The following is a 280,422-nucleotide window of genomic DNA, read 5'->3' on the forward strand; positions in this document are numbered from 1 at the left end:
TTAACTGACACTCCTTCTTTATTAAAACACTTTAAAATGCTGAAGCTCCTTATGGCTCTCTCCTAAGCTTTCTTCCTTTACCACACTGCACTTTTTACTTGGACTTTATTATCTTCAATTACCCTCTGTGTGTGGGAGATTTTAAGATAGAAATCTGAATCCTGTAACTGTCGTCTGAGCATCACACTAATGTAATAATCATTTGCCTACTGGACAGCTCCACCCAGGTGTACTATAACTACCTCATATTCAGTGTATCACATTCAGGGAACACATGATTTTCTCATGGCCAGCTGCCTCCTCCTGTGTTCCATTGTCAAAAAGTGACTTTAAAATCCACTTAGTTGCTTAAGCCAGAAAGCAGATAATCATCTTTGATACCTCCCTCTTTCTTAAATTTTCTGTCCAATCTAGCATCAAGTCCTGTCAGTTTATATCAAATCTATTTCAAATATTTTCAATTTTCATACACTAACTGGATCCACACATCTACATTATCCACCTCCAAGCTATAATTCCTCAGCCAGAAAATCTGATGAGATAAATATTCTATTTTTTTCCCCTTAAAGGAAAGAGAAAATGCCTAGTCTTTGCTTTTATAACCCTACCATACTAAAGAGTTTACCTTTAATCTTCTAGGAAACTATGTGCCACCCAAGATTCAACATGGAAGTGGATTATGCAGATTTATTTTTTTAAAGCAACATTATTGATATTTTGAAGCATGGACAAAAAAGATGAATGACTACATTTACTGGAGCAAATAGATTTTATCTTTTTTTGCCCATTCCTGTAAATCACAAGCACTTAGATACATGTCTCAAGTGAAATTTCTGCAGAAAATGTTGTTGATCCAACAGCAATGTCTACCATCTGTGGGGAAAGGGTGTGGCTCGCGAATACAGGAACATCGACACACTGGGTAGAGGGTGAGGTTCCTGAGGGAGCAGTGCCAATAGCACTGAGACTTTTGCAATGGGAACCAAATGGAGTGTTGGAACTGAAGAGATATTTTAGAAGTTGACAGCAGCATGGCATCTCAAAAAAGATAATTAAGAAACAGGGATAGGAAGCAGTTTTCTGGAGTCTAAAAGAAAGTTTGTCCATTCCTGTACTTTGGTTTTGGCACAGATGGAACTACTAATAAAGTAGGGATGAAACGAAGAGAGGCTTCTGCAATCTCTACGTCTGATGTCTCCCACATATTTTTGTTGTATTATATTAAGTTTTTGTTTGTTTGTTTTCAGATGACTATCTTTCTAGATTTGCAGGAGCAATTTTCTTTTGGAGGCTCTCTTGGGACAAAACTAGAATATTGGTTGAAAGGAAAGAGTATAGCATTCATAGAACCTAACTAATATACTTCATATATGAATCACAATGTTATTTATTAAAGCAGCAAATGTTTGTTCAGTAAATCTTTTGAATCATCTTGTTTAATTATTAAAATCAGTAAACATTTGTTCACTGACTCTGTATTACCTGAGTACATACTCATTAATCCAGGGGGAATAAAAAGGAAAAAAAAAAAGTAGCATAGTCCCTCCCTATGGAAGGGGTTAACGTTTTCCATATTTTCAGAGTAAAATCAACTACTTAGAAACTATCCCTCTCCTAGAGCCCTCCAAGCCAACCTATTAACCACTGTGTGTTCATAGGAAGGAAGTGGTTCCATCTAGGGCTAACAGCCAAAAATCTTGCATTCCATTCCATTCATTGCTTCTGTTACTGATTTATTGAGTAATATTAAGTAGCAATTCTGTAAACTTTCTCTTTGTCCTTGTGAGTGGGCAATGCACTGGAAATTCCACTAATGTGGGCATGGCTTGGGGCATGACAAATAAATAGGTGGGGACCAGAAGTACATCTCTGGCACGTCTCAGGAATGTCCCTAGAGATGGCTCATTACTGAGTAGCTGAGCAGAGACATGACTCAGCCAGAGTTTCTGCAGTGGGCTGTCTGGGGCAGCTATGAAAGTCTGGCAAGGGCTATGGATCAGCCGGTGTTTCCTGGATGTAGAAGAGAAAACTGAGCCTTCTATTTAGAATCAGCGTTCCTAAATCACAATCTGATTATACAAAGGAAGTTTTTTTCAGCACTGCAATATTAAGACGTCTTCTATCTCCTTACCATAACTTTTTCAAATATTATTAATGTATTTGAAGCACATTGAAAACAATTATTATTTAATCAGCAGATATTAGAACTTATCTTTGGAATGGATTTGTTAGTAAAATATGTTGTTTTTACAGCTGAAAAGTGAAGAAAGTCTCTGTTGGCAAGGAAATAACCAAGTGATCTATAAACTTGTTTCTTAAGAAATAAACACTAAATTGGAAATGGAAGAAAGGGGAGAGGAAAGAGAAGAGAGAGAAGAAAGGTGACCAAACAACAGAACAGAAAGGATAAAAGATTCTGTTGAACAGGAGTGTTGAAAAAACAGTACTTACATAAATTTTTCTTGTAAGTGATATGATATCCATATAGAAATGTATTTTGCATTGGGGTTTTATGGCTTGATATTTGTTTTGGGGATTGTGTTCAGTCTCTGATAAGAAGAAATTTAAGAATTTCTCTTTATATTATGTATCGCTGTGTTTTCCAGTGTTTAATTTTTTATGACAGAAACTGGGCAATTAAGACTAAGTGCAATCATTCTGTTGAACTTATTGGGCAATAGTTGCATGATCCTCATTTGTAGGAATTTGTTTGTCCAGGCTCATGTGACAATTTCTTTATGGCACAGAAAGAAGACTGTAATTGTCTTTGCTGTGTCCTTCCTGCCTGTCCTTGGTGTATTGCTTATAACAATGAATTTGTATTTATGAATCAGAAGATGACTAGCTTCTAACTACAAAATTAATCCCCTACCCCTGAAGGCACCAGCTGTCCCCAGGTTAGATAATTGCCATTATTCTCAGACCAAAAAGTCCAGTTCTATCTAAGACAGAGCCTTGAAATGGGAGCCCCTCAAGAGGCCACTTTTGATTCAGCAATCTCTTATCAGAGTATCAATGAATTCTCACACACAGTTTCTTTCTTTCTTTCTTTCTTTCTTTCTTTCTTTCTTTCTTTCTTTCTTTCTTTCTTTCTTTTCTTTCCTCCTTTTTTTTTTTTTTTTTTTTTTTTGTAGTAAAGACCAAAGATTCCCAAAGGAGGCTATCCCAAACCCATTACTCAAATCTGGCTTACATGTTACTGCTTTATTAGCCAGGACCTAGTAGAGTGGTCAAAGAACAGGACACAGGGAGCAGATGGTAAATTTTATGGTAGAGTTGACTCAACATCTGAGAAATATGTAGTGGACAGTGTAGGGGCTCTTCACAGATCCATTTGGATTCTCTTTACCGTTCTGGTGTGGGGGTTCTGGGCTGTTAATGGTTTGATGTGTATTCAGCAATCTCTCTCCTACCTCTCAACAATGACGGAAGCCTGTCAGATGCTGTGAAAACAGCTCTCTTGCCTCCAATCGGGGTGCTTCTAAGACATAGTGTATACTTCAGAGCTCCCTGCAGGCTGAAGACTTAGGCTTGAGTCTACATCTGCACTGTTGCTTGGCTTCCTTCCCTTCTCTCTCCCGCTTCCTCCAACTCCCTAACCAGTATCCCCTGGGGGCACTTCCTTAATAAATCACTTACACATATGTCCTTGGCTCAGGGTCTGCTTCTTTGGAACCTGACCAAGACAAAAGGAGAGGTAAGTGAAAAAGGAGAAAAAGGGAAAATAGGAATCTCCAAGTGTGAGATAAGAGAATAGATTACCAGAAGGCAGGATGGAAGAGAGCAAGATAATCTGGAAAAAAAGGAGTAGAAGTAGGGTGAAGCAGGGGACAGAAAAGCAAGTTACTGTAGTCTGGGGCCACAGTATGTTGGTCCTTCATTTAGGGGTTCTGAAACATGATTAAACATGATCCTTGAACTCATATTGATTGGGGATAAAATTCCAACTTCGCCACTTCATAACTGTGTAAACTTTGGCAAGGTGTTTTACTCTCTAAGCTTCTATTTTTCCATCTATAAAATGAATCTGAATGTTAACCCTTGGAAATACTTTTACATATGGAAAGAAGCTTTATACCTAAAGGTATTTATTGCAGCATGATTTAGAGATGTGGTTCCCAACTGGAGGTTGGCACATTTGGCCATATTTGGGGGGATTTTTTTTCACAATTTGGGGATGGGGAAGTTACCAGTTTCTAGTGGGTAAAGGCCCAAGATGCTATACATCTTACAATGCAAGAGACAGCATTCCACTTCCATCCCCAGTAAGGAAATATTTGGACCAAAATTCCAATAGTGCCAAGATTGAGAAACTTTAATTTGGAGCAATAAGAAGTTAAAAGCAAACTAAATATTTAAAACAATGAAAAATAGAGAATTATTAAGTAAGTTATAACACATCTTCTAGATGATGTGCTATAACTGAAAATAAATTATTTTGTTAAAGATATTCATTGATTCCTATGATGAGATTATAATAACATAAAAAGTGCTAAGAGTCTGTAATTGTGCAATTCATTTATTCAAGTCATAATTTTTGAGAGCTACTTCATGCCAGGCATTGGACTAGGGAGATTATAGTTGTGAAAGAGATACATGTATTGCTATCATGAATTTACATTCTAGTGAGGAGAAAGAGCCATGGGAAGATGATAGATAGATAGATACATAGATACATAGATTGATAAAAAGAAGTTATGAAAAATTTACTCACTAAAAATAAGAATAAAAAGTAAATGCCTGCATAATTAAAATAATAAATAACTAAAATATAAACAAGTAAATGAACAAGGATTCTCTGAAGAGCTGACATTTCTACTTAGATCTTAAATACTAGTAGTTGTGAAGCATGCAAGAAGGGAGAGCATTCCCAGGCAGAAGACCCCAAAGTGAGACCAAGTTTGGCACTTTTGAAGAACATAAAGGTGAGGATCCAAAGAAAAGTACTGTTAACAATATAGACTGTGGGAAAAATAGATTTGAAGTGGAATTCCTGCTCCATGAGATACAAAGTGAGATGTTCATGCGCTCAAAGACTGTTTTGTCAGCATTGCTTCCTCATCTGTAACTGGGGACAAGAAAACTTCTCAGGGTCATTATGAGAATTAAATCAGATAATATATGTAAAGTGCTATATGCTTTTTATGTAGTAAGTACTCAATAAATAGTTTTAATTGAATAAAAAAATCAAGATTTAAACATATGCATAGGATATAAACTGAATACAAAAATATGCATATATTAAGCCTATACAATATTAAACATGATACACATTATAAGGGTACAGAAGGTATAAGTATAATAGATTGAATGACCTCTAAGATCTTATCTGTTGATACCAGGACTCTGGATTCCTGTATAACAGTAAATGACAAATTACTGTACGGTAGTAAATGAACTGATTTCCTGAGAACCAAGTTCTCCGAACCCATGAAGAATGAATATCTAGTTTACTGAGGTATGAGAATATGGTGAACACAAGGTGACAACAGAAAGAGGTCTGGACTGGTAACTAACAGGTATTGATTCTATCTTAGGCTTTAATGAATATTAGTTTTATTATTCTAACTATTCACCAACCAACTCAAGCATCATTTTCTATAGGTATTAAGAATGAATTAGGCAACATGATTTCAAAGATTCCTTCTAATTCTAGGATAATAGTATTACAGATAATTTAGGAATAAAAGGCAGCTTGACGAGATTTTAATCTAATCAAGTATAAAACTAGTTTTTAGATAAAAATACTATTCCCAAAAGAAAAACTAAAGGAATATTCTATATTAAGGGAAGTGTGTATTAATAACTTATATAAAGTTATATTAATTTTTTAATGTTTATTTTTGTGATAGAGAAAGAAACAGAGTGTGAACAAGGGAGGACAGAGAGAGAGGGAGACACAGAATCTGAAGTGGACTCCAAGCTCTGAGTTGTCAGCACAGAGCCCACGTGGGTCTCGAACTCATGAATGGTGAAATCATGACCTGTGCCAAAACTGGATGCTCAACTGACTGAGCCACCGAGGTGCCCCTCCATAAAATTATATTAATTATCACAACCAAAATATAGTGGTTATAAACTTTTTGTTGTAATGCATTTGCTTTTAATTTAACTTTATATGCAGAAGTGAAAAAGGCCAGGTTTTTACAATAAGTAGTTTAAAGAGACGAGGCAGGCACATAAGGAAATTCTATAAATACCTGCAGTGGAGAAACACAAGTTGGCCTAGATATCATTGTAATGGCCGTACATTAAACAGAGGCCATTTCTGACACTGGAAATGGCATCACATGGAATGTTTAACCCAGATGCACAAATCCAAAATTTGGTGCATCAATATTCCTTTTATACCATAATTAAAAATAACTTTATCACTAATTTATCATATCAGTAAAATGATTTACAAATATTGGTTCATCATATAACAAAAGAAATTAATGACAAGTGAGGAAGGTACTGGCTTTGTTCCACATAAGTTCACTGAATAAAGAACATGGGTCTAGTGGTTTACAGAAAGCCACATTCAAATAAGATATGGTCAGGGTCAGGATCCACTTAAAATCCATTAAAATGTCATTGAAGTCACTGTTCCACCACACATCAGAAGGCAATTTTACTGTCTGGTGATAAAAATATCCTTACAAGGAGATGCAGAGACTTGCAAAGTCCTTAAGACTAGTGAATACATAAACAATTTTACATGAATATGTTTAGTACATATATTTTTACTTATTTAATATATATATATATTAATTTATTAAATTAGAAGAGATATTATCTAATGAGTAGATGGAGCATTTGTATTTATATCTTTCCCAGTTAACTTTGTGGTAAAGGGATATTAAAGGAAATGTAACAACCAGGTGAGCAGAATGGGGCTATTCATGAGATTTTGACATATTTCTAGAAGATGGAAAGCATATCATAAAGTGATACTATTGAAAAAGGATAGAGAAGCACTTGGGTGGCTCAGTCAGTTAAGCATCCAACACTTGATTCTGCTCAGGTCATGATCTCATGGTTTGTGGGTTCGAACCCCACACTGGGCTCTGCCCTAACAGGGAGCCTAACAGGGATTCTCTTTCCCTCTCTCTTGACCCATCCCCCGCTTCTGCTCCTTCTTTCTCTCACTCAAAATGAAAGAAAGAAAGAAAGAAAGAAAGAAAGAAAGAAAGAAAGAAAGAAAGAAAGAGAAAGAGCAAGAAAGAAAAAGAATGTGTGACCTAGAGAATATGGGGAGAAGGCAGCAGTTGGTGAGGAAAGAATCAGTATGTGCTACAAAACTACAAGAAGGTTAAGAACTGGGGGTAGCAGTAACCATAAAAGATGGAAGATTAATTTAAAGTTGTAGTTGGAATAATTGGCCTACTCTGTTTATTGCAACTCAATGTAGAACACTTGGCAGGCAGCTTTTTAACTCTAAGATCAAAAATGAACCTTTAAGAGTTGTTGTATGTCTGGAAATAGTCATCGTAAGACCAGCTATCATAAGACCACCTATATTTTGATAGTTAGGGATCCAAGTACATAGCAATCCAATTTCCTGACCTCATTCCAAGCAGTCTGGCAATCAGCAAATATCTCACACACATAAAGACTGATAACCATGAGTCCACATAAATGGAAGACTGAAGTTCACAGGAAAGTTTAGAAGAGTATGAAACATGAAAAAGCCAAAGTGAACAAACCAAAAATGACCCTAAGGGAACAGATAATTCATAAAAGAGAATAAAACATAAAAAATATAATAGGCTCATTAGGCTTTTCTAAAGAATATACTGTACCCATCATATAAGAATAGGATTCTATAATAAAGGAATAATCAGAGAACAAAAGTGATCTCCTAGCAATTAACAATTTATTGCCTGCAATTAATTCACTAAGAAGTTTAGAATATAAAGTCAAAGAAATTTCTCAAGAAGTTAAAAAAGATAGAAGATCAGTCCTGGGGACATAGGTCAAACTAATAAAAATTTCTAGGACGCATGAAGAGAGAAAATACAAGGAAGAGAATTAAAAATAAATTAATAGACAATCACTTCTGAAACTTAAAGGCATAAGTTTACAGATTAAAAGGGCTGAGTACTGGGGTGCCTGGGTGGCTCAGTTTGTGAGTTTGAACTCTGCATTGGGCTGTCTGCTGTCAGCACAGATTCTGTTTCAGATCCTCTGTCCCCCTCTCTTCACCCCTCCTCAACTCTCTCTCTCTTAAAAATAAATAGATGTTAAAAAAAGTTAAAAATAAAAAAGAGCTGAGTACTTAGGGAAGGATGTGAAAAAGATATACATTTAGTAAAATATCATAAAATTTCAGTATGGCAAAGAAAAAGATGAAACAGGTTAACTACAAAGGAATAATAATCAAACTGGTATGAGACTTCTTAACAAAATTGAATCCTGGAAGAAAGTGGTATAGTGCCCTCAGAGTTGACCAGTCTTCATACTGGAACATATTAAGAGAACGATGGATGGAAAATCATCTCCACACAATTAAGGTGTGAGAATATTACTTTCCACATAGTCTTTTTAATTTTTTTTAAGTTTTATTTATTTTTGAGACAGAGTGCGAGAGACAGCGCAAGTTGGGGAGGGGCAGAGAGGGAGACACAAAATCTGAAGCTGACTCCAGGCTCTGAGCTGTCAACACAGAGCTGGATGCAGGTTCAAACCCATGAACCATGAGTTCATGACCTGAGCTGAAGTCGGATGCTTAACCGACTGAGCCACCCAGGTGCCCCTCCACATAGTCTTTTTAAAGGGAGTTCCTTAAGTATAGGTTGCAGAAAAATTAAAGTGTAAATGGGCAAACTAGCCCCAAAAGAGGAAGATGAACATAATGGAATGTAGAAAAAAAAGAATTGAAACCTTGAGAGAGTCATACAGATATGTACCAGAGTATTTTATAATCAGCCTCGACTGCAGCAGGACAATGAACGGTGGAGAAGGGAGTTATTTCATGAGGAAGAAAAGAGAATTTCATAGGTTTGTTACTTTGAGAACTTTGAAGAACATAAAACATGATAAAGACTACAAAAAAAAAAGTTCACCTTAGCGACTCAGTCAATTGAACATCAGACTCTTGATTTCGGCTGAGGTCATGATATCAGGGTCGTGGGATCAAGCCCCATGTCGGGCTCTGTGCTGAGGGCAGAGCCTGCTTAAGATTCTTTCTCTCTGCCCCTCTCCCTGTTCTCACTTTCTGTGTGTGTCTCTAAAAAAAAAAAAAAAAAAAAAAGTCACCTTAAACTTTAAACTCCAGGATAGATATAAATAATGGAATAAATGACTAAAAGTATAGAATAGAAAATGTCATCACAGGTTCCATGGCAATACTATTTAGGTGGGTATGAATAAGAAAGGCCTCATACTGCCTTTCAATTTTAAAAAGTAAGCTAGGGACGCCTGAGTGGCTCAATCTGTTAAGTGTCAGACTTTAGCTAAGATCATAATCTCATGGTTCATGAGTTCCAGCCCTGCATCAGGCTCTATGCTGACAGTGCAAGGCCTGCTTCATATCCTCTGTCCCCCTGTTTTTACCCCTCCCCCACTCATGCAAGCACATACTTGCTCTCTCTCTCTCACAAAAATGAATAAACATTAAAAAAAAAGTAATCTATACATGAAGACCAGAAGTGTTATTTATTATTTAGAACAGACTAAAATGTAACCAACCTTAACAACATGTAAGAAAATGCCCACATGACTGAAGAGAAGACATTGGAGAAGAATTGAAGAAAAAGTTTTGGGTAGTAATAACATACAGATTTTACGAAATGAGATTTTGAGAGACACTGGCAAGTGTTAACGGAATAATGAATAAAAGTGTAAGAATATAATTTACAACATAAACAAAAGTGAAAGTAACAATAATCATAATCTCACTCTTACAGGAAGAGAAAATTGAAAACAAATGATATATTTTATGAATTCTCTGCTTCCACCTATCATTCCACGGACACAAAAGATCACCTCTGAAATTCAGTAAGAAATGTTAATATACCTTTACACATGTTTAAAATTAGAGTGTGGGACTGGAGGAAAACAGGAATTAGCCAGAGAACTGCTATTTTTTATTATTAAGTCCGTCTCTACGATTTGCTTTTTAAAATCAGCGCTACTTTAAAAAAATCTTTCTCTTTTGTAATATTTTAGATTTAGAGAAAAGTGACAAAGATAGTATAGAGTTCTCATATACCTTCATTCAATTCCTTCCAGTGTTAACATTTTACATTACTGTGGTACATTTCTCAGAACTAAGAAACTGGGATGCCTGAGTGGCTCAGTCAGTGAAGCGTCAGACTTCGGCTCAGTCCATGATCTCATGGTTCATTCATGGGTTAGAGCCCTGCATTGGACTCTGGGCTGACAGTGTGGAGTCTGCTTGGGATTCTGCCCCTCCCTCTCTCTCTGCCCCTCCCCCACTTGCACTTTTTTTCTCTCTCAAAATAAATAAACTTTAAAAAATTAGCTAAAAAAAAAAAAAGAAAGAACTAAGAAACTGACATTGATTCATTACTATTACTGTAATAGTATTTTATTGTAATAAATAGTATTTGTAATAAATACTATTTATTTGTTTATATATTTGTAATAAATAAATAAATAAATAAATAAACAAATAGTATTTGTAATAAATAGTATTGTAATAAATAGTAATTTATTACTATTACTGTAATAGTAATAATATTACTATTACTATTAACTGAATTCGACTTTATCTGGATTTCACCAAGTTTTTCATAATGTCCTCCATGTTCCAGATCTAGAATCCAGGGTCATATTTTGCACATAGTTTTCAGGCCTCCCTACTCTTCTTTGATCTGTGGCAGTTTCTCTGTCTTTCTTTGTTTTTCATGACCTTGACAATCCCGAGGAGTACTGGACAGGTATTCTGCATAATGCCTTCTAATTTTTGCTTTGTTGGTTGTTTTCTCAGTATTACACCATGGTCATGGATTTTGGAAAGAATACAACCGGTGAAGTGCCCTTCTCTTCACATTATCAGAAGTACATGCTATCTAAATTATATCACTCATGATATTAATCTTAATTACTTGGTTATGTTAGTGTTTTCTGTGGTTCTCCACGATATAGTTGCTATTTCCCCTTGTGTAGCTCTATTCTTTGGAAGTGAGTCATTAAGTCTAGGCCACAAGCATGTATGGAGACAGAAATTAATCTTCACCTGCTGTAGGGGGTAGTGACTACACCTCTTATGTGGAATTCTTCTGGGGAGAAACATTTGTCTCTTCTCCTTCAATTATTTATTCATTTTGTCATTTACATCAGTATGGACTCAAGTATACTTATTTTATACTTTAGTTAAACCTAGTACTATGTTACTTATTTTGTTCCTGAAATTGTTCCAAATTTGCCCTTGAGAACTCTTTTTAAGTTGTGTTTCTTTGAAGTGTTTCATTTTTAACAGTTCTTTGCTTTTTGGAAATACAAGACAATCCAGACTCTTTGTTTGTTTGTTTGTTATTTAATTTTTTTAAACGTTTATTTATTTTTTGAAAGACGGAGAGAAACAGAACGAGAGCGGGGGGAGAGGTAGAGAGAGACACACACACACAGAATCTGAAGCAGGCTCCAGGCTCTGAGCTGTCAGCACAGAGTCCGACATGGGGCTTGAACCCATGAACCATGAGATCATGCCCTGAGCTGACATCAGTTGCTTAACTGACTGAGCCACCCAGGTGCACCTATTTATTTATTTATTTTTGCCCCAGTCCGAGAACCAGCCATTTCTCCAAAGCGCCCTGATTCCTTTTAATTGGAGAATGGTATTCAGAGACAAGGTCTAGCTAGGTATTGGCTGTGCTTGTTGTGATGGTGTCATTGCTTCTAGGATTTCTCAGTGTATACTGCTAGGTATTATATGCATGCATGCTGATCCATGTATACATACTGTATTAAGGTTCTCCAGAAGAAAAGAACCAGTAGAATATGTGCATTATAGAAAGAGATTTATGTTAAGGAATTGGTTCATGTGGTTATGTAGGCTGGTAAGTACCAAATCTTCAGGATGGGCTAGCAAGTAGGAGATCCAAAGAAGAGCCAATGTTTCAGTTTAGATTTGAAGGACATCTGTTGCAGAATTCCTCTGTGCTTAAGAGAGGTCAGTCTTTTTCTATTCAGACTTTCAACTGATTGACTGAGGCTCACCCTCATTATAGTGGGTAGTGTACTTTACTCAAAGGCCACTTATTTAAATGTTAATTCCATCCAAAAAGATTCTCACAGAAATAACCAGAATAATGTTTGACCAAATATCTGAACACTGTGGCCCAGCCACGCAGACACATAAAATTAATCATCACACATACATATCTATAACTTCTAGTGAAACAGGGAAATGATCAATGATTCCCGATACATGTCAGATATTTTATATTGTTACTTGGTTTAAGCTACACGGTTGTGGGAAGGAAACATCATTGGACAAGTCAGGATTCTGAAGCTGAAAGAGAATAGAGAACTTGTCCAAGTTCTCACACAATGTTAATTTGCAGCAAATAGTATGATCCAGAGAAAAGAAGATAGCACAGTGTGGGCAGCAGGAGCAGAAAATAAATTAGTATTACTTAAGCTCCTATTGCTGCCATGGAAAATGCCACAAACTGGGTGGCTTAAAACAACAGAAATTTATTCTCTTACAGTTCTGAGGTTAGAAGTCCAAACTCAGTGGTATCAGCAGTACCATGCTTCCTTTGAGCCCTCTCTGACAATCCTTCCTTGTCTCTTCCAGCTTCTGGTAGCCCTCAGATATTCCTTAGCTTGTGGCAATGTAACTCAAATCTCTACCACCATATTCACAAGGCCTTCTTCTTTTAACTTTCTTATTATTTTTTAAATGTTTAATTGTTTTGTGAGAGAGAGAGAGAGAGCGTGTGTGCAAGTGGGGGAGGGGCAGAGAGAGAGGGAGAGAGAAAATCCCAAGCAGGCTCTGCACTGTCAGTGCAGAGCCCTATACTAGGCTCGAACCCATGACCTGTGAGATCATGACCTGAGCTGAAATCAAGATCTTGACACTTAAGTGACTGAACTACCCAGACACCTCAAGGCCTTCTTCTTTGAAAGATACCACTCATATTGGATTAAGTGCCTACTCTAATGACCTCCTAATTTGGTTATCTGCAAGGACTGTTTCCAAAAGGTCACATTCACAGGCACAGGGGGTTAGGACTTCAACATATATTTTTGAGAAACACAATTGAACCCATAATTCCTCCTGAGTAACGCTGATATAATTCAGAAAGCTGAGGAAATTGTAGTTGAGACAATGTAGTCATGGCCTACATAGAGGGAGAGCATTCCAGGGGATGTGGCAGGGCTAAATGGTGATGACCCAAAAAAAGTAGGAAGAGATGGAGATTCTGAGTACAGCATTCTGTCTTTCCTATGTTTCACTCAGACTTATGTCCTTACCTTTCATTGTTTTCAAATCTTGGTTGAGGTGTAGAAGATAGGATATGCTAAAAATATAAGCTGTAAATGCTAACAGAGTTGTTCCTTGCAAAATTCCTTAAGACAGTAGGATGCAAACTCAATTGTTAGAAATTATAAGAAATGGGAAATAAAGTATTTCCCTCCACCTCCAACTTTCTTTGGAATTGTAGAAAGCAAAATTTTGATTCCCTAAATGCTTCCATATTTCAGCAGCAGGCATGGGCTTTTTGTCTCAGAGATGACAGTGAGGAGTTGACAGTACAAGAGGAAAGGGACAGTGGTTGTAGGTACCAGGGTGGCTTACTGTATTGATTTGTAACACCATGTAAGAAACATTTCAAAAAATTCTAAAAGACCGTACATTATTTGGGTTAAACTATTGTGTAAACTGGCATGTTAATAAAATATGGATCATCAATATGATTTGGTTAGTCACCAGGTTATGATGCCTGAGAAAAGGAGATTCATATTTGAGCTATGTCAACCTGTAAAATCTTAGCTTAAAAATGATGAAACTGCACAGTGAATAGATTATCTCTTTCAAGTCTAAATATGGGGAAAATGTTAAACTTTAAAAGCAAAGGACACGTGTTTGCCTTTCCAAACCAGAGAAAATTAAACACGGCACATTCAAAACTTCACTGAGTGTTAAGCAGTGCATTGTTTAATGACTCATTGTTTCAAGGTTACTTCCTCCATTAAAAGTAATTTCTTGTGTTTAATTTGTAGATACTCCCACCATATTTTGCTTTCATTCAAATCATTATCCCAAATAAATTTTTTAAAAGGCTGATAAGGGAGGGAGTGCAAAAAAGAATAAAAACAACAGATGATTATGGGTTTAGAGAGCCTTAAAATGGAAAACAAAACAAATCAAATATGCATATCTTGTATAAATGTGTCATATAATCAAATTGTACCTCAGGAGATACATAAGGTAAGGTATGTAAAGAAGATAAATCCCATGGAGAAACAATATATTATTACCAAAGAGCTTATAACACACTCAAGAGATTTAAATTAAGTGGAACTCAAATAATGAAGTATTTCCTAATATTAGACTGTTGCACTGTAGAAACCTTTTCAATTTGGTCTCTATACACACACATAGACAGTAACAACATTGATAAATGGATGCACAGAACTAATTTGTACTGGAAAAATTAAGGTTATGTCTTCAGTATACCTATGTTATAATAGAATTACAGTATATTTTAGTGTTTGTTCTTAAACACTGCAGACCCAGGGTCGGAATATTCCTAAAACATTTTAATAGGACACTTTTTCAAAATATATGCATGTGTGTTAGAAGTTAGGGGGTAGGCTTTTTAAAATAAGGAAGACAAATTGTTCATATTGAAAAGAAAAGTTGTCTAGATAAAATCTCACCCAGTGATTTTCTGGAGTTATAGGTGCACATTTATGTTTTCTAAGGTATCAAGGAGAAAAATATCCAGTAATAACACTTGATTCCCTGGTCACAGCTCCATGCTTCTCAATAAAGTTTACTTTTATAAAATTTTCAAAGCTTCTATAATCATGAGGTACAAATGCTTGTTTTTCCTAGTTAATATGGGTTTGCTGTAGATAAATACAGAGTATACCATATATTCCTGAAATAATATGCTAATAATTACAAAAGTTTTGCATTAATTTCCTCACTGTATCTTAAAACTGAATATTTGGTATTATGATGACATGTATTATTACTATTTCAATCATAGCTATTTTTGAAAACCAACGCATGTATGTATATTTTTAACTTGGATATATTAGGGGAATATGCTGATTAAAGGAATCTTTTGGATAAACTGCAGAATCTTTTGGTAAAGCAAGTTTTTAAACACCATGCTATTATTAATGCATTAGATTACTCCAGATGTTTAGTATCTGAGATTATTGTAAATGATATATACCTTAAAAATAAAGAAAGAAGTGGAGATGGAAATCTAAAAGTTGATAGATTAAAATATGAAAATAAAATTAGAAAATTGATTTCTTAAAAGATTATATTCTTGTTGCTTCAGATTAAGACCTTGGTAGAAGAAAGCTGGAATAAAACATAAAGAGAAACAAAATTATATCCAATTTCTGGAAACAGATATTTTTTTCTCTTTCTATGCCAAGAATTTCTGCTACTAGTTTCTTTTTAATCTGCTCTTATTTTTATGTTTAATGCAACAAGATTTTCAGAGAATCTTGTTTTAAATTTTACACAGAGAACTCAAAACATATTTTCCAAGTTTTAATTTTGAAACTTAAATGGAAAAAGAATTTAAGATTAATTCATACCACCTGTTCCTATAGTAGTTGATGATCAAGAATCAGCCAGTTCAAATGTTCCCACAGTTTTTACAAACTCAAATTAAAGTTCAAATATGGCCTAAAGGGAAAAATACAACATAATTACCATTGAGAGTAAAGTTATGAACCTTGGAAAATGGTTACTTAAGAAGCCTGTAAGAAATTGCACGTGTTTGAATGCAACACCAACAGTGACAATAAAATATTTTATTTAGGCTTTTTAAGGTCCACAGAACATCACTGAAAGGAAAGTTTGGTTTAATTAATTGGATGACCATTTATCCAACAAGACTTGGCTTTGCTGCTGGCTGAAAAATATCTAAGATTCCTGGGTCTTGTTCTGTAGCAGTTGGGCATCAATGGAGAAAATGTTCATGCAACTGTAACATTAAGTGATACAGCAAAGGAATAAACAAATTTATGGGAATACAGAAATGAGAGAGAAGGTGTTAACACACATTATACTATCCAATTAACCAATCAACCCAACGGTAGTTGTAATTCTTATTTTGCAAATAACAAAACTAACACTGGCAAGCAAGCAGAACTCACAGTTAGGTATTAGAGATGTAAATAAAAATTTATTTGACATCAAAACTGATAAGGTTACCAATCGATACATAACATCCAGGACTTGATTACTGCTTTTGCCTAGAATTATAGAAAAAGGAATTTTCTACAGAGAAGATTTATTTGAGGTGAGTTTCAATTAATAAGAGAATTTTCTAGGTGGATGAGATGGAAAAAAATAGGGGAAATAGCATGTGCAAAACCACAGAAGTGTGATGAGGCACAGTGTGATCAAAGAATTTAAGGTATGGCATTTGATACATATGTAGCTTAAAGTGACAGAGGAAGGAATGGGTAAGAGGGAGTGAGGGATTAATGTTAACAAAGGAGTGAAAGGGAATGTAAGAGCTACTAAAATAAACTGGAACCTTATCCTTCAGTAAATGAACAAAAGATTTTTTGGTAACCCTTGTGACAGTTGGCATAACAGGTAATCTGTGACTTGTAATTTTATTTTATTTATTTTATTTTATTTTATTTTATTTTATTTTATTTTATTTTATTTTTATTTTGAGAGATAGAAAGAGAGAGTAAGTGCGTGCACATGCACTGGAAGGCAGGGGAGGAGCAGAGGGAGAGAGAGGGAGAGTATCTTAAGCAGGCTCCATGCTCAGCACAGAATAGAACAGACATGGTTTTCTCATGATGGAAGAACAAATATTGTTTAAAAATCTATTCTACCCAAAGCAATCTATAGATATAATGCAATCTCTGTCAAAATACCAACAGTATTTTTCACAGAGCCAGAATAAACAATCCTAAAATTTGTATAGAACCAAAAAAGACCCTGAATAGCCAAAGCAATCTTGAAAAAGAAAAATAAAGCTGGAGATATCATATTCCAGATTTCAAGTTATACTACCAAGCTGTAGTAATCAAAACAGTATTTTTTAGAAAAGCAGTATGGTACTAGCACAAAAATAGACATGTCCATCAATGGAACAGGATTGAAAACCCAGAAAGAAACCCACTGTATAGTCAATTACTGTTCAACAAAGGGGGTAAGAATATGCAATGGGGAAAAGACAGTCTCTGACACATGGTGCTGTGAAAACTACATGTGAAAGAATAAAACTGGATTACTTTCTTACACCATACACAAAAAATACACTCAAAATGGATTAAAGACCAGGGAGCCTGGGTGGCTCAGTTGGTTGAGTGTCTGACTCTTGATTTTGGCTCAGGTCATGATCCCAGAGTCTTGGGATCAAGCCCCACATCAGGCTCCACACTGAGTGGACATATGGACACTGAATGGACAATATGACATTGGCCATAACAACATTTTTCTAGATATGTCTCCTGAGGCAAGGGAAACAAAAGCAAAAATAAACTATTGTGACTTCATCAAAATAAAAAGTTTCTTCACAGCAAAGGAAATAAATAAAACTAAAAAGCAACCAACTGAATGAGAGACGATATTTGCAAATGACATATCCAGTAAAGGTTAGTATCCAAAATACATAAAGAACTTATACAACTCAACACCCAAAAAACAAATAAACCAATTAAAAAGTGGGTAGAAGGCATGGACAGATATTTCTCCAAAGAAGACATACAAATGGCCAATTGACATATAAGAAGGTATTCAACATCATTCATCATCAGGAAAATGCAAATCAAAACCACAGTGGCCATGAGATCATGACCTGACCTGACATCAAGAGTCTGACGCTTAACCAACTGAGCCACCCAGGTGCCCCTGTGACCCGTAATTTTAAAATCAGACTTGATCTTCCCTGATATTGATTGGTTTCATGTTACTTAGGCTTGAATCCACTGTGTAAATTTGTTTCTGGGTTAACATTTACTAAATTCACATAATTTACAAACTAAATATTTTAAAGGAATAAAGCCAATTTATATAATTTTATAAAGGTATTTGGATGGATGATGAAAGAATTTGCATGAATTTTTGTTTTGTAACTGGGTGGTCCATTACCTAGCCAATTGTTATTGGTTGCCTCTTCTCCCCCCATATTCCCTAAAATCCTCCTCCGTCTACATGTCAAGTTGTTCATTAATCACTACAGGTCTAACTGTTCTAAGAGATGTACAGGAAGATTAGACAGTGATTCTGCTCTCAAGCTGTGGGTTCATGATGAAGATAGGATGTCTGCATTTATAATACAAATCTATGGGATGAAATATTTAGTATCCAACAAGAGCAGAAAACCTTCTTCAGAACCTAAATAGCCTACAAAGAGAGGTGAGGGTCTCCACTCCCTTTTTCCTATTTATTGGAGTATTAGATTGATGCACCAATAGCAGTGAAAAACAGGAAGCACATGGACTCTGGAACAGGCAGATCTGAATTTATTGCCTCGGGGTGGGGCCCAGGTAGGGAAAGGATACCTCAAATTTCTGAATAAGCTTTCTTGTGTGCACAATGGAGATACTTCTATCTTCTCTTTGGAGACTAAAAGAAGTACTCTTTGTAAAATATTTAGTAAATAATACATGCTCTTTCAAGCATACCCCCCTCTGGTACACTTGTGGTCTAAAGTTCAGTGAGCCCATTGCAATGGATACAATCCATCAACAAGAAGTCTTTCACTGAAATGTACCCTTAGAGTTGCATATTTTAACTTAAGTCTGTTTGTTAAAAAATAAAAATTATATGTCCTTCTTTAAAGTTATTAAATGTCCCTTGAAATTTCAAAGCATTAAGTATCATGACAAAAAATAAGGAAGGACAATAAGGAGTTGATGCTTTTTAAGTTTACTCTATGCCCCTCTCCATCTTCTGGAAGTCACTGGTAATAGAGGACAACTTGAGTTCAGCATATGATTTTCATCATGAGAATGTCTCTACTAGGTTGTGAAAGTTGTTTACACAATTCGATTCTCTACTTTCTAGTCAACCATTTAAAATCCATAAAGAGTAGAAAAATGGTGAAATCTGAAGATTACATGGAAAAGGCCTCTGATCATGTTAAAGGGCTGTAGATTGGAGTCAATTAGCCGTAACTAACAGTCCTGAATTCATTACTCCAGCTGGTTATTATTTTTGAGCCTCATTACACACATCTGACAATCAGAGGCACTTATGCAACCCTCTCCTGGCTCTCCCATGAGAATAAATATGGAAAGGGTTTTGTACTCCCAGGTGAAGAGAAAGAGAGCATTAGATACAATAGGTCTATAAAAACAGTTTGCCTTACTTCAAAGAAATATGATTGTGGATGCATGTATATATGTATATTCAACTAATGAGCATTATCTTTGAAATAATGGTGGATTGCTTTGCAATGGCAGTTGTATCAAATTCATCTTAAAGTCATGTAGTCCCCTCACAGAGATTTTACATGAAATATTAGAATAAAGACAAAACAGAGTTTGCATTTCACCCCTGTGATACAAGTGTGAATGATCACAACACTCTTACAACTTTATCAGGTGCAAGTACTAAAAAAGCAAAGTCACCAGCAGACTCTTTTACTGAAATTCTTTAATATTCTACTTTTACATTTGAAATATTTTAATTTGTAGACATTAGAGATAATGTGTTCTTATTTTGGTTGAGTTGGAAAATATGGCACTTTATTATGTTTGAGATGTTGAAAGATATTTAACAAATGGTGAAGAATTAAACTCTGAATTTTGTTAAGAGTTTGTACATTTACCTGGCTTAAAATTACAAAGGTAAAAAGAAGAAAACAGTGAAAATTCCCTTTCTGGCCAGTTTTCCTCTCCAGAACAAACCACTGTAACTGTTTTGTTTGTTTAATGCCAGTGGCCCTGTAGTTTGAGAAGCCTAGAATGTAGGCTGACCTGAAATCAAGAGTCTGACACTTAACCAACTGAGGAAGAGATCAAGGGTCAGGGATATACATTAGCAATGTGTTAAGAATGAAAGTAGAGGTACACTCATCTTATTGAAAAATAAAGAATGGTTTTAATGAAGGAAATACTAAAGCCTATCAACTGTACAGAGAGTAATTGCACACACAGATTTCTAGACCAGACCTGTTTGACCGGCTTGGTCTCAGAGCAGCTAATGTACCTAAGGAGAAGAAAGGCTGATGTAAACAAAGTAAATAACCATTTGAGGCAGAGACTTTCCAAAGATAAAGCTCAGGAAATTTAAAGTGCTAGTATCTGGAAGTTGAGAAGAGGAAGAAGATAGAGAAGAGAAGGAAGGAGAATAATTCTTGCTCAGGTTCATATTCAAGAACTCAAGGCAGTGAGTCAGTCATGCTTAAGTAACTCTATTCCAATATTTACTATCTGTGTGTGACTTTGGACAAAGCTTCAGTGTTCTCTTTTGGAGATAGTAACGTCATTAAAGAATGCTATTCATGTAATACACAAAGTGCTTGGAAAAATGTAGTCTCTAATCTCTTGAGACAAATATTACTTATGACAATAAGAAGACAACTTTCCATCTCTGGAGGATTGAGATTCTTTTGTTAGATAAAGTTGATTCATATAGCTCATCTACATGATGGAGAAAAATCCGAAAACAGTCTACGTTCTGTAAATTTGAAACGAGAATTCACAGCTGCACAACTCATAAACAAAAGATGGGAACATCACTCAAAATCAGTCCAACAGTTAAATGGCTTCTTTCAGGACCATCAAAAATATAAAATATTAAAAATAAGGCCACTACAGCAGAGAAACTTCAGTGTATAAGACACCACACCATTTCTTTAACATCTTAATGAGACTGATTCTAAATGTGTTAACTTGGATGTTTTTTCCCAAGATACTTTGATGAGGGCAAACTTTATGGCCTCTAAATTGAATTGTGTCATTACTCCTATGGATCTATTCAGTGTCCTCCTTTCCCAAACTATCTCACTGAATTAGCTCATTTTGTTTCCCATGTCTAGGGAAAGAGTCAAAGACCCAGCCTAGGCAAGTGGCATTGGCCATCAATATTTCTTATATAAAGGTCCTGTTTTATTAAGGTGTTTTAGGTTTCTGAGTAGTTTGGAGAAATGGGGGCAGAGAGAAATCTTATTAGGGGCACCTATTGCCACTCTTAAAATTTCACTGTATGGCCCAAGTTTCAGGCAGGCATGAGCACTAATTAAATGTGCCTTGGCTTAATGCTTATCAATAATTTCATGACTTATTTTGAGGTGAGGCCAATGGTAAATATCTCAGTACTAAGCAAATACTATTAAATGTCTCAGTATTAAACAAAATGCATTCAGTTAAGTACATTGAAAAGAAGTTTATTTACACAAGACAGAATCACAACACAAATTGCATCGTCTGCGACTAAACCTAAGCTATTTGTCATCGTTTCCAAAGCTTTGTAAATATGTGTGAAACATGGAGTTAATTCTTTGGATTTTTGTAAACTGAGATAGGTAGTAAACTTCCTTGTAAAAACAGCATTTGACATGCATTCCACTTTGCATTTCTTTATCTTGGTTCCCTGGAACTTAAAGATAAAATGTATAAATATATTCTACCTTACATCGATTTACAAATTAATCAGTGTCTTGTGGCTACACATTTCCAAATTAACAAATATATACTTTGTGTGAAGGTTCACAGCAATCTTCTCTAATGATTTCTTCTTCTCCTTCCTTAATTTATGACTCAGACATCACTGGCAAGATAATAGTGCTCGGTATATGGTGTCTTAATCAGTTTTAGAAGTACTTCAGATAAATGTGCTTGGTGCTTATTCATGTTTGCATCTGCCTTTTAAAACTGTCAGATGTTTGGTGGATGAAATTCATTACTAAAACTTATGTTAAGGAGCTGCTCATATTTTTATTGCACTAATCATCACAAAAACAGTTCAACTGTGTTAAACTTTTAAACACCCCATCCATTGAATCAGTAATTTCCTTCATAAACATAGACATTTGAAGATAATATTTGCCCTGGAATATAATTTTGAACTTCTAAACTTACATTCTTTTGAACTCTTAAAATGGCATTTGATGTCATCCCTTCATAGCTCATCTATACAGAAAGAGTTAGGCATGTTTATGTCGACAGGACATGACAGGTGGTGCTTAGACACAAGGAAGAAACGCCTTAATCACCTGTTCACTTCCTCTTACCTGAGATTTAATTCAACTGTCCCACACCAGCAATGATTTTTCACCCCCAGAAGTATTTTCTGTGATACAATTTTTAAGAATTTAGTGATCTGCTTTATTTCATAAATGAAAAAAAAAATATATATATATATAAAGAACAAGTTGGAGAAATCATATTCCATATTTTCTACATACAGTGACATCTGTGGGCTGCTGTAGCCCAAAGTGGTTTTTAAACAACCACCTGCTCATTTTATGGGGGTCAAAGCTCATTTCTACCGCTGTTCAACTATGTAGTCCGTTGTGGTCCGTAGAAATAATTTTCACTTAAACATTAAAGCCAGTTCCAGACTGTAACCAGTTTTCCTGAAAGTAGTGCTGGAAATATACCTTTGAGTTTGTAAACTATTCTCTTGGCATGGTTCAGAACAGCCTTCTTCCACAAAATTGTTAAGGAATTTCTTGTAATTATGTTTTGAGGGAACGTCTATCCAGGAGGGAAGAGTACTGGACAGGAGTCAATGTGGAGAGGTCAACAGAATTACTGCCTTAGGGATATTAAGGAAACGCAATGGGAAACAATACCCATTAAAAGGATAAACTGCGACGAGATAGTTGGTTTATCTCTACCGGTTTTAGAAAATCTTCAGCAGGAAAAGGATAACACCCGTGCCCTTTTAAAAACGCATCTCTTTGCCTTAAAAGGATGCAGTGATCCTTTTCTGGCAAGAAAGCTGCTTTGCACTTTGATATTTATGGCTAAGCAAATCCTGTATGCCTTCCAAGAGCTGCCGGTAACAAACCAAAGCTTTAGAGCGCACCCTGTGAGTTGCTCACTCCGCCGCGGACCGCGAGAGGAGCGGACTCGGGCAGCTGGACCTCTAGCCTGCAGCGACGCATTCCTGCGTCTCCCGGCAGCGGGTCCCGGCTGGGCCCCGCCCCGCCCTGCCGGCCGCTCGCCCGCCGACCGCCCTTGCGGCTCCCTGCCACCCTCTCGCGGGCGCGCTCTGGGTGGGGCCTCGCGGCGGCGGAGATGCGGCGGGTGTGCTGGGCGGGTGAGGCTAGCCGGCTGGGCGGCGCGCCCGGGCAGCCCGAGCCGCGCGCCGCGTCGCTGTAATCGGACACCCGAGCGCTCGCCCCCGGTGCCCGGCCACTTTCCATTCACTCCGAGGTGCTTGATTGAGCGACGCGGAGTCGAGCTCCCGGTGCCGCGGCACTGCTACGCTGAGGATTCCTTTACAAAGAAACTCAGACGACCGGGAAGAAAGAATTTCACCGCTGGGACGCCCTAGAAATTAAGGTCTTCTGGGAAAAAGACTAGAGAGGCACTCGCGGAGCCACACCGGTAGCAAATTGATGACTTTTCCGTGCTGATCTCTTCCCATCTCGGTAAGCTGGGTTCCTTATTGTCAGCATTACACATTTAGCAAAATACCAAGCATAACTTTTGGTTCTGCGTATCGACTTTTTACACATCGGTGTGCTTGAGTCTGGACATTTTCTGAAGAGCACATGCAGTTTGTCAGGGAAGTGTTTCCCTTGCTGAGAGCCCTGCTTGAGTTTTCGTTAGATTATGACACCTGCGGAGAGTTTAAAGTGGAGTATTTCCGTGCCTTCTGATGTAGAACTGCTCCAGAGGACATAAAAGATTCCTTTTCTTACATGTTGTTAGTGTTCCATCAGAAGTGAAAACTACAAACAGCATGTCTAAGTGTCTGAGTTAAAGGGAAGTTATATGGGGGGAGGGGGGCGGGCACATGTAAGACACTTGGCTTTCAGTCACTTCTCATCGCTAGGTAGACTTGAAATCACATTGCTCTGTATACTTACTTCATATGACCTGTCATTTCATCTCCACTATTATTCTTCTCACTTTTTAGCACATGTCGCTTTTGGTGAGACATGTCAGATAAGACACTGATAATAGCAATACGTAAAAATGTGTAATTATCTGCCTGCTTAATGAAGTGAGGAAGGTTAGGCATATTTATAGCTTTTTTTGTTTGTTTGTTTGTTTGTTTGTTTAATTATAAAGTCAACAAAACCAGGGAGCAAATCATTAAGGGAAAGTTATCCTATAAAATCAGTTTTCTTGTAAGTTAATTTAGGTATGACAAGGTGAAGAGGTTGTGGAAGCAGGAAGAAACTGTTTCATTTGAAAATTACCAGTACAAACATCTCTAAGGTTTCCTCCCATCTGTGTGGCAAAAGAGGCAGACAGTTTTGTTTCTAAGTCTTATGACATATGTACCACCTAGGAAATCCACTGTTTAAAATGTTTCAATTGTTCAACATGGCGTGTTCAGTTTAATTGTTTAATTAATATAATACTTTTTTTCTTCTGTACTAGTGAAGTAGTCTTTTCAATTTTTAGTGGCATTTCTTTCTTAAATAAAATAGTGTTAAGATTTTAATGTAAATAACCATATAATACTGAAGATTAGCATTGTTGTAACCTGTAAAACATTTCTTGATTAAACTCTGTCATTTTATTGTATAATTATATTAGACTCAAAATGACAGGATTTCTTTCATGGTCCTGAGTTTGTTTTGCATATTGTGGCCACTAGAGCTGCTGTAAATAGATCTCTAGTTACCCATTACCAGATCTTCCTTAGTATTCAGACATTAGTTAATAGCATGTATCAATTTTATAGCTACAGCTTCAAAAGGTAATGCTTCTGTCTCTGATTTATCTTTTGGAATTTTGACAGCTTGCTTTCTGGTTGATTTATTTTAAATATGCATTGAGGGATACATGGTTCAGTGGATTGCTCACCACTAAGTCATTGGTTTGAACTTGGCACTAGTCCATGGTTACCTCATCTGCATCATTTAACAGCTGCATGGTCATCTGTATAAATTGGCAGATAACTAATTTGAGTGATTTCAGTGGTCAGGGATTGAGCACACATAGATTTATGTGTAGAAACATCATTTCAGAGATATTACTCCAAAAGAGCTAATGAGGGTGGAAGCAAGTGGTTATACATGATTTTTCATGTGACTTTTTCTTGCTACTACAATATTTATGGTAGAAAGACAAGTTTTCATCTAATACCCACTGGTACCATTCTCAAGTCTTTTCAATGTTATGTGATTATTAGATCAAGTTTAAATATGGAGTTTCCTTTGGGAATCAATACCTTTTTCCTAGCTGCTTTGTTCTGCTTTAAGATTAGCATTATTTCCTGGAAAAAGAAACAGTTTCTCTTTTTGCAAAGACTTGCAGACATAAATGAATTAAATCCAACTTTTCACATCGAAGCAACAAAATCAGAGCACCTCCTACTGTTTGCATGACTGTAAAAGTTCAGATATATCTTTTATGAATAAGGTGCTCTGTCTAGATCACTAGTTATATGTGTGTGTGTGTGTGTGCGCGCGCGCACACACACACACACACACACACACGTACGTGTATGCTCCTAAAATGTGAAATGAAATATAACAAACTTGTTACCTCTCTTTTAAAGGTATTTTCTCTTGGATATTAATTTGCAAATCTGAAGAAATGGCAGTCCAGGCAATTTTCGTGTTGGTTGGAGTATTTGTTTGTTCTATCAGTGTAAAAGGATCGTCTCAGCCCCAAGCAAGAGTTTATTTAACATTTGATGGTAAGATAAATACTCTGGAAAAATGTTATTTGAAGTCTTTTTAAAAATTTCACATCCAGATTCAAACATTAATAATAAAACACAGTAAAATATTATTGAATGTTGATTAATTTTAAAAATATTTACTGGACTGCTTTTTGGAGGACATGGCTATTTTAAATTATGTGTTCATAGGCAAAAGCTCTCTACTACATGTGTTTATGAAAATGCTTGAAGTATATTCTACCCTTTTTGAAGTTTCTTCTTAATAGTCACCTGGTGTTTGAGAAACACCCTCAATGTGCTAATGCTCATCAGCAGAGAAGTCTATGCAAGTTTAATTACTTAAAATTTTTCTTCATAAGTTTTGGTCTTGGCCTCCAAACTTGTTTCTCCATATGTTGTTCTAATGGTGTTGTTTTTTTTTTCCATTTCCAAAAGGCATTCCTGAGGTTGGCAAAATCTCCTAATTAATTGAAAAGGATCTAAAAGAATAGTTGGAAATATGTTTTTGACTGCTGTTGTGTACAAATGTTTTCTTCAGAAGTTTGGGAAAATTGGCGTGATTTCAAATTTGCACAAATGTAAAAGGTGTAAGATCCTCTGAGGAAATGGTTTGCCAAATGTATCCATGAGCTTTGATGTATATAGTTCAAACAACTTACAGATGGATGATTTTGGTCAGTCACATAACCCATACTAGTTGGACATATGGGATAAGAAATAGATCAGGAAGATCATCTCGCCAATAAGGGTTATTTATATTTTTATTACTTTTTTCAACTTAAGTTCTTCATAAACATTGGTGTCATTGAGCATATTTTATTTTACTTGAGAAACAGTAAACTCTCAGAACTTTCTATAGCAGTGTCTTTGAAACACTCTATTATCTTGAATTTCAAACAGCAGTATGACTGACACTTATCAGTCACATGGATATCTTATTTTTTTTCTTTCCTTCTTAAGTCACTAAGGGCTTTCCCCAAGGTTATGATAAGCACTGAAAGAGCTTTATTTAGAACTTAGAGTGTGTGACCTTCTAATTGCTTCTTTAGCTTCTAAGCCAGTCATTCCACTAAAAACCCATGGCTGTCCAGTTAAGTTATGAAGAAAGGGAAAACAGACCCTTTGAAGTGTCTTTTTTTTTTTTTGATTACTGTAACATCTTGTAGTCTACTTATACCTTTTCTTCCAAGTTGAGAACTATGAAATATCTAATCAAATGAAAAATAAAGGCATTAGGGTGTAGTGCAATTTCTCTTTTCTATATGTCTCCCAATATGTAGAAAGATGGAGTGGTCCCACAGGTTAGTTATCTGAACCTGTTCTCTCTAATACATCAAAACTGACCAAACTTTTTTTTTAACCCAAACTTAACCCAAAATTTGTAAACTGTAAAAGCATGTGTATCACCAGAGATAATCCATCAAGTTCATATTTGAAAGACTTTACAGTTTATCTTTTACAGAAGAAATTAATTAGTATAATCTTTTAAAACCAAACTAATACTAAGTAGGACAGTAACTACTATATATAAAGTGACTAGAAGTTGTGATGGGATTTTTAAAATACTCCATGTCTAATATTTTAAATGCTCTCAAAGTCAAAACAGATTCTTGCAGAATGAGACTACCTTAATTTATAGCATATGTAGAGTACAGCATGATGCGATAAGCTTTTGATCTGAGATTTCTACCAATTCCTGATATTTTATTTTTCTGAAGAGTCGTGCTAGGAAATAACCAGAGATACAGAGTATCACTTTATTTGTGTTAGAGATATATATCAACAGGGAGAACAAATAATGAAACTCCATAATTTCTAAATTAATACAAAAAACTCCTGAAGTGAACTATATTTTAGACATATTATCATAGGAAAAATACCTTGGACAAAAAAATTGTTAAAAGGTATAAATTGTAATCAGCTCATCATCCTCTTCTTAATAGATTAGACAGTGCACCTGTTTCAGTGTACCTTTTCCAAATTTCTTATTATTTAAAGTTTCTCATTTTATTACAACTTTTCTGTATATCACAATAAGTTACTAAATTTCTTCCAAAGTGGTTTACTCTTTACATCAAAATATAGAACTTTGTAAGGGTGACACATATATGAACATATATTAATTAAAATACATATGGTGTATACTTTTATTTATTTCAAAATTTCTATCACTATTTTTCAGCCAAATATTATGAGTTGGAAAATGATTCTGAGGAAATTCAAATAACATCAAATTATATCATCTGTGTCTTTATATTCTCAGAATTTCCTTGCCTCCTGACTCTTTTGTCTTGAATTATTTTCCTTCACCATTACTTGGTCTTCTGCCAGTCTCTTTCTGGATGGAACTTTAGAAGAATCCTCTCAGTCTTGCCTTACAGTCCAATTAACAAAGTCAATTTTAAAATGTGTGAAATGAGATCTCTTCTTACATCCAAGTTTTATCCCTTCTTGTAGTAGAATGATGCAGAGATAACATTTGGGAAACATTGATTTACACATTTGCCTTCCCTATTGATCTAGTGTAAGGTCAACCAGATGGTCATCAGTCCTGTGGGAGAATGTATTTCAGATGTTATTAATTAGTTACATTTGTACAAACTAAATCTTGCATGTTAAAAAAAAACTGTGGTTCCTATTAGATATTACACTTTATAATTGTTATCATTCTAATTTTATGCCAAATAGCTTTTCAAATAAATACAAAGTTCATGAAATACCTTTTGATTAAGTTGAATTTTTGTTTAAAAAAATCTGGTGGTTTAACAGATTCACATTTCATAGCATTATTGTCATTGTAATTTTTTTCTCAGAAAATCTTTGGAATCTATAAGGGTCATAAGATAAGTCAAGGCTACATATATTCAATAGACAAATTTGTTTTGCTTGTTAATATAAAAGGGAAAGCATTGTTGAAATGGTTCTGCCTTTATCCAGTAGAGACTTTAACCTGTAGTATTTTACATAGCCAGGAATTGATACTATAGTTTGACAAAAAGCATCAGTTACATGTCATTTTACAAAAAGGTTCTAAGGTTGAGAAAAATGGACATATTGTCTATATTTGAATTGATATAAAACATGATTACTGAGTTAAATATGTTAACATTGTTTCTGTTTAAAAATGAGGTAGATTCAAAATAAGATTATTTTTCACCTAGTAATTAGGTTGTGAATCTAAAATGTTAAATTTGTTGACATAAAGTCATCTATAATATTACCTTATTATCCTCACTGTGCCTGTAGGATCTGTAGTAATGTCTTTTTCTTCATTTCTGATATTATTAATTTACATCTACTTCCTTTATGTTCTGACTGCTGTAGAAATCATTTTTTTTCTTTTTATTGATCTCTTTAGATAATCAGCTTTTGGATTTGTTGTGTTTTTTTTCTTATTGTTTTTCTGTTTAATATTTCCTTGGTTTATGCTCTAAAATGAAATTATCTTATTCTTGTCTTGTGTTTAATTTACTCTTCTTTTTGGAAATTCTTAACATGGAAACTTAGATCACTGATTTGAGAACTTTTTCCTAATGTAACCAGTTGTGCTATAAATTTCCCTTGAAACACTGTTTAGCAGTGCTCCACATATTTTGATAAAATTTGTTTTGTAGTCAGTTCAAAATGTCTTCTAATTGCTCCTCTTACTTTTTCTTTACTCACAAATTACTCAGAAATATGTTGTATAATTTGAAGATATTTGTGTATTTCTTATGTATCTTTCTGTTGTAGATCTTTGATTCAGTTTCTTGTTGTCAAAGAACATACATAATATGCTTCTGATTTTCTAAAAAACTATTAAAAATCATTTTATGACACTGAATGTAGCCTACATAGAAAAGAATCTGTATTCTGCTTTTATTGCATGAATGTTTTATTAATGCCAGTTAGATTCAGTCAGTTATGGTTTGTTATGTTTTCTATATCCTTACTGATTTTCTGTCTACTTATTCTTTGAATTACTTACAGAAGAAGTTGAACTTTCCAACTATAATTATGGATTTGTCTATTTCTCTTTTCAGGTCTATCAGTTTTTACTTCATGTTTTTGAATTTCTGTTTTTAATACTGACCTATTTAAGAGGTCCTATTTATTAAGACCTATTTATGCCTTCTGATGAACTGACCTCTTTTCCATTACAAAATATCACCAATTATTTTTGGTAATAATTATTGTTCTGAAATTAATTTTATACATAAAACTTCTGTCTTTTTTGTATAAGGAAAAATACCAACAAAATTTTAGTTACAATTAAGTAGGGAAAATGTTTGTCATGATTCCAGTGACCTCTGGGAAGTTTTTGTTAAAATATTAGGAAACATGTCTAAACATATATTTTTTGATGTATGTAAAAGTATGGACATTTGATTGGCAGTGCAGTATAGTGAGAACAGCATTTATGTGGAAAAAATAACAGAGTTTTCAAGCTTTGGTTCCTCAGTAATTAATTCTGAAACTTTGTCAGGACCTCAGTTCTCCCAACCAGTTAAAAAATTTGGGGGCTAACTAAACTCTAAGACTCTTTATTGCCCTAAATTTTTATGATGTTTAAGCTTAGTTTTTTTGTTTTTTTTTTTTTGTTTTTTTTTTTTTTTTTTTATAATATCATCTTCTTTAAGGAAGGCTTCTATAGTAATTCCTCTCATTGCTTTCAAGAACATTTTGTTTGAAGGACTTGGGCAAGGGACAGAACAAAACTAAACAATTTATAAAAGTTCACAGATTTTGAAGTCCTACAGAGCTGATTTTAAATCATAGTTGCTTGCTACTTTCTGGGGAATGCTACATTGGGGTAGTTACTTAATCTCCCTAATCCAGAATTTTATCATCTGTAAAATGGGAATGACACACACTTCATAGAACTATTTTGAAAATGAAATGAATTAAATTTGTAAAATGTATTGTGTGGTTATAGTGTGCATCTTGTTAAAATACACAAAGAATTACTCTAATTGAGTTAACAATTTGTACCTTTAGGGTACAAATATGGTCTTCTTTTGTACTACAATTAGTCCCACCCAATTAGCATAGAGACTGCCATTTGTTATTGTTCAATAAATGTTGAATTAACATAAATTTTGATACTTCTTAACCACTGTACCTCCCCAACCAGTAGAGCCTTGGTACACTATAAACACGCTTCCGTGAATCTTAGTTAATTTAAAAATAATGATAGAGACTAGGTAGAACACAAAATTTCTTCATCATAGCATTAAGGTAAAAGCATCATGGGAGAAAAATTTTGGTTAATTTGTGGATGAATAACTTTAGACTCATATCCTGGTACATTGCTGATGGTCAAATATTTTCCATCTAGTTACAACCTTTTCCTACATTATACATTATACGGAGATTCAATGTTGTCTGGGAATTCAACGTTTATATTTACCCTTTCCAGTTAATTCTCAAATCTCCTAATTATTGTATTTTCTTCCCTAATAGACCTTCTTCTCTATAGATGTTAGATATTTTCTTCCAGAAAGTTGTTGAGTGTGTGTTTAAATTTTATTTATTTTTGAGAGAGAGAGCACAAGTAGCAGAGAGGCCTAGAGAGAATCCCCAGCAGACTCCACACTATCAGTGAGGAGCCGAGAAGGAGCTTGAACTCACCAACCATGAGATCATGACCTGAGCTGAAATCAAGAGTCAGACGCTTAACTGACTGAGCCACCCAGGCACCCCTGAGTTTTTTTGTGTGTGTTTTGATTGGAAGCATAGTGTTTTATATTAAAAGGAAGAGATCTCATATATACACAGCCTTCCAAAGGGCCTTGATTGGTGGCCTGTCAGGGATGTTGCCTTAAATCTTAATACTGTTGGCATATATATAAGCTAGTATGTCTAGCATGTCTAGATATGTCTAGACTTTTAAAGTAATGCACAAATGCATTATTTTTTTTAAGATTTGGTTTTTTTGAAAGTCCAATTTTTCATGATAAGCTTGAACTTAATAAGAACTCCATCTACTTAGTTTACTTCTTATGATTATCATGGCATAGTGGATGGCTTGAAATTGCATTTAACTATTTGCCACTCTTGGGACATTTAAGAGTACCATAAATGGGCGCCTGGGTGGCTCAGTCGGTTAACCGTCCGACTTCAGCTCAGGTCATGATCTCACGGTCCGTGAGTTCGAGCCCCGCGTTGGGCTCTGGGCTGATGGCTCAGAGCCTGGAGCCTGCTTCCCATTCTGTGTCTCCCTCTCTCTCTGCCCTGCCCCCGTTCATGCTCTGTCTCTCTCTGTCTCAAAAATAAATGAAAGAAAGAAAGAAAGAAAGAAAGAAAGAAAGAAAGAAAGAAAGAAAGAGAGAGAAAGAAAGAAAGAAAGAAATAAGCTTTAAAAAAAAAAAGAGTACCATAAAACCTCAGGAAGGCAGGGAGTCATGATAATTAAATCAGGATAATTTCTGATCCACTTCTGTACCTTGATATGAAATATATCTGTATAAATAGACCCACAAAATAAAATACAAATGTAAATATATCCATATAAATACCAAGTATAGGTTATATACATGCTCCTAAAGTAATGGCTGTTAAATATTATATTTTATTTTTTACCCTTTTTCTTTTGATGAATAAATTGAAAATTATTCAGGAATATTTGCTTTTTGGAATACTTTCTATGTGAACAAATTAACAGAACCTGAATTCACTATTTTGTTATTTAATTTTTTTAAGGTTATTTATTTATCTTAAGAGAGAGAGAGCCGGGGAGGGGCAGAGAGAAAGAAAGAGAAAGAGAATCCCAAGCAGGCTCTGCACTGTCAGTTTGGAATCAGATTTGGGGCTGGAACTCACAAACCACAAGATCATGACGACCTGAGCTGAAGTCAAGAGTCAGACACTTAACCGACTGAGCCACCCAGGCACCGCAAAATTCACTACTTCAGTTGAGAATTATTTACTGAAGTCGTTTATCTTATATTATCTAATGAGTATTTATATTATTAAGTTACTGAAATAGCAAAACTTCTTGTTTGTTTATAAGATTGGGTATCAACTGTAATTCAGGAGTTACCCAAAATTACACAGTTCCACCTCTGTTGTCATAAAGGCAATAATTCAGTCATGTGCATGTTTTGTCTCTCTACTACAAATGTCTAAGATATCAGACATTTTTAAGTAATCCTGATGAATATTAGATTATGATTTTTATTTGCATGCTTTTAGATCTAGAAACATAATATCCAGAAATAAAGAAGTAGTATATCCCCACATCACTCATCACTTTGCTCTTAAATAAAGAAGCCTGGGACACACACACACACACACACACACACACACACACACTCAAAACACAATATAAAATAAAGAAGTAGGATGCACTCAATATTCCACAGGCTTCAAAAAACCTGAATATCATTTTATTGAATAGACAGCAGTCTGGCTCTACTTTAGGTTTTCTCTTGGCTTGAAACTCTTATGAGTTATCAAGATGCCCATGGAAATATTTAAGGCAGTGAAAACTCAAAAATAAATTGACTGATAAATACATGGCAAAAAAGTCGATTATTTGTGACTGCTATTAATTCTTTGCTGGTGTTCACTAGAACAGTAAAGATCCCCTACTACTAAACTGCTTTCCACCCCAGTGAAGCCTATGACTCATGGCTTTAAACTCAAAAGGAAAATGATAATTAAAAAATTAAAGATTCTACCATTTGGATACATTTTTCTTTAGCTAATATTGGCCTGTTTTTCAGCTCAAGGTTGACTTTTACATTTACATGTGCACAACAGTGTTTTAAAAACATAAAAATGTCAGTCTGAGTTATATTGGGAAACAAGTATATTAAGTGTAGGGACTTAGCTTGCATAGGATTATAAGTTCTTTCAGTTATTTACTTTGATGCTTTTTTGCCTTCTTTCAGTGCTGAAATTTTCATTAATATAATTGTCAAAGTCTCCAGGTCATCGATAGTATATAAATGAAAGATGACGAAATTTTACAAAACACCTTTTATCTTTTAATACCTGCCTCATTTGACAAGAAGCATAATAATTAAACAACAAATAAAAGGACCCCTGGGAACTAGTGAGCTAAATGAATTGTTGTTGGACAATAAACTCAAAATAATAAATTGTGTCTTTATGAACTCTGGTAGCATTAACATTACAAGGCACATTTGTTGAAAACAGTTTGTCTATGGTTGCCCAAGAGATAAAAATAAAGCCAATTGTTCTTGATTTTTCCATTAATCTTGGAGAACGCTCCTTCTGATTGTATTGAATCTTCTGAAATATTTAGTTCTTGGGAAAACTTGTGTTAATACAGTTTAATTCCCCTTCTGACGGTTTCAGTTAAATGCCAATTAAACATCTTTAATAACATAAACTATTTATGTTTTAATAAACTCAGACTCAACAAGGAATGCTCTGTGAATAAAACTCTGCATTTTTCCCCTGTGAGAGTGTCTTTAAAATCAGGAAGGGATTGATAAATACAATTATGAGCGGGACATTACCTAAATCATAAAGAGTCTTAAGTAGAGCAGCACTAAATTTATGATACAAGAGCAAGTTAAAACTGTTCTAAACACATTGAGAACAGAAGATGAGAAGAAATTGCTGAGAAATTTCATGTCTGTTTTCCCCTGTAATATATATTGATTCAGGACTCTTAGTAGTCAAAATAAAATGAAATATCTTTTACAGCCTTGAATTGGGGAAGTTTTAAGTAGTGCAAAGAATGTCCCTTGAGAAGTATTAGGATAGAAATATGTTACAATGATGTCTTCTTTTAAAGATTCTTAGAAAAAAGTTGGAAACTCCTATTTTCCTGGCATAAAAAAGTAATTCTTATTCTGGGTGAGTTTTGTTACATTCTAATAAGCTTAAATCTGTTGCCAAAAGACGATGCTGTGATATTAAGCCATTTAAAAACGTACAAGGGTCCTGAAATTGAGAACAAAGCTGAGATGCTCCAATGACCTGAAATTTAGAGTGAGTGTTTTGTGCTATGTTTATTCAGTCATCTGATCAAAACAATTCCATGAGAAAATGTGTCGTAGTCCATGATTATCCATAGATATGTGGAAACAATTATGACTGAACTCTTGAGCTATCAAGAGATGCTAGGTGGTTTAACTAATTAATGTTATTGAAATATAATTGATATACAATGTTATATTAATTTCAGGTGTGTGACATAATGATTCAGTAATTCTATACATTACTCAGTGCTCACCATGGTAAATGTAGTGAACGGTTGTCATCATAAAACATTATTACAATGTTATTTATGATATTATTCCCTATGCTGTACTTTTCATCTCTGTAACTTGTTTATTTTATAACCGGAAGTTTGCACCTCTTAATCTCTTTCACCTGTTTTGCCCATCCCCCCCCACCCTCCTCTCTGGAGGAGAGTTCTCTGTATTTATGAGTCTGTCTCTGTTTTTTTGTTTGTTGGTTTGTTTTGCTTTATACATTCTGTGTATAAGTGAAGTAATACAGAATTTGTCTTTTTCTGTCTGACTTATTTCACTTAGCATAATGCCCTCTAAGTCTATTTATGTTGTTGCAAATGGTAAGATTTCATTCCTTTTTATGGCTAAGTAATATTCCAGTCTGTGTGTGTGTGTGTGTGTGTGTGTGTGTGTGTGTGTGTGTGTGTGTCTATACCGCATCTTCTTTATCCATTCATTTATTGATGGGGCACTTAGGTAGTTTCCATATTTTGGCTATTGTGCATAATGTTGCAATAAACATAGGAGTACCTGTATCTTTTCGAATTAGTGTTTTTGTTTTCTTTGGGTAAATACCCAGAAATGGAATTACTGGGTCATATGGTATTTTTATTTTTAATTTTTTGAGGAACCCTTCTACTGTTTTCCCTAACGGCTGCACCAATTTACATTCCTCTCAGCAGTGCACAACACTTCTATCTTGTCTTTTTAATGCTAGCCATTCCGGTTGTTATGAGGTAATAGTTCATTGTAACTTTGGTTGGTATTTCCCTGATGATTAGTAATGTCGAGCATATTTTCATGTGTTTGTTGGCCATCTGTATGTCTTTGGAGAAATGTCTATCTAGATCCCCTCTGCTCACTTTTTATTGGATTATTTATTTGGTGTTGAGTTGTGTAAGTTCTTTATATATTTTGGATATTAATCTCTAATTGGACATGTCATTTGCAAATATATTCTCCTGTCTGGTAGATTGCTTTTTCATTTTGTTGAACGTTTCCTTTGTTGTGCAAAATCTTTTGAGTTTGATTTGATCCTATTTATTTTTTCTTTTGTTTCCCTTGGTTGTGGAGAAAGATACAGAAAAATATTGCTAAGACTGATTACTGCCCATATTTTCTTCTAGGAGTTTTATGGTTTCAGGTCTCACATTTAGGTCCCTAATCCATTTTGAATTTATTTTTGTTTATGGTATAAGATAGTGGTCCAGTGTCATTCTTTTGCATGTGTCATCTAGTTTTCCTAACACCATATATTGAAGAGATTGTCTTTTCCCCATTGTATTCTTGTTTTCTTTCTGACCATATAAGTATGGGTTTATTTCTGCATTGTCTATGTTGTCCCATTGATCTTTGTATCTGTTGTTTGCCAGTACCATACTATTTTGATTAGTATGGCTTTGTAGTATATCTTGAAATCTGGGATTGTGATAATTCCAGTTTCCTTCTTCTTTTTCAGAATTGCTCTGGTTATCCAGGGTCTTTTGTGGTTCCATACAAATTTTAGGATTTGTTGCTGTAGTTCTGTGAAAAATACTATTGGTATCTTGATAAAGAAAAAATATTAGTATTTTGATAGGGATTACATTGAATCTATAGATTGCTTATTTTAGATAACCTGGTTTATACTCATTCACATGTTGATTAAATATTTTGATGTGTTACTCACATATGTAGATTGAAAGTGTATGTTACATACCTTTCTTTGTAATTTGATTTAGAAGAACACTTAGAAATAAAGATATGCATTTTTCCATAATATCCATAATATCCATAATATCCTGGATATTCCATAATATCCATAATATCATGGATATTATCTTATGTTTTTACAAAATAATTTTGGTTATGTATTTGCATTTATATAATAATCACTAACATTAATATTGCCTTTGTGCCAGGCATTATTTTTAATTTTCTTAACAACACTGTTGAGTTAGGTGCTATTTTTATCCTCATAAAATGGAGATTCCGCAAGAGGAACTTGCCTGAGGTCACAGGGATGGAAAAGGACACAATTAAAACACAAGCAGTCAGACGCCAGAGCCAGAGCCATTTTGGTAGATGTTGCTAGAATTGGTTTTAAGATTCACAAAATCACAATTAAAAGAAAAGAACATTTTTCTCAGGCATTCTGTAAACTCACTTTATCATGTTAAAGGTGTCACAGTAGACTTCTGCTTTTCTTTTAGAACATCCATCCTTCCTGAAAATAAAGGAGATAAAATTCATTCTCTACACTGCCCCCAATCGCCCCTTTAATTTCAGATTCACCCAGGTGAGGATAAGGGAATTACAACTGTGGAACATGCTTATTTCGTTGCTGGGGGTAAGGTCTTCTTTTGTGGCTGTGGAAACAAGTTTGAGCTCAGACAAAGGATGACTGTAGAAAAATTTATTATTCATTCCCTTCGCCTCACTGTGCAAATTAATCAGAGTAGTCTCCATAAGTTCAACATAGCCTACACTTTCTCTTAAAGAAAAGAAAATGATTGGTTCTTTGTTACAGATACCACTGTAGCATCAACTAACTATAACACCAAGATATGCTCAATTTTTGCATTTCCTAAATATCTTTTATATAACAAGGTATGAAAAACTATCATTTTGGTTTTAGTTCCATTACTGTCAAAAGTAAAAGTATCGAGAAAGAGCTCAAATGTAAGCTTTGGGCAAATTCCAGCACTTCTTTGCCTTCTGCATTTTCATTTCTTTGTTCCTGAGGACCACTGTTGTTAATGAAAACAAATTTAAAAGCACGGAACAGAAAAGTTTGATGTTTTCTAATGCAGAGTGTGAGTTGGCAAGAAGGGCACATAAAAGGGAGAGCTCAGTGCTGAGCCATGTGCTATTTTAGGGTAGCGCCAGCCCTGGAACAATGTGCTGAGCTGTAAAAGATGGCAAGTTCATTCTACATTTTCAAGGTGCATTCTTTTCAAAAACAATCTTTTCAGCCTTCCCTCCTTATTCAGTGGGAATTAACTGCCTTTGAGAACTCAACAGTGGTAGGTTACTGTTGCAGACTGCTTTTAACTTTTTGGAGATTTTCCACTTGTTATGTCTTTTATTACAGAATGCCTATGAAGTAGTTAGGCATGAAGGCCCAGACAGGCTAACTGTTTTGGCTAACAGACACAGTTTGATGGTGGCAGAGACAATACTAGAGAAAATGGTATATGGAGAGAAAAATTAACTATAGCTGTCCTTGTAGCAATAATTTATGGATTATTGTGTCAAACTTTAACACTATATTAGAAATGTTTCTCAATTCTCTTTGGAAAGGTTGAGGCAATAAATATCAAAAATTCGTATTTTATTTGTCTCTAATTATATAAATGAATGAACAGGCTTTGTCTTGCCTTTCCCAAGTTGCGACGCCCATAATCAAGAGTTTTGTTGTGCTATATACTTCAGGATACCATTTTCCTCTTTGTCAATCCTTAGAATATTCTATTCTGCTTATTTATATATTGCCTTAGGAGGAAAACAGTCTTTAAAATAATTTTTTTAGGGGCCCCTGGGTGGCTCGTCGGTTAAGCGTCCGACTTCAGCTCAGGTCATGATCTCACGGTCCGTGAGTTCGAGCCCCGCGTCAGGCTCTGTGCTGACAGCTCAGAGCCTGGAGCCTGTTTCAGATTCTGTGTCTCCCTCTCTCTCTGCTCTCCCCTGTTCATGCTCTGTCTCTCTCTGTCTCAAAAATAAATAAACGTTAAAAAAAAATTAAAAAAAAATAAATTAAATAAAATAATTTTTTTAATGTTTATTTACTTTTGAAGGAAATAGAGACAGAGCATGAGCGAGGGAGGGACAGAGAGAAAGGGTGACACAGCTTGAAGCAGGCTCCAGGCTTTGAGCTGTCAGCACAGGGCCCAACGTGGGGCTCGAACTCACCAACCAGGAGATCATGACCTGAACTGAAGTCGGACACCCAACCGACTGAGCCACCCGGGCGCCCCCAATCATTAAGATAACCTTATGTACTCGTTTGTAGTGATGTCAGTGAACATGCCTAATATTCTTGCCTTTCTCAATATTAATACCTGCTAGCATTTAAGATTCTTTATTAAAAAGTATGAAATATTCTACCTAATTAATTCTTAAATTACTTCCTCACTGAAACTATTTTCTTATAAATAATGAGCATATACCAGACTTTGAATATAAGATTGCTCATATTTTTTAAATTTCTTTTAATGTTTATTTTTGAGAGAGAGAGAGCGAGTGAGTGTGAGGGGGGGGGGCAGAGAGAGAGGGAGGCACAGAATCTGAAGCAGGCTCCAGGCTCTGAGCTGTTTGCACAGAGCCTGATGTGGGGCTTGAACCCACAAACTGTGAGATCATGACCTGAGCTGAAGTCAGACACTGACTAAGCCACCCAGGCACCCCTAACTAAGATTGCTCACCTTTAATCTTATATGTAATGTAATGGCTAATATCAAGTCTCTAGTCTCAGTGCAATTGATAGACCAAAGGAGTCAAAGCAATATAATTTTACAAACAATAATTGCTACTCTTCTAAGAAGAGGGTCAGACAGCTGATATCATAAAATGAAAACCTTGATTCTCTGCAGGAGTAATAGCACCAGAGAAACAGTTGCTAAATTCTTTCAAGAAAAACATCTTATTTCCTTGGTATGGAGTTTCACTTTCTAAAAATAGAATCAGTTATGGAGAGAGGATGTATATCTGAGTAAAAAATAAATGTCCTCTCTATACACACCCACACACATACCTACATACACATACCCCGTGAGTAAAGATTTGTTGTGTTTCACACAACAAATTAGGTCTTTCCTAAGTGTATACTGTCCTGTAAATGCACAGAACAAAAATTGAGAAGTCAGGGGGAAAAAAAGCTATTATATTCCTGGTATCGTTTTTAATATATTATTTATATGTTTTCTTACTTTAAAGGTTCAAATACCACAACTTTATATTTGCATAATAATTGGGTGATTAGCTCGGCAAACACTTTAGTACTTGTCATATTACTGCAACACAGGTGTGCAGTAACAGCTTGGTGCAAGTGAGCTGAGGGGCAGAGCAAGAAACTCTAGTGACTTCTGTATTTGAGCCTTGCCTCCTTCCCATCACTGATGGCGAGGAATGGCGAGAACTAAAGGACTTGCTGAATAACAACCTGCCAGAAGGAGGTAATCCATTCTTACTACAGCTAATAGGAACATAAAGGGAATGAATGGGGCAAATCATATGTAAAGACACCATCAATGCATGAATTTGTTCACTAGGCTTGCTGCTTTGACAGCTAGTGAAGTCTTACAACCCAGGTTGCTAGTGTTACTTACTGTAGTTAGCATCAATTGCCAAGGAGTTAGCAGATTTCCAATTATAGCATGTGAAACATAATCTTTCATTCCGTGTTTCATTTTCTAAAGTCTTCATTTTACAAAATTAGATTAGAAACGACCTCTTTTCTTTTGTAAATAGACATAATTTTGTACAAACTGTGTGAAGTGCACCAAGCTGGCTCTTCATTCATTACTGAAACTTGATAATGGACACGAGTCTGAAGATTTTAAGACCACACTAACAAAATTAGAAACTGAGAGTAAAGGGAGTCAAATACCCTAGTATTCCTGACCTTGCTTATTTGGGTCGGGTAGAAGTGGTGTATGTGGCCACAGTTTCTCTCAAGTGTTGGAGACCATTACATGTAAAAGCGCAATTCCAACAGAATTGTAATTCTTAGTACAGGGACCTCTTCATTCTTGTTTAATGAATAAATGAATAGCAGCAAAGTGATAATAAAATTGGCTTCTATAAAATAAAAGTTGTGTTGAATTTCATTATGAAATTAGAGTTCTGTCTCTACATATACAAACCATTCAATAGACTAGATTGAAAAACTTTCAATAAAGAAACTTAAGATGATGACCAGGCATGTAGAAGTTTTGATAATATGATGCAGTGAATATGTTGGAGCTCTTTTTATAACTTTCCAACCTCTTAAATACACACTAGTTGTTATAATTCAAACAAAAACAAAACCTCATGACTTAAATTTATCCCTTGATTTGAAAAGACTTATTGGATAATTTATCTTGTGTCAGTTGCCAGTAAGAACCTTAAACATTCTCTAAACCTTATCAACCTGGCTCTGTATTTACACATGCACGTTATTAAGCAATAATGATGCAAACAGTGTGAAGTAATTAGAATCTCATTGGTATTATATACAAATCTGGATTTAAATAGAAGCAGTCTTTCTTGGCATCAAAAACTTCCAACTTTTGCTGGTCCATCCACCTATTGTTACTACATAAATTCAGACCCGTGAGCGTTTCTTTTTCTTTTCTTTTCTTTTCTTTTCTTTTCTTTTCTTTTCTTTTCTTTTCTTTTCTTTTCTTTTCTTTTCTTTTCTTTTCTTTTCTCTTTTCTCTTCTCTCCTCTCCTCTCCTCTCCTCTCCTCTCCTCTCCTCTCCCCTCCTCTCCTCTCCTCTCCTTTCCTTTCCTTTCCTTTCCCCTGAACAGTAATACTCAGAACATTCCAAGAGACCAGAACTTTAAGCTGGAATAAAACAATGAATGTATTATCATCACCAAAATGAACACTTTGAATTTTATTAGAAGAAACCAATTAAGATGTTATTTTCAAGCAAAGGGCTTGGCATGGCTTCAGGAAGTTACTTTCCTGAGTCGGGCAGGGGGTTAGCTGGCACAGAGAGAAGATCTTTAGCTTAACGTCTTGACAGCTTTAATGCTCATGCAACTGGGAATTTTTTCTTTAAGCTGATTCTCTTAAAAGCATGTTTCCTGCCACTGTTCAACATAATTGTATCGATTCCATTTTTCATTAGTACTCAAAACCTGCTGATATGACTGGAGTTTTAAAACCATTGTGTGAAAATCTAATTATGCACAATTTTTTTTCCAGAGGATCTTATAATGTGTGTGTGATATGCAGGGTTTTTTTTTTCATATCTTAAGTAGGATAAACAAGGAGATCTTTATGCCAGTATTATATACTTTGGTTTTTCATTTAATTGTATCAACTGTAGCGCTATAAGCTATTTTCTATTACAGGAGGAGAAGAACATTCAATAGGCTATATTTTGTTGAAGAAAAAAGGAGTACATATTGCTTTGCTACAGAAAAATAAAACATTCTGATTTTAGGTGAAAGGAAAGGATTGCTTCTCACTTCGTTGTGCCTATATTAGCTATGTCTCTTTTGTAGTTGGTTTATTTTCAGCAGTTTTTCTTTATAGAATCTTGAATGATCCTATGCACTATTTACTTCTCCTCCTATCTAATTTTCTGATATGTATTTGACACTTTTCTATACATATAGCTATGTGTAGACATAGCAGATGTTACATTAGAAATTTAAAGCATAAAATAGACTCATCCAGCAGTTTATCACCTTGTGTTTATTTTCCTCATGTCCCCTCTTTGGTTTTTCTTCTTTTTTAATTGAAGTGAGAAAAAGATTATCAAGCTTAGCCTGAAATTATTCACGAAATGGTGAAAGCCTCAGAGCTCAGGTGCTGATGGAATGTGTAACAGGAACTGATTTAAAGATGGCCTAGAGTTAAGATGTGTCATTTATGTATGCTTTGGAAGTGAAATTCAGTGTCCTGAGCACTTAGGTGAAATTATCTTTACAACAAATAACCATATTTGCTTTCCAAATTTTCTAATAAATATTTGATAATAAAACAGAATTTTAAAACCTTTTCTAAAACTGCTTCTGGGTAGATTATAGATTATATATTAGATTTTTATAACTAAAGATAAGCTTGCTGAGGTCCATTAATAGCATAGATATTTTTAAATGTTTATTTATTTATTTTTGAGAGGGGGTGGGGCAGGTGCAAAGAGAGAGGGAGACAGAATCCCAAACCAACTCCATGCTGTCAGCCCAGACCCCATGAGGGGCTCAAACTCAGGAATCATGAGATCATAACCTGAGCTGAAATCTAGCGTTGGACACTTACCCTACTGAGCCACCCAGCCCCCCCTCATAGATATTTTTCAAGGTATACAAGTATCTGTATTACGTGCCAACACTACAAATTATGTTCACCTTAAAGAGAAAGCTGGGAAATATGGTTAGGGTTGATTATTGGCAAATTATGGGTCAGTATGAAAAAAAAGTTTTAGACTTTTATAAACAGTGTTGTGTCTATCTGTCTCTTATTCCTTTGCTTCCCACTCATCCTCCCTACTTTAGATAGATTCCATTAATACATTATTTAAATTAAAAAAAAAGACCCAAAGAACTGTATTGAATTCCCGGAATATTTTAGGGTGCCCATCCTGTGCAATGCTGTGTGTTACATCTTTCGATACAAATAGAAGTGTAGCATGAATCCTCTCTTCAGTGACCACCTGTTCTTGTCAGCAACATAAGCCAACTTCATAAAGAACTGGTATACCAGGCACACCAGGCCATAAAAGAGGCACAGACAACAAGAAGAGGTCAGTTTTGAAATAAAAACATTATCTTAAATTGGTTTAGAATATTGGCTTTAAACCCATTGTTGGCATTAATTATTCTGCTAGAAGGGATTACAGTTTTTATCATGGTTATAAACTAGATTGAGAGCAGAGTTCAGTTGGAATGCCAAGGAAGAGATATTTGCATTTAACCAAAGGTCTCCAAGCCTCTGAGGCAAGGCACTTCTGCAGGATTTTGTTTTGTTATTTACCTCCAAATTCCCAGCAGTGCCTGCAACTGCAGAATCAGTATCACTGCCTGACTGATCAGTTGACAAACAGCTTGACTCCAGTTTGCCAAATTGTCTTTAAATGCCCAGCATTAAAAATCTGAAACTGTTATAGTGGTGGTAGAGATGGGGGACTGCTTTTATCCTTTCCATTTCTTGATTTCCAAATCTCTCTTGTTAGCTCTGGTGCTCACATGATCTCTCTTTCTCTCCTTCCCCGCCCCCCCGCCCCCATCTTGGCCATATTTGAGGGATAGAGCAAAGGCACGAAGGAGCCTGTCTTAAATACCAGAAGTTCAAAATAATCAGGTCTTCAGAAACATCTTCCATGCCCCCAAATAAATTCTATACCAGAGTTCATGCTTTCTCTGGGCTTTCATTCCCATCAGCAGTTTGTCCCTACATCATAAGGGTATAAGACAGAAGAAATTAAACCAGAAATAAAAAAATCAGTAATTCTGAGTTTTGGGAATGAGTGAATGAGTTCAACCTAAGACCTTTAAGAACAGTGATTCTCAACATTGGCTACACGTAAGAGTCATCTGGGAGCTTTAAAATCCTGTTGCCAAGACCACACCCAGAGTTTTTAAGTCAGTATGTCTAGGGATGGGGTGTAGAAACTAGTGTTTTGAAACTACTCCAGGCAATTCCAGTCTGCAGTTACGTTAGGAATTGCTGTCCCCAAATCCCTGAAGTTCACTTTCTACTAAAGAACATGAGATCTACAAGGATTTTTTAACAATGAAAGAGAACTGTATTCAATCTGTTGCTCTAATGGTTTCCAGCATAGTGATAAACTGTAAATTTTAGCTCCTTTAGTCAATAATTAAGATTTGCAATGCCAGAGAAATAATCAATATAGTCATGCAGCATAATGGGTTGACAACCCATTGAAAGTAAACAGATATCCTTCCTTTCTGTGTGAAATGTGAAGATCCATTGCAAAGCCATGACCTAGAAAATTATGTTTTATTTTCTATTTCCTTTATATTTTGAAATGTAGTGACATCTCAGTGAGGTTCCTGACAACCTAAGCTAGGTCTTCATTTATGTTACATTACCAGACACAGAGTCTCTTGCTAAGAAGATTAAATAAGTTTCATGCAATGGATACTCTCTCATGCGTAATTTCATTTATATGTATTTTGTGCCTAATTGTTGGATAACAGACTCTCTAGAAAGTTACAAAATTATAGGTAGTAGTGGTGGGAAGTACAGGAAGTATGGGAAGTATAGGTGGGAAGAATGGGAGTAGGTATAAGATAGGGAAGATTTCTTCTCAGAAAAAAATATGTCACATATGGAAATGAGAAGCTCTGTTCTTTTTTCCTATATCATGCTTTCCTAGCCTTTTTTATGAGCATGACGTGTAATAGGTACTTAATAAACGCCTGAAAATCAAAGAACAAATGAATTATATCTGAATCAGCAATTTAGAGTAGTAGAGAGGAGCAGAAGTAGGTCAGAAAGCACAAAAGTAGTGAATCAAACTCTGTCTAGCTCTAAGTTCTAGGATCATGAAGTGCCAATAATTCAGAGATACCTTTCTTAAAACACTTTTAACCTTCTTAGAAAATTACCTTGATTTAGGTCTCTGGGCTTTGTACTGTGATCCTACTATTGTCACGTAGGCAGGAAAGACATGGCTTTTGTTAGCTTAGGAAATATGTCTGCATACTTGCAAATCAAAAGATGTCTGGAGTAAAATACCATGTGTAAAAGTTATGAGATAGAAATAAACAAAGCAATATTATGAGCAGGTCAATAAACAAAACACACATCAATTACTTTGGGCCTTTGAAGAGTCAGTGTTGACCAAAAATGATATGTCATATTTACTTGTTTACATTAAAACAGCATGAATTAAAAACTTGGCCATTGTCAAGAGCTTTATGGTGTATGTTTCAGTGCACCAATATGATGTCTTTCATTGGAGAAAAAAAGAGGGAAAAAACTTTCTGTTTTTGTGGAAGTTATGTTTAACACCTTGAAATGTACAATATATATAAAATGAGCAAACACCAGAAAACACATTTTACTCATTGGATGCAGTTTAGGAAGAATAAAATTAGCCACTTATTAAATGAAACAGCAAATGGTATTCTAGGACATTGTGTGTTTTTAGGATTCCAGTCACGTCAAACTCAGGTATCATTTTGTCTAAGCTTCCACCTATAACTTTATTGATTGATCTTTAATGGAAAGATACATATTTACCTTTAAAAGAAATGATTAGATTTAGTGTGCTTCTATTATTTAGGACCTGTTAGCGGGTCCTGCAAAGTATATAAACAAAACAAAGCAAACTGACAACTAAGAAATAAATGAATAAAATAGTTCTGGGAATAAAATACCAATCTCTGGCCTAGTAGACTTTTTTTTTTTTTCAACGTTTTTTATTTTTATTTTTGAGACAGAGAGAGACAGAGCATGAACGGGGGAGGGGCAGAGAGAGAGGGAGACACAGAATCGGAAACAGGCTCCAGGCTCCGAGCCATCAGCCCAGAGCCTGACGCGGGGCTCGAACTCACGGACCGGACCGCGAGATCGTGACCTGGCTGAAGTCGGACGCTTAACCGACTGCGCCACCCAGGCGCCCCTGGCCTAGTAGACTTTAAGAATACAACTCTATGTGTGTTAAAATGCAGATTTCGGGGCGCCTGGGTGGCTCAGTCGGTTAAGCGGCCGACTTCGGCTCAGGTTATGATCTCACGTCTGTGAGTTCAAGCCCCGCGTCGGGCTCTGTGCTGCCAGCTCAGAGCCTGGAGCCTGTTTCAGATTCTGTGTCTCCCTCTCTCTGACCCTCCCCTGTTCATGCTCTGTCTCTCCCTGTCTCAAAAATAAATAAAATGTTAAAAAAAATAAAATAAAATAAATTAAAATGCAGATTTCACAACTGTACTTCCTTCAGTGGTACAAAAATAATTGCTATGCTACATGGAAATCACTTTTGTAAAATACTAAAATAGCCACATTCGTAAATCTTAGGGTCATGAGTCAAAGGTAGTTTTGGTCCCCCCCCCCCACCTCCACGGAGTATTTCACTTATTTGTTTTAGAGTATCACTGATAAAAGTCATATCATCATTTAATTCTAACATGACAAATGGAAAAATTGCCTGACTTTTCTTATATTATTCAGGTGGAATTTATACACCAAAATAAAGTGCGGTAATTCCTTGTACCACCCACTTTAGCAGGCAAAACTGTGACTCAGTTCCCCCACCCAATTACACCAGGGAGTTCAGTACAATGTGCGAAATGAGGTGTTATAGTGCAATATTCCCCAATTTATTTTTAAGCCATTTAGTCCAACATCTCTTTCAGGGAACACATACTAAAATACAAATTATACATTTCATTCTTGTTTCTGTGTTATCTCAGAAGTAAAGAGGAAAAAAGTGAGGGAGTATTTATATGATTGTGCTATGAACTAGTCATAAAGGAACTATGTTTTATAAATTCACATATTAGGTAGAAGGGTTTTATTTACTTAAATTTAATGGATAATTTACAGGACAGTAGTGAATAGGCCCTCCTACCTATTATCTTTGCCTGGTTTAAACCATGGAACAACTGTTTCTATTTTGCACAAGCTGTGGCTAAGGCAAATAGGTCAGGCTTAGGAGCTGATTGCCTGGGTTTGAAATATTTCTCCAACATTTAGGAGCCATGTAATTCATGGCAATTTCCTCAACTTCCATTGACTTTTTTTTTTTTTTTTTTTTTACTAAGCTATCAACTAAAGATGAATTAGTTGCTACCTCATATTTTCCTTATGAATTTTAAATGTGGTAATGTATGTAAAACATTTAGCAAATATGACACAGAGTAAAAATCTACATGTTAGGCATTATTTTTATAATTTTGTATGAAGCTAAGGGAATTAAAAGATGACTAAGATATACTCCATGCCCCTTAAGAATATATTGTCTACGGGAGCCTGGGTGGCTCAGTTGGTTTGGCGGCTGACTCTTGGTAGGCTCAGGTCATGACTTCGTGGGTTCAGAATCTCCCTTGTCCTTGGGCTCCTTGCTGTCAGGGTGGAACCTGCTTGGGATTCTTTTGCCTTCTCTCTCTACCCCTCCCCTGCTTGCACTCGAACTTATACGTGCACTGTCTCTCTCAAAATAGATAAATAAACTTTTTGTTAAAACTCAGATTTCAGTTGATGCTGTATATTTCTCATTGGTCTTAAAAAGTCAGAGGATTAGGAAGCATAGAGGGGGGCTGAGTAGGGCTATCCCCTTCTAGCCTGGTTTTCTTTACTCATTTATGCTCATCTGTCTAAACCTCACCAATATGGAGTTTTCTACTCTTGACACAATAACAGATTAAAAAATCATTTCTAGCTAAAGCAAAAGCTCTTTTAAGAATGCTTGATGGCACTGGGCATAAAAGAAAAATAGAACTCTTTCTTTCAAGAATATATAATTAGAAAAGGAAGTAAGCGTAATAAAACAAGGTTTGTATCATAGCTTTCTAAAATATATACATATATCATGTTCATGATATTGAACATGAATTGACCCAAATTGAACAAAATAATACATTTACTTTTGTCTTTGTTTCTGAAAATATTAGTTACCAGAAAGTATGTTGTGAAAGGGCATTTAAGAAATGTTTATCTAGTGAAGGGAATCAACAACAGCACAACTGATTTTTTTCATAAATATGTAGGTATATGCATATGTTAAGGTTTGGACAAAGGCACAAATTGCCTATAAAATCTTATAGGCTATGTTGACAGAATCTGGAATAGAATTTATCAAGGCACTATGATTAGTAGAAGTTAGAGAACTTATGGGTAGGCTGGAGTTAATGTGATAATATAGGCCATTATATCATATCTAAAAAAGTTCATAAAATTTTTTATTCAATCATTTAAAACGTAGCACCAGATATCCTAGCTTCATACATATTTATTTAAATAAAGATATCCTTAAAAAAATTTTGTTAATGTTTATTTATTTTTGAGAGAGACAGAGACAGAGCATGAGCAGGGAAGAGACAAAGAGAGAGGGAGACACAGAATCTGAAGCAGGCTCCAGGCTCTCAGCTGGCAGCACAGGGGCGTGGGGCTCAAACTCACAAATTGTGAGATCGTGATCTGAGCCGAAGTCAACAGTTAACTAACTGAGCCACCCAGGTGCCCCTAACGAAAGAGATATCTTATGTAAGTGTTCTGATATACAACACAGTGTTATTATGGAAATCTGATCCCCTGGTACTGTGAGCAGCAGGACTGATATGATTTGGTTCTGCCCATATTTTGCTAAATATTGACAGACAAAAATCATTACCTGGAGCATATATATACTAATAATATAATTCATTTTTATTATTATTATGATACATATCCCTATCTTTGTTTCTATTCTTATGCATGGAACTCAATGTTACTCATCTTTAATAAGAATTATTTCAGATTTAGTCTTTGGGTTTACATATTTTTCATTTTTTAAATCTGCAAAATTTTTTAAGAAAAACAAATATGGAAATGGTCTACATAAACTACATGTAAATTCTCTCTCGTTATTTTTTATGATAGTTCATAAAGAATTTAGAATTTTTCATTATGTATTAATTTCAACATAACTATGATCCATTGTTCTGTACAATCTGACTATATCAGTTAATAAAGATACTGCATAACAAAGTAAGAAACTCTTAATTTAAAAGTTATATTTAAACCAAGTAGCATAGTTGCTTTAATCTTTAAACTGTAAGTGCAACCTTCTTCTTAATATTTTTAGCTTGAATTTCCATTCAATTCTTTGTTTTCCCTAGTATCTAATCTTTCACCTAGTTAGATAGCTTCGCACTATTTTCTGAATTTTTTCCTCAGCCAGTTACCTTTCTGTTGAACTTCAGTTTCTTGATTCTCATTCTTTACTCTTCTGTACGTCTGAACCCTCTTTTCTGTCCGTGTGCCCTGCCTTGCACACCTCATCTTGTTTTCACTTACCCTACCCTTCAAAGGGAGGCCAGAATTGACCTGGGCAGAGGAGCGGTTTGAAAACTGTGGTCTTCCCTACTCAGTCTTTTTATGCCTTTTTTTTTTTTTTTAACTATATTTACTGCTTACAGTCCCCAGTGTTAAAAGAAGACATTTCTTCACTCCAGAGATCTACTTATCCAATAAGGAACAAAAATAAAAGAATATTGCTTTTTGTTGTTCTGTGTTTTGATGGCAATTCCCAAATTTAATATTTCTAATCACTGCCCTACAACCCCATACACTGCCCCATAGGCTACTAGTGTTTTCCAGCTGAGGTTCCATGTCACTGTTACAGACTGGTCTAGGTGGCTACCTACATACATGGCTTTTTGCTTCCCTTTCTATCCTTGTTTTTTGTTGTTGTTGTTTGTTTGTTTATTTTCCTTTACTCTAGACACTTTTACAAAAGGTAACCTGAGATGTACCTGTTCTTGAAAAGGGCGTATGATTTGAGGCCTAGTTAATTGACAGCATCAGGAGATAGTAAGATGAGAAAGAACTCCCATAATTGGAATGACTAATGGGCAGATGACAAGAGTTTTTACTGTTACCTTGAGTTGATGCAAATGATAATATATGATAATATCAATGGGTACTGTGAGTAATTACTTTAAGATGCTGATTTCATTGTGGTTTGAAGCATTTTCACGTTCTCTACAATTGCATTGTTATTATAGATTAATTTGTTATTACAGATTAATAAGTGAGTCTAATGTTTGTGCTTGTAGGGCTATTTAAAAGCCACTTTAAAAATCACATAATAGGGGCGCCTGGGTGGCTCAGTTGGTCGAGCGTCTGACTTCGGCTCAGGTCATGATCTCACGGTCTGTGGGTTCAAGCCCTGCGTCGGGCTCTGTGCTGACAGCTCAGAGCCTGGAGCCTGCTTCGGATCCTATGTCTCCCTCTCTCTCTGCCCCTCCCCCACTCTCACTTTGTCTTACTCTGTCTCTCAAAAATAAATAAATGTAAAAATCACATAATAATGTGAATTACAGTATTGTGATTATGCTAAAAATTGTGTGAGAATACTATGATTGATAGGAAAAACTAAACATACATCTTACATTTAAAATGCTGTGCTTTCTGTATTTTCTCTTTTCATTTCATTGCATTTTAAAAAAAATATTATGAAAAACATTAATGAGGGAGTACTTACAAACTTTATTCATTTACTAGTATCACATGCCTAAATATCAGACAGTCAATGTTAAGGGTGAATTGTGGGGGAAAAAAAATAAGAACACTTGACATAATTAATTTATGTAGGATGAGCTTTGCTTAGATAGCCCTAAATTGAATCATCACCTTGATTTTAGCAGATCATAGAGATATTTTAGAAAATGAGGTAACTGGATGTTTCATAAGAGATTTTTTCTCCTCTGTGTATTTTTAAAGCTAATCATTGTTTCTACCTAGATAATTAATAGATTGCATATATTACTAAGACCCTTTTATATTTAAACCTATAAATCTCTGCCATATTCTAATCACTCTATGCTAATATATACTTTGATGTAGGAAATGAATTTGTTTTATTTATCAAGCATTAGAATTTCCTCACATTTACATTTAATATGTTCATGAAATTTTGCCACTTTGTTAAACATCGTCAAATATATTTTAAAAATTAAAAGATTACTGTATCTCAACATTGGATTCAGGGAACACTGCCCTGCATTGTCAGTTTACATAGGGAAAACTAATGAGGCTATAAAGAAACACTATCTGTTTTATTAGAATTTCTTTTACTAGTGAAACAGCTGGAAAAACAGAGTTAGTCGGCTGGCTTCCATTTTCCATTGCTTTCTGCCCTTTAAATTCAGATTTCCTCTTGTTCGTGACCACATGCTCACCACACACAGACTCCTTGGTTTGTTACTTTAAGCCACATAGAGATTAAGCACCATTAGTAAAGACTAGTTTAGGAAAAGTTTTAGCTAAAATAAATGGCACTTTCAGAGTGTGGATTTATGGAGAGTGTGTGTATGTGAGAGAGAGGGGGTGGGTGGAATAAATCAATTAGGAAGAAATCAGGTCATGGTGGTTGGGTTGGGTGCCATTAGTGACTGAGACATGTTTTATGTTGCAGTCTTATTTCTAACAGTCTAACTGAAGTAAAATGCTATGTGGCATTCTGATGGCCAGAAAGAATATGCATACTTTCCTATATTTAGAATCAGAATTTTATTGCTGAAAGAAAAATTAGAGGTCATTTAATCTGGCCCTTTTATATTACAGCTAAAGCCTAAGAGATTGAGTATCTTGGACACTAGGCAAATAACTACAATTTGAGTATATTTGTTACTTGTCCACGGCATTCCCACACCATCCTCCCTCTCTTCTCTACCTATCCATGTAAGGGGTATGTAGCAAAACTGCAAATGCAGTGGGAAGGATAAGAGAGAGGGAAAGAATGGATCTAATCAGGCTTTAAAAAGATATAATCATAAAAGATAAATTGAGAACTGTGAACTAGGAGAGTCTTTGAACCAAAAGCAAATAAACATGTGTTGATGTTTTATACCTACTGTTTACAGTTAGCATCCCAAAGAGAAAAAAAAAAAGAAAGCATTTATAGTCCTCTGCCTCCCAAACCCATGAAGTGCTAATTAGCCAGTATCAGAGCAGATCCAAATCCCTCTAACTTTGGAAACATGTTCTCTGGAGAAATATATGAATTTTGTTTAAAAAAAAATTCTGTTGGGAGAAACATGCATCCATGATCTCTGTATTTCTAAAGAACTCCTATAATCCTTCTGGTGAAAAATGTGAAAAAAATGAATCATGTAAAGGTTAATTCTAATAAACATTCTACTAAAATGATAATGAAATAAGTATACTAGATATGAAGAATTCCACTTTATTGGGGAGGCACATGAGGTTTATTTTTTAAAGTTTATTTATTTATTTTGAGGGAGAGAGAGAACGTGCACGTGAGCAGGGGAAGGGGCAGAGGGAGCCGGAGAAAGAGAATCCCAAGCAGGCTCTGTGCTTATAGCACAGAGCCTGATGTGGGGCTATATCTTATGAATTGTGAGGTCATGAACTGAGAGGAAATCAAGAGTCAGACGTTTAACTGACTGAACCACCGAGGTACCCCAGGGAGGCACAAGGAGTTTAAATTGCACATATACAAATCTAATTCAGTTTTTTTAGACTCTTTATCAATAGAGGCCCCCATATTTAAATGTGAAAAAAGTAGTATATTCTAATACACTCTGTTATGCAACTGCCACAGTTAAAACTTTAGTTCACGATATTCAGGAACTATTTTGACATATTTGTATTGTCTACCAAGGGAAGAATTATCTTGTTGCACTATAAACTGGATATTTATTTCATAACAATGGTAAAAGGACTTTGGGAGGTGAGATTAGTTTTCTCATCATTCATGTGTGACAAAAGTTAACACTCAAGTGAGTTATAGCAATATAGCCAAAGTAGAGAGATGTCTTCCGTTACCTTTCAGTCATGACACAGCATTAAAATCCTTGTAACTTTTTAAGGTTTGTTTGTGTTTTTAAAATCCTTATCTGTTTCATAATGGCTGAAGGGAAATTTAAGTTAATTTTTTTGATAAGTCCAGGTCTTTTGTTTTCAGGAATTATTTGATATACCTTGGTAATATCCTTAATGTAATTCCCTGAATTATTCATGTAATCTCAGAGCTAGAATCTACATAAACACTGGATGACAACTAATGCAAAATACACAATGCCCTATATCAATATGATACCTCCATCAAGACTTTCAAGATATTTTCTGATTTAAAAATTTCTGATTGAGGACCTACCGCATTTAAGGCATCATTTCCTTTATTAAGCAGAATATCCGCAAATGATGGATTCCTTGCTTTCCAGGAATATACAATCCCATTAAGGAGAAGAAGAAAATAATAAGTCAGTAGGTGGCACTGTTAATGATTAGTATTGAAGGCTAAAGAGATAAAAAACAATAACAACAACAACAAAAGAGGTGGTGTAAAATCTGAGTTTTACCTGAAGAAAGTGTACAGTTTAAGAACATGCAGCCATGAAAAAAGGTGGGGAGTGTATCTAATAGAGCAATGGTATAGACATTAATTTCCCAACTTGTTCTGTTTGAGTCTCAGCCATCATGTGATGGATTTGAACGATGTTGATTTATAGGGATTAGGATGAAATTGGATTGGAGAAACTAACCTGGCTAATGTGTTTCCCAAATGTTCAGATAAGTTGATTGGCAGGGCCAGTCGGTTGGAGTTCAAGGTACAACATTAAGAAAAAGGGAGAGCTAGACAAGGAGACAAATGTAAATAAACTAGTGAAAGGGGATGATTGTTATTTAAAAGTAAGCAGAAACTCTGGGCATCACATTTTCTGCCTTTTTTCCATTAATCATCTTCTGATGAAAGAGTTTAGGGACAAGAGGTTGAAGTAAACTTTGATTATCTAATACAGCATTGTTCCTGACTTCCATTCTTTTCTGAAAAATAGGGGGATACTCTAAGAATAGTCAATGTTCTATATTGTTTTAGAATAAGTTCACAAGAGAGAAAATATTTTCATGCTAGAGCAATGGAAAACAGAGGGAAAAAAAGATCGTAATACAACCACACATGCCTAATTTTAACAGGGGAGTCACTTATTCAGAGTGGAAGTTTGGTTAGGAACTTGAGTAGATCCAGAACAAAATACTTACACCTGAATTTTTAAAAATTACTTTAAAAATGAATGCTAGAGACCATGTTTTTGAAGAATCTGTATTTGTGAAAAATGATCTAGTGGCTTATATTCTTCAACTCAAAACATACTGGAATGTCTTAGTGTCTGTTATCTATAGGATGCTCTGTCTCTCTCTTTTTCCCTTTGGTTTCAACACTTCTTAGGACATCATTTTCCTACAATGTCTGGGACCTCCTTCTGTCTCCTTTTTTAGGCAATATACATATGGAACTTAATCACAGGTCTATAATAAAGTAGAAAGTCCTGTGAAAAGAAGTAAATACCATGACCATCTTTGAAATATTGTATGTAAAAGAATCTATATAACTCTGCAGGATATAGATGACCTTGATATTATATATTTTTTTAAAGACCCCATTAAGTGTTAAAGTGGAGAATGGTCTCTCTGTAAATACATTTCAATAATCTGTGCTAAATCTCCCATTAAAACGTTGGAATGTACTCAACATTTAACTGTGAAAGATTACAAAGAACTGCAAGATGAATCAAATGTCAAAGTAATCTTTGTCAGTTTGTAAAGCAGTTGTTTATTGTCTCCTGTAAATAGACTATCTATACAAGCCAATAATTTTGTATGTGATCCTAAGATTTTAACATTATGCAAAGAGTAATTGCAAAGTTGTATTTCTAAATGAAGCAGCCTGTAACTAACAGAAAAATAAATGGAGGAATTTATATATATATATATATATATGTGTGTGTGTGTGTGTGTGTGTGTATTTAAAATTTTTTAATGTTAATTTATTTTTGAAAGAGAGAGGCAGAATGTGAGTGGGGGTGGGTCAGAGAGAGAGGAAGACACAGAATCCAAAGCAGGCTCTAGGCTCTGAGCTCTCAGCACAGAGCCCGATGTGGGGCTCGAAGTCACAAATCATAAGATCAAGACCTGAGCGAAAGTCGGACGCTTAACGAACTGAGCCACTCAGGTGCCCCGGAATATATCTTTTTTAAGAAGACATTTACTATTTCAAACTTTTGCAGTTATTATCTTAAACACATGGTAGGCACTTTTAGAAGAATCAGAGGGAAAAAAATACATAATTATTCTTATTTGAATTCCACCATTTCAAATAGTTTTTTTTAATGTCTTATTTATATTTTAAGAGACAGAGAGAGAACGTGAGTGGCAGAGGGACAAAGAGAGAGAGAGGGAGACAGAGAATCCAAAGCAGGCTTGAGGCTATGAGCTGTCAGCCCAGAGCGGGTGCTGGGCCCGGACTCACAAACTGTGAGCTCATGACCTGCTCTGAAGATGGCCACTTAACCAACTGAGCCACCCAGGTGCCCCTGAATTCCACCATTCCAAATGCTTTTTCCATCCAAGAGTAAATGCCATAGTAATACAATTTTCTAGTTAGTGTGGGGGAAATAATCACGATTTAGGCAAAGTATAATAGTTCAGTTGTCTGGATAATATATTTCAGTTAAGCAGGTGAAATTTCTAGTCCTGGTACCTTTGTAGTTTCTAGTTTGATTTTGACTATTATAGTCAGCAGAAAAGGTAGAATATTTTTCCCCAGGACTCAAAAAAATAATTTGCATATTTTTGTTTGTTCTTTAAAAAAATTAGATATTTCCCCTTAGGAAAAAAAAATAATCAATTGATCATCAATGTATTTTACCATTAAATCCAGAAAAAAGAGTATGAAAAAGAAACATAGTTATGTCTCTTTGCTTTCCATTGCTTTTAAGTTCTCTTTCCTCATTCTCATTCCTCTAGATGGAACCCAAATTATTTGAAGAATTTTTTGTGTGTATGTAATGCAATGGATATAGTCCATTTGTCAGAATTTAAAGGGGGGTTGGAGCTGATAAACTGGCCTTCTGGCTATTTCTAGTACACACAGTAGAGTATCATGGGGAGGGAGGATAGGGATGGAGGGACATTGGACTCACTGCAGTACGTTGTGCATGGTGAGGAGGTACACATATCAGGAGTTTGGGCTCAGGAAGGAGTGTAGAGGAAAGATGACAAAAGAGCTTTAATGACTGATGAGATACTCCTGTCTCACTCATGGGCCATCTGTAAATTTGCTAAGCATCACAAAATGCTGAGTGTGTCTGAAATTTCTGTGGAAATCAGCAGGAAAGTGGAACATCCAAACACTATCTCACATGGGTTAGAAGTATATGTAGACTGCTCTGAACCAAGAAGTAAAACAGAAGTACAAGACTTTTGATTGTAGTAGGCCGAGAAATTGGGGTTTGAAGCAAGATTCACTAAATTTTGTTAGCTTAGGGAGGCATCAGGTAACATACAGACTACATGTGCATATGCCTCATAAAGAAATACACTAAAAGGGGTGCCTGGGTGGCTCAGTCAGTTAAGTGTCCAACTTCAGCTCAGGTTATGATCTCATGGTTCATGAGTTTGAGCCCCGCATCTGACTCTGTGCTGACAACTTAGAGCCTGGAGCCTGCTTCAGATTCTGTGTCTCCCTCTTTCTTTGACTTTCTCACAAAAATAAAAATAAACATTAAAAAAAAAAGAAATACACTAACATACAATACTGGAAAGATCATAAAATGATAGCATTGTATCTAGATTGTGCATTTATTTGATACATACACAGGATATTTGACTGTTTTGGGGGGTTTCGGAGAAAGTGATAATATGCTAGTAATATCACATGATCCAGGACAGTATTTAAAAAACAAAACAAAACAAACAAACAAAACTTAGCTAGAATCTACATTTTCTCTGTAGAGATACTACTGAGCTCTTGGTTCTTCTTTGGTTATTTTTGGAACTCCATGAACTGTGTAGTTAGTTCATTATGTGCCAAGCTAGTTGGGGAAAGTTCAGTCACCACTGAACATATGTGTTTCAGCCTTCAGACCAACAGATTTAAAAAGTAGCAAGTATATATAATAAAAAAACTCAGCCAAACCTCAAGTGAAAAGCAACTTTGGTCATTTTTGAGCCTTTAGGTTATTTAGAAGTGGTTTCTAAAGTTTATTTTACCAAGTACCCTTTCAAGATTATAAGTTTTCTGAACTTACTTTCATATTTCTTTGTACACTTTTAACCTTGTCATTAATCTTTTCATTGAGTTTTATGGTCGATGTTGAAAAGGGTGTGGCAAGTAAAGGGTACCTTTGGAACCTTGGAAGACCCTCAGCTTCCTTCAGGAAACATTTGCCCGTATCAGCCACTGAGGAGATCAAAACTAAAAATAAGCTTTCTTTTTTCTTGCCCTTGATTGAGCCATGGTAAAATTTTATCCGAAAGTGACAGCAATAAATGTTAACGATTTACATATTGAAAATGTGCTAGATTAAATTGGACAAGTGCCCAGACTGTCAAAGACAACAGACTTTTTAGCCACAATGTCAATGCCTTCAATATGTTAGATTTCTGAAAACAAATGGTTTCTCTTAGCACACATCTAATCTGATTCACTTCTACACATTTTAATTAGTTTTTCCAATTATGAGAACAATTGACTGCATTTGAGAAGATCAAACATCTAAAAACTGAATAATATGGTTGCTAAATTTGCTTAAAGGTGCAAAGATAAAATTTGAATGATTATTTTCCCTCTCCCAAACCCATGGTTGTCTTGACTAAATTAGTTATTTGTGACTGTGGTATTAAAAATTGTCATAGATACAAAAATATTTTATTATTGGATACTATTTAGGAGGGTGCTACACAAAGGAATCCTTTTTTCTTTTTATAATGTACAATGTCTCATCGTTTCTATCATCACATTTATGCTTAGAATAACTACTTTTACAATATTGTACTGTATTTGGAAATGTTTACTATTGTGTTATTTTTATGTAAATAATATACATTTTAAAAATAAAATAATATACATTTTACTAATAATGCACACTAAATTTATAAACATATCTCTTTGAGAAGAATATATTTTAAAGGTTAAACTGAATTATAATTTAGAACTTATATGACAGGTATTTTAGGTCAGTCACAAGGATGGGTGATAATATAAGAAAGAAGAAAATGACACTTTCTATATTAAAAGGTAATTATACATGATAAGTAATTACTTGCAGATTTATCCATAATATAAAAAGGAGATTGTATGTATGTGATTATATGTAACACAAAGTGTACAAGATTAGGAATACTGAGGCCTAGATTCTAGTTTTAATTTTACTTCCTATTCCTTTAAACTTCACAGTCTTTCCTTTTCTCTTATCTAAATGAAAATAATAATAACTTTTCTTTCTCAACGGGATTATTTTGAGATCAAATAGAAAAATAGACATTTATTTTTGTGATATACAATTCAGGACATATTTCAAATATACAATCAAATCAAAGACATTGTAGCATTAAACTATGAGACAAAATACAGCATATTGTATCTCCTTAATTGGACTTAGTGTTTCTGTAATTATTGTGGTTATAGATATATAAAATGTTTACTATGTCCAGGCATAATCAGAACCATTTCAAAGATCTTTACACCTTTGTGACATGAAACAGAAGTAGTGGGAAAGACAAAAATTCAGTTACTTAAGAATAACAGATCTTTTGAATTCTTTGTCATTTACTATATAAATAGATGTCCAGTGTGTATCACCTTCCTTTCAGATGTCTCTTCACTATATTAGTACTGTAAACTTAGTGTTCATGTCAATAATTTCATATCAAGTACAAAATATTTCTTTTTAAATTTCCTAGAGGCCATTTCAGGAATATCTCTGACTTTAAGTGGTGTAAGGGAAAAAAATGCCAAGGGACATCTTATTTCTTATATTTATTATATTGTTTATATAGACTATTTACTGGTGTCAAACTAAAATAAAAATTTTACTCTTTGGGATGTCTAAGATAACATAAAAAATCAATAGAAAGCCTCTATACTCGATCATGTTGACTATTTGAATATTGTTTTAAAGATATAAATTTGGAGTCTTTTAAGATTCTCTTGCATGATACACAACTGCAGGTTGGTATCCAGGCTCATTTACTCTTTATTCTCAGGTAGGCAGTGCTTTCAATTCCTGGAACAGGTCTGTGTTATAATGAACTCTAAGAACCATAAAGCCTATAACCAGCATCTCAAAACTGGTTTGACAGATTGAAGGTAATACCCTTTAACTTTTGCCTTGAGGCTACTGTATTTCTTAATACTATAATTTGTTAGACATGCTACCAATGCTTTGAATTGGGAATTTGAATCATCCACTTTTATGTTGGTTTGGGGAGGTAAATCATCAATTTAATCTTTCTGCTTTACTCTAAATTCAGCCTTTACTGAAGACAAAAATCTTAGTGAGAGGCATTCAGTGGGTCACTCTTTTCTATTTATTGACGTTTGTTTTCTCAACCTATTTCTGGCAAACCAAATTGAAATAATTGTTTTGGATGCTATCTATAAATTGGCAAGCTCAATCTTTTTAAACATTTAGTAACTCTTTTCATTTAAAATTTCATCAACATGTTAAATAAGGATTCCATGTGATAACATGTATATTTATTTGACCCATGCCTTAAACTTTGGATCTGATCTCTAAAATTACATCGCTACATTAAAATAGAAATCTTTTCATGGGATAATTTATCTAGTGTGTATGTATCTAGATAATTTATCTAGTTTGTGTAAGCTAAGCCCTGAGAGGCTGTAAATATATGCCACCGGTTAATTAACATAACCTATTCATGACTTTACATCTACATGCACACATTTAAAGATCTTAGTGGTCAGTGTTAGAATGAGAGAAAAATTGATCAATATTTGTTGCCTAGAAATATCCTAATTCCTTTCTCATTGGTCTTTTTTTAAGAAAATAATTGACTTAGTGAGATTTTTTAATGTTTATATAAATTCAACCATATTATTCAGCGTTAAGGACAAACGCTGGTTTATCTAACCAGCACTGGCTACTTTTTAGCACAAAGCTTAACAAATTTTAAGATATTATGTTTTACTCCTAGAATTTCGAATCCTTGATCGCCAAGCCACTTCAAATAGTCACTTGCCATGGGTGACCTTGTGAAAGAAAGTGATCCTTAAGAAGTTTAGTTTCTGAATGTACATACATGCTCAGCTAAGCCTTTTTTCATAAATACATGGACATAGGAATACATACTGCATATACAGCATACACTTATTGCACAAATACCAACTGAGAAGCACTTTACCAGAGGTTAAAAATATGACGTGATATGTGCAAAGCTGTAATTAATTAATTTGCTGATTGGTCTTTACTGTGAGCATCTTCAACAGGAGATGCATTCACCAGTGATCAACTATCCCTCCGTTTGAATTGCTTTCAGTGGATAATGTGAGTATGCTGTAGGCTCAGTGGAATCTTATGAAAAAACACAGCTGCTCTGAAGTCTCAAGGGAGACAACTGAAACTAAAAAATCAATATGTCACCAGCAGGTTTGTTGTAATAGATGCTTAGCACAGCAGGTTTGTATAAACTAATGGCTCACTAGGCAGTCACAGGACAGTTAGATTACAGGACTGCAGAGGCAGAATCACCAGGGCGGCAAGGCATGCAAATATACAAATGTGGTATTTGGAGCGCTGTTGGGGGGCAGTGAGGCTAGAATTCATAGGTGCCTTGGCTGGGATATAGTAATGAAAAGAGAGAGATTTTGAACTTAACAAATATACGTGGGTGTAACAATCACTTCGAATTGACTCTTGTATTTAAAACTCATTATCAAAGAGCTGTTACATTTTTTTACTTTATTGGAATTTTAGATGAAGTCACCAGTGTAAAGACTCTTTTTTTTTTTTTATTAATATTTATTTTTGGGAGAGCACAGGCTGGTGGGGGGGGGCAGAGAGACAAGGACAGGGGATCTGAAGTGGGCTCTGTGCTGACAGGCTGACAGCAGTGAGCCCGATGCAAGGCTCGAACTCACAAACCAACCGGGAGATCACGACCTGAGCCAAAGTCCAAGGCTCAACCGAATGAGCCACCCACGCGCCCCCGGATTTTTTTTTTTTAAGTAAAAAGTTTCCTTACACAATTGACCTAGGGATTAGAGAGAAAAATGAGAAGAGCTATGTTCCCAATGTCTGAAAACATAAAAAGCAACTATATTTACATTTCAGATGTCAGGTAATACTCTGCTTAAGGAATAAAATATAGGGGAAAATTCTAGGTTGCAAAATTTTAAACAAATGTTAGAATTATCTTCCTTGTCTCGTTCTAAAGAGAAGTGTTGTCACAAAACTATAATCTTATGGAAGTTTGCAACTGCAATGACTTCATAAAAAGAATGACTTCAACTCAACAATAAAATATTTTACTTATACCTTTGAGAACCAAAGATTTCCTTAGAATCCTTTTTTTTTAAAGGACATCTAATGCATGTGTTTTTTAAATTCATACACTGGCCTTAATGTTTATTATTCTTCAGGTCTTTACACAGTTTTCCTCAACAGTCAACATATTATTACAACCTGGTTTGTGATGTGTCATCACAATCTTGTGACCTTTAAGCAGAAATTTATGATGTACATCAAAGCAGTAATAAACACATGAAGAAATTCTTCTACAAAGAAACAGTCACTTCAGTATTTCTGCCGAACATGTGGCAACAGCTTACATCTCGGTTGCCTTGCACCAGCTTCCATGGAAAACAATGCCACAGTTTGTAGGAGCACGGATGGCTTATGTTCTCACATCAGCTTTCCCTCTGAGTCTGAAGTTTCTCTCTGCCTGGCCTTTCTGTTTAGACTGCTGGAAAGTATTTGCTACTCTTCTTCGCTATAGAATTGCCTGTATAATAGTCTGTAAAACACAAGTTTCATTCATTTCTTTGCCATATTGGAACATAGTGGCATTTTTAAAAATTTTTTTTTAACGTTTATTTATTTTTGAGACAGAGAGAAACAGAGCATGAACAGGGGAGGTCAGAGAGAGGGAGACACAGAATCCGAAACAGGCTCCAGGCTCTGAGCTGTCAGCACAGAGCCCGATGCGGGGCTTGAACTCACGGACCGCGAGATCATGACCTGAGCCGAAGTCGGATGTCCAACAGACTGAGCCACCCAGGCGCCCCATGACCAATAGTGGCATTTTTAAGAACAGATATTCTTACAGCCTATCTTGTGTTTGACAAGTGAGTTAATGGGCCTCAAAGTTTTGTAGCAATTAGAAAGAGGTTAATTACATAATTTAAAGTCTTCTATGGTGGAGTCAAAAAACTACCTTGATTCTTTCCTTAATAACCTTTTGAATGTTGGACCAGTCTCAACTTTGTTACCTGTAAATGGTAGAAATTCAAATGGATCCTTAGATCCAAAATATTTTCTTAACATTTAAGGGAAATGGGTTTATTGAATATAAGACATTTTTTGAGATATGTTCATATATAAAATTAGGGATAAATTTCTTTTGTTTATAATGTTTTATGACTATAAAGCAAAAATACACTTACTTCAATTGAAGAGGGCAGTTTAACATAGCAAATGTTGTTTTTCACTGACATGAAATTTCTGCTCACAAAGTGGCCGTGATGCTGACTTTAACCCAGACTAGGTTATAGCCTCTTGCATTTACGGCAGTGCCTCGCACTCAGAGTGGACTCTAGAAACATTTCTTGTAGGAAATAATGACTACCAAGTGAAAATGAAAGATAAGTGATGATCCTCGCAAATTATGGTTAATTTGATGGTATGAGTTCATTGTAATGACATCTTTGGTCTTTTCCTCCTAATTTAAGTGTATGCTTTGATACCATGAAGGACCACAGAAAAGCTGCTTCTGAAGCATGTCTTAGGGCAAACTGTGAGCCTTTGTGTCCAGGACAGGAGGAACACCAGGAAGCATGTTTGAGTCATAGGATAAAAAGACAAAATGTCACTCCAAGGAGAGGGTGAGAGCCTTATGTCTGAGTGTGCAAAAACAGTTGTGGAAGTGAGCAGCCGTTCTCAGAAGCTCATGTACTGAGAGTAAGACCAAAATTTTTCCCCAGAAGTTTATGCTATGGAATTATACAATTACTTTTACTTGATATCCCAAATGAGTTGCCTCTGATTCAGTTTGAAACTATCCCCGATCAGGCAGTCCAAACACAGAACTGCCTGTACCCCATTTTGCTCCTTGTGATTTGGAGCAAGGAGGCCATGATGCTGAGGTGTGTGCTTCCACCCTCTGAGATTTGGTACCAAGTCTAAATTCCAATTGTGCTGTGATGTGCTTAGGCAGAATCAACTTTTCTAAGCCCCTGTCTTTACGTTTGGGAAGGAGGCTGTTGTGTTAGATTTAACATTTCTTAATTTTCTACATCTTATGCTGATTGCTAAATGTGAAAAGCATTACATGTAGTGTGGGTTGTGGCATATTAACAAACATATGAGGGAAAAATGTAGAGAATTATAATCGGAAAACAGGAAAGAAGTCATTTCAGCTAATCTACCTGTTGGAAGAGAACTTGTTTTCTCAGGGAGTCTGGTGTCATGGAATGAGATGCCGTGGAATCCTCGTAATTTTAATCCATTCCTTCTGCTTCTTCTGCTTTATACCTGAGTTTAGGTGAATGTCACTTTCTAATAGGAGTCTCCTCTTCAGGACCTTTCCTTTTTTTTAAATGTTCATACGTGCACATCCCTTTTTATGTGGAAGCTGTCCAAATTAAACATTTGTGTGTAAAGATTTTCCAGGTAACTCTCAGAGACTTCTATTGGATGCCCTTACTGTAATATAGGGCTTATACCAAAAAAAGGAAAAAATAATATATCCAATTCAAACAAGGAAAGAACTCTTGAACTCAGCCATGCATACAAGAAAAATAAATTGTTTGAAGTGAGACATGAGGTAATCGTGGCTCCTCAAGGGGGAGGCCAGTACTAATCTGGCACTAATGTGCCTGTTGGAGATGAAATGTTTCATTGACATTAGTGCTTAACAAGTTACCAAGTGTTCAGTGAATGCCTACTATGAGTCAGGAGTTCTATTACATGGCTTTTTTATATGATTGCATTGTAGCAAATAGGCAAATTAAATGAGGCATAGTTGACAGTGTAAAATAGAAAAAAATGTGTTTTCTAAAAATTCCAGATTGTGTTTTGAGGTTTCACTCCATGCTCTACAGTGATTCAAAGGTCTTGCAACAGTCCAGCCTCAGAAAATAAGAATGCCAGAAGGTGTATTGAATTTCAGGCCAATAAAGTACCTCCCAGGAAATAGGGACTGTGTTCATGGGCATGATTAACACATCTCATTTTATAAATCGAGATCATTTGAGTTGGGGTGGATAGCATTTTAGTGGTCTAGTCCATACAATATTGAGTCATAGCATTTTGGGAACTGGGTGTTGTAATCTATAGTATCAGTTTTAATGACTAGAGTCTACTGATTCTTTTTGTATGATCATGGTAAATTTCATACTGCATACGTGACACTTAACCTTCTTGTGTGCCTAAATGTTCCTTTATGCTACTGTTTTTCCTCTTACTGATATATTTATGCTTTATTTAAATATAATACATGCTAAAATATTTATTATTAGATTAAATCAACAGAATCATGAGTACTGTATTTGATGATTTTTCCCCCAATACATGATATTTGTGTCCATATATAGATGAACTTCCTCAGCCTTTTATGCTTTTCAGCAAGCTTTCTTTGTCACTACAAACTTTTTGTGGCTTAACATTTTCCCCTTACACTGTCATCATGTTAATGCCCTGGCTGATTAGAGGTTTACAGCCCCAGTCATTGGTTATCTGCACAAGGAGCAGCATGAATCTAATTCTCTAACCTTATTTCAACCCATTGCTGCTGCTGCTGCTGCTGCTGTGAAGCCAATTGTAAATGCAGATAATAGTTTCCACGATTACTAAGCTAAACACCACATGTAGGAGAGGTTTGATTTTTCCATATTACAAAAGATAAGCTCTAGGAGAATGTAGCAATTGTAGCATTCAGTTTCCTAATCAATTGCATATGCAAAACCCTTCCAATGATGCCAAAACTTGTCTATTTCTTATAAGTACTGTATAAAACTCAGAGTGTGCTTAGAGGAAGTATCAACCTATTTTCTTGGAAGCTGGTGCTGCTATGTTTCTGGTGGGGAAAAAAAAGGACTTCATCGTAAAGCACAGCATAAATTATATCTTAGAGGTTCTTTTTGAATATAAAAATGTTACAAAATTAGCTAAGAAACTATAGATAGAGCAATATTTGAGTTTCCTTTGGAAGATTAATCATATTATTGTTGACTTCTTGGGTAAAAGGATTGATATGCTTGAGTGTGTGTGTGTGGGGGGGCAACAAGGATAACACTCAGGTATGAAATTTTTGGTAGAAGATCATTCTTTATCAGAAACACCATTGTACATCCTAGCAATTAATTTTAGCTGTTTGTCGTCAAAGTTATAATTCCATAAGAATCACTATTATTGAATATTTATAATGCAAGGGACTTCGCTAAAGGACATGCTGATTTATTTCATGCTCTAGTATGATCTACTTTTGGATAAGAGCATTGTTTATGAGCGCAGGTAAGAGCGAACGTTTCAATTGTATTTCTCCCTCCGATACACAAACGGATACAGATCTTTGGAAAGATTTCTGTAAATTATGTAACATGTATTTCCAAGATAAGTAACCATTATGATTTTTAAACATGATAAATCACAACATCATTCAAATTCAGCTATTCATGTAACAAATACTTATTATTTAGCTCTTATTATGTACCAAATACTATTGTAAGTGCTCAGAATATCATTGAAAAGAACAAATGCCTCTACCACAGTGGACCTTATATTCTTGTGGAAGAAGACATAAATAAACACTAAACATGAAAAATAAATAAATTATCAGTGTCCTAGACCATGATAAGTATTATGGAAACGGAGACGTGGAGTAGGATAATGGCGCCCTAGAAGGCTTAGGGCAAGTGAGGCTGCAATATTAAAGTGGCAACCAGTGTAGACCTTCTTGAGACTGAGACTAAGCAGAGACTTGATTGAGATGAGGGATAATCAACGGGTATCTATGGGAAGAGCATTCCAGACAGAGGAAGGAGCCAGAGCAAAGGCCCAAAGGTGTGAGGGAGCATTCCTGGCAGATTCCAGAAAGAAGACCAGTGCGGCTGAAGCAAAGTGAGGGAGTAGGAGAGGATAAAGTAAAAAAAGGTACTGGTTTGAAGGGGGGGGGGGGCGGTTGGTGCACATCTCATTAGGGCAGTACTGTGATGAGCCCCCCACAAAGAGAAGAGCTGGGTGTTCTGTAAACTGGAAAGAGAAGCCTTACAGACCTTTGGCTCAAAGTCATCCTGAATTAGGTTTGGCTATGTGTCCAAAGTCATTTTAGATACCAGCTAACCTCTTCGTGGTTTGCCTCCTGTGATTCTGACTCCATGTTGGTATTTTGCCCTATGGCTTTAGCTCAAAATAGAAAAAAGAAAGACAGAAAAAGAAAACTGTGTATACAAAGAGAAGAGTCCATAGCATAAGCCAAGGTAAGGAGTAGCTAAAATTACACACGTAACGTAATGCATGGCCTGAGAAGTGTTTTCACAGTGTTACTTGTGTTTGGGATTCATGCTTCTTTGCCTCCGCTTCCTGGTGCAGCATCTTGAGAGCACAGTTAAGTGCCTGCAATCGTACTGCATCTGCGTCTCTCTCTGCTTCTTGCTCTGAGGACTGAAAAGAACCAAGTGTCCCTCTTTCTGATTCCCCGTGCTCTGGATTTCTTTACCCTTCGTCTGTGAAGGGACTTTTTTCCATCACTTACTGTCCTTGGCCTGTATCTCCAACAAGTCCTGCTTACATGACCATTTCCATTAATTCACGGTCAGATGTTTCCCATCATTAAAAAAATCCCTTTCTACATCAGGTTTTTAGCACTGTCTGTCTATGTGCCTTCTCTTGTTCAGTACCAGGCTCTTTGGGCGCATTTCTGTACATGCTAATTGCATGCTCTCTCCTCCCTGTTAGGCTTCGGGTCTCTGCAGTTGGAATTCTTCCCAATTACCTCACTGAAGAGTCACGGTCTCTTTACTGCTACATGAGGCCCCTTTTCACTCCTTGTATCTGATCTGGTCTCCTTATACCATCTGACACTTTGAGCCACTTTTCTTCTTGAAAATATTTTTTTAATGACAATGTTCTTTCAAGTCATTTCCCACCTCTATGGTAATTTCTCTCTGATCATTTCAAATTCCTCCTATTGCACCTACTTTGTAAACACCAGTGTCCCTAAGTTCACAGTCCACAGTCTTGGCAATCTCATTCCCCCACAAGGCTTCCTGTCAGCATCTTCATGCTATGACCCTGTCCAGATGTATCTCCAGTTGAGGTCTCCCCTGAAGCCAGTGCTCTTACATACAGCTGTGTACCAGACACCCGTGTGAACATCCACATCCCATAGTTGCCCTTAAACTCAACATGTCTAATTCTGAACACCCACTCCTTCCCCTAAATTCCTCTCTCTTCCTTCCATACCTACTTCTGCGCCTAGTAAATGACAACCCTGTATATCCCAGTGTCCAAGCTAGGAACCCAAGTGCCATTATTATTATTATTATTATTATTATTAGAGCAGTTTTAGATTCACAACAAATTTGAGAGGAAGATACAGGTTTCCCCATAAACCTTCTGCTCTGACACATACATAGCCTTCTCCATTATCAACATCCTCCACTAGAGTGATCAATTTGTACAATTGACAAACCTACAAGTGGCACATCATAATCACCCAAACTATACAGTTTATGTTAAGGTTCACTGTTGATATTGTAATTCTGTGAGTTTGTACAAATATGTGGTACAAATATATAGTTTGTGTCATACAGAACATTTTCCCTGATGGGCACCATTTTTTACTCCTTTTTCACTCCCTCCACTCCTCTCGTGTAATCAATTACCTTGTCCTTTACAGCTTACAACATAAGACTTCCTAAATTACCTCAGTGTTTCAATGTCCCGTTTTGTGAAATTATATTCATTTTGATTCTATAGAACTTGAAGGAAATACAATAATTTCCATTGTGAAAATAAAATTCACATTAATGGAAGAGGCTTATAATCATAAAAAGTTATTAAATTTGAATGAAGATTATAAATTTTAAACTTGTCATTACAGACTCTACCCAAAAGTGTGCTTTAGGTTGAAAGAAATAATTTTAACCTGAGTGGGAATTCAATACATAGGTTCTATTGAGAGGAATTTTGCCTTCTTTCAGTCAGATTGCTTCCAACTACACTACATCTAATCTCACACATCATAAATTATCTGTTACATTTCAAAGTTTGCAGAAGAGTTAGTTTGGGGAAAATTTTTAAAATACATAGTACTTCATTACAATCAATTTTCTTATCCATACAGAACAAACGACTAGATAGGAAAAAATATATTTAAATTATATATTTGCTAAAACTACATGAAGATGGAATTTAATTTTAAGAACAGAGGAAAACATAGAGTGAATATAATTTCTTTAGTTCCATCTGTCAACTAATAAGTATATTTAAGGATAAATGCAGTTATAATACTGTTTGAAGTATCAGTGGCCATTATCACCAAATGGCATGAAAACATTGAGACAAGATTAGGTGATGGAGTATATGATAATTAAAATAACCCTTTAGATTAATCTTTCCAAGGATTTAAAAAATAATAATCTTTCAGTATGATGGAAAGTGTTCTGTTGAAGTTAAAGAACTTCAGCCTATATAGACCTTGACAATTGGAGGAGAATGAGGCAGAATATTCCAAATTTGAAGAATTCAGTAGGGTATGACTAACAAATATCATATCTTGAAACACATAATAAATTAAGACACTTGTTAAAAGTATATGGTAACCACTGTAAAGAAAGTTTGTGGTGTAATGAAGAGTGACCTATGTGTGTTTCTTATGATATTGTGCTATGTAAATTTTGTTAACTATGTATTTTCAATATATACTCACAATCGTGCTATGATCTTTTTCCAAAATAACTCTAATTGCTTCAGACTTTACAAGGTTGGCTCAGAAGCAAACTCTAGCATGTCAGAATAGTAATCTTTATCACTTATAGCTAGCTAGTGGCCATCTAACGTGACAGATGGCGCCCTGCCCGTCCTCAGCAGCTTGTGGGACAAAGCTGAATGTCAACACCACTGGGATGTAATTATTGCAATCTCTTGGGCCTAGTTTGGCGTGACCCTGAAAGCAATTCCCCAGGAACTGCTGGGAGCAATGCAATGATGGAAAGAGCAAAGAAATGAGCGCTTTTGGAAACCAGCAGCGATTTCATTTTACTGACAAGTGTTTTCACGCTGCTTAAGAAGAAGTATTTTGTGTGTGACAAAAAATCACAATGACAAAGAAATTGAAAAATTTATGGGACTTTCAGTGTGGCCTGTTTTAAAAATTATCAAATGGCTTTCCTTTATATTGCAGAAGGAGTTATTTAATGATCAAAACAATTTTTAGAAATATTTTTTAACAGTGAAAAAGCAGTCTCATTTACACTTCTGTTGTTTACTAAAGTAATTTAATAATGCTTTTATGTTTTGAGACAAAAATTGTAAATTACGACCAAAACTCGTTTAACCTAAAACAACCCTTCAGTGTAGATATTGTTATTAGCCCCAATTTATGGATGGGGTGATTGAGGCACAAAGAGGTTAGTTATGACAGAAAACCGGTGGTAGATCCAGGACCCAAGCCAAGCCATCTGGTTCCAGAGTCGTTGTTCTTAATCATCTCACTTTTTCTATGCTGCCTTATATATTTCTTTATAACACTCAACCCACCTGTGTAGTGTGGTAGCACCTATAAAGATTGTGGAGCTTGATACTGGATTCAGTATGAGAAAATTTGAAATTGCAAAGTTACTAAAAAATTAAATCATTAGAGAAATTATTAATATGTAAATTGATAGTCATAAATTTCTCCACAGAAAGGTATCTTTTAAATAATGTATTATTATATATGTAGTAATATATAGTAACATATATTAAGCAATTAAGTAATATATGTAACATAAGATGTAAAGTATATTATGATAATATATTATTAAGTATTACATATATTCTGAGGGTGCTGAAAATATTTTTTAGTAACAAACAATATCATGAAAGAAAGTATTCTTCTATATGCCATTTAGTGGGGAGGACTTCATAAAACTGTCACAAAGTTATTTTTCTGAATTATGAATAGCACAGACATTTCTCTTATATATGAGAACAAGCATCTGAAAGTCATGCTGCTAATGATAAGAACTGAGCATGGTGTGTGTATTATCTCATTAATTCTTCATAACAGCCCATGAGGGAGGTGCTATATATTATAACTTCATTTTACAGATGGGGAACCTAAAATAGAAGTTAAATAACTTGCCCACAACCTTTTAAATAATACACAGAACAAGGGAGTACCTGTAGTGTAAAAGCAGGTGCTTATAATGTAGATATAATGCTGGTCATTTCTCAAAGGCCTGCCTATCCAGATCAGTCAACCGCTGAACAAGAGATACTGAGAGCCTAGACGGCATGAGGAAAGCACCTCAGGAATTGTAAATGCTGGAAAGAGCACTGCTAGTTGTGATTTTTTTTGTTGTTGTTGCCTTGGTAGGAGCAGTCGGTTCCAGATATTAGGAGAAGTAGAGAGATAAGTTCAGGCCCTCAAGGGATTTTACAGGCTAATTGCTAAGAATGTTCTTATTGTGAAAAGATCAAAAACCACGGATGATAATTTCAGCGTATAAACAAGGAGCACCTTAGGAGCCTCAGGGGGTGATTGTGGTGTGGGGATACCCTCCACCCACGTCTCCACTCTGAGGAGGTGGCTTTGAGGTGGGTCTTGAAGGAAGAAAAGGCAAGGTGAGGTGCGAGTGGGAGGAAGGACATTCTTGCTGGGAAAGGCAGGAGCAAAGACAAAGGTTGTGTTGCGCTTGAGGGCTGGAGGAGGTGCAGACGGGCATTTCAACAGGAGCTTCTACTTTTGCCCCTGCAGTCTGTTTTCCACAGAACAACTGGTTGTATCTTAAAAGCATACATGAGATGGGGCCCCTGGGTGGCTTAGTCACTTAAGCATCTGACTCTTGATTTTGGCTCAGGTCATGATCTCCCAGTTTGTGAGATCGAGCCCCACATTGGGCTCTGTGCTGATGGCATGGCGCCTGCTTGGGATTCTCCCTTTCTCTCTCTGTCTCTGCCCCTCCCATGCTCATGCTGACTCTCTCTGTCTCTCAAAATAAATAAATAATGTTTTTTGTTTTGTTTTGTTTTGTTTTGTTTTTCAACGTTTTTTTATTTATTTTTGGGACAGAGAGAGACAGAGCATGAATGGGGGAGGGGCAGAGAGAGAGGGAGACACAGAATCGGAAACAGGCTCCAGGCTCCGAGCCATCGGCCCAGAGCCTGACGCGGGGCTCGAACTCACGGACCGCGAGATCGTGACCTGGCTGAAGTCGGACGCTTAACCGACTGCGCCACCCAGGCGCCCCAATAATGTTTTAAAATGTAAAAACAATACAATAAAAACATAAATGAGAGTATGTTACATACCATAATTCGAGGATTTCCCATCTCACTTGGAATTAAAAACCAATTGTTACAAAGTCTCTTCTCAGAGGTCTCACACATACAACATGTCTCTGGCATGCAGAAGATGACCTTAATAAGTGGTACAGGCCTGGCTGAAGCAGAGAGGGCTTCACCTTTGAGGAAGCAGTAAGGAGTGGTCAGGACTATGGCTCCCTCTAATGCAATGGGGTGGTACTTAGCTCCAGATGCCCCACGTGGAAGTAGCCCTGCTATTGCCTTGTGTTCTGGTCTATTTAAGAGAGCCCAGAAATCCAGATTTTTATGTGAAATTCCTTTTGAAAACATTTGTCTCAATATCAATAGTAAAAAAAAAAACAAAAAAAAAACCCACTACATCTGTAAGACAGATGTCCAGATCCACAAGCCGCTGGTTTATGACCTCTGCCCTGTCAGTCTGGCTCTGCCTTGCTCTGAACCACAGTTCATGGTACTCTTTCCCCCTGCTCACCACATTCTCACCACAGTGACCTCCTCTCAGGTTCTCAGATGTTTTTAGCTCTTCCACACTCTGGGTCCTATGTGTGTGTTGTTTTCTATGCAGACTGTTGTTTTGGGTCCTTCTCATTCTTCAGACCTCAGTTCAGCATTCACTTCCTCAGAGTGGTATTTACAGATCCCTATCTAAAATTACTACCCCACTCCTTGCCCTTTGTTTCCTTCCCTTACACCAGTGGGTCTCAAAGTGTGGTCTGGGGACCCCTGCAGGCCCCCAACATCTACCAGGAGGATCTATAAGGTCAAAATTAGTTTTATTACAGAATGAGATGTAGATTTCTTTTTTTCATTCTTATTATTTCATGCCTGTATAATGAAGTTTTCTAGAAGTTACATGACAGGTGGTATTGCAGATTGAATGCAGAAGAAGATATAAAAATTCAAACATAAAGCCAGATATTAGAAAGATCTTAAAAAATGTAAACGATGCCAGTCTTCTCTAATTTTTTGCTTTGAAAATATTGCTATTGTCATAAAATCATATCACTTGTGTTTTTATGGTTATTAATATGTTAATTAATATTTAAACTTTTCCTCCATTTTCACTTCTATTATGGTAAATGTCAATAGCACAAAGCCAGAACAAGTTCTTTGAGGTACATAATAATTTGTAAGTGTGCAAAGGGGTCTTGAGATCAAAAATTTTGAGAGTTGTTTTTAAGATATATATCGAACACTGACATTACCTCCTATTTACTTGTTTATTTTACTAAAATATAAGCACCATGTGGGCAAGGACTTTATTATATTCACCACTTTAACATCCTTCAGCACCTAGAATAGTTTGTGATGATTGTACACACTCAGTAAACTTGAGAACAAGTGAATTAATATATGAACAAAGACATCTGAAAGGGAGTTATATTTAGGCTAGGTTTGAGCCAGCTCTGTTAGATGCTTTGCATACAAGCAGCATTGTGAAACTGATCATGCAGCTAATGCAGAAAAAAATTAAAGTTTCCAAATAGAGGTAACAGGAAAAAAGTTCGGTACTAGAAAAACGATTTTATAGTGAAAGTTAAATGAAATAAAACCATTTTTAAATTTGTCTTCCTGTTACGTTACATCTTTACCATCTCTTCAACTGAATCCCCCCCTTAGCTTTTTGAGGGGTAGGGGTTTTTGAAACCCTTATATATTTCTTACAGCTATAAATATATTTGTGCTAACGAATGAGGTCACATCAATTTAAATGGAACACTGAACAGAAAACACAATTTAGTTCGTTAGTAAGGTCTGACAAATTTACAGCCAGAAATTCATGTTAACTTTTATAGAGCAACATAAATTAAAGGTGGCCAGTATTAACGTCTGAACTCTCTCAGGGAAAAATACACATATTCCTCCAAGGCAGGCCGTTAATATAAGGCAAGGAGGTGTGGTGTCTGTGGTGTGGTTTGAGGGGCTCCAGGGGAGGTCTTTCTCTCTCCCACCCAGGGGCACAAGTGTCTAAACTCTACCATTAAAGAGACATTCTCTAAAGTGTCTCTTTCTGCTGTGTTCTTTTAAACTTCAAATCCCATAGAGAACATTAAGATTGGCACTCTGGTACCAAACCCCTGTTATTTAATTCTGGCTCCCTGTTATATTCACTGCATGATCTAATGCAGCAAGTTGAACATCTCTTTGCTTCCGTTTATGCATTTGTAAAATAGAGACTTCTATAGAGTTGTTGTGAAAATTAAATAACACATGTAAAAAGAATTCGAACAGCCCCTGACACATAGTACGTTCTCTGGCAGTGTTAGTGTTTATTGTTATGACATCGTGGGCAGCATAGCAGGCTGAGTGTCCAGGAGGACTAGCCTTACAACTAAATGGCCACGAAACCGATTAGGTCATTTCACATGTCTAAGCTTTGATTTCCTTACTAAAAATAAAAAGAGAAAAGAAGTCTTGCTTTAGTTCAACTAAAAGGGAGAGAATCTATTTAACAAATGCATGTGCTGAGTGAAAGGAATACATAATGCCTTTTAAAAATGAATAAGATCCACAGTCTCAGTCAGTTTTCAGTCTAATGGGAAAAAGAAAATATAAACTCTTCGAGAGCTTTACTGCAGGTATCAATAAGGTGGTATGGAATAATGGAGAGGAAGATGACAGTTTTGGTTAGTGGCATGAAACAAGACATGGGAGGGAAAGGAGCTTTTGGATGGACATTGGGCACATTAGAAAGGTGTTGTCATGCTATTCAGCATGACAGCATGACATGAAAAGAAGGCCCTGATTGAGGCCGTTTCCAAAATGAAGAGTGTACTGTGCTTAGCACACAGTAAGAGGTGGTGTAGTAGTAACATTAGTCTGGGAGAAACAGCATGGAGGACACAGAACTGTATCAGGTATAGTCTGGGCCTTTACAAGAAAGAGAGGAGGCTGGAAATTTTGAGGATGGGAGTTTTTGATCATCTGTCATCTGTTCTGTTAAGGAAATAAGCTTTGATGGCAAGGTAAAGGAGGAATTGGTGCAAAGAGAAAGTATCCAGGAAGGGAAGGAACCTGAAGTTGGAATTAAAAATGCGAAGATCCCAGGATTAGAACCCACTGGACACAAGGCCCTTGTTCATTTGAGGAATGGGGGAGTAAGAGTCAAGAACGATATGGAGATCTGAATCCCAGAAACCAGAAAAAGGCTATTAAGTGTATAGTGTTTTAAGGAAAAGGAGATACTGGTTTGGGGAAGAAAATAATACATCTAGCAATAAATTCTATGCTTTTAAATACCAACAGAAGGAAAACATATTGATCAAAAACATATTTGAGGTGCTCAGGGCTCCTCTGATTCACTTTGCTCCTGCCACAGTGCCTGGCATAGAGAACATCAATAAATACAAATCCAACCTGTGGAAAGGTTCTGGTGTGGGGTCTGGAAAGACCAAGGAGAAAAATGTAGAAATGGGAACGAGAAATAGCTGTGTAGAAAAACATCACCTACTGTACATTTTTACTTCTCTGTGACTTTTTTAAAAATTGTTTTTAAAATTTATTTATTTTTTTAATATATGAAATTTATTGTCAAATTTGTTTCCATACAACACCCAGTGCTCATCCCAAAAGATGCCCTCTTCAATGCCCATCACCTACCCTACCCTCCCTCCCACCCCCCATCAACCCTCAGTGTGTTCTCAGTTTTTAAGAGTCTCTTATGCTTTGGCTCTCTCCCACTCTAACCTCTTTCCTGTGACTTTTTATGGGGCTGTAAATGCCAAAAGTTATACAGAAAATTTGTGTTTTTAACATTTAAGAACTAATCTATGAACAACTGGATTTATACATCAAACAATCTATGCTTGTCTTATAATGAGATGCTGATTTTCTTTGCTGCTAAAAAACATACTTTCATTAACATTTTGCTAGCTAATTATAGTTAATTATGAACATTAAATTCATATGTGATTACTCACAGCATTGCCAAATCTGTGCCTGAGAGGGGGAGGGGGTCATTCTGGTTCATTCATCTAAGTTACTAAAAATTGCCCTGAGCTGTAATACCAGGATTTTATATAGAAAATACCCTTTTGAAAAATCTCCACTACCCTAATTGTAGTTAGAATTGTAGTTACTCATAATTTATTCCACTGAAATTATGCAGGGCAATTTATGCTCTTAAATATATAATTAACTCAGGTTGGGGGAATACTAAATCTCTTTCCTAACTTTAAACATGTATTTTAGTGTTATAATGTAGCCTTTGCTTTGACAAAGCAAGCTTGTTATGCATTTAAAATGGATAATTCCCAATTTACTGATAAATTGTTTTCCAGAAAGTTGTTGGTTGTTTGCTGCTGTTGCTTTAATGACACCTGGTACGGCCACAATAGCAGGCTATACAACCACCCAGACATCAGCTGAAGTTGCCTGCAATCTCCTTGCTACTTGTGGAATTTCTCTAAACTGCAATGACCTCTCCTCCCTCTAACCCAAATAACAAAGTTTGACATTGTCATGTAAGTTTCACAAATATTAGTCTTTGCCTCCAGAGAAAGGAAAGTATATAGCCATCATCTGGTTACAAATACATGACTAATGGATACTTATATTAATAATCAGTGTCCTACTTTAAAATATAAGGGAGGGTGCTACAAAGGGAAGGCATGTTTGCTTTGTTCCTGGTGTTGCCTCAAGTCTGCCATTTCTTTGTTAGTCTTCACTGGAAGAGAAAAGTACAGCCCCCCCCCTTTTTTTTAAGTTTATTTATTTATTTTGAGAGAGAGAGAGAGAGAGAGGCAGAGCATGAGTGAGGGAGGGGCATAGAGGGAGGGAGAGAGAGGATCCCAAGCAGGATCCATGCTGTCAGCACAGAGCCTGATGCAGGACTCCATCTCACGAACTGTGAGATCAAGGCCTGAGTTGAGATCAAGAGTCAGGTACTCAACCCGCTGAGCCACCCAGGTGCCCCAAAGTATAGCACTTTCTATTTTAGAAGTCTCAAATTGCTGCCTACAGGCCAGATTGACCCACAGGTATGTATAGCTTGACCTATATACACAGTGTTAAAGAAAATAGATTAGTTGCCAATGTTGTTCAATTGCAAGATTTCATAATAAAAACTAAATTTTCTGTTTCTCTTGCAAAATTAGAAAATCTGGCAGTACACAGACTATAGTAGCTATGAAATAGCAACCCCCTTCAGACAGGGCACGGACTTTTCTATTTCTACTGCTCTTATCATGTCTTACTATTTATCTTAGTGCTGGGACCAAGGCTCACTTCCTATTGATCATCAGTTTATAATATCTCCTGGCTTGCTCGACTCATTTGCCTTACATACTTAGTCTCTAAAGGTATGGAGTACTTGCTTCTCGTGATGTCTTCTACAGGGAGAAGGTTGGCATGTGTGTGTTTATATATACGGATATATAAAAACATGATAAATATGCTCCCATTATAATGTTGCTCTGCACCCTCATTTCCCTCCCTAGTTTCAGTATTGCCACATGACCCCTACCTGTACCAGGAATACACAAAATTTCACAAAAGTACCTGTGACAAGACAGGAAAACATGGGGAGTTCAACTGACCTAATGTTAGACAAAAGTGAGAACAGAGTTAAAGTCGCAAAATCATTTTTTAATTTTTTTAAAAGTTTATCATTTATTTTTGTTGAAAGAGAGAGAAAGCACATGTGGGAGAGGGGCAGAGAGAGACGGAGAGAGCTCCACACTGTCAGCCCAGAGCCCGATGCAGGACTCGATCTCAGGAACTGTGACATCGTGACCTGGGCTGAAATCAAGAGTTGGATGCTCGACTGACTGAGCCACCCAGGTGCCCCTTCACAAAATCATTTTTATTAGTGATTTTCATACTATGGCACTTTGAAATATTGCCACTTTTATTAGGAGGTGGGTCCTAATATATAAACATTGCCTTCTGTACATCTTCTTTCTTTGAAAAGATATATTTTAATTATTTCAAAACATTGTCCCACAACCACTAATCAGAAGGTATTATTACGAATTCCTATAATGATATGTTAAATTGGTAATTTGTTGTTTATTTCAGGTATTAACAAGTAAATGCTTTCCAAATAGGCATTCCTCCAATAGGCATTCCGACAGGACCTCTTCCCTGGAATTCTCTCTCACTTTTTTCTGCTTATCTAAAACTTGCTCTAGTTTGTCGGTTCACAAGCTTCATTGTTCCACAATTTGAGCCTTGCATTGCTCTCTGCATTCTCTGTAAGCATATCTAGTTGGCTAATGTGTCAGCTTTTAAGCTATGTAGGCGTAAGAACTTACTTCTGTGCAAAGTTTATGTTCTTGTTTAATATTTCTACCTTACAATATTATCTTAGAAATGCAGTGTCTATAAATGCAAATGAATGTTGCATATATTTTATAATGCTTCATATTTTGAGTGATTATTTACAATCAATTAAAATTACTACTGAGTTGTAAGAAGCTCTAACAATGAGCTTCTTCAACACCAAGTTAATATTTATTTCTTCAGAATGCACAGACAATTTTCAGTAAAAACAAACCCCTTCTCCAGCTGCCCTGGCACTTTGCATGAGTGTTGATTGTAATTATGCACAAGCATCATCATGGAATTCAGTGATACACAAGGCTTTAATCAGGTGACATGACTACTTCTTGAAGAACTGTGAAAAATGCAGAATAAAAATAATTGTGTTATATTTAATTCCAGATGTTTTTTTTAAACCAAGAAGCTTCTTAGAGTGTGGTTTTCATTGTGCAAATAAACTTCTTTTAGTTTTAATTTTGATCATAATATCGTAGGAAAAACATGGAACTCAGAAGACAGTCTTTCTTTTAATCTTGGGCCTGAGTATCACCATCTAGCTATAGAATCTTAACAGATTACTTAATTTGCCTGAGAATTTCCTTATATGCAGATTGAATCTATTACTATATCATAGAATATATGATCTACATCACAGAGTTTTTTGCAAATTACTGAGGAAATATATCTGAAAGCACTTTGGAATCTTTAACCTGTTATAATAATGTAAATTACATTATTCCAATTGTTAGGTAAATGTTATTAAAAAGATTATTTACTTAGTACGTACTATATGCAAAACACTAAATTAGCTACTACAAAGGATAAAAGGGAAGCAAAATATAGTACCTCCTCTTATACATTTATAGTTGGGAACTATAATGTATGAAATTATCTCCTTACAAATAAAGCAAAGTAGAAACAGTGTAAACTAAGCACTGTGGATATTGAAAAGAGAGAGATCAGAAAAATCTGGATGTTTGATACGCATTCTTAATGATAGAAAAATGAACTTTGGGAAAGAATGTTCTAAGTAATAGAGAGAACAAAAGCCAAGACAGGGAGATAGAATGATTGGGATATGCTTGTGGCATATTAAGTAAACCAATAGGCCAGAGTGGAAGATATGTTTAGAGGTGTCATGGATGAAATGGACAGACAGGTTAATTAAGTATTACAGGGTCTAAGTTTACATGTAGCCTATGTAGAAATGAGGCCTTTAAAAAAATTTTTTTAAACATATCTTTTAAATATGTCTCTGTCTCTTTCAGATACCATTTAATTTCGCACATTAGTTTTCAGAGAGCTTATGTGACCTGTTTAAGATCACAAAGCTAATTAATAAAATATTTCTAGAAATGTGATGTTAAGAAGATTCATATTTCCCCAGAACATATGTAAATACTACAAATGATTAAGATAGTAAAATACATTTAAGAAATCATCTCAATAGGGGTATCTGGGTGGCTCAGTCGGTTAAGTATCTGACTTCGGCTCAGGTCATGATCTCGTGGTTTGTGAGTTCGAGCCCCGCATCAGGCTCTGTGCTGACAGCTCTGAGCCTGGAGTCTGCTTCAGATTCTGTGTCTCCCTTTTCCTCTGCCCCTCCCCTGCTCACTCTCTGACTCTATCTGTCTTTCAATAATAAATACACGTTAAAAAAAAAAAAAGAAAAGAAAAGAAATCATTTCAATATTCAGATGATGAAAAAACACTTAATATATAATGTCAGGTGGCATCAAATCCAATAGAAAGGATGCAGTGAGAGCTGGGGAAACATTAAGAGAAAATGAAAGATGTCCCGGAAAGTGTCCAGGAGAATCACAGCACTTTTCATAGCAGAAAGTAGACAAGGCAAAGGCTGGTTTGAAGGTAAGATAATGAGTTCCGATCAACACATGCTGTGGAATTATATTTACAAAAATCAGGAAGAGATATTTAATAGACATTTGGTCGCATTTTTGCAAGCCCAGGAGAGAAGTAGAATCTAGACTGATAGACTTAACTATCTATATCTATGTGGATCTGGGGAATAAACCTATTTTATCTGATAATATTTTGGAGGCTCTATGGTGGGTTTTTTGGTGTGTTTCTTTTTTATATTTTCTTTAATATACAATGCAATGTTGATTTCAGAAGTAGAATTCAGTTATTTCATCACTTATATACAACACCCAGTGCTCATCACAAGTCCCCTTCTTAGTACCCATCACCCATCTGGCCCATCCCCCCCACCTCCCTCCATCAACCCTCAGTTTGTTCTCTATCATGTAGAGTGTCTTGTGGTTTGTTTCCTTTTCTTCCCCCCCCCCCCCCGACCACCACACACCCTTCCCATATGTTCATCTGTTTTGTTTCTTGGTGTGTTTTTCTTGATTATTATTATTTATTAATCTACATTATATCCAATCTTTCTCGATATTTTTCTCTAATCATTGGGCAATTGAACATTACTTTAGTGACAACATAATAACCCTGCAACAGTGAGTTAAACATTGAATAAAAACTCTATGAAGAGAGAGACATGGTGTTTTAATTAAACATTATATTCTTAGAGCCTAGTGATTGGCAAAAAATGTATACTGAAGAATACTTTTGAAAGAGTGAATGTAGTTTTTTCAAAAATAGTTATATGTTTTGAACTTTGAGATAATCTTTATAAAGGCTTTAACCTTTTAAATTTACAGCTGTTTAATTTGTATGAATGGAGCTAGATTCTGGCTTGATATATATCTGACTTGATATATTGCCACAACTACTTCTTGTAAAGTGTGATGTAGCCATAAAATGAAGTAACATAAAATGTAGGTATTTTATTGGATATTCAAAGCAGGCCTATAATATTGAAAACCATTGCAAGTAAATATTTTACATCATACTATTTAGTGATGAGTTTAACTGCAAATTAAACTTATTACATTATTACAAATGATGAGTAGATAATTTCTAATGTGTTTATAATACGTTTTCTGAAGTAACTGATCTAGAAGCAACGCCCTTTGGAAATACTTTTTTTTTTTCTTTTTAAAAAGAGACTTTTCTATGGTTTAAGAATGGATGGATAAATAGATTTAAAAGTCAAAGTTTTGTTGAATATAGGAGAAAAACAACTTTTTATATGCCCTATATTCAAAATCTGTGTTGTAGTATTGTCAGGGGGAAAAAATGGCAAAAGTATTTTCTTATTGCTATGTTCCCATTATTTTGTATTTGGTCAACTGGATAAAGATCTTTGTTAATTAAGTGAAAATCCATATTATTTCATCCCATGTGCCTTTGATTTAAAGTCACATATAAAGCTATGTCAACATTAGTGACACTAAATAAACAAAATATAATTAAAGAAGAAATGCCAAAGCATGCTTCAGAGGTACCTATGGAAGAAAAAGCACTCACCAAGCAGCGGGTCTCCCCAAACAGAATCTTTCAAGCCCCACAGCACCTGTCTTCATGGTATTCTATGAAAAGAACCAAGCAAACAACAAAGGTTTGTGTGGGTGGCCTCCTACTCACTGTTCGTCCCCTTTGACTGAATGCACTTGCCAGTGTTGTTTCTGCCACTGCTGGAAGAATAATGGCTCTGGGCCCTTGACCTCTGCAGTTTTGGATTTCAAACCTCCACTGTGGGTTTCTGCCAATTAAACTTAGATCATGCTTTCTGATTGAGATTATTTAAGACTATCAAATGGAAACAGGAAAATGTCTCTGTAAAATGTCTCTGTAACTCTGAGCTCTGTTGGACAGAGCTCAGGCTGTATTTAGGTTTTACCATATTGAGTCAGTTTTCTCTTCCATGTTGTAGCAATGTTTTAAGGGACATAGTTGGACCTATCATATGCCCAGAGTCTCATGTAAACAGAAGTATGATGGTTCTCCATCTGAAGGGTAGCTATAATCAAGATGGTGAAGAATCTTGGGAAAGTAACAGCAGTGTCCATATATCCCCCAAATCCGGAAAATAGTTGGCCATCAGGGAAGATTCATAATCTTTTTTAAAAAACTTATTTTTATAATTATAAGCTTAAGCTCCTGGATTATAGTTATAGTTTAGTATATTCGGTTAACACTAGACAATAGTTAATTTCCCCTAGGAAATAATATTATTGCTGAGTGGTGAGTGGGATGAAAATACTGGCTTATATGCATTTGCTGGACACGCATGTAAACACTAGGATTATTAACAGAAGAATTAAGACTTATTTGAATAAAAGCTAAGTGGGTATCATATAGCCTTTTATATTTTATACCTAAGTAAAATGTTGTTTCCCAAGTTTACATATGAGTCTATAGCCCAACAGAAGAGACATTCTTAAGAATAGATTATTTAAAGCATAAATTATGTTTGGCCGACTTACAAAAGGGACTCCTAAACCAAAGCATATGTGGAAGGTGATGGAGATTTCTAAATTTCAGTTCAGCTCAAAAACATTTTCTGTGCCAGCCACTGAGCTGGAGGCTGAGCTATCATCACCAAATAAGGCCTTGTGCCTTGTCTTACACAGGAGCTTGTCATCCAGTGAACCCACAAAACACCCAAACAGAGGCTGTCAACATACGGTGGCAATAGTTTCAGTTTCAAAATTTGTGCCCCTGAACAATCGTTAACATAGAAAACACACACTCCAAAAATTGTATCAGCTGTATATTTGACTTAAATCTCCCATTTGGTTGTCTTCAACATATGGAATTCAGTTTGTGCAGTCCTATAGCCATGATCGATGGAGGCTTGGTTGCTACCCTGACGAAAGCTTTTCTAAGCATTTGTGAGCTTACTGGATCCACCTGAGGCTTGATGTAAATCTTTAGGATGAACTTGGAAACCAAAGATCAGATATCCCTTCTGTGGATGTGCTGGATACTTTTCCAAAGCAACCGAAAACTCTAAGACAGGTGTGCCAAAACTTAGCAATGTGTTTGTTAAAAACAGCAATGGAAGTGATTTCTAGACCCACAAACATTAAGGGGAAAAATTATCTATATATGTATGTCTGAGCATGTAACTAGGGTAAAGTATTATAATGCCTCATTTATATATTTAAAATACATAGTTTTCACACACAAAAAAATGGGGAATTATCTTTAGTTTTTACTATTGCTCGTTTCCCTTGGATTTATGGTCTCAGAACTAAAGTATAATGAATGTCTGTTTTAGGAGGGAGTTTCAGACAAATGTTTCATATGATAAAGGTTTCAAATTATAAAAGGTAAAAGAAACAAAAATAAGCCTAAAAAACCAAAAGCTCTTAGACAAGTCTGAGTGTTGCAGTGAAGGGGACAAATAATGTGACTCTAAGGAAGGAGTCCAAACTTCATTCTTTTTAGATACCACTCAGTTCTAGCATGTCTAGGGTTCAGTTATATTCCAATTTAAGTTGGAGTGAAAGATTTATTTCCTCCCTAAACTATGATTCCTAAATTAAATGGAAGAGGAAATTGTAGAATCATCTCTACTTCAAGGCTGGAGCCCATATAGGCTAAAATGCATTTGACCTAATTAAACATCCCAGGACTGGGGCACCTGGGTGTCTCAGTCAGTTAAGTGTCCAACTTTTGGTTTTGGCTAAGGTCGTGATCTCACGGTTCATGAGTTCAAGCCCTGCGTCGGGGCTCTGCACTGACAGTGGGGAGCCTGCTTGAAATTCTCTCTCTTCCCCTCCCCTGCTGTCTCTCTCAAAATAAACAAACAAACAAACTTAAAAAAAAATCCCAGGGCTGTGTGGGATGATATAACAAGAATGGTCTCTGATCTGTACCTAGCAGCTTTATGAACTTGGATGGCTCACCCTGATGTAACTCAAGCTTCTTGTTTCTTCTATTGATCTTGGTAGGCATTTAAAAAATATCCTGTTCATTTTTTGCACTCTTATTTGAGTATATGTGATTTGTAAACACAGATATTTGATGCCATGACTTACTTTATTTAGTGGTTTCCTCGTCTATAAAAATAAGGACTAAAATTCCTCCTCAAAAGCTCTGTGGTTTTATGAATTTACAACATAAAACTCTAATTTCAAACTATCCTATGAACAGTACTCTGGTTTGCTGTACATTATTCACACAGGTTTTTCAGTTTAGAGTATATCTGGATATCTAGATAACCAAACATTTTCTTCTGAGGTCTAATGTCAGGCCATCAATTAAACTAGATGGAAGGCCTACAGGCAAACATCTTTGTTCTATCATAGTATAGATCAGTAGATCTCAAACCTGCTTGAGATTCAGTATTGTCAGGAAGATTTATTTAAAGTATGCATTGTTGAGCCCTACCCAAAGGAATTGTGATCCAGTGGTTTACAGTGGGGCCTGGGTTGCTTATTCTTATAAGACTCTCCTGAAAGCCTTCCTCTTATACAGAAGGATTTAGTAGTCTCCACTATCTAGAGTAGCAAATGCCTAATGATACTTTCAAGATGTCAATGCTTTAAGTGTGGTTGAGTCCTTTAGACATATTAAAAATAAAGTGAAATTACAACAATATCTTAGATAACCACATATCAGGGTCCAATATCCAAACACTATGGACGTTTCAGGGGAGGAGAAAAAATTATCAGCCTGACAGATTCCGTTTCCTACTTTGTGAATATAGAATATCCTTGGCCACATTTAGAGACATCACATTTTATAACAAGATATTAATAAACTTGTCTTGCAACTAAGACACTAGTAAATGCTTAGCTGTTAAAAGTCTGTGAGCTGGTAAAAATTCTTAGTTTGCTTAGTTAGCAAAGAGCTTTTAGTTCCTTTATATAGTCTTCATGCTAAGTCTGATCAAACTTACTGGTCATTACTGGTCTGATCAAAATCTTCCCTCAATATTACTGTCAAGCAGTAGAAGGTCTGGAGAAAGGGAGGAGCTGCTGGTCATACTATCTAGAAAATTTTTGATACGTTTAAGTGTTGATAATTATGTGATTTTAATTTTTTTATAGTATATTTGTGGATAGAGAAAAAAACTATATCAAGTTATGGCTACTAATTTTTAAAAAAAATTTAATACACCTTAAGACAAAAATTAATTTTTTTTTTAATTTTTTTTTCAACATATTTTTATTTATTTTTGGGACAGAGAGAGACAGAGCATGAACGGGGGAGGGGCAGAGAGAGAGGGAGACACAGAATCGGAAACAGGCTCCAGGCTCCGAGCCATCAGCCCAGAGCCTGACGCGAGGCTCGAACTCACGGACCGTGAGATCGTGACCTGGCTGAAGTTGGAGGCTTAACCGACTGCGCCACCCAGGCGCCCCCAAAAATTAATATTTTAATATTTTATCTAGTAATAAGCAATTCTGAGATGTCCTGTCTGGGGAATGAATTATGTAATTTAAACTTTTTGGGGGGTCTTTTCTAGCTTTTTCCTTCCTTTTTACACTGCTGAACATGTGCGAAATTATTATTTTATTGCATAATTTGTTGAGTTTAAGAATATATGTCATGTGGACACGTTCTGAAAGTTCTAATTCCCTTTAATAAAGGACCCCATGTCACTGCTGCCAAAGCCAGCATCACTTGAAGCATTGCTGTTCTCTTCTTGGAAGTCAGGAATTGGACTCTAATTTAAAGAACACAGATAGATACATGAGAAGACAAAAAGAAATGAAAATGAATTAAACTCAGGAATTAATTTAATGAAAGGTATAGTTGGAGGTGAAGAGAGGTGTTTTTCACTAACATACATTGATGACGAAATTTGTGAGGTTAGGGCCTCAGTGACTGCTCCTCCTGATCCCATTATCCGGTGGCATGTGGTTGTTAGAATGAAATAAGAGGGAGGAAAAAGGGAGGAAAGGGAGGTTAGGGCTAATGTTGATTTTTGCTTCAAGCTCAATCCCAGGGGCTGTAATTTTCATTCCAAAGCCTAGGGGAGGCAAATGGAGTGACCATTTAGGTTGATAACCCGCTTGAATTTCTGCCATACTTGTTGGGGGTGTGGTTCCTCTTGGTTCACACCAAGGGCCATAGGCCCAGATAAAGGATCAGGTCCATTTTCTTTTCAGTTCCAGCTTCTTCAGCTGTGGAGACATGTAAATGAATGAGTGTTACCCAGTAACAGAAGTCAATAAGATAATAAGACATCGTTTAGAACATATTTTTCTAGAAAAGAATTTATATGCACAGTACTTCTTTGTTTATTAATCCTTAAACTCTAAGCCTAAAGTACACAGTTTTTATCGGCATAAATTCCTCTTCTGACCTACTTTCTCCATCAGGATTATGTGTCCTTTGAAATCTCTGGTGGGGGCGTCACCATTATTTGAATGCAGTGCAGCATGGCAGTGCCATTCTCTCCCTGCCTTTGCTAATCCTTGTTCCTTCCAGGTTATCAAATTGTTAGTTCGCCGTGAATTCATATTCACGGTTGTTTCTCGTTGTTGTTGCTTGAGTGTTGATGTTTTATTGTGTCTCACAAGCAGGCACACTTCATCTGTTCTGTGTAGGAGAAAATAGACAGGAAAGAGCAATTGTCTTAATATGCAGCCTCAAAGGGTCACTTTTTAAACTCAGATTATCTATCAAATCCATTGTTATCCCAACACCTTTATGAAATTGGAAGGAAGGTGAATTTTTACCTGCATATTCATGGAGAACCCTTCCACAAATAATAATAATTTTAAACCTCTAAAAAATTTGGTGACAATATTTAAGAATTCCTTTGCTAATTTATGAAAGACTATTCAAAACTGTATTATCCAAATACATTTAATCCAAATATCTCCTCACACACAGCCCCTTTTTAAGAAGCAACTAATAAATTCATAAAGGCTTATCTTTTATATAAATACATGATAATGAGATTGCTAAATACATGCCAAGTCTAGTGAAAACAACATGAGTGATTGAGAAAAGTTTATTTTTTTAAAGAACTTCATGGTGAACAGAAATTTAAACACAAGCAAAACTAGTAATCTCCCCAGCTCAAACTGGTGTTAACAACTGAATATCAATGAAGGTAAATTGTTAACATTATAATCTCTTTTTATTGCTCTCAGTTCCCTTGCATTTACACCATGTGTATTCTACTGCAGTCTTTCAGGCTTGTGATTAAGGTCAAGGACTCTGGGGTCAGACTTCTCAGGGAGTCAGGCCTGATTCTGTCACTTAATAGATGCTGTGAATGTGGGCATGCTTTTGAAACATCTGCACCACGGTTTCCTCACCTGTGTAAGGATAAAAATAGTTCTCATACATATGGTAGCCATCCATCTCAGTTTGCCACGGATAGTCCTCATTTATACCAGTTGTCCTGAAGGAATTATTACTAGTTCCCCTTTCACATTCAAAAATGTCCCATTTTAAATGATAAAATATAAAGTCTCTTTTCTTATATGGCTACTGTAAAGAATAAATAAGCTGATCCATAATTATATAAAGCACTTATAGAAATGTTTCTTATTAATACAAGATTATTATATTTCTTATCTATTTTAATTCCATGTAAAGAAACACAATTGACAAGGGAAATCCAAAAGAGCTGTCCATGCCCTTGCATAGTAACATAATGGAAAATGGAGAAGCATGACATCCTCAACACTCTGAAAATACTATTTTCAAAAGATCTGGTTGTGTCTTTTCTTAGTATCTAAGTATCTAAGTATCCTAACATCTAAGTATCCTAACAATATATTCTGTCAATGGGTCCACAATTTAATAATTTAAAATCACTAGAATAATAAAATGCAAAAATGGAAAATAATGTTATCGGTAAAAAACATATATGGAAGTTAGTGTTGAGCTTTCAAGCAGCTGTTATTTTAGGCCCATAGGAGGTTATGTATTAGCCATAATATAACTGGATTTAGTTGCTGGGTAAATATCCTCTCCATAAAGGTATAAAAGCACAGATGGCCAACCATTAATACAACGGATGCAGGCCTGATATTCAGCTGATGAGCATCAACTTGCCTGTACTGATATTAAAATATTGAAAAACCCCAGGTGACTTTTTCCCACTTTGCTCACATGAGCTCTACCCCACCACCTTGGTCTCACCTAGGATCCAACAACTAAAAGGTTCCTTTCTGGCCCACCAACAGGTCCCCAGAATTGGGTTCCAGCATTAGTCTGTGACCTTTCTAATGGGAATTCCTTTGCTGTTCCTTTAATAATCCCAAATGGATGGCAGGGAAAATTATCCCAAAGCATGAGCAAGTAAAGAAGAGTAAATCTCCTCTTCCCATGTAGATTCATAAGCTGCCTTCTTGTGCAGTTCATGTGGAGTCTTCTCTAAAGTTCACTTCAGGGGCGCCTGGGTGGCGCAGTCGGTTAAGCGTCCGACTTCAGCCAGGTCACGATCTCGCGGTCCGTGAGTTCGAGCCCCGCGTCGGGCTCTGGGCTGACGGCTCGGAGCCTGGAGCCTGTTTCCGATTCTGTGTCTCCCTCTCTCTCTCTGCCCCTCCCCCGTTCATGCTCTGTCTCTCTCTGTCCCAAAAATAAATAAATAAAAAACGTTGAAAAAAAAATTAAAAAAAAAAAAAATAAAGTTCACTTCAAAGAAAACTGATGGGAACCCTTGGAAGGACTTTATCATTTTCTTTGACAGCTTTTTTTAGGGGAGCATATGATTTTCCAGAATTATAAGAATAACCTCAGCAACCTCACTTAAAGCACATAACCTATTTTTCTGGATCATTCTGATGTCTAAATTTGTAATCATACTGTATTAGAGAAAAGTTTTTTTTTTTTTTTTAAATGCATAATGACCTGAGTTTTCACTGTGGAGAGTAAGATAGTGAAATTATTTCATTTTCTTTGAAAGGATGTCAAAAAAGAATATCCTTGTCTTTTGAAGAGCTTTATGAATAACAAGTGACACCAGCTACAATTCCAAGGGGACACACATGCATTTTGTACCAGTGACATTGATAAGGTCAGGGATTAAGCTTTATGTAACAATAATTCAATAGTAGCGGGAGTCGACATATGGGAGTTTCTTGACTCTCCACGGGGTTGCTCGCAGAGACCTGACTAGGGAATGTAATAAACAGTTTCTTCTGCTTCCAAGAAATTGTGCCTGAGTCTTGCTAAAGTGCCAGGGTGCTGGTGAAATGCTCCATCCCTAACAGCGCTCTGTGTTTGTACTAGCAGCTTAAGTAACTCTGCGTAAGAATAATAAACTCAGGCATTTAGAGATGACAGACGGTTTCCGAAGTGTGGAAAAAAACCCCAACCAAACAAAAGTGGTCAAGGATCTTCCCCTTTCTATCATGTTTTTAACATGCTAAAATGAACGTTTTCACTGGTGTCAGTTTTGATGTGTGAATGCAGCGAACACTGGTTTTAGTAGTGGATTATACTAAACTTTTTTTTCCCCTTTAATGCTTGGCATCCCCTGTGGCCGTTTTGGACTATAACTTCCTGTTCTTTACATGTTCTGATACCATTATCCATAAAAATGCAGCTCTTCCATCCTGATCCACCAGAACATCTCAGCTGATGCCAGCACTGAGTTGTTCATCTATCCTCTGAACTCAGAGATAGTGGTTTCTGTCAATGGCACTACATATAGGCTAAATAACGGGCTCCCTGAAAGATAGCTACATCCTAATCCCCAGACCCTATAAACGTGACTTTAGATGGCAAAATTGACTTCACTGATATGAAGAAATTTAAACTCTTGAGATCTGGAGATTATCCTGGGTAATATCCAGGTGAGACTTAAGTACAATTACATGTTTGCTTATCAGATAGTGATAGAGAAATTTGAAATGGAAGAGGAAGAGAAGGAAATGGGACCACAGAGGGAGAGACTGAAGTGAGGTGGTTTCAAAGCCGGGGAATGTCAGTAGCCCCAGAATCTGAAAGAGACAAAGAACAAGTCTCTTCTAGAGCATGCAGAGGGGATGTGTCCTAGCAACAGCTCAGTTTCAGCCTGGTGATACTGATTTTGGACTTCTGGCCTCCAAAACTGAGAAAATACATTTATGTTGTTTTTAACCACAAAGCTCATAGTAATTTGCTACAGCAACACAGAAACTAACACTAACTGATTCAGAAACTACACATGTATAGATTTAAATACCTCTTCTTTTTTAAAATACAGTTTTCAACAAATCACACAGGTACAGGGGCACCTCAGTGGCTCTGTTGGTAAGGTGTCTCACTCTTGATTTTGGCTCAAGTCATGATCCCATGGGTCATGGGACCCAGCCCTGCATGAAGCTCTGCTCTCTTTCTCAAAATAAACAAACTTAAAAAAAAAATAGGTACAGGAAAAGTGCAAAAATATTCTGTACCAATGAGTTATCAGGTGACTTGGCACAAAGAAACCATACTTTCATCCAGACTGAAAAATCTATGTGTCCTCCTTTGTCCCTCTCAATTCTTATTCTCCTTGAATGTAACCAGTGCCCTAACTTCTAACAGCATTGTTCAGTTTTGCGTGATTTTGAGCTTTTTATAATTGAACCATATAGTATATTTTATTTTTGTCTGACTTATTTTTTTTTGAGTCATTGACATTATGAGTAGAAGTAGTTCAGTCTTTTTTATTTTTTTTTTAATGTTTACTTATTTTTGAGAGACAGACAGAGTGTGAGTGGAGAGGGGCAGAGAGAGAGGGAGACACAGAATCCAAAGCAGGCTCCAGGCTCCTAGCTGTCAGCACAGAGCCCGACACAGGGCTCAAACCCACAAACTGTGAGATCATGACCTGAGCCGAAGTTGGATGCCCAACTGACTGAGCCACCCAGGTGCCCCAGTTCAGTCATTTTTTTTTTTTTTTATTGCTGAGTACCACGCCTTATAGGAAAATATCATACTGTATTTATCCATTTTCCTGTTCATAGACATTTATGTCATTTCTGGATTGGGGCTACTGTGAATAAAGCTGCTAGAAACATTCATATGCATGTGTTCTGGCACATACATAGGAATTGAGTAAGTGGATCATATAGTATGCATATGTTCAAATGAAGCAGATAGAGCCAAATTATTTTCCAAAGTGGTTATTACAAATTTATATTCCTTCCAGGAGAATATGAAAATTCCATTTGTTTTATATCCTTGCCAAATTTTGGAATTACTGTCTTATTTTTTTTTATTAAAACAAAAGATTTAGCTATTATGGTACACTGTGGTATCTCATTATAGTTTTAATTTTTATCCTCTGGATAAATAATTATTTTGGATACCTTTTCAAATGTTTATTGTTCATTTGGATATATTATGGGGCAATTATTTCAACACATTGCACATTTTATTATAGTTTATGTTTTTCTTCCTGATTTCCTGGAGTTCTTTATCCATTCTGGATATCAGCACTGTGTGGGTTATAAGAGTTAAATATTTTTCCATTAGGCTTTCTTTTTAGCACATTCGATGTTGCATAAATGGAGGTTCCAACTTTTAATGTATTCCAATTCATTATTCTTTTCTGTTGGTGTGTGTGTATATATATATATTATATATATATATATACATATATATAATATGTATATATATATATATAATATATATATATATATATATATATATTATATATATATATATATATATATGTGTGTGTGTGTGTGTGTATTTAACAAATCTCTACCTATTCAAAGCCCATGAAGATAGTCTCTTATATTATCCTCTCAGGGGTTGTTGTCTAACTTTTCAATCTATAATAGACCTGCCTTCCAGAAGCAATATACACATTTATACTTGTACCAATTGAAGTTGAGAGTATCTGTTACTCTATACCCTCATCTATAGTGTTTCTTTTCTTTTTCTTTGAAAAAATATTATGCAAAGGTACATTATTATCCACTATATTCAGTAGCATCTCCCTTTAAGAAAATGTATTTTTGGGGCGCCTGGGTGGCTCAGTCGGTTAAGCGTTCGACTTCAGCTCAGGTCATGATCTCGCGGTCCGTGATTTCGAGCCCCGCGTCAGGCTCTGGGCTGATGGCTCAGAGTCTGGAGCCTGCTTCTGATTCTGTGTCTCCCTCTCTCTCTGCCCCTTCCCCGTTCATGCTCTGTCTCTCTCTGTCTCAAAAATAAATTTTAAAAAGTTAAAAAAAAAATTTATTTTTATGCATACAGTTTTTTGTTATACATGGAGTAGAGGCCTTGATAAAAAGTAACATATAGTCTATCAGTTTAAAAAATATATTAAGACTTTAAAATCAGGGAAAAGTATTTTTTCAGCAATGGTAATTTTTCCTTTTACATATCTATTCAGCAAAAGCATCAATAGTTCTTTAATTGCCACCATTAGTAAAATTTAGTCTTGCTACTTCTAGATCTGGTTTGAAATTTTAGGTGGAAAGGCTGTTTATGAGTGATATAAAATAAAGGCTAAATAACTATTCTTATATTATTTTTCATGCATTACAGTAACTGTAGGAGATTACGCATCATCTGCTCATGGTGGAATTAGATAGACATACTTAAGGCTAAATTTAGAAACTTATCTGCAAAATGATGTTTTGTATGACATTCATATACTGGGTGAAAGAGGCAGCAAAAGCTCTTAGATTAAGAAACATGGGTTTCTGTAAAACGTGATAAGGGAAAGGTGCCGAAGTGGATTTATGAGTGATCTTATCATCTATTCTGCAAGGGATTGTGTTCAGTTTCAAGAGAGGGATTCCAGATCCAGAAAAAGAATTCCTTGATCTAGATTCCACAATAAAATCATCATGAGTAGATCCATTTTAGATTAAAACGTGAAAAGAAAACATGGGATGCAAATGACTATTTTCTATAAACTACATAAGCTGGGGCGCCTGGGTGGCTCAGTCGGTTGAGCGGCCGACTTCGGCTCAGGTCATGATCTCGCAGTCCGTGAGTTCGAGCCCCGCGTGGAGCTCTGTGCTGACAGCTCGGAGCCTGGAGCCTGTTTCGGATTCTGTGTCTCCCTCTCTCTGACCCTCCCCCATTCATGCTCTGTCTCTCTCTCTCTCAAAAATAAATAAACGTTAAAAAAAAAATTAAAAAAAAAAATTAAAAAAAAAACTACATAAGCTGGATAAATGATATGTTAGAAAGAAACACTAAATTAAAAATAAGATAAAGGGAAGGATGACAAGAAAGAATGCTTGACTTGAAGAAAAATTTGGACTTGGAGTATTTTGCCTGTTTTTAAAAATATACTTAACAGAGGAATTGAGAGAATAGAAATCCTTTGATGAATAAAAAAACATCAATAACTGTAAAAAGGTTAGGACTAAGAAGTTGTTTTAGACTTATCTAATGGAGGCTTTCTTTTTTCTCTTCCAAATGTATTAAGAGAAGGAACTTTTGACAGTGACCTATGACCTGACCTTGAATGTTATTCTATGTGCAGGGTATGGAGACAAGAAGGCAGTAAAGTTATCATCTAATAAATAACAATTTTTAAATTGATTGTATGCACTAGTGTGTACTAGATAGGCATAGGGATCTCTTTATAGATGGAAGATTTTAGTCAAGAGAATATATGGCTTCCTAAAAACAAACGAAAAAAAACAACTAGAAAAAAAAAAAAAAAACAGAGAGAATACATGACTTCCTAAGTCAAAAATTAGAGCTTCAAGTAAGTTATGAGATTAAACAGGGGGCATAGTTCTAGCCTAAATCCAAAAGGAAACATTACTTGAAATGTTTTTTATTTATTTTCACAAACTTAAGTTATTTATGTTTTTATTCTGAGTATCGTATCAGAGGAAACTAGAGATATACAAATTGAAATTTAGTTAAGTACACATGTCTAACCATTGTTCAGAAATTATGTAACTGCTTCTGAGACACTAGGATTAGGTGCATGTGTAGCAATGGAAATAATATCAGGAAAGAAGAAAAAGCATATTCTAGATAAAACTGGAAAGAATTCCATCTATGTTGAGATAGGGGTTAAGAGTAGTTTTAAAAAATCTTAGAAAGACCAATGCTAGAAAGGATCTTATTAATTGGTTCAATTCTGTTATTTACAGATGCAAAAACTAAGGCTGAATTAGATGATATGTATAAGAGTAAAAGGCTGGTTTTAAGAACAAGATTGTTGTTTGCTACTGATTCTCTTTCTAATAAATGCCTCTGCCACCTGGCTGTTTGTAACCGTGGCTCTGCTGCCTGCTCCCTCAGTAAGCCCTGTGTAAATTGCTCAGTATTGGTAGCCTTGTTGACTAATCATGCTGTTGACTCACTCATTGTTTGTCCTAATTGTGGCACAAGCAAAATGAGAATGCCAAGTGAATTTGCTCCTATTACTTTTGTAAAAGGAAAAACAAACAAACAAACAAACAAACAAAAACCCAACTTGTTTGTACCAGCATTATTCAAGTGTGATCCTTCAAAACTGGAGAGAATGCCAACAGTTGTTATCAGTCCACAACGTGGTAAATACAGAAAATCCTAGTACAGACATTTGACATCTACTGAATCTAATGTTAAGAAATCTGGGCTTTTATTTTGTATGGCTGAGTTGCTGCTGTTAATTTTCATGTGCCCAGATATTTACTTTTATTATGTTACAAAAATTAAAACAAAACAAAACAAAAAACACTTGTTCTTCACCACTGATCATTTGAAAAGGATTAGGCTATAACACTGTCTCAAATTCCATCCCTGATAAATGACAAATACTTTAAGTCAGGCAACATCACCTGCTGGGACATATAATCCTTTCTCTTCTCTTCTCCCTCCCCTTCCCAAATTGGGTTGAAAATTAAAGGACTTTCACAGATTCATTTAAACAATTTTCATTGAATAGGTATAGTTTTCCAGTCTCTTTAAGGCATTCTGGAAGTTTCTAAAATAAATAATAAAATTTTTAAGAAGTGCCTAGATTGGGGGAAAATGAGTCTGCTTAGGTCTAATATGTGTAAGAATGAATGTGTACTCAAAGTGTTAAAGTGTAAAAAACTTTAGAGTCAAGCTTTCCTGGATTCTGGATTCCAATCCCAATTTTACTACTCCTTAGCTATAGTGGATCAGCACCTATTTGACTCCTCTAACAGTAGTTTCTTTATAAGACATAAAGTATTATATACAAATCTCATAGTGCAAGGATTAAATATATGTAATTAAAACACATCTTAGTGCCAGAAAAAATAGTATGTTATTAATAAAGGTAAGTCATTCTCATTTCTCACAGGAGAAAGTGAGAATTGGGAAAGACTTCATAGAAATTATAGTGTTAGTTAAGCCTTAAAAATATGGAAAAGTTAGCCAGGCAAGTAAGACAAAAAGACTAGTGTGAACATAGCTGATAAGCATGACATAGTAAGATGTTTTTCAGACATTACAGGTAGCTCTACTGCAGGAACAAAAAAGATCAAGGAGAAAATACCAGGTGTTAGGGCTGAGGCGCTAAGAGAATGGGTCAAGTCATGAAAAACCTTGCTTTACAAACTTGTAGGCATGGGATTTTCCCTTTAGATAGGACATTTATAACCTGGGTACATGGACCACCTCCTCCCCACCCTCCCACCCCCACCGCCCTCATTGAACATCGGAGTGATACCTGAATGAATTCCAGGGTATCAGTGACATCCTGAAGTGTGCAGCATTTTATGACTACAATCGCATAGGAAATTTCTGAGGAAAAGAAAGGCTGTAAGACTTGCTAGATTCTTAAAGTGCCCCCACAGCTTCTGACATGCTCAGAATAATCAGTTTAGAAATAGGAAGTCACTGAATAGACTTAAAGTAGGACAGGAGTGCTGTGTAAAAGCCATCATCGTGCTTAACTTTTAGATGGTAGTTAACTCATGTGGAAACATGAAGCTGATGTGAGAATTCCACTTGATCTGTAGGGTAGAGTCACAGTTGTTGTATCTGTAGCATCCAGAACACAGACTGCCTCATAGTGCCCATGTTTTCCCAACATTCAGTAAATATTTGAACAAAGGATAAGACTGATGGCAGGCAGAGAAATTATCTATTTCATGCAATTATCCAGTCAGAGATGACACTACAAGTGTCTAGAATTAAAGAGTGGTAATTGGAATAGAGAAGAAAGGATAGATTCAAGAGACATTTTAGAGGTAAATCAACAACACTCAGCAACTGATTGATTGGCTGTGAGGGAGGAATTGAGAATGATATCCTGGTTTATAGGTTGGATGATGGATTCCTGTGCCATTCTGTGCCTGTCTTTAAAGATAGTTATCTTCTACTACCTTGTATTATATTACTACAGCAAAATAATGAGCCTGTAATTGTTCTAACTACTTTAATTTATTAACTTAATTAATCCTAACAAACCAATGAGATATATGATTTCATCATCCCCATTTTATAGATGAGTAAACTTAGGCTCCAAAGAATTAAGTAATTTTGCAAGACACAAAAGATGTGGCAATGAGAGTGTTTACCCTGACACCCTGACCACAATGAACATGACAGAACTTATAGGACTATAATGTAGATAAATGATTATTTATGGAAAATCTTAGAAAATATTATTGGACAAACATTTGCTTCATTATCATTATTAGTAATAACATGATAATTAGGCAGATGGGCTTTTGCAAGGGAAAACTGTGAACTTTAGTACAGCTTATAACAGTCATTTCTTTTCAGGGAAAATTAGTTTTTAATCTAAAATAATTAGCTTGAAGATTTGTATTGTATTTATATATCAGTTGGGGATCTTCAGTACCAAAACTTAGGGAGAAAGCTTTTCTACACAGATGATATAGTTGTGCATGGCCCTTCAGTGCCTCTCACTTGTGTCTATCTCATGCATTTTTGAGACCCTCCAAATTCTTTGTAGAAACAGGAGAATTGAGCCAAAGTATAAATTATCTCTAATCTTCACACAAACCTTTGTGAAGAAAAACAGTCTCATCTTTTGGAACACCTTAAATTCTTTGTCAAATTATATTTGTTTTTTAAGTCATTGTCTTTGTCAAAAATTCACACATAAATGCATAGACTCCAAAAACCATTCTGCTAGTCACATACTGATATTAATTCTCTCCCAAACAGCATAATATTTAGAATAAATTTGAGACTTAAGGCCAGAAACAGTATTAAGGACTTGAAGATAATACATTTTTATTTTCTATTTTCTATGACATAGAAAATAAAATGGGAGGACATTGTTTAGATAAAGCGAGCAGGGAGATTCCTCAGATTAGGTGCCAGTTAAGATCTGAATCATAAGAAGGAGGCAAGCTTGGGAAGATGTTAGTTAATTTCCTTGGCAATCACCCTGGTGCTGCAATTTTCCACAATTTTGATGTGTTCAACAGATCTCTGAATAAGTATTTCTGGAAGGAACTATTTTTATCCCTATGAATTTTTATTTTTAATAAGCAATTCACATATATCTTCTGTATATTAAAATTTGAAAACCACTTCTTTACTAAGAGAAAAGTGAAGGAGACCAAGTCCTCCAGCTGAATGTGTTCTCATCTTCCATGAGGGCCTGTGGACTATGGAATTTGAGTCACACAGACTTACATCCAAAACTTGGGAAAGTTACCCAAGATTCATCCACAATTTTTTCATATATTTATGCAGAAAACAGTAGGACCTGGTTAGTAGGATTGCTGTGGAGATTAAATAAGGCAGTGCAAACTTTTTTAGTAAATTGATAGGTACTTCATATATTCTCAGTAGGTAGTAGCTAGTATGAGTAGTAAGTTAGGAGAGACAGACTAGAAAAAGATGAAGAAAAGTATTTTTAAAAAAATCATTTGGGGCTCCTGGGTGACTCTGTCAGTTAAGCATCTGACTCGATTTCAGCTCAGGTCATGATCTCACAGTTTGTGGGTTCAAACCCCACGTTGGGCTCTGCACTTACACGGAGCCTGCTTTCAATACTCTGTTTCTCTCTCTACCTCTCCCTTGCTCTCTCAACCTTGCTCTCTTTCAAAATAAGCAAATAACAAACAAAAAAATTGTTTGCTTTTTGGGGCATCTGGGTGGCCTAGTCAGTTGAGCATCTGACTCTTGATTTTTGGCTAGGTCATGATCCCAGGGTCATGGTCCATGTTGGGCTCCATGCTGAGTGTGGAGCCTATTAAGAGTGTCTCTCTCTCTCTCTCTCTCTTCCCCTTGACCCTCCCTCACTTGTGTGTGTGTGCATGCGCACTCTCACCCTCTCTCAAAAAAAAAAGATCATTTGCTTTTGCACTGAAATTTGAGAATTATTTTTGCTAGAATTTGGAAGCATTATAACTTTTTATTGGTATACAAATTTTACTTCAATATAAATTAGACATTAATTCACAGACTTTATTTAGCAGGATCAGGTCAGAAAACAACTGCAGAGTAATGCCCGAAAGCTATGACAGTGCACAAATAACTTGTTTAAAATGGAGACTTTCATCTTGGAATAGAGACTAACACTGATGAATGATAGCTACTATGCTTCAGGTGCTTCACACATTTTCCCTATTAGCATAATTGTTCCACACGATAGGTATTATTTCCATCATTCAGGTGGGAGCATTTAGGCACCAATAATTTAAATAACTTGCCTAAAGCCACATAGCTAGTCAGATGCAGTGCCAAGACTTGAGCATATATCTGTCTTCAGACATCAGACTTTATTCCAGAAATGCATTTGGTTAAAAAGGCACAAAAACAGAACATAAAAAGAGTTTCATTTAATTATCTGTATGTCTTAGGTTAATATGATTTTTGGACCTGAATTGTACTAACTTGAATTAATTGTCCACTAGGACGTTAAAAGACAATCTTAGTTATTCTTACATTCATTATTTATGAGTAATAAAACTTGCAAAGCTTTAAAATTATGGAGGTACAACTTGTATTTTTCTTTGATGAAGAGAAACCAAAGGCAAATGCCTAACTAGAAACCTGTTTATCCACTTTCTGGTTTTAGGGCATAAAGTGGCTTGTTTTACTTAATCTTGCTAAGTCACTTGAACTGTGTAATGTGAAATCCCTCAAATAACACCATCCCAACTCTACACCTGTCGTTTTGCCTAGTAAACTATGTTTTGCTTTTTGAGATTCAGGAGAAAAACTGGCTATAAATCGGTGGAATGAAACTTCCCTCCCCGTTAAAAAGACAACTGTGAGCTGTTAATACTCAGGTCAAACTTTTGGTTTCCCATAGCCTGTCAGTTCCTCTTTTAAGTGTGCCTTATTTCCACAAAAAGATTTTACTTGTACTCTGAAAATTAAAGAGACAGTCTTGGCTCATGGATGCAATAGCATTTTGTAAAATAAATATGCTTTGAGTCCATATTCTGCTATTCTCCTTGAAGTGCCTCCAGGAATGATAAATATTTTGTTTCCAGAGCAAAAGCAGAAAAGTGCAACAATAATCTTCTCTTTTGAAAGACTGAATGATGCTGCATCCACTCCATCTCAAAATACCAACATGTGAAATTTGGAATCAAAACGGTTTCCCAATCTAGGATGAAGAAAAGAGAAATTGTATAGACAATGTATATGCAAGCCATTGTATACATGATGAGTCTTAGGCTTTTCAAAGCTGCAGGAAACGTGGTCAGATCCTTTGTGTTTTCTCTTGAAAAGAATCAAAGGGGAGCTCTATTACTTTGTAGAGGCACACTCCCGAGGACTCCCTTCAAATCTCTTCTCCAGCAGCTGAGCACTGAGAGTCACTGACCTTGTATTTTAGACAGTGTCAGGGGAGAGAGATAAAGAAGAAAGGAGAAAAGAAGTTTTCTGCACTGAATGACTGGCAAATGTGTTTAAAGTGAAATGAACATGTCTCTACTGTCCTCTACATTTTTCCAACTTGTTTCTTTGTTTTGAAGCCAAATGCAGTAATTTGGCTAAACAGTGAGTCACACTGAATGAAAGAATGTTTAGATAAAATAGCTGTCTTTTTAGGAAAACATCTCTGTATTTCTTTGTTCACGAAGCCTGGTTCTTTAGATTTGAGATTTTATTGTATACAGTTTATGATATTTTTCTGTGTGCAAATGAAAATGGGTTTAAGAATGCATCAAGTGAAAGCAGAGTTCAAGAATTTTGGTTGGTGGGAGAGCTGGGTTATTAAAGTCCAAATAGTCTGTCTTACTAAAAGCTGTGGGTGGTCTTCCATCATCCTGAAAGAATCTAGGGATCAAAAAAATTTGGCAATACAGAGCTGTTTCCCAGCTAGTGATAACTGGTATTCCTTTCTTTGGGTAGTTCAACATTTAGTTAGGTGTGGTACAACCAGACTCCTGGATGAGAATATTTTTAAATCATAAAGGTCTGTGGAGAAAGTTTGCACTGCCTGATTCTCGATTAAAGAGTAATTATAATTCTTCAAACTGACAGATGCTTAAATTGAGCCACCAGTATTATCAGACTCTTATTTTTAACTGAGCACATCATGAAGAAGACTGTTAACCCAGTTGAGTATTTTCCAAGACTTTTGTCTATGCATATTTATTTCTATGCAGATACCTTATAGTTTAGTTATACAAATATTTTATTCTACTTTATTCACTCACTATCATATCAGAAGATAATCTTGCTCTGAGAACCCCTTAGTACCAGAAATATCTTCCTACCACAGACTTCTAAGTGATCATGTCTTGCACTTTCTCAGACTTTTTTTCCACTGGCACCTTACACACCTTAGGAAAAATCAGCCACTTTGGTTTGATACACAAGGAATTTGCATCACTGCATGTTGCTCGTGTGACATTCAAGAAGTTTGCTTTTTGGCATGTTGGTTGACTCCTTGTTTCTGCTTAACAAAGTTCACCCAAATCCTCTTCTTTATCACCTCCAAAAACTTCCTATTATCCTTGGATCTCCCATCTCAGGACTTCTATTCAAACTCTTTCCATTCCCTGGAAAATGTTTATTTATTAACTTATATTTATTCCTTGGGCCATGGCTTATATGACACTTCCCTACAGCGGCTTTTTCTGACTCCTGATGTGTGGCAGCCACCCTTGCCTTATACGCTTATCCTGTCTTCTACCATACTTTGTTGGTGTTTGGTAAATGTTAGCATTTATCACTGTGATTATTAGTTTAATAGATAAAGTGGCTCAACTAATATTTGTTGAATGAAGAAATAAGGTCAAGCATTTCCTTCTGTTTAAGATTTCCTTGTTATTTCCAGGAAGCCTTGACCTTCCTTCTTTAGTGCTCCCTTGATTTCCTGAGTCATCTTCTTGTACTCATAGCTGTTTGTATCCCTCCCATTCTGCACTATCCACTTTGAGGAGAGAGACCAAGAATGTTTATCTTTTTACCTAGCCCTGGCTTATCTACTGTCTACTGAATGATTGAAAAAAATTATACCTCAAAAATATTTTAACTTTGTGTAGAGCTAATATACTATATTATATAAAAGGTAAGCTTTGTGTCATAGAGAATTGTGGCACGAAGGTTTAGAAAACTTTGTGGGGGGTGAGATGTGACAAGAGACCTCACTCAGCATATGGAATCTTTACTACTCTTGCTACAACCAAGGGTACTGACTAGAAGTTCCCACTGGAAGGCCACAATGTATCCAAAGGAAGTTTTGTTGGAAGTGTGGAAAACCAATAAACAGTTCAAATTTCGGGATAGACAAGTGTTCAATACTACCATAAGGATCTTTCCATATGATGGACCTGGTATAGTCCCTTGGGGGATTGTCGTGGAGTAGTGGGGTTTATTATATTCTGTGTGCTCTGAGATTTTGCTGGTATAATATACCATGTCATCTCTTCACCCCTGCCCTTTACACACACGTTGGTTTGAGGTATTGTCTTCTTGTCTTTAAACTTTTACGTCTCACCATCCAAAGACCTTTAGCACTAATATTTTAAAATTGTTCTTCCTAGTCTTGTTTTCATATTGAATATAGCCTGCTTTCGAAACGTAACAGCATGAAAAAATGCTTTCTATATCTCCAAAGCTGTACTTAAACAATTGTAATGAAAGTATAATATCAGATTTGGTTAGAGACGCACACTCATTTACACCATTCTCCAACTGTTATTATATCCCTTTTTTTTTTTTTTTGTGGCTTTCTCTTGTGTTTCTGCTTTTGTTTTGCTAACTACCTTGCATCTTCTGCTTTTGAACACCTTGCCCCAAGGCAGTTTTTCCACAAATGTCAAGAGTTCTAGAAAGGAGGTGTCAGATCAAGTGTCTCCTCCTCCACAAGTTTATCTCCCTTGTTTACATCTCAAGTGGACACTCTGAAGCCAAGGCCCTCCTGGCAGTAGGAACACCTATGATCGTGATGACTCAGCACATCCTTGCACCAGCTCCACAATCGCCTCAGATTTGGTTCTGTTTTCCACAAGTTGCTCCCAGTTCAGACAATCTCAAGACGTTTTAGCTATTTCCCAATTGTATATTCTTCATACTCTGAGGTAGAATCTAGCTGCCCCTTTCCATACAAGGAGCCAGAGATTGACACCTAACATCCTTGAAAAGTGCTTTCATGTCTCCCAAGTGAGCTTGGAGGAAGGCAAGTCAGAATGTATAATTCTCCAGTTGATTGAACTGTATAACACAAACAGAGTATGCTTTAGGTAGGGGAAAGAAAAGCCTTAGTTAGGTTTTGGTTTAGTTTCATTTTTTCCAGAAGAGACACAGTTTTATTTCTGTGGTCATATTTCTAAGATAGGATTTTAAACATATCCTTTCTTCCTGTCAGATTTATAGTAATATGAAAGATTACATTAGCTTTACAGATATTGTACAACAGTAGATAATACTTGTAAACAGTGGAAAAGGAATTATTTTCATGGACATTTTTATTGCTGCAGGGAACATTAGAGATTATTCTCCTTAATAAATAATCTCATTCTTCTTTTATTTTGTAGATTTAAGACCTAAGGTCAGGGTGGGTAGAAGGGAGAGATTGGGGGGAGGGGGAAAAATCAAGCCCCTTATCAGCAAATGGTAAAGCTGTTACTTCAGCTCTGGTTGGCTAATTCCAAAACCCATCCTCCCCTCTTGCCTCCATAAGCCTTACCTTTTAATAGGAATAGATTATAATCATGTAAACCCAAATATTTGAAATTTGATAGCACTTTTTCTCATTTTATTGGCTCATGCTCAAAATTTTTAATTCACCAAGATTAAAAGATCATAAGACTCAATATAGCAGAAAAAGGGTAGAATGTGAATGGACAAAGAACTTTGTCCTGGATTCAGAGGCAGTTTTAGCTGTACAGTCTAGTTCCACACCCTCCAATCCATGGTATTTCAGAACGTTTCAAGTGATCTTCCAGGCAGTCTTTAAGAGAAAACCACTGAGGGAAATTGAGCAAATATCAACAGACTGGAGAGCTGACCTCATCTAGGGGATCAAGGCAGCCTTTATGAAGCATCCAATTTCAGTTACATTGAAACTGCTGCTTGAGTTATGAGTGGAGGTTAAAAAAAAAAGGCAGGAGGAATCCTTTCAGCAGAAGGAAGAACATGCACAAAGGCCCGGAGGCCGAAAGGAGGAAGGCATGTTTAAAAATATGAAAAGAAGGCCAGAAGGGTGAGAACACAATGAAAATAGGCAAATAGTGATAGTTGAGGTTTTCTAGTGAGCTAATCTCAAACCAGATCATGGTAAGGACACGAAAAACATCAGATGTTCTGAAAGTAATGGAAAACCATGCCAGACAAGAAGAGGCAGCTTAAAAGTGGACTGACCATATAATTTAACATCCAAACTATGACTCCTTTGAGAGTGCAGAAGAGATACTATAGATGATTTTGCTGGAAAAAACTAGACTGTCTGGAGCAAACTAGAATAACTTTCCTTCTTAAAGGCTCCTGTATATTGGCTGATTTTCCTTCTGACAACAACTCCTGGGAGATATTCTGTCTTTACTGTTGTCCTTCCCTGGTCAGGCTCACTGAATAGAACTGTTTCCCATATTCCTACTTTCATCCATTTGGCATTTTGCTAGAACTTTTTACCTTTATGTGAAGTGATGTTCGACTCTGATCTCATTTTCATGTAGCCTTTCTCAGACCTGCTATGCTGGTTTCGTAAGAACACCATCCCTGAGAAGTTTTGATCATTCTCAAGTTGTTTGGAGTGTGGTCACCCCATCCCCTCCCCCTCTGCCATGCTTCTCAGATTAACAAAGAAAATTTGAGAGGCAGAAGCATTTCTTATACTACATTTGATATTGCACAGATTCGTGGTGTATGAATGTAATATAAGAAGTATACCACATAATAGAAGCCCAACAAATAGAGTTGAGGTCTGTCTGATTTGAAAAACGAGGATATTCAATTGAATTCATGGATTAAGGGACTCCCCTTGCTTTGAATACTGGCTCTAGCCTCTTTTACTCACTACTATGTGACCTTGGTTAGATTGCTCAAATTCTCTGAAATTTGGTTTCTTTATGTGTGGAACAGGAATAATATTAAGGCCTAACACAAAGGCTTTGAATGCAAATTAAATGAAATACATTTATAAAGCACATAGAACCATTATTCCTAATGGTAAACCCACATGTGGTGGCTATTTGGGGCTATTATTTTTGAGCAAATGTGGTTTTAACAACATGCCTTCTAGCCTCTCTTTGCTACAGGAATTAGGAGCTGTCTTTTCAGTCTGGTGAAGTTTCACTGCTCTTTTCTTTATCTGCCTGTTTGTCCTAAAGGGACAGGTGAAGTTCAGTTTCTAACCCAGTTTCAGAATAGTGAGCCTCAGGGAGAGGATGGGTCATTTAAGCCCACTCTACTTAAAATTCTTCTGAGATAAGACATTCTGGAGAGGAAATTATCCTGTCAGTAGCAAGACCTCTGAAGTAAAAGATATCCTAAGGCTTTACTTTGAAATCTGTAGATGTGCATTTTGCCTGGGGGAGAGCTAAGGTTTATGTTGAGAAGGTCATGGTGGGCTAGCCAAACAGAATAACAGAATGTAAGATAAGATTTGCAATTGTTGTAAGGGCATGGTATCTTCATATTTGTGTCCTCTTATTTGAGCAGTATCTAGTCAGCTGTGATAAGGGCTTGACACATATATTGATACATAAATTAATAACACATCCTGAACTTTAAATCTAATTAACAAGTAACCACTGCTTACGTTTCTAATAGAGGGACCCCTGGGAATTGATTTTCAATCAAGTAAACTTCTGTCTACCTGTAATGTATAAAAGGCCAAAGATAATGTAGTATTCTGAGTGAATGAGTTCCCCTACTTAATAGCTTAACAAATATGTATTGTTCATGAAAGAGAAAGACTCTCCACCCTCCTCCACCAAGATCATATTTCTGAGCACTTGAATGAGTTTTTATTGACTTGGTCACCACAGAAATGTTAAGATCTCTGACTAGCTCAGCAGAGAACAAAAGTTAGCTCTTACGTGGTTAGAAATAGAGCGTTATTTATAGACAGAATATATTACAGTATATTAAATTATGTTGTAATTGCTACAGCAATATATTGACTATATTCAAGTGAACTCAGAAGCTTTCATTGCTAGGGTTTATATTCTGGGGGAATGTATTGTTCTCCTAGCCTTGGTTAAATTCTCAAGGCTAACAGTAGTTTCAACTATATGAAGAAAAATCCATGTCAATACATGAATTTCAGGTAAGCATATTGTGCTGCAAATTTTCCCTCCGGGAGCGTTGGCATGGAAGGCATTACAGTAATTTTCCATCATAGAACTCTACAGTAATACAGATTTCAGGATAGAAGCATGCAATACATTTTTTTTTCTTTTTTTAATACTATTTCCCAGGAGATTTTCCCAGGGACTTAGAGACCTGCACTGCCCTTCGTGGGGCCACTGTGTTTTTTAATACTACATATTCTCAGCCAACGTTCCTTCTCAATCAGTTGAGCATGTTCTGAAAAACAACACAACTAGTTCTACCTCCAGTGCTATAAAAAGGTTGACATCATTGTTAAGATTTAAAGAAATATAGGACAGTGCTACTCTTTGACTTGTTTAGATGAAAGGCCAGTAATTGTGTTTCACTTCTCTCACCAGCCAAATCATGAAATCAGTCATGTTCTCTATCTGTGACCAAATCATTCAATCATTCCTTTATGTTGGATCTGCATTAAACCAAAATTATGGATTCTTCAGTCATTCTTGTTATAGATAAAAGTCCTCAATGCATTGCACTCATGTCTTTCTTCTAAAAAAGAGTTTTGTTTTGTTTTGTTTTGTTTCCCAAGCTCCAGAGTTCAATTATGGCTAAGTAACAGCAATTGAAATAGCATTTAAACAAAATAGGCTTGGCTTCTAGGTTTCCAACAGGGCACTTCTTAAGTAAATCTTCCTTGGTTAACAGCTGTCAACTGTCAATGGGCGGCAGGTAATTAAATTGGAAGATAGCTTTATGGCTCAGAAAAATAGATAAAAATCCTTGGACCAGAAAGGTCTTAAGTTAATGCAATTATTGCTCCCTCTGGTATTTGAATTAATGAAAGAAATTGATTATTTTCTGATGAAACAGATGAAGAGGAAAACTGCCATTGTTTGTCTCTTGCAAATAAAATTCAGTTGAGGCTGTTTTCCCAGCTAAGATCACACTCTTAGTTTTATTTCAGTATAGATTAAGAAGAGAAGGGAAAAATAAAAATAAAAAGGAATATTTTGAGAAAGTAGTGGCACTAAACAAACTATGATAGAAAGGGTGAGAAGGTGGTAGGTAAGGGCTATGAATACCTGGAAGATATGTGAGCCAGTAAGAATTTCAACAACAGGAAATGAAAATGTATGGATTTTTTTTTTTAACTTATATAACAGAAGTAGTCCAGTGATAGAGTAGCTCCAGGGTTGGTTCAGAGATCAAATCGTTTCTTCATCCAGGTTTTTTTTTTTTTTCCTTTTGAAAAAATTTTTGCTTGCCATTCTCAGCTAGCAATCTTCTTGGTAAGCTGTAACTACTGCGGATATCATATCCTTACATACCAATGTCCAGAGGCAGAAAAGAAATCACCTCTTATTTTATGCCAGTCTTTAAAACTGAAGGAACCTCTTCCAGCACCCCTGCAGAAGGCTTCCCTTTAAATCTCATTGACCAGAACTAGTCACATGTCACATATAGACCACTCACTGGCTGGGGGGTGGTGGGACAACTGTGGTTGGCATAGACCAACTCTGCCTACAGGGAAGAAGGGGAAAATTATCTCTTAGACAGAAGGTCAACAGTGTCTCCTGTTAAAAGAACACGCACCGATCCTCTGCTGTGTGCTGGTGAAACATCTTGTGAACTATGTATTAATATAACTAATTTATAGATGAGGAAATCAAAACTGGGCAAAGTGAGGTAGTTTTCTTAAAATAACATACTTAATAAGTGAAGAAGCTAGGATTTCAATTCAGAACTGTCTGACCCCAGTTGTATACCCCCACTGCAGTATCACGCTGCTGCCGATACATCATGATGCACCTTCAGGTTCAATTACAGAGCTTCTCTTTTTGGTTGAAACAGTCAATGCATCTCGGTGTTTTACTTTTCACTTTAGACTTATTCCCCTCAGAGTGTCTTCTCAGGGCTTCCTCAGAGCTGTCTACTCTCAGAGACTCACATCATCCATGAGAAGAATTGAAAAACTCTACCTTCAGATTAGATATTTCTAATGGCAAGTTAATATTCTAATTTTACATGTTCATGAGACATATCTGCTTTGATTTGAATTTAAGCTATCAACACTCAAGTAATCTCTGTACCAAAGAAATTTCCCTTTCACATCTCCCAAAAGTAGTAAAGGCACGTTCATTTCTCCTGTTCTCAGTTTACAGCTTCCCTTTACCCCAAGACCAGCTTCATATAAAAGTATTCAAAATCCTTTTTTTTTAAAGTGTTCTGTACATCAACTCTTCCTTTCCATTCTTAGCATATCAGGTCTTCAGCAGCATCGTATCTGGACTAATTAGCATCTGTTAGGTTTCCAGACTCACATACTTCAAAATCATCCTGCCCCTCAAGCAAACTAGTTTCCTTAAAAATGACTTATTATTTTATACTCCTGTTCACATAATCTGAGTACATTCTCCATGTGAAAAAAATGAAGTATTAAATATATGAATAAATAAAAATCAGGCAATCTGGTCCTCTATATTTTCTGCATGTCTAAGGAATTATTCTTCTTACTTTTCTGGCTAACACTTGATGTCTTTTCCCAAGTCATAATAATGTAACCCATGTCCCTATAGGACAGACACTCTGTTAAGCACTTGATGTATACCAGCATCATATATGCTTGAACCTCACAACACCCTATGAGGTAGGTACTATTATTATTCTGACCTTACCCGTGAAGACACTAGAGTACAGAGGGATAAAGGCACCTGCCAAGTATATATAGAAATGGCAGAGCTAGGATTCAGGCTCTAGCAGTTGGGCCCCAGAGGCCATGAACTCAGTCACATTTTACTTCTTTAGTCTATGTATTTCACCGGAGTGTTATTTACTGCTACATGTTGAGCATCTATTCTTCACCCCAAGCTATAACCTTCTCCTGATATTTTTATATAAAAAATGTACAGCCATGAATCTCCTCCATATGCTGAAAAGCAAGCTTTATGTCTCCTGAATTTTAGGCAAAATCAAGGCCGTCTTTGTTTTTGCAACTTTTGAGAGACGTTTGTTGGGATTCCTTATTCTCTCTCATATTCTGAGCTCTTTCATTTTTCCCCCCTATGTCACTAAGAATCTCTGACCTAGCAGGGGCTGACTTTGTGTTTTGTTTTGTTTTGAGAAAATACAGATAATTTATTTATTTATTTATTTTTTCAATATATGAAGTTTATTGTCAAATTGGTTTCCATACAACACCCAGTGCTCATCCCAAAAGGTGCCCTCCTCAATACCCATCACCCCCCTCCCCCCCTCCCACCCCCCATCAACCCTCAGTTTGTTCTCAGTTTTTAAGACTCTCTTATGCTTTGGCTCTCTCCCACTCTAACCTCTTTTTTTCTTTTTTTCCTTCCCCTCCCCCATGGGTTTCTGTTACGTTTCTCAGGATCCACATAAGAGTGAAACCATATGGTATCTGTCTTTCTCTGTATGGCTTATTTCACTTAGCATCACACTCTCCAGTTCTATCCACGTTGCTACAAAGGGCCATATTTCATTCTTTCTCATTGCCACGTAGTACTCCATTGTGTATATAAACCACAATTTTTTTATTCATTCATCAGTTGATGGACATTTAGGCTCTTTCCATAATTTGGCTATTGTTGAGAGTGCTGCTATAAACATTGGGGTACAAGTGCCCCTATGCATCAGTACTCCTGTATCCCTTGGGTCAATTCCTAGCAGTGCTATTGCTGGGTAATAGGGTAGGTCTATTTTTAATTTTCTGAGGAACCTCCACACTGTTTTCCAGAGTGGCTGCACCAGTTTGCATTCCTACCAACAGTGCAAGAGGGTTCCTGTTTCTCCACATCCTCTCCAGCATCTATAGTCTCCTGATTTGTTCATTTTGGCCACTCTGAGGGGCTGACTTTTTTCCTGAATGACATCCCTCTACTCTTCCTTGCTCTCCTCATGAAAGAAGTTGTTCCAGTTTCTGGGCCAGCGGCACCACTGCTGCCAACAGCATCACCTGTCTGTCTTTGAGACCTACTGAGGCTCAGTAACTTAGAATTGTAACTAGGTTAGCACGCCACACAGCGCTCGGCATCTCAAATCTCCTGTTTCCAGATCTGTCATCTAGTCTCTTGTTTAAATCATCTTTCAATGTCTTTTGTTCTTATCTTCTCTCATGATTTACTTCTCAATACTCTTCTGAAGTATTTTTATAACTGCTTAATGGTTTTTTTCCACATAGAAAAAAAAAATCTACACTTTACTCTCAATGTATGGATGCAGCATCAGAGACTATGTTTTGTGATCGTGTGTTAGTAATTTTAGGGGTCTGGTTCCTTAAATTAAAAGAAAAAGAGAAAAATAGAAAAACGTGTACCTATTTGTTCTAATTCCATACATCTTTTTGATAGCGATTCAAATTTGATAATACTATACTAATACTAACAGTAATAATATTAGAATTTATTGACTACTTTCTCTTCATTAAATTCAAACATTTACATGTAATAATTCAGTTGATTTCCTTGGGAACTCTTATTAGAAGGTGCTATTGGGAATTTCTAGAAGTGTATGTGTGATTCAATGTCTAAAATTTAGAAATAGTACATCATTGAAAGAGTAAAATGTGCAAGCAAACTGCTTTCTAGAGTTGTCACTCTCTTATGATCATAATCCCAAGAACAAATCAATCCTGAATTGTTTGGATGGTTCAAATTTATCAACAATTTAAAACTGAAAAAATGAATGGGAAAGTCTTAAATTGTACAAAGGAGCATTTTGACTGGAAGAAAATTGATTCTGCTATAATGACTATTGATTTTTAAGTTTTCATGGTACATCCATAGTCTTCAAAGTTCAGCTATACAGGCACATATTTTACCCATAATGTAAAAGAAGTTAAATGAGCATGAATGAGTCAGTGATCACTGAGGTAAAAAAATCTAAAAATTCAGATCATCTGAATATTTGTAATTTTCTTTTTGATATAGGCATAGGCATACTCTCATTTAAACAGCATTGCCTTCTGAATGAGGTATGGCTTGTTTTCACATAATTTATAGAAAAAAATATCAAACCAGTTAGAATTATGTTGAGTAAGCAAGAAATACCAATCCTAAAATGATAAATGTATTGAGTATAACCATAAAACATCAAGAGAAGCTAAGAAGACATCACATTGTCAATGCTTTTGTTTTTGTTTTTTGGTTTTTTGCTCAGTCTGCTCACTTACTATATTTTTTTGTTTGATCTCTTTTGCTTTTGAGCTGATGATAACCAGTAATAAAACTGAGTTGGGATTCTTGCAAAATGTGAATAATTTTGCAATAAAATAGTACTACCATAAAATTTAGCATTGCATTTATTGCTTTATTTATGTTTTACTTCAGCAAAGAGGCAAAAAATAAAAATATCCACTAACACAATTCTATTTTAAAATTAATGTATTATTGTAGGGAGGAAAATATATCTTAACTTTCTTAGTAAATATTTATATAAAATAATTTTCATTAAAATAATAGAATCATAGAACCAGGATACTCTATTTTCACTGTGCTGTTCACTATTTCAGAACTTCGAGAAACCAAGACCTCTGAACACTTCAGCCTGTCCCACCATCATTTAGACTACAGGATATTATTAATGGATGAAGATCAGGACCGGATATATGTGGGCAGCAAAGATCACATTCTTTCCTTGAATATTAACAATATAAGTCAAGAACCTTTGAGTGTAAGTTAATTCTTTTCATTAGGGCCATGTCGACTTTGTTTTATTTAAAAATTTCACATACAATGAAAAAATTGTGTATTTCATTAGAACTATAGAAAATACTGGCCACATGTCAATAAATAATTGGATGTTAGTGCTTATTTCATGGACTGAAAATATAACCAAGTCAGTTCTGTCTGTCTAGCTTCATAGATTTTAACACTCTAAAAACTGAAGCCAAATGAAGAAATACTTCCTGTGTGTATTTGTGTGTGTGTGTGTGTGTGTGTGTGTGTGTGTGTGGAGAGAGAGAGAGAGAGAGAGAGAGAGACATGCAGTATAGCCTGACAAAATGATCAGACTAAAGGAAGATCTACCTTGTCATCTGTATGTAATCCAACAAGGCTTAAAGGAATTAAAAGGAATATAGTTATTAAGGACACTGTTCTTTGAACAAGTGTGACCTATATTTATCATTCTATTTCACAATAAGGAAATAAATTTATCTTTATTGGAGTAAAAAAAATAAAAAATAATTATTTAAAAATTTGTCACAACAAGGTTTCTGAATTTATTATTTTAAAAAGGGTCAATGAGCTGGAAATTCAAAACAAAACAAAACAAAACAATAATCATCACCATCAGAGACTTGACCCAAAGGTACAGTTACTGAGAATACTAGCAGAGTATTTTAGAGAGGGAATCTCTTGGATGCAGTCCAAGTTATTTTAGCTATTGAAGTACCTAGAGACCTGTTTTAAGTAAATCTGCTGTGGCTGTGTGGTTTACCAATAACAATATTAAACCAAAATAGCAATATAAGTGTAAATTCATTGTGATATAAGCAGTTGAGAAAAGTGTACTATAGAAGGAAGGAAATACACCTTTTATTGTATACATTAGTGACCTTATTTTAATATGTATCATTAGGAAATGGGCATATACTATTAAAGGCATTTGTTAAAGGAAAATTGGTAGGAGTCATAAAATCTTTAGGAATTTGAGTTCATAAACTGGAAGAAAGATCTTGAAATATAAATATAGAAATGCCTAAAAGAAATGTGTTAGGATAAAGTAAATGATGACTGTCATATATACAAGTGAGATTATGCAACCTTTATTTTCCTTTCTGAGCAGGTTTTCTGGCCAGCATCTACAATCAAAGTCGAAGAGTGCAAAATGGCTGGCAAAGATCCCACAGTGAGTGCCTAAAAAAAACCCAAAACTTAAATATTTGGTCTTTGAATCCATGTATGTTGAGTGCAGCCAAGAGTAAGACAAAGGGTGTTGGTGTTTTAAATCTTCTGCTGGACGCATGGCAAAAAATGTAAATGTAAAGAAGTTGGAACTCTTAAACACTGTAACTTAGGAATTCCTGACCGGGTAAAAATTTTTTGCATTGCTTCCATTATTGCATTCTGACACTTTTCATGATGGATTTCAGCAATAACCTCTGTTCCAGTGGATCCAACCTGCAGAATTCTCAGCAGGCCGCTGAAATAATGATAATGCAAGTGTCTGGAGAAGCTCCCAGATACCATGTGGGCTTTTCCAAAGAAAGATCTCAGCAAAAGGGTACTGGTGAGCCGGCACATTCCAGAGGTGTAAATCACCAATGATTAGTGGTATCTTTGTTAGTTAAAAATAACCACAGAAACAAAAACCAAGGCAGATACGAACATCAATTAAATGTTCAGTATGCAACATTTGTGCAAACTGTATACCTTTAAGTGGAATTCCATGTAAAGAGTTAAGAAATAAATCTGTATGGATTTCTACAAACAATCTGCTGAAACTGACATATTAACTGATTCTTGAATATTATAAATACATGGAGCAGATCTATAATGTATATGTTATTTAATTTTATAAAGAAACATGTATGTCATCTTATCTTCTTGTCTCAAATCACAGAAAATACCATAATGGAACCATATATCAGAATTACCCACTCTTTTACAAGTAATTTGGTAGAGAAGTTTTTTATGCATTTATTCACTCTTTCACTCATTCATTCAACCAATATTGATTGAGCCCCTATTATGTGTCTGGCATAGTATTAATTGCTACAGACATAATTTGTGCCACAATAGGCACAATCTGACTCTTCTCAACTTTATTATCATATTGGAGAAGTCAATGTTAATCAAATGAGCATAGAAATATGTGCTTATGCAGGTATGCAGTTTAAATATGGCAGTTGGATAGAAAAACTAGTACTTGTACACACACATACACACAATGAAATCTGAGGTCTAAAGAAATATGACCTTGAGGGGTGCCTGGGTGGCTCAGTTGGTTGAGTGACTGACTTTGGCTCAGGTCATGATCTCACTCACGGTCTGTGAGTTCAAGCCCCATGTTGGGCTCTGTGCTGACAGCTCAGACGGAGCCTGAAGCCTGCTTCAGATTCTGTGTCTACCTCTCTCTCTGCCCCTCCCCTGCTCATGCTGTCTCTCTCTCTCTCTCTCTCTCTCTCTCTCTCTCTCTCTCTCTCAAAGAATAAACACTAAAAAAAATTTAAAAAGAAAGAAATACGACCTTGAGCTAGTGTAAAAAATGTTGACTAAGCACTTATTGTAAGTGTAGAGATAAGAAATGCTGATTTCAGCGGCTCAGTCTATGCACTGAGCCTTAGAGAGTGAGGGTTTCAGAGATTCATCATGGTGGCTCAAGGAAAAAACTAATTCTTGTGGAAAAAGGAAGCATGGGAATTAAAATTTTATCTTCGCTGACTCTCAACAGTCCAGGTATGAGGTTCAGAAAACGCCTGGTGCGAGACAGTCATGGAAGACTGACATGTAGTACCTCTGGGTCTCACTGGAGGGTGTTGTTGAGAGAGCTCACTGGGAGTGACTTAGCTCTGGGTCTCGCTTTTTCAGTTTTATAACTGATCTTTTAAGGGAAATTTAAAAATGGGCTGAAGGAGTTGCACAGGCATATTTGCTATCCACGAGATCTGCTGGGCCATACTCTACAGGAAAAAATCCAGAGAAATGTGTATACTTGTCTTCTAGGGAACCAGTAGTAGAGTGAAGTATAATGTTGTGGAGAAATCTTTTTTTTTTTTTTTTTTTTTTGTCTCATGAAGCTATTATTTCTATAATTATGCATGAATTAAAATTTTTTTTATTCTCTAACATTTTAATCTCCCTAAAATAAAGTTTTTAGCCATTCTTATGGATCCTATCATGTCTTGCCCTTTGCCACAGTAATATCCTGTGGCTGTAATTACTGAATTTAATTGTCCTCTTTGTTCAAAAAGATTTTCATTTCCCATTCATACGAACTGTCAAAGACAGGATATGTTGGATTTAGATACCATTGCACATTCTCTTCCCAAAGATTGCTGTTGCTTTTGTGAAGAATCTCAGCCAAATCATTTGATGTCTTTCTCCCTTTGGCAAAATAAAAATGCTCTGTCATTTGCTTTCTTATAATTAAGAGTCATTAGATGAAATCTTCAATACATGCTTACATTTTCCCATAGTTTACTCATGTTGTAATATCGTTCATGGATATCTTTAAATTCTGCTATACTGCAAAGTAGTATACATAACAGAAGTAACTGGTGAAGAATTCTCTTCCAGTACAGCCAACATTGTTGGGTCCTGAGAAATAATCAGCCTAACTCTATCAAATACATGTTTTGTCTGTGCAAGAGAAGAGAATCTAACTCATTTCATACATGTGAAATACTTATAGAGAAGTGTCTTTTAATCAGGACACAAAAAAAAGACCAGTGGTAGAAAAGTGATGCTAAATCAGTCTTTACAATTCTAGAGCATGACATTTTTATTACATTCTTTAATAAAACCAAATATTTAAGAATTAATATTAATTCTGTTACAATAAATACCTAATAATATTTTATTTAAAAACAGAGGAATTGAATATTTTATTTTGTAGAAATCAGTTAGCCATTTTGAAGAAACCAAAGTAGAGCATCTACCTTTAGGTGTGTTTACAATATACTAGAGATGATGAAAAATATATGCAATAACTATCAAATAATAGTAGCCAACATTTAATAGAGTGAGCCAGGCACTGTTCTAAGGCTTTCTTTTAATCCTCACAACAATACTACAAGATGGACATTATTGTCATCGTTCACATTTTTAAGATCAAGAAACCTCACTAAGAGAGTGAGGAACTTACCAAACCTGCCCTGCTAGCAAGTGGGAAGGAGGCCACTGCCTGGCTCAGGCACATTTTGGCTTTGGATCCTGAACTCTTATCTGATAAAGCATGCCATTCACCAGGAAGAGTTTGCTAAATGCTAAGTATACACACAAAATACAAAGAAAAAACACACTAAAGTTGGGATATTTGGGGAAGATTTGATAGACTCGATGACAACTGTGTTGGGTCTATGTTAACCTTTCTCTTTATTTTATTTTATTTTAGTGATACTGAAATTCAAATAAGTTATACCCTTTTCCTCTTTCCGCCTTTGGCACAAATCACATATGACTCTCTCCTTGTTCAATTATCTTCCCATCTTTTTAGCCTGGAAATCATCTGTTCCTCCTCTCAAGTGACAGTGCAGATGTCACTTCTCTGGGAAGTCTTCTCTGCCCACCCAGGCCTGGGCTAGCTGTTATTGTGTGTATGCCTGAAACACTCTGTCATATATTTCACTGCATTTTTAACTATAACCCTCCACTCACTGATTGGTAATACTGTGTAGTGTCATTATTCTCTGTGCTCAGATCTTTATCTAGACACTTAATAAAATTTAAACAAGATCTGAAAAAGTGGAGATAGAAACAAGCAAGCCTGGGAATTTGTTTTAAGTGATTGTCGGGAGTTAGAGGTAGGACATGGTGGATGATGAGTGTATTTGTGCCCTTCAATTAATAATGTTTGTAATAAATTCATTATGCACTTATTTTAGAAGTTCATTTTGGTTAAATTAAAATATTTTTATTTTAAATATTATAGTAATCATCTACTAGGCAAAACTTAAACTAGTGACAATTAAAATCCATACTGCTTTAGCAACTGAAAGAAAATATACACCATGGAATCAAGTATCACTTATTCCTTTAGATTTTTTAACATACCAAATTTTAATTAAAGCTAGAAAAAATAACACTTAATTATTAGACAATAATTCAAGAGAAGCTAAAGTTTGATCCCAGAAATAAAATATCATAATATTATAATAAACTAAGGTTTATAAAGAAAATACATTGTCCTAATGGGAATAGAACTAATTTTCTGCCTAGCTAAAAGACTATAATCTGCCTCCCATTTCCCTCTGGGCCTATATGTATTCACTCCTACATGCTTCATTTATTTCTAAATGTTAATAATTTATTCATACTCTAAATAAATTGAGCTTGAACAGTAGCACGTGCTGTCAGACATATCCAATGAGATAGGGCATAATGAATGCACTAAGTAAATACTGTAAGAGATTGTTGAAAATTTAAGCAGGATTACATATATTTAGACATATGTGAGTTACATGCACACAATGTCAAACTTTTTTTTATTAATTGTAGACTGTCAGTTTTCATATTTATGTGACCAAAGGATCCCAAACTACTGGAAAATCTATTTTCTTTAGAAATATATTTATCAGGGCACTTGGGTGGCTCAGTTAGCTAAGTGCCGACTTCAGTTCAGGTCATGATCTCACAGTTCATGGGTTTGAACCCCACGTCGGGCTCTGTGCTGACAACTCAGAGCCTGGAGCCTGCTTCGAGCTCTGTGTCTCCCTCTCTCTGCCCCCCTCCCCCACTCATGCTCTGTCTCTGTCTCTCTCAAAAATAAATAAACATTAAAAATTTTAAAAGAAATACATTTATCATATATCTTGATTTATTGTCTAGACCAAAGAAGTGTAGGCCAAGAAGAAAAGAATAAGAGGGATTTTTTTCCTCCATTGCATAGTATGGGCCATGAAGAGTCAATATTTTTAAAGTCCACGTCTGTGTTCCAGGATACGTTTTCAAAAACATTTATGCTAAAAATATCATAACAAATATATGTTCAATGCAGAAATGTTTGAAGGCCTAGAAAAGCATGTAAACAGCAACAGAAAACCATCTCTTCTTATCTCTTTGACCCTGTAGACATAACCTCACTGTGCCTCAGTTTTCTTGTCTGCATAATGGGCATTCTTATAGTAACTGTGAGTTGTTATTATGATGTTTAATGAGTTAATATTTGAAGAGAGCTTAGAATAGTATATAGAGCACAGTAAGTGGTATATTACTAGTACATAAATTAAAAAATTCCACTATCAAAATGTAACAACTTAAAAATTGGGTGTAGGGGTGCCTGAGTTGCATGGTCGGTTAAGTGGTTAACTCTTGGTTTCAGCTCAGGTCATGATCTCATAATCTAGGAGATCAAGCCCCTTGTGGGGCTCTGCGTTGACAGCCTAGGAGCCTACTTGGGATTCTCTGTCTCCCTGTCCCTCTGCCCCTCCCTGACTCATGTGTGTGCTTATGCTCTCTCTCTCTCTCAAAAATAAATAAACATTTTTAAAAGATTCGGGGTATACTTTTTCAGCATTTTATTGTTTGAAATATATAGGTATATAAATAAAATGGTATTATGTTCTAACTAATGTTAACACCGTTATACTTCATACAGCATTGTACCAGGAAATAGTTTTGAAAAGGAATTTTTTAAAAAAGCATCCACGGTATTGAACTGCACTGAAGGCTCATTCTCTAAACCTTTCATAGATGTCTGCTACGATCAGAACCTATACTAAGCTCTGTGCAGGACAAATGCCCTGTCCACTTCACCGGATTTGTCCTAACAACTGAAATAAAAAATACATATGAAAGAGTCCAATATCTGACACTGTGCATATTTATTATGTGCCAGACACTATTCCACGAGCTTATCAGTATATTGCTGACAACAAATGTAATCATCACCATTTACAGATAAAAAGACTGAAACACAGAGAAGCTAAGTAAATGTCTCAAGTTCAAACAGCCACTGAAAGGTAAAGCTGAAGTTTGACCTAGGTCAGTTAGCTCTGAACTTTATACACTTGAATCCACTGTCTACTTCCCATCTGAAGACTGTGGCATGATGACAGGCCAACTCTAATTGCCTCTCTGGTTTCATCACACAGTAATTCACTATCCCCTCTAGGCACCACTTTCAAAGTAAATCCTGCTCTGTCATGCCTCCATTATTTTGTTTATGCTCTACTTTCTTTTGGAATGCTCTTCCCTTATGCTTTGGCCTATCAAAATCTCTGCTTATTCTTCAAGTTCCAGCTAAAATGACACCCCCTTCTCAAACCCTTTACATCCAGGTCAGCATTACTCATTCTCTCGGATTCTTTCCTCCTATAGCACATTTTTAAAAAGTGTAACTCTGCTATAGTAGCTACTAAGCCTGATGTATCATGGCTTCCTTCGTCGGAAAGGATGAATCTATTCATTTCAGTGTCATTGACATGATACGCAAATTATAGAATGAGTTCAGTAAGTATTTGCTGGATAAGAATGATATGGTTGCTATGGTCTAAATCAGAAATAACGTGGACAGAAACTATGGAAATGGAAAGTAACTAGAAAATGATTTTCAGTAATTAACTTGCTTTTTTTTTTTTTTTCCTTTGTGTTTATCTCTCTGGGGAACGTTGGTGGGGCACACTGAGCATCATCAGGTAGTCTGAAAATCTGTCTCATGGTTAATCAACCCCTTTCTTTAATTTTTTTTCATATTTATTTATTTATTTTGAGAGAAAGAGAGAGAAAGAGAGAGCACAAGCAGGGGTGGGGCAGAGAGATAGACAGAGAATCCCAGGCAGGCTCCCTGCTGTCAGTGCAGAGCCTGACATGGGGCTCTATCTCATGAACCATGAGATCATGACCTGAACTGAAATCAAGAGCCAGATGCTTAACCGACTGAGCCACCCAGGCACCCCTCAACCCCTTTCTTTTCTTTTCTTTTCTTTTTTTTTAATCTTTATTTATTTTTGAGAGAGAGACAGTGTGTGAGCAGGGGAGGAGCAGAGAGAGAGAGAGAGGGAGTCACAGAATCTGAAGCAGGCTCCAGGCTCTGAGCTTTCAGCACAGAGCCTGAGGCGGGGCTCAAACTCACCAACTGTGAGATCATGACCTGAGCCACAGTCGGACACTCAACCGACTGAGCCACCCAGGCGTCCCTCAACCCCTTTCTTTAGAAAAGCTGGATGTTGGAGGCTAGCCATGGTTCAAGACACAGCTCAGTCACTTAATAAAACTTAGAGCACTTCATTTAACCTTTTTTGGGACTCAATTTCCCTATCAATAAAATGGAACTAATACTTTAATTGGCACATTGCTTTGAGGATTAAAAAACAATTAATATCAAAGGCTTAAGAGCTCTGTAAATATCAATAACTTGTAAAAACTCCACTCTGCCAAGTGTGGATTCCTCACCCAAAGACAAAATACAAAGTGATTAAAAGTACAAGATTTGTTTAAAGATTCTTCTAAATATTTAAATTTTTTATTTACTTTTGAGAGAGAGAGAGAGAGAGAGAGAGAGAGAGAGAAAGAGATGAAGTTCAAGTGGGGGAGGGGCACAGAGAGAGGGAGACACAGAATCCAAAGCAGGCTCCAGGCTCTGAGCTGTCAGCACAGAACCTGATGCGGGGCTTGAACTCATGAGCCACAAGATCATGACCTGAGCTAAAGTTGGATGCTTAACTGACTGAGCCACCCAGGCACCCCCAAAAGTACAAGATTTAATGTTAGACATATTTGTGTTTGAAAATCTGTTTTACCTGTTTCTAGATCAATGGCATTAAGCAAGTTAACTAAAAAAGCTCTAAGCTTCATTTTTCTAAAAGGACTTGTACAAATTGAATGAATGTTAAATGCCCAAGTGGCATAAAGTACTCTCAGTAAATATGAGCTATAAAGGTAAAAATCAAACGTCCTGGGAAATAAAAACAGGTTAAATATATAAAATGATCATTCCAATGTCTAGAACATAATAAATTATCAACAGATATTGGCTATAATAAGTAAATATAAAATGTATATAGAAATATACATGAAACAAGTATAATCTGTACTTGAAATATAAAACATATTAGTGCCATCCTTCTTTTTTATCAATACCAATCATTCATGATAGTAAACTGTCTACAAAACTCAAGAGGACATATAATCTGTTAAAATAGAATTGAGGGGCGCCTGGGTGGCGCAGTCGGTTAAGCGTCCGACTTCAGCCAGGTCACGATCTCGCGGTCCGTGAGTTCGAGCCCCGCGTCAGGCTCTGGGCTGATGGCTCGGAGCCTGGAGCCTGTTTCCGACTCTGTGTCTCCCTCTCTCTCTGCCCCTCCCCCGTTCATGCTCTGTCTCTCTCTGTCCCAGAAATAAATAAAAAAAATAAAATAAAATAAAAAATAAAATAAAATAGAATTGAATTGGATTCATGCCTTATGGGAAAATAATATATACAGAATCCTAGAATAACTAAACTTGGATGTGAAAAAAGTAAACACAAGGCTCATTGCTCACTGATATCCCTAATGTAGACATGTTATATACACACCATACTTCATCTATTCTTTTTCTACAGAGAAACACATTATCATCTGCAGTTACATAGTCAATTTCCAAGTACCTCTATAAACAGGTGTCAAGATACAGTGATACTATCTATTTAACAAAAATTCTTAATGTCTTAAAATAAGAATAGGTGTATAGTCTGGTCTGTAAGGACTAATTTCTTTGGCATCTGAGTTAATGATTGATTATTTCATATTAAAATCCATAATAGAAACATGTATAAAATTACTACATAAAAATTAAGCATATATAATGGCTGGCAAGTACTTATATAAAAGGAGAAAATTTTGAGAAAATGTAAAATAATATTGACTTTAAATTTAACTTCTAAAATCTTTAACTTCTACTTTAACAGAATTGTTTTTTTTTTTTACTTTTCAAATAATAGATGTGCATTATAAAAAATTAATAATATGGTACCTGGAAGAGAAAAAAGAAATATATGTTGTCTGACCACCCATGGGAAAACCAGTGTTAACTTTTAATATATTTATTAAAAAAATTTATAATCTATAACATTTTTAATGATGTTCTTTGTGAAAAAAATACAAAGAAAATTCAGTTTCAGGCTTGATTAATTTGTAGTCAGCAAAGTCTAGTGAACATAGCAATATAGACATGCAATGATTACTTCAGTCACAGGGATCTGCCTTTGGTGCAGACTGTGTTTATATACTTCTGCAAGGTCATAGTCAACTTATAATTACAATAATTATTTTGCATTTCATTGAGTGAATCAATGACAGCATTTCCAATGGTTGGAGTAGGAGCAGGTGAGAAAGAAGACTAGGGAAGAAGGTATTTTAGGGGATGAAGGGCAGAGAGATAATAATCGCATCACAGTGCTGGCATTTTGTTTATGGCTTGTTTCATTCACCAACTCTAAAAGCTAATAGTGTTTGCCATTGTGTACTCACGATGATATGGACCTTGTATAAGCACAATATCATTAAAAACATGTTTATAATATCTGTGTGTGTGTGTGTGTGTGTGTAACATATTGATGAAAATTCGAGGAAACAATTTGGTGTACTTTTCAATTTCTCAATTTTTTCAGGTAAAGAGTAAGTTCATAAAGTTTCAGAACATAAAAACTTACACAGTATATAAAATATTGAAATATGAGACAGATATGCCATTTTACTCATTAAGTTGAACTACCTTCTTGCTGAAGTAAACCAATAAAATAAACAATGTTGTTCTCTTGTTATCTCCTAACAACAACAAAAAAGTGAGAGCAGAAAGGAAAATATATAGCGAAGTATACAGGACCACTTAGAAATAGCAGTAAAAGTCCTTTATTACTAACTGCTTATTCACCTACTCTTTTAGCATGGCTGTGGGAACTTCGTCCGTGTAATTCAAGCTTTCAACCGCACTCACTTGTACGTTTGTGGCAGTGGGGCTTTCAGCCCAGTGTGTACTTATTTGAATAGAGGGAGAAGATCAGAGGTAAGTGTAAAAGTTTTTCATTTTTAGTTATGGTGTGAGTTTCAAAGATTTCTTAAAACTGTATTTGACAGTAAAAACTTGGAATTATCATCAATAGCCATTAAAAACCTTCAAGCCCTTTTAACTCTAAATATATTCCATTTGGTTACTGTCCCCCAAGTTACTTAGAGTGTAGCTGTTTTATATAACTTCTGAATAAAAAATCTGCAAGAGACAAAGGAAATAAAAGTGATGTAATTTTATAATTATTTAGAAAGAAAGGTATCAAAAATGCTTATTCCAAATTATAGAAATATTGTAGTATAAACTCACTTTCTTAAACCTGTTTTAAGTAATTTTTTATTTAACTTTCAAACTTGGTAAACTTTTATGAGATACCTGTAAGAGATATATAAAGCAGGATGCCAGGTGCCTTTGCTGAAAAGAAGTTTCTATCAAAGGTCATACTTTGATTTTAGACAAACATTAGTCTACACTAGACTTTTCTATCCTTTTTCCTACATTAGTTAAAATGACTTGGGGTTCTTTGAACAAAAACATTTACTAAACACTAAATGTATACCTAATGTATAGATAAATACAAGCTGGTTGAACTTCACCTATGAGATTTAAAACCGTGTTTGTCCCAGTTTAAAATTATTGACTTAAGAAAAGTATGCATTAGACCAAAGAGTTTTTCCTTCTTCTTTTAGTCAAACATGTTGTTTTAACAAATGTAAGCATTTAAAAAACTTAATTATTTCAAATTATCTTGCTTTGTTTCCATTATGCAACTTAAATCTAGAATGTCCAGTTCTTATATATTAATTCAATTTTAGAGATTAGAACTGTTAAAAAAATTAAATGTTGCTACTGCTATATCTTATTAAGTTTATCCTCCCTTAACAAAGATTAATCTACTTTAGTACAAATATAATTGAATAATGATTCTCTTTATATTACTTTATTATTAAATTTTTTTCGGACATGTAATTTATACATACATATCTTTTGGTAAATAAAAAGTCATTTAAACATAACTGAGTGGTTACAAGTTGACCCCCAAATGCCAAATGAGGCATTTCCAGGTGGTTCAAGATGATACGAAATATTACAATTCTTAAAGAAAAGTAGAACTATGCCTCTTGCAAAAGTACGTTGGCTACGTTGAACTTGTCATTAGAACCACATGCCTGTGATCAATTGATTAAATAAACTACTGCCCCAGACGTCTGCCATCCGTCAGACACGCCACTGAAGGCTGTGCACTCACTGTACTAGCCAACAATAGCATAGCAGTTTTCAGAGCACAGATTTCAAATAAAATCATTTTCCCATGTACAAATTGCCCACTATGCACTTCAAGGCTTAATTGGAAAGTCGGTCCAAAAAATAATCTCCTTTGGAAAACCAGCATGGAATAAAATTTAATCACTTTACTAAATATATGAACTACTTTAGTCTCACTTCAAAAGATAGATTTCAAAGGGGAAGCATTTCCATTAATTAATCTCTTTAAATAATATGTGAACATCTTAAGTGCCAATTTAAGTATGAAAAGAGTTAATGAATTTTAAGCTTTGTATGCAGTCAGTTCAAGTCAAAGGGTTTTACCATAACATCATTTTTATGTATCTATAGTATGTAAACAGTAACAGAAATATAGACTATGTAGTTTATCAAACATCTCCTGTATTTATTTTCTTTAGTTTAGGATAAAAGATCCCCTAGTGTAAAATGAAGACATGATACAGAGAGGTTGTATTTTGAGAGAATTTTCCTTCTTATGCATCACTATCATTGCATTTTATAATGACCAGAGATAGTACTTACTAGTAACACCATGTGCTGATACTGAGATATGGTATTTTTCCTGTATTTACAACCAGTTTGACAGTGAACCAAATTAGGGTCACATAGTCATTACTTATTCAGTTTTATTTCTTAGATACTATCGACCACCTTCTATCTATCTGTCAAATAGTCATTCATTTTTTTCTCAGAGAGCATTTTCTGAGCCTACTCCACATTTGGAACATCACACACTTTCATTATATCCTATGAGTCTCCCATTATTCTGTGAGAGTGATTCAGAGCTCTCCTAGAACATTTCAGTGATGCCCATCCAAAATGTCTGCAGTCCTTGCTACACCAATTCCTAACCACGGTTCTTCTCTTCTGTCTGCCGTCTTCATCCCCTGTCTTCTGTTCCTGGAAAAAGATAAAGCAACACAAGTAAATAATGACTTGAAATAATGAACAAAACATTAACAAAAATAAATAGTGGGTTAATTTCACTACACATTCATGGACTATTCCTACATCTCATTTTTGGTTGATTTTATAAGATGTCTCCATACATTGGTTCCAGCAGTTGAATACCATTTAAGCCTCTGACTCTGCCAGTCATTAAGCAGATAACCTTACCTTTGAATGACCAAGCATAACACAGGCATTCAAATCATTCCCTGTGCCATTTGAAGCAAATTAGTCACCAAACTTTTCTGCTTATGTGTCTTTTTGTAGCTTTCCTTTTGTCAGAAAAAAAGTTGTCCATTTTCCTTCTCAATAAAGTGCTTTTATCAATAACCTTTATTACTGTTTTATATCTTCATTTCCTTTCTCTTGCATTTACTTTTTTTCCTGTTTAAAAATAGGATCATGTTTCTTTTCCTTAAATCATTATCTTGGGTCTGTGACTTTTTTCAACTTCTTTTTTCCCTCTTTTACTGATCACAAAACTTCTCAGACTAGTAGGGTATGTTTTCTGTTTTACATTCCTGTTTTTCATATCATTATTAAACCTTTCTGATCTGACATTCATTACTACCCATAAACTAAAACTATTTTCTAGTGGCCAAGAGTCCTCAGTGATCAAATTAATTCCCTTAATCTGCATCCTTTTTCCTTGACCGATCTATAACATGTTGGCCATGCCCCCTATTTTTCAATGCCTTTATTAACACCTATAACCATGAAACATTTTGCCATGCCTTCTTTCCTAATTTTTCACCATTTACTCTCTTTCTGGTCCTATTTATTTCTCTTTTATTGATTCAATCTACAAATATGTATTTATTTAATGATAATGACTGACACAAAATTATATTAGAACTTGTAAGCTACCTTTAAGATATTGATCTTTATCTTGTGTCAAAGGAGAAGCAACTGGAATGATCTTAAGCAGAAAATGGCAAGGAAAGCATTGTGTTGTCACTGTGTATTGTATTATAAATGATTGAGGGTAGGGAGGGGTTGAGAGGGCTGTGGTGAGATCAGTTAGAGAATGGATATAATAGGCCAAGAAAGAAATTATCATACTCAGGGGAGTGGCAATAAGACAGAAAAATAAGCACAAAGTGTAAGATGGTGTAGTTGAGAGTGGTGGATTTGGCTATATAAAAGGAAATTTACAATGATACAGGTATTGACATTTTTGTTGTTTGTTTTTCATTTTTGGTTTTTGGTTTCTTTAGTTATATAGTTGTCATGAACTGAGATGAGAGAGAACAAAGAAAATCATGTTGAGGTTAAGGTTTTAAGCCTGGGTTGGGTTCTCTTGAGTCTGAGTTGCTGTTGAAAGATCCAAGTAGAAATGTCAAGTAGGCAGTTGAATATAAAGTTGGCTATATAAATGTTTGAGTCGTTGTTTTACTAGAATAACTGAAGCCCAGGAAATGCAAGGGTTTAATCATGCAGAGTACTGTGTGAAAAAAGAAGAGTGATTATGCTTGAGACTTGAGGGTTTCTTAATTTAAGGGCAAGATGGGGGAAAGGACCTTCAAACATGACTAAGAAGAAACAGTCAGAGAAGTAGAGAGGCGGGAACAAGAATGTGCTAATGCATGTATTAGTGTATGTGTATTTATGTGTTTGGTAGTAAGAAGTTAAAGACATCTCATTTAAAGGCTTCACTTAATCTGCAATTATATGATCAATCATTTGTTAATAGATTTGTCTATAGTGACAGTGGTTTGAAATTATTAATGGAACAATCAATTGATATGAGTGTCCTTGAAAGTTTGCTGAGCTGTATAAGGATCCATTTTGTGTTGGTGACCAAAAAATCATTTTTATTGAATTTACCTTTTTGGACTACCTTCTGCAAAATACTTAGATATATGGAAACAAGTATGGAGAATGTACAGGTAGACATACCCTTCCAGGCTGTGGTTTCAATGAAAAAAATCGCAGAATCAAGGAACTTAGTATTTCTGTAAAAAACATATTGAAAATAAATAGCATTGAATATATACGGGTTAACAAAAAAGTCAGGAAGACAGAAGGCTGATGAACTGAGAAAAAATGGAAAAGAGATAAAATTGAAGATTTGTTGCTATGTGCTTGAGTTAGTGATTATTCTGGTGGACGATACTCTTTCTGGTAATGACAAGATCTAGACTATAACCGTGTGAGAATGAGGACGCCGTACAATAAAGAAATCGTTCGGTGGAGAGCAAGTGGTACCTAAGCAATTTCATCAACTCCTTCAATGCCAACTCTCACTTTTTTAGTATAATATATGTACATCTCTGGCTAACTGATCACAGCTGGCTTTACTAAACTTCATTGCTTTTCCTCAATTATTTGTTAAGTAAGGTCATTGTATAAATACTGACTTTTTGGAAAATAGACATAGTGAGGAGTCAGGAGACTGAATTTTAACTTTAATTTTGTCATAATTTAACTACATGATCTTGTGCAAGTTATATTTTCTTCATCTGTAGAGTTAATTCATTGAAGAAAATCATTCTATAAGACTTTTCCAGGATAGAGGACTGTGATTTTTTTTTAAGTTCTATGATTCCCCCATCATGTCAGTGATATTCTGACAACACATCAAAATCAATGTAACAAAAATGAACTAGTTTTATTTTCTTTAAGGAGTCAAAACTTCAGAATCATCTTTGTTTTCTTCCTCTTCCTTGAACCACATCCAGTTGGTAATTGATTGCCGAGCTGTGTTGATTTTTACTTTACAAATTCTCTTGCATCTTTACTCCTCTCACCATGATCACTGAGATCCTGGCATGTCAGAGTATTATTACCTAATTCCTGGACTACTGCACTTGAAAACAAATCTATTTTCTTTAATCCAGTGTCTGTTTTTATAACTGCCTTTCTCAATCTTCTTAAAACACCAAGGTAAGACCCAATCTTCTTAAGCAGTGTTTTGATTCTTTCATTTCCATACTCAAAAATATTGAAACTGAATTTCTTTCAGGAAAATTTTGCAAAACCTTAGCTTAATAATTAAGATCCTCCATAATCTCATGCAGCCTACAAAAGTGAAAACTTTGGTCTTTGAATTTTAGTAGTAGCTTTTACTGACTTTATTTAAGAATAAGATAAATATACAAGCAAAAAAAATATTCCCTCTCTGTAAGGCTACGCTGACCACTATATTTCAAACTGAATTATTACCTCTCATCCCTGGGTTTCCCTAGTTCCATTTTCTGCTTAATTTTTGTCCTGATCACTGAGCACCATGTAACATATTCTATGTTTTGTGTATTATTCTTTTTATATTCATATTTTCCATCATTATATTATAAATTACTTGAGGAAGAAGATTTTTGTCTGGTTTACTGTATTCCTCATGTTTTGTTGGTGCCTGGCATATAGTAAATGCTTAATAAGCTGGCCCTGAAGCAACTAATGATGGCTGAGGAGTGCATGGCAGACTTTCGATGTTCATTTAATATGTGTTGAGTCAAAAACATGCTCAATAAATTTTTGTTAAATGAGTGAAAAACATTTTTTATCTGAATTATGAATTATTTTGTTGAATTGAGTATAATGCTTATATAACAAAATTAAGTGGTGATAAAAATTTAGTATTTTATAAATGTCTTGATTATTTTGGAACTATTATAATCCTTGTATACATTATTCCTCTATGGGCAATTTTCTTCTTTTGGCCAGTGTTCAAGCTATCTAGTTCAGGTTTACAATGATCCTTGATTCCCAGGTGGTTTTTGCCGATATAGATTTGAAAACTTATTGAATCAGCTTCACAGGGATCGTAGTAGAATGAAAACTTTTACCTAGTGAAGTTTGCTTATAATTTATAATTTCTTCACATAGGCCAAGAAAGTCTTAAGAAAGTAAATTAAGAAAACATAGGCAAACCAATAAAAAGCATATTATTTATGATGATGCTTTGTTTATTAAAGAACCATCTGGTTAACTAAATATAAAGCTACTTATTATTGCTACATTTGTATTTTGTCTATAATAAAGGACCAAGTTTTCGTGATTGACTCCAAGTGTGAATCTGGAAAAGGGCGCTGCTCCTTCAACCCCAATGTGAACACGGTGTCTGTTATGATCAGTAAGTCAAAAATAAAAGAGGGAGGGGGAAATATAAAATAAAAAGGATTAAAAAAAATAAATTCATGACATGGTGTGCCCATTGGGAAGGTAGCATGAATGATAGACCTAAGTGAGGTAACAGAAAGTTGTAAACTGAGAAATTGTAGTTTCTCATTTTCAAGAATTCATGATTAAATGATAAGCAATTATTTTTTCACTTACTGTGTTGCTGATGTCATTTCTAGAGCATGTCAACATTTACAAAACATGTATTTGTATACATGTAATGAAATATAAAGTAATTCTCAGTGTTTTCTGTAGTTGTTTTTGTAGTATTCAGTATACCCATTTTTCCTCATAAATTTTAGCAATATTTTACAGATAATTAAAATGGCAGTTCTTTTGGAGCACTTGGGTGGCGCAGGGGGTTAAGCGTCTGACTCTTGACCTCAGCTCAGGCCATGGCCTCATGGTTTGTGAGATCAAGCCTCACATCGGGCTCTGAGCTGGCAGTGTAGAGCATGCTTGAGAAACTCTCTCCCTCTCTCTCTGTCCCTCCCCTGTTCATGTACTCACGCTCTCTCTCCCCCACAAAGTAAACTTTTAAAAAAATGGTATTTCTTTCAAATGAAAGAATAACAAAGTGCATGTCTTAGCCAAATACATTCTCTATCAATTGTCCAGAAGGTACTATACTAAAAAGAGGTGGTAGCAAAGTGACTCCCCCCACCCCCATTTTCTATAAAATGTATCAGTTAAAAAACATGCCCAGTCGCTTGGTGCTATATATATTAACAAATCAATATCTTTGAATCTCAATCATTGGATGCCTTTCTGTAATTCACTTAAAGGCATTCTCTTCTGGTTAATTAAGACACTTCCAGAATATGCCTGACTTAACATGTGTTGCCTGTGGGGACAAATCTGGGATTTCAGTGTGTTGAATGGACAGTAGATGCTTTTACCCTTTGCTTTCTTATGTGTTGCCGGTGATAAATTGCATTACTTGACAATGGAACAGGTGGAAAGGTGATTATTGTTTTCAGAACACCTTGCTTTTATTCATTTAATGTAGCAACTCATCTTTCTCATATTTGGAAACTAAATTAAGACAGGTACATCCAGCACTGACTAAAATGTAAACTTGGAGGTTATCCAGTGAATTCTTTCCTATGATTATTCAGATTGGGCAGGGAGGAGATGAATGTATATCATTGGGACCAAGAAGTATAAAGCTTTGAAGTCACAACATACCCAATTATGTCTGATGCAGGGACTTTTCAGATAAGCTTCTAAATATTATTTAATAGAGTCAGTGCATGGAAAGTGTTTTCATTAGGAAGAAAATTGTATTCACCTATCAAAATGGTATGCTACGTAATACTAGATAAATATGTAGAGTTTTTACTTACTTCACGTTAAATGCTATGAAAATAAAATTCAAAGTTGTGTTAACAATTATACTCATCAAATATCATTTGGAACAAAAAAGGCTTAAAACTGGGCACTATAAATATTCCTGTTAAACTTGTTAAGTCATTTAATAGTTTTGTCCTTAGAGAATTGGATTTGTTTACAAAATTAGTTATTGGCTTTCATATACTAAGGATCCAAGACTTCAATTCCTATGCTTATGTTCCTATACTACCTTTCAATATTTTGATTAACATTAGAACTTGAACTATCAAAGAGTCAGTAAACTATTTGCTTACCTTAAAAACTGAAACTAAAAGGGGGAAGAAGTTTTATTAGCTTGCATTTGTCATTTTACTTGTTCTATTGATTATCCCTCTAACATTCTCTCCAATATTATCTCCAGTATTACACAGTCAATTTGTGTAGTCATCTCACTTTGGCATTTGGGGCTTTATCATGTCTGTTGGATTGCAAGGTACTAAATAACACAGAATGTTTAAAGTGTTTCTATCTGTTAAAGTGCCAAGAAGCATTAAGAATTGGAGAATTCCAAATTTCATAATACAGTTGTGGAATCTAACCCAGTGTGCAAGTTTAGTGCTTTTTGCTATTTTGTCATGCCATTGTTGTATCACAATAAGAAGTCAGATGACATTTCTTAAAGAACCTATAAAGACCCTAATGAGGTTTTTCTGGTCAGTGGAAGTAAAATTCGAAAGCAAAGTATTTTCGGATTAACGTTAAAAAGCACAAGTTTATCTTTGCATAAATCCTCCACAAACATTCTGAAAAAAAAATCCCTATTCAGAATTCTTTTTAAAGTGGAATTGATTATTTCTTATACAAAATAAAGCAGAAACTTCATTATTCCTGATTTGCTGTTGAAATTACTGAGAATTTAAGACAGGTTATGAAGCCAATTAGACTGGCAGGCTTTTGTAGTAGCTAAGACATAATTAATAAGTGGTATGCAATAAGATTAGACTCAGCCCTCTCTGCCATACATCATCCTCTGAGTGTCCTTTTTCCTTTTCTTCCTGGAAACAGATCCGATAATTGACAGCTGTGTTAATCAATCCATTGAATAGCAGAAATTTATAACCCACCATTTGGGGGGTATCAGGTATAAAAAGAATGTGAAATAATTAATTGCAAAATTATTTTAATTGTCACAACCATTGTATCTACAGAATACTTGTGTAGATGCTTCACAAATGTTCACAGAATTTTGAAGCTAAATTGCTCAAAATGCTTTCATGGACATTTTTGTTATCTCCCTATAATCTGTTCCCACGGACCTCAGACCCCTACTAGGAAGCAGAACTGGGCAACATAATGCCTGCCATACCCACTCGCTCACTGGTAGGGGTCCAGTTCATGACCTGATGAGATCATATTGGAGATTAAAAACATTTCATTCTCCATTCTGTCCTCGGTTAGCTGGTACTGCTTATTACTAAGGAGTGAGACTGGAGTGCTTCAAAATGCTACAGTCCTGCCAAAAGGACCATGATCTGAAGGTAGCCAGACTGATTCTAGAACATCAGTCAAAGAAAAAAAACTGCATGGTTTTTCCCTGGATCAGACCTGATAACTTTTATTCTTTTTTAAATAGACATTTAACTACTATTTTTTACTCTAGGGTCGCACATACCAGTTCAATGCTTACTCTCCTTAATAGGCAAAAATTAATATGGACCTTAACAAATAAGCTCAATGTCTCATGTTGTGCAAATATATATTAAAATATCTGATTTTTCCATTAATGATGGTAATTTAATTTTAAAATATATTTTTTTTATCTCTGTATTCTATTTTTTATGGTTTCATATGTCAAACCATATGTGTGTTATTAACATAATATTATATTTTTAGCATAATGTTAATAAATTGAGTGTTACAATTGAAAAAGTAGCACTTTATTCACCTTATGGAAACCTTATAGCATACAAATTAAAACATATACTTTTAATCGTAAGATAATTTTACCATTAATAATATTTTGACAATAAAAACTAATATCTTCAATCTGTTTGGTGAAATCATGGAATTCTTAATATAGTGAAAACTTTTGAAATCATAAGCCAATTCCTGTATTTTACAGATGACAAGATAGAGATTCAGGTGTTAAATGACTTAGCCCTAATTCCCACTTGGTTAATTACTGCCAAAATTAGAAACTGAGTTCTCTCTTATAGTAGTTTTTATTTATTTATTAAAAGAAAGTAATAATTAAGCTATTTTATTATCTTTAACACATATATTATTTCCACCATTTTTGATACATACTATATAAACATATGTATTTAGTATAATTAAGTGCAGGCAGAATAATTTTTATTTCTATAACAAAAAGTTGTTTTAGTAAACTCACAGGCAATAATGACATCAGATTACATTTTATCCAATGTTTTTATGTGATGGACAATGAAAAACAACAATTATAAACACTCTGTAATTTGTGTGATCATCTAACAAGCAAGTTCTTGATTTCTAAAAAAGATTTAAAATTGTGTTGACATTTTCTTCTTCATAGATGAGGAGCTTTTCTCTGGAATGTATATAGATTTCATGGGCACAGATGCTGCTATTTTTCGAAGTTTAACGAAGAGGAATGCAGTCAGAACTGATCAACACAATTCCAAATGGCTCAGTGGTAAGAAACATTTTGTGAATTTTTTAGAATCATCCTTTAAACTATTTTATTCTCTAATGAAGAAAGGTTAAAATTGTTTAAAAAGCCATGATGTAAGTCACAATTCTGTACTTTATTATTTTTAATATTTAGGATACATAAATAATCGAAGTAGTCCATAGTTCATATTCTAACTCTTTATTAACCATCATACAATTGTCATAAGATGTATTAATAAATAAAAATGACAGTGATATTTATCATACAGGCTCACATTTAAGAATCTTCTCCAATTATATATCACATAAATATGCTATTTTACTCATATAGTCTGCTTGAATATTTTATTTTATTATTTTTTTAATGTTTATTTATTCTTAAGAGAGAGAGAGAGAGAGAGCATGAGTGCGAGAGGAGCAGAGAGAGAGAGAGACACGGAATTCAGAGCAGGCTCCAGACTCTGAGCTGGCAGCACAGAGCCCAGTGCAGGGCTCGAACCCATGAACTGCGAGATCATGCTTGAATATTTTAATGTCAAATCTAAAAAATTTCCTAAATTTATGATAGATATAATGATTAAAATATTTTCAAGAACTCCTCCTATTTGTTTTATGTTTAGATTATTAAATTATAAAACTGGTATATATATTTTTTATACTTTATTTAGTACTTAATGGAAATCATAGGTATGATAACTTTATGATTATAAGCATTGAGTTGTTTCCAATTTTGGGGGTGTCACATGAATTTCACATCATGAAAGATATTCATTTGACATTTGAAATGTACAATTTCAGTCATTTGCTGTTGTTTAGAGGAGGCAGAAACCACTAAGAACTTTGTCATTTCTCCCTGGGGAAGATTTCTAGCTGACCCTAAATTTGGCAATCCACTTAACATTGCATAGCAAAGCATGAATCACCACACTTAAGCATCTTATTTCACTGATAGACAGGCACAAGAAAGCATTGATTGTCCATTTACTTCTTCAATTTATGACACTAGTACATCTGGAAATAGAGTATTCTAAAACTTCTTTTGTTCTTGAAATAAGGAATCCCTCTATGTCTTCAAATGACTGCATTTTTTCCTTGAAAAATTTCCCCTTCATTTCATATGCTGTATTTTAAGAAAAAAAAATGTGTTTTTCAGATCTTGGACTCCCTACTCATTCTGCTTCAGTGAATTTGAGTTTATATTATATGCACTAGATTGAAAACTATACTTTGAAAAACAAACTTTTTTTTCCGAAAAATGGCCATTATATTCCATGGGAAATAACTGGTAGAAACGTTTTTACTTTTTTTAGAACTCATCATTGCCCAAAGAATTTTTGCATTTATTGAACTTCTAGAATGTATTGTGGATAGGGAAAAATAGTTTTTTTTAAAGACTTATTTCTATTTGAAGGAGAGAGAGACAGAGAGAAAAAGCATCAGGGGGGAGGGGCAGAGGGACAGGGAAACAATTCGAAGCAGGCTCCAGGCTCTGAATTGTCAGCAAAGAGCCTCATGCAGGGTCTGAACCCATGAACTGGAGATCATGAGCTGAGCTGAAGTCTGACACTCGATCGAGTGAGCCACCCAGTGCCCCCCAGGAAAAGTAGTTGAAGCTGTTATATTATAGATATATTTTGTGGCACTTGACATTCCAAATACAATATGTTGTGTGAATACAATTACTGCTCGTAGACTTTGTGCCTATGAACTCTGAATTGTTCTTCTGTACCAAGGATGGAGAAGGCATGTGCCTGTGGTTTACTTGGGTGGACGGTAGATAGATTTCCATCATGAGTATATATATATATATTTAGTCTTTGTATTTTTTTTCCAGAACCTATGTTTGTGGATGCACATGTCATCCCAGATGGCACGGATCCAAATGATGCTAAGGTGTACTTCTTCTTCAAAGAGAAACTGACCGACAATAGCAGAAGCACAAAACAGATTCATTCCATGATTGCTAGAATATGTCCTGTAAGTATTAATCCTGTCCTAATTTGAAGAAAGACTCACAAATTCAAATTGTATAAATGTATTTTCTTTTGCTAATAGTTTATTTTCCTACTTTCATCTACTGTTACAAATTAACTCAATATTGAGAGGAGACATTTTAAAGATTTTTTTTTAATGTTTATTTATTTATTTTGAGAGAGAGAGAGAGAGAGAGAGAGAGCATGCACAGGTGGAGGAAGGGCAGAGAGAGAGGAAAGAGAGAATTTTAAGCAGGCTCCAAGATGTCAGCACAGAGTCCCACATGGGACTCAATCCCACGAACTGTGAGATTATGACCTGAGCTGAAATCAAGTCAGACACTTAACTGACTGAATCACCCCAGTGCCCTGAGAGAAGACATTTTAATTTAATGTTTATTCACATCGGTCATATGAGATAAATAAAAAAGCTTAATTCAAAGAAATATTTTGGTCATGGTCTTATACAAATGAGACGTTTTATTTAATTTTTGCTTTTCCACTTAATGCATTAATCCATTTAATACATTTGTATTAAAAACAAATAGCTAAACTGTACATCACAGAAACAGAATAATTCTTGTGAATAAAATACAGCAAAACCTCAGTAAGGACAATTGTTGGAGAACTGTCTACAACAGTGAAAATTAAGAAATGCATTAATAGGGGCGCCTGGGTGGCTCAGTCGGTTAAGCGGCCAACTTCAGCTCGGGTCATGATCTCGCGGTCCGTGAGTTCGAGCCCCGCGCCGGGCTCTGTGCTGACATCTCGGAGCCTGGAGCCTTCTTCGGATTCTGTGTCTCCCTCTCTCTCTGACCCTCCCCCATTCATGCTCTGTCTCTCTGTGTCTCAAAAATAAATAAACGTTTAAAAAAAAAAAAAAAAAAAAGAAATGCATTAATAAAATACAGTCCTAGTTAACAGCAGTAAACAAATGGTCTTGTGTATAAACAGCAAGTATACGGAGCAACTCAAAAAAGCTCATGATGCCCTCTCGTATGAGATTTTTACAGGTTTTCCCTGACTGATTTATGATTAGCATACTTTGTGCAAAAGTGTTTCTTCAAGTGTTTAGTATTTAAAATCATTATTTTTAGATATTACAGTGTTCCACTGATTGTGGAGGTCATCTGCTCCTCAGAAAGTAAAGGCAGCAGAAGGGATGAAAGGCTTCTGGACATACAGAAAGCAATCAGTAGAGACTATGTGAATGATCCAAACACCACTTTTCCTGCCCTAGCCAGAGAAATGTGTATATTAAAGCATTTGATTGGAAATACTGAGGACTAAATGCTGACACAGAGAAGTGAGTGTCAAATTGGAGACCATTTGACAGAAGTATAAACATACTTTCCTGACCACAGTAGCATCTATAATCTTCACTGCATACAATAATTTATGTTCATATTGAAGACAATGAGTTATCAAGAAAAGGCACATTAAATTATATGTTCTCCATAACATTTCAAAGGTATTTCATCATACATTGTTAAATTTAGAAAGCTTTAGGGCATATATTTATTAAACTCCTCTTCGAAACATCTTCAGTTGATACCATATTGGAGAAAATTCATTGCATAGCTATAGCTATTTTATAAAGCACTATAAATCTTAAATATTCCTCTTTTTTGATATGCGGATATAGTTAACATTTGCATACTTCGGATTATAACAAATCCCCAAGATATACAAATCTAAGATGAATTTTTAATACATTTTAGTATTTATTTAAGCCATCTGAAATGTGTTTTCAAAATGGTTTCAGAATGACACTGGAGGTCTGCGTAGCCTTGTCAACAAGTGGACGACCTTCTTAAAAGCGAGGCTCGTGTGCTCTGTAACCGATGAAGATGGCCCAGAAACATACTTTGATGAATTAGGTACATGGATTTGAGATTGAAAAATGTTTTTGAAAAAGATTTTGTAAAGTTTATATGTTTTAATAACCTCTCAGCAGAGGATGTATATTCCATGAATGTTCTCAGCATAAATCATGTGCCAGTTTGAATGAATGATCTGTTTACTGTTCATAAATTTCTTTAAGTACTTTTTAAATCTGTTTTGCCCCTGAGTGCACTACTGAAACATTTACTTCACTGAATTACCCAAGATATGTGAATGAGTGTGTGTGTCTGTGTATGACAGAGACAGAGAGGTGCTTGTGTAATTGACAAATGAGTAATGATATATTTGTGCTTTTCTAAATTTTTTTTTAATGTTTTTATTTTTGAGAGAGAGATAGACAGACAGAGTGTGAGCCAGGGAGGGGCAGAGAGAGAGGGAGACAGAATCCGAAGCAGGCTCCAGGCTCTGAGCTGCCAGCACAGAGCCTGATGCGGGGCTCGAACCCACAAACTGTGAGATCATGACCCGGGCCGAAGTTGGACGCTCAACCAACTGAGCCACCCAGGCGCCCCTATTTGTGTTTTTCTAAAAGAATGTGTATTTCATGTGCATATAAATTCTAATATTCTGATTTGAAATCAGTTTGTATGCCAATACAGCTAAATATTTTTACTATTAATAGCTAATTAGCAAAATCAAGGTTGGATGGGAAAGTTTCAGGGTGGAAATTAAATTTGTACTCTAATCAGCCCTTCTTGGGTGACCCCGAGATGAATTACTTTCAGGATGTGTGACATAAGTAGAGTTATACCAGGTCAAATAAGAACTTACGATCTGATTCCTTTCTACCAAGAAACAGTTCTCTTTTTAATCAGAATACCTTGATACACATCTTAGTGTTATGTTTACTAAGTGCCATTTAGAAATGACATTTATTTTGCTTTAACCCATTAAAACGTAAACTACTGGCTATTCTCAGATTTTTTTTTACCTCATCATCTGAGAGGTAAGCAATAAAAATGGGTTACATCTTTTTTTTTTTTTTTTGTATTTCCCAGCAAGAATCTTATTTGCAAAAAATGTTACTAAATTCAGACCTTTCTTGTAATTGTGACAATTGATTATTCACTGATGTTTCCTATCAGAAATCTACTTCCAGGTTCTGTTCTGTGGTACTGAGCCTTACTATCTGTACCTTTGTCTTTGCCTTAATATACTTTAAACTTTTTGTTATTAGGCAAATTATCAATTAAGTAAAAATGTCACTAGCAATTTTAACCAAAAGCCAAAACAGTCTTCTTTTATATAAGGAAAAAAGTGGCTTTGAGTTTTCTTCCACATTCCAGCTTCCAACCCTATGTGAAAAAGAAACTGTGAACGTAATACTTTTTAAATTTAAAAAACGATTATGTTATCTTTAAAGGATATATAGAAAATGCATACAAAAGAAGATAGGAAAATATAGCTCTGCTAACCAGAAATACTTACTGGTAATCTTATTGTAATCTGTTATATAGTTGTACGATTTTCACATGATTCTAGTCTATATTACGTACCACTATACCTTTTTCACTTAATATTACTTCACTAGCATGGTTTCCATAAGGTTGCAGTCTATATACATCCCTATAGTGTTTGTATGATATTTCATTTAATTCACTTTACCATGTGCCTTTCATTGGGTTCACTTAGTTGTTTCCAGATTATAATGATACTGCCAGAATATGCTTCTCGATAATATTTTTCATAGTTGAAATTATTTTCTTGGGGTAAATTTTTTTTAAATATGGTTAATATTTGGGAACTTTAAACGAATGATATTTTCCTTTTATAGAGGATGTGTTTCTGCTGGAAACAGATAACCCAAGGACAACACTAGTGTATGGCATTTTTACAACATCAAGGTAATTATTAAACAATTACAGCTTATGTGTTAAACAATAAACTTCACTAAATGACAGTAATCATTACAAAACATTCTTTTCAGTTTTTAATTTTACAAAGCATTCAGGATATAACCATCCTGTTTTATTACTTTTGCCTGGTGACCAAAATATATTCAAGCTGAACTAATACTTTCAAAATGGTTTTGTACAGAGTATTTATAATGATTATATGCTATTTTTCTCAAAGAAAGGAAAATATGAATTATAATGTAGGAATAAAGTATATAAGATATTTTGTTTTAAGGAAGTAGTTTGAAGATCCATGATTCACCTAAAACTTTTGGTATTTCTGCTAAAATAAGTTTTACTTCTGGAGCAATCTAAAATGATGACTGGAAACTAATAAAATAGTGCACTAGTTTTCATGTCCCGTATGGCAGTATTTCATATACTGGAAAATAGGTTTAATGTCTTCCAACTTCTCTGGGATGTCCAATCCTAATTTTCATATACTTCAAGACAACTTGCCGTCTTCTCACCTTTTCCTAGATATATTTGTGTTTAATTATTTTACACTGAGAATGTTACTCAGAAGGCAGCACAGTACCCGAGCGATAGCAGGGCCAATGCAGAATGTAATCTGTGCCTTTTATTAGAAAACCAACCAAAAAACAAAAATTTGACGATTTTAGCATTCTTCTTTAGCAGGGCAAGCACAGCATAATTGTAAACTGTAATGGTCCATTCAAGGAAAAATAAAATCACAAAGATATTGATTATATGTCATATTTACATTTGCCCTATAAAATATGTAAAAATATGTCCTACAGGATGAACAGTTTAACTCGTGTTTTAAAAGAGAAAATGGTCTTGAGTTAACTCAGAAATAAGTGAACAAAGTGAAAAGAACCAGATTCTTCAGAAGAAAATGTTTGTTTCAAAAAAATATTTCTACAGTTTTTGTTTTCCCCAACACCAATAGTCTTTTGAAAAATTCATAATTGTCATTTCTGAGCAGCAGTGCTAATGATTAATAACATATCTTGTTTTTTTCAATGGGCATCTAAGTTTTCCCTTAGGCATCTAATTTAAGAGATATATGTAAGTCAGAGAAATGTTTGTTTCAGTCAATCTGCCTTAGTGACAACAGAAATAGTTTTTAGTAAGGATCCAAACACATTCTCTGAGATTATATTGGCGTTAATGTAATGAACTTTTTTTAGACTTTACTGTTTTTGTTTTTCTTTTTTTTGTCATTAACAAGGAAAATACATAAATTATGACAACTTAGACTCTCTGACTACTCTTTAGGATAAATGTGAGAACATTCTCACGTTAAAATAATCTTAAGACAAAGAAATACAGTTTTCTCTTAATGAGATTTATTTCTTTCAGTTAAATTATGATAGATTTTATTGACAGTGACTTAGAATTCAAATTCATATTTTTGAATAAATCATGAATTTATTTTTTGTTGTTAAGATAAACTAGTTAGAAACTCTTTGACTTGTCCTATATTTTGGAAACATTGAGAACTCTTCTATAACTTATTATTGTCTACTGCCTCCATGAAATGGATTAAATGTTTTAATGCTTTATGTACCAATGACTTATTTCAAAATAGGAGAGAAGATCTTTTAGCTTTACAGTGTGTACTGTAATGTTCAACTTTTCCATGATGAATTATCAACTCTTCATCACAAACCTTGCCATCTGTTTTTTTAAATTGTATTTAGAAGTTAAAAAAAATAAGAAAATGGATCTCTTTCTGTTTCTTTTTTTAGCTCAGTTTTTAAAGGATCAGCAGTGTGTGTGTATCATTTATCTGATATACAGACTGTGTTTAATGGGCCTTTTGCCCATAAAGAAGGGCCCAATCATCAGCTGATCTCCTATCAGGGTAGAATTCCGTATCCTCGCCCTGGAACTGTAAGTATCTAGGAAAATTTCTTTGTTATTTTGCTTTTTAAAAAACATATATATATAACTTACCAGGATATGATATCATGTTGATGTTTATTAAATATAATCGAAGGGAGCCTGGGTGGCTCAGTCAGTTGAGCGTCTGACTTCAGCTCAGGTCATGATCCCACAGTTCATGGGTTCAAGCACTGCATCGGGCTCTGTGCTGACAGCTCAGAGCCTGGAGCCTGCTTCAGATTCTTTGTCTCCTCTCTCTCTGCCCCTCTCCAGCTCATGCTCTGTCTCTGTCTCTCAAAAATAAATACACATTAAAAAAAAATATATATATATATGTATATATACACATACATATATATATTGCATTGATATATATCTATCTATCTATATATATATATATATATATATATATATATATATATATATTTACTGACTTACTGATTCACTTATTGTAATTTTTCAGGTTATGGGTTCTCAGATTTGGTATTTTACAAATATGGTATAGTATAGCACTCTCCACAAATTTTTCTAAGTGCTATTGCTAATAAAATATCTTTTAGATTTGAAGGCAACTGGATATGTTAGACATGGCAGAGATATTTTCCTAATTTTATTGTCATAAAGCCATAGTTTGGAAATTATTAACATTTTGGCGGCATCCTGAAAGAATTTTAATGCTTTTCACACAGCCCTTCCTAATATTAAGGAATGTTACCTATCTTAATAAAGGAATAACCATATGAGAATTAAGTTACAGATAAATCATACGTAGATCTTTCCATTGTAAGGGATATATTTAAAAATTATATGTTGTATATTTCTCAAAGAAAGAAATAGTATGTATAAATAAACACGATGAAAGTGATATTCTAGTTCAGTAAAATATTTGTAAACTCTACAGTTTTGAGGTATACAGGTATATCCATGTTTTGTAATACCAGAAGTATTAAGGAGTACGTTGAAAACTAACCTTTCCAGCTACAGACAGTGCACTGACCAATTGGAATTGAACTTTTTCCAGCACTACAACGATCACAGTCCTACTATTTATTTTTCGTTTGGCGCATTATAATGCTTTATTGAATTCTAGAATATTGATTAGTTTTTGTTTCTATAAAATGTCACATGGTACACTGAGAGGAAACAATCAAGAGGAATATGATTTTCAATGGACTTTCATAGGGAATGTAATTTTCTTATATTTTCAGTTTCATAGTATGGTTATAATTATAAAATAGGGTGGATGTGAGTAGAGAAGAATGATTTTATGGAAAATAATCAAAAGATGGTTGTTAGAATATTATTTTCTTAAAATGTTTCTTTTTCCTTTTTCCTTAGTTATGAAGTTCCCTCTGCCAATATGCTTTTAGATATTCATCCCACATAACTATTTGTTAATTGATAATTTATTTTTTGTGTTATTCTTAGAGTTTATTTGCAATGTATTATTCAGTCCTTTATTTTTCCATCATCTTAAATGTGTGGTTTATAGGAATAATTAACTTTTATTTATTTAATTTTTTTAAATTTTTTTTTTAACGTTTTATTTATTTTTGAGACAGAGAGAGACAGAGCATGAACGGGGGAGGGGCAGAGAGAGAGGGAGACACAGAATCGGAAGCAGGCTCCAGGCTCTGAGCCATCAGCCCAGAGCCCGACGCGGGGCTCGAACTCACAGACCGCGAGATCGTGACCTGAGCTGAAGTCGGCCGCTTAACCGACTGAGCCACCCAGGTGCCCCAGGGTGAAAGTTAAATTAATTAATTAACTTAAATTAAACTTTAACTTAAATTAACTTAAATTAATTAATAAATAAACTTTTATTTATTTATTTTATAATTATAAATAATTAATTAATAAACTTAAATTAACTTAAATTAAACTTAAATTAATTAATTAATTAACTTTTTATTAAAAGATTATCATCATTGCTCCTTACCTGTGAAACAATTAAATTTTGAAGAGCCACACTTAATCATGGCTGGGGATGAAGTCCTATTATACAATTCACAATCTATCCCCTTTTAAATGATCTCTCTTTGATGCCCATAGCTCAACAGAAAGTGGAAAAAGTACTTAATGATTTTGTATAACACAAGGAAAATATCAACAGATGCATCAATCTCAGGGTATCTCAACTTGAGGTGGGTTGGGTAAGGAGCAGAGATTATACAACAGAAGGGGGAGCTGAACCACTTTCAAATTCCATTATAACTCATGGCTCTCATTATTTCATTCAGTGCCCTTCATTCATTTCCAGGGGACTCACTGATAACCTATTCAGAGATAAATGTTAGTTTTGAGGATTACTTGCTATTTGAAGTTGACCAAGTCGTTCCTTCATCTTAATGCAGAAAATTAACGGGAGGTTGTGATAGAATATGCTTCCATTAATTATTCTTCTTTGCAACACACATGTGGGATTAGTCAAGGAACGGGTGGTTTGTGAACTCAAAAAATTCTACTTTCCTCCAAGTATATCCTTAAGAGACATTTCTCAGATAAACCAATAAGATTGATAAAAGAGAGCCATGCTAATTGAATCAGGTCTGAGGCCCCAGAGCCTCAATGAGTTTGGGTCGGAGCTACTCTATATCCAGTTTACAGAACAGATTGCGTACACCTTGCCTTGTCTCAAGTAGGGATTCCCAGTAGTAACTTGAGATTAGCATGGTGAGAGTAGTTACAGTATGGAAATTGATGACTATTACAAGTGAGGGTTTTGTTTTGCTTTTCCTAAAGAAAAGCCACCTCTGTTCCCAACCCTTGTCAGACTTCACCGGAATGGCAGCTCAAAAGGACTCTCAGGAATCATAGTGAGAAAACCATTCATGTTGAATAGCGATTATTCTACATAAAATGTGGGAATAGATAAACCCCTTTTATTGAAACAAAGTAAGCCAATGCTAAATTAGAAAATTCTGCTAACAGTCCCACTTTTCACTCTTTCCAAGCTGCTAAGAATAAGCATGTTTTTTCTGTTGTAAAGCAGTGTGGTATAAGCCAGGGCTTAGTAACACACATCTGGAGCTGACTCCGTGAAATAAAGGGAGTAGTCGGTACTTGAGACATATTTCTATAATGTGGTTTCTTACATCTGGTGTTGAGACCAGAGCAGCTCCCTTAAATAAAAAAATTGTCAGATGAGTGATCCTTAGGGAGTAAAAGAGGCAGGGTGGAGGAAGACCTCTGGAACTCCTTCTGGAAAAGCAAACCTCCCAGATTTAGTCCCTCCACCCTTCACTGAACAACACACCATGAAGTCTCAGCTGTGTGACTCAGAGTGGCCAGTGTCTGTCTCTTCCCTGGGCTTCCAGGGTTTAATATCCCACTGATGTAGCCAGAAGACCTACAGCCAAGTGACCCAAAGCATTCCCTCTTTTCTCGGGTTAAAAATGTTGCTTCTGAAGACCTCCCAATGAAGAATCAACTGTCATTGCTGTATTTTATTTTCCTACACAGTAGTTCAGTTGCCAGGTCAACCTCATAAATACATGACTGAATTCTTAAAGAAATGACAGGGGCAGACATTGTATACCCTCATTCCAATGTTCCTTGTAGGTGATTCTTTTAAAGCAGGGTGGATAGCTATGTTAGCAAACTGCCCCAACTAGCAAGCACAAGTCAGTGGGAAGAATCCTGCCAATTGTGTCATAATGTTTTTCCATAAGTGATTCAAGTTTGTGGAAGAAACAAGACACCTTTGGTATGTTGCAAAGGGCAGCCAAAGACTGCAGATTCTCTCTGTGGCTGAGCTAACATATTACATTATTCTGTTGCAACGTGTATAAAGCTTCTGTAGAAAATTGTTTTTGCTTATGCTATCGTGTTAAGCAGAACCTAATAAAAGTGTTCTGTTTTAATATCTGTTTATAACTGGACCAGAACCATCTGCTTTAATCATTGTGCTTTACAGGTCTGGTACCTGGTGCAGCAAAAGAACACAGAAACTTCATGACCCACCTAGTTAGTGTTGGCAAGAAAAAAGAACTTTATTGCTGGCACTTGTGTTGATTCCATGCATCTTTTCATGGTTCTTACATTAGAAATATTTCTATTCTTCAAGGATGTTTAAAACACTGTGAAGAAAGTTTACAATAAAATATATAAGGCATATAGACATGAAAAATTCATTATATGTTGTTTCATATCATTATTCAAGACACATGAATAAAATAGACAATAAATATTATTGAAGTCCAGAGGACAGAAAGACTGCCATGGGATAGCCTTCTCTAGAGAAGGCATATAAACAATAAGAGACTGAACTGGCCCTGAAGGCAGTTGGATTTGGATAATTTAGGTTAGGAAGGAAGGATGTTTCAGCTTACATTATAAGGCAAAGATAGAAATTAATAAGTCCTTCTAGAAGCTCTGTATGAGCTAATAGGACAGGAGCAGAGCAGTCTTGTCGGCAATGGAGGATAAATGCAAATAGGATGAGGACCAACTGGTGCATAAAAGTACAAGTCTTCAACTATGTAATTCTTTAGGCTTCAAATAAAGGGTCTAGACTACCAAGGGTTTCAGCAAGGGGATCACTTTCTCTCAGAATACAAGTTTCAGAGATCAATGCCAGAAACTAACCCAGATTCTGGAATGCCAAATGTCCGTGTATTTATCCATATATCACTCATCTTTCAAGTGTTAGGTCAAGTTCTTCTTGACCATGTCTGTCTCTCCTTCTCTGACTAGTTTTGCCTTTATTTTCCAGTCTTTAATCTCAACTCCTACCGCCTTCTTCTACTTTGTGCTCTATGACCCAGCAGTGCCTCAGGAATTACAGTTCCTTAAATATTCCAACATTTTTATCCTATCTTTAAACCTTTCACCAACCCTGAAACCCTTAAGTTCTCTACTATTCTGAATTCATTTAAAATATATTTGCTCTTAAACATATATGACAACTGATCACAAACCAACATTTGTTATTTATTTTGTTTGTCTTAAATTATTATTATATGACTTAATTGTTATTTTGCTTTGAATATACCCATCTTCCTTACTAGAATACTTCTTTCTAGAAGATAATGGTAGCTTCTTATTCTTATGTCTCCTACTGGGCACATCAAAATGCTTTTTGACTAAAAGGTGAATAAAATTAGTCGGTTAAGTGTTGGACTCTTGATTTTGGCTCAGGTCATGATCTCCCAGTTCATGAGATTGAGCCCCGTGTCGGGCTCCATGCTTATAGTGCAGAACCTGCTTGGGATTCCCTCTCTCCCTCTCCGTTTATGCCCCTCCCCCCCAATTAAAAATTTAAAGAATGTGTTCAAAGAATGGAGATATTCTATTCAATATATTAATATTGAAAACAAGGATCATGGGTGTGCTTTGTGAGGAGCATCAGAGGATGGAAGACATCAAGAATACCTAAAAATAGGAAACAAATTAGGTGAGGATGACAATTGCTGATACGTCCTTAACATGGCATTGTTATTGTTCCCAGCATTTCACCCAGCACTTTAGTAATCAAAATACTTAAAATGTCTTTACTCAAAAAAGGAGTGCCTGTCACTGCTTGATAAACAGAATGCTAGAACTGGAGAAAAACAACTTGAGGTTTAATCCAAACTACTTAATGAAAATTTGCAGAGCTAAATCAGCTTTCTAAAGAGGGGGACACCAGCCTCATTTGTGGACAGAGGCTTTGTTTTATGGTAGTACGTGGATGTTATATTTATCTGGAGATTTTAGTACATATGCTTTCTCATATCACAAAGCAAGGGATAAGTTAGTTGCATCTTATTTGTATTTGGTAATGTTACACTGAGCAAACTTGCAAGTCCAGATACAGAATCTGCAAAGGGTCATCCATTTTTGTTCTTGTCACCATTGTTCTCACTCACCCTGTGTCTTATCTGTAAAGTTTGTGCCACGAATCAATGAAAAAAAATAATTATTGTCAAAAAGAATTCTTTGGTAATTTCAAAAATAAAAGCCTACCAGGAAACACTTGTTTCTAAGCAAGAAGTTCATTGTGACTATAAAACAAAAGTCCCAGATAGGGGACATTTGAATGAATATAAAATAACTGATTAGAGTTGTGAGTTGATTTATTTGGGTTTCTACAGTTTTGAGCACCTGAAACATAATTTTAACCGAATTTCAATTAAATAAGGCCAAGAAACCAGACACTTCTAATTTAATCACCTTATCACACATGAAAATTGTTAACTGGAAATTATATAAATTGCTCAGTAATATATGCTAACTTTGGATCTTTCTGGAACCTACAAATGAGAATGTTTGCAAATATTTAAAGAGACATCTCAGCTTAGCAAACCATAATTAGTGGTGTTTTATGAGGAACTGGAACTATTTGAATTGCCCGTGCATTTGGTCTTTCCATTTTTTCATTCAGTGAGCAATGTATTTCCCTTTTTCCACTTTGTGTGTGGAATGAGGGTAGAAAACACCCATAATTCTACGCTTTTCAGAAGTATGGAACATATGCATCAGTTTAGAATACCCTCAAGTGAAATTCTTTGTCCTCATTTGGTCTTTTTTGTGGGCAATTTATAAACATGTATATTTAAATATAATGCTTTTTCCTAAAAGAAAAGCACATGAGCCCCAGATGAAAGTCTACTTAATGGGATTATGAACGGGGAGGCTTAGTTTTATTATTTGTCTCATTATCTCTCCTTACTGAAGTCAATTAATTGCTCCTTGTGCCTTTCTATAAAAAAAGAGCTATATTTACTGGTCCTGTAAAAAGTTCTAGTAACGTTAACTGGTCAAAGTGAGTCAAAAAATTGCATTCAGTACGATAGAGTCTAAATGAGTGAGGCAACATTATAATTTGCTGAGAGTTATTTGCAAATGTGAGTCTGCCCAAGGATGCTGGTCCAGAGGCACTAACATTGTGGGAAAGTTGTTGCAAGGGTTTAACCTAGAGATCACCATGTTTTGGGGGACCCCTAAAGTTATTTTTTCTCTTTTTATATTGAATTAACATTAAAATTTTGGCAGATTTCACATAAAATTCCACATTTCTATCTTCTGTTGAAATCTGGCCACACCAGGATGTATTCCTGCATAGGAGCAATCAGCTAGAAATGAGTGTTCATTGCCACTCTTGAAAAGGTATAACTTGGGGCACCTGGGTGGCTCAGTCAGTTAAGCCTCTGACTTCGGCTCAGGTCATGATCTCACAGTCCATGAGTTTGAGCCCCGCATCGAGCTCTGTGCTGACAGCTCAGAGCCTGGAACCCACTTCAGATTCTGTGTCTCCCCCTCTCTGTACCCCTCCCCTGCTCATGCTCTGTTTCTCTCTGTCCCAAAAATAAATAAAAACATTAAATAAAAAAAATTAATAAAAAAAGAAAAGGTATAACTTTCCAGTATGTTACTGACCCATTCCATCCTGCTGTTTGCCATAGATTTGCTATTGATCAGAAAGTTTGCTTTGTTGATTTCTTTTTACCTTGTACCTCTCTAAAGGGAATAAATGAAAACTAGAAAAGAAATGGTCTTTTTCAAGAAAATATGACTAAATATTTTTTTGTTTCTAAAAGTAGAAATATTGACAGGTATTTATTTAATAGGGTTACACAAATAATGTTTGTATGTGTTAAAGATTATACCAACAGCTTTGCTTGTATAACTTAACACTTGGATCCTATTAGTGGATAAGTTTGAGTTCCAAGCTTCAGAAGCTCCCAGCCTGCCCCTGAGCTTGGCCTCAGATACCCTATAAATGGAATCTTCTCCCCAGAAGCCCTTGTCATGCGCTCTTTCCAGAACTGCTAAAGCTGTCCAGCAGTCCCTTTTCAGTTATTATTGCTGTCTAGCTGCCTCTTTGACCTTGATGCTCTGAATCTTTCCTCTCCTGGCCAGAACTGAAGCTCTTGTTTCATACAGCCCCTGCACCAAAATTGAATGCCAGATGTAATAGAGTAATTCTCTCAATAAACTGCTCTTTGTTGAATATCTACTCTTTATCAGCTGTGTTGTAGCTCTGAGAGTGAAACGATGAACAAAATATACCCAGTTCAGGTCAATACATACCTTACATTCCAGAGGGAGAAACAAACAATAGACATACAAACAACAAATATATAATATACAGTTAGGTAAGTAGAGCTGTGAAGAAAAATAAAGCTGGTTAAGGAGATAGAAAGTAGAGATGGAGATGGGGAACTATTTTTATATGTGTTACCTTTAAAGAAGTAACTTTTGAATTGAGAACTGAATGAGGTTCAGAATGGAGTTATAGGGAGAAGAGCGTTCCAAATGGGTATAGCCAGTGTCAAAGTTCTGGAGCGGGAGCGTGCTTGAGACTGAAGAAGAGCAAGAGGTACTTTGGGAATGGTAGATGAAAGCCAGACATATAGGAGCTTAGAGACCATGCTAAGGGATGGGAATTTTATTCAAAGATTAATGGAAGTCGTAGCAATCTTTTCTAGAAGGGAATTATCAGTTCTCATTTTCCACATCCAATCCAAGTTCTGACTTCAGAGATCCCTCTTTGGGGAGGAAAGAACCATATGGTTCTCTTGTATTGAATTCAATTCTGATTGAATCTGATAATGATAACCTGTTTTAGCCAGTGATAGTACTAGATTATATCCACAAGTGTGCCCCCCCACCCCTAACAACACTGTCACTGGCAAGAATAGGAATAGAAAAGTGACATATGGGAAGCGTAAAAAGTTATATATAAAATGGCATCAACTGCTCTCCAAAAACAAACGGAGTAGGATAAGTGGACTTAGCCTTGTTCAAGTGGTCAAATTGTACACTTTTTTAATTCATTTGCTATAGATAGTTGTATATATAGCCATGTTGTTTTCTCCTCAATGAGTAGCAAATATGATGGTTCATCTTACGGTTTTTTGACTTTACAATGATGCAGAAACAATACAAGTTCAGCAGAAGCTGTAATTTGAATACTTAATTTTGATCTTTTCCCAGGCTAGTGATTTCTCCTCTCTGGATGCTGGGTAGGGCAGCGAGCGGCAACCCCCAGTCTTGTGATCACAAAGGTCAACAACCCATACACTTACAGCCATTCTGTGTTTCACTCTTAGTTCAGTCAAAAAATTACATGAGCTATTCAACACTTTAGTATAAACAAGCTTTGTGTTACATGATTGTCTCTAATTGCAGGGTAATGTATGTGTTCTGAGCACGTTTAAGGTGAGCTCAGCTAAGCTATGATGTTTGGTAGGTTAAGTGTATCAAATACATTTTTAAATTACAGTATTTTCAATTTATGATGGGTTTGTCAGAATTTAAACCCATAATTGTAAGTCAAAGAGGATCTGTGCTTACAACAACTTGAGCTTCTAAATATTTTGAAAAGTGGAGGTCTTTTGGTTATTACTAAAAGGAAGTAACTATTTACTAATTTGGTTCTTTTTAAAATATTTTATTAGTGCCCAGGAGGAGCATTTACGCCCAATATGCGGACCACTAAGGAGTTCCCAGATGACGTTGTCACTTTTATTCGGAACCATCCTCTCATGTACAATTCTATCTACCCAATCCACAGAAGACCTCTGATTGTTCGTATAGGTACTGACTATAAGTACACAAAGATAGCTGTGGATCGAGTGAATGCTGCTGATGGTAGATACCACGTCCTGTTTCTCGGAACAGGTAAGTATTTGAGCTCAAACTATACTTTAATGTGTAGTCAAAGAGCATAATAGGCCAGGACCATAATATTGGAATCAGAGAGACTCCAATGGTATTTCTGTCTGATTCTCACTGAGGTATTTAATGTCTCAATGCCTGTTACCACATCTGTAAAATGGAGTTAATAAAACAAATTACTGTATAGGCTTATTATGAGTAACTAGTGGAATAATATATGTAAAGCACCTAGAAGAGTCCCTGGCACATATTATAGTGAAATATAATAATTATGAGCTGAATGAAAGTATGGGAAGACTTTTAAGCATGGGTTAGTGTTTCTCTCAACTGAACCAAATTCTGCAACTTTTAAAAAAATTTTTTTTAATTTATTTATTTCGAGAGAGAGAGAGAGCACAACTGGAGGAGGAGAAGAAAGAGAGAGAGAGAGAGAGAGAGAGAGAGAGTCCCAAGCAGGCTCCACACTACCAGTGCAGAGCCCATTGGGGGACTCGAACCCATGAACTGCAAGATCACAACCTGGGCCAAAGTCAGATGCTTAACCAGCAGAGCCACCCAGGCACCCCTGCAACTTTTTAATAAATACACGGAGTCATTTTCCAGTGATAATGATAATGGTAGATGGTTCTAGATAACATTTAAAAGTGAATTTAATAACAAATAAAGATAGGTTTTTTTTTTAAATGGTAGTATTTTAATATGTATTTTAGTGGTAGTATTTTAATACATTCACAATTGTAGTTTGCCAATTTACTTTAATAGACTAGTTGAGTGAAAAATACTCTTGTTTGTAGACCTACACGAATGTGGAATGGCTGACCTTGTAGCAGGAGTTCTCAAAATGTGGTCCGCAGACCAACAAAATCAGTATAACCCAAGAACTTGTTAGAAATACAGTTTCAGGCTCTAGTCCAAGAACTCTAGGGATAAGACCCAGCGTCTGTGTTTTAACAAGCCCTCCAGGTAACTTGATATACACTAAAGTTTGAGAACCACTACTCTAGAGAAAAAAACTAGTTTGACAGGCAGTAGTTAACATCTTTCAAACATTCCTGACTACCTTGCAGGAAGTGATGAAATCTCTTTACCTATAATATCAGAGCTACTTCATGAAATTAGGTAATTTCTCTACTAGTTTCAGAAATAGATCTAAAATGTGTCTGTAAACCTGATTTATAAGATGTGCTGTGGTGCGGGGGTGCCTGGGTAGCTCAGTCTGTTAAGTATACAGCTGCTGATTTTAGCTCAGGTCATGACTCAAGGTTTGTCAATTTAAGCCCTGTGTCAGACTCTGTGCTGACAGCATGGAGTCTGCTTGGGATTCTCTGTCTCTCCCTTTCTCTCTGCCCCTCCTCTGCTCTCTTTCTCTCTCTTTCTCAAAAATAAATAACTAAACATTTTTTTAAAAAAACAGATATGCAGTTGTGCAATATGTATTCTGAGCTTTCAGGCTTCAATCAGTTTAAGATGTGGATATTTTTTCTTAGCTAAATAATACTTTCAAAGTGTGCCTTTCTTATGAAGTTCTTATTTTGTTCTTACACTTAAAACCCAGATCTGAATCTTTTAGTCTCATGTAATTTCAGTTTGTACTGGTCTGAGGGCAAGAATCTGCTGACATGTACTATTTGGCATCCTGCTTCACACCTGGACATATCTGTGTTTTTACTGATCCTCGCTTTGCTTGCCCTGAGAAATAATCCTTCCTTCCCAGATGAATCATTCTTCAGTGTTCTCAATTTTATCCTTTCCTGCTATCTCCAGGACCTTTCTTTATCACTTATTTTCTTATTCACTTTATTTGTTCATTTCATTCTCTACTATATCTTTGGCTTGGAAACCTTACACCAGGATACAAAACTAGACACCTCCACCTGTTGCCATCCCTGCTGTTCTGGCGATTTTGCCAAGGTGTTCAGTGTCCTCATAAGAAAATCCAATGACCTTAAACCAATGAAGTGCTTCCCTTTTCTCTTCGCGTCACGTGGTATTGCAGAATCTCTATTTACCTGCTGCTTCGGCCACAAGTAATATACCTCCCTTCTTTCCCTGGCAGTTCTGTTTCCTTCATTAGCCTAGCTTCCTCCGGCTGGTGAGCATAGGTATTCCCGAAGGCTCTGTCCACAGGCCTCTTCTTTTTACATATTCTTTGGCCATCTCATTTATTCATGTGCTTTTAATTTTCCATTATGTACAAACAAATCCCAAATGTATATCTCTAGTCATTGCCATTTCCAGAGCTCAATATTTGCATTTACATCTTTTAAAAAAATTTTTTTTAATGTTTTATTTATTTTTGAGACAGAGAGAGACAGAGCATTAATGGGGGAGGGTCAGAGAGAGAGGGAGACACAGAATCTGAAGCAGGCTCCAGGCTCTGAGCTGTCAGCACAGAGCCCGACGTGGGGCTCGAACTCACAGACCGTGAGATCATGACCTGAGCCGAAGTCGGACGCTTAACCGACTGAGCCACCCAGGCACCCCATCTTATTTTTTTTTTTTTGTATTTTATTTTATTATTTTTTTAAATTTTTTTAAAAGTATTTAATTCCAGTTAGTTAACATGCAGTGTTAAAGTTTCAGGTGTACAATATAGGGATTCAGCACCTCCATTCATCACCCTGTGCTCATCACAGCAAGTATACTCATTAAGCCCCATCACCTATTTCACCCATCCCCTCGCTCACCTCCCCTCTGGTAACCATAAGATTGTTTTCTATAATTAAAATTCTGTTTCTTGCTTTGACTCTGTCTCTAGTTTTCTTTGCTTTTTTTGTTTTGTTTCTTAAAGTCCACATATGAGTGAAGTCATATGGTATTCATCTTTCTCGGTCTGACTTATTTTGTTTAGTATTATACTCTCTAGCTCCACATTGTTGCAAATAGCAAAGTGTCATTCTTTTTTATAGCTGAGTAATATTCCATCGTGTGTGTGTGTGTGTGTGTGTGTGTGTGTGTGTGTGTGTATATATATATGCAAATACATTCATCACTTGATAGACACTTGGGCTGCTTCCATATCTTGGCTATTGCAAATAATGCTGCTATAAACATAGGGGTGCATGTATCCTTTTGAATTAGTGTTTTTGTATTCTTTTGGTAAATATCCTGTAGTGCAGTTGCTGGTTCATAGGGTAGTTCTATTTTCAAATTTTTGAGGAAACTCCACACCGTTTTCTGCCAGTTTACATTCTCACCAATAGTGCATCGCATGTTCCTTTATTTCCACATCCCCACCAACACCTGTGTTGTTGATTTACATCTTACTTTTAGAGAACACAGATTGTATAACTCCTTAACATTTCAAACATCATGCTTCAAACTCAACTTACCCACTCCTAAGACTCTCAAACTCTCAGACTCTTAATCAAGTCTCCCATATTTGTATTCTTACCACACATTCCTTTCAAGGTTCTGTTTGTCCTTGATATGCAATCTCTCTAGGCATATCACAGTGCCTGGTAAGCTCAATAAATATTTGTCTAGATGAATTGAATATCATGACTATATACATTGCTACTCATATAATGAAGTGAATTCATAACTATTTGCAAAAGTTATTCTTCATTTGCATATACGCTGTGTTCTCCAAAGATGTAACCTCCATGTGGAGGACTTTGAAGAGTTGCTTTTAGCCTTGGCTCAATCATCTAACATGGAGTTTGCATTTAAAAAAAAATTCCTTGAGTGAAGTGGTAAATTTTAGAGTCCTTCTTCTCCCTAATATCTTATATCACTCATAAAAAATGTTTTGTTTTTTTTTTTCTTTTGGAACTTGTGTTAAAAGTGGACTCTGATGTCACAGTTGGGTTGTTTTCTCATGAAAGTCTGCATAAAATATGTAGATTTAATGGATGGAATTTTCAAGTCTTTATAAACTGTGTAGCAGTTTATTCAGATAGAAGGCAGTAAAAAACATACTTTTGCACAAATTCTTTGGCTTTCCTTACTACATAAGTATCTGGCACTTTTACATAGACTTTTTATGTTGGTATTTAAACATTTGTGTCATTTTGAAAAACAGTGTTTAGGGATATGTTTTTAACTGTACTGAGATGTTTCCCTAATGATTCCTTACAAAGCCACATGAGTCTCTGAAAGACTCTCCTCCAACAGGAGAGTACATGCTATGATAGTACCTCTGCCGACAGTATCTTTCTGAAGAGATGATAACTCACTTAACCATTGGATCTTGTCCCCATGGTCCTATCAATCTGCACTGTAATTTAGAAGCAGTGATTCCAATTTACCTGAAACTCTAACAGCCAGTATATTGGTATAGAAATATTTGTTGCCCAGGTAGTTTTTGGATCGCTGGCAAAACTTCTTCAAAAGAGTCTTCAGTGCTTGTTTGCTACTAAAAATGAACAGAATAACCTTTTCTGAAATGGAACTTGGGAGAATTACAGGTCACTGCTCCCAAGGGTTTCTTACCTTGTGTATCTAAATATCTTAGGAAGGAGATAAGATGTCATGGTGTTGCCAACTCCCTAATTACCAGAGAGCTTTTCAGCTGTTATAAGTAAATAATAATATTGCAAATACTGCCAGAGGCAAGCTTCTCTAGCGGCTTCCTTTTCTCTTTACCGTTATGGAAAATTCAGAGGAATTCAATGAAGACATTAGCTGTCAAAGAAGATGCCATTAAAAAAAAAAACAACTTAAAACTTACATGACAGTTAATTGGAATGAAAATAGGATATTATGTAACTGTATTCACTTTGAATATTGTGAATGATTTTGTAACTCCCAGAATCTCCATGGTAGTTATGTGGGTCCAATGCCTGGTAAGAGTTACAATTAGCCCCTTATAGTGTACTATACTGGCTGAGTTTGAGAGGCTGATAATCTTACTCTCCACTTGCCTGGAACTACTTCATTATATTTTGTGTATTGTCAGATTCAAAGACAGACAGATAGATAAAATAATAACTGAAAGAAAGAGAGGGAGGGAGGCAAAAAAAGAAGGAAGGAAGGAAGGAAGGAAGGAAGGAAGGAAGGAAGGAAGGAAGGAAGGAAGGAAGGAAGGGGAGGGGAGGAGGGAAAGAGGGAGGGAGGGAGGAAGGAAGGGAGGGAGGGAGGGGAGGAGGGAGGGAGGGAGGAAGGAAGGGAGGGAGGAAGGGAGGGGAGGAGGGAGGAAGGAAGGGAGGGAGGAAGAGAGGGGAGGAGGGAGAGAGGGAGGGAGGGAGGAAGGAAGGGAGGGAGGGAAGGAAGGAAGGAAGGGAAGGAGGGAGGGAGGGAGGGGAAGGGAGAAAGAAAGAAAGAAAGAAAGAAAGAAAGAAAGAAAGAAAGAAAGAAAGAAAGAAAGAAAGAAAAAGAATTTGAGCTTTGTCTACTCATATTTTATTTCTTACAGTTTGCATTGTCAATGTCTAGTCTAGGGTTCAGCAAACTACAACCTAGACCAAATCTGACCCACTGCATGTATGGTACATAAGCTAAGAATGTTGTTTTACATTTTTAAATGTTTGAAACAAAATAAGAAGAATATTTCATGAGCACTGAAAATGACAAAATTTGTAGATTACCACGTACATGAATAAAGTTTTATTAGAATACGGCCACAGTCATTCCTTTACATTTTGTCTGTGGCTGCTTTTGTGCTACAATGGCAGAGTTGAGTAGTTGCCACAGAGACTGTTTAGCTCACAGAGCCTAAAATATTTGTTATTTGGCCTTTTAGAGAACAAGTTTGCTGACCTTGTTTTGTCTGATAGTTGGATAATTTTAGAAAAATTAAGACTTCTTAAAGGAGCTATTTTCTAATATGTAGATATAATACAGGAATTCATAATGTTGCCCAAAATAAATATTTCTCCTTTTATCTTGAGTAAAAAATATTCTGCTGTTCTATTAAAACTTAAACCAGAAACTAAGTTTCCTTTTGTTCCCATTCATTCCTGCTGCTACTCCTCTAAAAGAGATCTCATGTTGAAAAAAATGTATCTTAAAATCACGTTTTGTTTTATTTGGTGGTATTTGTTGGTGTTTTGTAGCATCTTTGTTTTGTTCTGGTTTGTTGTTTTGTTTTGTTTTGTTTTGTGCTGTGTATTAGTTCTTAGAATTAGTGATGTGGGTATTTTTATGATCTTTACCCGCTCCCCACCACCCCCCCCGCCACTTTTTTCTTAATCTTTAAGAAAGGCTGTAAAACAGCCGGCAAGGGCTCTTATAGGATTAACATTTCTATTTTAACTTTGCCACCTACTGCTTACATCCAGGCCATTTGTTCAAAGCTGACTATATTGCACAAGTGAAGACATTTTTGCCTGTTTTCTTTTTGGAGTTATGAAAATATCTAAATGTCTGGGTCAAGTTCAGATACATTCGATCAAATTTATATTTTTAGCACTATATATGAATCAGAATGACATGTGATTTCTGATGAAAGCACGATAGTTTCTTGTGAATGGATGTTAGTAGTTTAGGATGATTTAATGCCATTATGATTTTTAAATGTAAGGTCGATACATGTGGTGTTCTGCCAAAATTCTTATATACTGTGTACTGTTTCATGCTTCTTATTAGCTTCCGTTTCACTGGATGAGTACTAAGTTGGAATGTTGGCTCCAGCAAGTCCTTTGAAAGCGTGGAGTTTTGAAGTGCATGCCACATATGTGACTAAAGTCTTAATACGTTTGCCTTGCAGCATTACAGGATAACTACCTTCATAGGAATGAACCGGTTTTGGCAGTCCTGTCTCTTGGAATGGCACACTTAATGAACCACAGAGCCAGACATTTTGATTTTTAAAGAACTCCCTAAAATACTCCATGTAAAATTTGATAGCTAGAGCTGTGCTTTTGAGCTCAGAAATGACTCCCATCAGTTGGAAGCTGGGCACGAATGTCACTCTGAGGATAATGTCTAGACTTCCCCTTTGCTTAGGAGTGAGGAACAAATCCCTTTATAAGTCACTGGATTTTAATAACATTGTGGTTCACTGCTTTCCAAAGCAGAACCTGGAAACTTCTGAGAATTTACCAAGGATTCTATTGGGATTTTCACAGCAGGAAAAACTAATGGAACACAGTGGAATGATGGCTGAATTGACAGGAGAAGATGATAAATCGTGGTGTGATGATTGCTTGATCATGTAGAAGAGTAGCAAAAAGGGAATATGTAAAGAGAGGGAGGAAAAAAAGGAAGGTAGCCCATACAGTGATTGCTAATCCAGAAATAAATGTTCTCATTTAAATGATGCCTCCAAAAGACAGCTTCTTGAAAACATATATGGCTAATTGCTGAAAAATTTTATTGCAAATAGCAGAATTTTTTTTTCTTCAAGACACTCTTCAAGATATATTTTTTTAAGACAGCATACAATCTCACATAGTGATTATATAAATTTTAGTGTTCTTAATTTGCCTGAATAACCCATTTATTTATTTAGTGTTCCACTTATTATGCAAATAAGTATACTTTTTTCTGAAATCTTTTATTACTATTATAATGATGCTAATTAAATTTATTCATAATACATACCTTTCGTTTAGAATCTCATCCAACCCTTATCACTACTCTGTGAGAAAATGTGAGAATGCAGACGCCATGGGGGTCAAGGATATTTGTCTGATTTATTCCTTGTTGTATCTTCAGTACTTAGAATAGTGCTTCACTCAAAGTTGCCCCTCAGTAGATATAAATGAATGAATGAATCAATGAATGAGCTGTATTTATCTTCCATCATGTTTGGATGGAAGCTCAGGTGAGTTAACATCACATAGATATTTGGTATATGATACAACTAAAATATAAACTCTTGCTGGCTGATTTCATATCCTGAGCATTTATTCTCTTCAAGTTACTACCTCGTTTACCAACACCATTTTATATTATTTATGTTTTACTTATGAAGTAATTTAACTTATTCTTTCTCATTTTACAATGAATTTAATATTTCATCCACAAATATCAAGATGATACTATTCATGAGCTGACATGTAGCATTAGCATCAGCATTGTTTTGTTTGAGCACATCACTCACTTTTGCCTACCCACATATTGTCACCGAGTCTTACATGTGAACAAGACACATCTTAAAAGGTGACAGAAGACTTAGAACAGACCGGAATTGTGTGTGAATTAACTCAGCTGGAATTTAAACTGTGAATCTGAATCACTTCTTGGCCTTTTGGCTAAGATCAAGCGTAAACTGTGAATCTGATATCTTTTTATGTAAGTAACCATATATTTAAGAATGAAGGAGGTTATATTTTGTGGGGGGGGGGAGGAGAGGTTGCAAAAATGGAGTAGGTCTTCACCTTAATTTTTGATGTATCACTAAAATCTTTGCTCATTTCAGTTTTTTTAAGTGGGGCTTATATCTGTCTTCAGTATGTCTTACATACTCACCAAAACACATGTAGATCTCTTTGGCATGCTTCTGTTACTTAATTAAAATGGGTTGTGCATACTCCATTGATATATTTGGAGAATTTCAGAATATCACGCATGGAGACAGTGTCTCTCAGCAGGAAAGATGCTGATGGTTTGCTCTGTAACATTGACTCTTTTACCATTTAGTCACTGATGTTTTCCTAGGTGACTTGAAAACCACTACAGCCAAATCTCATCCCTGTGTGTTGCCTTCATTTAACTCTTTACTCATATATGAATGTAAGTCCATTTTCTAGCCTAAAAACGATCTAAAATCTTTCATCTGTGTGTTAAGAAGAGACAACCACACTACGTTTTTGTTTTTGATGTGCTGCCAAGTTACTGTGAGGCAGCTTTAGCAGCTTTTGTCCCTGGGAGAAGAATTCACAGCCTTATACTCAGCATGGCCAGGCCTTCTCTATGTGATTACCCAAAGGAGGTCTATAGCTAGCTCTTAGTTGTGGGGTGGTTTCTGTAGAAAGTCAGCCTTTAAAGTTGTTGTTGTTGTTGTTGTTGTTTATTGAACAACAAATTCAAATTTTGTAGAAAATGGAAGGAAGTGTTTCATTTTAGAATATGAAGTATAGTGTAAATTGAAACAAAAAGATGTGAAACTTGATTTTCTGAGGTGAATCTGCGGTATTAAAGTCATATATGTTTTACTTAGTTGTATGCTTATTTTTCTCTTTCACTGATGTGTCAGGTAGACTAATAGCCCCTCAAAGGTTACATCGTAGTATCTGGAATGTGTGCATATGTTACCTTATGTGGCAGAAGAGACTTTGCAGATAGGATTAATGTTTCAGACCTTGAGATGAAGAGATTTTCCTGAATTGTCTGGGTGTACTCCATCTAATCACATGACTTCACAAAAGTAGAGGACCTTTCCTGGCTATCATTAGGGGGGGGAGATATGACAAAGGAAGACATGTTAGAGAGATGTGATCCTGCTGGCCTTGAAGGGGGAGGAAGGGGGTCCATGTGCCAAGGAATTTGGATGAGCCCTAGAAGCTGAAAATGCAAGAAAGTGGATTATCCTTAGACTATCCAGAGAGGCATGCAATTTTCCTGACACCTTGATGTTAGCCCAGTGAGACCCATGTTAGACTTCTTGTCTAAGGCAATAAATACATTGTTGTTTTAAGATCAGAATTGGTGCTAATTAGTTATAGCAGCAACAGGAAACTACTATAACTTGGTTTTGAATTCTAGCTTTGTTGAAAGACTACAATAAAACTATTTGAGGGGCCCCTGGGTTTCTCAGTCTGTTGAGTGTTCCACTCTTCTTGATTTCAGCTCAGGTCATGATCTCAGGGTTGTGGGATTGAGCCCCACATTGGGCTCCACGCTGAGCATGGAGCCTGCTTATGCTTCTCTCTCTCTCACCCCCTGCCCCTCTCCCCAACATAGTAATACATCACAAGGATATTATTTATTCACTCATTAGAATTTATTGAGTCTATTGCATGCCAAGGCTTATGATATATAAGGAAACATAGCAATAACACTTACCTTGAAGGAGCCCGTGGCCAGTGGAGGAGACAATTCAATCCAATTCAGTAAATATTATTGGACACCTATTATGTGGCAGGCACTCTCACAGGTGCTTGTTATGTACCAGTGAACCAAAGAGGCTAAGATCTCTGCCCTTGTGGAGCTTACATTCTACTGGAAATAAAATTAACCACAATAAACAAATTATATAACCTGTTTAAAGTTGGTCATTGCTATGAAACACACACACACACACACACACACACACACACACACACACACACCTGGGGAAAGGAGATTCGTGGTCTGAGTTTGTCTCATTTAGAGGTTAGAGTTGAGTAAAGACTTGAAAAAAATAAGAGAATTAGCCAAAGGAACATCTAGGGAAAGAGCACTGTAAACTCTTCATAGACAGTATTGTGTTAAGATCTATAATGTAAGGATCTGTAGAGTTCAGGAAGGAAGTGGCTGCCTGATACAAGCCTGATACATTTGAGAAAGTTTTCTATTGCTGCATATCAAATCATCACAAGATTACTGGCTTAAAACTACACACGTTTGTTATTTCAGTTTTTGTAGATGAATCCTTAGCTGGACTCTCTGCTCAAGGTCTCACAAAGCTGCAAGGTGTAAGCCAGGCTGCATCACTTTCTGGAGTTCAAGGTGTCTTCCCAACTCACATGAGGTTTGAAAAAATTAAGTTCTTCAATTTTGATACAGAAATGAGGCCACACTGCCACATGGATCTTTTTATCGGTCATTCAAGTCATGGTTATTTGCTGCTTCAAAATTAACAGAGTTTCTGCCTTCATTTGGCCAAAATGGGGTTCCATATACTGTGGCATAGTCATGGAATTGGCATGCTATCAACTTAGCATTATTCTGTCAGTTAGAAGCAAGTCACACATTCCACCTGTACTCCGCGGGAGAGGATACACAAAGGCATGACTCCTCAGAGGTCACCTTGGAGTGGTTCGGCCACTGTCTATATACATTTTAGATAGATCACTTCAGCAATGATGTGGAGCATACATTACAGGCAGAAAAAGAAAGCCAGTTAGGAGACTTTTGTTTAGTATAGGAAAGAAAGGATGAGAGCCTAAATTAAGACAGATGTCAGAAGTTGGAAGTTGAGAGGGATTACTGGGTTCAAGAGATATTTTGGAAGAGGTAAGGACTTTATGATAACAAATTGATTTGGGAAAGGTGGAAGGGTGAACACTGTGTTTAGAATGTTTTGTAGATTTGTAGCTTGGCAATAGGTGGAAAGAAGTCTCACTCACTGTTCAAGGGAATATAGAGTCAGCAAGCAGATTTGGAGAGTAATGAATTCCTTTTTGAATGGCATACATACACTTTCCTATGACCTGGTTATGTATCAGAGACTGAGTTTATCACCTAAAATACATTATCTTAACAGAATCTCATAGTGATCCTATGAGTTAGAATCAGTATCCTCATTTTGCAGTTGTGTAAACTGAAGCTTTGAGAGGTTAAATGGCTTTCTTAGGGTGTGAAGCTATTAGGAGCAGTAATTAAATTCAAAAACATGCTTGCTCCACATTGAGTTAAACATTTGGGGGACCATCCAGATGAATAAGTCAGAGAGTGTTGTTGTAGATACACTTCAGCAGAAAGGGCTGTGCTAGAGATATAGATACGGGAGTCAATAGTGATGTAGGTGTTAGCTGAATCCATGACAATCCTTGAGGCCACCCTAGGAGACGGTGCAGATAAAAATTTAACTCTGGGGTGCTCATTGAAGGGTACGAAAATAAAGAATATTTACCAAAGAAATGAAGAAGGAGCAATTATGAAAGTAACAGAAGAGGAGGAAGTAACATCATGGTCTCCTGGATCAAAGACAGCAACAGGTGGGAAAGAAGCAATGGTCAAGAGCATCAGATGTGGCACAGCTGTGTCTGAGTGACCTTGTAATATGCTCCTTTCCTCATTACCCTGTCTCCTTTTGTACCAGCAAGATTTGAGAGGGGGATTGCCATTCCAGTGAAAAGAATGAGATGTGAACAGGAGGAAGTAGGAGGAGGTCAACAAGGGCAAGTAAATGCTAGGTTGAGAGATGACCAAATAAAGAAGGGAAAGCTCTTCTCTGTACCCAAGCACCCAGAAACATAGGTAGATGCTCCGGGCCATGGAGCATCCAATATGCACTTTAAACTCTGACAACGAATACCCAACAGCCTATCTTATGATAAAAATGGTGCAGGAAAACAAGTTAATTAGTGACCATAAAATTTATGAATCGCAGATGAGTGATTCTTTCCCCGGATGTTGGAAGGTTAAATAGAAAGAGTTAGCCCCAGTTTTGAATCTTTGCAAATTTAGTTGTTGCATACTGTGTGGGATTAGTTACACCCTACAGAGAATGTACACCTGCATTATTCAAAGTAAGTTTATTTATTTTAAATTAAATTGAAATAATTATTCATTATATAATGCAATGATGATACTAAAATATGATCTATATGTTTTAGTAGTTTACAACACCCTAAAACATTAATTTTAGTGATTTCTGAGGCCCTATTTGAGCGCTCTTTAGTTGTATCACTAGGAAACTGTAATAATGCATATGTGGATGGATTATCACATAGTCTCATGCTAAATTAATTTTTTTTCTAATCCTCACAGAGAAAATTAGCTTCTAGAACCAGAACAAACAAACATATTATGTTGTAAACTATTATAAAATTTATAAATTTCATTATTTCTTATAGAATTGCTGATTTAATAAAATTGTTGGCATTAAGATTTCTCGTTCAACTTTTCTCCAGAAGACTACTTTTTAATTAACTTATCTAAATAAAAACCTCTTGAGTTTTTACACAGCAGTAATGGATGTAAGTACGTGTGTGCTTACCTGTGATATTCTAGATCTACATATGGCAACGTGAAATGGCAAATTAAAATTTCCAGAGATCTTCATCATAATGGCCAATTCTAATTTTGGTTGGGATTTTTCCAAAACCTTGTTAAATATAGACCAGCTTGTTAGAATAAGTATAATAAGTTATCCTTGGATGAATTCTAGACTAAGAATTAGACAACATAACTTTGACTTCAGAGGACATAGGTTTAAATCCTGCCCTCTATTACTTGTCAGTATTATGACCTTTGCAAATTATGTAACACCTCTAAGCTTTACTTTCTTAGTTATACCTACTTTATGAACTTATTTCAAAGATTGAATGAGATGTTATGTGTAAAACCCTGAATGGACTCCCTAGATGTTAGTAAGTATTCAGCAGGTACATGTATACTTGTATCTACATAATATATATATATATATATATATATATATATATATATATATATATAAATAATCAATCATATATATCTAAAAATACAAATACATATAAGTATGTATGTACATACGTAAATATTCTGAATTCCTATCATAAATCCTGATACTACTATTCTACTCACTAGGCATAGCAGTGAACAAAATACATAAATGCCTCTTGTTTTATAGAGTAAATATCCTTGTGGGAGGAAACAGGAAATCAGTAATGTCTGTATAATTATTTTCAGTATTACTTAAATTTGTGTACCCTATATTAGAAAAAGAGGAGAAAGAAACTGCAGATGTTGGGTGAATCGGCTGGCAGTGTAGGAGGCATTTATTTCTTTTGTCTGGAAATAATAGATAAAAATAAAACATTGATATACAAGAATAGTAAATAATGTTACGTAACAAAGAGTGGGAATAAAGAAGGAAAATTTCAGACCACAGAGAGTAAAATTGGTTATATTCTCCATAGACTTTACAAGGAAGGTTCACATAGGCCCTCTCCTTTGATTGTGCACAGCCTTGTCAGGTGTGTGTAAGGTCTGTCCACATTTTACCGAGAGTTTATCCCAATTGGAAGTGTAAAACCAGAATGGATACAGTGAATATAGAGGACACTATTGTAGGTTAGAGGATGTAGGTGTATTTTCTTTTTCAGGAGTGGTGTAGGAACCGCCATTAACTAGGCTGTTAAGAACAATGTTTACCTACTGGTGAGATCTAACTGCGAAAAGAACCATCGGAGAGCATAGTGGCTCAGAGAGACTCAGTGGTCAGCCTATGAGGGAACAGTGCTAATTGGTTGTATCCCTTCCAGTGTAAATGCTATTAGGTGATCTCAGTAGCAGTGTCCTGAATTAGAGTAGCTCCAGTAGGTCTGCTTTTGAATATTTACATTCTACTTTATCATTTTAGTAATAACTGGAACATAATTTCAGTCTATAGCTTTGCTTAACTATAGCTTTTAAATTATTTTTCAATTGCTCAATTTTCACATGCTTATTTTTTAATCAAGTTGATGAATAAAAAAGGAAAAAAGAAAGAACAAGCCATCCTCATTTATATTTCCTATTTGAAACCAAATATATTTTGACCTTCAGAAGTATTTGAATAGAAAAAGGTGAGGAGGTGCCTGGGTGGCTCAGTCAGTTAAGCATCCGATTCTTGGTTTTGGCTCAGGTCATGATCTCACAGTTAGTGAGTTTGAGCCCCACATCAGGCTCTGTGCTGCCAGTGCAGAATCCCTGCTTGGGATTCTCTATCTCCTCTCTCTCTCCCCTATTCATTCTTTCTCTCTCTTCTCTCTCTCTCTCCCCCCCAAAATAAAATAAACTTTAAGAAAAAAAGGTGATTGTGTATATATATTAGGTAAAATGGCTTGCAGAACCTTGGACCACACCCCATAAAGTACATAGTACTATTTCTGCATTGAGACGTAGAAATCTTGAAACCAAATGCAATAAATAAAAAAACATAAATAGCTGGAAGTAAAAGTGCAGGTCAGGTTTTGTGATCAAATTAGTTCAAATCAGTACAGATTTTACCACCAAAGGAATTTAAAACAAAACAAAACAAAACTTTTGAAAATTAGACTTGCAGAAAAAAGATAACGGGCCTACCTTTGTAGCAACGTGGATGGAACTGGAGAGTGTGATGCTAAGTGAAATAAGCCATACAGAGAAAGACAGATACCATATGTTTTCACTCTTATGTGGATCCTGAGAAACTTAACAGAAACCCATGGGGGAGGGGAAGGAAAAAAAAAAAAGAGGTTAGAGTGGGAGAGAACCAAAGCATAAGAGACTGTTAAAAACTGAGAACAAACTGAGGGTTGATGGGCGGTGGGAGGGAGGGGAGGGTGGGTGATGGGTATTGAGGAGGGCACCTTTTGGGATGAGCACTGGGTGTTGTATGGAAACCAATTTGACAATAAATTTCATATATTGAAAAAAAAGAAGGATAGAACTGAAAAAAAAAAGATAACGGGCCTACATTAAAAATGGAGTGTAATCTACTGATATAGAAGTATTATACTATAAATGCTGATTATATTTTCACTCTGTAAGGTATCACAAATGGCTCTGCTTGGCTCTTTTGGGGGGAAGGGGAGATTTTATTTTACTGGCACTTGAGATTCTAAGAAATCCTGCTTGCTTTTTTAGTAAAGATTTATTGGTTCACAAATCTGAAAAACAATGGTAGAATGGCTTTAGATGTCGTTTCACTAGGGCTCTAGCTTCTTTCTTTGGAGTTTTGGGCTCTGTTCTCCTTAGCAGGGAGCAGGAATCAGCTTTGTCCTTATGTCAACCATTGTCCTACTTACAAATGGCTGCAGAAGTTTGCAAAGATATTTGCAACTCAATCAGCTCTGATAGAAAGAAGGTCATATCTGGTTCTCTTTGTTCTTCCTGTAAACCCGAGTTCCCATTTTGTATTATTTCCCTTTTGACTAAAACACATTCTTCAGCATCTCTTCACAAGTGCAGGAGATCTGCAGGCAACAGCTTTTCCCAGATTTTATTTATCGAAAGAATGATTGAGTTCATCTTCATTTTTAAAGAATATTTTCACTGGATATAGAATTCTGCGTTAACTTTTTTTTTCCACCATTTAAAAAAGTCATCCCATTATCTTCTGGCCTCCATTATTTCTAATAAAATGTCATCAATAACGATATCCCTTGTTCTCATGACATGATGTCTTTCTTCTGTTTTTCTTTTTTTTCCTCCAAGTTTTTTTCTATAGCTTTTGGTGTCAACAGTTTAAATATAATGTGCCTAGGGGTGGCTCTATTCAACTTGGGCTGTATTCAGCTTGAGTCTCACTGCATTTCTAGATGTACAACATAATATTTTTCATTGAATTTGGAAAGTTTTCAGCCATTATTTCTTCACATATTTTTTCTTTCCAATCTCTCCCTACTGTCTGTTCAGAGCTCTAATTGTACTTATATTAGAAGGTTTAATAATGTCACATATGCCCAAAAGACTGTTCACTTTATTCACTCATTTTTTTTCTGTGTTCTTGCAAGTGGATAATTTCTATTGATATGGCTTCAACTCATTGACTCTTCCTTCCTTTTTTTTTTTTTAAGTTTATTTATTTTGAGAGAGACAGAGCGCAAGTGGGGGAGGGGCAGAGAGGGGGACACAGTATCTGAAGCAGGCTCTGTTTTGACAGCACAGAGCCTCATGTGGGTCTCAAACTCAAGAACCATGAGATCATGACCTGAGCTAAAGTTAGATGCTTAACCCACTGAACCACCCAGGTGCCCCTCTTTATTCTTTCAACTCCAGTCTGCTACTAAGTCTATGGAGTTAGACTATAAATTTAGCAAATGACACCTGGATTTGCTAAGTTTGCTAAGTTTAACACCTGGATAATTTTAACTTTTTTTTCTTCTTGCCTATTGACCACACATTTCTCCCCTAAACACACACACTCTCTCTCTCTCTCTCTTTCTTTCTCTCTCTATCTCCATGTATAATGATTCTCATTGTTGTTGAATACTGGACATTACAGGTAATATTTTGGCCTTAGGTTCTGTCTTCAGGGGAAAAGTATTAATTCTTGTTCTGGCAGACAGTCAGCTAGAATGGGTTTAGGCTTGTTTTACTCTTTGTTAACTATCTTGTGCTCAAGGTAAGTCACTCTAATTTAGCAGGGCTCAAATTCCAAACCATCTCCCTTATATGTCTTACCAGGTCTTGGTTACAAGTTTTGTTCGGATAGCTCTAAACTTAGGTCTTACTCTAAAATGTGGCACTTACTCTCATAGGCTCAGGCTTTTCATGTTAGTTGGATGCCAGCAGTTTTAAGAAGGTGTTAGTGAAATCTGTGCACTCTGGTAGGGCCAGAGCTCCCACTTCACCTAGGATTGCTCCTCCCAGAAATCCTGAAACTATAGTTTATCTGTTCTGTTGTCTGCATAGCAGCTGCAAACTGTTAAGCCCTGGGAGGTCCTATCCTGCAAACATATATCCTAGGTATCAGCAAAAAAATCATAGGGAATTTCCACATGGACTTCTGGAACCCCATTTCTGCACAGCTTTGTCTGTCTGATACCACGTGCCACAGAATTACTTTGCTTCTGTTGCCCCAGTTTCTTACATCCTGCCTCCTCTTCTCAGTGGGACCACCATGCACTACTACCTGGACAGCAGCTCTTTGAATCTCTGTTGGGAGATTTTTCCTAGGCAGAAAGTGAGGTGATGATGATTATCTTGTGAAGATTATCTTGTGAGTTTTTCTTCTTTTAGTCATGTGCTATCTACTATCCATTACTTAGAAAGAATTACCTCATTTAGTTTGTCAGTTTCATAGTTGTTTACTGCAGGAAGGCTATTCCAGTATCGGTTACTTCATCATGGCCAGCTGCCATATTGCCCTCCAGAAAGATGTTTTGGAATGTATTTCTACCAAGCGTTTGAAACATCTATTTTCTTATATCCATGCCAACCCTAGGTTTTATCATTATTTTAAGATTTGCAGATTAAGTGGGTATTTTTGTAATTTCATATATGCAAACTTTAAAAAATATATGTACTTTTTCATATATATACTTTATATACAAATCACATATATCTTCATAATTATATAATATAATTTTCAAAATGTCTGAAACTTTTTATTATAATTTGCTTGGAGACTCTCCCAAAGTATTTTAGTACATTCCAATTCAGTAATTAATTTTATTTATTAGTAGAAAATATGTTTTTAAGCTAAACTGAAGCAGAAAGAAAATTAAAATTAACATATGTATAAAAAACTAATTTAGTAGTCTCTTTTTTTGACAAATACAACTGCCAAGAAACAAAATAGCGTACAAGGAATTGTACTGTTCATATTCTGTGATTTGCAAATGTTTGAGCAGATATGCATTTCTTCTGTAAAGTTTGTTTAAAATTAACACTTCTAAAAATTATAGTAAGTCTGTGATCTGACATAGGAAACAACACGCAAATTTTCTAGGAGACTCCCTAGGTGATTTTGAGTGAGATAGTTTGAACACCACATTTTGAGAAACTATTTTTTCAACAGAATATGGTCTCTAAACCTGAATGGTAGTTTCTTAGGAGTGAGATGACATTAATGGTGTCAGCAAATACACTTGAAAGTCACTGAATTCTGTATTTTCTTTACACTGCAGAAAAATATTTTAACAGTTCTGAAAGGTTCTTCAGCAAACAGCAAAGAAACCTCTTTAACTTAGGTTAACCCAGTACTATCCAAATTTACTTTACCCTACAAACTTTTTACACTATTGCACTTTAGGAGATGCTGAATAGATAGCATTTGTTGATACTGCCTTTCCAAGGGCCTCCCCTCAAATAGAGACACTAAGATGCCTTTGATGACCCAGTGGGATTCTAACTGCCCTAGGGACTGTTGCTGAAGGTTGTCAATATCACAGCACTTAAATTACCTTTTCACATTGGGTGTGAAAAGCTCTGCTAAGTGTGAGAAATTGTGCTAAATGACCTAGTTCAGAAATTTCTTTTCTTTTTCCCTTTTCCTTTTCTTTTCTTTTCTTTTCTTTTCTTTTCTTTTCTTTCTTTTCTTTTGGTAAGAGGAGAACATTCATGAATAGAATTGCCACTTTTTAAAAGTATATTTGATAAAACCATTAAAAGAATGTAGCAGTTTGATAACCTAACAGAAAAAAATCTATTATGAATACATATTCTAACTAACATGAAAGAAATCAACCAACTGGTAAGATCTAATTATAGAAACTTACAAGGTAGGATGTCTAGTCATTTGGCCCTCATTTATATATAAAGCTTTCATTTGTCACACACAGTTATTGCAGGTTTGGGGGAGCTTCAGTTGTTTCTTTATTTTAATAAACAAATGCTTCAAAAATTATGATAAAGGAAGAATTGCCATTTAACAAATATACTGATTTTATCTTTTATAATACTAATTTTAATAGTAAATACTACCACTGATTTACTTGCAATAATTGGCTCTGAAATCATATGTAGGGCTGCTTGGGTCGACATCTAGAGGCACCACGGTGAATATAGAGGAAAAAGAAGAAAGTCTTGAGTATATGCCTTCGGAATTTGTGTGTTTCTTAACTAAATTGAATAAGGCCACTCCTTAGCAGGTACATTAATTACCAAAACCTAGAATCAGATTGGCTACACAATTTGCAGAGCCTGGTGTAAATTGAAGAATCAGAGTCACTTGTTTAAAATTATTAAGAAGTTCAAGGAGGTGACAGCAAAGCATTAAACCAAGTACGGGTCTCTGACTGCAAGACTTTGAGGGACTGAACAGGTCTTACAGCCAGGAAGCCAGCCCTGACTAGATTATTTTGACAGATTAGCAATTGGGGAAGGAGTCTGACTAGATCTGATTAAGGAGGCAGTGTTCTCCCAGATCCCCAGGTGACCAGTGGCAAGCAGACAGTTTGGCATGGCCATTTCCAGTGAAACACCCTCAGGATTATATTTTAAATGAGACTCTGCTGATAGATAGACATAGGACCATTCAAATGACCTGCTGTGTGATGAGCTATGTTTGATCACTTTTTTGAGACAGCCAACGTTTACTGTGCTATAAATGCAAGCTGTTCTTTTGTCTGCAGACAGTGGAAAGGTTTAGGAATAATATTGCTATGATTCCTTGTATTAGAAAGAAAAAAAAATCCTAGATGGTATAAAATGTATATATAGCAGGAAAGAAGCTTGTCTGGGGAATTTTCTTTAAGGATTCAGTGAAACAAAAGAAAATTAAAATTACTAATGTGCATTGGTGAGTCTACTATGCTATCTTTGTATATAGGTTTGTATCATGCAAATCACTTAATAAAACTTGTCCTGCTTGATTCACATCACAATGCTTCAATATATTCAAGGTATGACTGTTTTCTGTATCTCACAGATGAGAAAATTGGGGCTTAGAAAAAAAATGTTGACTCCAATAATGTCAAAAATTTAGTAAGTGATTGAACTATAAATAAAAAATGACTTGTACTTATTGAGGGCATACTATGATCATGCTAAGCAATTTCCGTGTATTATTCATTTAGTTTTTATTAGTCAGAACTCTTTTAACTGAAAGTGACCTTATATCTTTCTTAATCTAGTTTAAAACATTAATGTGTTGTATGTGTGTTTGTGTCTGTGTGCGTGTGTATGTTCAACTGAGAAGTGCAGAAGGAAACCGCAGACATAACTGAATTTGTGCTTAAATGATGTTTTCAGGAATTTATCTCACCCTCTTTCAATTCTACTTTCCTCTGTATTGTTCATTCTCACATGGAGTCCCTGCATGTTGTCAGAAGGATGGCCCTGCTCCTCCAGATTTACAAGTCTTTAATAGCCCTGATCTCACAAAGAAGGAGGCTCACAAATCTCTAATTCCCAGGGAACGCTGGGCCCTGACTTGTTTCTGTGCCCACTCCTTCATGAATCACCAGGGTAAAGGAATACTCTTATTGGACAGGCCTAAGTCATGGCATCTCCCTGGAGCTGGACGAGAGATACACACACCATTCCTTAACTGTATAGATTGAGAATGAGAGACGTGTTTTCAAAAGATGTTTCAGGGTGTTATTATCAAAAGAAAGGGAAGTGATTGAGGGTAGGCCTTAGATATCCATTACAAAGGTATAATTATTATTTATATTTACACACAAGCAAACTGAGGCTTAAGGGAAAAAGTATACTCGGCTTCACTGTAAATGTATGATAGGTATGGAGCTTACCCCAAGGAAATAAAAGCAATACCTCAAATTCTATAAAACAATAGAAAGGATTTATGTTTTGAGTATATTCAAGGAATGCCATTCTCACTACCCTCAGAAAGCAGACATTTGATAACTATATTATCATCTTCAAACTAAAAGGTACAGAGATGGCTTTATGTAGACATAAGTAATTGGAAATTTTATGGATATTCTGGAATGTGTATCTTTCAATGACTAACATTTTAATGGGAACACACTTACTACTTAAAAAACCATAAATTCTAGACCATAAACTGTTGAGTGCTCTGCCTATTTATTTTTGCATCCATACTGGATATGACACCTGACACGCTGAAGGCACTCAGTAATTTTGTGTTAAATCAGTGAGTGAAAATGGGTGGCGGATAACCCAAGTCAACTTAGTTATTGACCTCAAAAGTGTTTTCTATATGGGAAACTGAAGGATTTGTATGTCTTGAAAAAAAAGCTATAGACATCTACCATGACTGCATTTTGAGAGTAACTATCCCATTAACATGGGTCTACTTAGGGAGTAGCCATTGGCAATTACCTGTGTATTGGCTCTTCTCTGGTGTCAAAACTGAATGAAAGGATACTTAAGCGTTGACAACTGATCGGTCTCTAAATACTAGTATATGTTGTTCCTTAGTCGAGATTAAATTGGACCAAATTAGACGTATGTCTTCAGAATCTGAACTAGAGACAGTGGGAAACAGGCAGTTTGTAATGAAGGCAGAAATATAAAGATATCCAGAGTAGAACCTTGAAAATAGCGTAGAGTTAGGATACTTTTTCCCCTGGCCGCAAGTACTAGAGATCTTGACCAATCACCTAAGTTGTTGATCAACTACTAGAACTGTGTGTGTGTGTGTGTGTGTGTGTGTGTGCGCGCGCGCGTGTGTGCGTGTGTGCATTTAATGTTTATTTTGAGAGAGAGAGCATGAACAGGGGATAGGCAGAGAGAGAGGGAGACACAATCCTAGGCAGGCTCAGTGCTGTCAGCACAGAGCCCCATGTGGGGCTCCACCACATGATCTGTGAGATCATGACCTTCAAAAATCAAGAGTCAGATGCTTAACTGACTGAGTCACCCAGGTGTCCCTACTGCTGTGTCTTTTAAATAGTCCAGTTTCAGTGAGGTGTGGCATTTGGTAAAATAACTACATAATCAGGTAAAATTCTGAGCACCACATTTTAAATAGGATAATGCCAATCGCACAGTGCCCAGAGAAAGACAAGCAATAAGATTTGGATTTGAATTTGGATAAGTATACCAGAAGTGAGTGCTCATGCTTAGACCAGAAGAAGAAATTATAAAGATAAATGTGGAGGGATGTAAAAAAGAGATTGAATGCATTCTTGGTAGCCGTAGAATAAAGGCTAATCAATAAAAGAAACAGAGCAGTAGATTTAACTGAAGAAGAAAATTTTCAACCTTTTGCTAACTTGTGAAAGATGATCTTGGACAATAAAATTCTACTGATAAGATATTATAGATTAGATTTCATTAGATAGAGATTCTTCAATGTAAGGAATGCATTGTCCAAATTTATGGACAATTTTCTTTCTTTCTTTTTTTTTTTAGAAAGCTAAACTAATTATTAGAGGTGGACTTAGCATAAAATTTAGAGTTCCTCTTTGTAATTGTTTGGGGGAAGACACAAACAACTCTTTTTGTATTTTTATATTATTTTAAAAGAAGCTTTCCCAAATTACATAACTTTAAGGTCTCATGAAACCTAAATTAATAATGATGATTAATAACACCACAAAGATTTAAAGCTATTCTATTCGTATTTGAATCCACACATTTGAATGACTATTCTAACTTATGAACATAAAACTTTAATATATGGAATTCTAGTAAGAACCGATATATTCATTTGTGATGTACTGATGAAAGTTGAACCAGTGTAATGAAGAACATGCAGAAATACTGGCTCATAAGTACCAGTACATGCCTAAAGGTGGAAAAGTAAAGGAACTAAAATGGATATTTACTTTCTTCAATGTCAGACTTAAATAATATATTTTTATCATAGAGCCAGACACATCGTGGGCATCCAATAAATATGTGTTTCTCTCTGGGGATCTTGCATTTCGATGATTTTGTTTGAACTTGATTTTCAAATACAAATGTTACCAATTTTTGAATTTGCTTATTTTTTTTGCAAGAATTTCAGACAAGTTGACAGTCAGTTTTATTTGTTAGAAAAATATATTTTTATCTTAATGGCCTTAAAATAAAAGGGAATCTACTCATCATTACCAGCACAACAAAAAAAATAGCTAAAATAGAAAGACAAGCAATAAATAAAAGTGATGCTCTAGCTTTTATTGCAAAGGAGTCAAAAGCATGTATTGCTTTATCTTTTTATTAAACCATTTTTATAGCCGCTCTTTGGGTAATATTTTATAAATGGCATGAATAAAGTGTGTGCGTATTTGTTGTGGATCCTTTCAAAAGTAATGATGATTTGTGTGAAATATGGCTCACATAGTAAGTTAAAACGTTACGTTAAAAACAGGAGCCAGTTGTCTCATTTGAGAATACTTAATTCTTTTCAGAGCTGATAGTTTTATCTTTGGGAATCCCTGTAATCAAGATTCTTTTTCATGAAGTTTTATTTGAGAGTATGGTTACACAGTTTCTGCTCTGTCTCTGCTCAAGAAAGAGGTCATTGCTGTCGTGAAGAATGGCTACAAGCTGCAGCAAGGAACCATAAACCTCTGCTGTGACCTCTTTAAAAAAAAGAAAAGAAAAGAAAATATAATGCCTATGATAACATGATTTAAAACAAAGATGGTTTTACACTCTCGTTCTTCATACACGCCCATACACGTGCTCACACACAATACTACACAAATCCTGACCTAGCTGTTACAATTTCAAAGTTTTTATTTTCGGGTTTTTGGTACATCCTATTCCCTTAGAAGTTTCCAAGGCTCTTGGTGATGAATTGTTAATAGAAACTGGGAAACACCTGCAACCATACTCATCCATTTTAATTGTGACCTGTCTCTGCACAGCATCGCCCAATGTTTTTCACTTCAAATTTATGCACACATTTGCCGATCTTCCAAGAAAAATAGTACCAGTTGCTATCAAGTTTAGAGTTTGGAACTTCTAAAATCAGGTGCTCATACTTTGTATCCTCACAGGGCACAGGGATTGGTCTGGCAAAATCTCTAGGTCTTGTTCTTCAGTACAAACATTTTTATTATAATTAATAGGTTTTAATTTTTTAGTTGGTAACATTTTATTTAAAATTTTTTTAATCTTTATTTACTTCTGAGACAGAGCATGAGTGGGGGAGGGGCAGAGAGAGAGAGGGAGACACAGAATCAGAAGCAGGCTCCAGGCTCTGAGCTATCAGCACAGAACCTGACGCAGGGCTCGAACTCACAAACCGTGAGATCATGGCCTGAGCCAAAGTCAGTCACTCAACCCACTGAGCCACCCAGGCGCCCCTTAGTTGGTAACATTTTAAAGTAGAGTTTATTTTTTATAAGAATTGTTTGAGGGGCACCTGGCTGGCTCAGTCAGTAGAGCATTTGACTCTTGATCTTGGGGTCATGAGTTTGAGCCCCACGTTGGGTGTAGAGATTACTTTTCAAAAAGTAAGAATTATTTTGAATCTTTCAATTTAGGTTGATAAGATAGAAACTATCAATGTGAAATGTGATCTTTTATGTCAGAGATACTCTTGCCTGTGGAATACAGACCACTTTGAGATGTGAGATTTGGGAATTAGGGATTCATCACTAAATGATTAAAGTCCTGTACAACTCAATTTAAATGAACTCTTATTGACATTTCTCAACGGAATTTTTAAATATTCCAGTATCTGTTGACCATAATATACCTTTACAAATTATACACCCACAGTTACATGTTCATACTTAAAACTAATGACTTGATGTTTATGATACAGCTCATTAATTATTGTAATATTGTAATATTTTGTATTGTATTGTAATATTTTAATATTTTGGTGAGGAAATACATTTTTACTATATCATTCATTCACAAATTTGCTTTAACCCCACGTTGCCGAATCTCAACTAATTTCTTTTAAACCTAAAATGTATGTGATTGGTAGAGTGGCAAAATTATATGTCTATAAAATGCTTATGTGACATATGAAACTATTTAACTAAGAATATTGGCATAAATAACATTTTCTGTATGTATTACATTTATTTGGGTGTCACTCAAATAAATTGAGTGACAATTTATTGAGTGACAAATAAATGAGATTGGGGCAATCTCATTGGAAACATGAGTAATTTTTTTTTTTTTTTGCTTCAGTTTATTTGGACCATGTAATTTCATATTTTCCCCTGAATTTTAAGAATATCCAAAAAATTCTCTCAAATGTGTGTGTATGTGTGTGAAAACAGTAGAATTATTCTGTAAATACGTGTCCACATCTGACATGATAACACATTTATGTTTCTGCTTTGAACATTATTTTGAATTGCGAGTTAAACATTTTATTGTGTCTGAAATCTCTCATGGCCACAGATCAAATGTAAATTTCCAGTGCTAGTGCTTATAGTACAATTATAAAAATTCGTTTGTGAATTCATCTTTTTTCTCAGATACTCAAATCATTATGTATCAGTGTTAATGAAAACCTGGGAGTGTGACTTTATGACGTTGGTTTGGAGGTTTAACTAATATTCTTAAGGGCCAAACTTACAATAATGTATTAATATTTAAAGAATACACACTTGGTTCAGAAACAGAACTTCTGAGTTTATAAGACATTCAGACATTCTCTTCTTTCATAGTTCTGACTGCACCAAATAGGTACAAAATATAAGATGTTCTTATTAGTTCAGTCTGAATTATATATTACCTCAATTTAAACATACGAAGTTTGAAAAAAAATAAAATAAAATAAACATGAAATTTGGAATAAAATTAGAATGTGGCAAATGGTAATAGTTGAATATACATGGTATTTTCTTGATGACTAATTAATTACATAAATAATATTCTAAATTCTAAGCCAGTGGGTTTGTGTTTAAATGTCTTTCTTTCCTACATTGCATTGAGGTTTGTTTTTTTTTTTTTCTTTTTTCTTTGATTCAGATCGAGGCACTGTGCAGAAGGTGGTGGTTCTCCCTGCTAATAGCTCTTCCAGGGGTGAGCTCATTCTGGAGGAGTTAGAAGTCTTTAAGGTTTGAACATCTCTTTTGTTAATCTCGGAACATGCGTGATGGATGGAACTATTTCATCTTAGGGCCACTTGGGAGGAAAAAATACTTGATAAAAGATCAAATAAATGTCATAAATTTTTGAGGGTAGGAAACGCTAGATAAAGTGAGAAATATAGAGCAAATATTTTACTGAAGTGTTTTTTTTTTTATGCATTAGAAGTTATCTTAACATTAAAAGATTAGTTTTTTTCAGCGATTATCACGACTCCAAGAATTTTGGTCATCATTATTTTTATAAATGGGCTTTTGTGGTCAAGGTCTAAAAGATTTGCCGTGAAAGGGCTTTTATCATTTGCTTCACAAGCCGCTGAAACTTAAATGCTTTACATTATTGATTGTTAGATAAACTTTCTCATAATTTTTTATCCAGGAATTTTAAGAAAAACTACTTTGCTTTCTCTTGTTTTATTGCTTTCAATTCAGATGTCACTCTGGTTACATAAAACAAATGTTGTCTCTTTACCACTCAAAACTCATGTTCTGCTGAACTTGAGATTTCATTATTGTTCTCTTTGTTCTTAAATGTGGGCTTAAAAAAAAAGAAAGAAAGAAAAACAGTATACAGCAACAATAAAAAGGCACACAGAAGGAAGTTCATTCCTGAAAGACATAACCTGCTCAGAAAAAGGTGCCTGTTCTTTATGTATCTGTGATCCCGGAGAGCAGATTTGTGGTGTTCTGCACACCCTTCCTTCCTTAAGATGAAAGTCATTGAAGTTCGAGTGGTTTATCTGATAAATACTTGGAAAAATGGATGAAACACAGCCAGAGGATCTGTTAGGACTACGAAGATACTTTGCCATGGAATCAATCCTATTGCAGACTACTATTTCCAAATTAATCAATTAAGGAAAAAAAAAAAAGCCCATGGATTTCAAAAGACCAGTCAGCCTTTATTTTTTTTTTTAATATTTATTTATTTTTGAGACAGCGAGAGACAGAGCATGAACGGGGGAGGGTCAGAGAGAGGGAGACACAGAATCCGAAGCAGGTTCCAGGCTCTGAGCTGTCAGCACAGAGCCCGATGCGGGGCTCGAACTCACGGACTGTGAGATCATGGCCTGAGCTGAAGTCGGATACTCAACTGACTGAGCCACCCAGGCGCCCCCAGAGTCAGCCTTTAACAGTAAAATTAGCACTGTAGGACTCCCAGGAGCAGGCTATTGCTGGGTCAGTAAGTTGCTTTGCTTAGTTGAGCAGACTCAGAATATATTAACTTATTAATATATGGGAACATATATTACTAAATTTATAAGCATGTAAGTGATCAAGATGCATTTTTTTGGGTTATGCTAATAAATTTTAAATTTAAAGAAAAACATTTTCTTAAATAATCAAATGAAATCTGAGGAACTCTGGCAATTTTTCCAGAATGTTATTAAATTTACAATTTTTAATGCTAGACTCACTTTGGCTTAAGGTTCTTCATAATTAGCGCATTAATGTTGTGCTTACCAAATGTTAACTATGTACCTTCAAGTGCTTTTTCTATGCCTTGCTTTATAAAAGAATTGATCATTTCACTAGATTAACCAAAATTGCATTATAGATAAAATATGTTTTCCTCATTCGATTCAATAAGGACAACTTGGCTTGGCCAAAATTGCAAAGTACTTTATTCTGGAATTTTCCTGAAGATAGAAAAAATTATTATTATTGCAGAGCTTCATTTTTAATTCTGAAATATCAGTTTTTAATAAGCAGAAAACTTTAACTAAGTGAGTTTGACACAAACCCAAACATATAAGTTATGGAAAACTCTTAAAGAAATGTGAGTCATTCTGATCATGTGCTAACTACTTATGGTCTGTTATATAAGTTATGCTGGTGTTATTATCATGAAGAATAAACTCTCAGTGGAAAAATAGAGTCAGTCAAGACTAAAAAAAGTTGAGCTTTCTTATGGAACCCTATGCGAGTGATTGATATGGCTAAACAGAGACACAGTTACCAAATACAAGTTACTTACTGTCTTCAACATGGTATTTGTGTCATATTTTCTGATGTGAGGTAAAAATAACTGGGTGTGTATGATATACTGTGATTAGCACGTGAGGAAATAATGCATTTGAACTGAAACAAATTCCTTAGCTAAGTGTCACCCTGATATATTGCAGAAAACACAATGTAACTTTTAAAAACCAGACCCTTTGTTTATTTTATAGAGTGCAGAACCATAATTTCTTCTTTTAATCCTCTGTCCAGAATATTTCCTGAAAATACATCCAGCTTCCTCAAACTTAACTTATATAAATTGCAATATGGTTTGTATGTGTGTGTGTGTTTCTAAACAATGATCAAAACCTGTGGCAAATGAATGTTTAGATATATTACCATTTTCTCTTTTGAACATGTGTAAGAACATATACCTCTAGAAACGAAATAATTGTAGGTACAGTTAATTTTGAGTGCTTTCTCTCACTGGAGCTATTCAAATGAAACTTCACAGATATTTATCAGGTTATCACAAGTCTAATTTTGAAAGGAAGTATATTTTGTTTAAGAATAAAGTTTATGAATAGAGTGACTTTCAAAAAGGATTACTATTTCAGAAAATTCTTAGGTACTTTCACTAATTCACATTTATCAAGAGGACATTTTCTAACAATATTTCTTTGTTTGCAACAGAAGAATTAATAAGCATGATTCGTTCTAATACATCCTTCCAAAGCAACCTCTGGCAGGTGCAAGGTAGTGTATCTTATGCAGATAGTGCTTCTGCTGTGGAAGAATAACATGGGGTACCATTCCACAGCATCTTACCCACCCCATTCAAGCCTAAGTTTTATTCATTAGGTTCAATATTCCAAGATGTAATTTTTTCAATTCTTTCAAATTTCTCAAATTTTTGTTCCTTTTCTAATGACTGTGTTGATCATGTGTTATAATTGCTACTTTTTTTTTAGTTTAAGCATAGATATGTGTCACAACCCATCTTTATCACCAGCAAAGGAAATGTAGTTTATAGACAAGTGTTGCTAAACTTTGAAAGTATACATGCATATATAGAGAAATGATGATTTCTTGAATTTTAAAAGAAAGGAGAACATTTTTAATGTAAATATTTTTAAAAAATTATTTTAACAGCTGACCCCCCTTTTCTTTTTAATTTTCAGAATCATGCTCCTATAACAACACTGAAAATTTCATCCAAAAAGGTAAAAACAACCCCGTTTTTATTTTATTTGCATGTTATAAACCTTTACTATGATGAAAAATATATTCTGTAAAATATTAATTTTAGTATTAGAAAAATAACTAATACTATTTACAGGATACCACAGAATCACCTTTAATTTTGGTACATCATTTACAAGCCATTAATGGAAGACAAAATAGGTCTATTTTGTATAAAAGCCCATCAGAGGAGAACATATAAATATACACAGCAAGATATTCCAACATTTTGTATATCCTATAGTCTCAAATATTACAGTGTGTGAAGCCAACCAAAATAAAAGTAATCTTTTTGTAGGAAGAACTCGGCATAATGTTTGGGCTACTATAACATCACAGACATTCTCAGGGGCTTGGAATATCAATCCTCTTTTGAGTCACTGCTGCTATCACATGTTTGAAATGTGCAATGCATTCTTTTATGCTTATTTCTAAGGAAGTGCTATTTTTTTTTTAGAGTTTATACATATCATTAAAAAATCTGAATGTCTCAAATCTAAACCATATAAGGATTCAGGTTTAGAGGAAGAAATGTTTGACTGTGATTGTCGGGAATGTTTAATCTTCTACTTCGTGCCTGCACATGCAAATGCACAATGACCATGAAAAGGAAAAGCCCTATCCCAATCTCTACGTGTGTGACTCACGTACTTCTCCAGGCACAGGTGTTCTCTCTGAAGATAGTTGTAAGGGGCAGAGTCATATAGTCAAAAATGGAATAGGCTTCAGAGTGGGACTGACATGCATTTGAATACTAACTTGTCCATAAATTATGGACAGATCATTAAACTTCACTGACCCAAGTTTCTGCCTCTACAAGGTAATGCTTTTCTCACAAATGAGTTAATTTATATAAATTGCCTAAAGTAAAGCAGGTCTTGGTAACTGTTTAAAGAGTCTGAGATCTATTTTTCTTGGAATATGGAATAAAGATTTTAAGTGTTAGCAGAAATGATGACATAACGTTACTGTTCTTTACCTTATTTGGTCTGATACAGATGAAGAAGTATTCCACAGTCAGTCTTGTACGCTTTTCACTTGACTCAATTTTATGAAGAAAAATAAATAGGGTACAATGGAGCTAAAGATCTCATCTGTAAAAATGTTTGTGTGGTGCATAACAAACATTTTCCCAAGTAACAAGAAGCCATTCGTCATTTTCCCCAATGTCCTAGGGAGCTGATCCCAAGTCAGAATTGTCTTTGAAGTCAGCAGGGAAGCCCTTTGTTTACAGTAGCTTAATGAAAAGAGAACGTGTCAGAATAAAATTCAAAAAGGACACAGAGCCATTTGTGTGGCAGAGTAGTTCAGTATACAATTACAGTAATACAAGTTACAATACAACTTGAAATTCAGCTGGTATACTCATAGTTCACAATACCTTCCATTAAATTGCAATATGCAGCACGCATATGCACACAGGAGAGACTGAGTATTACATCTGTCTTCAACATCTTATATTACAGATAATTAAAAATGTTTCTTTCAATCATTAGATTTAGGATATGGTAATTATTTGAGTTTTGGGGAACTCATTTGCACAACTGAATACGACATTAAATTTTCAGTGAGAAAGAATTACAGATTATCGATGGTATTTCATATACATTTAAATACCATGAATTTAGTACCTTCCCTAGTGCTCAGATTATATTATTTTCTATTTTATGCTTCCTTATTCCCTAGTTTATTCTTGCATTCCATATATCACAAGATAGTTGGATTAATACAAATGATAATTTCTAGAATAAAACTACCCATATTATTTCCTGAAATAAACCAGTTTCCTTAAAATATTTTGATGCAGCTGATGTATTCACTATATCTGTACTCAATAAATTCTTATTTGAAATGTTCTTAGAGAAATTATTATTGTCAAAATATGCTATTGTTTTCCTATAGTTTGATTGTCTCAAGTAGGGATCAATCATTTGCAGCCCAATTTCTAAAAAATTAATTGATCTGAATAAAATATTTTTTATTGAACAGTACACTGAGATTTTATTCAAATTATTAATTAGAATTAAAAAAGTGTAAGATGATAGTTAACTGGCAGTTTATTCTACTATGTTATTTAACATTCATTGAAAGGTTAGGAGTCAGACACTATTCTAAGGATTTTATATGGAGTTAGCCCTTACATTTAGTTCTTTAAAAAAACTGTGTGGTATAGGTACTGTATTATCCCGGTTTTATCGAAGAGGAAGCTGAGATTCAGAAAAGTTTCACAGTGTATTTGTGGTTGCACTGGGATTTGAATCCCAGAAGTGTGGCTCCAGAACCTAGTGGATCAGTGGTGCCCCTGTTAATTTAAATTTTAAATTTTAAGTTGTATATATGTGAAATATGTATAGATGTCTGTGTGTGTGTGTGTGTGTGTACATGTGCATATATGTACATATTTAAGTTCCAGCTTAGAGATTCTCTAGCTTGAATTATACAATATCACTTCCTTATAAAATAAGTGTGAGTTAGAAACTTAATCTTTCAACTCCTGAGAACTAATTTATGCACAGATAAAAGAATTGGAGCAGCATCGTAAGAAGCTCTTGACATCTAACAAATGAAGGAGAGTGAAATCTTTATTTATGACTTAGGGTGCCGCAGATCACTGGATCATACAGAAAAGTTAAGACATATCTAAATATAAATGCTGATATTCTTCTAAATAATTTAACATTCCTCTAATGAGTAATATGTTATTTTCAAAGGCATGTGAAACATGTTTTTCTTTAATTTTATCTAATACTGTGTACTGTTTTCCTTAAACTTAAAAATACCCTTTATTTTAGACTTGACTTTTTCAAATTTACAAGGTGATGGGTTCCCATATTTGAAGAAAAAGAAAGCTGCCTGTGCACTCAAAAAAGAAAGCAAACATCATAATTTAAATCTGTAATATATTAGCTCACATCTGAGAGAACAATAAATCCCAATGTCTAAAATGTATTACCGTTCTACATAGGGCTCTGAGCTTTTTTTTTTTTTTTAAACAGGAAAGTGGTAATGTTCTAAGCATATTAACATAGGAGAATTCTATTTATTTTGGCTTTCTACCCTCTGTACTTCACGTCTTATTTTTAGCCTATTTTAAAATGAATCTAAGTTGGTATAGACACATTATAATGTGTTCCTGCTAAAAGTCCTCTTTAATGTCCACATCTGAAATAAATCATAATCTTTCCTCTAATAGCAACAATTGTATGTGAGCTCCAATGAAGGGGTTTCCCAAGTGTCTCTGCATCGCTGCCACATCTATGGTACAGCCTGTGCTGACTGCTGCCTGGCTAGGGACCCTTACTGTGCCTGGGATGGCCATTCTTGCTCAAGATTCTACCCAACTGGGAAGCGGTGAGTCCCAAACATTCAGCTGAGAATCAAAAGCGATGTTCCCAGACAGTTGAGTCATGCTCCACACGTATTCTTTTCAATGGCGTTAGAAATAGTAGCTATGTTCAGCATCACGTGTAGTCAATGAATGAAGTAAATGCCTATGCTTTATAACTTGAGATTTTCACAGATATGTGAGGATACAGTCCTTTGGCTTTTTGTGGGGTTTTTTGGTTTTTATTTTATTTTATTTTTAATATAATTTATTGTCGAGTTAGCTAACATACAATGTATACAGTGTGCTGTTGCTTCAGGGTAGCTTCCCATGATTCATCGCTTACATATAACACCCAGTACTCATCCCAAGACATGCCCTCCTCAATACCCATCACCCATTTTCTCCTCTCCCCCCGCCCACCCATCAACCCTCAGTTTGTTCTCTGTATTTAAAAATCTCTGTGGAAAAATTTATTTCTCCTCTTAAAGCTCCTGTAGCTACACAATCCTGTGGACCATCAAAAAGTTCAAACAGCATGTAACATTTTTGCATTACCTGAGTTTTTATGTGCTTCAGTATATGATTAAACTCCACCTCCTAGGGTTTCCTGTGGCACTTAATATTTCTATAATCAAACTTTTTCTTAGTTTTGGCAACAGGAACATTGCTCCAACATGGTTACCCTGAATTGCTTTCAGAACCTTGATGCCCATGCTGTTTACCCCTTAGAGGGGTAAGTGCATGGATGCTGGTCAGATTGAGAGTTAGGCAATGTGAGGCTAAGTGCCATTTATCCAAGCAAAAGCTCAGACAGGAAACTCTGAACCAACTTGCACTAAGTTGGAAGGGACCACCAGTAGTGACACTGATTATAGAACAAAGAATATGCATAATTTAGGGTCAGCCAAGGTCATAGCTATTTTCAGTCATCTCTTGATGTGGGTCATGATGGGTGGCAAGGCCAAAACCTGACAAAATTAGGGTCAGCAGGAGAGAGCAAATAGGACCAGCCTTAAGCACTAATGATTTTCAAGTAAAATCATTGGGGTGAAGGTGTTTTATAGCTTCTTTACTCTCTGTTATACATATAGGCCCTTAAAGACCTTGACAGATTAAAGGAACCCTAGCACTTCTGCCTGTCAAGATTGTACTGATACTTTTATCTATTAGTTCAACAAATTTGTATCATGGGACAGTTATTTGCCAGGCAATGTTCTAGAGCTAGGCATACAACGTGAAAAACAAGAACAATAAAAAGATGAAAATTCCTGCCTTGAGGGATAATAAATTCTAGAGGGGAAAGACAGAAAATAAATAAATAAGGAAGCCCTCTAGTGTATCAAATAATGATAAGGTCTATGATTTTTTTTAATTTTTAATTGTTTTTTTAGGTCTATGAATTTTAAAAGGGCAAAGAAGGGAGACAGAGGATGCGGGAAGCAGGGAGTTGCAATATTAAATGGATGGTCCCAATGAAGGTGTGATGTTTGAAGATGGACTTAAGTGAGAAGGAATGACACAAAGGCATTATCTGGGAGAATAGCATTCCAGGGAGAGGAACCACATATCCTTAAAGCTGGAGTGCACCGAGATTGTTCAAGAAACAGCACTGAAACTAATGGGGCTATGGTGGAATGAGAAAAAGGAAGGGTAGGAAGAAACGAGGCCAGAATGCACGATGACTTAGGACTTATCAAGTTATTGAAGGCTTTTGTTTAGAGTGAAACAGAAAGCTACTGAGGGTTTTTGAGCACATGAATGATATTATTTTGACTTTTGGTTTGAAAAGATCATCTGGTTGGGTTTGGCTGGATTATAGCCCTGGGATAGGAAGTGGATGGGGAGAGAGGAGACAGAAGCTGCAAGGCAGTTAGGGCACCGTGAGGATCCAGGTAAGATAGAATGGTGGCTCGCACAGGGATGATAGAGGTGGAGGTGGCAAAGTGGTCTGATTCTGGATAGAGCTCACAGCATCTGCTGATGTATTATATGTAGGATGTTAGAGAAAGTGAGGACTGAAGAATGAACCAAGTCCTCAGAACTGAGCATATGCAGTTGTAGTTTCCCGAGAAAGAGACGACTATGGAAGGAGCAGGTATATGGAGAGAAAGATGATGTTAGCAGTGCCTATGAGATGTTCAATCTCATATAATATGAATTTGGAGTACACAGGCATGGCCTGGGATGGATAATTTGAAAGCCTTTTGTATTTAAAGGCATGAAATGTGAAGAGAACACCCTTTCTTTAAACCAGTACTTTTTTTTTTAATTTTTTTTAACGTTTATTTATTTTTGAGACAGAGAGAGAGACAGAGCATTAACGGGGGAGGGTCAGAGAGAGGGAGACACAGAATCCAAAACAGGCTCCAGGCTCTGAGCTGTCAGCACAGAGCCCGACACGCGGCTCGAACTCACGGAGCGCGAGATCATGACCTGACCCGAAGTCAGACGCCCAACCGACTGAGCCACCCAGGCACCCCAAACGAATACTTTTTAGTATCTGTGTTCAAAGACCCATGTTCTTCTGTGTCATTTTAAGATTTAGGCAGGAAGTCTATGGTGTCTTTTGATTTCTACATAGAAGTTTAGAACATCAGTACCCTGAGATCTTCTGCTGGCACTGGACTAGAGATCTAAAACTGAACACATAGTATGAGGAAAGCAAACTCCACATGTAATCTCAAATCAATGATATTTGTAGCCATTGCTGGTATTCTTTTTTACCAAACTTGTTTTGCACTCCCAATTACGATAGCAGTGATATTTAAAAATTATTACCATAATTGTTTGTAGGACAATACATTTTTCTTGACAAAGAGTTCTAAAAATTGGCATGTCTAACCCCTAGAATACAATCGTCTACCTATTAAACAAATTTAGTGCTAAAGGAAGCTGAAGCAACACACTTTCTTTATTATCATTATTATTACTATTATTATTATTATTATTATTTATTTTAAGAGATAGAGAGAGAACGAGTGGGAGAGGGGCAGAGGGAGATAGAATCCCAAGCAGACTCCATGCCATCAGCGCAGAGCCCAGTGCAGGACTCAAACTCACAAACCACAAGATCATGGCCTGAGCCGAAACCACGAATTGGATGCTCGAACAACTGAGCCACCCAGGTCTCCCAGAAGCAACACACTTCCTAAGAATGAAAGTGATGTGAGGATTACAAAGTGATTCTTACCATAGTCCTTGAGGCATACCAGCCTCTCGGCTCTAATGTGAATGAACTGGAGATTACACTCCTTCCCTGCATAATTTCCAGACCCTGGCTTTGGTGAAGCATTTTTATTTAACAAAGAATAGTTCTCAAGTAAAATTCCATCCTATATATAGATTATCATTGCATATTTGTGATTTGTTCTCATATTCTCCCTCTAATTACAACCCCAGTTATCTTTTCTAAGATGTATGTTTAAAGGTAGATTTCACATTGTCATCCTAATACCACAAATCATGATCTTAATCATTTCCTTTTAATGAAGAAAGAGCTGGAACTATCTTGCAATTTTTTAATGTTACAATATCATGCCTGATATGAAACCATGTATCATAGGTTTGCTGTTAGAACTAATAAATGAAATCAGTAAAGTTGCAGGGTACAAAATCAACACTCAAAAACCTGTTGCATTTCTATACATTAATAATGAGCTATCTGAAAGAGAATTTAAGAAAACATTCCCATTTACAATTGCATTAAAAGAATAAAATACCTAGGAATAAATTTAACCAAGGAGGTGAAAGACCTGTATGCTGGAACTACAAGACATTGATGAAAGAAACTGAAGACACAAATAAATGGAAAGATAATTCATGTTCATGGATTGGTAGAATAAATATTATTAAAACCGCCATTCTACCCAAAGCAATCTGCAGATTCAGTATAATCCTATCAAAATTCCAATGGCATTTTCCACTAGATTAGAATGAATAATCCTAAAATTTGTATGCAATCTCAAAAGACTCAAATACCCAAAGCAATATTGAGGAAGAAGAACAAAGCTGGACGCATCATGTTTCTTGACTTCAAACTAGATTACAAAGCTATAATAATCAAAACAATATTCTATTGTCATAAAAAAGAGACACATAGAGTAGAGCAGAATAGAGAGCCCAGAAATAAATCCATACATATATGGTTAATTAATTTACAACAAAAAAGGGAAGAATATACAATGGGGAAAGACGGTCTCTTCAATAAATGGTGTTGGGAAAACTGAGCAGCTACATACAAAAGAATGAAACTAGAATACTATATTACACTATAGACAAAATTTAATTCAAAATCATTTAAAGACTTGAATATAAGACCTAAAACCACAAAACTCCTAGAAGAAAAGATAGGCATTAAGCTCCTTGATATAAGTCTTAGGGATGAGTTTTTAGATATGACTCCAAAGCAAAGAGAACAAAAGAAAAAATAAACCAGTGGGACTATATCAAAGTAGAAAACTTCTACACAGAAAGGACATCATCACCAAAAGAAAAGGCAACCTACTGAATGGGAGAAAATATTTGCAAGCCATAGACCAGATAAGGGTTAATATCCAAATACATAAAGAATTCATACAACTTCGTAGCAAAAAAAATGAAATAAAATAAAATAATTAAAAAAAAACAATTTAATTAAAAAAGTGGACAGATCTGAATAGGCATTTTTCCAAAGAAGACATACAGATTGCCAACATGTCATGAAAAGTTGCTCAGTGTCACTAATCATCCGGGAAATGCAAATGAAAACCACAAGGAGATATCAACTCACTCACTCCTGTTAGAATGGCTTTTATCAAAAAGACAATAAATAACAAGTGTTGGAGAGGATGTGGGAGAAAGTTTTGTTGGGAATGTAAACTAGTGTAGCCACTATGGAAAATGGTATGGAGGTTCCTCAAAAAATTAAATCTAGAACTACCATATGATCCAGCAATTCCACTTCTGGGTATTTATCTGAAGATAAAACTCCACTAATTCGAAAAGATATGTGCACCCCAACGCATGGAAACAACCAAAGTGTTCCTCAATGGATGAGTGAGTAAAGATGTGGTGCACACCCGCACACACACACACACATGCACACACACACACACACCCTACTGGAATACTATTCAGCCATGAAATATAATGAAATCTTGGCAATTTATGACATGGATGGACCTTCAGGACCATCCATATGCTAAGTGAAATAAGTCAGACAGAGAAAGACAAATACTGTATGATCTCACTTGTATGTGGAATTTTAAAAACAACACACCAAATTCATGGACATAGATAATAGATTGGTGATTGCTAACGGTGGGGTAGGGGATGGGAGAAATGAACAAAGGGGTTCAAAAGACACAAACTTCCAATAATAAAATAATTAAGTTATGGGGATGTAATGTACAGCATGGTGATTATAGTTAATAATTCTGTATTGCCTATTTGAAAGTTGATAAGAGAGTATATCTTAAAAATTTGCATTGCAAAAAAATTTTGTGACTGTGTATGGTGACAGATGTTATCTAGATTTATTGTGGACATTGCGTATACTCATAGCCAATCATTATATTGTACACATGCAACTAATATAATATATATCAATTATTTCTCAATTTAAAAAAAGTACAAGAAAAGGGGGAAAACATATATTATGGGTTGAAAGAGGAAGTAGTAATCCTTAAAGAGCTGAATCTCTAGCAGTGTCTTAATTCTGTCACAAAAAGCTGAAAAAGTTTGATCTCTATCATCTAACTACCTATCTATTATCTATCTATCTATCTATCTATCTATCTATATCTATATATATCTTATTCTTTGACATATTCATACCCATCTTTGGCTAGCACACTGAAAGTTTTATTAAAAATATCCATATTATTGAAGTTCTCCAAATTATTTTAAAACTTAGTTAAGCGTATATCATAGTGAATGCAAACCATGTTTGCTGAATCAAGTATTTCCTAAATTCTCATCTATTTTTAGTGATTAATAGTAATAATAAAAATGATCACTTGTATTTTCCATATTCATTTTCTTTAATAGTGTTAACTTACCTGGTTTTATTGCAATTGTATTGTCTATCTATCTGGTACACAAACATACCATGGAGAAATTCATAAGAATGAAAATCAAAAACGTGTCTTTTGTATAGAAACAAGTACAGTGATACTTAGAAATCAGTGTTTATACTTTGATATAATAAAGTTATTAACTATTATTGGCTCAGTAGTTTCTCTTTTTTAAAAGTTTGCTCCTAGCAAACAATACAAGCAATTTTCCTTTTCATTCTCAAGTATTTTAAATATTTGTGCATTTGTATCAAATATTGCAATTTAATCCCATATGTTATTTATTCTGGATTCAGACATGCAAGTAAGAAATTTTATTCTAAGACAAGATAATCAGTTCAGCCTTCAAGTAAATTATCTGTTTTATATACAAGAACAAAATTATTTCATTGTTTATCCAAATGATTAGACTCTAAGGGAGAAAACATGGGTAACTTGAGCCCAAATCCCAAATCCTACATGCAGTATAATATTACTCTGCCTACCAGCATGCTTTTGCAATGCTGAATGAATGCCCTAAAGGGAATCTACAAATACAAAAAAATCTCAGATAGCTGTCTTGCTGATCTCATCATTTAAGCCAAGACATAATAATGCTTTTCTGTATTGGAATGTCTGGAAGCTATGTGATACCATAAATTCAGGTTGTCCAGCTATGTAAACCATAACATAGTGCTAGTCACAGGACAATCATTTTAACCATTGTGAATGATATTGCTTCTCTAGATGGCTGAAAATCACTTTTTCAGCAATAAGAACTCTCACATGGTGCTCATATAATATAGTGCACTCACAAGTAAAAATGCAGTGACTTAGAAATATAGCAAATGCAATGCAATAAAAAGCTGATGTAGGAGCTATTCTAGAGTACAGCATTAATTGTATTTGCTGAGACAAGAGTGACTTTTACTAGTTTGTGTATATGTGGTTGTATTAGAAATATAAAATTAAATAAGGATTATGACTTTTTTAGAAAAAAGAATGCATAAATGACACAAAATGTTATAGCTATATATCCATAAATAGATGTATATAATCCATTAAATCTACAAGCTACGATTTGCTGTAACCTTAAAATGATTTTTTTCACTATCAATGACTTTGAGATTAGTCTCACTTTGTGAATTTGATAATCCCTGTGTGATTTTAATATTTCTGCTCTTTAACTGAATATTTAATTTACCTTTAAGGTTAAAAATGTTAAGAGAGACTTAACAGCTAACCCAATTAAGTAATATGCTTGTTTATATATATTTCTCAGCCTTGATAGTAAACAATCAGTTTATCCCTGTATTCCTAATATTTAAAGAGAGGTTCCTTTCCTACTCTCTTATAGCAATCTTCATCCCATGATTTATTGCTAAGAGAATATCATTTGCTCTATTTTGGTTTGTTTCACTATGTGATACAATTGGAATTATATGTGGATAGATAGATAGATTTATTACATTTTTATTAAATATAATTTTATTAAAAATATATAATTTATAGACTCAGGAAATTAATAGTATTGAAATAATTTAAAACTTTGCTTTAAATAATAACCAGTTTAGAAAGAATGTACCTAAATTTGGAAATGCTTAAACTGATGATACATAACAACTAAAATGCAATGAGTGAACTTTGGATCATGAATTTAAAAAAATCCATAAGGGATACTTTGGAGACAATTGGGGAAATTTTACTATAAAATGTGTATTGTATGATATTATCAAGTAATCTACTGTTGTTATAAGTGATTATAAGATGCATGCCAAAGTATTTAAGAGTGAAGTATTATCATGTGTGCAAACTTATTTTCTAAAGGTTTTCATATATGTGCATAAATAATATATACATAATACACAACACAGTACTTGCATATGATAGAAAAAAATAAATGTGGCAAAGTATAACTATTCATGTCTCTATCAGTGTTCATTGTACTCACCAGTTTTCTGTTGACTTGACATTTTTCAAAGGGAAAATTTGAAGGAAAATTCTTATTCTAGTAAATGAACAATTTTGCTTAATTTTACACTAAATGTGCATGTTCTATCACTTATTTCAGAAAAGTTTTAAAATATCTTAAAAGTATTAGAAAGTGTTGACTCTTCTAAGAAAGCTATGTTCATTTAAGAAAAAAATTACAAGAAAGAAGATGCCAGTGAATTTATACATTAGAAGTTTCATCTTAGAAAATTTTGGCTGAATGTCCCTAAATTAAAATTTACACTATTAATTTGGAATCTAACATTTACCCAGGAAGTGCAAATAATAAGGGTTTCATAGCCATCTTATCACTCTTCCTAGATGGGGAGGGACAGAATTAATTCCGAATGAAAAAAGGGTTAAGTACCCATCCTGTCATGGAAGTGTTGAACAAGAAATGTGAAGTAGCTGTATTAGATAATCAGACCTGTTTTCTTTATGAAAGTTTAGGCAATTAAAATACTGTGAAATTAAACATGCAATCTTTTAAGTGTGGTGTAATCAGCAATGTTAATTCTAAGTCAGTTTTATATATGTCTCTGCACTTACAGGAGGAGCCGAAGACAAGATGTGAGACATGGAAATCCATTGACTCAATGTAGAGGATTTAATCTAAAAGGTATTAAAAGTGAGCAATGGTCAATTTTGGTAAACAGCAGCAAAACTCTGTATCACATTTCAGTGAGGGAACCTTCATAATAAATTCAGATCTCACATTTTAAGGAAAGATTCACTATGAAGATTCTTGGTGTTCAGATACGGAAATTAAAAATCAAATGTCATTTGTATGTATAGTAAAAAAGACAAATGTCCATGGACACAGACACCTTGGGTATGTTAGTTGGTAGGTGTTTCACATAGATATCAGTTACAGATTTTCCTAGCTATTATTTTCTTTCTGAAGAAACAAAGCTGTTACCTTCTTTCTCAAGAAAAAAAAAATTGCTCTAAAAACTTTACCACTGAAGAACAAATAGAATAGTGCCCTGTTTGTTTGTTATTGTGGTAAATAGAAACAACATAAAATTTACCATTTTAACCATTTTAAAATGTACAGATCTGTGGTATCAAGTACATTCACATTGTTGTACAACCAACTCATCTCTAGAACTTTTTCATCTTTCCCAAGTGAAACTCTATACCCATTAAATACTAACTCCCTATTCCCCCTGCCCCAGCCTCTGGAAGCTCCCATGCTATTTTCTGTCTTTATGAATTTGACTATTCTAGATACCCCTTATAAGTGGGATCACAAAATATTCTTCGTTTTGTAACTGGCTTATTTCGGTTCTTCAGGGTTCATTCATGTTTTTGACATGTGTCAGAATTTCTTTCTGTTGGAAATGGAAAAGTCTTCTATTGTATGCATATATCACATTTTGTTTATTCACTCATCTATCGCTAGACACTTGGATTGCTTCCACTTTGGACTATGTGAATATCCTGCTGTTTTCATGGGTATACTACAGTGCCTTGGTTTTACAGTTTATAACCATTCCAGTACTTTTGGCGGTCCTGTCTTATGTCTTACAAGCAATCTAACCCGTTTTTCTCTGATCCTCACATGTAGATCCCGTATTATTATACTTTCCCCAGTATACTTTCTCCCAGCTCCACATCAATCCCTTGAGTGAAGTATCTTCAGACAGAGCTCTTCTTAGCTCATGCAGGTGCTGCAGACACACTCTGGCTAACAATTAACACCAAGATTCCTATTGCTAACATTTTTGAGTGTGGGCCTTTCTTTAGTAAAAAAATGACATTACTAACTACACTAAGTATAAGGAGAAAATTATGACACATTTTGCTTGGTTGTTCCATACATCTAAGGGAATACATCCAAGTTATCATTTCTCTGTATACTATTTTATAAATACTTGTGCCAGTTGTACTAATAGTATTCGCTCTAGTGTTAGAACTGTCTGTCACTAGGGGTCACGATGAACGAACATCTATGTTGGCTTTGTGTCAGAACTTGAGTTAAGTGCTTTTTAATGGACTATCTCACTTAATGCTTATGAAACTGTACTACAGGTCTATAATTATCCCTGTTTTATGAATGAGGATTCTGTTTATGTCTAAGCTACCACATGATTATACTAAATCGTCTTCCTAAATTAAGAATTTCAGTAAAGAACCTATTTGAAAACATAATCCATGTTTTAGAGCCAAGTAAAGCTGAGGCACAGAAAGGTCAAGTAACTTGTGTAAGGTTACACACCCAGCATCATTGAAGTCAGAATTTTGCTTCCAATACATCTGAATACAAAGATTGTGTCTTTAATCACCACTTCCCATTGTAGACACTCTTTGCTTTCTGACTTTTCCTGAAGCTTCTGAATTTCATCTATACTACATTGAGTATGGATGAAACTGGCTTTAATAATGCCTGGCACTTACTAACTCTTTAAGTAAGATGTGTTTCCTAATAATTCACGGCTTCGGTTTTCTCAGCTATGAAAAACTGAGAAAACTGAATTCATAAGTATATTGTAATAATTAAAAGTTCAAAGTGATATGAAGGACATTCCTTGGTATCAAGTAATTCTTGAATAAACATCAATGCCCCCATGTCTTTTTGTCCTTCCTTTTAGGTTAAACACAGCAGGTAAACAATGTATAATAGTCTGCTTGTTCAATGATTAAAAATTGCCTTTTGGTGGTTTCTATAGATGATCACAATTGTATAGAGAAATAAACTTTCATATAGGAGAATATGCTCTGAATTCTATTCCCTGTCTTTCTCCTTTCATTTTTGCTTTTCAGCATATAGAAATGCAGCTGAAATTGTTCAGTATGGAGTAAAAAATAACACCACTTTCCTTGAGTGTGCCCCTAAGTCTCCACAGGCATCTATCAAGTGGCTGTTACAGAAAGACAAAGACAGGAGGAAAGAGGTGAGTAAGGCAGCACTACAGCAATCAGTCAGGGCTTTGGAAAGACATTAAATCACCACCCCTTAGTGAAGTTCAGATCAAATGAAAAAGAAAAGGCATATGAACATCCTTTTATGTCCTCAGGATGACAAGTGCCACTTCCTTTAAAATCCTTTGTCTGTAGAGTTGATGAATTAATTAGAAATCCTTGCTGCCTGCACTCAAGACGGGGGTAGTGATAGGAGGAAGCATTTGTAAAAGAAACAAGATGTGTGCAAAACCAGAAGCCAAGTTCTCACTCAGCAGCACCTTTGTGTGATTCACAAGATAAAAGGGAGCTTTAAAAAAATTCAATTTTCCTCAGCAAGAAATTTCACTAAACTGTAACTTTTATGGTAAGAAGCATTTTTCTGCCATGCAGTAATCTATTTCCTTTGCTTTATTATCCATAACTCTATGATTTTGGTTAGGTAATGTATGGAACCATTGTTTATGGGAGCACTGCCTTTATTTAGTGATATGGAAAAAGCAGTTTTTTCAAATAAAAGGACACTGACATTAACTTTTCACTGATCTTAAAGAGCTGTTTTAGAAGGGAGACATTGTAAAACAGCATAGGGTGAAATATTATAAAATAATGAAGTCCCATAATACTCATGTCATGTTGTACTGACAAATAAGAGGAAGAAGAAGAAAAAAATATATGTATATATAAAGCCTTTGGGTAGTCTAAAATGTCATGTTTTTAGCAGTGTTCATAAAGTCTGATGGAGCAAAGGGGAAAATGGAGCCTTCCCCATTTGGGTGTATTCTGTTGTGGACAGTTTAAGTACTACAGATTAAGTTAATTAAGACTATGTAGAAGGGACACAATCCAAAGCTATAGAACCAGGCACTGCATCAGAGTTACTGAAATAGATATTGGCTCCATATGGGGAATACTTTACAACTCATGCCTGCCTGTCCAAAGACAGTAGGAGCGGTTTAGTCATTGTGCGTCCATGTCTATGGGATATTAAACCACAGGCTGATGAGCACTTGCATAAGAAGAGATTTAACTGAGACATATGGATGGCTCGGTTGGTTGAGCACCCAACTGTTGATTTGGACTCCGGTCATGATCTCACAATCCTGAGGCTGAGCCCCTTGTTGGGCCCTGTGCTGGGTATGCAGACTACTTAATATTCTCTCTCCCTCTCCTGCTGCCTCTGCCCCCTCTCAGGAACGAGCTCTCTCTCTCAAAAAAAAAAAAAAAAAGATTATTTTTTTTTTAACCATCTGGAGGAAAGAGGAGCTAGATGAACGCTAGGACCTCTTCTTGCCCCAGAATTCTATGATACTAAAAAAATCTTTTTAGACATTATTATTAATAAAAATATTGTTTAAGATCTGTTTACTTTGCTACAAAAATCTGTCATCAAAAAGGACTTGAGGGGCGCCTGGGTGGCGCAGTCGGTTAAGCGTCCGACTTCAGCCAGGTCACGATCTCGCGGTCCGTGAGTTCGAGCCCCGCGTCAGGCTCTGGGCTGATGGCTCGGAGCCTGGAGCCTGTTTCCGATTCTGTGTCTCCCTCTCTCCCTGCCCCTCCCCCGTTCATGCTCTGTCTCTCTCTGTCCCAAAAATAAATAAAAAACATTGAAAAAAAATTTAAAAAAAAAAAAAAAAGGACTTGAAATTTCTACAGACTATTAATTTTAAATTCTTTTGAGTGGATATAGGTGATAATAATTGTCTTACAACGTAAGCTGAGATAGAAGTCATAATGTGTGGTGATGATTATTGTACAGAAATGAAGTTCTTAGGCTAAAGCATGGCATGTATTCGTGCACAGTCCTTCTTGAGAAGGTCTGTGTGTATATATGTGAATTGGAAATCTACAACTCAAACAGGGATTACCTTACATGAATAAAATGTTTTTCTTTAATTCACTAAAAAGTTAAATAGAGGGACATCTAGGTGGCTCAGTTGATTAAGCATGCAGCTCTTGATTTCGGCTCAGGTCATGATCTCACGGTTTGGGTCATGGGATTGAGCCCCACATCAGGCTCATGCTGAGCACAGAACCTGCTTGGTATTCTTTCTCTCCCTCTCTCTCTGCCCCTTCCCAATTTGAACATGCGTGTGCTCTCTCTCTCTCAAAAATAATTAAACTTAAAAAATATTAAAAAGTTAAATAGAATCATATACAATCAGTGAATATAATTTGTATTATTTAAAGAAAACGAGTACATACAAGCTTGAATACATGCCACAGAAATAATGAATTCAATTAATAATGGATTGAGTTCTAGATTTAATGACTGAATCTCTTTTGTGATATTTCTGATATTTTATTTCAGAATGCCCAAGAATGTAGGGACTCAGTTATTACTATCTTGCTTTTTCTTCAAATCTCAAAAGCATAAGATTGCTGTAAGACTAGGAAAACATTAACTATAATATAATTATGCAAATCTATTTTATCTAGAATTTATAGAGCACAATTCTACTCCTTACTTTGGCTAAGCAAACTATTACTGTCTTATTAAATTTATTCTAATTCTTTCTTAGTATTTTAGGCAAAAAGGTGCTTATTTCTCATGTTAATATGTAAATACTGAATTTTTTAAAAATAATGTAGACGGGGGCACCTGGGTGGCTCAGTTGTTTAAGCGTCCAGCTTCGGTCTATGTCATGATCTTGCTGTTCCTGAGTTCAAGCCCCACATTGGGCTTTGTGTTGACAGCTCAGAGCTTGGAGCCTGTGTCAGATTCTGTGTCTCCCTCTCTTTCTCTGCCCCTCCCCAACTCACACTCTGTATCTCTCTCTCTCTCTCAAAAATAAACATTTAAAAATTTTTTTTAAATGTAAGACAAATGATAAAAGCTCATGGAGAAAATGTACATAGTTCATACTGAATAGCATAAAATGATCACTAAAAGTCCTCTTCCCCTTCACTTCAATATTTATTCACACTTCCCCAAAGTATAAAGCTACTAGGAATTATATATTCAATCATAATGTATTCCTCCAAATATTCTCCATAATTTTCCTATTTTTATCATTCTCTTTGTCTCTCTCTCTCTGTCTCTCTCTGATGTACACTCACCCACTTTAATATCAGTAAGTACATATGCAGCTAACTTATTTTTCCTAGCCACAGAGTGTTCCACTATATGAATACATCTTAAGGGTTTTTTTTTAAGCCATCTACTGCTTAGGTTATTGTTTTTCTTCTTATCAAACATCATTTACATGAATACTTGCATACTTGTGACTGTATCTTCTGGAATAAATTCCTAGAAAAGAAGTTTCTGCATCACATTTTATTATACATGTTATATGATTTTATCAAATTGGCGTCCACAATTTTTCCTAATTTTGCACAAACGTAAAAGGCTTTCTCTCTTTTTTTCAAATGCATTTCTACATGATTGAAACTATTTTGGGGACACACTTAAACTTTAAAAATTAAATTAACATCAAAACTTCAGTTTATATATTTCAGTCCTTCTTCCTGACCTCCCTCTTCTAGGTCTGTTCTATTATCTGTATTTCACTTGTATACTTTGCCTTTTTGTGCTTTTGTGTGAAGCTTACTTTTTATCTAAAACAATCTATGTTTGATTTTTATTTCATTGATAATAAAATACCTATTTACACAGAAATTTACCATTTAAAAAAGCATTGTACATGCATTCCTTTATTTTTATTTCGGTCAGGGGTGTTTTCTTTTGTTTTTGTTTTTGTTTTTTCCCTCAGTGAAAGAACATTCTCGAGTATGCATGTTAAAGAACTTCTTACCACTTAAGTTTTTAGTCTGTTTGTTGGCAATGCTATAGCTAGAACTTTAAGAAAGATGATTTCATGCATTTAACTAATATTCAGCAAATAATAGTTTTTCTAGGGCAAGCCTATATAATTAAATATTACCTCATAGCTTTGTATTATCTTTCCTTGGCAAGTAAAACTACTTAGAAGACTTAGAAGATGATGGCATTTCATCTTATTTTTAGTCATTCTTTAGTTTGGGATAATTAGAAAAAGCCTCGATAGTATTCAAAACTCAGTCTCTGCTTACATGATTTTTTTTTGAGTCATCTTACTGCTTTAATAAAGTAATGAATTGTTTCAGTTTTTACTTAGGAGAATATTCATTCATTCATTAAAAAATGATAAAAATTCAACCATTTAACTGTGGCTTAATGATTTTACTACTAAGAGTATTTTGTTGCAATTAAAGACAGGAATTCCAGGATGAAATAGATATTTTAAATTATCTGTGAATTTTGTGTATATAGGTTGACTGTGATTCATATTCCCAAAGCAACCAAAACTCTGTGCTTATTGGTGGAGAAACTACTTTCATCCAAAGGGAATGAACTTTAAGCTATTTTTGGCAATGTGGGTGATAACTTCATCCTGTCTTTAATAGATTTTAATAGATTCAGTGCTCTTAAGACAACATCTCCTGGGCAAAACAGGCAGTGGAACTGACCAAAATTTTATGTTCACTAAGAAGGAAGCTGATCAGTACTAGATGCTTTTGCCAAATTTGGAATTTCAGTGATACTCTGTATATGTTGATCATATCTTTTTAGAAGACACAGAGTTGGGTTTGGATCTTTGATGAATCTCTCTTTTAGGTCAAGCTGAATGAACGAATCATAGCCACTTCACAAGGACTTCTAATCCGCTCTGTTCAGGATTCTGACCAAGGACTATATCACTGCATTGCAACAGAAAACAGCTTCAAGCAGACAATAGCCAAGATCAACTTCAAAGTTTTAGATTCTGAAATGGTGGCTGTTGTGACAGACAAATGGTCCCCATGGACCTGGGCCAGCTCTGTGAGAGCTTTACCCTTCCACCCAAAGGACATCATGGGGGCATTCAGCCACTCAGAAATGCAGATGATTAATCAGTACTGCAAAGACACTCGGCAGCAACATCAACATGGAGAAGAATCCCAGAAGATAAGAGGGGACTATGGCAAGTTAAAAGCTCTCATCAATAGCCGGAAAAGTAGAAACAGGAGGAATCAGTTGCCAGAGTCATAATGTTCTCTCACTTGGGGCTTATGTTCCAGTAAAGAATGGTCTGTCTTCAATGATCAAATTTTGAGCAAAGAACCTTGTGTTTTAACCCATAGGAAATTCCTGATAAATGTGGTTACTCACTCCCAAAGTGAATATTACATGAACTGAAATGAGCATGCATTTTCTTGTATGATATTGACTAGCACTAGACATGTCATGGTCCTCATGGTGCATATAAATATTTAAGTTAACCTAGATTTTATTTATATCTTTATTTACTTTTTCTTCAAAATCGATATGGCGGCTATAAAACTAAAATTCTTACATCCCTTAATTGAATAAGGGCCATAACCCTGTGATTTTCCTTCCTTGCATTAACGGTTTAGATTTGGAATTGTCACTGATTTTAAATATGAGCACAAATGCCACATTTAAAACTTTTACATTGTAAAAGTGGTATAAATACATGTGATAGAGTAGCTCTCAAAAGAAATATTGAATAGATACAAGTCAAGGAAGAAAGCATCTAAAAATTGTATAAAACGTGAGTGATTCATAAATAAAACAATGAACAGTTTATTTTTTTCCAGTGAAATATATTAAATTTTTTTATTATTGTGAAAATGGTCAGTTGCTGATACCTGTTATTGATCTTTGGTTTTTTGTTTTGTTTTGTTTTAGGAAGATTAAATGACCCTCACCATAAACATCTTTGATTGGAGTTATGTCAGTGAAGCATTTAAGTTTATATTCTTATGCTATTACCTTCCAAACGAAAGCACTTTTTTTGGAAGTTATTTAAGTTATTTTAGACTCAGAGAATATAATCTCACACTGTTTAATTAATTACTGTATTTGTTCTAACTTTCTAGTCTGCATGGCAAAGTAAACAATATAAGAAGAAAAAATGAAATATCAAACTTGTATATGAGAGGTGAAACTAAAATGGGGAAAAATAAAGTAAGGAATGTAATTTTATTAAGAGCTGTTTATAAAAAATATAACTAATTTTTAACATCAGTGATTAATTTCAATAATTAACTCTCACATTTTTTTGGTTTGCCAACCTCAGATATCATACAGATTTTAAGTCACCAATTCATTTTCTTTTTAAATGATATTTAATGTGTGCTGAAGAGGTGCTCATTTTGTGGAGAAATGAAAAAAATTCAAATATGAACAAAAATAGACATACTTTCTTTTAAAAGAATGCTGGTACTTATGCACACTGGTATATAAATACAAATATGATAAGTTTTATAATGAGTAAAATAACTTTCTTCTATTTGTAAGTTTGGATCCTTTCATTAGAATAATTTATTTTTGAACGTTTTACTCCAAATAGCAATTAAATGGGAGAAATATGAGAAATGTCTTTCTATTGTTATATTTCCTTTAAAAACACAACTTTTGCTTTTTTATTTTATTTACTTTTCAAGAAATAGTCATGTTTCCAGGTGCAAATAGAAATTGCATCATATATCTTTTCAAAATCTAGTACAAAATTATAGGTATAGTTTATAGTACACAAAGAAGTTAAGGTAGATTTATTACCTTTTTAAACGCCACAGTATAAAAGCTTGAGCTAAATCATTGTCCAAATTAATGTGATCATTGATCAGAATCTAAGAAGATTTAAGATTTCTGATTTCTTATTTAAGATTTCTGATTTCTTATTTAAGTGGTGGTAAGTTATGATATTATAAGAGGAGGCCCCAGTGAGGGCAAACACTGCATTTAAAATACAAAACATAAATAATGTTCATTCAAAAATAAGCTAATAAACAAAAGCTATTTTCCAAATGTGTATGATTCTAAAGTACTCACTAAAGCAGTTTATTATACAGATATTTTGCCTGCTTAAAGAATATAACTAAACTTCTTTATTTCTTCTCTATGTGCAAAAATAGAAATGCACATCAGTGGAAAGCCAAATCCATCTTCAATGTTTATGACCATTCTATTCTATGTACAGAGTTAAAGTAAAATTGTTTTAGAGTCAGAAGATAGGGTAACTACACAGGTCCCCTTGCTTAGTGTAAAACCAGAATGATAGACAATAAGGGTGTTTAGTTTTGTAATATTATTTGTGCTATTTAATACCTTCTCCTTTGAACATTATTCAATTGTATATACTTTTATTACTTTTAAAATTATAGAAAATCTTGAACATAACTGCCAAATGTAAAGAAAAATTTCTCAAAAAATATTGTCAACATATACTGAATATTGGTGGTTAATTAGTATTATTTTGTGTAGTTTGACATTTCAGTGATTTAATATGTTTTCCATTTGTATTGTACATAAAATTTCCTAGGAATGCACTTTTTTCAAAGTGTAGGTTTGTGAATAGATTTTAGCATGATGAAACTGTCATTACGGTGAATGTTCACTCTGTGAGAAAACAAATGAAATGTAGTTAGTAGCTTAATATTTAATTGGATATTGAAGAAATCATTTGCCTGGCAAAATAAAACATGTTGAATTCCCCAAGAATGTCTTCAACTTTTCTTTCTTTTTATTATTATTATTATTTTTGTTTTTAATTTATATCCAAGTTAGTGAGCATATAGTGCTATAATGATTTCAGGGGTAGATTCCAGTGATTTATCCCGTATGTATAACACCCAGTGATCATCCCAACGAGTGTCCTTCCTTATGCCCCTTAGCCATTTAGCCCATCCCCCTACACAACCCCTCCAACAATCTTCAATTTATTCTCTGTAGTTAAGAGTCTTTTCTCTTTTGTCCCCCTCCTTGTTTTTGTATTATTTTTGCTTCCCTTCCCTTATGTTTATCTGTTTTGTCTTAAATTCCTCCTATGAGTGAAGTCATATGATATTTGTCTTTCTCTGACTGGTTAATTTCGCTTAGCATAATATCTTCCAGCTCCCTCCACATAGTAGCACATGGCAAGATCTCATTCTTTTCAATTGCCAAGTAATACTCCATTTGTGTGTGTGTGTGTGTGTGTGTGTGTGTGTGTGTGTAGGTATATATATATATACCTACACACACACACACACATATATCCATACACCACATCTTCTTTATCCATTCATCCATTGATGAATATTTGAACTTTTCCATACTTTGGCTATTGTCGATAGTGCTTCTATAATCATTGGGGTGCATGTGGCCCTTCGAAATAGCACACCTGTATCCCTTGGATAAATATCTAGTAGTGCAATTGCTGGGTTGTAGGGTAGTTCTATTTTTAATTTTTTGATGAACCTCCATACTGTTTTCCAGAGTGGAAAACCACCAGTTTGTATTCCTACCAGCAGTGCAAAAGAGATCTCTTTCTTCACATCCTTGCCACCATGTTGTTGCCTGAGTTGTTAGTTTTAGCCATTCTGACTGGTGTAATGTGGTATCTCATTGTGGTTTTAATTTGTATTTCCTTGGTGATGAGTGATATTGGGCATTTTTTCATATGTCTTTAGCCATAGAATGTCTTCTTTGTAGAAGTGTCTATTCATGGCTTTTGCCCATTTCTTCACTGGATTATTTGTTTTTGGGTATTGAGTTTAATAAGTTCTTTATAGATTTTGGATACTAACCCTTTATTTGATATGTCATTTGCAAATATATATCTCATTCCGTCAGTTGCCTTTTAGTTTTTGCTGATTGTTTCTTTCACTGTGCAGATTTTTATCTTGATGAAGTCCCAATAGTTCATTTTTGCTTTTGTTTCCCTTGCCTCCAGAGAAATGTTGAGTAAGAAGTTGCTGCGGCCAAGGTCAAAGAGGTTTTTGCCTGTTTTCTTCTCTATAATTTTGATGGCTTCTTGTCTAATGTTTAGGTCTTTCATCCATTTTGAGTTCCTTTTTGTGTATGGTGTAAAAAAGTGGTCCAGGTTAATTTTTCTGCATGTTGCTGTCCAGGTTTCCCAGCACCATTTGCTGAAGAGACTGACTTTATTCCATTGGATATTCTTTCCTGCTTTGTCAAAGATTACATGGCCATATGTTTGTGGGTCCATTTCTGGGTTCTCTATTCTTTTCCATTGATCTGAGTGTTTTTGTGCCATACTGCCTTAATGACTACAGCTTTGTAATACAGCTTGAAGTCTGGGAGTGTGATGCTTCCAGCCTTGTTCTTTTTTTTTGTTTTTGTTTTTTTTTGTTTTGTTTTGTTTTTTTCCAGGATTGCTTTGGCTATTCGGGATCTTTTCTGGTTCCATACAAATTTTAGGATTGTTTTCTCCAGCTCTGTGAAGAATTCTGGTGTTTTGATAGGGATTGCATTGAATATGTAGATTGCTTTGGGTAGTATTGACATTCTGACAATATTTGTTCTTGCAATGCAATCCATGGAATATTTTTCCTTCTTTTTGTGTCTTCAATTTCTTTCATAAGCTTTCTATAGTTTTCAGTGTATAGATTTTTCACCTTTTTGGTTAGGTTTATTCCTAGGTATTTTATGGATTTTGGTGCAATTATAAATGGGATCAATTCCTTGATTTCTCTTTCTGTTGCTTTATTATTCGTGTATAGGCATGCAACCGATTTCTGTGCATTGATATTATATCCTGTGAATTTGCTGAATTTATGGGTCACTTCTAGCAGTTTTTTGGTGGAATCTTTTGGGTTTTCCACATAGAGTATCATGTCGTCTGTGAAGAGGGAAAGTTTGACTTCCTCCTTGTTGACTTGGATGCTTTTTATTCTTTGTGTTATCTGATTGCTCAGGCTAGGATTTCCAATACTATGTTGAATAACAGTGGCAAGAGTGGACATCCCTGTCCTGTTCCTGACCTTAGGAGGAAAGCTCTCAGTTTTTCCCCATTGAGGATGAGAGTAGCTCTGGGTCTTTCATATGTGGCTGTTATGATTTGAGGTATGATCCTTCTATCCCTATGTTTTTGAGGGTTTTATCAAGAAAGGATGCTATCTTTTGTCAAATGCTTTCTCTGCATCTATTGAGAGGATCATGTGGTTCTTGTCCTTTCTTTAATTGATGTGATGTATTACATTGATTGTTTTGCAGATATTGAACCAGCCCTGCATCCCGGGTATAAATCCCACTTGGTTGTGATGAATAATTCTTTTAACATATTGTAGGATCTGGTTTGCTAGTATCATTTGTTGAGGATTTTTGCATCCATGTTCATCAGGGAAATTGGTCTGTAGTTCTTCTTTTTAGTGAGGTCTTTTTCTGGTTTTGGAATCAAGGTAATGCTGGCTTCAGAGAATGAGTCTGGAAGTTTTCCTTCCATTTACAATATTTTGGAACAGCTTCAAAAGAATAGGTGTTAACTCTTCTTTGAATGTTTGATAGAATTCCCCTGGAAAGCCATCCGGCTCTGGACTCGTTTTTTGGGAGATGTTTGATTACTAATTTCATTTCTTTACTGGTTATGGGTATGTTCAAATTTTCTCTATTTCTTCCTGTTTCAGTTTTGGTAGTTTATGTTTCTAGGAATTTGTCCATTTCTTCCAGATATCCCATTTTATTGGCGTATAACTGCTCATAATATTCTCTTATTATTGTTTATATTTCTGCTGTGTTGGTTGTGATCTCTCCTCTTTCATTCTTGACTTCATTTATTTGGTTCTTTTTCTTTTTGATCAAACTGGCTAGGGATTTATCAATTTTGTTCTTTCAAAGAACCAGCTCCTGGTTTCATTGATCCATTCTACTGTGTTTGTTTGTTTGTTTGTTTGTTTTGGTTTTGATAGCATTGTTTTCTGCTCTAATCTTTCTTATTTCATGTGTTCTGCTGGTTTGTGGTTTTATTTGTGTTCTTTTTCCAGTTCTTTAAGGTGTAAGGTTAGGTTGTGTATCTGAGACCTTTCTTCATTCTTTTGGAAGGCCTGGATTGCTATGTACTTCCCTCTTATGAACGTGTTTTGCTGTGTCCCATAGGTTTGGGGCTGTGGTATTATCATTTTCATTGGCTTCCATGTGCTTTTTAATTTCTTCTTTAACTTATTGGTTAGTCCATTCATTCTTTAGTAGGATGTTATTTAGTCTCCAAGTATTTGTTATCTTTCCACGTTTTTCCTTGTGGCTGATTTCGAGTTTCATAGTGTTGTGATCTGAAAATATGCATCGTATGATCTTGATCTTTTTGTTCTTGTTGAGGGCTTATTTGTGTCCCAGTATGTGATCTATTCTGGAGAATGTTCCATGTGCACTCGAGAAGTATGTGTTCTGTTGCTTTAGGGTGAAATGTTCTGAATATATGTGTTAAGTCCATCTGGTCCATTGTGTCATTCAAAGCCATTGTTCCCTTGTTGATTTTGTGTTTAGATGATCTTTCCATTATTGTAAGTGGGGTGTTGAAGTTCCCTACTATTATGGTGTTATTATCAATGAGTTTCTGTATTTTTGTGATTACTTGATTTATGTGTTTGGGTGCTATCACATTTGGAGCATAAATGTTACAATTGTTAGATCTTCTTGGTGAATAGACTCCTTAATTATGATGTAATGCCCTTCATCTCTTGTTAGAGTCTTTATTTTAAACTCTAGATGGTCTGATATAAGTATGGCTACTCTGGCTTTCTTTTGGTGACTATTAGCATGATAGATGGAGAGCCATCTGTTTAATTTCAATCTGAAGGTGTCCTTAGGTCTACAATGGGTTTCTTATAACACCATATAGATCTTGTTTTCTTATCCATTGTGTTACCCTATGTCTTTTGATTGGAGCATTTAGTCCACTGACATTTTAGAGTAAGTACTGCAAGATATGAATGTATTGCCATTATGTTCCCTGTAGAGTTGGAGTTTCTGGTGTTGTTCTCTGGTCCTTTCTAGTCTTTGTTGCTTTTGGTATTTTTTTTTTTTTTATTCCATCTTTTCTCCCCTCAGAGTATTCCCCTTAAAATTTCTTGCAGGGCTGGTTTAGTGGTCACGAACTCTAATTTTTGTTTTGGAAAATTTTATCTCTCCTTCTATTTTGAATGACAGTCTTACTGGATGAAGATTTCTTTGCTGCATATTTTTTCTGATTCAGTGTATTGAATATATTCTGCCACTCCTTTCTGACTTGCCAATTTTCTGTGGATAGGTCTGCAACAAATCTGATCTGTCTTCCCTTATAAGTTAAGGACTTTTTTCCCCTTACTGATTTCATGATTCTTTCCTTGCTTGAGTATTTTGTGAATTTGACTACGATATGCCTTGTTGATGGTCGATTTCTGTTGAATCTAATGGGGGTTCTCTGCGCTTCCTGGATTTTGATGTCTGTGTCTCTCCCAGGTTAGGAGAGTTTTCCACTATGATTTACTCACATAAAACTTTTATCCCCTTTTCTCTCTCTTCAACTTCTGGGAACCCTATGATTCAGATGTTATTCCTTTATAATGAGTCACTCTCTAATTCTTATATCGTACTGTTTTGCCTTAGTTTCCCTTTTTTTCTGCTTCATTACTCTCCATGTTTGTCCTCTATATCACTGATTTGCTGCTCTATTTCATCCCTCTTTGCCACTGTGGCATCCATTCATATTGCTGCTCAGTTATAGCATTTTTTATTTCATCCTGACTAGATTTTACTTCTTTTATCTCTGCAGAGAGGGATTCTATGCTTTTTTGAACCACAGTTAGTATTCTTATTGTGATTCTAAATTCTGGTTTAGACAACTTGCTTGTATGTGTGTTAAGTCCCTGGTTGTCATTTCTTCCTGTTCTTTCTTTTGAGGTGAATTCCTTCATTTTGCCATTTTGAAGGAAGAAAAAAGGGTTAATAAAATTTAAAAAAATAAAAATTACAAAATTAAAAACAACACCAAAAAAATCAAATAAAGGGTGCTAACTCCTAGGTGTGGTTTGGTCTGGTTGTTGAAAGAAGCTGTATAGAAGAGAAAAAAAAAGGGAAGGAAAGAAAGGGAAAAAAATAGGAAAAAAGAAAAAACAAAAAAAGGAAAGCATTGAAAAGTTCAAAAAATGAAAAAATTAAAGAGAATAAAATGAAATAATGAAAGTATAATAGAAATTTGAAAATTTACACAAAGTATAAATATAATAGAAAAAAGAAAGATCTTTTTTATAAAAACAGAAAACAAAATTTTTTCTTTCTGTATTCAAGAATAAGAAAAGAAAAAGAAAAAAAAATTGAATGGACGGACCAGTGAATGGAATGAAATAAGATTGAAATTACATCCAGCTTCCTCTAGAAGTCAAACTATGAAGCCCTTTATAGTCCACAAACTAATCAGGGAGAGAGATTTGTGCTCTTGCAGAGCATGGTGGCCCATTTGAGTGGGATTTAGTGTAGCCACCACATTCTCCACTAGATGGCGCTACTTAATTTGCTGGGGTGGATCACTGTGGTGCGTGTAGGCGTGTATGCGCATGCGTGGGAGGCGTGAAAATGGTGTCACACAGCTGCCCCTCTCTGGTATCAGGACTCTGTGCTCTTGCTGACTGGCAATCAAGCACACCCCTCCCGTGTCTCTGGCTTCCGTCTCCTCCCGGCTTCTACACTGTGACCAAGTTGTTCAGCCTGCCAGGCGGCACGTGCCTCCCGAGTTTTAGCTAAGTCGGGCGGCCGCGTCTCCAAACCCCTCCCTTCTGAGCACCCTGCAGCTTTGACCCGCTCAGAGCCTCTGGTGAAAGGTCTCGCGAGTAATGGCTGGGTGCCGGCCCACCCCCTGGAACGTTGGCAGGACTGTGTTGCTGTAGATGCTCAGAGACTGCGGCCGGGTGCCAGCCCGCCCCAGAGAAAGTTCGCGCAATCGTGTAGCAGCTGTGGTTCAGAGATTATGGTAAATCACAACATCCACCTGGCACCAGGCTTCAGTGAACTGTTAACGTGTTTTTTCCAACACCAGCGAATGTGGCTGTTCTCTGCACAGGACCGGACGTCCTCCAGCCTGAAGACCCCTCTGCTCTTGCTGTCTGCTCCTGGGCTTTCGCCCTTCCCACCAGAGCACCACCAGGTATTGAGCTGTGGAGTTTCAGGCTCTTCACTCCCCTGTTTATAGTGTACTCATGGAATTTAAGCCCTCTCCTTTCTCCTTTCTCCCTTTTTTTCCAGTCCCTTGCAGTTCCTTTCTCCTTTCTCTCTTTTTTGTTTAGTCTACTCTTTGTCTTTCTTTCTCTCCAGCTGCTTTCAGGATGGGTTGGGGGGGGGGGCGGGGAGAAGAGATTGCTTTTCCTGTACTCCCCACCCACCCCCGCCTCTCCATCCTCTTTCTGCAAGCAATAAGTTCCCTCCCTATTCTAGGTAGCTTCTCTCCCCCAGTTCACCTCTCCGTGCCTCGTACCTACCTGCCAAGTTCTGTGGTTCAAGTTGTGCAGATTGTTGTGTTTATCCTCAAACCAGTTTTCTAGATGTGCAAGATGGTTTGGAGTTGCTCTAGCTGCATTTCAGGGCTGAGGGAAGCAAAAAAAAAAAAAAAAATTCCATGCTGCTCCACCATCTTGGCCCCTCTCTCAACTTTTCTTTTTAATGTTGGAAACTTATAATTGCTTGTTGACATGATAGAATCTACTGAAACTTATACTTGTTTTTCTCTTTTTAAGTTTTACTTATTGATCCATTTTTGTGAAAATAATGCATCTAGATATTTCAAAATTCAAAACTTCCAGACGAATATACATGGAAAATTCTCCTTGTACCATTTTCCCTCATTTATTCAAGTCCTAACCCCAGAAGAAGCAAATATTGTCAGTTTCTGTGTAAATTTCTATATTTTACATATATGCAAGAAAATTCCCATTTGTTTTCTCTTTAAAAGGCATTGTTCATCCATTTACACCTATCAGCTTTGCAGATTATGTTGTTTCTAACAGTGGGGGGGGAATGTATAGTTTAGGAATGCTTGGTGTTTGGAGCCAGACTGCCTGGATTTGAATCCAAGCTATCTTGGAAAAGTTACTGAATTTCTTTTTGCCTTAGTTGTCTGCCCAAGTTCATACCAGTAAAGTATTAGAACAGAACATATGATATACTAAGTGTTCAATAATATTTAATGTTTTCTTTGCTTAGAAAGTGACATATTGTTAGAGCAGAAAGGAATCTTCATCATGTTCTTTGTTAAGTTACATGCCAGTGACCCAGGTTGGGGAGTCTGCAGTCAGCAGGTTAGATAACATCTTACCAAGTAAAATGAGCCTTTATAAAATTGAGGGGAAGGTAGCCACAAGTTAACTCATAATTCTGCTAACGCATTTGAAAGACAGAAGCATTAGAGATTTCTTCTATTTCTAGGCCGTAACTCTGTAATAACGTAAGTGGAGAAAAAGTGAACAAAAATATTAAAAATTATCTCAACAAATAGTCCAACCTCATGATTCAACAATACTCCCTAATTGCATCATTATTTTTCAGAATCTCTGTTGCTTTTAATTCATCTTAACCTTAGTTTAAGATGATTGTAATATATTTCGTATCATTTAAATGTGCTTTTGAGGCTTTATGCCTCCTACCTAAGCGAAAAAGAATTTAAGAAAAAGATGATGTAGGGGCGCCTAGGTGGCGCAGTCGGTTAAGCGTCCGACTTCAGCCAGGTCACGATCTCGCGGTCTATGAGTTCGAGCCCCGTGTCGGGCTCTGGGCTGATGGCTCGGAGCCTGGAGCCTGTTTCCGATTCTGTGTCTCCCTCTCTCTCTGCCCCTCCCCCGTTCATGCTCTGTCTCTCTCTGTCCCAAAAATAAATAAAAAACGTTGAAAAAAAAATTAAAAAAAAAAAAAAAGAAAAGAAAAAGATGATGTAGGGGTGCTTGGGTGGCTCAGTCAGTTGAGCATCTGACTCTTGATTTCGGCTCAGGTCATGATCTCACGGTTTTGGATAGAGCCCCGTATCCAGCCTTGTGCTGACAGTGTGAATGAAGCCTGCTTGGGATTCTGTCTCACTCCATCTCTGCCCCTCCCCAACTCCCTCCCTCCCTTCCCTCTCTCTCTCTCAAAATAAACTTAAAAAAATTAAAAAGAAAAAGATGATGTTTTTCTATACCTATTCTTGTAGCTAAAGTCAAGAAAAACATTGCACCTTTGTATTACAGCATAGTTAAGCCTGTAAAACACTTAAGTCTAGACAAGGAAATAATCAGACTCAGTAGAAATGTTTATTTACCTAGAGGCATTGAGAATTTCATTGAACTTTATGCATGATGAGAAACCTTTGGGAGACTGAATTTTTATTGTTTTTCCTTTAGATTTTAACCCACCATCCTTTCATCCATCATCTTTTGCACAAGAATACCAGCCTCTCTGCAAAATCAAATCATTTGCTATACATTCTATGTGTGTGCCGTTCAGTGAATCCCATTGTCAATAAATTGTTTTTCCTAAGGGGTTTCTGATATATATATATGTATATATTTCATTTTTTTGTAGTTTCATAACAATATTACTTTCACAGCACATAGATATTGAGAATTGGGAGAACTAGCTTCAAGATAAGAAAATGCCATCCTCAGTCTAGTGACTAATGTGTTTGTCTATTCACCTCATAAAATAATACTTCAACGCAGTTTGAATTGTGTATTTCTCAGGGCTATTATGCTGCCATGCTCGAGTGTTACTTACATAAAATGCTATTAAAGAATGACATTATAACAAACACATTAAGACTGTTTATTCTATGTCAGGTTACCTCTGTGTTCCCCAAGAACAAAAGCATGGTGAAGTCTATCCCTTAAGAGTTTCTCTGAATTATTTATATAAAAATGTCATTCAAGCAGTTTATGACTCCAAAAACAATGATTTCTGCATGGCAGAATGGATATATGTTAAAATTATTATGAAACTAAAAGCCATTATAGTAATGGATATCTCTCTGGATATTTTTCTTTTTTTAAATTTTTAAAAAATGTTTTATTTATTTTTGAGACAGAGAGAGACAGAGCATGAGCAGGGGAGAGACAGAGAGAGAGGGAGACACAGAATCTGAAGCAGGCTCCAGGCTCCCAGCTGTCAGCACAGAGCCTGACGCGGGGCTCGAACTCATAAACCATGAGATCATGACCTGAGCCAAAGTCGGATGCTTAACCGACTGAGCCACCCAGGCACCCCTCTCTGGATATTTTTCAATATACATGTGATCCTTGGCTCATGAAGGGGGTACAATGACATAAAAGGAGTTTCCTGTTTTGTCTTTCAAAATGTTATTTCTACATTTCTATATAGGAAAAAGGAGTTGAAGCTTTCTGTTTTCTTTTTTCTTTTACTTACTTGTGCTTTCATGTTGGATATGGGAGGTTGTAATACTCTTTCTTTCTCTGCTACATCATGGCTTTCCAGAGAAGCTGGACCTTCAAAGTATCTTCTTTTGAGTTGATGTGATTTGGCATTTGTAAATCATGGTTTGATGGTTGAAGTCAACTTGACTCCTGAATAGGAAAAGAAGCTGTGGGAAACACAACCTGAGGAAGTGCTAGTTAAGCCATATCAGCTTGGGACAATCAGTAAAGTCCCAGTGATGTTTTTATTTATGTATGTGTATATATTTGTTATATCATGAATTATGCACACATAAATTCACAAAACAGCTGTATTCTATTTATTTATTATTTCAAAATAAGTCTCAATTTCTGCTCCAAGTTTCTATTCCAGCTCCTCCACTTATAAATGATATAACCTGGGAACATTGCATCCCCCTGGATGAACTGTTGCTTTCTCTAAGATTGGAATTATAACAGTATCACATATAGTAGTGGTGAGAATTAAGTTAAGTTAATACACATGGAATTCTTGTAGTGCCTGACACATAGTGAAGACCCAGTAAGTACATGCTATTATTTTTCCACTAGGAGACCAAAGCTATTTCAAATACTTGGGCATTTGTTCCTCTTTTATCTCAGATTGCATCAAGGTAGTTCAATTGGTATTTGATGTAATTTATCTATATTGGCATGCATGGCAACATAATTTTTTTTCATTAAACTTTGCTGTCAGTGCAGAGGTATCCCCTGGGTTGTCCCTTGTTGCCCATGCAAAGTCCTTTCAGAGCAGGTAAACTTTCCACTACATCCAAAAATGCTTAGAAGAATAAAGATAATTATTTCTGCTATTTTTGCATCATTCTGGGAGACAAGCCAAGAGCCCCTCTTACCTAAAATTACTGGGGAGTGTATGTGTGTGTGTGTGTGTGTGTGTGTGTGTGTGTGTGTGTTTTCTTGGCCCCTCCCAGATCTTATACATCCTCAAGACACAAACCCAGAAGTAAGATAGAAATATAGGACCCAAAACCCCTATTGTACTCACCACCCTTTACTTTTCATTGTTACAGTCTCTGATGGCAAGAATTATTCATTAAATATCTCCCATGAGATTAAGCAGTGGCTTTCACACCCTGGCACTAAAGTACCCTCTAAGATATTTTTGAAAAGCTGTGTAGCCCCTAACACATTTCTAAGTTAACATCTCCTTTTTTTATTCTGTTTAAGTACTTGCAAAAGATATAATTTCTGGTATGGCATAATTATGAAATTTTAAAATAAAGCTGGTGTTTTTGTTTTTTAATTTTTTTTAATCTTTAGTTTTGAGAGAGAATGAGTGTGTGAGCAGGGGAGGAGCAGAAAGAGAGGGAGACACAAAATCCGAAGCAGGCTCCAGGCCCTATGCACAGAGCCCAGTGCAGGGCTCAAACTCACGAACCATGAGATTATGACCAAAGCTGAAGTCAGACGCTCAATCCACTCAGCTACCCAGGCACCCCTATTTGTTTTTGTTTTTGTTCCATGGTTTATCTAGAGGTATGTTGATACAGTTCCAAATGCTTAGGGACTTTTTTTCAGATATCTTATTATCAAGTATCTATTAATTTCTGATTAAATACCATTGTGGTCAGATGATATAAACGGAATGGTTTCAAGCCTTCGATATTTATTAGGACATTTTTTGTAACCAGTCTATAGTCTGTGCTAATAAATGCTCCACGTCTGTCTGTTAGGTGTATTATTCATTGTCAACTAGATCATATTGGTCAATAATGTTTTTCACATCAATTATATTTTTATTTTCACTTTTTGGGGTTTGTTTTGTCAACTCCTGAAAGAATATTGTTAAATTTCAACTATGCCTTATGTCTGTTTATTTCCCTTTTATATCTACCAATATTTCCCTAGTGTATATAGAAGCATTCAAAGTGCATACACATTTAATACTGTTATTGTTCTCAATGAACTTGATCCTTTCAACGTTCTAAAAGGTTTTGTTTTTTTTTTTTTGTACTAGTTTTTCCAAAGTCTACTTAGTGTAATTCTATATCGTCACAGCATGGTACAGATCTTTCTTGACTTACAAAGGGGCTATGTCCTGATAAATCCATCGTAAGTTGAATATATCATAAATCAAAAATGCTTTTAATATACCTAACCTACCAAACATCATAGCTTAGCCTGGCCTAACTTAAACATGTTCAAAATACCTTAACCTATGGCTAGGAAAAATCATCTAACACAAGGCCTGTTTTATAATGAAGTGTTGAATATCTTGTGTAACTTATTGAAAACTTTACTGAAAGTTGAAAACGGAATGGCTGTCTGCATACAGAATGACTGCAGGTGTGTGGTTTGTTTACCGTCATGATCACGTGGCTGACTGGGAGTTGCAGTTCCCTGCCTGTGAGGATCACAAGACAATATTATACCACATATTGCTAGTTCAGGAAAAGATTAAAGTTCAAAAATCACAGTGTGGTTTCTATCTACTGACTGATTTGCTTTTTCACAATCCTTGAAAGATGGCAGAGTTGAAAAACCATACGTGAAAACATCATAAGTCATTTAGCTATATTTTTGTGCTCTTTTTGATGATCTAATGATTACAGTATTTTTCTTTATGTATTCATGATATACTTTCAAATGATAACTATTTTTAAAACATTGTAAGAATCTTGCAACTGGGTAATTCAACTTACCTTCCTCTCGCTTCTTATTCTCTTGTTTTATTATATTCTATTGTTATATATGTTCTAGTTCCTATAATAATTATTATTATTGCTTTCTAAAATGATAGCAGTGGAATTAAAATACAAGAATTTGGCACCCACCATAATATTTTTAAATAATAAAGAACAAGTTCTCTTTTAGCAGTCAGAAATTATATATTATTCCTATTTTTCCTTATCCATATATCTATTCTTGCCCTACAAAATTTTATCCTGTATAAGCTTTATATCTTAAAGACTTAGATTACTCTCTTAAACAATTTTGCAACAAAATACGTATATTTGTTTAATTCCCATTTTAAAATATCCCATGGCCATAAGGCTCTAATGTTAATATTTTTAGATTAAGTTAAAATTATAAATTGCTATAATTTGGCCAAAGACCACAAATAAATTCAAAATTCTGAGTCACCAAACATAAAAAGTAAAATCTTAAATGAAAACACATGTAGTGAGATGAATGGAATGGAACTTGTTCTTCTTCTTCTTCTTTTTTTTTCATTAGTTAAGGTACCTGTGTGCAAATCTTACTTGAGGGAATGAAACAAGGTTTAACCAAAATCTTACTCCTAAGTTTTGTTTTTAAATTTTTTTTTTTCAACATTTTTTATTTATTTTTGGGACAGAGAGAGACAGAGCATGAACGGGGGAAGGGCAGAGAGAGAGGGAGACACAGAATCGGAAACAGGCTCCAGGCTCCGAGCCATCAGCCCGGAGCCTGACGCGGGGCTCGAACTCACGGACCGCGAGATCGTGACCTGGCTGAAGTCGGACGCTTAACCGACTGCGCCACCCAGGCGCCCCCTAAGTTTTGTTTTTAGATATGAAAGCCTGAACAAATTGTACTTACATAATTTAATGGAGCTAGAAGAAGTTTCATTATAGTGCTGCTATTCAAATATTTAGATATCTTTTGAAGAACGTCTCACATCATTATTGTCAGAATCTGTTTATTTATTTGTAATTCGTGTATAGCTGATACACGACATTACATTAGTTTCAGGTGTACAGCATAGTGATGCAAGTTCTATGTACATTATACTCACAACATGTATGGCTTCCATCTGTCAGTATACAATGCTCTTACAATACCATTGACTGTATTCCCTATGCTGTGCCCTTCATTCCAGTGACTTACTTATTCCACAACTGGAAGCCTAACTCTCCCACTCCCCTGCACCCATTTTGCCTGTTGCCCTCACCACCTCCCCCCTGGAACCATCAGTTTGTTCTTTATATTTATAGATCTGATTCTCCTTTTTTGTTTTTTGTTTTTCCTGTTTGGTTTATTAATTTGTTTTGTTATTTTAGGGTCAAAATTCATTTTAATCAATAAGCTAACAATTTGATTATGTTCTCTTACAGTCTTATTTAAACAAATTTTTTGAAACCATCATTCTTCTCAATACTTGTCCCAATACTTAGAGCCCTGCCTTTGATGGATTTTCTGCTTCAGTGGGGCCATCTCCATGGTTTTTCCAGAATAATACTTTGTAATACAGACTTCCAGAAGCTGCTTGCTTACTGAGTGGCCTTGGGAAAGTTACTTAACCTCTCTGTATCTCTTGTGCTCCTTATCTGAAAAAATGAGGAAAATAATATTACTTACCTCATAGGGTTGTTATATATATATATATATATATATATATATATATACACACACACACACATATTATATATATACATATTATGTATATACATACATATGCATGTACATATTATGTATATATATACATGTTATATACATATACATATATATGTATACACACATACATATATGTATACATGTATATATATGTGTGTGTGTATATGTGTGTGTGTGTGTATTGTTTACAACAGTCCTGCCGCATGATTAAGATATTATTCAGTTAATGCTCTTCTTACATGCTGTTATAAAAACCCTCTGTTTCATTCAAAATTTCCAGTGACAGTTTATCTTTACTATTGCTCTAATTTCCATTATCCCTGCTCCCCTGCCCTGTCCAGCAGGCAATCTGACAATCATTATTAAGTTATGCCCCTTGTCGATCTTCATTTTTAACCCTAAACTTTTATTTTTCCAAATCAGGAAAAGGCTCTTGACCCATTCCTTCCTCAAGTTGAATTCCTTCACCATTTACCTGGTAACCTTGGATTTACTGTGAGAAGCCGGCTTTCCTGGAGCTTAGATTTATTCATCCTGGATGTTAGCTGTCATCTACAGTGTTACAAACTTGACCTTTTTCATAAGACTCCTTGCTATCCCCTTTTTACAGCCTCCTGTCAATTCTACCCTGGCAACCCTCCAGGCATAGTAAATCTTGTCTGAATTCACAGTGGGAGAGAAAACTGTGCTAGGCCACTCATAGCATCAACAGTTACGGCACCATCAGAACTACCATTATTATCCTCTTAAAAACAGCCATCTATTGAGCATTTTCTGTGAACATTGGTATACAAAGGTATGCACTATATCTAACTATCTGCTTCTTTCACAGGAAGGAAGTAGATGGTATTAATATGTTTTGCAAATGACAAAACTGAGAGTCTTATGCATTTACATACTTGCCCTGAGTGAAAAAACTTTCCAAAGGCCCAAAAGCATAAAATGCAAAGACTCTAGCTCTAGGCTTTAAGCATATTCCATATTTCATTATCCAGAGTTTCACTAAGGAATATCCATGACAAAAATATTAATATACAGTAATATGATTTATAGGTCTCTAGGTAACCTCTTACTCAAACCATAGAGTCTGAATACCTAGATTTGACTTTCTAGCTTACTATTGCCTCGTTTTGCAGGTCTGAGGTTATCATGGTAACAACAGTCTCATGGGACTATCAAGGTTGAGATAATTCATGTAACGTACTTGGAATTTACATAAGGTAAAGTGAATATCAAATAAATATTGGCAGTTTTATTACTATGCCTCTGATACTGGAAATACCATTTATTAATTCTCTCAACAATTATTTATTGCGCACTTAGTATGTGCCAGGCAGTATTTTAGGTATTAAGGTTATGGCAGGGAATATATCACTATCTCTCCTTTTGTGAAATCTACTTTCTGGAGAGAAAGACAAGAAACAAGCAAATAATTAGGTAATAGCTTAAGTTGAGATTAGTGCTATGAAGAAAATTAAATAAAGGTAAAGGAGTCGTGGAAAGATCAGGGGGGAAAGAGCATTCCAGACAGAGAATCAAGCCAGGACAAGACTCTAAACTGAAGAAAATTTTGCTGGATTTGAGGGAAAGGAAAGAAGACCTGTATGGCTGAATCTAAGTAAAAGAGGAAAATCCACATGTGAAATGAGATCCAAAAGGTAGAGAAACCAAGTCACTGTGTCCTGATGACGAGGGTGAGAAATTTAGACATGACTCTAAGGCTTACAAAAGCTACTGGAGGCCAGTGATGTCAGATGACTGATTTACATTCAATACAAAATATTTCTAGCTGTATTTCAAAGGACTTTGAGAGCAATAATGCAAACAAAGAAAACAGAAAGACCAACTAGGAGTCCAAGACATTTTTGAAAGCACATAACTCTGATAGATTTAAGTATTGACTCTCATTCACATGGAGGTACAAACAACTAGTAATAGATCCCTCCTGGAGTGTAGTTTTGAAACAGGGAAGTAAGGGTTGATATGAGACAGTATTTATCCCCTGTGGTTGAGGAAGAATTGCTGGTTCGGTGTGCCCTAGAAGGGCAAAAGGAACACCAACAGAGGTCAAGAGGTAGCTTGAAGAAAGCCCTAACAGTGGTCCTGAAGCTAGAATATGCAGAAACTGTCAGAATCAGGGATTTATTACCTAGTAATGTCCAGAGAAGGAAATGGCTTTGGTTTCAATATTGGGAAACAAAACAGTCATGGACAAAAATCTAAGGGTCGTTAAAGACAATGTTGTGTGGATGCTTTAAGACAGGCTAGGCTCACATGGACAGTGACTGTAAATAACTGAGGATGCAAACGGCTGTTATGGATGAAGAGTCCACAATAAATAACCTTCCTGAAGATACGATGCAACATGATTAAGAGACCAAATATTTGCAAACGCCAGCTGTTTTAATGGCCCCGTTACTTAATCCTGATTTTATTTACTGTGGAATGATGCACTTTCATCTTGCATTTAGAAATAAGCTGTCTACGTCAATGGGGACAGCTTAGGGAGTGGAGCATGTGGTGAAATATCATTTTTCAGAAGGGTGAAATGGCCATGCAGTTTTTGTAGGAACTCATATCTTTAATTAGGTCACTGGGGTCAGCACTGAAACAGTGATTCCCTGACTATTCCTACTCCTCACAGTAGACTCCCACACCCTAGGTTACTGCTTTCCTCTGCCCTGTGAAAAAGGGAAACAAAGTGTTTCTGGAAAGATGGTCTCTGTACTGAATGCCTTGAGACAGTTTCATCAGAAGCTGGCATTGAGGTTTTGAAAATCGAGTTAAACCCAGGTTTCTTCTTAGCAACAGAATAATTATGGACACTTGTGAATAAAAATATTTATGGAAGATAAATTTGAGGAATAGGAGAAGGAATAAAAGACTGATTCACTTCTTTACCTCTCCTTAAAGAGCATTACCCTGTACCACCCACCACTACCAAAACCATTAGCTTAAGGTCAAGAAAAAAATATTTATAGCCAGAAAACAGCAAGGGGAATGCTTAATGTGTTCTGAGATTATTAGCACCGGTTTTTCTTCAATTCATTAGGAGAAATCATAAAAGTATTTTTTTCAGGCTTCCTTGAAATCCTGTCATTTAGAAGAAAAGGATAGCTTTGTAAAGCCTTCTACTTCCCCAGGTTAGTTTATCCTTTCTTGCTGTTCCCACAAGACTTGTTCATACTATTATAGTATTCACCCTGTTTATTACATTTAACCTCTTATTTTTGTGTCTTGACGGCTATTTTATTCCTAGTGTCTAGGGCAGTGTCGACCATATAATAGGTGCTTACTAAAAATATGGGGCCTTCCCTTTTTAATAGTATATAGTAAGTCCTTTTAAACTCTAATATCTAATGAACAGGAAATCATTAATACTATATACTGTAATACAGATTTCAGAGCATGAACAGTTGTTAGTTTGAAAGTTCATAAACTTTTCATTATGGTAACTAGAACACTCACTAACACTTATCAACAAACAAGTAAAAATCTACCGTGTACTTCCATATAGGAAATGAATAAGACCATCGCAATTCTCCAAGAGAAAGTAAAAACGAATATAAAATATTTGTTCATAGAAGATGACACTTAAATGACTGTCTATTACAAGGGCAACAAGAGAACATGAATAAAATATGTGCTTTACTCTATTAGTGTTCTATTCACTACATGAGTCCTATTGAAATAGGCTTATCTGTCTCCCACCACAGTACTTATCTGGTAGGCATTGCGATATGAATTTTATAGATGGAAAATTAAGCTCAGGCCTTCCACAGCTCACAAGTTGCTGAGCTAGGATGGAAAACCACACTTACTTTTTGTCCTGTACCTCCAAGGTAGTAACAGTTGAGAGAGTGAGGAGATCACTGTAGTAGTCAGGAAAGGTTTCATGTTCAGAGGGTCTTACAATGGACTGTGCAGTATTAAATTTATATAGGTTAATGAGGAAGAAGGATATTGCTGTGGGTTTAGAGGTGGGAAATGTCTAATAAATACACAAAAGAAGATCCACTGGTTGATTCTGAGAGTTGACATTATGAAGAGCAAAGATTAAGTTTGATGTATGTGCAAGCAAATGGCGTACATAATGAAATAAATGTGATCTGCTGTTCATTTTTGAGAAGGATATACTTAAGAAGGGAGAAATAACAGGGAAATGTTTACCATGATGGATGGATGAATGTCCTGGCTGTTCCTCTAAGGAAATCAAAGTGAGACGGAGGCACTAAAGTTAAAGTGGTGGAAGAATAATGAGCACTTATGTGTTCTCAATAACTCAGTGGGCACACCGAGCACTAGGTTTTCACACTTACACATAAGTGTGAAAGCAGAGAATGCCTGTGATACTTACATTTGGGTTAATTGAATAATTACTAATGGATTGGAATATTGCCAACTTTGTGCTTTAGGTTTTTATAAAAGAATTAATAATAATAATGATGATGAAGACAATATAGCTCACATTAACGAATGCTATTTCTAATTACCAGGCATTGTTGCATATGTGCATTATCTTGCTTAATTATCATTTTCAAACCTAGGAACTACATACTTTTATTATTTACCTTTCTACAGATGATGAAACCAAGGCATAATTATATTAAGAAATTTAACGTTAATCAGAGAGTTAGTAAGTAGAATATTCTAAACTATGATGCCCTTATTATATTATGATTAGTTGCCCATAGGTGTCCAATGAGACCCAAGTGATTTTTAATGTGGGGATAAGACTTTTTTTTTAGTTTTATTTACTTATTTTGAGGGAGAAAGAGAGAACACAAGCAAGGAAGCAACAGAGAGTGAGGGAAAGAGAGAAAATCCCAAGCAGGCTCTGAACTGTCAGCACCAGACCCCAGTGCGGGGCTTGAACTCACAAACCGTGAGATCATGACCTGAGCCTAAATCAAGAGTCGGATGCTTAACTGATTGAGCCACCCAGGCACCCCAGGAGATAAGTTTTGATAGAAATATTAATTTCCATAAAGGAGAACTTGTAACTTTGTCATCTTTTTAATAGACATTTGTCTCTGCAGATAATATGATTGCATCATATCAGAATTTTTCATAACTTCCAATTATGCCAAAAACAACTCTAATGTCTCAGAACATCACTTTTATCACAAGAAAAATCAGTGATAAGATCAGGTTAAAACACCACCCATGTGTAGAATTATTCACAATAGGCACACTTTAGTTGTGAAAAACTTTCTGACGAATTTAGCAAACATAGGGCTTAAGAATCCAAAAAATCTAGGGCAATGGATACACATTGTCAGGACACACTGAAACAGCTAGAGATGAAAAACAAAGTGTTTTTAGTTAAAAGGCTCTTACAACTCAGAATACTCTGCAGTGAAAAGTGTGAGGACAGGTGAGAAAGCCAGGGCTCTTATAAGAGCTCTTACAGAACCATTATACAGATTACAAAATTGAGACCCATAAAGAAGTCAACACATTTTATAATTTGGCCAGTTCTATTTCTCGATGCAGTGCTTTCCCTATATACATAAGTGACCTAGAGGTATGGTTAAATAATGCAGAAAAGTGAACACAAAACCAAAAAATTATTCTTTTGGCTGCCAGCATAAAATAAGTGAGAGCCTGAGTTCCTGAGATTCCAATTTATTGCCTGGCTGCTGTTCAACTGCACTAACTAGACCAGATTTTTTTGGTCAGTCTCATTTGGCTTTGCTCAGCTACACATGGCCTTGGTGTAAAGCAGGGCCAAAATGAAACAAGAATATGTTTTTCCTTAATCCACATTTTCTGCTTGGTGAATAAATGAAGAGCTTTACCCTCAGGGTCACAATGACAATTTCATCCAATTTTCTCAGCAGTAGTTGATCATTATCTTGTCAGCATCATTGTTTTTATTTTTGTTTTTAAACCGGCGCTGGGAGTCAGACAACCAACCACAGGTATAGGGGATAGAAAAATGATCCAAAAAAAAAAATCATTAAAAAACCCAAGTTTGTCCTCTGCTTTGCCTCTCTTTTGTAGAGAAGCCAGCATACTATGGCCTGACAATTGATGGATATACCTCTGACCTAACCCAACATCATCTTACCCCCCTTCCAAGTGACCCTCTTTTCCCCATGTCCCCCATCATTCTATCTCCTCTATTCCAGTGCTTCTCAAGATTTAACGTGTATATAAATCACCTCCAAACCTTGTTAAAAAGGAGATTTTCATTCAGTAAGCCTAGGATGGATGTGGAAATTCTGTATTCTTTTTTCTTTTTTTAAAAATATTTATTTAGGGGCGCCTGGGTGGCGCAGTCGGTTAAGCATCCGACTTCAGCCAGGTCACGATCTCGCGGTCCGTGAGTTCGAGCCCCGCGTCAGGCTCTGGGCTGATGGCTCGGAGCCTGGAGCCTGTTTCCGATTCTGTGTCTCCCTCTCTCTCTGCCCCTCCCCCGTTCATGCTCTGTCTCTCTGTCCCAAAAATAAATAAAAAATGTTGAAAAAAATTTAAAAAAAAAAATAAAAATAAAAATAAAAATATTTATTTATTTAGAGAGAGCAAGTGTGTAAGGGATAGGCAGTGAAGGTGGGAGAGAGAATCCTAAGTAGGCTCCACCCCACCAGCGTGGAGCCCGAAGCGGGGCTTGATCTCCCCAACCCTGAAATCATGACCTGAGCTGAAATCATGAGTCGGACGCTCAACTGGCTGAGCCACCCAGGTGCCCTGGAGATTGTGTATTTCTAAAAAGCTTGCAGAAAATGCCCATGCTGCTGGTCTGCAGGCCATATTTTGACTGGCAAGACTCTATTTTACTTTTATAATTGATGGTTGAGAGGATGAAGGTAGATTTTGGAGGGAGAAAAGAATTCATTTATTTCTCCTTTCTTCCCATTCTTCACAGAAAAAGCGTTCCTTTTCTTTGCACACTACTAGAAACAATCATGATCACCTGCGATTATTAAGAAGCACAGACAGTATTTCCTGAATTATAGGTATTCTAAGGAAATTTCTAAGATTAAAGTAATTTCATCTAAAGTCGTAAAACAGTTGTGAAGCAGCCTTCCAGATTTCAGGTTTTGGAAGAAAGGTGAGCAGCAGCAACCTGAGTGAGGCAACAGGTGGTGAGGTCTGTTTATTAACAGTTTGGTCTAGACGAGGAAGCAGAGAACAGAGAGGTCATGGAACTTGCAGTGGGAACTAAGGAAATAGAGTTGTATAAGAATTTTACTTCAGATAATTTAAGTTTATAGACCACTAAAACAAAGAATCAGTGATTGGGAAGAAGAAATATTGAAAACAAAAGTGGTTTTACTGTAAGTCAGATAACTGAATGTATGGAATATATATAGAAGGCTGCTGGGTAAAATAATTTTATTTTAAATTATTTTTAAATGTTTAATTTAGGAGAGAGAGAGGATGGAGGGAGGCATGGGGAAGGGCAGAGAGAGTGGGAGAGAGAGGATCCCAAGCAGGCTCCACATTGTCAGCCCTGAGCCCAACACGGGCTCAGTCTCACAAACAGTGAGATCATGACCTGAGTCGAAATCAAGAGTTGGATACCTAACCGACTGAGCCACCCAGGTGCTCCAGTAAAATAATTTTAAAATTAAAGAAAAAAAAGTACATATTAATCTTTTCTAAGCTGGGTGTCTTACTGAACTGTAGACACACACACACACACACACACACACACACTCTTAATACCTCATCATTTTATTTATTTTTTTAACGTTTATTTATTTTTGAGACAGAGAGAGACAGAGCACGAACAGGGGAGGGTCAGAGAGAGGGAGACACAGAATCTGAAACAGGCTCCAGGCTCTGAGCTGTCAGCACAGAGCCCGACGCGGGGCTCGAACTCACGGACCGTGAGATCATGACCTGAGCTGAAGTTGGCCGCTTAACTGACTGAGCCACCCAGGCGCCCCATTATACCTCATCATTTTAAAAGGCTTCTTGAGACTGTTGTGACATGGCTGTTATCACAGAGGATAGCAGGAAATGTTACAAAATGTTCTCTAATGTTAAGGGCAAGGGTATGATCTGAAGAGTGTATTTGATAATATACCTGATAATTCTGTTACACCAGTATATGCAGATGTCATTATTTTACAATGGCAAAGAACAGTTTTGAATGAGGTATTCTCTTCCATATTCTGCACCTCATTAGCCACCACAGGACACCCACAAGTGGAAAAGGAGGTTCGTGACATTGTTTAGAAGTAGGATTATTTGCTTTGCTGTCATCATTGAGCTATACTTACAAATATATAGATTTACTCATTTAACATCTGCTTCTCCCATATGGTTACTCAGAAGTACAGGCTTAGATCTTTCTTGAGATAAGCAACTAAAATATTTTCTTAACTAATGGATGGATAATGATGCTATCAATTTTGTCACTTCTGCAAATTCATCTTTGGACACTGTATTCAGATTACCCTCAAATGTGCATTTAAGTATCGGATACCACCTAAATGTCAGAGAGAGAAAAACTAGACTAATCTTGACAGTCTGGAAGAGCAATGTTGTCAAAGGTCATCAACAAGTCTGACAGAACAGTCCTCATTAACAGTGTCTGTCAGCACCTCCATTTGGAAGTAATTTGGATATTTGCAGTGACCCCATCAGTTCTGATTGGCTGGGCAGTGACCTTGACCAGGGTGAAACCTGTTCAGTGTAGCTCATACAATGCACTGTAGGTGGAATTCAGGATGACAGATGGCAGTGGGGTCAGTAAAGAGGAACTTGTCCGTCACTGCTATTGAAGACGAAGCCACTCAACAGCATAGTTCAACCGGCACAGGAGCTGTGTGTGCATGTGCCACAAGAGAATTGTTCAAGTTCTTTATTTTTAAAGAAATTCTAGTCTCATAATCTCAGAATTCATGAGATTGATGAATAAGTGGAAAGAAAAGCATAGCGGTTGGAGTTTAGCAGTAAACTATGCATTTCAAAACTTGTCTTTGAGTCAATAGCCAAGGCCTAAAAAGTCATGCTGCCTATGTCTTTATTGTAGATAAATTCCTAATCAAAAACTGGTTCCTGTAATATTTTTCTTCATTCTTGCTAAAAAACTGGGTTACCAAGAGTAATTACTTGGCTCTTCTGGCAGATACAACCCTTCCTTTTACCTCCCTCATATATCACAGAATCAATATGAAATATAACTATGATAATACAATATATTATATATTCTAAGTGCTAGACTATAAAAACAATTATATCTTCCAGAAATAATCAACCTTTGATAGAATAATCTGGATCTGATTTTTGTAGTTACAGCAGCACTTCTTTTTAGTATAAAAAATTAGGAATGGATCGGATATTGAATGTCATGTATAACACAGCGTTTCGATTCTGTGCTCTGAGTCTGTCATTCAGAAAACACAAGGCATACTGATGGGCTAAGGACCTAATGGAAATGCATATATGTCAACTAGAATAAAATGATGAATCAAAAAGAAAATGCCATAACTTTCAATTACTCATGGGATTTTTAACAATCTAGAAAACCTTTTTGAATTCAAGACCTTTCTTCCCCATTTGCTGCTCAGCAGTTTCTCCCAAATCTTTATCGTTGATTTCCTCCTTGTAATATTTTGTACCAAATGGCCAGTCATTCCCAACCAAAGATGAATAAAAAATGACAAATGGATTTATTTCATAGAAAAATACATTAATAAATTACATTATTCTATTCTATTAATAGAAACAGATGATGTAGTTAAGTTGATTTCCTGCCTTGTGGATTAGTCAGTGTCCACATCTAGCATTTATTTGTTTGTTTGAGGTATAATAGACATACAACATTATATTATTGCCAGAGCTACAATACAATGATTTGATATTTGTACACATTGTAAATGAGCACTCCAGTAAGTTTAGTTTTTCCTTGTTACTGTATAAAGTTACATATTATGCAAAATAATATTGACTATAGTCACCATATTGTACATTATATACTCATGATTATTTCTTTCATGGCTGCAAGTTTATACCTCTTGATCATTTTCTTCAATTTCACCTCCTCCAAACTCCATCCCCTCTGGCAACCACCCGACAATATATTCCATTGTGTATATAGTATATCTTCTTTATTTATCCATCAATGGATACTTATTTTCATATCTTATCTATTATGAATTATTATGAATAATTCCACAGTGAACATACAGGTATATGTATTGTTTCAAATTGGTGTTTTTATTTTCTTTGGACAAATACCCAGACATGAAATTGCTGTATCATATCAAAGTTCTATTTTTAGTTTTCAAAGAGTCTTCATACTGTTTTCCACTATAGCTTTACATTCGCAAATTTACATTCCCAAAACAGGACACAAGTGTTCCCTTTTCTTCACATTCTCTCCAACACTTGTTATTTCTGATCTTTCTTGTAATAGTCACTTTTTGTTGTTGTTGTTGTTGTTGATATTCAGCTGTATTTTAGTGTAATATATCTTGGCTATTAAACATTTATTTGTTAGTATATATCACATCATATTATATCAAATTATATATATTGGGTATATGGGAGTAGGTTGCCTTTTTATTTGTTGATTTTTCTTTGGCTGTGCACAAGCTTTTTAGTTTGATATAATCTCATTTGTTTATTTTTGCCTTTGCTACCATTATGTTCAGAGTCAGATCCAAAAACATATCTCCAAGAGCAATGTCAGGGAGCTTACCACCTCTGTTTTCTTCGAGTAGTTCTATGGTTTCAGGTATTATGTTCAAGTTTTCATACTATTTTGAGTTAATTTTTAAGTATGGCATGAGATAGTGATTCAGTTTCATTCTTTTGCATGAAGCTGTCCAGTTTTTCCAGCATAGTTTATTGAAGAGACTGTCCTTTCCCCCTTGTATATTCTTGCCTCCTTTGCCATAAATTAATTGACCGTATACATGCAGGTCTATTTCTGGGCTGTCTATTCTGTTCCATTGATATGTGTGTTTGTTTTTACACTAGTAGCATACTGTTTTGATTATGATAGCTTTTAATATAGTTTTAAATTAGGGACCATGATGCCTCCAGCTTTGTTCTTGTTTCTCAAAATTGCTTTGGCTATTAAGGATCTTTTGCAGTTCCACACAAATTTTAGGATCGTTTGCTTTATTTCTGTGAAAAAATGCCATTGGAATTTTGATAGGGATGCAGTGAATCTGTAGATTGCTTTGGGTACTGTGGACATTTTAACAGTATTAATTCTTCCAATTCATGAGCGTGGAATTGTTTTCCATTTATTTGTGTCTCCTTTATTTTCTTTCATGAATGTCTTCGTTTTCAGTGTATAGTTCTTTCACCTCTTTGGTTAAATTTATTCCTAAGTATTTTATCATTTTAATGCAGTTGTAAATGTGATTATTTTGTTAATTTCTCTTTCTGCTAGTTTGTTATTGGTGTATAGAAATACAACAGATTTCTGTATATTGATTTTGTATCCTGCAACTTTACTGAATTTATTGATTATTTTAACAGTTTTTTTGGTGGACCCCCAAACTGTTTTTCTTTATATAATATCATGTCATCTGGAAATAGTGTTCTTGCCTAATTGATCTGTCTAGGACTTCCAATACTATGTTCAATATAAGTGGTGAGAGTGGACATTCTTGTCTTATTCCTCCTCTTAGAGGAAACACTTTCAGCTTTTCAACATTAAGTCTGATTTTAGATGTGAGCTTTTCATATATGACCTTTATTAGATTGAGGTACATTTCTTTTATATCCACTTTTTGAAAGTTTAGATCATAAATGGGTGTTGAATTTTGTCATATGCTTTTTCTGTATCCATTGAGATGATCTTATGATATTTATCTTTCATTTTATTAATTTAGTGTTTCACATGGATTGATTTGTGGATGTTTAACCATCCTTAAGTCCCTGACCTTTACCATTCTTTCTCTTTCTTCTACTAAATTTGGGCTTCCTTTTTCTTTTTCTACTTCCTTGACTTGTAATGTTAGGTTGTTTATTAGTGATATTTTTTGTTTCTTGATGTAGGCATTTACTGATGTGAACTTCCCATTTAAAACTTTTTTTGATGCACCCCATAAGTTTTGGTATGTTTTATTTCCATTTTAATTTGTCTCACATATTTTTTTTTCTTGATTTCTTCATTGACACATTGACTTTTCAGAAGCATGTTGTTTGGTCTGCATATATGTATGAATTTTCCAGTTTTTACTTGTTTTTTTTTTCTTCTTCCTGAGTAGAATGCTTTCATTTATATGAAATTAAGCTTCTGTGAATTTTCAAAATGTAAAAGTATCAAAGGTTTTACACTACATCAAATGAGAATCAGTAATGCTCACCTTCATATCCAAAAAAAAAAAATCAAGTAGAGGTTCAACAATCATTATATAAAATATGAAATGAGTGGCCCAAATTTTAAATTATCAGTAGATAGCTCTTCAATTTTAAGGGTCCCTCAGTATACTTTGGTTTGAAAAAACAAAAAAGGACTATTTATTAAAGCATGAAAAATATTTCCAGAAAAGTGTCCAATTTGGAAAATGAAAACCGTAACCCTTGGTAAGTAGGAAAAATACAAATCATACACTGAACAGAGGGGAACAAAAAAGGCAACTGACCTTTATAGGAATCAAGACAACACCATGGACTTATATAAAATCTTCCCAAATCAGCAACATACCCTGTATTATCATGTTTAGAGCACTGTAATTAAAGCAAGATAGTTTTTTTATTAGTTGCATAATCTAAAAAAATGAGGAAATTTTGAGCTATACCTCTAAAAGGACCAGAGTTGTCATTGAAATACGCATTTTTTAAATGTAGGCCTCACACCCAGCATGGAGCCCAGTGAGGGACTTGAACTCATGACCCTGAGAGCAAGACTTGAGCTGAGATGGAGTCTGACACTTAACCAACTGAGCCACCCAGGCGCTCCTGAAATAAACATTTCTTGAGAAATTGGGCAAAGTTCTCATTTATGGGAAATACGTTTTTTTTTCCACAAAGTGAAACTGAGAAAAATTGTATCAAATGAGAAATCTTTTTATCCAAAGCAATCTCTTTAAATAGCTCAATAATGCAATACTTGAGAAATGTAATTTTTCAACTCAGACTTGAAACAAATTATTCAATAAACATAATCGAATCTTAGTGCTTGGCACCAGAGTTTTCAAAAATTGAACAATTGTTTAAACCATCATACTGTTGTTCTTAAATCCCATTTTACATTTTTTTATGTAGTGCTACTTTTTATTTTCTGAAGATAGTTTGTTCAGTCTAAGACAATCAAGACTGAACCCTGCAATGTACAAGCATGCCTCAGTTCACTTCAAACCAAATGGTCAGTCTTTTGTTTTTATCAAAATCATGTTATAATATTCATAACAATTAACCAGGATTTATCTGTGAACAAGGAAGGACCCACAGGACATTGTCTGTGGCATTCTGTGGAAAGTCTGTTTGTTCCTTCTTTCGGCTTCCTCTTCTGAAACATTTTCATGAGCTTCTTGTTACTCTACTTTTTTCAAAGGTTGAGAAGATTCTGATAATAATTATTTTGGGGGGGAAGGGTATGGCTTGATCTGTATCTTTTTAAAGGAAAAAGGCAGTGCAGCACAAATATCATACAGAGTCCCAATGATAGTCCTGAAAGCAGAGTTGCTAAAAGCAAAAACTGTACATTATCCCCAAACCCATAATCAAAGGTCTTCAATAAAATAGTTACAGCAAGTCCTGATCCATGAAGATAGCTGAAAGAGTGCTGACATACTATTCATCAGAACAGAATCTGGGCCAAACCATGATGAAATGGGTTCAGTACTTTTCCACTCTTTCTCATTTATAGTTTATGAAGTCCTTCTTATTCCTTGAGCCCTGATAGCACCTAAATTCACCATCTTAACAATAGTAGATGGAAGGAAGGGCAGTTATGATAAACCATCCACTCAGTCCTGGCTGCTCTATGACATCCCCTTTTGCAACATTAACCTCAAGATGTTCTCCCCATTAAGCAAAACTTCTCCATTCTGGTTGTAGATTCTGACAAGAAAGACACCATGGAGCATAAAATTCTATCATCCATTCTCCTTCCAGCAACTCTCTCCTGTTCTTGCCATGATGTTGGGCACGTCACTCTACTGCACATGGGTCCAGGGAACCCCACAAAACAACAGCAGGAGCCCTGCTACAGGAACCATGAGACTCCTGGAGGGTGTCATGTCTGGTGTTTGCCCCCCCACCCCCCGCCACATCTCCGTTTTTACTTGTAATTGACTTCTAGTTTTATACCACTGTGGTTAGAAAAGATGCTTGATATAATTTCAGCAATTTAGGTTGCTTTTGGATGGAATGTTCCATATATATCTGTTAAGTCTATCTGGTCTAACATGTTGTTTAAGGTCAATGTTTCCTTATTGATTTTTCTTTTCTTTCTTTCTTTTTTTTTTTTCCTTATAGATTTTTCTGCCTGGATGATCTATCTATTAAGGCAAGTGGGGCATTAAAGCCCCTACTATTATTGTATTGCTGTCTATATCTCCATTTAGGTCTGTTAATATTGGCTTTATATTTTTAGATGTTCTTATATTGGGTACATAATTATTTACAGATATTATATCCACTTCTTGGATTGACCCCTTTATCATTATATAATCCTTTTTTTTATGACTCTTATTACTGTCTTTGTCTTGAATTCTATTTTTTCTGATATAAGTATAGCCACCCCAGCTTCCTTTTGGTTTTCATTTGTATGGGGTATCTTTTCCATATCTTCACTTTGAATTTGTATGTATCTTTACTTCTGAGGTGAGTCTCTTGTATTTTTTTTTTATTCAATAAAGACTTTGTCTTTTGATTGAAGAAGTAATCAATTAATGTTTAAAATAATTATAGATAGGCATGTACTTATTGTCATTTTGTTCATTATTTTCTGGTTGTTTTATGGTTTCTCCCTGTTCCTTTCTTTTTCTCTTGCTATCTTCCCTTGCAGTTGATAAATTTCTTTAGTGTTCTGTTTAGATTCCATTCTCATTACCTCTTGTGTATCTACTATAGGTTTTTGCTTTGTGGTTATGTGGCTTACATGTATCTGTTGCCTAGATGTAGATCAATCTATTTTAAGTTGATAGTAAATTAAGTTTGAACACACTCTAAAATTCCACATTTTCCTGCCCCTTTCCCATGTTTTCTGTTCTTGATGTCACATTTTGTATCCTTTTATTTTGTGTATGCCTTAATTGCTGTAATTATACTTATTTTTACTGCTTTTGTTTCTTAACCTTCATGCTAGCTTTGTAAGTGATTAGTCTACTACCTTTACTATAGATTTATCTTTACCAGTGAGATTTTGCTTTCTTATATTTTCTTGTTATTAATTAGTGCCCCTTCTTTTCAGCCTAAAAAAGCTATTTCTTTTAAAAGTCAACATGTTAAAAATGTTTTTAGTTTTTTTTTTGTTTTGTTTTGGTAATGTTTATTTATTTAATGTTTATTTATTTTTGAGATAGAGAGAGACAGAGCATGAACAGGGGAGGGTCAGAGAGAGAGGGAGACACAGAATCTGAAACAGGCTCCGGGCTCCGAGCTGTCAGCACAGAGCCCGATGCGGGGCTTGAACCCACGGACCATGAGATCATGACCTGGGCTGAAGTCAGACGCTCAACTGACTGAGCCACCCAGGCGCCCCTTTATTTATTTTTGAGAGAGAGAGAGAGAGAGAGATAGAGCGAGAATGAGCAGGGGAGGGGCATAGAGAGAGGGGGACATAGCAGAGGATCCAAAGCAGGCTCTGTGCTGACAGCAGAGAGCCTGATGTGGTGCTCAATCTCAGAGCCGTGAGATCGTGACCTGAGCCAAAGCCAGATGCTTAGTTGAGCCACTCAGGTACCCCCAAAATCAACATTTCTTTTAAAGCTGATTTAGTGGTGGTGAATGCCTTTAGCTTTTACTTGTGTGGAACACACTATTTATCCTTCAAATTTTTTTTTTTTTAATTAAAAAAAATTTTTTAACGTTTATTTATTTTCGAGACATAGAGAGACAGAGCATGAATGGGGGAGGGTCAGAGAGAGAGGAAGACACAGAATCCGAAACAGGCTTCAGGCTCTGAGCTGTCAGCATAGAGCCCGATGCGGGGCTTGAACTCACAAACTGTGATATCATGACCTGAGCCGAAGTTGGAGGCTCAACCGACTGAGCCACCCAGCTGCCCCATATCCTTCAATTTTGAATGTTAACTAACTGCCAGGTATTCTTGGTTGGAAGGTTTTTGCTTTAAATACTTTGTATATATCACGCCACTCCCTTCTGGCCTATAATGTTTCTTTAAAAAAAGTGCTGATTGTCTTATCGAGGTTATTAGTTTGTAACAAGTTGTTTTCCTCTTGCTAGCCTTAAGATTCTCTCTCTTCTCTCCCACTGTATCTTGATGTGGCCTTTTTATCTTTTGTTGTGGAGGATCCCTTTAGCTAGTTTTCAGGTCTGTTTCAGAGAAGTGTTTTATATGTAGCTGTAGATTTGGTGTGTCCATGGAAGGAGGTGAGTTCAGGATCTTCCTATGCTGTCATCTTGAGCTGCCCTCCCCATATCTGGCATTTAGAATGCCTCACACATATTTAGAACAAAGTGAGAATCCTTAATAAGAACCCACTGAACTCTGCTTACTAATTACACACCAACATTCTTCTCTATTCTAGTTTGAAAAGGAGCTTGCTGCAAGGCAAAATATTACCCTGGACATCCAGACCACAACTTATGGACATTTATGGTTCAGTTATCAATTTAATTTTTTTATTTGGTCATTTTATACATGACAGATGACGTCATCCAAATGGCTTTTAGGATAATGCTTCATTTTCACTGAAACACTTTGCCTAACTGAATTTGAGATACTTCCCATTTGGGTACAGCAGCTTTTATAAAAATTGCCTCAACCAGGCTCATTACAGCTAAATTTATACCACCTGTTTTAATGTGTATATTGTCATGACCCACAGAGACTGCATTAAGTAATTAAGAGACAGACCACATAATGTCATTTGCTGTAACTGAATCTGTGGTTTCAATCAATAACCACCTGAAAGTGCCTGGGGCTACAGGATTAGGGCATAACCTGCTGAGGCAAGGCCTAGGGGGTCCAAACGAGGGTGCATTAATTGTGACACCATCCTGCTGTTTTCAGTCTCTTTTCAATTAGTCATAAAAGAGCATAAACCAAGTTGTTAAAACCATCCAAGATAGATTCTTCCTTCCCTTAGAAAAGATCTGATATAGAGCTAAAGGTATAAGAAGACTGCCAGTAAAAATCATGCATTTTAACTGCCTTTCTAAGATGTAGCTTATCTCCTAAAGAAGGGCTGAATCATGTGATTGCTGCAGGCTTCCTTATTCTCTAAAGACCAAAAGAAATAGCCATTTTGAAGTGCTAATGTAACTATAAACACAATTCATTTTATTTGAGTTTTTACAGTTCCACCGGTAAAAGGGCTGTGCAGCTGTTGTTTGCTAAATTGTCATTTGTTGGGTTAAAAGTTCGTCCCACTCATCCAAAGTATGGTCACTGCTCAGGAATCAGATGACCACACCAGAGCTACATATTATATGGATCATATAATTTAATTTGGATCAGTTGCTTTCCAGATGCTAAAATCTGGTGTATTTATTAAAAATTGGCTTAAGCCCTGATTCACTCTGGAATTCAACTGAAACAGACTAATCGAATGGGACTCATCCCAACACATATGTCTCCTCCAAGCTGCTAGTGATTTAGGGGTTTGATGGCACGTAGTGACCATTGGGTAGATTTGTACTTATTCTAGGCAGTTCACATGCAATAGTGTTTCCACCCTACAAGAAATCTTGAGGTGGATGTTTCCCAAATGCATTTTCGGACAAAGGTCTTGTACAAAAGAAGAAAAGAACACTTTTACAAAGACCAAAGAATATTTCCTGTTTAAGAATTTTGGATGGACATATTCAAGGGCTTTTTCAAACTCTACAGGGTGCTTTTGGAATATGTTTGGAATATAAACACATGTTTGCACATTGCCCAGCTGCCACCTGGCCTAGAGTTATGACCTTTCATAGCATTTTTGTATTTCGAAGCAAAAAGCAATCTTGGTGGTCACTGGGGTCAGACTGTCCTTTGCAGAAAAAAAAAATGGGACTAAGATAAGCTAAGTAATACACTTGCATGCATTTGATTTCCATCCCAGCCTCCACATGCTCTCCCAGGACTCCTGGTTCTGTGGCAAGGATGCAACTCAGCAGCATGGCACTGACTGGTGACCTTCTCTCCCTTCTGCTTTTATATTCACTTATCTCCCTTTCACTTCTGCCTTTTTTTTTTTTTTTTTTTTTTTTTTGGTTTTCCCTACATTTACTCCTGCTCTCCCACTCCTATTTTCCTATCTTTCTTTTTGAAAACATCTCCCAATCTATCACTAAGTTTTAATTATAGCAATAAGAATAGCCTGCAGAAATAAAAGAAATAAAAATCGTACTAAATAATTGCTCATATAATTTCTGACTCCTCTAAAGTTTCAAATGAGAGTGTTTATTGTCTATAGCATTTGTCTGAAAACTGTACTATCTTATGATATTTGAGGTCTTATTGTATTATATTTATTTTTACTTTTTTTATGTGTATATGTAGACACAGAGACCTCAGATTACTTTGAATCCCCCAGAGTACCTAGTACAGTTCTGGACTATCTGATTATTTAAAGAGATTGATTTTATGTCTAGAACTTTTAGATCAGTGGCTTTGATTTAGAAAATCCAGTCGATCACATGGCTGCTTACAAATACTTTAGGGGGAATAAACACTTCCAAAATGCAGATTTACCTGTACCTTGAATGGCATAGGCATTTCAACACCCCATTTCATAATAAAGTGAGATAATCCTGGTATTTGATTTAGGCGTTTTAAATTTTTAGGGATTTAACTTCCCTATTCAATTGAGAAATTATCTCAACTCTTTCATTAAATCTTTGCTTCTACAACACACACACACACACACACACACACACACACACACACTACCTGGAGTGCAAATGTACCAAAGAAGTTCATTTGAATCACTTTAATCATTAAAGTTTGTTAACCTTATCTTCAGTCCTATATATTCAGAATTTGTGTGATAGCTATAACAGAATGAATGTTAGAAATACCATGTTAGAATTACAGAAATGTGTTGCAATCCCCATCATTAATCATAATGGAAATCTATAAATTAAGGAAGTAAGAATAACCCAGGATAACAAAAAGAGCTTAGGAAACTGCAACAGAAAATATTTGCAGTAAGACACTGATGGGGAAATGTGTCATGTGGAGTACAAGTGTGACTAACAGAAGGTATAGTGGCCAGGAAGAGACTGAGGATGACAAAGTGACATAGAAGCTAGCAGGAAGGGTGTGAGGACTACACTGGCAGGAAGTGCAATCGTTCCTGCACATGGAATGACTGGAACACAGCACTAGAGCAGACTGACCCATGTTAGCCAATCATCATTGCTGACTCATGTGGGTCACAGAAATATGAAAGGTCAATGAGGGGCATATTGGATGATATAGACTGTACTGTGGGAGCACTGAAAGTTTAAAGAGAAATGGGTAGGATAAATTACTGAGATAATTCGTTTTGCTCTCATGGTGTCACTTCTCTTTTTACCTGGTCCTCATACTTCAAAGGAAGTAACCAGGCCATGGTATTCTCTTGCCCTTGAGGAGGTTTGTGTAGCTTGAATGAAAATCAAAATTGCCTTGGAAAAATTGGCTCTTTAAGATTCACTGCATATTATGGGGTGCCTGGGTGGCTCAGTTGATTAAAGCATCTGACTCTTGATTTTGACTCAGGTCATGATCTCACGGTTTGTGGGATGGAGCCCCACATTGGGCTCTGCACTGGCAGCACAGAGCCTGCTTGGGATACTCTTTTCTCTCTTTTCTCTCTTTGCCCTTCTCCCTGTCTGTTCTCTCTCTCTCAATAAACAAACATTAAAAAATGATTCACTACATATTCTTCATATTGTGTTAACTTCATTGCCTGAGGAATTGCATTTAAAAGTATGTTTAAAGTTTATATTTCTATTAATTTCCCAATTTTATTGAGATACAATTGATAAACAGCACTGTATAAGCTTAAGGTTATAGCATAATAATTGAACTTACATATATCATTGACACAATTACTACATTATGTAGTTATGTCATATAACCATTATCTTGTATAGATATTTAAAAAGGAAAAGAAAAACTTTTTTTTCCTTATGGTGAGAATTTGGGATTCATAACAACATTTCTCATAACAACATTTATATACACCATACATACAGCAGTGTTACCTGTAGTCATCATGCTGTACCTTATGTTGCTAGTACCTACGTATTTTATAACTGGAAGTCTGTACCCTGGACCACCATCCTCCATAGGAATATGTTAATATGTTTATTAACTTTTGCATATTACATCATGGTGTATGTCCCAGAAAATTTTTGAAAAATAAACATATTGGGTTTTTATTTTCTAATTGTTGATATTACAGATTCCACATGCTTACATATACTATTGCTTTTCCATATACATGTTCTATCCAAGCTGGTCTGCTCACTGATATGTTCTGCATATTTCTTTCTGTAATCTTTTCCATTTCATTGGTGGCATGCCTTCTCCAGCCTCTTCTCAATGGTTGTAAGTCCAATCCATTGTCTATAGCCTATTTTCCTTTTCAACCCTTGCCCTGAATTTTCCTTTCATTTGTTTTTTGTGTATTCATTACTTCTCTGGGCCTACTTTGCTCTGTTACTAAGATAGAAATATTAATATCAAACCCAGATAGTATTTGTGAATATTAGGTGAAGTCAGTATAGGGAAACATTGAATAAGTGATTAAGCACTACAAAAATATAAATAATACCATTCATATTTTGTTATATTTTGTTTTTCAATACATTGTTATGTTTATTCTAATTATTTATGTTATTATTTGTTGTGTGGGTGTCACTGTTATCAATTTGTGTACCTCCTGTGTGTATACATATTGCCTTTTCACTAGATTACTAGGACTTAAAGAAGGATTCACTGTTTATTTGTGGATCTTCCACCAGCACATAGATGGCATCTTGTACATGAGAGATCCTCAGTGATGTTAATGGGATAATAAATTCTATTACATCATTGATTCTAATATTTGGATTTTGAATTTAAACTGTTCTATAAAGAATTTTAAAATTAAAACAGTGGAGTATAAATGATGGTCCAGAACTTATATGTGGTTTATTAGGAGAAATGCTCAACCAAAGGGCACATCCTTTTGCACCGGTATGCTCCATTCCACCACCAACTCCTATAAATACATATCTTGAAGGAGTTTGTTGAATCTCCTATAAAACACACTTCAGATCACAACTTCTCTAAGAGAACTACAGACCTCTCAGACACAGCTAATCACATTCTCTGACTTATTTCTGTGACATCTGTTTCATCTATAGATTTTGTTTTACCTTCAATTATGTTTTAAATGCAATTACTTCATTTACATGGCTTTTCTCCTGTTATATGGTAACACTTAAAGAGTAGTGATAGTGATTTTCATTCTTCTCTTCCCAGTCTCTACCACGGTGCTTGGCACATGCTGTGTCTATAATGTTCATGAAATTAGAATTAATTAAAATTAATTTGAGGAAATCAATCATTTATATTGCTTGATAATTGTAAAAATGAAAAGACTTGAGATGAAAATTTGATCTGGGAAAAATATATATGCATTTATACCATTATGTAAGTTTCATCATCATAAAATTTTGATAAACTTAATGATAACAACAATATGCAAAGTTGATATATTACCCTCAAGCATAGAGTTGAAAAGAAAAAGGATTTCATGGTATCTACTAAATATAGTTCAGCCAATATCCATTTGTGATGCCATTAGTTACTACCTACTGGCTAGTGTTCAACCATAATCAGCAAATTAACACATTGTTTTCCTGGTGATACTTCTATTTTCTGCCTAATGGTGTATTAAGTTGGCTCACATTGGGTGTCCTGATTAGAATCAATTGACACATCATAACATTGTTTATTGAGCATGGCAAATGTTTGCCTAAACTCTTTTGCTTTTGTGTCTTAAATAAATAAAAAGTGTGCTAAGGAGTCCTAATAAGAAAATTAAAGTCTTCTGTTGAGAATAGGTGTTCTGTGTTCTAGTCCAAACCAGTGAACACCTTTTAGAATTTAAATTAACTTGAGTGTATTCCAGCATTAGATTCTGTGATCATAACCCTCTTCTTGAAACACTCTTTAGCTGGCTTCCTTGAGACTATTCCTTTAGCACTAGGATATCCTTGTCCCTACCTGGCCACAGTTCAGTCTCTATTGCAAGTTCTGCCTATCCCTTAGAAGTTAGTTTTACTCTGAGTTCTGTCTAAACGCTTCTTGTCCTCAGCTGGTGTCATACTGGTGATTTGAAAATCAAGATATTGGGGCTATCAGTGCTCCTATTTTATTATTGTTTTTAGTTAAAATTGTGTCTTTTTTAGCCTGTGAATAAGTAATGATAATCTATATGCTTACAGTGAAAGTAAACCCACGAGAAGCATCTAGCACCTTGTCCTGCACCGGTGGTTAGTAAATGTTTCTTGAGTGCTAAGTGGATACTCCACAAAATATTTTTGACACAAATAATGATTTTTAAAAACACCTTTTGCATGATTTGAAAAATGAATAGTAAGTCTTTCTGTGGGCTTACAGAAGCTTCAGTTTTCTTTGTCTATAATTTTCATGTATTTTAAGATAATTTCCTATTGCCCTGAAATTGCTTTGGATAAATGTTGAGTTCTCAAGGCCATGGAAGTGACAATTGTGAGATTGCAGAAACCCCTTATTTCTTTTGTAATGGACTTTTGGTGTGTGCAGGGACCATCTTATTGAAGAAAGGTGAATCAGAAAAAAATTTGTGTGAAGGTAAAATGTGAGCAGCCATCCCAAATTGATTAAAAGTTCTCAAGTTATTTGGTGACTTAATCTGGAATTAAATAAGAAGTGTTGGTTTGCTGGCTTTTACTTGTTAAGATGCTCCCCAAAGCTGATTTATTAGTCACCTTATTTCTGGAACATTCTAGTCTTAATAGTGGTAAAATGTTATGAAGTAATGACAAGGGAAGGGCAAAGCCATGGTTAATAGTCATTGTGCAATAAAACCAAGTCTATTCACCTTCAAGGCTCAGTTCAGGATCTGTTTAACAAGATTCTTTTTCCTAATAAAAGAGAAGTCAGGCAGTTCCTTAATTTTGAAATTGCATCATTTCTTATTATTCTGATGGCCTGGCTTTTATATTCATAGTTCCTGTGATGTATATTATTAGTACAGTTTTAGAAGTAAAAGTCTAGAGACTAGTAATTATTATTATATTTTGGCCTGAGAGTAGATTAAATTTTATAACTAGTAAAAATAATACTGCAATTAAATGTATAGTATGTACAAAACATGCCAAACTTATTTTAAAACATGTATCTTTTGAAAATTATTGAATATGAAAATTTCTTGCTATCCATAAAAATTTATTCACCAATTGGCATGAGGAATATTAATGTGCTAGGCAAAAAGAGTAACATTAAGACTTTCAACATTGTGGGACTCACCTTTTTTTAAAGCATGAAAGTTATTTTATATTAAAAAAACCCCATAAAATTCCTAAGTTACATTTGATGTAATTAAGCCATGCACAATTTACTTTTAATAAGAATTAATAAGAATTTTGAAATGATTTGTGTGCATTTAAAAAAAACATATCAGGGGCGCCTGGGTGGCTCGGTTGGGTGTCCGACTTCAGCTCGGGTCACGATCTCGCGGTCCGTGAGTTCGAGCCCCGCGTCGGGTTCTGGGCTGATGGCTCAGAGCCTGGAGCCTGCTTCTGATTCTGTGTCTCCCTCTCTCTCTGCCCCTCCCCCGTTCATGCTCTGTCTCTCTCTGTCTCAAAAATAAATAAACGTTAAAAAAAATTAAAAAAAATATCAGACTCGATAATAAAATCAAATTTTCCTTAATATTTTGCCAGAAGAAAAAGGTCTTCTGTAAACTAACCAAAGTTCCTAGAGAATTGAAAGAACAATAATGCCACATAGAGAATAATGAATTAGCATCATTAGAGTAAGACGTACTTGATTCTGACTGAATTATGAAATGGCCAGCCAGTACCAGATACTGGAATTTGTCATAAGTTACAGACTCACTTCAGACAGAAACATAGGTCAGAAATGCCACTGTCATGATTATAGTGGACAAGCATTTTCTAAACTGTGAATAGTAGTGGACTATTAGAGTGTTATACATTCTCTTATTGTATCTGATGCACTCTAAAAACATGGCTATTGTGGGCTCTGCACTGAGTGTGGAGCCTGCTTAAGATTCTCTCTCACACTCTCACTCTACCCCTCTCCCCAGCTCATGCTCTTTTTAAAAAGTAAACAAACAAAGACGTAAATAAAAACATGGTTTTCCCTCCTTTGTTTGAATAGAATAAAATTTTAAAAAGTGGAAGAATCAGCATAGAAAGTATTTTGAGGACATTTTTCAAGCTCTGTATTTGCTTCTCACATCTGTAATAAAACAAAAAAATACCATAATATCTTAATCTTTGTTTCTGCAATACACAGTATGTGAAACTAAAAAGATTCCACTTATATCAATTAATAAAAGAATAAAGTAAGGAGAATTAGTTGCTCTAGCAAAAAATAAATCCTTTTTAAATATCTCATTTCCAAAATGATTGCCTAAGGGTAGTTGTTCTCAAAGTCTGTTCTCTGGACCAGCAGTAGCATCACCTTTGTACTTGTTATAAATGCAGATTTCAGGTCCCACCCACACCTACCTAATCAGAAAGTTCGAGAGTGGAGTCCATCAGTCTGAGTTTTGATAAGCTCCCCATGTAATTCTGATGTCCACTACAGTTTGAGAACAACTACCTTAAACCATGAGCATAAGTTAAAAGTAAAAGAGAAAGGTCTGAATTTTGGGGTAGACTCATTGGTTCTCATTGAGTCTCAGTCCTGCCTACTGATCCCATTTGGGGATGTTTTCAAGACCCCAGCCCAGATCAAATGAATCAGAATCTCTGCCTTAGCATGAGCATTTTTAAAAGTTCTCTGGTGGTTCTAATGAGCAACAGGCTTGAGAGGCATGGTTATTAGTTCTCTGTGCTTGTTCTATAGGTCAACCATTTCCTGCATATTCAGGTTATTCATGTTGCACTTTTCCATTGATCCTGATTCCCTGATTTTCTTTGTTAACCCATTAACTGAGGTATAGAGAGCCAGGGGGAGCATGGATCAGCTTCCAGAGTAGTTATATATTCATTGCTCCCATTTTGGGCAAGAACTTTTATATCCAATTTAAAAATCAGCCCACTATCCTTTGGATTATTAAATAGACTTCACTACTGTTATTCTTACTCTGTCTTCTCCCTTTTCAGTCCATTCTCCACATAATGCTGTAGCCAGCATTGTCTTTCTAAAATACATATCTGGTCATATTCACATTCTTAAAAAAGGGCTTGCAGGGTTGCACATAGGGTCCTGTTTCCTCTGTCCACTATTCTCCTCCCCAAATTCCTTTTTTTTTTTTTTTTTTTTTAAATTTTTTTTTCAACGTTTTTTATTTATTTTTGGGACAGAGAGAGACAGAGCATGAACGGGGGAGGGGCAGAGAGAGAGGGAGACACAGAATCGGAAACAGGCTCCAGGCTCCGAGCCATCAGCCCAGAGCCTGACGCGGGGCTCGAACTCACGGACCGCGAGATCGTGACCTGGCTGAAGTCGGACGCTTAACCGACTGCGCCACCCAGGCGCCCCCCCAAATTCCTTTTATGCTGCAGCCATATGAAATGTTTAGTTTAGTTTGTTAGTTTGAACCCAGCATGTTTTCTCTGAACAGAGTACATGTTACCTGGAACACTGCTCCCTGACAAGTGGTCACCATTCACTCATTCATCCAAGACTTTAATATGATTTTTCCAATTTAGCTGATCATCAGCCCTTGAGATAACACTCTCTGAGGCTCCTTAGAATCTCCCTGATGACAATTTGTTATATAGCTTGCTTACTTTTCTGGAGTTCCCAGTGACTTAAAAATTAATGAAGGTTTTGGGGCGCCTGGGTGGTTTAGTTGGTTAAGCGTCCAACTTTGGCTCAGGGCATGATCTGGTGGTTTGTGAGTTTGAGCCCCGTGTTGGGCTCTGTGCTGACAGCTTAGAGCCTGGAGCCTGGTTCGGATTCTGTGTTTCCCTCTCTCTCTGCCGCTCTCCTGCTCATGCTCTGTCTCTCAAAGAAATAAACATTAAAAATAAATAAATAAACATTTTTTTCATTAATGAAGGTATTATTCATGTATTTATTGTTAATTTTTTGCATCTAACATAGATCCTAATCATAACATTTCCAATAAAATTTATTATGTAGGTGAAAGACTGTTAACACAATTAAATAATAAATTAAAAGTAAATAAGAAATGCACCAAAGGAAAAACAAAAAGGCAGTATAGACTCAGGAGTGAAAGTTGTGCATTAACTGTACTGTGATAGACAAAGGGCCCAGATGGCTGATCTCCCAGGTAAATGGCCTTTTTCGTACACCAGCCTGACACTTTAATCCTTTCCTTTCCATCTTGCATGAAAATACTATCTTCTGACAAAACATTTCAGAGATGCCATTGTTTTATTAAAGGGAATTAATAGGTCAGCATTTCCTATACTGTGTTCCTGAAGCATTAGATACACAAGATTTTAATAGATATTTTATATAAAAATATTCTCTGGCCAAATAATTTTGGGAGATATTAGATTAAGTTAAGTAGGATTTATTATGCTAAACTATTTTGTTAATCTCCAAAAGAGAAAAATTGTAAGCATTTATTTGGATTTTTTTTGAGAGACACCTAGCAGAGGTACTCACCAATTAATTGAAACAGTTTGAAAAACAATAGTTTAAAACTATCAACAAAACTCTAAGAAAGTTGAGGGGAAAAAAGGGAGAGGGTGTTGCAGAGAGGTTTTCTCCATCCTAAGGAAACTAACTGATCAGAATTATTTTCTGATCCATGGGAACTTTGTGAGCTTGAAAAAAAAAAAACCTATACATACAAGTATTTTTTAAAATTTTTATAAGGGTATATAATTTATTAGATTTACATAAAATTTTCCTATTAATCAGCCTCATTAATATTGTAAAAAGAACGTCAAAAATCAACACATCATATAGAAATTCACATTGATTGCCAAACTAAAGTTAAAATATCTTACTGCTATTTTAACATATTTTAGAAAGATAATTTGAGCCTTTTTAAAAACTACCTTGGGAATAAAGAATTGACCAATTTGTGTGTTGTCAAGGCTATTTAAAAGTATATATTAAATATATAAATATATTGCATATAGTATACAATATGATAAGCATAAGATATTAATCTTTCTGTAACTACACATTTTTGTTGAAGTCACTGTAGTGCATAGATTTTCTGAAATGTAAAGTCTATAAATGCATAACAGTTCAGAGCAAAAGTATAACAATGCTGGCTGAAATAGACAAGGAAAACAAAGACACAGGAGGGACCTAATTTGGCCCTGAGGGAGAATAATACGGGACTTTTTAGAGTCTTGGAACTTGGAGTTTAGATTATATTGAACAGTGGAATGGGGCAGCATTCCTTTCCAAAGTTAAACTTTGAGTGTACGTGGGTAGCATTAGTGGGTACCCTACCCTGTGTGCATTTGTAGTTAGGAGGCTTCTGGGAGAAAAGGCACTGACACCTCAATCATTGAGATTTGAAGGCATAAAAGCCTAATTGACTGGCTAGGGTGCAAAAGACTGAGTTAATCTTGTCATTCTCAAACTCCCCTCAGTAAGGGAAGCTGGACCACTAAAGAACACTTAGTGCAAAGGTCTAAGTTATCTGGGGAAAGTGACTTTTCAGGCACATTGTATGCTTAATTCCAGAACTTCTCTGAATGACTCTTCTGGCACAGAGGAAAAATTTAGAGATAGTCACTGTGACCGGCTCATGTCATTAAAGCCATTTCAAGTTTCTCTTATACATGGGGAACATGGAAGTGTAGAATCCTAACTGGGCTTACTTTAGAGGGGCCTAGTGGGCAGTGTGTGTGTGTGTGTGTGTGTGTGTGTGTGTGTGTGTGTGTGTGCGTGCGCGCATTGTACATGCACACATGTGTTCATGCTTCATCACTATTTCCACCGAGGAAATGTTCCTCTTCCTTTCATAGTGATATCAGTCCATAGTCCCACCCTCTCCTAGCTACAGGACTAGGCCCCAGATTTGGCCTAGCTCACCGGGATAAACTATATCCCCAATCAATGAGTGTGGTATTCCAACAGGTAGACATGGAACACTAGCAAGACCAGAGTCCTTCATGAGATTAGATAGACGCTGGTAAAGAGAGAGGCTTGCTATCTTTCGATTCATAAAATATGTAGATAGTGAGCTGAGGCTGACACACATCCTCTTTCCTAACATGTGCCTAAGAATGAAGTTATCACTGGGGCACCTGGGTGGCTCAGTCAGTTAAGTGTCTGACTCTTGATCTCTGGTTAGGTCTTGATCTCAGGGTTATGAGTTTGAGTTCCACATTAGGCTCTGGGCTGGGTGTGAAGCCTACTTTAAAAAAAAAAAGAATGAAGTTGTCGCATAGAGGAAAGCAGAGTCCAGATACAGAGAAACTGAGTCAGGCAGCTTTGTCAGAGACTCCAGATTGAAATGTGCTCTAAGTCTGCCCCATGCTTTGACTTCCCATGTGCATAAATCAACACTTTATTTATTTACTTATTTATCCACTTATTTAAGCTAGCTTCAATTTGTTTTTGGTTTCTTTTAGAGAGAGGCGTTTACTAATGGATACATCTTTTCACAAAGAGGAGGCAGGAAATGGATGAGGTCACTGGCAGAAGTTTTCATCAGGATCTTGGGGAGCATGGCATTATGGATTCAGGAAGAGGTGTTTGATGTTTAGGTGAGCCACAAACTTGAAGAATTGCTTAGGGCTTCCAGCAAAGTTAGCAGTGATGTTTTATGTACAGTTGGACCACTAGAAAGAATAGCCATCAATCACTGGCAACGTCACATGGGCCATACTCAGCCAATGGAAGGAAGGGGTTTGGAAATGGAGTTTGACCTGTAGGAGCCTGCTTTGTGGTATTGCTCCCTTGGTATCTGAAGGGTAAGTCCAATGACAAATAGTTCATTATTCACCACAAGCACACGTTGAAAATTTTTAGAACGGAAGTCCTTATAAACATTGTAATTTCTGTAAGCAAGCTTGGTAGAGCCTTATAGCCTCTGTGATTTAAGGTACAGTTTTAAGTGTATCTCAAATTTCTTACATTGAAAAGAAGCGAGGAGAAGTCACTCCAGAGAAAGGGAAGTATTGACGATGAAACCTGGGTAATTCATAAAGCTTGGAGAGAACATTAGACTGACAAAACAAGGTGAAATTTTGGAAGGGGGTGTGAGAAATAAGCCTGGCTAGTTAGAAGGCTGGGTTACGGTGCAGTTTGTCAGAGAAATTTGAGTTTAATGTGAAATGGTACAAGGAGGGTTTTATTATCACCAAATAAATGTGTGCTGTAGGCACAGAGCCAGATGTGGGTCTCAATCTTGCAAACCCTGAGATCTTGACCTGAGCTGAAATCAAGAGTCCAGACACTCAACTGACTGAGCCACCCAGGCACCCCATATATTACCAAATAATATAAATTTAGCATCATTTATTTAACTTGGTTTCAATAAAAATGCAATCACACTTCTTACTTTCTAGCTAGTTATTTGAGTTTTCGGGTTTCCTTTTATAGTATAAGATCCTTTATTTCTCTTTTTAAGATGTCCCACCAAACTCCCACCCCACCCCCATGCTGAATTGTCCAAGAACCAAGGGGCTTACACATAAAGGATATTAGTTCTGCTTCCAAACACCAGATAGTAAGAGAAGACAGTAAGGTCAGGTTAGCCCACAACCACAGTTGGTTTGATAATAAGCATCTCACATAATCAGATGATGTTTCTTCCTTCCTTCAGAAATGTCCTGTTAGTCCAGATACCCACACAAGATGGCAGTGGTGGCCATCTTCCAGCTTCAAGAATGCAGACCTTAAATAACATTTGTCTTCTAGATGTTGTTTTCAAAAACAGGACACCATACCACAGTGGCTGGGGGTCTTAACTCATGCTGACTCACAAGAAAGCTAGAGCACAGGGATGTTCTTAGAGAGTAAACTCCAAATTCCACAAGCTCTGCCTCACAGCAGCTGATTATGGAGTAAATTTTGCTGCCCTCCTGCAAATTGGTTACAGGCTGAATGATATCTGATGTTCTCGAGAATGTGGATAAACTGCAACCTTTGTAAAATCCTGATCAGAGTACAAATTGCTAAACCCACCTTGAAAAGCAATTTCACATTTAACAATTTTCAAGATGCTTATATACAATAATTCTCCCTAAATATATGCTCACGATGAGCATGATGTTCAGCAATGGAGAATGACTACAAAAATTATGATATGGTCATGCAGTCAATTAAAATTCAATAGCAAAAATGAATGAACAAGAGCTACACATGTCAACGTAGATAAATCTCACAACAACAAAATCAAAGCATAGAAGAACACATGCAGCCTGAGGCCATTTATCATTTCAAAAATATGAAAAACTGAAAAGTGTAGTTAAAGAATATGTACATGTTTGGTAAATCAACAAAGTAACACATGGATTGATAAACACAAACTTCAGGATCCTGGTTAGCTCTAGAGAGGATGGAGAGAGCTGTGATTGGAGTTAGGTGTATGGAGGCTCCAAAGATAGTAACTCTATGTAATATAGACATCGTAAGTGTTTCATTCTTTAAACCATACATACACACTGTGTGTTTTATGCATTCCCATCTACATACAAACACAAATAGAATTTCATAATGAAAAAACTTTTAAAGCATCATTTTAATGGTCTCTGTAGTTATATAAGTGCAAGTCCGGTCAGAAAACCTTGGTCTCTGGCTCACAAACTACAGGGAGCTGAAGAACTATTCGCATAAGAATCTCAGGGGCTTTCTGAGAGTGAAAGACCATAATAGCAAATCCTCCCTAGCTGTTCTCTACACACAACCACAGATACTTGTGACCAGACCATGAGACACTGGGAGAGCCTCCTTATACAAAAGCCTTCCTGTGGACGATGACCACTCACATCTTCTTCCAGGAGTTTTACCTCCAGGTCTCTCCCTTCCGGGTGACCATGGCTCAAAAGTGTCTACCTGTGTACCCATCTACTCCACATTTGTTCAACATTTCTATTCTTCTAACTTCTTCTATCCTTCTCTTTTCCTTTTTTCACCTACTTCCCTGTTTGTTGTTTGTTTTTGTTTGTTGTTTTTATTCTCTACTTACCAAATTCTTTATTTTTTTTAAAGTTTATTTATCTTGAGAGAGAGAGAGAGAGAGCGAGCAAGCGAGCAAGCACTAGAGGTTACAGAGAGAGAGAGAGAGAAAGAATCTGACGCAGGTTCTGCGCTGTCAGCACAGAGCCTGACACTGGGCTCGAACTCACAAACCGTGAGCCAAAATCGAGAGTTGGATGCTTACCCGGCTGACCCACCCAGGCATCCCTCTACTTGCAAAGTTCTTACAGTTCAAAGTAATTGAGAAGAAATGGGGTGGGACGAAGAGAAAAATAAGAGGAAATACTTAAAAAAAAAAACTGTTCTAAATCTACTCATTATGTCCCTGTAAGTGTTTGAGGGGGACAATGCCTCCTTCATTCAGTAAGTATAGCAAATGTAAAAAAAAAAGTTTTGTTTTGTATCAAGACTTATCATAGTCTTTAAAACTCTAAGAGGAGAGGGGTGCCTGGGTGGCTCAGTCGGTTAAGTGGCCGACTTTGGCTCAGGTCATGATCTCGTGGTCCGTGAGTTCGAGCCCTGCATCGGGCTCTGTGCTGATGGCTCGGAGCCTGGAGCCTGCTTCTGTTTCTCTCTCTGCCCCTCCCCCATTCGCGCTCTGTTTCTCTCTGCCTTTCAAAAATGAATAAATGTTTAAAAAAATTTAAAAAAAACTCTCAGAGGAGAAGCTAGTATGCTTTTAATTCCCAAATTTGTTTAGCAAGTATCTCCCCTCTTTTTCAAGTACCTACCTTTTTTTAAAAAAATTTTTTTTTCAACGTTTTTTATTTATTTTTGGGACAGAGAGAGACAGAACATGAACGGGGGAGGGGCAGAGAGAGAGGGAGACACAGAATCGGAAACAGGCTCCAGGCTCCGAGCCATCAGCCCAGAGCCTGACGCGGGGCTCGAACTCACGGACCGCGAGATCGTGACCTGGCTGAAGTCGGACGCTTAACCGACTGCACCACCCAGGCGCCCCTCAAGTACCTATCTTGAATAATACTATGTGCAGTGAAATAATGATGGAAAATACTGAGTTTGAATTACTACCAAGAGTGTTCTTATAGTAAAAGCAGGAGTTAAGTGTTATGCTTTTTTTTTTTACAGTAAATGTCAGTAATAAAAAATTTTACTGAATTCTCCTTTCTTTTTTTAAAGTTTTTATTTTAATTCCAGTTAGTTAACATGCACTGTTATATTAGTTTCAGGTATACAATGTAGTGATTCAACAATTCCATACATTACCCAGTGCTCATCAGAAGTGCATACCTTAATCCCCATCACCTATTTCACACATCTCCCCCTTCACCTCCTCTCTGGTAACCATCAGTTCTCTATACATGAGTCTGTTTCTTGGTTTCTGTCTCCCTTGTTCCCCTGTGCTCATTTGTTTTGATTCTTAAATTCCACATATGAGTGAAATCAATGGTATTTGCCTTTCTCTGACTTATTTCACTTAGCATTATGCTTTCTAGCTCCATCCATGTTGTTGCAAGTGGCAAGATTTCATTCTTTTTTATGGCTTAGTAATACTCCATTGTGTATATGTATGTGTATGTATATATTCATGTACATACATATATATATTCATATATAGATACACACACATACACCACTTCTTCTTTATCTGTTCTTCCACTTTTGACACTAGGACTGCTTCCATATTTTGGTTATTGTAAATAATGCCGCTATAAACAAGGGGGTGAATATATCCCTTTGAATTAGTGCTTTTGTATTCTTTGGGTAAATATCCACTATTGTTATTCCTGGATAGTAGTGTAGCTCTATTCTTTTTAAAAATTTTTAATGTCTATTTATTTTTTAGAGAGAGAGAGAGAGAGACTGAGAACGAGCAGAGAGAGAGGGAGACACAGAATCCGAAGTAGGTTCCAGGCTCTGAGCTGTTTGCATAGAGCCTGATGTGGGGCTCAAACCCACAAAACATGAGATCATGACTGGAGTAGATCTGTTTTTAACTTTTCAAGGAAACACCGTACTATTTTCAACAGTGGCTGCACCAGTTTGCATTCCTACCAGAAGTGCCAGAGGGTTCCCTTTTTCCATATCCTTCCTAGCATCTGTTTTTGTTGTTGTTGTTGATTTTAGCCATTCTGACAGGTATAAAGTGATATTGCATTGTAGTTTTGATTGTTTTTCCTTGCTGATAAGTGATAATGAGCATCTTCTCATGTGTTTGTTTGCTACATGTCCTGGATAAATGTGTGTTCATGTTTTCTTCCCATTTTTTCATTTGATTACTTAGGGGTGGTTGGTGTTGAGCTGTGTAAGTTCTTTGTATATTTTGGACACTAACCCTTTATTTATTATGTCATTTGTGAATATCTTCACCATCTGGTAGGTTGTCTTTTAATTTTGTTGATTGTTTCCTTTGTTGTGCAGAAACTTTTTATTTTGATATAGTCCTAATAGTTTATTTTTGCTTTTGTTTCACTTGCCTCAGGGGAACTATCTAGAAAAAAAAAAAAGTTGCTATGGCCAGTGTCAGAGAAGTTACTGTCTGTGCTCTCTTCTAGGATTTTTAAGATTTCAGGTCTCAAAAATTAGGTCTCTCAACCATTTTGAATTTATTTTTGTGTATGGTGTAAGAAAGTTGTCCAGTTTCATTCTTTTGCATGTAGCTGTCCAGGTTCTTCAACACCATTTGTAGGAGCGATTGTTTTTTTTTTCCCAGTGGATATTCTTTCCTGCTTTGTTAAAGATGAACTGACCATATAATTGTGGGTTTATTTCTGGGTTTTTCTATTCTGTTCTATTGATCCCTGCATCCATTTTTGTGCCAGAATCATACTTTTCAGATTACTACAGCTTTGTAATATAACTTGAAGGCCAGAATTGTAATGCCTCTAGCTTTCTTTTTCTTTTTCAGTATTGCTTTTGCTATTCAGGGTTTTTTTGTGCTCCAAACTTAAGGATTGTTTGTTCTAGTTCTGTGAAAAATGCTGTTAGTTTTGATATGGATTGCATTAAATGTGTAGATTGCTTTGGGTAGTATAGACATTTTAAAAATATTTGTTCTTCCAATCCACAAGCATGGGATATGTTTCCATTTCCATGTTTCTTTCACCAGTGTTTTATAGTTTTCAAAGTACAGGTCTTCCACCTCTTTGGTTAAGTTTATTGCTAGGTATCTTACTATTTTGGGTGTAATTACAAATGGAAATGTTTTCTTAATGTGTCTTCTGATTAATTATTGGTTTCTGTACATTGATTTTGTATCCTGTGACTTTACTGAATCATTTATTGGTTTTAGCCATTGTTTGGTGGAGTCTTTCAGGTTTACTATTTATAGTATCGTGTCATCTGCACACAGCAAAGTTTTATTTCTTTCTTATTGATTTGGATGCCTTTTTGTCATCTAACTGCTGCGGCTAGAACTTCCAGTTTGTGTGGAATAAAAGCGGTGAGAGAAACCTTGTCTTATTCCTGAACTGAAGGGAAAAGCTCTCAGTTTTTCCCCATTAAGGATGATGTTCACTGTGGACTTTTCATATATGGCCTTTATTATGTTGAGGTGTGTTCCCTGTAAATTTACTTTGTTGGGAATTTTTTTATCACAGATGGATGTTGTACTTTGTCAAATGCTTTCTCTGCCTCTATTTAAATGATCACATGTTTCTTATCTTTTCTCTTGTTGATGTAATGTATCATGTTGATTGCTTTGTGAGTATTGAACCACCCTCGCAACACAGAAATAAATTTCACTTGATCGTGGTAAATGATTTTTTTAAATGTATTGTTGGATTTGGTTTGTTAGTATTTTGTTGAGGAATTTTGCATTTCTGTTCATCAGAGACAGCGGTCTATGGTTTTATAATTTGTATGTGATGTCTTTATCAGAATAATGCTGGCCTCATAGAATGATTTTGGAATTTTTCCTTTTCTGTTTTTTTGGAATAGTTGAGAAGAATAGGTATTTCTTCTTTAAAATTTTTTTAATGTTCATTTATTTTTTGAGAGAGAGACAGCGTGAGTGGGGGAGGGGCAGAAAGAGAGGGAGACACAGAATCTGAAGCAGACTCCAGGCTCTGAGTTGTCAGCACAGAGCCCGATGCGGGGCTTGAACTCACCAACCGTGAGATCATGACCTGAGCTGAAGTTGGATGCTCAACCAACTGAGCCACCCAGGCACCCCTCCTCTTCTTGAAATGCTTGGTAGAATTTGCCTGTGAAGCAATCTGGTCTTGGACTTATGTTTATTGGGAGTTTTTGATTTATGGGTCAATTCTTTGTTGGTAATAATTCTGCTCAAATTTTCTATTTCTTCCTGCTTCCTGTTTTATTAGGTTATATGTTTCTAGGAATTTACACATTTTTTCTAGGTTGTCCAATTTGTTGCATGTACTTTTCCATAATATTCTCTTATATTTGTATTATAATTTGTATTTCTATGGTGTTGGTTGTTATTTCTGCTCTCCCATTTGTGATTTTATTTTAGTCTTTTTTATTTCTTGATAGCTCTGGCCAGCATTTTATCAGTGTTACTGATTTTTGTTTTCAAAGAATCAGCTCCTGGTTTCATTGATCTATTCTACTGGGTTATTTTGTTTTGTTGTTTTGTTTTGTTTTAGTGTCTATAGCATTTATTTCTGCTCTGATCTTTATTATTTATTTATTTCCTCTGTTGTTGTTGTTGTTGTTGTTGTTGTTGTTGTTCTTTTCTTGGCATCTTTAAGTGTAAGGTTAGGGTGTTTATTGGAAAATTTTCTTGCTAGTTGATCTAGACCTGTATTGCTATAAACTTCCTTCCTAGAACAGTTTTCACTGCATCCCAAAGATTTTGAACTGTTGTGTTTTCATTTTCCTTTGTCTTCATATCTTTTTTTTATTTCCTCTTTGATTTCTTGGTTGACTAGGCTTTCTTGATTTCTTGGCTTCACATTTAGTAGCAGGTTATTTAACCTCCTTGTATTTGTGTGTGTGTGTGTGTGTGTGTGTGTGTGTGTGTGTGTGTTTTACAGATTATTTCTTGTGTTTTATTTCCAGTTGCATAGTGTTGTGGTCAGAAAAGATGCATGGTATGACTTCAATCTTTTTGAACTTGTTGAGACTTGTTTTATAGCCTAATATTTAATCTATTCTGGAGAATGTTCCACGTGTACTTGAAAACAATGTGTTCTGTTTTAGGATGGAATGTTCTGAATATATCTATGAAGTCCATCTGGTCCAGTGTGTCATTCAAATTCCAATGGCATTTTTTGTATAACCAGAACAAATAGTTATAAAAATTTTATGGAGCCACAAAAGACTATGAGTAGCCAAAACAATCCTTTTTTAAACTTAGTTTTATTTACTTAAAGTTTATTTATTTATTTTGAGAGAGAGAGAGAGAGCAAGAGCATGAGCAGGGGAGGGGTAGGAGGGGGGAAGAGAGAGAGAACCCCAAGCAGGCTCTTTGTTGTCAGAGCAGAGCCTAATGCAGGGCTTAATCTCATGAACCATGAGATCAGGACCTGAGCTAAAACCAAGAGTTGGTCACCTAACTGACTGAATCACTCAGATGCTCCCAAAGCATTCTTGAAAAAGAAGAACAAAACTGGAAGTATCATGGTCACAGATTTCAAAATATACTATAAAGTTGCAGTAATCAAAAAAGTATGGTTGGGGCACAAAAGCAGACATACAGATCAATGGAACAGAATAAAGAGTCCAGAAATAAACCCATGATTATGGTCAATTAATCTATGACAAAGCAGAAAGGAATATGCAATGAAAAAAGTCTCTTCAGTAAATGATGTTGGGAAAACTGGACGGCTACATGCGAAACAATGAAACTGGACAACTTTTGTACACTACATACAAAAATAAACTCAAAATACATTAAGGACCCAAATGTGACATGTGAACCCATAAAAATCCTAGAAGAGAGTACAGGCAGTAATTTATTTGACATTGGCCATGGTAATATTTTTATAGATGTCTCTTGACACAAGGGAAACAAAAGCAAAAATTAATTATTAGGCCTACATCAAAAGAAAAAGCTTCTGCACAGCAAAAGGAACAGTCAATAAAACCAGAAGGCATCCTACTGAATGGGGAAGATATTCACAAATGACATATCCAATAAAGTGTTAGTATCCAAATATATAAATAAGTGGGGGCCTTCCTGGCTCACTTGGTAGAGCATGCAATTCTCAACCTGAAGGTTGTGCGTTCAAGCCCCACATTGGGCATGGAACCTACTTAAAAAAGAAAAAAGAAAAGGAAAAAAAAAGAACTTATACAACTCAAACTAAAACAATCTCCCCAAATAATCTAATTGAAAATGCGCAGAAGATATGAACACACATATCTCCAAAGAAGACATACAGATGGCCAACAGACACATGAAAGATGCTCAACATCACTCATCATCAGTAAAATACAAATCAAAACCACTATGAGATACCACCTCACACCTGTCAGAATGGCTAAAATAAAAAGAAAAAAGAAAAATAACAAGTGTTGGTGAGAATAGGAAACTTGTGCACTGTTGGTGAGTATGAAAAACATTGCAGCCATTGTGGAAAACAGTATGGAGATTCCTCAAAAAATTAAAAATAGGGGTGCCTGGATGGCTCAGTCAGGTAAGTGTCTGACATCAGCTCAGGTCATGATCTCACAGTTTGTGAGTTCGAGCCCTGCATTGGGCTGTATGCAGCTTGGAGTCTTGAGCCTGCTTTGGATTCTCTGTCTTCCTCTCTTTCTTCCCCTCCCCTGCTTGTGCTCTGTCTCTCTCTCTCAGAAATAAATAAACATTCAAAATTTTTTTTAATATTTGAAATTCTTTGTCTAATAGTTCGTAGATCTCCCTTTCTTCAGGGTCAGTTATTGGAGCTTTATTAATTTCTGTTGGTGATATCATGCTTATCTCATTGTTTGTAATTCTTCATTGCCTATGTTTTTTCTGTGCATTTGAGTAAGTGGTCTTCTTCTCCAGACTTTGCAGTTTGGTTTTCTTTGATATGTTTGTTTGTAATGTCCTTTGCTGATGGACTTACTATCAGGGCCTATTCTGTGAAAAGGCTACTTTCCGCACTCTGAGGTGGGCAGTGGTAGAACATCTGGCTGAGAGCAGTTGTATAGGACTGTTGGCTTGGGTTTCTGCCCAAGTGAGGATGTAGAATGGGTTCTGCAGTTGCATGGGTTCTCTGGTTAGGTTTACCAGATGGTCAGACTCAGTACTACACTCAGCAATAAATGGAGCTATGATTTTAGCTTTCGTAAACTTACAGATCAACCAAATGGGCTCCAGTGTTTACATGGCTCATTGTTTAAGAACCCAAATCAGGCAAGCCTGGGAACTGAATTCCCTGGCCTCTTAGATCACTGATGTTGCTCTGCAGATGGGGAAAACTATGGGCTGTGCTCTGTATTCAAGTGTTTCTGTAAGCAAGGCTATTGGATGAGATATGCAGCTTATACTGTGTGCTCTTGTTAGGTTCCCTGGCTAGGGGCTGCAGGCTGTTTTCAGCAATGGGAATACACATTAGTTTTCCTGCCTGGGCAGAGTAGAGGAACAGACTTCAAGCTCAGTCAGGCCCTTTGTGCTCTTGACTCAAATCACCCCACTCCCTCCCTATGTTCCCTGGCTGACCTGTGCCCTGGTTTGCTTTGCAATTAATTCTACTTGCCAGACACTGTGCTCAAGTGGTTCTTGGGCTCGGTAGCTTCTATGTGTTCCCAATCCGACTTTCTTGTCAAGGTGGGCTAGGATGTAAGCTCAGCAGCAGGTTGGACTGTTACTCAGCTGCTCTGCATGGGCAGAGGCAGATTAGGCTCCAGGGTTGGCAAAGGTGAATTGGGCAGACCTGCATCCTCCTGTGTTCCCTGGTCAAGTGCACCACCATCTTGGCTCTGCAAGTGAACAAAGCTGCTCTTTGGTACTACAATTTGGCTACCGCAAGTAGGAACTTGGTCTGCCATCATCTGGGTGCTGGTTGTTGCAAGCTCCTCCCTGCTTCTCCATCACAGTCAGATTCTTAGGGGTCAAGTCTCACAGATTCCCCTTAGCCCCATGGGGCGAGTCTATCTCCCCATGGGGTGGGCGTTTCCAAGAAGCAACCCATACCACTGGAGGAGTTGAATAACCATCCTAGGCGCTTTTTTTTTTTTTTTTTTCTTTTTAACTGGAGGAACCACAGGAGGCTCCAGGGAGATTTCTGAGCATGACACTGCACCAGTGTGGGGGAGGGGCAGTTTGGTCAGGGGCTCTTCTTACTCTTCTAAAGTGGTCTGTGTTGGTCTCCATTGTGCAGGGGAGAGGGGTGCTTCAGCCTCAGAGCCATGTTCTGTGGTTCTCTCACTGAGAGAGAGAACCATGAATAGTTGCTAGTTATTCTTCTTGTGAGGGGGAACAAAGTCAGGAACAACCTATGTTGCCATCCTGGTGACATTACTCCTAATTTACATTTTTATTTAATATTTTCAATTACAAATATTTTATATAACAAATGTATTAAAATTGAGTATGTTACATAATGTATGATATAGATATATTTATATGTACATTATATTTAAAAATTCTGTCAAAATAGGTTAATACTTAGCATATTACTATAGGTAAATAATACCCAAATTCTTCCTTCTGTAAGTTGTCTAGGGAATGAAACCACTCTTAGAATTGTTGAGTCTGAGAGTTTTCAGTTCCCATCTCTTTGATATTTAATCCTCTGAATTTGGAAGAAGAAAATTGGAACCCTTGTTTGCTGGGCTTTAAGGAACTGTGGATGCCCTTGTCTATTTATAGCAGTAGATTCTCTTTTGAGGCATAATTTTAAATAACACTACTGCTTAGAGTGTGGCAATTCATTAGCACCAGGACATCCATCAGATCTACAGTGGTGGTATCTATAGGCCTCAAGATAATACTATTCCTCAAGTGTATGAGAGGAACAGACTGTCTCAAAATCATATTTTAAAACCTTAAGCTAATCTGATACCCTTATCTGTATGAATTTAAAGGTTTTTCATATAGAGATAAGAGAACCTGATATTCTGTTTCGGGATACAGTATAGCACTGGGAGACAGAAAGGGCAGATTCTTGCCTCAGCGTCTCTCCTCTACCACTTATCCCCTTACCATAAGAATGACAGTGAAATCTTTTTACCTCTTGTGGCTCTATAAGATGAATCATTCTCAGCTGTGTAACCAGAAAGAGACAGTTTATGATCTTATTTTGCCTTTCAACATTCTCTGATGTGCAATTAGATTCAGGAAATATATACAGAAAATCTGGTCAGTGTCAGCTTTTTTTATTTTTAAAGGATACTATCCATGCTTAGATAGAACTTATTTTTCAAATCTCATATTTACATGGATTCGTGAGGAATAATGCTAACTAGCTAAAGTGCTAGGTAGGGCCAAAGAGATGATTAACTTTTCTCTACTTTCAAGTTGAGTAGAAACTGTAAGTAGATATTGATGCCACCATTGTTAGCTGATTGATGCCTTTGGTACTCATGACCTAATGCAGTCAGTCAACTACTTAGTTAATTTTTTCTACCACTGTCCACAAGAGCACCAGAGAGCAATGTGGATGATGGTCCTTCCCAGTCCTGGAGCTAAAGCAAATTCAAAACCATCAGTGATTTGACAGCTCATGTATATGCATGACCTGTGTGAGCCTGTCAGTAGTGATGCCTTTAGAGGAGCATTTTTCCCCCTAACCATGATCCATAGAACACTAACACAAAAAACTACAGCAAGAAATGCTGTGTGCTGCAGTCCTGTCTTCTTAAGTATTCAAACTGCACAATTATTTACTAACAGCTGAAGAATTCTGCAATAAAGCAACCTGTTCAATTTTGTGGACTCCATCCAGCATTGCTCAGAGTTATTGCACAGCCTACTCCTCTCTTTTTCTTTTTTCTTTCAGTAAATACCATTAACATTGTTGGGAAATAGTATTACAAAATCCTGTTTTGGAAAACTCTGCTCTTAACCCGTTAAAAGGTAGTCATGTCCAAAATAAAATAGACCTTGCCAAGTTAGAAACTTCTATATTGCTTTAAAATTATTTTAAGGGGCGCCTGGGTGGCTCGGGTTGTTAAGCATCCGACTTCGGCTCAGGTCATGATCTCATGGTCCGTGGGTTCGAGCCCTGCTTCAAGCTCTGTGCTCACAGCTTAGAGCCTGGAGCCTGCTTCAGATTCTGTATCTCCCTCTCTCTCTGTCCCTCCCTCATTCTCTCTCTTTCCCTCAAAGATAAATAATAAACATTTATAAATAAATAAATAAATAAATAAATAAAATTATTTTACCTTGGCTTTTTCATCCTCTGACAAGATAAAGTTAAAAAAAAAAGTTAAAAAAAATACATTAAGTATTATTAGCCCCACTGCACAATAGTTAGAATAAAGAAGAAAATGGGAGTGTCCTAGTGCAATAGAGTGAGGGATAAAAATTAGTAATTCCAAATCCTGGCTGTGTGCTGAAGGAGGCGTGACCTTTGCCTGGGGATTGAAGACTTGGTCAGCTGTCATGCTGGACAGACTTAGGTCTGTTGCCCTCCTCTGCTCATAGAAGCTGAAAGGATGGTCACCTTGATCCAACTTTTAGTCCCGGTTAGCAGTAAGGAATATCCAGGAATTCTGGGCCTGACTCCTGATTCTCAAGTCCCTGAGCCAGATGTAAGAGCACTGGGGAGTATTGACTCAAGATGATGAAGAGGTGGGCAGTATCACATGTGAATCAGGAGAAAGAGTCCAGGTGGGTGTGTCTGACAGTGAGATGTGCAATGTGCTGAATACACCACGGAGGGACTGTGTGCGAGCAGAGGGCCAAAACGTCCCCCTGAGACTCTGAGAAGCCAAGCTGAGTCAATTATGCATACAAGAAGACAGGTCACAAGATTCAGTTGTAGGCTAGAGCTGTGTGGTAGTAATAAATATAAATTTATAACAGACATGACAGCAGTATTTATCACACTTTCAGCATTTGGAAATGCTTGCTATTAGCATGAAATTACAGCTGTGACCAGAAATTACCACTATTTGCATGTGATGCAGTTTATAAAGTTGTAGTCTTCTTGCAACACTTCCCTTTTTATTGTCTTCTTCTTTGGCATGCAGTGAGAAAACTTCCTGGTTCTAATTTTCCAAAGTCACTTAGACTTTGGTTCTTATGAAACAAATTAAAATCAGTAAACTCTTTTTTAGAAACTACCATGTGCAGAAAAACATACCAGACAATACAGGGGAGATAGCAATGTCGAAATAGTTCTGCTCTCAAGGTGTTTATCCTAAGGTCCTATTAAGATTCTGAAATTTTTAAATTTTAAAAATATTGTCTTCTTTTACATTTATTTATTTTTGAGAGACAGAGAGAGACAGAGCACGAGCAGGGGAGGGGCAGAGAATGAATGAGACACAGAATCCGAAGCAGGCTCCAGGCTCTGAGCTGTCAGCACAGAGCCTGACATGGGGCTCAAACCAACGAACCATGAGATCATGACCTGAGCCAAAGTTGGATGCTCAACTGACTGAGCCACACAGACACCCAAGAAATTTTTTTTTAACAAATACTTATGTATCCTTATGCACTATGAATAGTATTACTAGGTACCATTCTAAGTTTGTTAAAAATATTACCTTATTTAATCTTACTAATAATCCAGTGGGTAGGATTCTATTAATATCTGCATTTTACAGATGAGGAAACTAAGGGACAGAATGAATAGCTCATTTGCCCAATGTCACATAATCAATAACAGATGGAGATAGGATCTGTACCCATGCATTCTAGATTGACACTCTATGCTCTAAATCATGCTGCTCTATTGGTTCTCAAATGATATGAAATATATGTTAATTCTGGTGAATCCTTTTATTTCATTGACATATGCCAAATCAGAAAAGCTTTTAAGTGGGCAAGTGATATTCTTATAAGCATAGCTGGATATCTGATTTTACAAGGTCCATCAAAAGTGATGGAAACTTGGCTGGATTTTGAAGAAATTAGGATATTGTAACTCAACCTGAAATTAGATTCATTTTCCATTTCCTTGAAGTACTAAGTCTTTGCCCTATCTTTAGAGATTGATCATTTTGAATGAAGTCGCTTTTTCATATCTGGTTGCAAGTCCACTGCAAGCAGTCATTTCAATGAAAACAATTAACTTGAATGTATGCACAGAAACAGACAAGTAGCTGGTCAAGTTTACTTTGGTGATAGGTTATCCTGAGTGATTATAGTATTGAAATCTATTATGATTGACAAGTAGCTTTGCCTTCATCACATCCAGAAGAGGTGACTAGGACCCTCACTTGAGGAAGTTCTTGACGTAGAGATAGCAGCTTTAATAGTCACTTTTATATTCCCAAGACTATAAAAAGAGCCTGTACTCCATTTAATTGGAAGAGGTCTTGAGACTCATCAAGAAAGCACTTCCTCAGGTTTAGACTCCAGCTTTCACAGCATTTCTCAGCGAAATGCCATAAAGAGCTGGTACTACTGCCCCTGAGATCTCAAAACGGAATTCTTTCAAAGTCTTTCTAACTTGTGCCCTGAGAGAGAAAAGGAAAGACTGTCACCAATCCCAAGCTTTAGTGACCTCTTTCATGTACCACCCCTACTTCAGCATCAGTGGAAGATCCAATGTTTGATTGATTGTGGGTGGAAGATGAAAAGCACAGGGTTTAGGAGCTGCAGCTTCAGATGGTGAGGGTGAGAGGGACATACACAGGAGAATGCCCTGTACGTTAGTACTGACTTGAATTTTATAGGCTTTCTAAAGCTCACTGAGATAACCTGCTTGCAGAGAAAACGGTGTGCTCACTACACCATTCTGGCTACCTTCTTTAGTTTTTTGATTAATGCATAGGATGAGATTTAGTTGATGACCTCTTTTTCTCAGCTTTTGAGTTTTTTTTTTTTCAACTTTTTTTTTTTGTTTTTTTATTTATTTTTGGGACAGAGAGAGACAGAGCATGAACGGGGGAGGGGCAGAGAGAGAGGGAGACACAGAATCGGAAACAGGCTCCAGGCTCCGAGCCATCAGCCCAGAGCCCGACGCGGGGCTCGAACTCACGGACCGCGAGATCGTGACCTGGCTGAAGTCGGACGCTTAACCGACTGCGCCACCCAGGCGCCCCTCAGCTTTTGAGTTTTTATGCTTCTTTTCTCTTTAAGTTTATTTATTTTGAGAGAGAGTGAACAGGGGAGGGGCAGAGAGAGGGGGAGTGAGAGAATCCCAAGCAGGCTCTGCCTTGTCAGCACAGAATCTGGAGCAGGGCTCCATCTCTCAAACCATGAGATCATGACCTGAGCCAAAATCAGAGTTGGACACTTAACTGACTGAGCCACCCAGGAGTCCCTACACTGCTTAATACTCCACTCATTCTTGGGCAATCTGGTTTCTACTCCCCCACTCCAATATCCCTGCTCTCCTCCAAAGTCTAGCATAAGGATGGAAGCTGCTAGTTACTAATACTTCTTTTCTGCAGCAGGTGGTTTTCCTGCTACTAGGAGGTAGTTATCTTCCTACTATTCGTGATAGATTTTTTTGTAAATACTCCTTCTCCCACCTGATCCTTTAATAAAGTTAGTGCTTCTCAAAACTTTGTCAAGGATTATCGTGTTACTTTATACATTTCCTCTGGATGAATCTGTTCACTTCCATGGCTTTAATTATACCTCTTTCCAGCTCCATCTCCTGAGTTCACTTATAAATTATGTATTTATCTGAAAAAATCAGGAACTTCACCCAACACAAACCATGTCTGATTTTGTTTCCTATGTTAGGGGTTGGTACATTCATTCATCAAATTGCTTAACTATCTAAATAAAATCTTCTTACATCTCTCAAATTAATTAACAGATCCTGCCAATTTAATCTGCTCATTATTTCTTGAATACCTTCCATATCATAGCGAAACTTCAAGTACTTTATTTCTGACCACTATTATCTTTTGCTAAGCTTGTTGTAACATCCTTCAATTGATTCCATACACAGTATCTGGAATGATCTTTCTGAAATATTATCTGGTCATATCACCCTCTTACCTAAAACCTTCATTGTCTCCACCTTGCCCTCCTATTTCCATTACTCCTTAGCCTGCTTTATGGATACTTTTCTATTCACCTATTGTTCATATCTTCAGCACCATTCTTGCCAATCCCCAACTTGCACTTGAAACATTAGCCCTACAAAACTTGTCTCTGCTCCTTCAGGTGCATTTCTCTTTAAATCTTTCCATATGATGTTAATTCTGCTTAGAACTCTCCCTAGTTTGATTTAATAGTTTTTCTGATTTTTCTTCTTTTTTTTTTTTTTCATTTTTCTCAGTCTGATTGTTCTGTAGTCCTGTCTACCGTCCTGATTAACAGAGTATTATACTTTTTATTTATTTGTGTCCCCTCTAAACTGCAAGTTACTTATGTTCATTTTCTTTACAACTGCATAAATGTTGGAGCCATTCACTAAATAGAGAATAAAGGAAATGGACAAGATAGGGAAATGTAATTAGTTTAACACATTTCGATCTGTTTTCTCAAATTCCTTCATTATGTGTCCAGTGTATTTTTTTCTGATTTTGCTTTTGTATTAACTTCTCATTATGTGTAAAACTAAAAACAGTATAGTTTTTGTTGAGAAAAATTATCAAGTTGAGCCTCGAAGCCTACAAAAGAATAAAGAATAATTATTTGGAATGGAGGTTATGAATTTCAGAGAGAATAGTAAGAAATGTTCAGATATTACTTGATGGCCTGAATCAAATTTGATATAATGCTTTCCTGTAGGTCATAAGAAAAATTTTGAAAATGTTGAGGCCTTAAAAACATCAGGGAGAAATCTATAAGTATCCTTTAAATATACAGTTGAAAGAGAAACATCAACAAGTGCTTGTTGTTAGATCCCCTAGGGGAACACTTCCATTTTCTTAATCAGAAAATTCAACAAGGAGTTCTTTATTTGGCATATCTTCATTTTTTATAATTGCAGTAGTAATAAAATAAATATAAGCAATTCCTTTTGTGCTTCAGCTTGGTATATAGCTCATTTTCCTAAATCTTAAATGTCCCAACTTTGAAAAATATTTTTGAACATAGCATTGGTCACTTATTTACACAGATTATTTCCTGCTGGGTGGTATCAGATCTTAATATGCTCAAATAAGCCATTTATCTCCTCTGTTATTAAATTTCTTTTGTGTTTATCTTATCTCACTAATTAGATAATTACTCCCTTGAAGTCTTCCTTATAATTCCCTCATTTCTCCCCGAGAAAATAAGATAGTTCCAAACACACAGCAGACATTCAATAAATACATTTTGATTAATTGAGTACATTTGGATCTTTCTTCTATTTAATGTTTGCACTGTTAGTTACCATCTGTTGCTCTCTTTAATCATTCATATATAATTATATCAAAAACAAGCTTGCTACTTCTGGTGATGCTCTTCTCTGGAAGGTGATGCCTCCTTAAAATTCAACTAAACTTGTGGGTCAGCTTAGATAAGACCCTTGTATGTGTACACACACACACACACACACACACACGTACACACAAAAATTATTGAGAGATTGAAGATGGAAAACTAACGTTTTCTTTAGGAGTAATATATAATTGCTCCTTCCACATCTCGTGCTGTCCCTAATTCCTCTCTATGCACAAGTGCACTCCTCAGAGATAACATATGAGCATGGATTTTAAATGTTTATCTTTTCAACATTGTCTTAAATAGCTTCTATATTGCTTGCCTTCAGACACTTTCATAGGGGATACAGTCAATTGTACTTATTTGTGATAAATGCCACATTAAAGTTAAAAATGATTTCGGGGAGCAAGTGAGAGGGATAGCTACCTTATGCCTGGGTAGGAGAAATGAAGAGGAATAGTACAGAAAAGTTTTCTCTGCAGATATGACAGGCAGAAGCCTGGAACATTACATAGGAGTCACCCAGTATTCTGGTTTCTGTCACTGTGTATTAAATTATCCCTAATATAGTTGCATAAAACAACAACAATCATCTGATATTCTTTCTCATGGTTCTGGTGTGGACCAGCTTTAGGCAGACATTCCAGATCAGGGTCTCCATTATGGAGACCTCAAAATTCTATGTTGAAGTTCTAACTCTGTTATAGATACTCATTAATATAGCAGAAGTATTTTTCTAACGTGAGCTTGGTATTAGCATTTTAAGAGATAAGGTTATTAATATATATTTATATGTGTTCACCACCTTCCCTCCTTCATGTTGCTTGGTCTATGTAAATAATTCTGCCTCTGCTCATTCTGGAGTTGCTCATGCGGAAAGCTGTTTAGGAACGTAGTATATAAGCCCCTGCTTTTTGGATGATCTGTCTTTGCCACTCTCAACTTAGGGGCTTTCAGCACTGCGTGTTTTCTCTGTATAGAACATCCTAATTCATATAGGCCTCTATCCAGTTTGAATTTACATGGGCCCTTATGTGTACCCCAGTTACCTCTGCTTTGGAGGCTGATCACTTACATCTTTGGGATATATGCCAGGGTAATTTGCTAACCCATTTCAAGTCAAATCATTGCAAACATAGTCTTCCAGTTTGTCACAATTCTGTCAGATGCTTGTCTCCAGTTAGTAGCAAAAAGACAAAAATTTAGTATATTTATATAATTATTATATAACATATGCTTATGGTTATTATATATTTACATGTATTATATATATATGTATATATGTTATATACAGGATGCTGGGAGGTGTCAGTCTTTTTGGGGGACTTTCAGGGGCCTTAGAACCCATTTAAATCTCAAATATTCTTCCTGCTTCGTCCCATTCTGATTTCTTAGAAATGTGAAAGTCTAAGAAGGAGTATTTAATTCATTCTGATCTTATCATGTATTTACCATTCTGTGTAAATGCAAGCCAGGGAGGTAAGATTTGATGGGTGGGAAAAAGAGGAAAAAGCTTGAACATGGGGGCATTTCTGGGAATTGGGGATAATGTATTCCCAGAGAGAAATCACAGTGAATCAATTTCACCTCCTTCACAAATGAGGTCAAGCAGATCCTGATAAACATTAACAGCTTAAAAGTTTGTTTTCGTGTGAAAATTATTAACAAAAAGGACAGAGGTACACACCTTTCTAATAGCCTGCAAGTGACAGATAAATATTTTGTTATTTGGAATTTAGTTTATTACTTAGACATTTTACAGGTTGTTCAAAGACTCCCACTGTTCCTGCATGGAACAGCTAGTTCACCTTCTGGTTAGCGTGTTTAGCATCACACTCTCCAATAATGCCTTGGCCACAACCTTCGTTGGAGAATATTCTACAACTATTGTGCTAACCAGCTACAGATCTGAAAAGTCACCTTCTGTTTGTTCTCACATATTAAAAAGCACAATTGTCTCACATATTGCCTGCTATAGTTAGAGCTTTGCGTTATATTCCATGTAACCTCAGATTGCAGTAATTAATTTGAATTTTAAATAAAGCTGTCTTGTTAGGAAATGGTTTTCAAGTGGGAATCTGTATCAGTCTAGGAGCTATAAGGAGGGAGTTGGGGCTGTTGCTGAATCTGAATTACTGGAATTTCAACAGGACCAGGAGGGGAACAAAACCTCTGCAGAAGGGCAGAAAGAATGTGAGGGGACAAGTATGACATCACCAGTGTTCTGTCTCACAGATTTGAAAACTAAGTGACTCTAGCAATGTGACTCTAGAGAAGTTTCCTATATTTCTCTCATGAGAGCCCAGTCAGGGCTTTAGCTCACAAGAGTCCTTGTGATTCCCACTATGAAACTAGGAGAATGTTTCACCTGGAGTAGACAAACTTGAAAATGTCCAAAGGAATCTGGGAGACAAATAAAGAAGCCAGCCAGAATCTGTGAAGACTGAGGAGGACATTGAGGGTGATTATCAAAGTGTGGATTGGTTAACGGCGGCCAGCCTGACTTGAGGTCCTCAGTTCCTACCATCTCAGTCAAACAAGGGGAGGAACACCTGGGTGGCTCAGTCGGTTAAGCCTCCGACTTCAGCTCAGGTCATGATCTCACAGTTCGTGACTTGGAGCCCCACGTCGGGCTCTGTGCTGACAGCTCAGAGCCTGGAGACTACTTCTGATTCTGTGTCAACCTCTCTCTCTGCCCCACCCCGCTTGTCCTCTTTCTCTCTCTGTCTCTCAAAAATGAATAAATGTTTAAAAAAATTTTTTTAAAAAGGGGGAGGAGACTGAAATTATAACATTAATCAATGTTTGAGTACTGCTCTATCATTCACAAAGCAATTTTCCATACAACTCACAATCTTCCACTTAGTCGGTGCTTTATTATTTGTTATCCACAATTTATGAGTAAGGATGTGAATTTCAGAGAGGTTAGATAACATAATTCCTTCGTTTAATGTCAAAACTATGACTAAGCCTCAAGCCTCCTTATATGCTCTTTCCACTATACCAAATCCTTTTCTCTGGATAGCCACTCCTTCAGTTCATTATTAAACTTATAAGCTAATGTATAGGAAGTATATCTCTGTATATTAACGATACGATTTATAATAGTAAATTGAGTAAAGTAATTATTCAAGTAAAAATTAGTAAATCAATAAAGAAATTCTTGCTTATCCATTTTCCCCCCTCTTCCTGCCCACTAATTTTATATTGGGTTTTGTTTGCCATCTAGTGGAATTTTGATGAATCACATGTAAAAACAAAGGAATCATTCAAAGCAGGCTATTATTCAATTTTTTTTGTTTTTGAAATTTAATCAAACTCTTTATCCGGCCCCTTTAAAGTACTCTTATGTACACATTATTTATTATCTAATGTATACGTAAGTGTTTTGTCATCTTGGAATTTTTGTACAGTCCGGATTTTGGCTACTCACATGTTATGTGGCTTTGGACAATATCTGTCCCCCTTCGCTCCATCTTCATTTACTCTTCCACAAAATGAGGTTAAAATCTCTTTCACTAGAGCATTCTACAGCATTATACTAAATGTTGATTGATAACAATAAAAATCATTTTTTAAGTTGATACTCTTCCTCTGTTTTCATACCTTACTTATAAGGATCATTCATATGCATTGGTCAGGTAATAGGAAACCAAAATTATGTGGAAAATCAACAAATGATGTTTTAAAAGATGATTAACATAAGTCACATATGTTGTGGAAAAGAGGATAAAAAATACTCATGAGAGAATCATTGAATCTACATAAGAATGTGTAAAATATTTTTAAGTTTTGTTGAGTCATCACATAAAATCTCATTTCATCTTCCAGTAACTCTTTGAGGCCTTTAGAGCGGGCTTGTTACTACTATTTGCCAATGAGCAATCAGGAAGAGAAATACTTAGTTGATCAATCTCACTGGCAGTTATAGAAGGGCTGGCAGTTATAGGAAATGCATTAAAAAGTCTCCTCTACTGCCTGTAGAGCAGCCGTCTTAGCATCACATTTGGAGCTTGTGGAAAATGCAGAATCGCAGACCTCATCCCAGGCCTGTGCAATCAGAATCTGCATTCTAACAAGACTCCCACGCGATTTGACGCCCATTAAATTTGAGAATCACCAGTAGCCCATGAACCATTTATAGACCAAGATGTCTTTCCAGGATATTAAGGAAGCCACGTGGTCTGTGAGGTGTGATTAAATTAGTTTTAATCTCAACAAAAGCCTTAAACATGGGGAAAGACTGTCTAAGTGAGAGGACAGATTTCAAAATAATCAAATCTCATCAGATATATAAAATATTAAGATGTTTTGAATAGTTTCAATCAATTTATTTTGGAAATACAATCAATTCTAGAGTAACAATATGTGATCCTAGAGGAACAATCACAATTTTCTTGTTTGTGTATCTGTAACAGCATATTATAACTACTATAAGCTTTTGAAAAAAATCTAGAATTTTAAAGATAAAAAGCACTCAGCTCAATTCTTTCAATGTATAGATGAAGCAAATGAAATTTACTCAGAAAGTTATTGACAGGACTAAATTTGGAGCTCCTGTCTACTGGACAATTACTCTTCAACCAAAACATTTTACCCTTCACAGATATGAATTATAATCTGTCTGGATGACTTTTCCTCAGAGCCTGTTCTGTGGAACACTATTCCAGTAAGTTGCTCTGAAAAAAATGTGTTTGGAAATGCTGCATAACATAGCTTGTTCCTTATAATTCATGGTACATCCTCATAATATGGTCTTATTGTATATAAATTATTCTAACTCTTCATCTCCATTTCCCAAGACCTGAATAATATATGCTTGCCTCCTCTTTGATGTCCCCTTCTGCTACATTTCTTTTTCCTGCAGGCAGAAAAAGTTTGGTACTTTGAAGGACTCTTGTGATTTTTTTTTGGATCCACGTGGATAAGACAGGATAATCTCCCAATTGAAGTCTATAACTTTAATTACAACTATGAAGTCCCTTTGCCATGGAACAAAATACAGTCTCAGTTTATAGGGATTTTAGGGATTAGGGCATAGACATCTTTGGAGGGCCAGTCTTCTTACTACAAATGTCAAATCCTTACAGAGATCTTCCCTCATTACTCAGTACGAAGGTACTGCTCAGCACTTTATCACATCGCCCTAATTTAATTGTGCATGCCTGTCTTTTAAAAAATTGATATATCTGGGGCCCCTGGGTGGCTCAGTTGGTTGAGTGTCTGACTTCAGCTCAGGTCATGATCTCGCAGTTGACGAGTTTGAGCCCCGCATCCGGCTCTGTGCTGACAGTTCAAAGCCTGGAGCCTGCTTCAGATTCTGTGTCTCCTTCTCTTTCTGTCCTTTCCCTGCTCATGCTCTTTCTCTGTCTAAAAAATAAACATTAAAACAATTTTTTAAAATTGATATATCTGGTGATACTGGAATAATGTTTGGCATATAACAGGTATTCAATAAATATTTTCTCTCTAAACTTAATCTAAGTCACTAGGCTTTCCAAACTTACGGTTCATAAAATTCAGGGTATATGCTGGAGAAACCTAACATTACATGAACAAGACCATTCTTGTGTTGTTCTATGCACACATACATGCACACATGCATATAGTATACATGTTAAGTGCATGAGTGTGTGTATGTACACATATACCTTGTACATGTACATACACATGTTAAGGTTCAGGTGGTTTAGGAACCCCACCAAATAATCTATGTGCTTTTGGAGCTTGACTGCTGCCTGCTGAGGTTCAGTGTTGTCCTTATTTATTTATATCCAAGTACTTTTGTAGAAGTAAAGAGGCTTCTTTTTTGAGTTAACAGTTATACTCTTTATCTTTCTTATATTGTACCTATTCATCCTGGAGCTCTTGAGCTATATGAAATATGCATAATTTCTTTATTACATAGCAGCCTGAGTGAGAAGTATTAAACATTTCTCCATGTTGACTTTCCCAAATTGGAATTCTTTAAGTTACTACTATGAATATTTAATGGAAAAAACTGTGTTCCATGTTTAAATTTAGAAAACATTGGCTTAAAAGAGTAACTGGTATCTTGGAACATGTATCATGCTTATATATCTTATGATTCTCTTAGAGGGCTATTTAGCTTGCAATATCTCCCAAATATTTCACCAGAGGGCCAATTTTCCCCATATAGTATCGTATCCAAGAATTCGTGTGCAAAGAGACACCATTTAGTAAACATCACTACAGTATATTTTCATTTCAAAATAAGGGTCTTCAAGGTTTGCTGAACTTATTAGCATAGATTTTACATAGGCTGTTGGTGGCCCCTTAAACAACTTAAACAATTTTGGGGAATCCCTTTTTGGGGGGAATCCTTTACTATTCAAAATTGTTTTGTTTTTATAATATAACATAACAAAACCTTCATGGCATAACACAACAGGTTTTTCTTTCTCATACCTCATGCCTCAAACTTGTGAGTGGTGACTGTATTGCACACAGTCACTCAGGAAGCCAGGTTGATGAAGCCCACTATCTTGTCCCTGTTGATGTCACGTGTAGCAACAGGTAACAATGATTTAAAATCTCTTTAGAGCTTCTGAGTAAGTATCGCATGTTGCTTCCATCTGCAGACAATTGGCCAGAATTTATTGCATGACTCCTAATTGTAGGGATCTGAGAGATGTAGGGAGGTGGACAAAATGTTTGGGGACACCACTTTCTCTGCTGCTACTAACAATGCTTCTTGATGTCTTTTTATGAGTGAAATTTCCATGGCATCAATGGGAGCAATGTCTCCTGAATGTCGTGATAGATTAACACACATATTGTAGGATGATGAATAGAGTTTGCCACAGAATGTGGGAATACTGAATATAAGATAAATGCATTAGTAAGATGTGTGTCACATACCATTGAGAGAAGAATTTCAGAAAGTCTTGGCAAGGCACTAAAGGAGCGTTTGGCATTCACTTAATGATGGTAGCTATGTAGCCCAGGAACTTGTCATGTGGCATAAGAAGTTAATAAAACAGTGCAGTCACTATCATGATCAGATGATTAAGGTTAGCTTGTCATTAAAAGCCACAGAGTAGGGACGACAATGGTTTTAAATACTGAGCACTTTATGTGTGCCTTTTTTTGGTCCTAAGTACCTTATATACATGCACAGATTAAAGGTATGGTCATTTTACAGTGACCAAAAAAAAAAAAAAAAAAAAAAAAAAAAAAGACCAAGATATACCTTGTGAGGAACATGCAAAATAGGAACAGCCAACAGTTTTTTTTTTAATGTACTTAGCTTTCATAAGTAATTATTCTTAAGTAAAAGGAATTCATAGTCCTAAAACTTTGGGATACACTGAACAGTATTTTTTTTCTCCTTGGAGATTTATAGCACATTAAAGCCTCTGAGAAACCTTCCAGGAAGAAATAAGTTTAATGTTACTTTCCCACATTTATCAAACTGTTTATCATATAGCTAAAAAGAGTAAAGAGAAATTAATCTAACACAAACTACTTGGCCATGTAAATCACTGAAAGAGATAGTAGTCATCAGGCTTCTCATTTTCCTGTGTGCCTTGCTGGATGTGCCAAGAGAGGAAGGCCCTGGCCCTGGCCCTGGCCCTTACGTGGTCCTTGTCTTAGGACACTGGTCCGTCGGGAGGGATACAGGAATGTCTCACTCCCATCCCCAAACAAAAAGCAGCCTTGCATACTGTTTACTTTCAAAGTGGTAGATTCCTGAAACTCATTGTACCTCAGCTGGATACAAATCCACTATGTGCACAGCATCCATCTGGGCTGTATTGCATCGCCCCTGTGATACTTGGAGTCAAGGGCAGCTGAGAGCAAATATGCCGATGCTCATGCTTTGGTGTGCTATAAGTAACAGGGCCATTCATCTCTTTCCCAGGAGTATCATTATCTGCTGTCCACATCTATGCACAGTATAGGTAAATTATTAGCTTGTAAGTAGGGCAAAGTCAAATACGGGATCCAACAGTACAACATGATAATAATAAACTTTCAGAACTTTCTTTTTTTTTTTTAATTTTTTTTCAACGTTTTTAATTTATTTTTGGGACAGAGAGAGACAGAGCATGAACGGGGGAGGGGCAGAGAGAGAGGGAGACACAGAATCGGAAACAGGCTCCAGGCTCTGAGCCATCAGCCCAGAGCCTGACGCGGGGCTCGAACTCACGGACCACGAGATCGTGACCTGGCTGAAGTCGGACGCTTAACCGACTGCGCCACCCAGGCGCCCCAACTTTCAGAACTTTCCAAAGGATGATTAGTTTGGATCAATTTTCCAGTGTTATGAATTTTATTTGAGAGAGGAGAAATGTGAGTTATTAGACAAGTATCTCACATTTGCTGTGATCTACCAAATTTACATGGTCTTAATTAACATTTGAATGCTTTCTCTGCTTCATTCACTGTTGGAAGCACTTTGTACACATTAACTCATTGGATCCTTAGAGTGACTCCATGATGGGGCTGCTAATGCCTTCATTTTACAGATGAGGGAACTAAGACATAGAGGGGTTCAATAATTTTTCCAAGGTCATACAGTAAATGGTAGGCCTGGAATTCAAACCCGGGCACCAGAACTAAATTATTACCCATAAAACTAAGAGAAAGGAAAGAAGTTTACATTTAGTCACGGTAGAAACCGAAACTATTATTTAAAAAGTAAAAATAAAAAACCTAACTGAAGTATGATTCTCTAAACCATAAAACCCCCAGATTTCCAAATATCTTCCCATAAAAATCAAAGCAAATCAAAATTTTTTCTCCAACAAACATAAGAGTATCTGAGAAGAGAGCAAATGAATTTTGAATTAGAAGGGAAGGCCCCACCAATTTAAAATATGGCAATTCTTATTTAACAATTCCTATAGTATCAAGCATAGAAGCCCCATCAAGATGGGCCTCTAATCTCAACGTCGAGTTTTATTCTTGGTGTGGAAAAGCAATTGAATCAGTTAAATATCTATTCTTTAGAGCCCAAATTTTGGGTGACAAATGCCTTACTTGTGTAGCTTTGTAATAGTAGTGTATAGGAAACTTCCAAGTTAACCAAGTCATTCAACATTACCCATCATACCATATTTGCGAGGTTTAGATATTTTCTAGTACAGGATCAACAAACTATGACCTGCGGGCCAATTTTGGTCCATTCCTGGTTTTTGTAAATAAAGTTTTATTGGAACATAGCCACACCTATTTGTTGGGTATTGTCTTTGGCTGCTTTTGTGCTACATGATTGAGCTAAGTAGTAATAACTGACACAGAGCCCATATGACCTGCAAAGCCTGAAATATTTTCTATCTGGTCCTTTACAGAAAAAGTATGCTGATTCCTATTTTAGTAGCTTAAGCAGATTTTCATCAGTGATAAATATCTCATTCATGTATATAAAACTGAGTGACTTATATAACTTCAATGTTTAAAAGTGAACCTTAAGATTAATACAACATTGAGAATTTTTTTGTAAGTATTTCTACAATGTGGCAGTGAATTAAACTAGTTGATCATAAATGTTTATCTCATTTAATGGTGTCAGTGTTTAAACCCACACATCAACTTGCACATTTCATACAGTTAACTCTAGGGACTTTCCCTTCCCCTAGAGATCCAGGGATTTTCCCTCAGTATTGTCTATGATAGGCCTTGCTAACTATTGATAGCCATTGGTCCATCTACTTATCTTTTTCATTCAGTTCAGTCTTTCTCAACCAAATAACTTCAGGAAACTCCTACCAAACAGTTGCTAAAAGAGACTTATTTTGCCATTTGGGCCTTATACTGCATATGCTATCTGTAATTTGTTGTTTATTTAGCAAGGTTGTTGAATACTTTCTTCTTCTCCCCCTCCCCCTCCCCTCCCCCTCCCCCTCCCCCTCCTCCTCCTCCTCCTCCTCTTTTGATTTACATCCAAGTTAGCTAGCACAGAGTCCTATAATGATTTCAGGAGTACATTCCAGTGATTTATCCCCTATGTATAACACCCAGTGCTCATCCCAATAGGGGTCCTCCCTTATGCCCCTTACCCATTTAGCCCATCACTCTACCCACAACACCTCCAGAAATCCTCAGTTCTCTGTATTTAAGAGTCTCTTATTTTCTGTCCCCCTCCTTTTTTTTTGTATTATTTTTGCTTCCTTTACCTTATGTTGATCTGTTTCATATCTTAAATTCCTCCTATATAAGTGAAGTCACATGATATTTGTTTTTCCCTGACTGGCTAATTTCACTTAGCATAATGCCCTCTAGTTCCATCCATGTAGTTGCAAATGGCAAGATTTCATTCTTTTTGATTCCCAACTAATACTCCATTGTATATATATACCACATCTTCTTTATCCATTCATCCATCGAGGGACATTTGGGCTCTTTCCATACTATGGCTATTGTTGATAGTGCTGCTATAAACATTGGAGTGCATATGCCCCTTGGAAACAGCACACCTGTATCCCTTGGATAAATACCTGGTAGTGCAATTGCTGGGTCGTAGGGTAGTTATATTTTTAATGTTTTGAGGAACTTCCATACTGTTTTCCAGAGTGGCTACACCAGTTTGCATTCCCCCAGCAATGCAAAAGAGATCCTCTTTCTCCACATCCTTGCCAACATCTGTTGCTGCCTGAGTTGTTAATTTTAGTCATTATGACTGGTGTGAGGTGGTATCTCATTGTGGTTTTAATTTGTATTTCCCTGATGATGAGTGATATTGAGCATTTTTTCACGTCTTTAGCCTTCTGGATGTCTTCTTTGGAGAGGTGTCTATTCATGTCTTTTGCCCATTTCTTCAGTGGATTATTTGTTTTTTTGGGTGTTAAGTCTGATAAGTTCTTTATAGCTTTTGAATACTAACCCTTTATCTGATATGTCATTTGCAAATACCTTCTCCCATTCTGTTGGTTGCCTTTTAGTTTTGCTGATTGTTTCCTTTGCTGTGCAGCTTTTTATCCTGATGAGGTCCCAATAGTTCATTTCTGCAAAGGAAACTTGCCTTCAGAGATGTGTTGACTAATAAGTTGTTGCAGCCAAGGTCAAAGAGTCTTTTGCCTGCTTTCCCCTTTAGGATTTTGATGGCTTCCTGTCTTATGTTTAGGTCTTCCATCTATTTTGAGTTCCTTTTTGTGTATAGTGTAAAAAAATGGTCCAGGTTCATTTTTCTGCATGTTGCTGTCCAGGTTTCCCAGAACCATTTGCTGAAGAGACTGACTTTATACCATTGGATATTCTTTCCTGCCTTGTCAAAGATTAGTTGGCCATATGTTTTGGGGTCCATTTCTGGGTTCTCTATTCTGTTCCATTGATCTGAGTGTCTGTTTTTGTGCCGGTACCATGCAGTCTTGATGATTACAGCTTTGAAATACAGCTTGAAGTTTGGGAGTGTGATGACTCAAGCTTTGGTTTTCTATTTTAGGATTGCTGAGGCTATTCAGGGTCTTTTCTGATTCCATACAAGTTTTAGGATTGTTTGTTCTAGCTCTGTGAAGAATGCTGGTGTTATTGTGATAGGGATTGCATTAAATATGTAGATTGCTTTGGGTAGTAATGACATTTTAACAATATTTGTTCTTCCAATCCATGAGCATGGAGTATTTTTCCATTTTTTGCATCCTCTTAAATTTCTTTTATAAGTTTTCTGTAGGTCTCAATGTATACATTTTTCACCTCTTTGGTTAGGCTTATTCCTAGGTATTTTATGGTTTTTGGCGCAATTGTAAATGGGATCAGTTCCTTGATTTCTCTTTCTGTTGCTTCATTATTGGTGTATAGGAATGCAGCTGATTTCTGTGCATTGATTTTATATCCTGCAACATTGCTGAATCCATGGGTCATTTCTAGCAATTTTTTTGATGGATTCTCTTGGGATTTCCATATAGAATATTATTTGTCTGCAAAGAGTGAAAGTTTGACTTTCTCCTTGATGATTTGGATGCCTTTTATTCCTTTGTGTTGTCTGATTGCTCAGGCTAGGACTTCCAATACTATGTTGAGTAACAGTGGCAAGAGTGGACATCCCTGTCATGTTCCTGACCTTAGGGGGAAAGCTCTGTTTTTCCCCATTGAGGATTAGAGTAGCTGTGGGTCTTTCATATATGGCTTTTATGATCTTGAGGTACGATCCTTCTATCCCTATGTTTTTGAGGGTTTTATCAAGAAAGGAATGGTCCAGGCTCATTTTTCTGCATGTTGCTGTCCAGGTTTCCCAGAACCATTTGCTGAAGAGACTGACTTTATACCATTGGATATTCTTTCCTGCTTTGTCAAAGATTAGTTGGCCATATGTTTTGAGGTCTGTTTCTGGGTTCTCTATTCTGTTCCATTGATTTGAGTGTCTGTTCCAGTTCTTTAAGGTGTAAGGTTAGGTTGTGTATCTGAGACCTTTCTTCATTCTTTAGGAAGGCCTGGATTGCTATGTACTTCCCTCTTATGAACGTGTTTACTGTGTCCCATAGGTTTGGGGCTGTGGTGTTATCATTTTCATTGGCTTCCATGTATTTTTAATTTCCTCTTTAATTTCTTGGTTAGCCCATTCATTCTTTAGTGGGATGTTAGTCTTTTGTCAAATGCTTTCTCTGCATCTATTGAGAGGGTCATGTGGTTCTTGTCTTTTCTTTAATTGATGTGATGTATCACATTGATTGTTTTGCAGATATTGAACCAGCCCGGCATCCTGAGTATAAATCCCACTTGGTTGTGATGAATAATTCTTTTAATGTAGATCTGGTTTGCTAGTATCTTGTTGAGGATTTTAGCATCCATGTTTACCAGGGAAATTGGTCTGTAGTTCTCCTTTTTAGTGAGGTCTTTTTCTGGTTTTGGAATCAAGGTAATGCTGGCTTCAGTGAATGAGTTTGGAAGTTTTCCTTCCATTTCAATTATTTGGAACAGCTTCAAAAGAATAGGTGTTGACTTTTCTTTAAATATCTGGTAGAATTCCCCTGGAAAGCCATCTGGCCCTGGACTCTTGTTTTTGGGAGATTTTTGATTACTAATTCGATTTATTTACTTCTTATAGGTCTGTTCAAATTCTGTTTCTTCTTGTTTCAGTTTTGGTAGTTTGTATGTTTCCAGGACTTTGTCTATTTCTTCCAGACAGCCCATTTTATTGGTGTAAAACTGCTCATGATATTCTTTTATTTTTTGTTTTTTGGCTGTGTTGGTTGTGATCTTTCCTCTTTCATTCTTTATTTTATTTATTTGGTCTCTTTCCTTTTTCTTTTTGATCACACTGGCTAGAGGCTTATCAATTTTGTTAGTTCTTTAAAGAATCAGCTCCTGGCTTCATTGATCTGTTCTATTTTTTTGTTTTTTGTTTTTGTTTTTGTTTTCGATAGCATTGATTTCTGTTCTAATCTTTCTTATTTCATGTCTTCTGCTGTTTTGGGGTTTTATTTGCTATTCTTTTTCCAGTTCTTTAAGGTGTAAGGTTAGGTTGTGTATCTGAGACCTTTCTTCATTCTTTGGGAAGGCCTGGATTGCTATGTACTTTCCTCTTATGAACGTGTTTACTGTGTCCCATAGGTTTGGGGCTGTGGTGTTATCATTTTCATTGGCTTCCATGTACATTTTAATTTCCTCTTTAAGTTCTTGGTTAGCCCATTCATTCTTTAGTAGGATGTTATTTAGTGTCCAAGTATTTGTTATCCTTCCAAATTTTTTCTTGTGTTTGACTTCAAGTTTCATAGCATTATAGTCTGAAAATATGAATGGTATGGTCTCAATCTCTTTGTTCTTGTTGAGGACTGATTTTTGTCCTCACATGATCTATTCTGGAGAATGTTCCATGTGCACTTGAGAAGAATGTATATTCTGCTGCTTTATGATGAAATGTTCTGAATATATATCTTAAGTCCATTTGGTCTAGTGTGTCACTCAAAGCCATTGTTCCCTTATTGATTTTCTGTTTAGATAATCTATCCATTGTTGTAAGTGGGGTGTTGAAGTCCCCTACTATTATGATATTATCAATGAGTTTCTGTATGCTTGTGATTAATTGATTTATATATTTGGGTGTCTCACATTTGGAGCATAAATGTTTACAATTGTTAGATCTTCTTGGTGTATAGGCCCCATAATTATGGTACAATGCCCTTCTTAATACTTTGTTACAGTCTTTATTTTAAAATCTTGATTGTCTATATAAGTATGGCTACTCTGGCTTTCTTTTGGTAACTGTTAGTAAGATAGATAATTCTCCATCCCCTTACTTTCAATCTGAAGGTGTCCTTAAGTCTACAATGGTTCTCTTGTAAACAGCATATGGATCTTGTTTTCTTATCCATTCTATTACCCTATGTCTTTTGGAGCATTTAGTTCACTGACATTTAGAAAGATGTGAATTTATTGCCATTCTATTCCCTGTAGAATTGGATTTCTGGTGGTGTTCTCTGGTCGTTTCTAGTCTTTTTGCTTTTGTTTTTTTTTTTTTTTGTTTTTGTTTTTTTGTCTTTTCTCCCTTCAGAGAGTCCCCCTTCAAATTTCTTGCAGGCCTGGTTTAGTGGTCACAAACTCCTTTAGTTTTTGTGTCTGGTAAACTTTTTATCTCTCTTTCTATTTTGAATGACAGCCTTGCTGGATAAAGAATTATTGGCTGCATGTTTTTTTCTGATTCAACACATTGAATATATCCTGCCACTCCTTTCTGGCCTGCCAAGTTTCTGTGTATAGGTCTGCTGTGAATCTGATCTGTCTTCCCTTATAAGTTAAGGACTTTTTTCCCCTTGCTGATTTTATGATTCGTTTCTTGCCTGAGTATTTTGTGAATTTGACTCTGATATGTCTTGTTGATGGTTTCTGTTGAATCTAATGGGAGTTCTCTGTGCTTCCTGGATTGTGATGTCTGTGTTTTCCCCAGGTTAGGAAAGTTTTCTGCTATGATTTGCTCACATAAACCTTCTATCCCTTTTTCTGTCTCTTCATCTTCTGGGAACCCTATGATTCAGATGTTATTTCTTTTTAATGAGTTACTGAGTTCTTTCATTCTTATGCTCTTTTGCCTGAGTTTCTCTCTTTTATTCTGCTTCATTATTCTCCATAAGTTTGTCCTCTATATTGCTGATTTGCTGCTCTGCTTTATCCCTTCTTGCCGCCATGACATCCATTTGAAATTTGCAGCTCAGTTATAGCATTTTTAATTTCGTCCTGACTAGATTTTACTTCTTTTATCTCTGCAGATAGGGGTTCTATGCTTTTTTCAACCCTAGTTAGTATTCTTATTATTGTGATTCCAATTTGTGGTTCAGTCATCTTGCCTGTATCTGTTTGATTAATTCCCTGGCTGTCATTTCTTCCTGTTCTTTCATTTGGGGTGAATTCCTTCATTTTGTGATTTTGAAGGAAGAGAAAGTATTAATAAAATAAAAATAATTAAAATGAAATTAAAAATAACACAAAAAATCAAATAAAGGATGCTAGCTCCTAGGTGTGTTTTTGTCTGGTTGTTGAAGAAGCTTGATAGAATAGAGAGAGAAAAAAAGGTCGGGGGGAGAAGATAGGAAAAGAAAAGGGAAGGAAAGGAAATGAAAGAAAAAAATAGGAAGAAAAAGAAAAATGTGTGAAAATTAAAAAAAATGAATACAATAAAATAGAATAAGATGAATAAATAAAATAGGGTTTAAAAAATTACCATAAAGTAAAAATATAGTAGAAAAAATTAAAGTATTTTTTATAAAAATTGAAAATTATAATGAATTTTTTCTTTCTGTATTCAAGAATAAAAAAAGAAAAAGAAAAAAATTGGATTGATGGACCAGCAAGAAGAATGAAATATGATTGAAAGTACATCCAATTTCCCCTAGTAGTCAAACTATGAAGCACTTTATAGTCCTTATACTAAGCAGGTGAAGAGATTTGTGTGTTCCAGTAGAGCATGGTGGCCCAGTTGGGAAGGTCTTGGTGTAGTGGCTCCATTCTCCAGTAGATAGTGCTACTTAGTTTACCGGGGTGGATTGTTGTGGCATGTGTAGGCATGTGTGTGCATGTGCAGGAGGGGTGATAATGGCTTCACACAGCCACCCAGTCTCTAGTATCAGAACTCTGTGCTCTTGCCCACTGGCAATCAAGCGCCCCTCCTTTTTCTCCTGCTTCCGTCTACTCCCTGCTTCTACACTGTCCATGACCAAGCCATCAGCCTGCCAGGCTGCACTTCCCTCCAGAGTTTTATCTTAGATGGGGCTGTGTTTCCAAACCCCTCATTTCTGAGTGCCCTGTAGCGTTGGCCCACTCAAACCCTCTGGGGAGCATCTCTCTGAGCAATGGCTGGGTGCCAGCCTCCCCCCTGGAATGTTCATTTGGCTGTGCTGCTCTAGATGCACAGAGACTGTGGCCGGTGGAAGCCCACCCCAGAAAAATTTCGTGCAATTATGTAGCAGCTGTGGTTCAGGGATTATGTAAATCACAACACCATCTAACGCCAGGCTTCAGTGAACCGTTAATGTCCTTGTTCCAACCCCAGAGAATGTGGCTGTTCTCCGGGGTCTGCTGAGACCTCTGCCTGGGGGAAGGCCGCTCGGCCCCTACCACATGTCCTCCCAGCAGGGAAACCACCTCTCTTTGTGTGTTCTAAGAACCCCTTGGATCTCACTGTCTGCTCCTGGGGATTCACCCTTCCCACCAGTGGTCCACCAGGTATTGAGCTGCCAAGTTTCAGACTCTGAGCTCTCCTGTTTATAGCATCTTAATGGAATTTAAACCTTCTCCTTTCTCCTTTATCCCTTTTTTGTTCAGTCTACTCTTTCTCTTTCTCTCTGGCTGCTTTTGGCGGGGGGTGGGGGGTGGGGGGAGGGAGAGTGCTTTTCCTATACTCTCCCCCAGTCTCAGTCCTCTCTCAGTAAGCGAACCAGCTCCCTAAACTCTGTGGCTTCTCTCTCCTCCAGTTCACCTCTCTGTGCCAAGTACCTGCCAAGTTCTGTGGTTCAAGTTGTGCAGGTTGTTGTGTTAATCCTCAAATTAGTTTTCTAGGTGTGCAAGATGGTTTGGTGGTATTCTAGCTGCATTTCAGGGCTGAGAAAGGCAAAAAAAAAAAAAAGTTCCACGCTGCTCTGCCTTCTTGGCCCCTCCCTCCTGAGCCCACCCATTTTTAACACTCCTGAATATTTTCTTCTTATTTTGCATGCTAAGTTACTCTAAACAAACAAAGTTGTTTGTTGTGTGTTGGGCTTTTTGTTTGGTTTTTGTTTTTGTTTTTGTTTTCATATTACAAGAACTCTAGTGTTGTGTAGGAAATGATCTTGATGCAATAGTTTCTTCTGAGTATACATCCAGGGGCAGTGCCACAGGTCTTAAAACAGAAAGTCTCAGAAAATCTTAGCTTATCAAATAACCTAATTTATCTATTTAAAAATACACAGTGAGAAGTTAGGAGAAAGTGAGTGAGTACGTTTACAAACTTAGGACAGAGTGGAAGCCCTACTATTCCTGAATCATATTGCCTGTCTCTCATTTTGTTGCAACAGCTTTCCCTGTTGATGGTGAAGATAGTAAGACCAGAGCTGGGGTTTGAGCAAGGGGGTCCAAAGTACAGAGGATGCTTGGTATCAAAATCTTCCCTTGTTGTATTGGAGAGACACAGAGGAAAGTATGTCTAGCTACAGCTGTAGAGAACCAGTGACCTGATAGATAGCCAGGCCTTTGGTTTTTGTTTTTTTCTGCATGCTATTGGCAGGGGAAAATGGGATACTGCTACGTCTCATATAAATGTATTACACATATGTAGAGACTCATATGTGCCTTCCTATTTTGGCAATTTTGTACCTTTCTGTTTTGTACCTTCCTATTTTCACCAAATTCTCTAGTTTTTGTCTAACATGTCACACAAACTACTTCCTTCCTTAACACTTAGTTTCTCTCCCTGTTATCTCTCTTATAAGCAAAGCTGAATATTCTTTTTTGTTAATTGAAGTATAATTGACATATACCATTACATTTGTTTTAGGATTACAACATATTTGTACATACTGTACTGTAAAATAAGTCTAGTTCACATCGGTCACTGACATAGTTACAAAACTTTTTTCTTAGATAAGAGTTTATAAATTTATATTCATATCAGCTTTAAAATATGAAGTACCATAACATTAACTCTAGTCACCATCCTGTACATTACATCCCCATGACTTAAGCATTTTATAACTGGAAGATTGTACCCTTAAACCTCCTTCAGCCATTTCAATAACACCCCCCATACACAACCCACCTCTGGCAATCAGCAATCTTTATATCTGTGAGATGGGCATTCATTCATTCATTCATTCCACGTATAAATGAATCCTACATTGTTTATCTTTCTCTGACTTACTTATTTCACTGAGCATAATGCCCTAAAGGTCTATCCAGGTCACAAATGCAAGATTTAATCTTTTATGATTGAAAAATATTCTATTATATGTGTATATATCTTCTTTGTTCATTCATCCATTGATGGACACTTAGGTTGTTTCTACATCTTGGCTATTGAAAGTAATGCAGTAAACATAGGGGTTCAGATCTTTCTCATTAGTATTTTTATTTTCTTCAGAAAATATCCAGTAGTGGAATAGGATCATGTGGTAGTTCTATTTTTAATTTTTTGAGGTAACTCCCTACTATTTTTCATAGTGGCGGCACCACTACCAACACAGTACAAGAGTTCCCTTTTATACACATCTCTCCAACACTTATTATTTCTTGTCTTTTCGATTTTTGGGTTCTGACAGGTGTGAGGTGGTATC

At 35.9% G+C, this 280,422-nt stretch overlaps 1 protein-coding gene and 1 pseudogene across 1 annotated transcript; one reads left to right on the top strand and one right to left on the bottom strand.

Moving 5' to 3' along the window:
• The first annotated feature begins 23,453 nt into the window (after positions 1 to 23,453).
• SEMA3C (semaphorin 3C) lies at positions 23,454 to 200,964 on the top strand. Its single transcript, XM_058725269.1, has 18 exons — positions 23,454 to 23,726; positions 25,814 to 25,954; positions 111,209 to 111,369; positions 112,486 to 112,548; positions 122,226 to 122,345; positions 128,568 to 128,658; positions 132,592 to 132,711; positions 134,524 to 134,666; positions 136,428 to 136,542; positions 138,342 to 138,411; positions 140,178 to 140,322; positions 149,697 to 149,919; positions 175,918 to 176,006; positions 179,162 to 179,203; positions 182,416 to 182,573; positions 191,126 to 191,193; positions 193,341 to 193,471; positions 198,076 to 200,964. The coding sequence occupies exons 2-18, from the start codon at positions 25,852 to 25,854 to the stop codon at positions 198,487 to 198,489; spliced, it is 2,256 nt and encodes a 751-aa protein (XP_058581252.1). The 5' UTR covers positions 23,454 to 23,726; positions 25,814 to 25,851; the 3' UTR covers positions 198,490 to 200,964.
• A 27,309-nt stretch (positions 200,965 to 228,273) lies between these two features.
• LOC131508563 (thioredoxin-related transmembrane protein 1-like) lies at positions 228,274 to 229,126 on the bottom strand (annotated as a pseudogene).
• Between the last annotated feature and the right edge of the window lie 51,296 nt (positions 229,127 to 280,422).

Source organism: Neofelis nebulosa, chromosome 4 (assembly GCF_028018385.1).
Source record: "Neofelis nebulosa isolate mNeoNeb1 chromosome 4, mNeoNeb1.pri, whole genome shotgun sequence".
Lineage (NCBI taxonomy): Eukaryota > Metazoa > Chordata > Mammalia > Carnivora > Felidae > Neofelis > Neofelis nebulosa.

What these genes read in the sequence shown, in the direction of transcription:
- SEMA3C (XM_058725269.1), top strand. Translation starts at nt 25,852, where the DNA reads ATGGCAGTCCAGGCAATTTTCGTGTTGGTTGGAGTATTTGTTTGTTCT. An exon ending in AGTTTATTTAACATTTGATG is followed by an intron (nt 25,955 to 111,208) that starts GTAAGATAAATA and finishes TCACTATTTCAG; the next exon opens with AACTTCGAGAAACCAAGACC. An exon ending in ACAAAGACAGGAGGAAAGAG is followed by an intron (nt 193,472 to 198,075) that starts GTGAGTAAGGCA and finishes TCTCTCTTTTAG; the next exon opens with GTCAAGCTGAATGAACGAAT.